At 37.8% G+C, this 288,358-nt stretch overlaps 1 protein-coding gene and 1 long non-coding RNA gene across 4 annotated transcripts; both read right to left on the bottom strand.

Moving 5' to 3' along the window:
- Positions 1-142,648: 142,648 nt before the first annotated feature.
- On the bottom strand, positions 142,649-144,444 carry LOC149154949 (uncharacterized). Its single transcript, XR_016262659.1, has 2 exons — positions 144,234-144,444; positions 142,649-143,060 (listed from the first exon to the last, which is right to left on the bottom strand). It is a non-coding gene; the product is annotated as an uncharacterized LOC149154949 (long non-coding RNA).
- Positions 144,445-152,867: 8,423 nt separating this feature from the next.
- Positions 152,868-267,648, bottom strand: LOC149154948 (AT-hook motif nuclear-localized protein 10-like). Of its 3 annotated transcripts, none has more exons than XM_089441582.1 (5): positions 266,128-267,648; positions 265,320-265,387; positions 206,759-206,890; positions 153,674-153,835; positions 152,868-153,588 (listed from the first exon to the last, which is right to left on the bottom strand). In XM_089441582.1, the coding sequence occupies exons 1-5, from the start codon at positions 266,549-266,551 to the stop codon at positions 153,277-153,279; spliced, it is 1,098 nt and encodes a 365-aa protein (XP_089297708.1). In that variant the 5' UTR covers positions 266,552-267,648; the 3' UTR covers positions 152,868-153,276. The 3 variants fall into 3 exon arrangements, with proteins under 3 accessions (XP_089297708.1, XP_089297710.1, XP_089297709.1); XM_089441584.1 differs by having other exon boundaries at positions 265,320-265,366; XM_089441583.1 differs by having other exon boundaries at positions 265,320-265,372; positions 266,128-267,644.
- Positions 267,649-288,358: the final 20,710 nt, after the last annotated feature.

The raw sequence follows: 288,358 nt of genomic DNA, 5'->3' as shown, positions 1-288,358 counted from the left end.
CGTCCTAGTCACCCGTCTAGTTCAACTGATGATCTCGAAGAATGTTACTGTCAATTCTTCGATCCCTCCAATAAGTGGAGAAACTACGCCACCGCCTGGGGAGCAAAATCTAAATGTTCATATGATGTCAGGCACAACCAATGTGAGTAGCTCACAGGCTCACATGGTTGGGATGAACCATCATTCTTCTGGTGTTATCCAAAACCCTGTTGGTCCTACTAGATCAAGCAATGTCCAGTACCAACAGGTCCACAATCTCGTTGGTCCGTCTAGGTCAAGCAATTTCTAGTAAGCAACCTTATGAGGCTCAGGTTCAATACCAAGCTCCTTATGTTCCATATGGTTCTCAAGGAATGGTCAATCCACCTTATGTCCTTCAGTTTGGGCCGTATGTTCAGCCTGGCCCATCCACTTTTCAAGGTGGCTATGGCTAGATACAGTCTAGAATTTTCCCGGGAACTGTTCAAGTACCCTTGCAGCAGCAAGGATAGCCTCTATAGCAACAAGGGAAACATTTGTTGTAGCAAGGTCCATATACACAACAGTAGGGGAAGATCATACCGCAGTAAGGACAATTGCAACAACCGCAGGGGAAACCCTCGCAATAGTTGCAGCAAACCATGCAGCAGGAGATGCAGTATGCTTTGCAAACCTTCCAGCCTATGTCTTCGCAAGGCCAACCTCTGTAGCTGCAGGGAAAACCTTTGCAGCCACAAGGTCAACCATTGCAGCAACAAAGCCAACCCGGGCAGCAGCAACCCTTATATACATATCAACAAGGTCAACCCTTGCAAGGACAAGGCCAGAATCAAGTCCTGAAATAGGAGGCCCAAAATACTAATGCACTAGGGAAACAGGTATAGAATCCTTTTGTCCAAGGGTAGCAGGTCCAGAATCCCTATGTCCAGAGGTAGCAAGTGAACAATCCTTATGTCCAAGGACAGCAGGTCCAAAATCCTCTTGTTCAAGGGCAACAGGTTCAGTATCCATATGTTCAGGGACAATAAGTGCAATTTCCATATGTCCAAGGTCAACAGGCTCAACAGCCTCTTAACTTGTATGTTATTTATAAGCAACCTATGGTTGGACAATTCCAAGGTATTCAAGGTCAAAATCCTCCCTACGACCAAGGTAACCTATAGTGGGGAAAGAATCAAATGCCATATGGCCAAAATCCTTACCAACAGGGATGGGATCCTCCGGTTGGACCTGCTTATCGGCCTCCAATGCCTTTTAATACTCAATTGTCGTTCTTGGCTACACTAGAGTTTCCAGATGTGTCTCGACTCACAAACGATCCAATTCTTCATTCGCCATAGTGGCCTTTGGTTCCATCCAAGATCCCGAGCGATTTTCCTAAGTTCGATGTGAAAGAAAAGGAAGATCCTCAAGCCCATGTGATGACATATCACCTCTGGTGCTCTTCAAATTCCTACGTTGATGATTCTATTCGTCTTCGTCTTTTCCTACGAACCTCACAGGTGCTACAGCCAAGTGGTACATCGAGCTTCCTCAAAGTACTTACCATGACTTCAACTCTTTAGCCATGGCTTTCCTCACGCATTTCCAGTTGTTGATTCGCTATGAAACTAGCACCTATTTGCTCACATCGCTTAAGAAAGATACTACGATGCACGTCTCCGAACACATCCATGAATGGAGACGTAGACGTCGCCTGATCAAATTTGAGATTGTTGATCAGTTGCTCACCGAATGGTTTACCAAGTCATTCGTCACTCCAATTGCTCGCGATATAGCTATGGGTGGATGCGTTACTGAAGAACAAGCCATTGCTCATGCCCAATACTTAGATCTCATTTATTTTCAGTCTAGCACTTTGTATGATTTATTACTTGATGCTTCGCAGACATCATCTGATCCCACAGCATCGAAGTCATAGGCTACACCTCCTGTTGATGGAGTAATTGGTTCAATGTCCCAGACCCCTACCAAATCTTCTTCCAAACAGAAGTCAGTCTCGAACACTACTTCTAATATTTCCTCCCAGAATCCATCTGGCCCTAGTAAAACCTCAGAGGTCCATGCTTTCCAGTCTACCACAGCAGACAAATCCTTGAAAGGTAAGAAGAAAGGCAAAGGCAATGGTAAAGCCGATGACCCAAAACAGGGTCCTCCTAATTCTTCTACTGGTGATTCTTCACAACGGAAGCCTAACTATCTGTACCTCATTTGTGAGGAGGACCACTATACTAAGGATTTTCCCCGACAATCCAAAGTTATTCGTTTTCTCAAAGGGACCCCAGCTATCCTGAAAGAGCCATTTCCATCTTAGCAGACTCAAATGGTAGACCAACCTCAATCATCTACTTCCTCAGGATATCAAGTGTTCATGATGAGTACGCCTATTAATGTGGCTGCTAGATCAAAATATTATCAAACTCCTACTCCAATAGCCAGGAAGGATAAACATGCCACCCCTTCTTCTTCGGCCCCAAGTTCTAGCCCTCTTCATATCGAGCACCCTAACCCTGATTTCGCCATTCAACCACCTTCTCTAGGTATGCTAAGGAAGCCCTCATACAATCCCAACGCTCGAGCTGCTCAGCACTATAATATTTTTGAATGTTTGGCTTAGGCGCCATCAACTATGTCGGCTCTCGAGGTACTCCAAATTTGTCCATCTCAGCAAAAATATTTGTTGTTGGCTATTGGGGGCATTGATCCTACCGATTCCAATTTGATATGTTTTAATCTAGAGAAGCACATTCCGCAACTACCTCATTATCTTTCCTTTCTCATTCAGGTAATCATCAACGATAAAACCATTCATAAGACCATCATCGATGAAGGTGCTTCTACCTGCATCATGTATGTCGCTTGCTAGAAGGCAATTGGTTCTCCTACTTTGAACCAATCCCCTAACACTTTGGAAGCTTTCGACAGGTGCAATTTGCAACCCTTTTGTGTCTTACCCAACATTGTCATTACTTTGGAGGGAAAGACAGTACACATCGAGGTAGAGATTTTTTACGCTAATCTCAATTATAATCTTCTACTCGGACAGAGCTGGACCCATGCCATGCATGTTGTAGCCTCCTCCCTATTTCATGTGATTCATTTTCCCCATCAAGGGAAGATCGTCACAGTCAACCAACTGTCCTTTTTTGCCTCTTCCTCCTTGGATGGCAATGTTCCATATGTCAAGCACACTGGTGCTCCTTATGAGAGTGTGGGGGCAGGTCTTTTTAAATATTCTGCCTTGATGGGAATTTTTCCGCTCCCACCTCCTCATGTTGCCTCTGTCAACATGATCTCGGTTAAATCTGATCCTTGGGTCATACCTTCACCAGATCTTGTTGATACCTAGGGCGAGGTTATGCCACTTAGTGTTGCCGAAATAAATTACGTGGAAATTGTTTTGGCCTTAAGTTCTGTATCCTTTGACTTTCTTGTTTCGAGGAATTCTCTCAATACATATTCTCAATCCACATGGCTTGGTGCTTCAGAATCTCTTGATCCCTTAACCGAGACTTTTCTTTCTGATGAGAGTATCATGGAAGTAATGTCTCTCGAGGAACCACCATGAAATGATACTCATCATCGTTCCTCGTTCCTGCCTCGCCCAACGATCATGTCTATGTGTCTTGAGCAGTTCTCTTCTCAACCGCCTATTGACATGTCAATTTCTCCTGACATTGTCAAGATCTTTCAACTGAGGTCACCTTTATCCCCTCACAAATTCAGGCTTTTTCTCCCTCCCCGAGTTTTTACCGATTACCCATTATTTCAATGGGGTTCTCATCTAACTCGTAACCCTCCCTCACCCAGGGGGCATGGGGGAAATGCCTTGTATGAGTTCTACTCTATTATTTGGTCGAGTTGACGCTTACTCGTCATGTCAATAGTAAAACTCTGGTGGTCATCTGTGTTGATGGATTACCCAAGTCCGAGCATGGAGTCTCTCCAAAAGTACTATGCTTAGGTCATCCTGCATGGTTACTTATGTACATTAGTGTGTCATTTATTTTTATGCAGTGTGGTTTGCTGTGTTAGTTTTCAAATAGCTTTCCTATTTACTATGTTTTCCCTTCTTTACAAATTTATGTGACTCCTCACATTAGTTTCGCTAATGGTGCTTTCCGTAGTACCCGGAATCTATCCTCCGTCGCATGGGCCATTTATGACCCTCACGGTGAGTTGATTGATCTTCAAGGTATCTGTTTAGGTCACACAACTAAAAATATTGTTGAATACAACGTAGTCATCGAATTATTGTCAAAAGTCGTTGCTTTTGACATTCGAGAGTTGGTTGTCAACCTAGATTCACAACTTGTTGTCCTTCAACTCAACAGGCAATACTCCTTCAGAAACCCTCCGATATTGAGAATGTATCTACATATTCATCTACTGGAAAGAAATTTTGATTACATTACATATCATCATATTCCTCAATGCATGAATATATTGACAGATGCATTAGATAATTATGTGTTGGATAGACATTTACGAAACATGTGAAAAACCAAAACAAATCATTTGTACCATAGTAAGCAAGAATATACAACATATATATATATATGGTGATAATGTTTGATACATCAAAACCCAAAAAAATAATATGTATGTTCAATTAACATCGGCAACTCGCAGGCCTCATATATCCATGGCACGCAGACCTCAAAAATGTAAATGTTGGACCTAGGAACTAATCAGCATGGTGATCGTGGTAGCATGAAACTACTCGTGCAACACGAGTCAGCAATCAGTGGATCCAGTCTAATACTCCCATCGTATGCCTTTGGTATTGGCGCAAGATGTCTCCCACCCGACCATACTCTGAGATACCACAAGTCAACCCCTCAAGGTTCCTCGCGATCTCCTCCTTGTTGTTACTCCCCTCCTAATAAGGAGTGACATCAAACTGGCGAGTGACACACCTAGCTATCGGGGACATCCCGACAGGACACTTTGGTCCAACATCTGCATTGATAAAAAAAAATGTTATAAACACACATATATATATATCAAAAACAATTAAAAAATCAAAATTTAAAAATTGACTTTTTACCTTCGTCATTGAAATCCTCCACATATGGCATCGACATGTCCGAATCTCCATGGAAGTCGATACCGCAGTATGGCCAGTCCTCCACTACGATCAGTTGTTGTTTTTGCCACGAAAAGAAGGTGGTCCTATAGGACATATGCTGGCCCCCAGTGATCCTAGGCATCAAACAACTCCAACAGACCATCTGTGGGTCTTGTGGCATCGGCAGATCTACCTCATTCAACTGTTATTGGAATAGTGGCATCCGTTCCAAGAAAAGGGTCACTAGTATAGATCCGAAGAAAAATTGCTTTCGATTCCCCACCTTATCTTTTTTCAGCTGGCGTTTTATGTTGATCTTCATGTCTTCCACCCAATTGAAGATCATCAGTGTTGTACAGTTGATTACATATAGAAATTTCGACTTGTTAGTCTCATGCACTGCTTGGGACCACGCCACTCTGTTAATAGTCAACAGTAGCACTCTCGGTGTCAGATATCGCGCAATGGCAATCTCAATCTTGTCACTCTTGGATTTTAGGGCTTCTGGGCAATGCTCAGCAAGTAGCATGGATATTCTTGCCCCAATCAGTCGTGACCCATATAGGTTGATTGATTCCCCTCTCCCGGACAGTCCTGTGATGAAATATATGTCTGAAGTTTCTAACTCCAACACCTGGTCACCAATGATGAATATTTCCCGATTTATGTCCCAAAGACTAATCGGGTATCAAAGTAGCTCAGGTTGAGCCTGCATCCCTGGTGTGAGGAATAACTTGAAGAGCCCACAGTTCCTCAAGGCATTCAGGAAATTTGGATCATTCATTGCCTGGGTGTCCACATCTTTGTGCTCACGTAATTTCCAGTCTACCAGTTTCGACAATTGTTTCCTGCAAAAACAATGTATTCAAGTCAATAATCATTTTTGGCAATTAAAATTTGGATTCAAACAGTGGATTTGAGAGGAAAATAGTTTTTTCCTTGTTCACAGTGCCAGCGCACCTATTTTAAAAATAGTTGCGCTGACAGCGTGGTTGGGCGTTTTAATTACCCTTGGTCAACTGAAATAAATAAATAAATAAATAAATAAAAATAATAAATAAATAATAAATAAATAAATAAATAAAATAAAATAAATTGCTGAAACCTCCATCAGAAATCCAAAAAATGGATGAAAGCAAGAATAAACCATATGGAAATGGAGCTTAGGGACTTGGCTCTTACTTGCAACTGGAGGTTCAGCGAATGACCTCCCGAATCTCCTGTAATCTGCTCCAGAAAAATTAGGGCAAAAGTGGGTGAAAAATTTTTCATAGCAAGGTAAAATGGTAAATGGTAAAAAATATTTACTTTTCCCTCCTTTTATTCAGTTTTTCATGAAATATTAGGGTTTTTTAAGTATTTTGACCTATTTTTCCTCAAGAATTGGATAATTCACTTTACCTTTTTGTGCAGCAATAGGTGATGGATGTTCGATGATGATGCTAAGTCATGTTTTAGCTCTTTTCTCGACTCGTAAAACTCAAATGAAAAGATTGTCGAGTATTTTTCCCTTTTGACTCATAAAAGAGAATAAAATGGGGGGTTCGCTTTCAAGCTCTTTTCCGAACCTTTAAACATGAAAAGGTAGTCAAGCCCTTGTCATTTCGAGCCTGTTAACGGATGCGAAATTTCATGCACCCAGTATATGTCCCCTTTTTCAGGCTAGGATGCACTATTTACAAAAAAGGTACTCCTTGATTGAAATGGTCAAGCGATTCTCTCACGTATCATTTTCTACCTTTTCGGGCTCGAGAGACACAAATGTACGAAAAGGGACCATGTGGAGTTTTCTTTTTCATATCTTTTTCAAACTCTCTAAATATGAAAAATTATCAAGTTATACCTTTGTCAGACTCATTAAAACATACAACGACATCAGATTCGTCACCATGATGAACGTGAGCTTCTCCTTCCTAGGGCTCATTAAACTTACTAGGTCGAATTCGTCCAAAGGATGAACTTACAATGCAACCATATGCTATCCCCTTCAAGCTTGCAATTAAAAAATAATTAGGGTACCTACCAAGAATGGTGGGGAAGATTTTGGAAATCTAATCAGTTGTGTCGGCAGCTCACTCTTGAACATGACACTTTATGCCTCGTGTCGGGATGGGATATCCTCCTTTTTATTGTTGACCTTCCTGGGTTGGGCCGTTCATTTTTGCCTTCCATTTGATCTATGCTATGTCATCATGACCACTGATCCTATGGATCCAAAATCTGCCAAACTTCTAGTCGTGTCACCGATATGTTCAAGAGTTGTCCTTCTATAATTACACTTATTCCTGATTCTCTATATCATCCAAAATCATTTTTCATCCCTCTATCTCATGTCAATGATGTGGGATACATCATGGCCCTCCTTTGACACGGTTTCTTCCTATCGACTTCAGCTCATTATCCAAGAAATTGATCGAGAGACTCCCTTCCAATAACTTATAGCTTGCATGCCCTAATGGCAAGTTCTCCACACTCGATGACAAGTTTACATCATTGGCTTTCGATTGAGTGATTTCACGAGTGTTCGAATTTATTCACATTCCGTGAATTGTGCTGATAGTATCTTGAGAACCATTGTCATTATTGGTGGTTTCTCTCACAGTTGTTAATAGTCTACATCATTGTCTGGTAATCAAGCAATGTTATAGCATGTTCGATGTTAACATATCTATTCACATGTTAGAATTTGTACTTTGATCAGGTCGTGTTGGAGCGCAAGAACCTAGACTCAAATTACAAAAGTCTAGGTTGCAAGGTGGTGTGACATGGTTTTTTTTATATACATGTCTCTCTCTCAGATGATGGTTGTGACCATACCATGAGTTATCATATGTGATCCTTCTCATTATTGGATGGCTACGACCATACCTTGGTTTCGATATGATCCTCTTTATCGGATGGTTGCACCCATGCCTAGATCTATTTACATGATAATTCTCTTGATGGTTGCGTCCATACCACAATTCATGTATCATTTGATATAGTTTTTAGTTATGTATATGTATATTTACTTGCTTGTAGGTTTTACGACGATAGACTCCGGTTCCCTGCACTGATTCATGGAGCATTTCATCCCTCACTCTAGTTCGGCCTTCACACTTAGGGGCATCTGTTACACAGCATTTTGTCATTGTCCTTGTACTCCCCATTCCATGATCCTGGAGGACCTCTATAGTGAACCCTACATGCTTCCTCCTCATGAAGAAACTCCCATTGTGTCCCTCATCGTGAGAGGAACAATTCCCTTTTGCACCATTTCCCAAAAATATTTTGTTTTTCCCAGTTTACAAGATCGGTGCTAATGAACCTTATTATCCTTGTGCTGATATGCAGGGATTAGAACTATCCCTAGTGTCGACCAAAGCGATTGATCCTTGTTCCAGTCACATTGATCCTCTTTTGGAAAGTTTTTAAAATCAGGAGCTAAAGCTTCCAGCTCTAGAAGTTTCGTAACGAAAGTCTGGTAGATGGTTGGGCCAGATGGAGTCGAGGATGTCAGCTTGGGCTCCTTTCCCCTATAAATATGGAACTACCTCAAGAGATAAGACCTTCTCCAATGAGAAGAGGAACCATCTACCATCCATTCATGCTATATAAACCTCCATTTTTCCCAAGCACAAGCTAGTGTTGAAGTGTTAATGTTGGTGTGCTAGTGCTAATTAAGTTTGGAGTAAACAACAAGCTATTCATAGTTGTAGCTCTCTAGTTGTGTTTGAGGGAGAAGTGTGAATTTGGTTTAGTGTGAAGCCTAAAGGGAAGAGCCTTAAAACTATCATTTTTGAGGCCATCATGGAATGCTAACGGAAGTGTGTGGGAGCCTGGTTTTTTCGGAGGAGAACAGCAACGTCAAGGGTTGTAATCTCTTCTTGATTTAATATATAAGCAACTATCAATTGATTTCTTAAATAATGTGTCATCTCACATGTTTATGGCTAAATTCTTATTGACTTATTAAGTAGGTTGAATTACAATTTTCTATTATCACAGTTGTTGTTTGTTGTTGTTTACTTGTTTCAGGTGTTCGAAGAAGGAAACGAGAGATAGCTAGAGCGAGAAAGCAAGGTCATCACCAAACAGGATAAGCATACTAAGAGGCAGTCCCTCTTAATTGGTTCTAACCTAAGGAAATCTTCCATAGAATGTTTTGTTTGTGGCTAGACCCGTTGTCGGGCTAGAGGAATTGTTTGTGTCCGCACTTGTAATTTTACTTCACCATAGGAAGTAATGCTTGCGATCTTGGCCATTGACAGGAAGGTTGTTAATCCTCCCATCATGTGATTGCAGACGGTATGTGTGTGGGCAAAGCTTCCCATGTAATGTGTACGGACCAATCCACAGGGACTGAAACTTCGTATGCTTTCCTTTGTCTTCATGGGATTTATCCCACTTCAAGACTAAGTCACCAACATTGAAGTTAGCCTTCCCTGCAAAATTCTTATCGAACCATCTCTTCATACAGTTATGGTGGAGTGTAAATTTTTATTTTACTTTCATTCTTTCTTCCTGAAGCTTATGGAGTGTATCCATCCTATGTTGAACTAGTTGGCAAGGCTTGCCTTGTGATTCTTGGGATAGCTGAAGTGCAGGCAAGTAGATATTAGGTGGAAGAATGGCTTCTTTACCATAGACTAGGAAGTATGGTGAGGTATTCAGATAGGGTTTGGGTGTTACATAGTCAGCCCATAATGCATTCGTCAAAGTGTTATGCCAATTGCGTTTCTCAGAGAAAACAACCTTTTTGATTATGCAGATGAGGTTTTTATTCGTGGATTCTTCTATAATGTTTCCTTGCAGGTAGTAGTTAGATGAGTACTTTAGCACAATACCATTTTGTAATGCAAAATCATAAAGTTTCAAAGAAGAAAAGTACATTTCATTATCAAAAACAAGTGCTACTGTAAGACTGAAGCGTGAGATGATGTTCTGCTGGAGGAAGTTGATGACATCCTGGTCATTCACTTGTTTTAGTGGAACTGCTTCTGTCCACCACGTGAAGTAATCATTTGTTGTTAGGATGTAGTGGTGATGTTTTGACGAACATGGGAAAATCTCCCAAATGATGTCTAAGCCCCATTGTTGGAATGGTTCAGTCACTGCAACTGGGTGTAGTGGGGTTGTTGACCTTTGTGTTATGTCAGCGCATTGCTGACAGACCAAGCACTTGCAAGAATAAGCATGTGCATCCTTGAATGATGTGGCTCAGTAGAAACTAGCTCGCATAACTTTGTGCACAGTGGTTTTTCCCGCAAAGTGACCCCCGGCAGGTCTGTCATGCATATCTTGTAATACCTTCTCTGATTCATGTGTCTCCAGGCACCTAAGCGAAACTCTGTTGATGTGCTTCCTGTAAAGAACCTTATGCACCGACTAATATGCTAAAGCTTTGAGGAAAAATTCCCTCTTTTGTCTAATGGAAAAGTGAGAGGGTATAGTGTCGTGCTCAAGGTACTAGCACACATCTACGTACCAAGAGGTTTCATCTTCAATGGGTGTTGCTCGCCTTATATCATACATCTCAAATTCCTACTCCTAGCCGGCGAACTCCTCTTCACTCTCCGGTGCGCGTACTGCTTTAGCCGCAAGTCTTCACAACCCATGTCCTTTGATCGTGTGAACTGGCTTGATTTCAACATCATACTCTTGCAAGCCTGTCATCCAGTTCGCATGTTGTTTACCCAGTTTTTTTTGTATAAGAAATGTGTGGACTGCTGGGTGAGGGATGTAGACTATGCAGTGGTTCTTAAGTAGGGCCTGAAGTGTTTCACTGCCTTGTAAACTACATATGCTTGCTTTTTAATGGTGGGGTAGTTGAGTTCTAGTCCCTGCATGCTTGCACTCATGAAGGAGATGGGACGTTCATCATTCATCTCGTCCTTTTGTGTGAGTATTATTATCACCCCAAGAAACTCACCTAGGTTGTATATCAGTGATGCTCAGGAACATTATAAACTCAACAAAAAGGTTGGATGAATTTGTGAATGAATGAAACAAATGTTGCATATTCAAGCCAGATAACCACTCCTACTATGCTTAACCCCAAACATGGGTGAACACCCCCAGACTACAAGGCTTTTAACCACCAATTACTCACAGTTTTAGAGACAATGTGATGATGGAGAACATTGATCACACCAGCAGATGCACAGGACCCTGTGATGGCCAGCTGCAACCAGTTTAAAGGTCTGTAAATCTGTTTTCTAATACACAGATAGGATGACAGCTCTCTGGCATTAAAATAATAGAAACCTACAAACAAATTCAATGATGCATGCTAGATCCTAACACAGAGGTGGGATGACAGCCCCTCTAATGCTAAAAATTAACAGCACATGAAATAATGCAAAACAGGCACAACCTGGAACAAAGAAGAAGAAGTGGAAAGTGAGCAATCAACAGCAAAAGAAGCTTGTATTAGCTGGAAATGAAGACCAGAAGCTGCAGTTCTCATAGTAGTTACAGTCTCCAGAAGTTGAAGCTTACAACATAAAATCACTCATCAATCTGATTACATCATTTTTCTGAGTATATATAGAGTTTGTTTACAAAAATCTCTACTAGGCTATGCGTGGAGGTGTCTTAATGGACCACCAACCACATTTACAAACTATTATGGGCCTCTGATACGTTCTGACTGTCTTAATTAACAAATTTGACATTCTCTGATATTTTAGTGTCCTTTCTAAGCATATGGGATATAATGTGTACAATGCTCCATAACTTATTTATATCTTGATCTGCTTGGAGTCATCCTTCTTGTCCTTGACCGTGTTGTTCATTGAATATGGTAGCTCAAGTTCTAATGCAGAGAGTGTTGGATGATGGCTTCATCTCTCCCTCAGGGGCACATGACAACCACAAACACAAAAAATGCACTGAGAACAGGCAGGAGGAGATGGAAGACACAGAGGCGTTAGCAACTGTTGGATCAGCTAAATCAATAGTGGAGCTGGATCATGAAGGCTATCAGGAGAAATCGCAGGCGAGCGAAGCAATTATAAATTGTCAGATCACATAAAAAGATGGTCATGATTAATCTATGGGGTCTATCGAGAGATGGACGATTGGGGTTAACGAGGGCCGCTGGATCACCGTCGGGCAGATCTGATGGTGATCGCATGCTAAAGTTGTGCGAATGATAACGGCCGGGGAATAGTATGGGAGGCGAAAAGCGGTTTTATCGCACCGCTTATGGCACTATGGTGGTAATCGTATCGCGGGCAGCGATGCAATAGAATGGAGACGCATGGCAGGTAGGTTGGCGGGGAAAACCACTCTCCCACTGCCTAACGGGGCGAGGTCTTGTGAATGGCGTTGGATCAATCAGGCAGAGGATCGAGCAGATAGGATTTAACGCGCATTTCGGATGATGTGACAGATGATGTGACCGGTAAGGGGCCCGCCAATAAGTTATGTATTCTAATATACCCACGGGTTATAAAGGGCTCAGGTTGTAGTGCGGAGGTTAAACAAAAATAGGTTAATATGGTTTATGGAGGGTTATCGGGCTTAATAACGTTAAACACAAAAATACCCGGGGACTAAAGGGAATAGGGGTAAACGGGGTTTTAAAATGTTAAGGCTTTAAGCGCCCAGGGATAAACAAATAATGGGTTAATAAAAGAAAACAAAAATAATGATGATAGGGAGAGTCAAGAGAAAGGAAGGGAAGGAGGAAATGAAGGTGGCGGGAGTTATAAGGGAATAATTCAAATGAAGGGGAAGGCTAAAATAACCAACTGCAAACCCTTTGCAACCCAAACCAGCACTGTTTGACCTGATTCAACCCTTAAAATGTTGCAAACTGTAGCAGAGCTAACACTGGCTCCTTCTGGGGATGAGATCCTTCTTGTGAGGTCTCAAGAACCTGCAAACCATTGCCTTTCCAACTGAAAACACATTAACCAAAATTCCTAGTGTTCCATTGGGCATGGAGTCTACTTTCCTGCACAAAACTGATAAAAACAAAATATTTACAACCTTTAAGGCCAAAAGACCTTAAACAACATAAACTTTCAAAAACCACCCATTAACTGGGCCATCAAAAACTGTCTCTCCTCTCATACTTTTCAGTATGAAGGTGTTGTTCCCTTGAACCTGTGAAATGATGAAAGGCCCTGTCGAGAAAGCATCAAATTTCCCATGGTTACCTTTCTTTTCCTTTAATGCATCCCATTTCAGAACCAAGTCACCAACCTGAAAATTATTTATTTTTGCCTTCTTGTCAAAGGCTTCCTTGATCTTTCTCTGATGTGCTGCAGCCTTTTCAACCAGCTGTTCTCTAATCTGATGTAACTCTGTCAAATCAGTGATTCTTCTTGCCATGTCTTCTTCCTCATTCTGCTCTTCCTGAAGGAACTTTGCCACGAGGAGAGTTAACTGAATTTGGAATACAGCCTCAATTCCATACACGAGTTTGAATGGAGAACTCCCTGTGGATTTCTTGATGGTCACTCTGTCATCCCACAATGCATACTTGAGCTTTGAATCCCAATTCTTTTTATTGTCCTCTAACAGCTTTTTAATTATCCTGATCAGACTTTTATTAGAGGATTTTGCTAGACCATTTCCTTGAGGATAATATGAGGTGGAATGAACCAATTTGATGCCCATTGAATCACACATTTCCACCAATTCCTTTGCCCTGAAAGCAGTTGCATTATCTGTGACTAATTTTTGTGGACAACCAAATCTGCTGAAAATATTCTCTGTTAAAAACTTCATGACCACATTATGATCAGCCTTCCTTATAGGGACTACTTCAATCCACTTTGTGAAATAATCAGTGGCTACTAATATCCACCTGTGCTGGCCACTGGAATGTGGATTGATTTCTCCAATGAAATCCAAACCCCACTGCTGAAAAGGTCCTTTTGCAATTATTGGTTTTAGGGGCAGGGATTTCAACTGTTGTTTTCCTTCAAATCTTTGGCACCTATCACAAGATTTAACAAAAGCAAACACATCAAAAAATAAAGTGGGCCAATAGTACCCAGCTCTAAGAATTTTATGGGCTGTGGTTTTCCAATAATGGTGCCCTCCACACATGCTGTTATGAAACTGCTGCATCACTTCCTTTGACTGTTCTTTCTCCAGACACCTTAGGAATATTACAGATGGATCCCTCTATGTAGAGCATATTTTCAATGATACAATATTTTGCTACTCTGAGCCTTAAATTTCTAGCTTGACTTGTGCTTAAGCCTAAAGGGATTTCTAGCTTCAGTAAGAAATTGATTATTTCAGCATACCAATTACATAAAGCTAGATTCTCGGCCACTAACTGTTTACCCTCTATTTTAGTTGTTTTCTCTTCTTCTACCTGACCATTTTCTGCCATAGCACACAGGAAATCAATATCTAAAGACCTGTTATTTTCTTCAGCTAATAACTTGGCAATACCTTGACCACTGACCAGCTTGGTGGGCTTCAGCTCTATATTAAATTAAATCATTTTTGCAATCCATTTTGTTCTTCTTTCGTCAACATCAGGTTGTGTTACGACATCTTTTATTGCAGCAGAAGGCACATATGCAATTATTTTCGAATGCAAGATATAAACTATGAAGGCCTTTAAGGATATAATAAGAGCATATGCCTATTTTTCTATAATGTATACCTTAGTTCAGCATCCCTCAAGTTCTTGCTGAAAAATTCCACCAGATGTTCTGAACCTTCTTCATCTTGCTACAATAAAATAGCTACAATGGTGTCTTCAGAGACAAAAGAAAATATGTGGAACTCCTTGCTGTAGTCTGGACTTATTAATGTGGGATCTTCCATAATAGCCTTTTTAATGGACTCAAAGGATTGTCTTGATGTATCAGTCCATCTTACCTCTGCTCCTTTCTTCAACATGGAGGTCACATGCTTCACCAGCTCAACAAAATTTGGAATAAACCTCCTTACAAAATTAATTTTGCCAGAAAGGACTGAATATCTTTCTTTGATCTAGGGACAGTCAAATTCTGAATTGCTTTAACTCTTTCCACGTCAATCTGAACACTTGCAGCAGATACAATATGTCCTAACAGCTTTCCTTCATGTAAAGCGAATTGTGATTTTTTGGGATTGACTGAGATTCCAAACCTTCTGCACTTCAAAAACACTCTTTTTAAATGCTGCAAATGATTTTGTTGGCTGTTGGAGTATATTGTTATATCATCAAGGTAGATAAGCACAAATTTTTCCTTCTCTCCCACAAATGCTATGTCCATAGCTCTTTGAAAGGTGGCTCCAGCATTCATCAATCCAAAAGGCATTTTGACATACCATAAAGTGCCCCAAGGAGTGGTGAACGCAGTCTCTTCTTGATCATCTAGGTGCACAACAATCTGATTAAAGCCTGAAAATCCATCCAAAAATGACATTACTTTGGCTCCTGAGACCTTTTGCAGCAAATGCTCCATCTTTGGCAGAGGATAATTGTCTTTCTTGGAGCATTTATTTAAATTTCAGAAATCAACACACAGTCTGATTTCACCACTCTTCTTCCTCACCACCACTATATTAGCTACCCATTTTGAATATCTGAGAGGTACAATGATCTTGGCAGCCAGCAACTTTTTAATTTCTTTTTCAATTAATGGAAGAAGCATAGGATTTATTGGTCTCAACTTCTGTTTGAAAGGAATAGTGTCTTTCTCCAGAGGGATTTTATGCTGAATTATGTTCTTGTCATATGTTTTCATATCACTATACTCCCAGGAAAACACATCAACAAATTGCTTCATTAAATTGCAGTATTCAGCACTTTGATCAGCAGACAAATGAGTGGACAAATTTACATATTTGGGCTGACCTGAACTTCCTATATCATGCTTACAAATTGCAGATTGGTCTTCTTTTTGGGCAACCTTGTAAGGCACATCATTCTGGTCAAACAGTCTTTCAAGAAGAATTAGGCCTTTAGGAATATGGTTACTAGGAAGCTGGACAATGTTGTCTTTACCAATCTAAACTGGGATTGGGGGCTTTCTAACAAGGCAACATTATCTTGGTCAATTTGCATTTCAAGAAATTCATCAATGACTTGCAAGAACCTATTCAACTCATTATCATCTTCAAAAACTTTCCAATGGTGGACATTGTCAGGCAAGGACGGTCTGTACTTCATTTGCACTTCATAAACTAATTTGGGAGGCATGGTAGGGATAAACAGACTAGCAAAAATAGCAAGGGAATCAACAAGCTGATTTTGGGCTCTAGGAATGTATGAAATACAGAGAAAATCAAAAGAATCTATAATTCTCCATACCTCATCTCTGTATGCTTTCAGCCTTGGGTGCTTTGCCTGAAATGTTTTGTTTACTTGCTGTATAATTAAATTAGCATCTCCAAACACCTTCAAATTCTTGATTCCTCTGTGTTTTGCTGCATTGAGGCCTAGCAACAGTGCTTCATATTCTGCTATATTGTTTGTCACTTGAAAAACCAGCTTGAAAGACAGCTGAATACTTTCTTGTTGAGGAGATACTAGCACCACCCCTGCTCCTGCAGTCTCCCTAGAACATGCTCCATCAAAGAACATCTCCCAAACCTGACTTCCTTACTCTTTTTCGGCCTGAACTGTTGGTTTTCTGATCTGCAATGCAGCCTTGTGAGATTCTTCTATTTGGAGAATACATGCTCCAAAATCAATGTCCACTGCATAAATGGGATGATTTGTAGGATTCTTCTCATCACTGATAATATATCCCAGTTGTGCATCTCTATACAATCTCCTACCCTCTCCTCCAAAAACTGGAACAGTTGCATAAGATAAATCATTTTGTAATGTCCCACCTAGTCTCTTAATCCACCCTCTGGACAATAGCATGCCAAACTTGGGAGGCACATCTACTACCACAATATCCATCATCATACTCTTCATGGGCAACTGGGTTAAGGTAATGGCCAGATATTTAATCAATCCAAAACATTTCACCTTCCTTGAATCAAAAGAAAATAAATCATGATAGGGTCTGGTGATATCAAGGCCTAACTCCTCCATGACAGCTTTAGGCATTAGATTGTGGCTGGCCCCTGTGTCTAGTAGGAAATTGTGGAGAATTTTGTCATGAATGGTCAAGGAGACATAAAAAGATGGAGAATTATTATCAATAGGTTCAATCATAGGGCTGAGCACAATGGCAGGCTTGTCCTCTTGCAAATTAACAAAGTCAGTGGAGGTTTGTTTCATTTCTAGCTCAAGGGCTTCAATGATAGGCTTCCTAAATATTTCACTCTTCACCAACTCAACCAGAGGCACAGATATTTTCAATTACTGAACTTCTGACTCAAAGCTGAAAGAAGAAGATGATTTATCAGAACTTTTTACCTCTTGAACTAGAGCTCTAAGGATGACTGGATCAACTGCTGGTCTTCTCGGCTTGATATTCTATGGTTCTATTTGGACAGTAGCTCTTTGTGCAGGATTCTCTTTGAGATTCTTTACATTGGACCTCAGATTATATCTCTGCTGCTGATCACTAGATTGTAGAACAGCTCCTCTGTCCCACTCCTGACTGTTTTGTTCCTGCAGCAATGATTGTTCATAATCAGCCAATGTCAAAAATGCAGCGTTGCCTTTATCTTCCATGCAGTGAATTTCATCCTCATCTTCTTCAAATGGTTCCTCCTCCATGACTACATTTTGGAAGGGAGTTTTGACCTTCTGATCTTCTTTTGATTCTTCACCCTTCTGCATTATTTGTAACTGCTCATTTGCTCTTCTAAAAGGATTCTGATTTCTCGGAGCAAATGCGGTCTACTGCCTTGTTTTTCCTGAATTCTGCTCAACCTCTAGCTTAGATATCTTAGTAGCCAATGACTCTATCATTTTAGTCATTTTATCAAATTTGAGGTCTGATGATGATGCAGAAGAAGTAGATATCTCATTTCTCTGTCTCCTCCTGTCAGCTTGACCTTTTAGCTTCTCTACAACCATGATATTAGATTCTACTTCTAGGGCTGCATCCTACATGTCTGCCAGCGTAGCACATCTTCTTTCTCTCAATAGTAGGTAGAACTTAGAGTCAAAAGCATTGGCATAAGTGAGTTTGGCAGGGGTAGGAGTAGGCTTTACCTCAACTGGTATCTTACTATACATTCGATTGAATCTTTTATTAAAATCAGGTATTGATTCACCATTTTCCCTTTTCAGATTACCAAACTCTGTGTGGTAATACAGCAAGTCTTTTTTATCTCCCCATTGCTTCAAAAATGCATCATCTAATGCTTCAATATCAGTTATAGATCTTTGGGGTAATTCTCTAAACCACTTCCTAGCTTCTCCATCAAGGCTCTGGATAAAAAATCTCATCCACACATCATTTTCACTTATATCTAAATTATCAGCATAACTATAAAAAGCTTCGAGGTGTTCTTCTGCTATTACTCCCTCTGTGCCAGTGAATTTAGGCATATATTTTTGATATTCTCCCATAGGCATAGGATTTAAAGGCACAGGAAATACCAATGGTCCATATCTGGTAGCTACAATTCTTTCTATTCTCGCAGGTGCTTGCTGCCCTGCCATGATTGGAATATTTGGAAGAATACTAGTAGATGGAGAAGTAGGAAGTAATGTGATGGATGGCAAAGATAAAGGGATGTTTTGGACTGAATAGGATGCTTTCTTTGGACTAAGATTCAAAGGGGAATTAACTGCACAAGGGGCTGAACTAATCTCTGAAGGGTTTTCCTTATTAACAGTGTTGATTTCTAAATCTTGAAACTGTAAATCTTTAGCATTAACTTTATCTTTCAGAGATGCATGAGACTTCTTAGGCTTACATGATCCTGATGTCCCTTTCTGTGAAGCTTTCTTCGATTTAACAGTCTTCTCAGGTTTAGGCACTGGTTCAGCTAGAAGCTTCTGAGGATTTCTTCGATTATTTCTCACAAACTGAGCCAGAACTTCAATGTGGAGTCGCCAAAGGATGGTCTTCCTCCAATGGAGTCGTCAGACATATGATTACAACCAGAAACTGTGTTCAAACCTTGTCTATCATCAAAGCTTGAAGTTGTGTTGTTCTCCCAGGGAAGCTGAGCTTCGATCTCCTCTCCCCGGCAACGGCGCCAATTAATGTTATCACCCCAAGAAACTCACCTAGGTTGTATATTAGTGATGCTCGGGAACATTATAAACTCAACAAAAAGGTTGGATGAATTGGTGGATGAATGAAACAAATGTTGCATATTCAAGCCAGATCACCACTCCTACTATGCTTAACCCCAAACATGGGTGAACACCCCTAGACTACAAGGCTTTTAACCACCAATTACTCACAGTTTTAGAGACAATGTGATGATGGAGAACACTGATCACACCAGCAGATGCACAGGACCCTGTGATGGCCAGCTGTAACTAGTTTAAAGGTCTGTAAATCTGTTTTCTAATACACAGATAGGATGACAGCTATCTAGCATTAAAACAACATAAACCTGCAAACAAATTCAATGATGCATGCTAGATCCTAACACAGAGATGGGATGATAGCCCCTCTAATGCTAAAAATTAACAACACATGAAATAATGCAAAACAGGCACAGCCTGGAGCAAATAAGAAGAAGTGGAAAGTGAGCAATCAACAGCAAAAGAAGCTTGTATTAGCTGAAAATGAAGACCAGAAGCTGCAGGTCTCATAGTAGTTATAGTCTCCAGAAGTTGAAGCTTACAACATAAAATCACTCATCAATCTGATTACATCATTTTTCTGAGTATATATAGAGTTTGTTTACAAAAATATCTACTAGGCTATGTGTGGAGGTGTCTTAATGGACCACCAACCACATTTACAAACTATTATGGGCCTCTGATACGTTATGACTGTCTTAATTAACAAATTTGACATTCTCTAATATTTTGGTGTCCTTTCTGAGCATATGGGATATAATGTGTACAATGCTCCATAACTGATTTATATCTTGATTTGCTTGAATCTGTCCTTCTTGTCCTTGACCGTGTTGTTCATTGAATATGGTAGCTCAAGTTCTAATGCAGAGAGTGTTGGATGATGGCTTCATCTCTCCCTCGGGCGCACATGACAACCACAAACACGAAAAATGCACTGAGAACAGGCAGGAGGCGATGGAAGACACAGAGGCGTTAGCAACCGTTGGATCAGCTAAATCAACGGTGGAGCTGGATCATGAAGGCTATCGGGAGAAATCGCAGGCGGGCGGAGCAATTATAAATCGTCAGATCACATAAACGGACGGCCAGGATTAATCTATGGGGTCTATCGGTAGATGGATGATTGGGGTTAACGAGGGCCACTAGATCAACGTCGGGTAGATCTGATGGTGATAGCATGCTAAATTTGTGCGAATGATAACGGCCGGGGAACAGTACGGGAGGCGGAAAGCGGTTTTATCACACTGTTTATGGTGTTGTGGTGGTAATCGTACCGCGGGCAGTGATGCAATAGAATGGAGATGCGTGGCAGGTAGGTTGGCGGGGAAAACGACTCTCCCTTTGCCTAACGGACGAGTGGTTAACAGGGCGAGGGCTTGTGAATGGTGTTGGATAAATCAGGCGGAGGATCGGGCGGAGAGGATTTAATGTGCTTTTCAGATGATGTGACCAGTAAGGGGCCCGCCAATAGGTTATGTATTCTATTATACCCGCGTGTTATAAAGGGCTTGGGCTGTAGTGCGGGGGTTAAACAAAAATAGGTTAATATGGTTTATGGAGGGTTATCGGGCTTAATAATGTTAAACACAAAAATACCAGGGGACCAAAGGAAATAGGGGTAAATGGGGTTTTAAAATGTTAAGACTTTAAGCGCCCAGGGATAAACAAATAATGGGTTAATAAAAGCAAACAGAAATAATGATGATAGGGAGAGTCAAGAGAAAGGAAGGGAAGGAGGAAATGAAGGTGGCGGGAGTTATAAGGGAATAATTCAAATGAAGGGGAAGGCTAAAATAACAAACTGCAAACCCTCTGCAACCCAAACCAGCACTGTTTGACCTGATTCAACCCATCAAATGTTGCAAACTGTAGCAGAGCTAACAAGTACTACAACGAGCTAGTTATCGGAGGCGAAGGTGTATAGCAAGAAATCCTTCTTGAAGTCTAGGCTATAGAGTTCAGGTGCTTCTACAATGGCCTGCTTGATACGAGTGAATGCATACTTGTCCCTCTTGCCCCAGTTGTAGACTGCATCTTTCTTGATCATATCCTCCATGGGATTGACTATCTGCGCATAATCTAAGATAAACTTCCGGAGGAAGTTTATCTTGCCCAAGAAGGACTGTGTGGGTTTCTTGTTGGCTGGGTGAGGGATGTGTATAATAGTCTAGACCCGGTTTGGATCCACCTTGATCCCACTTTTGGCAACAATGTATCTGAGAAGGTTCCCCTCAGACACTGCGAATACGCTCTTCTTCAGATGGCGTATGTGGTCCTCACGTCTTCTTGAGAACACAATCGTGTCATCGATGTATACCACTATGCTTTGTCTGATAAGTCCACGAAAAGCAATGTCCATGGTGCGTTGAAAGGTTGTGCCTGCATTCACCAGCCCAAATGGCTTTCATCTGTAAGCAAACGTACCCCACTTGGTACGGAAGGTAGTCTTAAGCCTGCCATGTTTTGCTACCAGAACATGATTGTAGCCTGAAAAACCATTGAGTAGGGAAAACATTTGTGCCCCAGATATTGTTTGCATAATGTGGTCCATAGATGGCACGGGGTAGTTGTCTTAGTTCGAGGCGCAGTTCACGTTCCAGAAATCAACACACAAGTGGATTTCCCCAGACTTCTTGCGTACACGAACAAGGTTTGAAACCCACATGGAATGATGAACTTTGTATATACTCTGTGTTAAAATTGGCAACCAGGGCAAAACTTCATGTGGGTCATCTTATTCATGGCTAATAATATTTTTATTAGATTCCTCTCGTCGAGAGGTGTAGGATTGATATAAAGATCATCCAATTCCGATAAGTATTCATGGAGATATGAATTTATTTTGATTATGGAATTATTATCAAGCTGACCTACAACTCATGTAGGCTCAGAAGCCCAACAGTCGCATCTATTCACCCACCAACGTTGTGTATAAATATAAGAGGACTTTTCCTCATTTAGACTCACTCATCTCATCACATCTCTCTCTCTCTACTACGCAGATATGAATCTCTTCTCTACTGCGCTGAAATGGGTCTCTCTCTCTCACACATGTGAAGCCGGAAGCTGCTGAAACTGAAGCTGCAACTGCAGACGTAAAGATTGACTTGCGTGGCCTAGAATATCTCCTCTTTGGAAATACGTTGTAGCTTCATCTAAACCTCCTTTGAAAGCCACAAATTTTGGTGGTGGAATGAAGTCAATCCGACGAACGGTTTGCAAGATATCGACTGCCCTAGTTTGAAGCCAGAAACTGCTGAAACTGAAGCTGCAACTGCAGAAGTAAAGATTGACTTGTGTGGCCTAGAAGATCTCCTCTTTGGAACTGCACTATAGTTTCATCTGAACCTCCTTTGAAAGCCGCAACTTTTGGTGGTGGAATGAAGTCAATCCGACGAACGGTTTGCAAGATATCGTCTGCCCTAGTTTGAAGCCGGAAACTGCTGAAACTGAAGCTGCAACTGCAGAAGTAAAGATTGACTTGCATGGCCTAGAAGATCTCCTCATCTGAACTGTGCTGTAGGTTCATCTGAACCTCCTCTGGAAGCCGAAACTTTCGGTGGTGGAATGAAGTCAATCCGACTGTCGATTTGTGAGATATGGTCTGCCCTAGTTTGATAATGAAGCCGCTAATGCTGATGCTACTGATCTAGGGTTTGCTACTGCTGATATGAATCAGATTTATTGTACTATTTCTCTCTGCTGAATTATTGAAGATAAAAGAAGATTTGATCAAAGGGTTTCCCCACACATTTTGGGGTTTGTCCCTGGCTAGCCGCCACATCTTGTGTCTCTTGTCTTGGCTTGTTTTCTGTCGATCGTTTAATGTTCTATCTGCACTTTACTTTATGTACATGTGATTGCTAATCGGTGGAATATAATAAGAAAAAGAAGTAAATTGTTATAAGCATAGAACATATCAGAACTTAACATGGTATCAGAGCTGAGGTGAAGACAAAGCCCAAGCAAGAGCAAGAGTAATCATTGAAGAGAAGATTGGCAAGGCTATCCTAAAAGAATTATGGGGTCCTCAACACTCTTTCCTGCCGAAGACAAGCTCCATGAGAAAGCTGACTATCACGGATGGAAGATGTCTATCGATCTAACCCTTGAAGATCAAGGAGTGTTGGACCATGTAAGAGGCAATATTGTTGAGCCTTCATCAAATGCATCTGCTGCTGCCTGGAAAAAATGGAAAAATGGAGAAGTCAAAACAAAGAAGATCATCCAGGACTCTATCGACAAGCGCTTGGTGGCCTACATCTCTGATCTAGACACCTCCAAGGAAATATACGACAGACTGGTGAGTTTATTTAAAGTTAATGATGCAAATCAAGTTTTGTTTCTTAGAAATCAAGAAGGGTAAAGATGAAAGTATGCAAGCATACTTCTTAAGAATCACCGAGATCAAGAACAATCTCCTATCTATTGGGGAAACCATTACTGACAGAGAAATGGCACTCACAACTCTCGGAGGATTACCATCTGAATGGTATGTGTTCAGGACTACTCTTCTGAACTATAATGTAATTCCTGGTTTCGAGGAATTAATGGCTAGATGCATTCAAGAAGAAACAAGGGAAGTAGTGCAAGAAATGCCCATGCCTAAAGGTCCTCCTGCTGCCTTTTCTTCTCATGCAAAGATAAGAAAGGACTCACACCGGGACGATGATCAAAATCCCTCTGATGGAAAATCAAAGGAATGACAAATTAAACAGCAAAGGTAAGAGGAGAGCTGGAGATCGAGGAAGAGGACAACCATTCAAGAAGGCTAGAAATTCCAGGATGTATTAAATGCACCTGACCTCAAAAGGAACCTAGTGTCCATCTTGGCAATGGAAGACAGAGGCTACAAGGTAACGTTTAGCAATGGCAAGGTATGTATATGGAAAAATAATGTTAAAGATGCCTTTACTCTTGGGTTTAGTGTTGATTCATTATATCAGGTCGATGGAAGTCCGCTAGGTGTCATGTCTTGTGACACAACTCTTTAGTCCGAACTTTGGCATCGGAGGTTTTCCCACCTTCATTACAAAGCTCTACCCGATGTAAGATAGATGGTAACAGGGATGCCCGAATTCCAAGTAGAGAAAGAAGGTGTATGTCCGGGATGTGCTGAAGGAAAGCTCAAAAGGGGACCATTCCCTTCAAGTCAAAGCAAGACCTCCGATATATTACAATTGGTTTACTCAGGCATACCTGAGGTTGGAATTAAGAGGGAGACTACTACACCACATACTCCTGAGCAGAATGGTGTGGTGGGAAGGAAGAACCACACGATGATGGAAGCTGTCTGGGCCATGCTACATGATCAAAGACTTCCAAAGTTTCTATAGGCTGAAACTACAATCACTGCCGTATATGTACAAAATCGATGCCCTCATCAAGCATTGGGTTCCTAAACTCCTGAAGAAATGTTCACCACCGGTCAAAGGGAAGTTGTGATTAGTCATGATGTCACCTTTGACAAAGATATGGCTCTCAGCAAGGTGGACAATCTGCTAACTTTGAGTAGCTCTCAATAAGCCGACACCAGGGAACCGAAAGAAAAGGATGATGAATCAATGCCTGATGTAGAAGAACCCATGGATCCGATTGATCCTCATCCACATGAGCCTTCCTCTTCTAGGAAGAGGCCTTCATGGTTTAGGGGGATACTTGATGATGCTGAAGGACATGTTGCACCTTGAGGAACCTTCCATCAAAGTAAGAAACTTAACAGGTATCAGGGATACCTGACCATCATGAGCACGATCATACAAAATGAACCTTCATCATTCTCAAATGTCATCAAGCATTAACTATGGAAGGATGCTATGACCATAGAATATGAGTCTATTATGGAGAATGATGTCTGGGAAGTAGTTCCCAGACCCTGGACAAGACAATTGTTACTTCAAAATGGCTTTACAAGATAAAGCATGCAGCAAATGGAAGTATGGAAAAGTATAAGGTTCATTTTGTTGCTCGTGGTTTATCCTAGAAGGGAGGTATAGACTATGATATCTGCACCTGTTGCCAGATATACGACCATCCGCTTGATCATAGCCCTTGTGGCTTCACAAGGATGGAACCTACATTAGATGGATGTTAAGACCGCGTTCTTGCATGGTTCTATCAAAGAAGAGGTCTATGTGGAGCAACTTGAAGGATTTGAGATTTATGATTGAAAATCTCATGTATGTAGGTTGAAGAAGGCTCTCTATGGGCTGAAGCAAGCACCCCGAGCATGGTATGAGAGGATCGATAGCTACTTGATGAAGCTGGGATTCACTAGGAGTGAAGCTGATCCTAACCTTTACTTTAAGGTTGAAGATGACAAGCCTATCGTACTGGTGTTGCATGTGGATGACCTCTTTCTAAAAGGTGCAAACCCTCTCATTCACAAATGTAAGAGGGAGATGGCTTCTGAATTTGAAATGAAGGACCAAGGACTTGAAGTGTGGCAGAAGCCAAGGGAAATTTTCCTATCTCAAGGAAAATATGTGGTAAATATATTGGAAAGATTCGGTATGATGGACTGCAAGCCTGTGACTACCTCGAGGATCTTAACTTTTAGAAGTTATATGGTAGTGATGTCGGACCAGACTTGGGAAATGCCTCTGAGTTTCAAAAACTCATTCGCATTGATGTTCTTGGTGAACCTCCATCCGAACATATGTTTTGCAGTTAGCATTGTGAGCTCATATTTGGTTGAGCCTCACTGGATTGATGCCAAGAATCTTCTGAGATGTCTTCAGGACACAATCTCTCATGGATTAAGATACACTGCCGGAGATGTGAGATTACTTGGATATACTGATGTTGATTGGGCAGGCAGTGTGGTGGACCGTAAGAGCACTTCCGGGTACTATTTCACCTTGGGATCTGCTTCGATATCCTGGATGAGCAGGAAGCAAAAGTCAGTGGCTTTGAGCACCGCCAAAGCAGGATATATTGTTGCTAGCATAACCTCGTGTGAGGCAGTCTGGTTGTGAAAGCTCTTCAGTGATCTGTTTGGATTTACACTGGATACCACTGTGATTCTCTGTAACAACCAGAGGTGGGATTCGATTATTGAGGAATCCCGTATTCGTCAATTGCTCTAGCAGATAGACATCATCTGGGATATGGTAAGTCGATGAGCAAGGAAGCTCCATCACATTAAGATGATGTACAGGTTGATACACCTTGTCAAAGCCCCGAGGAAAGATCTAATCTGTGATTTTCCCAAACGACTTGGATTCGACAAGAAACCCTTGTACAAGGGTCCTGCGTGTTGCATACATTGAGCTCTGGGAGCTCTGAAGGCTTGCGGTTCCTACTGGAGCAACATATGACCACAGGGTGACTCACCCTCCCCTGGTGGTGCACACTGGAACAAGATGATCCGCTCTCTTGTGGGACAAGATGATTCGCTCTCTTGTGGAACAGGATGATTCGCTCTCCTGTGTAGCAAGATGATTAGTTCTCCTGTGAGGCCTGGATTGATGTGTTCTCCATGGCAGCCTGGATTGATGTGTTCTCCATGGCAATTGTAGCAGGATTGATGTGTTCTCCTGTGAGGCCTGGATTGATGTGTTCTCCATGGCAATTGTAGCAGGATTGATGTGTTCTCCTGTGAGGCCTGGATTGATGTGTTCTCCTGTTGAGGCATCCTACCCATGCAGTCTGGGACTCATGGGAAGTACCTCTCATCTAATCAATGAGCAGGGAAATGAAGTTAGGGACCATAGTAGTACCGATGGACGCATCGTTGTAACTACCGTACTCCCTACGCTAGGATGACCTGCATTGATCTGGGATCAATGATACTGGTCTGGGACCAGTGGTAGGAGTTGTACCATACTATGACGCTGACTTCGGGTCGATTGAGACTGGTCTGGGATCAGTGGTACATACTCTGAGACTGACTTTGAGTCAGTGGAGGATGATATTGGTCTAGGACCATTGGAGTTGTACTCACTATGACGCTGACTTTGGGTTGGTTGAGACTGGTCTGGGACCAATGGTACATACTCTGAGACTGACTTTGAGTCAGTATGATACATCCTCGATCATTTCTTCTTCTTCATAATTCGGACAAAAGCAGAGTAGAACAAAACAATGCAAGAGCAGAGCAGAACAGAACAAAACAGTTCAGATCAGTGCAGGGCAGAACAAGACAAAGCAGAACAGGAAAAATAGAGCAGAGCAGGGTAAGGGTCAGGCTGTACAAGGCAGTGCATTTGATGGATGAATAGTAACGACCGATAGACAGATTGCAGATGAAGTTCTCCATGGTTGAGAGGGAGTGTTAAAATTGGCAACAAGGGAAAAAATTCATGTGGGTCATCTTATTCATGGCTAATAATATTTTTATTAGATTCCTCTCGTTGAGAGGTGTAGGATTGATATAAAGATCATCCAATTCCGATAAGTATTCATGGAGATATGAATTTATTTTGATTATGGAATTATTATCAAGCCGACCTACAACTCATGTAGGCTCAGAAGCCCAACAGTCGCATCTATTCACCCACCAACGTTGTGTATAAATATAAGAGGACTTTTCCTCATTTAGACTCACTCATCTCATCACATCTCTCTCTCTCTACTGCGCAGATATGAGTCTCTTCTCTACTGCGCTGAAATGGGTCTCTCTCTCTCACACATGTGAAGACGGAAGCTGCTGAAACTGAAGCTGCAACTGCAGAATTAAAGATTGAATTACGTGGCCTAGAAGATCTCCTCTTTGGAACTACGCTGTAGCTTCGTCTGAACCTCCTTTGAAAGCCCCAACTTTTGGTGGTGGAATGAAGTCAATCCGACGAACGGTTTGCAAGATATCGACTGCCCTAGTTTGAAGCTGGAAACTGCTGAAACTGAAGCTGCAACTGCAGAAGTAAAGATTGACTTGCGTGGCCTAGAAGATCTCCTCTTTGGAACTGCACTGTAGGTTCATCTAAACCTCCTTTGAAAGCCGCAACTTTTGGTGGTGGAATGAAGTCAATCCGAGAACGGTTTGTAAGATATCGACTGCCCTAGTTTGAAGCCGAAAACTGCTGAAACTGAAGCTGCAACTGCAGAAGTAAAGATTGACTTGCATGGCCTAGAAGATATCCTCATCTGAACTGCATTGTAGGTTCATCTGAACCTCCTCTGGAAGCCGAAACTTTTGGTGGTGGAATGAAGTCAATCCGACTGTCGGTTTGTGAGATATGGTCTGCCCTAGTTTGATAATGAAGCCGCTAATGCTGATGCTACTGATCTAGGGTTTGCTACTGCTGATATGAATCAGATTTATTGTACTATTTCTCTCTGCTGAATTATTGAAGATAAAAGAAGATTTGATCAAAGGGTTTCCCCACACATTGTGGGGTTTGTCCCTGGCTAGCCGCCACATCTTGTGTCTCTTGTCTTGGCTTTTTTTCTGTCGATCGTTTAATGTTCTATCTGCAATTTACTTTATGTACATGTGATTGCTAATCGGTGGAATATAATAAGAAAAAGAAGTAAACTGTTATAAGCATAGAACATACCATAACTTAACACTCTGTGCATCCAACAACTTGGTAAGATCTTTCTATATGAGGGGTTCAAGTGACGTATGTACTTTTCTCATCTTCTACTGATACGGCTTGACCACTTATTTGATTGGAATGATGTGTTGGATTATCCACATGTCATAAGTTTTCAAATCATAATATGTACATGTGAACAAATCTCAGTGTTGTTTGAACAAGTGGACAAAGGCTTGTCACTCTTGTTGTGTGCAACATGTGTCGAGATTGACAAACTTCGGATCTTGTTATGTTCCCATGTTGATCAATTTGTGCATCATGGTGGAGTTGTGTTGAGCCTCAAAATTACTCTTTCCCTAGAAACTCTTCTCATTCATTTTCTTTGTTTTTCCATAAGAAATATGCATTCTCATCACTAATAAATGGTATATACTGTCTTGAGGAGGACATTTAGTGATTTACATGTTATTCTTTTTATGTTTTGATGTTTGAATAAATTTTTGTATATTAGCTACGGAACACAGCCTATTCTGCAGCTAACCGGCTGTTCCGCAGCTACCTCCATGCTCTAATAGGTTCCAGGTGTCAGAAGGAGAAACGAGCCACGTGGGAACCTTTGAAATCATCATGACATGGACCCTGTCCTATTCATTCAGCGCAAGTCGACAAAGAAGATGGCATAAAACTACGGTCAATGGATGAGTCAAACACAAAGAGACTAAGGGTAACAAGACTCTGTTTCATGGTTAATTAATGTGTTTCACAATTATGGGAAGCGTTATCCGAAGCAACTACCTGTACCTACGGACTCCAACAGCCACTTGTACAAATGAATCCAACAGCCACCATGTCTTGGATTTATTTCTCCAGCAGGCGAGGAAGAAATTGTGCATATCTATCTTCTACGTGTTTGGCTGTAGTATGCTTTTCTCCATAAACAGTTATATAATTTTCCTTATAAATACCTGTGTAAGGGACCGAAGAAATTAGTAATAGTTTTAATGTGAAATCGAAGTTCTAGAATCTGTAATTTTTGGGCGTTTTGTGTCTCTGTTTTAATATGAGAAGACCGCATGTTTTTATGAACATCTAAAGGAGTTTTCTTGGAGTTGATTGAGCAAGCGTACCCTAATCATTTGCAGAGGGCCCCTGCACTGAAGAAGGTTTCATTTTATTTATTTTTCTTCTTCTTGTTAACTGTAAATTCATCATTTTATTTCTAAAACAGTGTTTATAATCATTTTCTTACTAACAGTGTTTATAATGCTATTTCTATCATTTTCTTACTAACAGTGTTTATAATTTAGAGCAGTTTCCATTATCTTGATTTATTTTTAGTTCTTTTCAGTAGTTTAGAAGATAGAACTCCATAGTGTAATCTTGTTTCTTCAATTAAAAACTAACCTTGTTTTAGGATGAGAGTAGGATTGAAGAATGATAAGGATACATTGTTGGATAGTTTACTTCATTCATTGTTTTGCTAGTTTCAATTCTCAATTAAACTAATCAGTGTCATTTACTATCTTTTCCATTTCATTTTTAGTTTGAAATATTAACTCATGGTGTTAATGAATGTTTATGGAAAACCCTTCAAGTTGATAATTCATCCTTAACTAAGTGGTTGAACATTTCATCTATGCAATGAGTTATTTCTGCATCTTTGTATTTGCTTTGTCTTATATTAATGAAGTACAGAATTACTTAAATGTCATCCCAAGGAGACTTTCTCCCAAAATTGAGAGGCAGAGTAACAAAGTATTTTATTTAGTTTTATTTCTGTAATTATTTAGACCTCAATTGCAAATTTCACTTTCAGTTTTAATTCATGATTTGGGAAATAATGTAAAATAAGAATAGAAACTTTGTTTTCATTTCTTTCTTATCTTTGTATCCATATCTTTCTTAGCTCTATTTTCATTTCTTTCTTAGCTTTGTTTTCATTTTTAGATTTTGAGCTGTCTTTAAGAAATTTAGGTTTAGTTTTGATAATTTACATTGTTGCCCATGGGGCTTTGGATTGATAGTGAATGGGTGCACTATTAAGGCACTCCTTGTGATAGGTCACTAGTTCAAATACCCTATGGGTGCTTACCTACCAAAAAAAAAAGATAATTTACATTGTAAATCATTAGGAATTAAAATACCAAAAACCCCCAAAACAACATAAAACATAAAAACTACGAAGTAAGAAGGGTTAGCTAGCACAAACAGTGCACTACACTTCATCAGTTTACGATACCCAGATTGATAATTTATGTCGATCAATTTAGGACACTAAATTGACCAAACAAGCTGCAGGTTTTTTTGTTCCTCAACCCTTGAAAACATTCCTGTAAGTCGTAAAGCTTCTCCAACGATGCCACACCCTTCGTGATAAGGTGGCCTTTCCTGTTACCAACTTCTGCTTGCAGAGAGAACTCATGCTCATCATCATCTATCGTTGCATCTTTGAAAACATCAAAGTAGGCCATGAAATGCAGTATCTGTTGATCATCATTAAACACGTGTAAGTTAGTTATGTTATTCGGGATAGATGGTTTGTACAACATTTCAATAGTAAATCTATCCCTAATTGGTGACATTCTAGACGCTGCATTTGCCAGAGCATTGGCAACTGCATTACGCTTACGTGGCACAACAGTGATGTTAAATGCTTGGAAGTTAGAGATCAATCGCTATACCTCTTGCTGGTAACTTTTGAGATGAGGTGACAAACAGTGAATGGTGTTACGTACCTGTTATACCACTATCTCTGAATCACCTACCACTTTGAGCACAACCACGTTGAGATTGATGGCTTTCTGCAAGCCCAACACGAGTGCTTCATACTTAGCAACATTGTTCGTGCACTCAAACTCCAAGTGACTTGAAACAAAATGCTTCATGTCATATGGGTCAATTAAGATACTCTCGGTTCCTGAATCTTCCTATGTCTTTGATCCATAAAAGTACATGGTCCACAACTTGTCTGTACAAGGACCGTTTGACGCGCTTGTACTACTGCTACTACTGTTGCTACTGCTACTGCTACTATTGGTAAAATGCATTGTACATGTTTCATTACCATTAGTTGGGCAAGGAAGGAATCCCAATTGTGTTTCTGGTTGGGTTGGAGCTGGTCGTGTAGGATAGCACCCCAACGTTGTTTCCATGAGGCAGTTGCCAAACATGAGTTTTGTGAAGGCTAACGGATCATTCTCTCTATTGATGGAAGTGACATTATACTTCATATACCTCTCGGATAACACATGTATTTCGTTTTTTTCCCTTGTACCGAAGACACATGTGCGACCAGTCTGTAGCAAAATATCTGTACATCTTGCTAGACCAGTCTCTACTAAGTAGTAGACTGTATGCTTCCAGACGTCCACAACAACTATGTTGATGCATTAGTGGACTCAACTGTCATGAGATAGTCGGATGATCACATCTTGGAGTTCACCAATGGCTAGTATAAATGTTCGATCGAGTTAGATGATCCGCGTGGATGTCTCGCTCCATTGTGCATTGATCTTTTTAGTGATGGAGAGCAGCATGAAGTTGGTTGCCGCGCCCGAATCAACCAAGAAGTTGTGAACATTACAATTAAAAACTTCAAATGAGACTAGGAATGGAGGGAAACCTGAGTTTTTTTTCCATCCAGAGTGCGTTAAGCACAGTGGAAAGTGATCTAAGAGGTGTGCTTGCTCCCTTGATGGTATAGGTTGCGTTGTCCATTGTTATCTGTCCCAATGCACGCAACAAGATGTCTCGTTGACTCTGAATCTTAGATAACTCTAAAAAACCGATGTTTGTGTGATTTTTCTTCATGTCATCTACAATTTTGTAGTCCAAAAGTGGTAGACTCACCGAGGTGTCCAGGGTAGGACTAATGTTTGTGTTGTCCGACGAAGTGTTCTGCAGTTCGATGCTCATGTATGTACTTTTGTCTGTCACTGTCTTCCCGGACTTGTTCTGTGTTTTCTGCTTTGGTGCGGTTGGTGGATCAGCCTTCCTCAACAGTAGTCTCATCTTTTCTTGCACTTCCCCAAGTGTAAGTGGGGCCACTTAACTCCTAAGATTGTAACGATCATTTTGCTTTGGAGGTTGTTTCTTGATGTTCACCTTCAATGCTGCTTGTGAGCACTGATACATGTTCACCACATGCCCAGAACTTGATGCTTCATCAAGTTCAGCATCTTCGTCATTCTCTCTGTCTTCCGGCTATTCCTGCATATTGTTTTCTGCGTCAAATGTATGACTACATATAGATTTTTCGACTCACTTATAGTCTGAAAAAGATTTCTCTGGGTGATGTTCCTCATGGAATGAACAGAACTCAGAATTTACGCATTGATCGAGGTGGAACACAGAGCTCTGTGTAGTTTTTTGAGTGTATCAGTTGCTACCTGATGACATGCTTCCCTGTCTCTATCTAGACAAATGGTTGCTTGTAGTTGTGTCTATTTTATGTTGTTTGAGCTCAGATAATTTTGTTTTCAAGTTCTTGACGTGGCGAGTGAGGGTTTCAATATCATTTGTTTCCTTGTCTCTATGTTTTCTCGCCACCACCTAGGACTTCCTGCTCGCATCTTTGGAGTCCTTTGCTAGTTCATCATCCTTGATGACTCCAATTACATGCAAGTATTTCTCAATAGCAATAGCCTCTTCGCAGTTTTCCAATAGTGTTGGTTTCGCAGCTTTCTTGACGAACTGCACAATGTTGGTCGGCAATGTGTACGTGTAGTAATCAACAATGATGGAGTCATGAGGTATGGTGTCCATTGCAAACTTGTTCAATATGCATGTAAACCTATAATTGAAATATTTTACCTTTTCTTCCCCTCCATATTCAGGCTTCCCAATTCTTTGAGTAACATAGCTAGGGTCGTGTCATCAGAAAAATTTTCAAGAAACATGTGTTTGAATGCACCCCAATTTTGTATGGAGTTGGCTAGAAGGTTGTGATACCATGTAGTTGCACAACTGTCCAAGGTACATGGAAAATATCTACATGCTACGCCATCATACCGTACCTCAAGGGTGTACAACTACAGGTAGAAGTATTCCAAATGGTCTTCTACCTTCACTGTGTTGTCAGGGTTGAACTTGATGTTCATTCTCTTCGCTCGCTTTGGCAACTTATGCAAAGCACACGGGAGAGCCACTGGTCCCTGAGTCATCCATTCCGGATTTTGTTCAGTCATCTCTTCTTCTTCTTCGTCCTCCTCCTCTTCTTCAGAATCTAACGGTTCCCATCAATCGTGAGTTTTCAAAAGAAATCGGACTGATCCCAGGCATACACCATATTCCATACGCATTAAGGAAGCCAAAGTCCACTCCCACAGGGGTTGTTGTATCGTAAGTGGAAGAAGCAGTTCTTGCCACACTTGAAGGTTTGGCAGAAGCTATTGAAGATGGAGAGGAACCTCCAATCTTCTGACAAGGGGAACAAGACACCCTCATAATATTGGGCTCATAATCTGGTACAAGAGGCGGAGGGGAAGGCAATGGAGGAGGCGGGGGTAGTTTCGTCACAACTAATAGCAATCTGATACTCTAACACCTGTCCCTGCTGAACTGAACATGCACTGACATGCAACTGAGTTAACTGATGTATTCTATAGTTGTATTATGAGTTAATAATTAGTTTAACAACTCATCATTAGTCTATTTGCAGTTAGACTAACTACAACTAGTTTAACCAAGTCAAACTGAACACAACTCCATCAACTCCACAATCAACTCCACCAAACTCAACTGATTGAGTTCTAACTGAAGTCATGCATGCAAAAACTCAACTGACTCATAAGAAAATCATACTTCCTTCTGATAGTTGCATGGGCCACATCTGTAGCTCAAACTGAAGTGCTCCAAGAGAATAAGATCAAGTTTATAGTCCAAGAAACTGTTGTCGATCCAATACTAAAGACCCCTCCTGATGTGCTCTTTCTATCCATTGGGCTCCCTACCCAATCTGCATCCATGAAGCCACATAGCTTCACCTCATCCTCCTGTCTGTACCATAAACCATATCCCGATGTGCCTCTCAAGTAGTGCAATACATGCTTGTCCGCCTTCCAGAAGAGCTTGGTAGGCTTAACCATAGCTTGTGAAAGCTGGTTAACTGCATAGCATATATCGGGTCGTGTATTGACCAAATACATCAGCGACCCCACCAACTGTCGATAAACAGTGGCATCCACTTCTTCTCCCGAAGTGGCATCCTTCTTCCTCCAACCTCCAGGAAGAGGAGTATCAATAGGCTTGCAGCCATGCATGTTGAACTTCTCCAGTATCTCCCGAGCATACTTGCCCTGAGAAACAAACAGTCCACCACTGTGCTGCCATATTTCCAATCCTAGGAAATAGTGAAGGAGGCCCAAGTCCTTCATCTCAAACTCTGTAGCAATATCCTTCTTGCATGACAATATCAACAGCTCATCATTCGTTAGAATCAAATCATCAACATACAGTACAATGATAAGCAACTTACCCTCCACCACAATCTGGTATAGGTTAGGATCTGCCTCGCTCTTGGAGAATCCAAGTCCTGTGAAATAGTTGTCTATCCGTGTGTACCAAGCACGTGGTGCTTGCTTCAACCCATACAGTGCTCTCTTGAGCCTGCACACATACGACTCACTGCTGAAGACCTCAAAGCCTTCAGGCTGCTCAATGTACACCTCCTCCTCAATGACTCTATTGAGGAACGTATTCTTCACATCCATCTGATGAATGTGCCATCCCATCTGTGCTGAGAGAGCAAGAATCGTCTGTATGGAAGAATACCTTGTGACAGGTGCAAAGGTCTCCTCATAATCGATCCCCTCTATCTGTGAAAAGCCTCGGGAAACAAATCTTGCCTTGTACTTCTCCACACTCCTGTCAGCTGCCTGCTTGACCTTGTAGATCCATCTCGAACCCACCACTGATTTCCCTTCTGGTCTAGGAACAATCTCCCATGCACTGTTTCTGACAATAGAATCATACTCTTCCACCATGGCGTCTACCCATGCGGGATCCTCCACAGCTTCCTCGAAAGAGGATGGCTCAGTCACAACACACTTGCTCATCAGAGCCATGTATCCAGTGTACCGATCAGGTGACTGTCTCTGACTGCGTTGGGCTGTAGGTGGTCCTACAACTTTCTCTGCATCTTGAGCCAGTCGCTCAGCTTCTGTCAAGCGCTTTCGCCCTCTGATGGTTGGCGCTGCATGAGTGGTCTCTTCCACTCCATGAACCTCATCCTGTGGCTGATCCACGTCCTGAAGCTCATCCTTAGGAACTAATAGCTCCTCATCTGCATGCAAGTGTAGCTCCCTCTCAAGCGAACACTTCATGGCTTTCTCCTGCTGAAATTTTATATCCCGTCGCACAACAGTTTTACCACTGTCTGGCAAATACACACGATAGTTGTGGGGCGTATCAGTGTACCCCAAAAATATCCCAACCTCTGCGGTCGATTCCAACTTCTTCCTGGCATCCTTTGTCACATGCATGTAAACGTTAGCACCAAAAATCCTCAGATGAGAAAGATCAGGCTTCTTACCAGAATAAGTCTCCTCGGGTGTACTCATGCCAAGTATCCTATGAGGACAACGGTTCTGCACATAAACTGTTGTATTGCATGCTTCCGCCCACAAGTGAAGGGGTAGGCCCTGATCATGCAACATTGCCCGTGCAGCACCCACAATCGTTTTGTTCTTCCGCTCAGCTACCCCATTCTGCTGTGGGTTGTGGGGAGCTATGAGCTCTCTACGAATCCCTTCTGCCTTGCAAAAATCCTTGAACTCGTCCGAGATGTATTCACCACCATTATCGCTCCTAAGAGCCTTCACTTTCTTCCCCGACTCATTCTCGACCAGTGCTTTGAATTCACAGAACTTTGAATATGTCTCGCTCTTCTTCTGCATGAAAAAGATCCAGCGCTTATGAGAGAAATCATCAACAAAAATCACATAATACCTGTGTTTTGTTGTCGAAGCAACTAAGAAAGGTCCACACATGTCTGTGTGAATTCTCTCAAGGATCATCGTGGCGCGAATATCCTTCTCGTGAAAGGCGGCTTTCACAAACTTCCCCAAAGTACACCCCTTGCACTGATCTGACTGTACAAGTGTGCCTTTAGGAAGCCCTGTAGTGATCTGCTGCAGTATCTTCAAGGCTCCATGGTGAAGGTGACCCAATCTCCTATGCCACAACTTGCCATCATCCCAGCTCACCAATCCTTCTTCCTTGCCTGCCATTGCTGCGCATCCATCTACATGCAACTGATAAAGGTTCCTCACTCGAACCCCTATCTTCCGGGTCTCACCAGTTGTCTTGCTGCGCAGGAAATCCTTTCCCTCGCTGAAAACAACATCATACCCTTTGTCTTCTAACATCGCCACTGAGATGAGATTCTTCATCAATCCTAGAACATGCATGACTTCCTTCAATACGAAGGGTTTACCAGACTCCCTCTCAAAGGAAATGGTACCGATACTGGTCGCACTGTATCTACCATCATCGCCCATCTCGATGTGCACCCCAAGATCTTTGTCCTCCAGATCAGAGAACAAATCTCTATCTCCCGTCATGTGAAAAGACGCACCACTGTCCAAGAACCACACTGATCCCATCACACTTGAAACCAAGCATGCGATCAATGAAAAATCAAGCTCAAATTGTGAGGCTAGAGCCTCTCCTGCTGAAGATCTAGCAACCTGCTTTTTCTTCTTCTTCTGCGGACAATTAGTGGCATAGTGTCCGTGCTGGTGACAGTGAAAACACTTCACCTTGGACATATCCTGCTTCTTGCCTTTCGCACCAGACTGAGAAGCTTTCTTTCTCTTCCCTTTCGTTGCTTTGGCAGCCAAAGCACAATTCTCTTCATCATCTCCCTTTGACGAAGATCCGTCCCTGGTATTCCGCCTGATCTCCTCCTGCACAAGATCTGACCATAGTCTTTCCCATCCTGGCAATTTATACCGACCATTGACAGAGTCCTGATAGGAATGCCAACTCTTTGGAAGACCAAGGAGAGCCAAGCTCAGCAAGTCCTCATCATCGACAGTCACCCCCACACTTCCCAGCTCATCTCGACACTAAGTGAACTTCGTGAGATACTTGGGTATACTGTCACACTTCTCGCATTTGATGTTTCTGAGTTTATCTTTGAGCGCCAGCTTCCTCTGATCGCTCTTGCTTTGGAATAATTCTGTTAATGATTTCCACATCAAATATGGAGTAGCCTTTCCATGGAGGCTAGACACAATGTGATCCTTCACGCCCTCCAACAGAATCCTTCGACATTTTGCGGTCTTCTTTTGCCAAGCATCAGCTTGAGTAGCATCAGTAGGCTTTGGGACATCCGTCTCTATGAACTCCTTCAGCCCGTTATCATCCAATACTGCCTCCATCCTGTCCTTCCATGCAATATAGTTTGAGCTGCCCTCAAGAGCATACTCTAATCGCAATCTGTTGAAAGACATTGATGCGTTATCGCCAAGAAAACACTGCTACAAATTCGAATTCCACCGGCAACCAACTCAACCGCCTTGGATCTAAGATTCGTGAGAACACAATATTTCTCGTACAGAGATTGACTGTATGGGCATTCACCGGATATCTCACCTTCCAAAGGAAGGATGAATCCAGAGGCTACCTGGCCCGATTATAGACTCTGCCTGAAGAAATAGAATGTAAACACTTCCTGAATAGTAGATCTGATGATCAACAGCTCTGATACCATGTAGAAATTTTGAATAATTTAACACATATTCAACAGAGATTATCCTGATCATGTACTATTGCGGAATACATACACAATACATAAGATCCTCTACATTGATCATCAATATAGCAGCATCAATAACAATAAAACATCAAGAGCATTCACACATTAACACAGTATGTTACCCGAGGAAATCATCTCGCTAAAAACCCCACACTATCTGTATATTAATGATTGAGAACATGTAACATTACAAAGTACAATTCTTATCACAAGCAATCCAGTACCAGCTCCACCTGTTACACAAAATACAGCTAAGATCTGATCTCCAAATCTATTCCACTACTTGCCTGCCTCCACTGCTCAATACCTGCTCAAGAATGAATGAGAATGGTTTACCAAACTCGTATTTCACCTCCAAAGAATCACTCACACTGTGTAAGATGTGAGCAGAGGCTATAATACTGGTCAAATACATGAGCAAACTCATTGGCATACTCAATCCCTTGATTGTGCAAGATCTGATGCACAACTATAGTCACAACTGATAGCAATCTGATTCTCTAACACCTGTCCCTGCTGAACTGAACATGCACTGACATGCAACTGAGTTAACTGATGTATTCTATAGTTGTATTATGAGTTAATAATTAGTTTAGCAACTCATCAATAGTCTATTTTCAGTTAGACTAACTACAACTAGTTTAACCAAGTCAAACTGAACACAACTCCATCAACTCTGTTATCACAAAATCATGCCCCTGATAGGTTGCTGATCAGGAAGACCTTATGTAACTTTTTCAAACCAACTTTTCGCTGAGGCTTAGCCTCCTCAACCTGAGAGGGCTCTCTCAAAGGTTAATGATTTTGATAAAGATTAGATGGCTAACTCTATGAAACAAGTGAAAAATATGAATGGTTGAACATGATCAGTAAACATCCATTGGGCTTATGGAGTCAACAACACCTCAATATAACAATGAACTCAACCTTACATGGAAGTCAGGGCATTCAACATTTAAACATTCAGAACATAAACTCGTATGGGACCACACAGTTCATAAATGTATACAGGAAGTCAGAGCACATTCAGTGAATTCTGAGTGATTATACATCCATACCACTGTAAGAATTAAGAAAAGGACAACATCACATATTCTGAACATAAAAAATCCTTCATGAATCCTGAGAAGTAAAGTCAAGCATGTATTACTGAAAATGAGTCTTACATAGGCCAAATACAAGCTTTTCCATAAAATTTCCAACCCTTTGTACAATAGATCTCCTTCTATATATAGAGCTCTTTACATAACTGAGATTCCTCCTCCAGCATGAGGGGAATTAGAATTCATCCTACTATGACACCTATTGATACATAAAACTAATTATTAAATGCAAATGACACCTAACGAGCAGTCCTAGAGACCTAATACAACTAGGAGTGTAACTCCTTATCATGATTCAACAACCTTATCTAAGCATTTAAAGCATTATTTGACAACTTGCAACCTCAAGAAGTCGAATTTGATGAAGCCTCCCATGTGGTCATCTGACTGCTGAAGACAAACCCTAGAAATTAGGGAACATGTTTCCCTGTTTTTAGGTTTAGATCCTTGAAAATTGGCACGTGGGACAGAGCATTTATCTCTTCATCCATGACACATTTTATGAAACTGAAGGAGGTTTTTGTAGCCCATGTTGTCCAAAACAAAAACCTCTCCTGGTTTTTGAAAACATTTCTCCAGCTGTCTAGAAACTGTCCTTGAAAAACACGTGGCAAACAGGAAAAATCCGTTTTCTGAAATTAGGGTCTCAATGAAAGCTTAGTATATCCCAACTGAAAACACTTATGAATAAAGTGAGATAGGTTATTGTAGCTAGACATTTTATGAAGAGAAACCTCCCTCATAATTCCAAAATACGTCTTCCTGTAACCAAAAACTGATCTTGAAAAAGACTGCTAAAACTAGTAGACAAAGCTTGACTTACAGCAGTTTCGTAGCGCAAGTTTAACCATAAATTCCTCCCACCTCAGAACGAATTTAAAGAAACTGAAAGAGGTTTTTGTAGTGTATCATGTTATAAAGAAAAGACTCTTTCAGTTTGAAAAATTAAGTTCTCGGCTGCTCAGGAAAGCTTTTGGAAGTTAACTAGTAAAAATAGTTTTTCTGCTAAAACAGGCTGCTACAGGGGTTTCGTAGCGCGCTACGAAAACACTGATTTCATAGCTAGTTTTAAAATTTCTCCAAAATGATGTGAGATATGACTTCTAAACACATGGTGAGGCTTCTAGGACATGGAATGAGGCTGTCAAACTTTGTTTGAAGATGGACATGAGACTCTAACCCTATGACTTAGACTCTAAAACATAAAAATGACTTCACCATGACTTGACCATGACTGATACAAGAATTGAGAAACCATGTAAGTTGTCCAAATTTTTTAAGGAAGTTTTATAGTGATAACAGTGGCTCCACTAGGGATAGTGTGCCCTTGTGGTACATTAAGAACCTGTAGCTCCAGTGCCGCTATCCATCCTCTAGAAGAAAACTTTGAACTTCTGCCCAATTTGCTCCTCAAGCCTTGAATGATTTTTTGTAAGAAGAATTCAAACTGTACCTACTGAAATAGATGCTCAGTCAACCTACCCTGAGCTTATTTGCACATTCCTACCTACCCTATCAGCTGCAATCTCCACTTGTAACTCAAGGAACATGAAACTTCCAATAAAGCCAATCAATTGTCCTTTCTGATATAGGAGGCTCTTGACTGCATTCGACCTCAAAATAACCATGATAGTGAGATGACCAAATCAACTTATAATGTACCTGATCTTCATAATGCAAATGAAAATGAAATACTGGTGTGCAAAACTTTGCCATGTATTCACTTATAGGGTCAAAGAAGACATGATTATTTTGATGATCATCATAACACTCTAAATCTTCAGACAACTGATTTTCAACCACACAAGACCCCTTTGATATACTATCCAACTGCCTTTCTACATGATGCCCACAAACAATGTGATTTTCCTCACTATTGTGATCATTCTTTGATGTAAGCTGCTGCAAGGAATCACAAAAATGAACAACCTTTTCTTCTCCCTGAGGATTATAAGAAATTTCTTCCAGTATTTCTTCTTGGCGTTTGCAATCAATTTCATATTCTTTATGATCAAAAGACTGACAAATCTGCTGCATCTTTTCATTCATATCAAAGGATGAAACATGGTTTTCACAAATAAACCCCTGTTGATCTTCATGTTGTGTTTCATGAGATGTTATACTTTCTTCTTGGTGCTGAAATGCATTGTTATGAAGAGCCTCTAAAATTTCTTCATCCATAAATTCATCATCATCATAACAATCCTCCAAATATTGAATAAAACTTGTAGAATGTTTACAACAATCTTTGACCAGCAATAAGGAGGGATGACACTCTTTATACATGTCATAGAACACATCATGGAAATCAGCAAGAGAATATAATGAACCATTTTCCAAACTTTTATACCAAGACCATGCTTTTCCTTCTAAAGTGGTCATAAACATCCTCATGAGACAATCCTCAGGAAAGTGAACCTTAAGACTGCGTACATGCATATGAAACCTAACCAAATGAAGAGCAGCATTGTCTTTCTTTTCATCATTGAATATCGGAAGATCCTCTAACCAATCAACCTTTGGCATAGGATTTGGAAAACCAGGGATATGAGACCGATTCATAGGAGCATACCTGGCATTCATTCTTGCAGTGGAACTCATCTTGAAACTTCATCAAGCTATTGATCTTCTAGCAGTGGAGTCACCTTCCAATTTGTTATTTGATGTGTGGAGTCGCCAAGGTAGTTTTGCAGCCTCAAATAGATGTCTGAGCTCCTGCTACCTTCAGAAATTCAACCTCTTAATTTCGGGAATGAATAGACTTCAGGCTCCCGGCAGACGCACCAAAATGTTATCACAAAATCATGCCCCTGATAGGCTGCTGATCAGGAAGACCTTATGTAACTCTTTCAAACCAACTTTTGGCTGAGGCTTAGCCTCCTCAACCTGAGAGGGATCTCTCAAAGGTTAATGATTTTGATAAAGATTAGATGGCTAACTCTATGAAACAAGTGAAAAATATGAATGGTTGAACATGATCAGTAAACATCCATTAGGCTTATGGAGTCAACAACACCTCAATATAACAATGAACTCAACCTTACATGGAAGTCAGGGCATTCAGCATTTAAACATTCAGAACATAAACTCATATGGGACCACACAGTTCATAAATGTATACAGGAAGTCAGAGCACATTCAGTGAATTCTGAGTGATTATACATCCATACCACTGTAATAATTAATAAAAGGACAACATCACATATTCTGAACATAAAAAATCCTTCATGAATCCTGAGAAGTAAAGTCAAGCATGTATTACTGAAAATGAGTCTTACATAGGCCAAATACAAGCTTTTCCATAAAATTTCCAACCCTTTGTACAATAGATCTCCTTCTATATATAGAGCTCTTTACATAACTGATATTCCTCCTCCAGCATGAGGGGAATTCGAATTCATCCTACTATGACACCTATTGATACATAAAACTAATTATTAAATGCAAATGACACCTAACTAGCAGTCCTAGAGACCTAATACAACTAGGAGTGTAACTCCTTATCATGATTCAACAACCTTATCTAAGCATTTAAAGCACTATTTGACAACTTGTAACCTCAAGAAGTCGAATTTGATGAAGCCTCCCACGTGGTCATCTGACTGCTGAAGACAAACCCTAGAAATTAGGGAACATGTTTCCCTGTTTTTAGGTTTAGATCCTTGAAAATTGGCACGTGGGACAGAGCCTTTATCTCTTCATCCATGACACATTTTATGAAACTGAAGGAGGTTTTTGTAGCCCATGTTGTCCAAAACAAAAACCTCTCCTGGTTTTTGAAAACATTTCTACAGCTGTCCAGAAACTATCCTTGAAAAACACGTGGCAAACAGAAAAAATCCGTTTTCTGAAATTAGGGTCTCAATGAAAGCTTAGCATATCCCAACTGAAAACACTTATGAATAAAGTGAGATATTTTATTGTAGCTGAACATTTTATGAAGAGAAACCTCCCTCATAATTCCAAAATACGTCTTCCTGTAACCAAAAACTGATCTTGAAAAAGACTGCTAAAACCAGTAGACAAAGCTTGACTTACAGCAGTTTCGTAGCGCACGTTTAACCATAAATTCCTCCCACCTCAGAACGAATTTGAAGAAACTGAAAGAGGTTTTTGTAGTGCAGCATGTTAGGAAGAAAAGCCTCTTTAAGTTTGAAAAATTAAGTTCTCGGCTGCTCAGGAAAGCTTTTGGAAGTTAACTAGTAAAAACAGTTTTTCTGCTAAAACACGCTGCTACAGGGGTTTCGTAGCGCGCTACGAAAACACTGATTTCATAGCTAGTTTTAAAATTTCTCCAAAATGATGTGAGATATGATTTCTAAACACATGGTGAGGCTTCTAGGACATGGAATGAGGCTGTCAAACTTTATTTGAAGATGGACATGAGACTCTAACCCTATGACTTAGACTCTAAAACATAAAAATGACTTCACCATGACTTGACCATGACTGATACAAGAATTGAGAAACCATGTAAGTTGTCCAAATTTTTTAAGGAAGTTTTACAGTGATAACAAACTCCACAATCAACTCCACCAAACTCAACTGATTGAGTTCTAACTGAAGTCATGCATGCAACAACTCAACTGACTCATAAGAAAAGCGTACTTCCTTCTGACAGCTGCATGGGCCACATCTATAGCTCAAACTGAAGTGCTCCAAGAGAATAAGATCAAGTTTATAGTCCAAATATTATTATGAGACAATAATATTTGACTTTTCTATTTTTGCCAGCCAGTCTAAAAATAGACTTTGATCACTCACACTATGGTCACCCACACTGTGATCACTCACACTATGGTCACCCACACTGTGATCATCCCTGTTGGGATCAAAAATATAACTTGCGCCATAATTTTCCTGCGGGCCCACTTAGTGAAGGCGACTCTTTTCACTAAGCTCCATCATCTTGTTGCAATCTCAACAGACTATTGTTCTGAATGATTGTAGCCATTGGACCCCTATTATAACATCGGCACCACCCATTTGGATCATGGGTCTAACAAATAAATACTCCCCCATATTCAGCTTAATATTAGTGCACTTCCATGAACAATTAATGGTACCTCCTACTACAATCATACCTTGAAATTCTAGTGCTAGATATACAAAGTAATTAATATTTTTTTCCAATTTGTAATTGATGAAGTTATGGATATTATTTGAATCAATCAATAATGTTACCCTTTTCGTTTTGACATATCCCTCTATCTTGAGGGTTTGTGGAGTATTGATGTCGGCCAATGCATGACAAGAGATTATTGGAATAGTCTCTTCTAGCTCTATATCATGTAAAGTTTCCACGTCTTGATATTCTTCATCTTCACAGTCTATGTATATTAATTTTTTCTCACTACATGTAAGCTCTTTACTATACTTGTTTTCATAGTTGTAACATAGTCCCTTTGCTCTTCTTTCATCCATTTGTTGTGGAGTCAACCTTGTTAGGTTAGGAAAGGGAGCATGATTTCTCTATAGTTTTTAGTGACCAATTTTCCAGTGGCCATATTTTTACTTTCAGCTTTCCTTTGTAGATTGAAGGCATTCTCTAGAGAATTAAGTTCAAATATATGCACCTCATGTTGGATTCTTTCCTTTAAAGTTACCATAAACAGGTCTTATGAGCTACCCTCTGAAATATTACTTACTTTAAGACCCAACTATTGGAATTGTTGAATGTGCTCTATGACTAGACCCTTTTGTTGAAGATTTACCAATTGAGTAAAGAATGTGTTTATCTTAATATCCCCATAATGTACTATGAATTCTTCTATAAAAATGGACTAATATATAATAGAATCATTTTTTCTTTCACAAATCCATTGATACCATACATGTTAGTCTTATTCTAAAACATTGATGCAATATTTACCTTTTGTGAGGATGGAACTTGGTGTAGATCAAAGTATTGCTCCATTTAAAATATCCATGTTACAAAATTATTACCATCAAAATTCCTCATATCAATCTTCAAAAGGTAATAGTTCCTTTGTGTTGACTTGAAGCCCTAATCATGTGGATCTGGGATTAAAAAATCATGATTATGGTTCTACAATCCAAAATTTTTGCTATCCAGCTATGATAGCATACTCCCCATGTGATATTAATTTCAACATGTTTCCATTTATGTTCACAATTTTATTGGATATTCACATCCCATTTAGGAAGCCTCTCCAAGAGAACATTTTCCATGGAAATCAGGGATTTTTACATTTGTTCCTTATTTCTATTCATCCTCTTTTCCTTTTTTATTTTAAGATTTTCTTGATAACCTATAAAAAACACCTTTTTCAACATACTACTATCCATTTCATTAACTTTCTTCTATAGTTGAGATACAATAAATTCTAAGTCTTCACTTTCTTCATGAGTTCAGGATAAGCCTTCAGTAGATTTACTTGTTGTATCAGCTTTCTTTGGAGGCATGTTGGAAAATAATAATAGCCCACCTCTTTATTATAACCAAAAATAAAAGGGATCTTCTAATGAATAGTTATGTCACTAGTAATTTATGTAACTTAATTTCTAGAATATAAGAATGGTTGAATATTTATTGATATATCTCTAATATTTGAGGCCTTCTTGATCTGAAAATTATTTTTACAATGCCTCAATATGTAGTATTTGCAATTGCACAGGTTTGAATTGAATCTGATGTGCCAATTGAAAGTTATTGTAACCTTCCCAAAACTTATTGATTTATTTACTTCTTTATATGAGAAAACTTGTATAGCATGCCACATATCCAATTCTTGAACTTGTACGTAAGGTACTTCTATATGTCCCCTGGAATTTCTGAAGATTTCATAGTTTGAACATTTTTAGACAAGAAGATATAGAAAAATATCAAGCCAACTTGTTTAAAATTTATTTCATTATTGTTAACAAACCCTTACATCAATAGGTTATAACTCTGAAAGCATAACAAACCAAATTCTGAAAATGCAACTAGTTATTCCTCGAGATTTCTCCTTAATATGGTCCAAGTTTCACTTTATGAATTCTTACAGGAAAAAATAAATATGTGTGTGTGTGTGTGTGTGTGTCACAAATTCCAAACTAACATGTTTAATTCTGATTTCTAGAGCAAACATAAACCCTAACTTCCTTGGATAATATATCTGAAAATATAATGAACCAATAAATGTAACTTGGACTAGATATTCACTATGATTTCACCTAAAAATGGTCCAAGTTTCACAGTCTAAAGCTTCACAAAAAATCAAAAACAAAAATTATCGTGAAAATATAAAATTGACTTGTTTGAGATAGAATTTAGGGGCATTGAGAACCCCTAACTTCCTTGGACCATATCTCTGAAAATATAGCGAACCAATATCTAAAACTTGAAACAGATATTTCTTGAGATTTCATCTCAATATTCTCCAGGTTTCACCATTTGAGACCTATCAACAAACAAAAAAAACTTATAGTGAAAATGGTACAATGACCTAGTCAAAGCAACAAAACCCTAGGATCATGAACCTTTATACCAAATGTTACAATCATTTCCCTTTAAAAAGATAAGGAACCAATAATTACAATCCACTTTGAGGGGTAAACCTCCTTTTACAATAAATACAATTAATAAGACAATATTTTATGCCTTATGTGATATGGATTGGATCATCATATTGTTTTTCATCCATCTCGATGCTTTTAGAGTGGAAAACATGAAGGAATCAACTCATAGGACCCTTTTTACCGACAAGACCCAGTTTGGAAAACTGGGGTCTGAAACCTTATGGGATCATTTTGAGGAATCAAATGATTTTTTTGGGTGTAAACCTTCAATTCTTTGACTTGGCACCTTCTTTTCCTATTCTACACATAGAAACATTTCCAATGGTGCAAGAATCATGTAAATCGAAGTTTGTATGCGAAATTTATGCCACTCAAAAGTTGACCTTCCTGTTTTAACCACCATAATTCAAGAGGAGGCCACGTCAACCCCCATAATCCATGGAAAAGGGTTTATCCATGTGATTATGATGAATAAGACTCTAGAAGATTCTATATTGTAACTCTGGTTAAGAGTTGAGGTAGTCAAACCTAACCACTAGTAGGCTATTGGGTTGTGTTATAACTAGGTCACTAGCAGGAAAAGGATCCATTCTTTTGAGTGCATTTGTTCCATAGTTGAGCAAAAATAGATGATATGGATAAGAGATAAAGCACATAGAGAGGAATTTTTCACTATAGTATCCCACAGGCCATAGGCCGTACTTCTTTGTACCTGCAAACATTTTCTATTCATAGAAAGAGAGAAGAGCGACATCACCTTCCAACTGGTTTTCTCTCTAGAAAGAGTTTCCTAGGTCAAAACTTGCGTCAATTGTGTGTGTGAGATTTTATTTTGATGTTCTTCATTTTTTGTATGATTTTAATCTACATGCATAAACCCTAACTTCCTTGGAGTATATATCTGAAAATATAATGAACCAATATATGTAACTTGGACTAGATATTCACCATGATTTCAGTGAAAAATGGTCCAAGTTTCACAGTCTAAAGCTTCACAAAAAAAAATATAGTGAAAATATAAAATTGACTTTTTTGAGACATAATTTAGGGGCATTGAAAACCCCTAACTTCCTTGGACCATGTCCCTTAAAATATAGCGAACCGTTATCTAAAACTTGAACCAGATATTTCCTGAGATTTCATCTCAATATTCTCCAGGTTTCACCCTTTGAAACCTATCAAAAAAGAAAAATTTATAGTGAAAATGCTACAATGACCTAGTTGAAGCAACAAAACCCCAAGGTCATGAGCTTTTATACCAAATTTTATGATCCTTGCACCTTAAAAATGATAAGGAACCAATAATTACAATCCACTTTGAGTGGTAAACCTCCTCTTACAATAAATACAATTAATAAGACAATATTTGATTCCCTATGTGCTATGGATTGGATCATTATTTTGTTTTTCATCCATCTTTATGCTTTCAGAGTGGAAAAAGTGAAGGAATCGGCTCATAGGACCTTTCTTACCGGCAAGACCCAGTTTGGAAAATTGGGGTCTGAAACCTTATGGGAGCATTTTGAGGCATCAAATGATGTTTTTTGGGGGCTAAACCTTTGATGCCTTGACGTAGCAACTTATTTTCCTATTCTACACATGGAAACATTCCAATGGTGCAAGAAAGGTGTTAATCGAATTTTGTATGCAAACGTTATGCCACTCAAAATTTGACCTTCCTATTTTAACCACCATAATTCAAGAGGAGGCCACGTCAACCCCCATAATCCATGGAAAATAGACTAACCATGTGATTATGATGAAGAAGACTCTAGAAGAGTTTATATTGTAACTCTAGTTAAGAGTTGAGGTAGTCAAACCTAACCACTAGTAAGCTATTGGGTTGTGTTATAGCTAGGCCACTAGGAGGAAAAGGGGTTCCATTCTTTCGAGTGAATTTGTTCCATAATTGAGCAAAAATAGATGAAACGGATAAGAGATAGAGCACACAGAGAGAATTTGTGCATTATAGTAGCCCATATGTCATAGGCCATACTTCTTTGTACCCGTAGACATTTTCTATTCATAGAAAGGAGAAGAGCGACCTCACCTTCCAACTGATTTTTTCTCCCGAAAGAGTTTCCTAGGTCAAATCTTGTGTCAAATGTGTGTGAGAGATTTTATTTCAATGTTCTTCATTTTTTGTATGATTTTAATCTACATGCATAAACCCTAGATCAAGCATAAACCCTAACTTCCTTAGAGAATATATTTGAAAATATAATGAACCAATATATGTAACTTGGACTAGATATTCCCCAAGATTTCACCTATAAATGGTCTGAGTTTCACAGTCTAAAGCTTCACATAAAACAAAAAACAAAAATTATCGTGAAAACATAAAATTGACTTGTTTGAGACGGAATTTAGGGGCATTGAGAACCCCTAACTTACTTGGACCATATCTCTGAAAATATAGCGAACCAATATCTGAAACTTGAACCAGAGATTTCCCGATATTTCATCTCAACATTCTCCAAGTTTCACCATTTGAAACCTATTAAAAATAAATAAATAAATAAAATAAAATTATAGTGAAAATGCTACAATGACCTAGTCGAAGCAACAAAACCCTAGGATCATGAACTTTTATACCAAATGTTATGATCCTTGCACCTTAAAAATGATAAGGAACCAATAATTACAATCCATTTTGAGGGGTAAACCTCATTTTACAATAAATACAATTAATAAGACAATATTTTATGCCCTATGTGATATGGATAGGATCATTATATTTTTTTCATCCATCTCGATGCTTTCAAAGTGGAAAAAGTGAAGGAATTGGCTCATAGGACCCTTTTTTACCGGCAAGACCGAGTTTGGAAAATTAGGGTTTGAAACCTTATGGGAGAATTTTGAGGCATCAAATGATGTTTTTTGGGGGGTAAACCTTCGATGCTTTGGTGTATCACCTTCTTTTCCTATTCTACACACAGAAATATTTCCAATGGTGCAAGGATCGTGTCAATCGAAGTCTGTATGCAAAAGTTATGCCACTCAAAATTTGACCTTCCTATTTTAACCACCATAATTCAAGAGGAGGCCACGTCAACCCCCATAATCCATGGAAAATGTACTAGCCACATGATTATGATGAATGAGACTCTATAAGAGTCTAACTCTGGATAAGAGTTGAGGTAGTTAAACCTAACCACTAATAGGCTAGCGGGTTGTGTTATAACTAGGCCACTAGGAGGAAAAGGGGTTCCATTATTTCAAGTGCATTTGTTCCATAGTTGAGAAAAAATAGATGAGATGGATAAGAAATAGAGCACACAGAGAGGATTTGTGCCCTGTAGTAGCCCACAAGCCATAGGCCATACTTCTTTGTACCCACAGACATTTTCTATTCATAGAAAGAGAGAAGAGCAACCTCATCTTCCAACTGGTTTTTTCTCCCGAAAGAGTTTCCTAGGTCAAATCTTGTGCAAATGTGTGTGTGAGATTTTATTTCGATGTTCTTCATTTTTTGTATGATTTGAATCTACATGCATATGTTATTAACAGTAATCTACATATCTATAAATCTAAAGAGAAATAAAATTGTAATAGTGTATATTTTGGAATTTTTAAGAATAATTTTACCAGATTTGTTGTGACGAACTGTCTAGTGGAATATCCACGACAGTTTACGAATAATATTAATATCATAGTAGTTTTATTTGGGTATATTTTGGATATTAGTAGGTGTTAAAGAGTGCAAGTAGGGGCTAATTACCCCACTTGGAATCCCCTTTTTTGATGAATCATTACACATTTGGATCACCCTTGATGGCATCTCCCTTCTCCTTCAAAATTGGAAATTTTGCACACCTACAAATGGCCTTTCTTCAAGTCGGCCTCATATACAAGTCATCCCCATTGGTGAAAATTCATGACCCCTTGACCCCACGTTGATCACTATAAATACACCATAAGACCTCCTCATTTTGGCATCTAATCATCACACATTTATCTTTGATTCTTGGGTTTGAGACATTTGAAAATTGCAAGAGTTTATTCGCACGTGTGAGGAGGAAGGAAGACAAAATTGTAGGTGGCCGAAAATTTGATCTATCCAGCAGTTTGAGCAGCATTGACTTTGAATTTCTAGGCAAATTTTGACTTTGATATTTTGGGAATATCTCTCCCTAGTGAGGCCACATTTATGGGCACAAAAACCAAGGTAATATGGTTTGTTTGACTGGCATTGACCACAGGGTTAATTGCAGACCTTGATTGCAAAATTTATCTCTCGTTTGACAGAGTTTGACTGGGATATCTTAGACTATTTTGAGCTTACTTTGATTAGAATTGGAGGTCAAGTTTGTGGATAGTTGGTCGATCTCTTCAAATGTTGATTTGACCGCTATTGGATTGACCAGTTAGGGCATGTTGACAGTTTCTGTCTACTTTAGAAATTGTAGACTTGGAACAGGATTATTGTTGATCAGTTGTGGACTTCTTGTTTATCATAATTGTGCTAAATTGGATCTTCTCTCTCTGTTTAACATTTGATATTGATCAATATGAAGGATTGGTTGGGCTTCCCCCTTGTGGGGTTTTTCCCTACCATTATTCTAAATATTTGTGTTCATTTTCTTGGCTTGCCTTCTTGTGCATTGTTGATGATGTTCTATGTGCATTTATTATTAGTGATGATCTAAAGTAAATATTAAATGATTTCTATTGAATTTTATTGTGATTGCTATTGGAATCTGAAGTGAAATTTATATTGGGCTAATAATATATTGAAGCAATTCTTTCAAGCATTGAACATACCATAAAATTAACAAGGTATCAAAGCTAAGGTGAATAAAAACCCAAGGAAGAAGTAAGAAATCGTTATTGGAATACTTGTTGTTGTTAGAAAAGGATTGTTGTGAGTTTCTACCTATTATTTCAAGATAGGGGATAATCTCAATGACAAATCATATTATCATGCTTGGAATATGACACTTGATTTGACCTTAGAGTGAAGTGTTGGATTATGTGCAAGGGAGAGTAGTGGAGCCTCCTTTGAATTCTCTTGTTGATGCTAGAACGAAGTATAGAAAAGGTGAGGTCAAAGCTAAGAAACTATTAGTTGACTCCATTCAAGATAACTTAATTTCTTATATTTTTGATCTCGAAACTTCCAAAGAAATGTATGATAAGTTGATAGGTATGTTCAAAGTCAACAATGCAAATCAAGTCCTTGTTCTTAATAATAAGTCGAGGGATATCAAGATGAACAAAGGGGATTATATACAAGAATAATTCATGAGAATAACTTAAGTAAAGAATGATTTTCTATCCATTGGAGAAGTTACTACTAACAGGGAACTCAACCTTATTTCACTCAGAGGCCTTACAAGGTTGTGGGAAAAAATTATTACGATTATTCTCAATAATTGTTGAGAATGCAACAAGATGATGGAGCTTAGTGGAAAGAAGTCGCCTTCCTTAAGTGGGCCCGCAGGCTATTTTTGGCGCAAAGTCTATTTTTAGACATATGGATCATGGTCTATGAGTTTCAGGATGCTATTTGTGGATGATTGGTCATGTTGGTAAAAATAGATGGACTTCTCTTTTTAGACATATGGGTGGTTTCTATTTTTAGACTGCCAAGCTAAAAATAGAACAGTTGAATATTATTGTCTCATAATAATATTTGGACTATAAACATTATCTTATCCTCTTGGAGCACTTCAGTTTGAGCTACAGATGTGGCACATGCAACTGTCAGAAGGAAATACACTTTTCTTGTGGGTCAGTTGAGCTATTGAATGCAAGACTTCAGTTAGAACTCATGTGGTTGAGTTTCGGTGGAGTTGATTGTGGAGTTGATGGAGTTGTGTTCAGTTTGACTAGGTTGAACTAGTTGTATTTAGTTTAACTGCAAATACACTAGTGATGAGTGATGTGAATTAATTGTTAAACTAATTCACTAATTATTAACTCATAAAGCAACTGAAGAATACATCATTTAACTCAATGCATGTACAGTTCAGTGGAGATAGGTGTTAGAGGTTGAGATTGCTATCAGTTGTGACTATAGTTGTGCATGAGATCTTGCAAAATCAGTGGGATTGAATATTGCCAATGAGGATTGCGTGGTTCAGCCAAGGAAATACGAGTTTGCTTCAGCCATTCATCATTATTCTCTTGCAAGATTGCGCAGTGGATGCAAGCAAACAGTGGAGGAGATTTGAGGCATCAGATATGAGCTAGTTTGTGTGTAACAGGTGGAGATAGTACTGAGTACTTGCGAGGAGTATTGTACTATGTATTGTTACATGTTCTCAATCATTATAATATATAGATAGTGTGTGGTTTTCAGCTGTATGCTTTCCCCGGGTTACATACTGTGTTAATGTGTGCATGTGATTGATGTTTCATTGTTTTTAATTCCGCAAAATTGATGATCAACGTAGAGGAGATTATGTATTGTGCATGTATTCCGCAATAGTGTATAATCGGGATAATCTCTATGAATAAGTGTCACATTATTCAAAATTTCTACATGGTATCAGAGCTGTTGATCATCAGATCTATTATTCAGATAGTGTTTACATTTTATTTCTTCACGCAGAGTCTGTAATGGGGCCAGGTAGCCTCTGGATTCATCCTTCCTTTGGAAGGTGAGATATCCGGTAAAAGCCCATACAGTCAATCTTTGTACGAGAAATACTTTGTTCTCACGAATTTTAGATCAGAGGTGGTTGAGTTTTGAGCTGGAGGAATTCAAATTTGCAGCAGTGTTTTCTTGGTGTCAACATTGCAATATCTTTTAACGGATTCCGATTGGAGTATGCTCTTGAGGGCAGCTCAAACTATATTGCATGGAAGGACAGGATGGAGGCAGTGTTAGATGATAATGGGCTGAAGGAGTTCATAGAGGCTGAGGTCCCAAAGCCTACTGATACAGTGAAAGTTGATGCTTGGCAAAAGAAGACAGCAAAGTGTCGAAGGATTCTGTTGGAGGGCGTGAAGGATCACATTGTGTCCAGCCTGCATGGAAAGGCTTCTCCATACTTGATGTGGAAAGCATTGACAGATATATTCCAAAGCAATACCAATTAGAGGAAGCTGGCGCTCAAGGATAAACTCAGAAACATCAAATGCGAGAAGGGAGACAGTATGCCCAAGTATCGCATGAAGTTCACTCAGTGTCGAGATGAGCTGGTAAGTGTTGGGGTGACTGTCGATGATGAGGACTTGGTGAGCTTGGCTCTCCTTGGTCTTCCGAAGAGTTGGCATTCCTATCAGGACTCTATCAATGGTTAGGAGAAATTTCCAGGATGGGAGAGACTTTGGTCAGATCTTGTGCAGGAGGAGATCAGGCGGAATACCAGGGACAGATCTTCATCAAAGGCAACTGATGAAGAAAATTGCGCTTCGGCTGCCAAAGCAAAGAAGGGGAAGAACAAGAAAGCTTCTCAGTCTGGTGTGAAAGGCAAGAAGTAGGACATGTCCAAGGTGAAGTGCTTTCACTGTCACTAGCACGGACACTATGCCACAAATTGTCCGCAAAAGAAGAAAAACAAGCAAGTCGTTGAATCTGCAGCGGGAGAGGCCTTAGCCTCATAGTTTGAGCTTGATTTTTCATTGATCGCATGTTTGGTATCAAGTGTGATTGGATCGGTATGGTTCTTGGACAGTGGTGCGTCTTTTCACATGACAGGAGATCGAGATTTGTTTTCTGATCTGGAGGAGAAAGATCTTGGAGTACACATCGAGATGGGCGATGATGGTAGATACAGTGCGACCGGTATCGGTACCATTTCCTTTGAGAGGGAGTCTGGTAAACCCTTCTTATTGAAGGAAGTGATGCATGTTCCAGGATTGAAGAAGAATCTTATCTCTATGGCGATGTTAGAAGACAAGGGATATGATGTTGTTTTTAGCGAGGGAAAGGCTTTCCTGCGCAGCAAGACAACTGGAGAAACCCGAAAGATAGGGGTTCAAGTCAGGAACCTTTATCAGTTGCATGTAGATGGCTGCATAACAATGGCATGCAAAGCAGAAGGATTGGTGAGCCGGGATGATGGTGAGTTGTGGCGCAGGAGATTAGGTCACCTTCACCATGGAGCCTTGAAGATACTGCAGCAAATCACTACTGGGCTTCCTAAAGGCACTCTTGCGCAGTCACATCAGTGCAAGGGGTGTACTTTGGGAAAGTTTTTGAAATCCACCTTTCACGAGAAGGATAGTCGCACCATGAAGATCCTTGAGAGAATTCACACAGACATGTGTGGACCTTTCTCAGTAGCTTCGACAGCAAAGCACAGGTATTATGTGATCTTTGTTGATGATTTCTCTCGAAAGTGTTAGATCTTCTTCATGCAGAAGAAGAGCGAGACATACTCAAAGTTCTGTGAGTTCAAAGCACTGGTCGAGAAGGAGTCAGGGAAGAAGGTGAAGGCTCGTAGGAGCAACAATGGTGGTGAATTCATCTCTGGCGAGTTTAAGGACTTCTGCAGCACAGAAGAGATTTGAAGAGAGCTCATAGCTCCCCATAACCCATAGCAGAACGGGGTCGCTGAGTGGAAGAACAGAACGATCGTGGGTGTTGCACGGGTGATGTTGCATGATCAGAGCCTACCCCTTCACTTGTGGGCGGAAGCATGAAATATTGCAGTATATGTGCAAAACCGTTGTCCTCACAGGATACTTGGCATGAGTACACCAGAGGAGGCTTATTCTGGTAAGAGACCTGATATTTCTCATTTGAGGATTTTTAGTTGTAACGTTTACATGCATGTGACGAAGGATGCCAAGAAGAAGCTAGAGTTGACTGCAGAGGTTGGGATATTTGTGGGGTACACTGATACGCCCCACAACTATCGTGTGTATTTTCCAGACAGTGGCAAGACTGTTGTGCGACGGGATATAAAATTTCAAGAGGAGAAAGCCATGAAGTGTTCGCTTGACAAGGAGCCACACTTGCATGTAGATGAGGAGCTATTAGTTCCTAAGGATGAGCTTCAGGATGTGGATCAGCCATAGGATGAAGTTCATGGAGTGGAAGAGACCACTCATGCAGCGCCAAAACATCAGAGGGTGAAAGCGCTTGACAGAAGCTGAGCGACTGGCTCAAGATGGAGAGAAGGTTGTAGGACCACCTACAGCTCAATGTAGACAGAGACAGTCACCTGATCGGTACACTGGATACATGACTCTTGTGAGCAAATGTGTTGTGACTGAGCCATCCTCTTTTGAGGAAGCTATGGAGGATCCCGCATGGGTAGATGCCATGGTGGAAGAGTATGATTCGATTGTCAGAAATAGTGCATGGGAGATTGTCCCAAGACCGGAAGGGAAATCAGTGGTGGGTTCGAGATGGATCTACAAAGTTAAGCAGGCAGCTGACGAGAGTGTGGAGAAGTACAAGGCAAGATTTGTTGCCCGAGGCTTTTCACAGATAGAGGGGATCGATTATGAGGAGACCTTTGCACCTGCCGCAAGGTATTCTTCCATACGGATGATTCTTGCTCTCTCAGCACAGATGGGGTGGCACATTCATCAGATGGATGTGAAGATTTAATTCCTCAATGGAGTCATTGAGGAGGAGGTTTACATAGAACAGCCCGAAGGTTTCGAGCTCTTCAGCAGCGAGTCGCATGTGTGCAGGCTCAAGAGAGCACTGTATGGGTTGAAACAAGCACCACGTGCTTGGTACACATGGATAGACAGTTATTTCACCGGACTTGGATTCTCCAAGAGTGAGGCAGATCCTAACCTATACCAGATTGTGGTGGAGGGTAAGTTGCTTATCATTGTACTTTATGTAGATGATTTGATTCTAACAGGTGATGAGCTGTTGATACTTTCATGCAAGGATGATCTTGCTAAGGAGTTTGAGATGAAGGACTTGGGCCTCCTTCATTATTTCCTGGGATTGGAAATCTGGCAGCGTAGTGATGGACTATTTGTTTCTCAGGGTAAGTATGCTCGGGAGATACTGGAGAAGTTCAACATGCATGGCTACAAGCCTGTTGATACTCCTCTTCCTGGAGGTTGGAGGAAGGAGGATGCTACTTCAGCGGAAGTAGTGGATGCCACTGTTTATCGACAGTTGGTGGGGTCGCTTATGTATCTGGTCAATACACGACCCGATATATCCTATGCTATTAACCAGCTTTCACAAGCTATGGTTAAGCCAACCAAGCTCTTCTGGAAGGCAGGTAAGCATGTATTGTGTTATCTTAGAGGCACATCGGGATATGGATTGTGGTACAAACAAGAGGATGAGGTGAAGCTATGTGGCTTCACGGATGCAGATTGGGCAGGGAGCCCAACGGATAGAAAGAGCACATATGGAGGGGTCTTCAGTATCTGGTCGACAGCAGTTTCTTGGTACAGTAGGAAGCAGAGATCCGTGGCACTCAGTTCAGCAGAGGCCGAGTATATGGCAGCAAGTTTGGCTGCATGCGAGGCTATATGGATGAGGAAGATCCTGGTCAGATTGTTCGGTTCTTACTTGGAGCCTACTGTGATTTATTGTTATAACCAGATTTGCATTAAACTCTCGACTAATCTAGTATTTCATGATAGATCCAAGCACATTGACATCAGGTACCATCATATCAGAGATTGTGTGCAGCGGAGAATCATGTTACTTTCATACATTCCAACGGAGGATCAGGATGCTGATATCTTGACGAAAGCGCTCACCAGGAGCAAATTCAAATACCACCGAGGCAGGATAGGGGTTGCTGATAATCCATATCTTGTTGAGAGGGAGTGTTGAGAATGCAACAAGATGATGGAGCTTAGTGGAAAGAAGTTGCCTTCACTAAGTGGGCCCGCAGGCTATTTTTGGTGCAAAGTCTATTTTTAGACTATGTCTATTTTTAGACATATGGATCATAGTCTATGAATTGCAGGATGCTATTTGTGGATGATTGGTCATGTTGGTAAAAGTAGATGGACTTCTATTTTTAGACATATGGGTGGTTTCTATTTTTAGACTGCCAGGCTAAAAATAGAACAGTCGAATATTATTGTTTCATAATAATATTTGGACTATAAACATTATCTTATCCTCTTGGAGCACTTCAGTTTGAGCTACAGATGTGGCACATGCAACTGTCAGAAGGAAATATGCTTTTCTTGTGGTTCAGTTGAGCTATTGCATGCAGGACTTCAGTTAGAACTCATGTGGTTGAGTTTCGGTGGAGTTGATTGTGGAGTTGATGGAGTTGTGTTCAGTTTGACTTGGTTGAACTAGTTGTATTTAGTTTAACTGCAAATACACTAGTGATGAGTGATGTGAATTAATTGTTAAACTAATTCACTAATTATTAACTCATAAAGCAACTGAAGAATACATCAGTTAACTCAGTGCATGTACAGTTCAGTGGAGACAGGTGTTAGAGGTTGAGATTGCTATCAGTTGTGCATGAGATCTTGCAAAATCAGTGGGATTGAGTATTGCCAATGAGGATTGCATGGTTCAGCCAAGGAAATATGATTTTTCTTCAACCATTCATCATTATTCTCTTGCAGGATTGCGCAGTGGAGGTAGGCAAACAGTAGAGGAGATTTGAGGCATCAGATCTGAGCTAGTTTGTGTGTAATAGGTGGAGATAGTACTGAGTACTTGCGAGGAGTATTGTACTATGTATTGTTACATGTTCTCAATCATTATAATATACAGATAGTGTGGGGTTTTCAGCTGTATGCTTTCCCTGGGTTACATACTGTGTTAATGTGTGCATGCGATTGATGTTTCATTGTTTTTAATTCCGCAAAATTGATGATCAACGTAGAGGAGATTATGTATTGTGCATGTATTCCGCAATAGTGTATAATCGGGATAATCTTTGTGAATAAGTGTCACATTATTCAAAATTTCTACAATAATGGTAGGATGTTGGGTTTTGATTAGCTATTTGATAGATGTACTTAAGAGGAAACACGGATGATGGATATGGATAATACTCTATATGGAAATGAACCTACTACCTTCTCCGCTCATGCTAAAATGAGGAATAATGTTGGTCCATCAAATTCAATAAAGCAAGGTCAAGGATCTAAGAAGGGATTCAAAGGAAAAGGAAAAGGAAGATTCTTCAATTGAAACAAGTTTGGACACTATTCTAGAGAATTTCCTAACAAGAATAATCCTCCAAGAGATAACAAAAAGAATCAAAGGAACAATAGGTCTAGCAATAAAGAAAAAGGAATGCTCCTGCTACTCGAGAAGGAAATAGACGACCTCCCAAGAGGACAAGAAATGTTAGGTATGATGAAAATAATGTTGTTGGAAAAAAAAGATGAATATTATCTCATTTCTTCTTTGTCTATTGCCTCTCCTCCGAACACTTTGGATCACTGGTTAATTGATAGTGTATCCTCAAGGCATTTCACTAGATATAAGGAGGTTCTCTCAAATTTAGTTGAGAGGAAGACTAATCTAATATTATTCTTAGAGATAATTCCACTTACCCCATAAAAGGAATAGGAATAGGAATTGTTACTCTTCACTTGAACTATGGTGAAACCATACATCTTCTAGAAGTCTTGTATCTTCCCGATCCGAAGAAGAATTTGGTGTATATTTTTGTGATGGAAGATAAAGGCTTCAAGGTAGCTTTCATAGATGGAAAGGTACGTTCCTGGAATAAAAACTTTAAAGATGATTTTACTCTTGGATTCAAGGTTGATGGTATTTATAAAGTTGGTGGAAGTCTTTTGGGAGCTTTTTCAAATGACACCTCTATTCAATGTGAGCTATGGCACCAGAGATTTTCTCACTTACATTACAAAGCCGTACCTAGTGTAAGGAAGATGGTTACAAGGATGCCTGAGTTTCATATGAATCATGAAGGGTTTTATCAAGTTTGTGAAGTTGGAAAACATACAAAGGGACCATTCCCTTCTACTAAGAACAAGACATGTGATATTCTTCAATTGATCCATTCTGACATGTTTGGTCCTTTACCCATGACTTCATTGGGAGGATACTTATACTATGTAATATTTGTGGATGACTTCTCCTGTGAGACTTGGATTTATTTCTTGAAGAAGAAGGATTAAGTATTTATATGGTTTAGTTCTTTCAAAGCCTTCGTGGACAATCATACAATAAATAAGATCAAGACATTAAGAACTAATAATGGAACCGAGTATGAATATAATGAATTCAATGAATTTTTCCAAGAGGATAGTATTAAGAGGGAGACCATCATTCCATATAATCCACAACAAAATGGAGTTTCCAAGAGAAAGAATCAAACAGTTATGGAAGTTTCTTGTGCCATGATTCATGATCAAGGTCTACCAAAGTTTTTATGGGGAGAAGTTGTGTACATTCAAAATATGAGTCCTCATCAAATCTTGGATTTCAAGACACTAGAAGAAGTCTAAGTTGGTAAGAAACTTGATATTGCTCATTTTAGAATATTTGGTTGTCATGTATATTTTCATGTACCAAAGGAGAAAAGGAACAAGTTGGAATCCACTAGGAAGAAATATGTATTTGTTGGATATAGTGAAGATTCAAAGGCCTATCGAATTTATCTACCTAGTCAAAGATATGTGGAAGTGAGTAGAGATGTTACTTTTGATGAAGACATTGTCCTCGAAAAAGCAAGGGATCTCCCTATCGTAAGGAAGGATGATGATGCTACTAAAAGTAAAGAAGAGCCTTTGATGGATGAATCCATGCCCGATGTTGATGGCCCCATGGATCCACTTCGTTCACCTCCTTTTGATCCTTCTACATCAAATAAAAGACCACTATGGCTCTATGTTTCACTTCAAGATATTTAAAAACATATTGCCACGAGAGGAACATTTCAAGAAAGTAAGAATCCCACCATCTATCAAATATACTTGGTTTCCATAAGTATTATCATTCAAACTGAACCTTGCACTTTCAAAGAAGTCGTGAAGCACCAAGCATGGAATGATGTTATGGCTTAGGAATATGAGTCAATCATGAAGAAAAATGTCTGGGAAGTGGTGCCTAAACCCAAGGACAAGTCCATGGTCACTTCAAAATGGATCTACAAGATTAAACATGGAGCTGATGGAAGTGCATAGAAATACAAGGCAAGGTTCATGGCTTGTGGCTTTTCTTAAAAGGGAGGAGTTGACTATGATGAGATATTTTCACTAGTTGCTTGATACACCACTATATGATCCATAATTTCTCTTGCTACAAATCAAGGATGGGGCCTACATCAAATGGATGTCAAGATTGCATTATTACATGGCTCGCTTAAAGAAGAAGTCTACTTGGAACAACCTTAGGGGCTTGAAGAGTGGGATAGAAGGACACATTTATGCAAGTTGAAGAAATCCCTCTATGGGTTAAAGCAAGCCCCTAGGGCTTCGTATGAGAGTATTTATATCTATCTCATGAATTTGGAATTTACAAGGAGCTATGTTGATCCGAACTTATACTTCAAGGTTGAAATGGAGTTGCCACTTATTTTGGTCTTGTATGTTGATGATCTATTTCTGACTAGTGAAAACCCTCTCATTTATCATTGTAAGAGGGAGGTTATTGTTTCCATTATGGTGTGCATGGTTCTAGTTAGCTAATTGTTGAAAATAGCAACAAGAAATGCTAAAAATAGCATTCAAAATATTCCAATTTTAATTTGTTCTTGAATTAAAATTGAGAATTAAAATTCGAATTTAGTCTCACCAGCTGCTTGAAAAATAATTAATTAATTCATCTTGAGTTAATTAGTTGGAGCAATTCAAGCTAGAAGTCTTTGTGAAGTCATGCAACAGTTATCCCTTAAATTAAGGAGATTATCCCTTGATTAAGGAGATAAGGATGAGTTATAATTGAGTTGTAATTAGTTAGCTCAATTAACTGAGTTATGTCCAGTTAAATTAGTTCCAAACAGTTTGAGGAACTAATTGTGAGTTCAGTCAGTTAATGCATGCATGCATCAAACTAGTGTACTCCAGATAACTAAAGATTCTCTCATCAGAAACTCATGCATGTATATTCAGAGAAAGACCCAGTTGAGCTAAATGTCAAGAACAGGTTACTATCAGCTGCATGAGTTTTCCTATAAAAGAAACTCATCCATGCAAAAGGAACAAGGTTCCTTGAGGATTGCACAGTTTTACAGGGTGTGAGATTAGTGTGAGTGATCAGTGTTACACTTGGTAATGGTAGGATCACCAAGGAGAAACAGCGCAAGTAAATAGGAGGCTCGGAGGGCAAAGGAGAAGGTTTGTGAGAAGCCTTGTTTGCCTATGAGCATCCAGGAGGATTCTACTGAGAGCTGGCTAGCTATGGGAGCTAAAGCTTTGTGTAACTCTGATTTATTTCCACCTTGTATGATAATACATATAGTGGGTTTTTTAGCTGAGACTTTCCCCTCAGTATTTTCTGTGTTTCATGTGCATTGATTCTTCTTATGGTTATATGTGTTCAGCTCTGATTTAGCTCAATCTTTAAGATTCTGCAAGTTTGGTAGTAGAAGTAGATTATAGTATTTTGCTTTGGTATATTTCATTATCGAGTTAATATACAGTCAGATTTTCTACATAGATCTCAGAGGTAGATTTGTAGAGAATTTGCAAGAATTTATACATGGTATCAGAGCTAGCTGATCTGTAAAGAAATTTATACATGGTATCAGAGCCAAGTTTATCGTAGCTAAGTTTATCGGAGCAGTGAACAGTATACAAAGAAGAGAATTCAAAGTAAAAAAAAAAAAAAAAAATTAAATAAAATAAAATAAAATAAAAAATAAAAAATAATAATAATAATAATAATAATAATAATAAAATAAAAAATAAAAAATAAAATTGGGCCATGAGTTTGCAGAGAAGATATGAAATTTTTTGTGCAAAATTTTCAGAAACAAATAGCAAATGGATTCTTTGCGAAAAAATACCCAAATTCAAAAAAAAATCAGCTGAATCGAAGTTCGGATGAGGGAGATATCGCTGATTTAAATTCAGTTCTTTTTCCAGAAAATTTCGTGACGGCAGGACAAATGAAACAGATTGGTGTGCTAGCCAAGAACCTGTAGGCTCTTGAGGTTCAAGATGCATGCAAAGCCTTAAGGAGAAAGTAAAATGTTAGAGACTTGGTGGTTGAGAGGGAGAGTAAATTACCTCTCAACATGCAGCCCTAGAAGAAGTCTCAGACAATTGTGGAGGAGCCACAATTGGAGAAGCCGAGAGGAGACCGAGTGGAGGCATCCACTCATGCTGAAACCTCCAGTAGGGGGAAATTTCAAGCCAAGTGGGTAGAGGGATCACATGCAGCAATACCTCCAAGTGTGAGATGGGGCGATGTGAAGTGATAGTCTTAAGAAGGTTGAAATTGGGCAGGGTCAATTGAGACGTTTTATCTCATGGATCGTACCTTGCTACGGGAGCCCAAAGTACATAGTAGCGGGAGTAATCAATGGGATTGATGCAGTCAGAGATCAAAGTGATAGAGGCTAGAGCAGTCAGATACTGAAGAGCACAAAGAAATATTGACAACAATGTAGAAAGGCTGAGTCATCAAAAGAACAGAGTTTTCAGTCGATAGAGGCAATAGTAGTCAGAGACTTTGATGATAGATGTATCATACTAATTTAGGTTGGAAGTTTTTTTTGTTTCTGGAGTTGCTGGAGCAACAACACTAGAGAGAAATGTTACATGCAAAACCTTCCAAAGGTTTAGGATCGGGATCAAGTTGAATTCCTTTCTTGTTGAGAGGGAGTGTTGAAAATAGCAACAAGAAATGCTAAAAATAGCATTCAGAATATTCTAATTTTAATTTGTCCTTGAATTAAAATTGAGAATTAAAATTCGAATTTAGTCTCACCAGCTGCTTGAAAAATAATTAATTAATTCATCTTGAGTTAATTAGTTGGAGAAATTCAAGCTAGAATTCTTTTTGAAGTCATGCAACAGTTATCCCTTAAATTAAGGAGATAAGGATGAGTTATAATTCAGTTGTAATTAGTTAGCTCAGTTAATTGAGTTATGTCCAATTAAATTAGTTCCAAATAGTTTGAGGAACTAATTGTGAGTTCAATCAGTTAATGCATGCATACATCAAACTAGTGTTCTCCAGATAACTGAAGATTCTCTCATCAGAAACTCATGCATGTCTATTCAGAGAAAGACCCAGTTGATCTAAATGTCAAGGACAGGTTACTATCAGTTGCATGAGTTTTCCTATAAAGGAAACACATCCATGCAGAAGTAAAAAGGTTCCTTGAGGATTGTGCAGTTTTACAGGGTGTGAGATCAGTGTGAGTGATCAATGTTACACTTGGTAACAGTAGGTGCACCCAGGAGAAACTGCGCAAGGAAATAGGAGGCTCAGAGGGCAGAGGAGAAGGTTTGTGAGAAGCCTTGTTTGCCTATGAGCATCCAAGAGGATTGTACTAAGAGCTGGCTAGCTGTGGGAGCTAAAGCTTTGTGTAATTCTGAGATATTTCCACCTTGTATGATAATACAGATAGTGGGTTTTTTAGCTGAGGCTTTCCCTTGAGTATTTTATGTGTTTCATGTGCATTGATTCTTCTTATGGTTATATGTGTTCAGCTCTGATTCAACTCGATCTTTAAGCTTCCGCAAGTTTGATAGTAGAAATAGATTATAGTATTTTGCTTTGGTATATTGCATTATCGAGTTAATCTATAGTCAGATTTTCTACATAGATCTCAGAGGTATATTTGTAGAGAATTTGCAATAATTTATACATAGTATCAGAGCTAGATGATCTGTAGAGAAATTTATACACTAATGTTATCATTGGTTCATGATGGCAGCAAGCTCATGTTGGCATTGATGTCAACCTTATGTAGACTAGTTGATGGTTGGATGTCTTCCTTGTAGCATGGTTGCAGCTAGTTGAGTTGGCACACTAGTTGAATTGCAAACTAGGTCTTCATGCTTGTGTTAATGGAGATGACTTGTTGTAGTGATGGTTTGGTATTATGATGATGATGGAGATGTTCTACATTATGTTGTAGGTTTGTCAAAGGTTTTGTAGCTTCTGCAAATGTTTGTTGGAGAGTGGAGGACTTGTTGGAACTCTTGCCAACATTGCTTGTTGGCCCTTTAGGTCAAATTGATAGTGGAAATTAGGATAAAATTTTGATCCATTTGAGGAGGTGTCAAAGGATTTGGAAGAGGTTTGGAGGCATGTATAGATGTTGGAGAAGGTGTTCCAATGGATGGTAGAGATTTTGAGCTAAGGTTTTGTTGTTTTTCCTTATGCTCTACTCCAGTCACTCCCTTGTAGGCTTATGCATGCAAATGAGAGGATCCAATCCCTAGGAGACAAGCCTGTGCATGTGACTAAAGGGCTCCAGTTGAAATCATCTAGTGTTGTGCCATTGATTGATGATTTTTCACAAAAAATCCTTTACATTCCTCGCGCAAATTAGATGAAAATTGGCATTGAAATTCCTAGAGACTTATAGATTGAGTTTTAATGGTCAAGAATGGTTTTAAAATGTCCTCCAATGATGTGAACACTTTTAGTGCACAAGTAGTGGTGTTGGTGGATTTATTTTTTCAAATTTGTGCACTCTTGATCCCATGCCTAAGGTGAATTTCTTCCTCCATGTTTTATATACTCTTTTGGAGCTAAGTGATGGTGGATAGTGAGTGCATGTGAGTAATAGAAGGTTGCATAGTGTGGCTATGCTTCAGAATCAATTGAGAGCATATATGGTTCAGTTTATGAGTGTTAATGGCAGCAAAATGAGAAAATCTACTTGTTGGAGCATAGTATTGATTCAGATCTTTAGATTTCAAATCAAAGATGCAAAGAGTTGTAGAAAAGTGTTGGTATTGATGGGGAGCTTGGAATAGCTCAAATATAATGACTCTCACATTTGTTTTGCAAGTTCTACTATTGCATTTGGCACATAGCCATTGTGTTATATGTTGTTGATTGTATTATGCAGAAATTTCAGTTTGGAGTGAGGGTTTGATATTATGGTTGAGTATGTGATATGTTTATGTTGTTAGTGATGTTATTCATATTTGATGCATGTATTGTGGCCACTATTTTGTTGGAGTAGAGAGCATATTTGTGGTTTTATTTTGATTTGATGAGATTGCCTTGTTGCTAGAGTTAGTATTGCAGAGCTGAATTGAGTTGAGCAGGAAGTCTTCGGATCCAGTGTGAAAATAGATGAAACAAGGTCTGCATAGAGTAGAGGAGAAATGACTTCATGGGTGTGGAGCAATGATTTTTAAGTTTCTATGAAAGGAATAGTTTCTCAATCCAATCAAATTTATGCGAGGATCGATTAATCATGGTGGCTTTCAACGGATAGTAACCTGTAGATCTGTGTTAGAACATAGCCTTCCGAGTTGACCCATAGAATCGAGTCTCTAGGTTGATGGGAGTCAGCTGATTTTATATGAGGTCGAGTCTCCTAGCTGATCAAAGTTAGTAATCTATGTAAAAGTCTATATTTGCTTAATATAAGATTCAAAGTAGCGCAGTAGCAGCAAGGGTGGTTTTTTTCCCAGTGAATGGTTTTCCACCAGATATCTTGTGTCTCTTGTGTGGATGATTTTTGTGGTTGTGTTTGATGGTTTTTTTGAGTATTGTGGCTCATATGGTTTTTTATTTAGCTTCTTATATTGTTTATATCCATGTGATGATATGATATGTTGTTTGTTAATGGTGCATGATTCATTATAGAAGTTTAAAGTGGTAAAAATTGATACAAGACACACTATTGATTTACTCACCCCACTCAGTAGTGCTCAAAGGTTTCCAACAATTGGTATCAGAGCGGGGCTCTTGGTTGCAGCCTAATCACTAGAGAGTCTATCTGGGGTTTGTTGGAAGAAATTTGAATTTTTTTTAGAATGGTTACTACTGCAAATTACAAGGTATGGCACAAAAATGTTAAATATCAATTATTGTTTATTGGATCTCACATTTGTAGATTCCTATGTGAAGGTTGTGGCAAGGATCCAATTTCAAATAAATTTTTGCAGAAGGATGTGCAAGCTAGATGAATAATCTACAAGAATCTTCATGATGATTATATGAAGAGGCTAGTAGGTTTGAAATACACTAAATAAATGTGGGACAAGATAGAATCCATATTTGGAGATGGTACCAATAACAATAAGGAAAATGAGAAAAAGAGAAACACAAAGGAGGGCCTTCAAAAACAAGAAGCTCAGCCACAAGAGTCTTATTCTTCTAGTGCACACGATTCAGAAAACGATGAGAAGAAATCTAAAAATCCTAAATCCAAATCTATAAATATTAATGATTTTATATTAAGTTATAATTTTGACGATTCAGATTTTGATCATGTTGAAGTGCCTAGTGAATATGAGAATGATTTTAAGGTTCTTAAAGCTGATATTTATAGACTAACAGCTGCATGCAAGGATCAAGAAAAACTATTGCAAATCTTTGATGATAAAGAAGCCAAACTCAAGGAGGATATCGTCAACTTAAATATTAAGTTGGTAGAATCAGAAAGAGTAGAGGAAGGAATGAGGAAGCAATACAAAGAGAAGGAAGATAAGTGTGAGATATTAGAAGTTGAAGTGGTATTTTTTAGAAAGTTGCAGAAGATGGAGAAGAGAATTGCAGCCTTGGATAGTTTACTTGAGATCCAAAGATCACCATTGGATAAATCTGGTCTTGGATTTCAAAAGGGTGAGTCTAGTTTGCATGCAGGAAAAAATAATAAAGAAGAACCCAAGAAACTTGTAGCAAACAATACTAGCAGCAAGAGTGAGAACCAAGGAAACAAGAAGCAAAACCAGCATCAGCAAAGAAGAAAATCCTATATTCAGAAAACCATTTGCTCCAAGAGAGGATCGTGGTAGTTATATTATATTTCAAAGGAAACAATGTACTTTTGTTCCTTTAATTCATGAGGTACAATGTTATAGTTGTCAAAAGTATAGACATGTTACAGACTACAAGAGAAAATGTATAGCTTAAATTAGCGGAGCTTGGAGCGATTTCAACAGCCAAGGAGATTGGCCAACAGGTATAATCGTGGTTTTTATGGTTATTGTTACTCATGTCACACATTTGGCCATAAGGAAATATATTGCAGGTCTAACCAATGGAGGAGAAGAACGTTGCATGCAAGGTATAAATTTGGCATGAGCAGGAGGATATTTGATCCTCTTTCTTCATATCTTAGCCATGTGGAGTGTTATACATGCCATAATTTTGGCCATATGGAAAGAAATTATTTTTTTCCTCGTTATTCAAGGCAAAACCAGCAAGAGCAGCTAAAGAAGAGTGGAGGTAGAAGAGAACCAATAAAGGAAGAAAAGAAGAAGCCAAAGACTGTGTGGAGAAAGGAGCAGCAACTCTTCAAGTAGTGAAGAGAATCCCATCCTACAGCCTGTGACTATTTCTTGCATATTTATAGAGGACTGCATAATTCATGAGAGGTGCATAACCTTAGGGCGAGTATATGATAGCAATGTGATATTTTGATCAATACAAGTTATTGCAGTAGCACTTGATGAGTTCATTTGAGCCTCATGCACATTCAGTTCAGTAAGATCAACCTGCATATTGGAGGTATACTGAGCTCAAGGGGAGTTATGCATGGTATGAGGTTTACATGAGTTATTTGACAGTTCCCTCATTAAATTTTCACTCAATTATTTGTGGCTACTTTACATATGTTTTCTAAGTGAAAGTAGCATATTTTCAGCCATATATATGATTTTGGATTCACTGACAATTTGGTTGAAAAGATGATATATCCATGCATAGAATGAGTACATTTGGCACAGGATGCATAGAGATGACTTGAGACATGGACCAGCCATGTATGAACTATTATATGATGATTAATATAGCCATGTACTTATTATTGTTTCATCATGTTACATTGGTATTGAGTCTAGTCATGTTATGAAACCAGCTCAAGAAAAGATAGAAAAGAAAGATCAACGCCTTAGAATTCAGCCTCTTCGAGGGGGCAACCTCCTTTACATTACATAAATGAACAATTCTTGGATGATACAAATGACAAAACCTCCTTTCTATATATAGGAGTCTAAGGAGTCACAATATAATCCAGCCGACCTAACAATAATAATATAAAGCCACAAAAATAACAATAGAGGGATTCTATGGGGCACAGAAATAACAATATGGGGGTAATAGGGGCACAACAATATAAATAAGGGGTATAACTACAATAGTAATGGGGTAATCACTAGTATTATAGGGACCCAACATGCCCCTCTCCTTCAAAAAAGTGTTGTCCTCAACGCTTGAGTAGTTCTGGATACTTCTGCATAAAATTCTCATCCTCCCATGTGGAATCTTCAGCGGATAAGTTCTTCCACTTGATAAGATACTCTGAAATTGATCGATTTCGTAGCTGTCGAGTTCTTGTTTCTGTGACTGCTTCCGGTTCCAATATAATTTTTCCTTCCTCGTCAAGTTCTGGCAATATTGTTTGAACTGGGAGCTTGTCGCCTATAACCTTCTTTAAACATGAAACATGGAAAACTGGGTGCAATCGAGAAGCTGCAGGAAGCTCCAATTTGTATGCCATAGTACCAATCTTTTCCAACACCTTGTACGGACCATAATACTTTGGTGATAATTTATTATCCTTCTTAGCTTGCTTTAGGGACATTTGCTTATATGGTTGTAGCCGTAGGAATACCCAATCACCTACATCAAAACTTCTTTCACTGCGATGTTGATCTGCCTGTTGTTTCATTCTATTTTGTGCCAACACGAGGTTATCCTTTAAGAGTTGGAGGACTTGTTGTTGATGTTCGATGTGATGTTCCACTGCCTGAACCTTAGAATTTTCTCTTAAATATGATGTGATTGATGGTGGTTGATACCCATAAAGTGCCATAAATGGGGTCATTTTTGTTGCTGTATGGAAGGAAGTGTTATACCACCATTCAGCCAGAGGCAACCATTTGACCCATTGTGTCTGTTTATCAGATACAAAGCAACGAAGATATCCTTCCAAACATTTGTTTACTATCTCAGTTTGCCCATCAGATTGAGGATGATAAGATGAGCTATGAGCTAACTGAGTACCAAGACAAGAAAATAATTCTGTCCAAAAATTTCCAGTGAAAATGGGATCTCTGTCACTTACAATAATCTTTGGGTTTCCATGTAGCTTTTGAACTGTTTCCATAAATGCAGTAGAAACTGTACTGGCTTTAAATGGATGTGATAATGCACAAAAGTGTGCATACTTGGTAAGTCTGTCAACTACCACCATGATGACACTCTTTCCCTCAGACTTGGGTAAACCTGTGATAAAATCCATTGAAACCTCCTCCCAACGTTGGCTTGGAATGGATAAAGGTTGTAATAGACCCGGTGTCTTAATTGTTTCAACTTTATTTTGTTGGCAAACCAAACATTCCGCCACAAACTTTTGAATATCTGATTTAAGGCCATCCCAAAAAAATTCCTTCTTAACCCTGTGGTAAGTTTTTAAAAATCCTGAGTGCCCTCCTAAGGGAGAAGTGTGCAATTCCATAAGAATCTTTTGTTTTAGCTGGGAATTCTTACAGAGGTATAAGCGATCTTTGTACCATAACGAATCATTTTGCCAGCTAAATGTATCAGAAGTACTGGAATCTTGTTGTAGCTTTCGAATAAGTGCCCACACTTCTTCGTCATTCTTCCATTCCTCCTTTGCTTCGTTTATCCAATCTGGTTGGATAATAGAAATGGCACACAACAATGCTTCCACATCCTCATCCTTTCTTGAGAGTGCATCTGCCACCACATTTTGCTTCCCTTTTTTGTAGATGATTTCAAAGTCATAACCCAACATCTTTGTGACCCACTTTTGTTGCTCTTCAGAGGATAATCTTTGTTCTAAAAAGTATTTAAGGCTATCATGATCCGTTTTTACCTTGAAGTGTCTTCCCATTAGGTAGGGTCGCCATTTCTTAAGTGCATGGAGTATTGCCAACATTTCCTTCTCATAAATAGCTTTGCTTAAAAACTTTCCCTTGATTGGACGACTTTCAAAAGCAATGGGTCTTTCATCTTGCATTAGAACAGCACCAATTCCATTTCCTGAAGCATCACATTCCACAATAAAGGTTTTTGTGAAGTCCGGTGTAGCTAAGACCGGTGCTTGGCACATTGCCTCTTTAAGATGTTCAAAGGCCTTTGTTGCTTCCGGAGTCCATGAAAATGAATCTTTCTTCAATAATGTTGTTAGAGGTGCTGCTATTCTCCCATAATTCTTAACAAACTTGCGATAATACCCTGTCAACCCAAGAAATCCTCGCAGATGCTTTATGGATGTGGGGATTTTCCATTCCTTAATGGCTTTAATTTTGCTAGGGTCTACCTTAACTCCTTCATGAGATACAATATGACCCAAATATTCCACCTCCTGGACTCCAAAGAAACATTTGGATCTTTTTGCATATAATTGTTTCTCCTCCAATAGTTGTAGCACCTTGTCAACATGTTCAACATGATCCTTCCAAGACTTGCTGTAGATTAGTATATCATCAAAAAATACTAACACAAATTTTCTAAGGAATGGTTTGAAAATTGAATTCATCAAACCTTGAAATGTTGAAGGTGCATTGGTAAGGCCAAAAGGCATGACCAAAAATTCATAATGACCCTCATGAGTTCTAAATGCCGTTTTCGGAATGTCTTCAATCTTCATTCTGATTTGATGATATCCCGAACGAAGATCCAACTTGGTGAAGTAAATTGATCCATGCAATTCATCCAGTAATTCATCAATGACAGGAATGGGGAACTTATCTTTAATAGTGAGCTTGTTGAGCTCCCTATAATCTGGACACATGCGCCATGATCCATCCTTCTTGTGCACCAATACTACTGGAGCTGAGAAAGAACTTTGACTCGGTTGAATTATACCAGCCTCTAGCATTTCTGCAACCATACGTTCAATTTCACTTTTTTGGACATATGGATATCTGTACGGCCTGATGTTTGGAGGAACACTTCCTGGAATCAGATGAATAGCATGATCATGATCACGCATAGGTGGGAGACCTTTGGGAGTCTCAAATACCTTGGAATGATTGTCCAGGACTTTTTGGAGATCTGGAGAAATAGATGATTCCAATGTGGAAACATCTAGCGAACATAATTGTGCAATTACACCTCTTTGCTCCTTTTTTAGAAGCTTTGTCATGCCATTAGAGCTGATTATCTTTCCTGGTTTCCCTGCAATACCCCTTAATTCAACTTCCTTTCCTTCCACAGAAAATTTCATGAAAAGTTCTTGAAAATTAAAAGCTATTGTAGCCATTGGACTCCTAGTACAACATCAGCACCTCCCATTGGAATGGAAAGCATTGGGCTAGTCAATACATATTCTCCCATGGATAGCTTGATATTATGGCACTTTCCAGAACAATTTATTGTTCCTCCATTTGCAATCATCACTTGACACTCTGGTGCTGGATATAGGAAGCAATTCAATTCTTTTGCTACCCTACAATGAATAAAATTGTGGGTGCTTCCTGAATCAATCAACACTATTACCTTTTTCTTCTTGATTTGTCCTTCTATCTTGATGGTTTGAGGAGTGGTAATTCCCGCCAATGCATTACAAGATATGGTCGGATTTATTTGTTCTTCATCTAGGCTTTGTTCCTGGAATATATCCTCTTCTTTTGACCTTTCTTGCTCCTTTTCTTCTTCCTCTTCACAATCTATGTAGAATAATTTCTTCTCAGCACACTTATGACCTTTTGTGTATTTGCTATCACAATTGTAACAAAGCCCTTTTGCTCTTTTTTCTTCCAATTGTTGTGGTGTCAACCTTGTAGGTTGTGGAAGACTATGGGCAACAACACTTCCGTCTTTATAGTTGTGAATGGTATGCTTCCTAGTTGCCATAATTTTGCTTTCCATTTTTCTTGCTAACCTGAATGCCTTCTCTAATGAATCAGGTTCCCAAAGGCGCACATCATGTTGGATATTATCCTTTAAAGACCCTATGAACACATCAATCCTATGCTCCTCTGGAATATCTTTTACCCTTATGTTCAATTTTTGGAACTCCTCAATGTGCTCCATTATTGAACCCTTTTGTTTGAGACTTATCAATTGGCTAAAAAAAGTGTTGCTTTTTGTATCCTCATAATGTGCTATCAATTCTTCCGTAAAAATTGCCCAAGTGATAAATTGTTTACGAGAAAAAAGCCATTGATACCATACAAACTGATTTGGTTCCAAATATAAAGTTGCCATACGTACCTTTTGTGTGTTTTGCACATTATTGAGATCGAAGAATTGCTCCATCTGTAATATCCATGTGGCGGGATCCTTGCCATCAAACTTCCTCATATCGATTTTTGGAACATGGTGAGTCTTCGATCCAACATTAGAGTCTATGGAATCATGATTAACATTTCTTTTGTTCTCATCATGAGTTTCCTTTAGTACTCTTTCACCCTTAGTGACCATTTCTTGTAGCAACTTATTCATATTTATCTTCAATTCGTCCATGTATGTCTTCAAATCTATCTTCAAATCATCCATCTTAGCTTCCACGTCAATCATCTTAGCTTCTACGCCTTTCTGTAAATAGTCCATCTTAGCTTCTACACCTTTCTTTAAACCATCCATCTTAGCTTCTACATCTTTCTTTAAATCATCCATCTTAGATTCTGTTCCTTTTTGTGCAAGGGACAGTTGTTGCACTTGGTCTTGTAATTTTGATATATCATGTTGCATTTCTTCCTCTTCTTCATGAGTCATGCTAGAGCTTTCAGGTTCCTTACTAGGTGTTTGCATTTTCTTTCCTCGGGGCATCAGTTACCGATAATAATGCTCTACTATGCCCTTTGAATTCCTTCAAAATAAATTTTCAAACCAAGCTTAAGCAAAAATTTAAGAAAATCTACACACCTTTTTTCACTTTGTAGGAGCTTGATATTTCCTCTGATGTATCTCTGTACTTTCCAATCATCTAGTTCTGAATTTGTGACCTGTAGTAGCCCTCTGTGTCCTCTTTCCAATGCCACAAGTCTGACCCAAATTGGATTCTCCAAGGAAGAGTTATGTGAAATCTCCCACAGTGACTTGCTTATAGACTAGTTCAGTAGAGCGAACTTGTACGACGTGCCACGAGTCACTGTTTCGACCTTTGGATCTGAAACACACATACAAGAAACTACAGTCCGTCCTCTTTCTGTACCTTTTTACGAAATTTCAATCCGATCCTCAGAGAGAAAGTTATGACGATTTTCCCCAGGTCACCTGTTTTGAATGTAATTCAGGAGTCTGCAAAAAGACCAACTTCCTCAGATCATATCTCCGAAATATCGCGCAAAAAGCTCTGAAATTCGGACCCAAGGTTCAGCGCCAATTCTTCTCAAATGGGTTTTTTTTGCAACTTCTGAAACGTCACAGAAAAAAGTTATAGCGAAAATGCCACGATGACCTGTTTGGAGCAGCGAAACCCTAGAATCCAAAGCTCTGATACCAAATGTTATGAAACCAGCTCAAGAAAAGATAGAAAAGAAAGATCAACGCCTTAGAATTCAGCCTCTTCGAGGGGGAAACCTCCTTTCTATATATAGGATTCTAAGGAGTCACAATATAATCCAGCCGACCTAACAATAATAATATAAAGCCACAAAAATAACAATAGAGGGATTCTATGGGGCACAGAAATAACAATATGGGGGTAATAGGGGCACAACAATATAAATAAGGGGTATAACTACAATAGTAATGGGGTAATCACTAGTATTATAGGGACCCAACAAGTCATTAGTGTGTTGAGTTGTCATGGTTATAGGAAAGTTTATGGAGTCATTTGGAAGCCATATGTATGGGGTAATGATGTTGTAACAATCATGTTATATTATGTTTTGATTCATTGTTCCATAGAGGATGATCATAGCAGTCATGTATTCATTAATTCATTCATGTAACATGCTCATGAAGCCATGTACTTTTTTTCTACTATCTTTGGTTCATTTAGTCATGAGTCATGAGGTCATGTTATGGTCATATGAGAGTATGTATGAGGTCTTATGTTGTTGCTACAGCCATGTATTTATAAATGTATATGTCATTCAATCATGGTCATGTGGATTATTAGTTCACCTTGTGCTTCTTTCCTTTGGCAAGGAAGTAATGTTGCAATGAAAGAAGTTCACTTCAAAATGGATTAATGTTGGAGATGGTATTTGTTTAGGGGGAGCATCTATTTTCTCTTGTTTATTTTAGCCATACTTTGTTGGCATTATGATCCTGTTGCAGGTGTCAAGATGTGCCCCATACTATGATATGAAATTGCGAATTCTCAGCCTCATGATTATGTTAAGAGATATTTGGTAGTTTTTGTTATGTAGTTATGGAGGCGATTGTGTGTGGTTGCCTCATCTGGATGTTGTTGGATATTATGTGATGTTGTTCATTCATGATTGTATATTTTCCTCATGTTGGCACATTGTTGTTGTAGAGTTCCATAACTGTTTTTTTTTTACACCCTTTTTCCTCCATTTTCCTCTTTTTCATCATCGCTATCAACTCAATAAAAGCAGTAAAGTATAGATTTTGATAAGGTAAAATCTCTCATATGTCTTATCTTTCATATTCGTTAATGTGCCTTATTTTTATGTTAAATATTGCATTGGCTACATAATTAACATGATTTTGCAGCTATTTTACAAATCTGTAGCTATCTCCATGATTTGTCCGGTTCTGATGTGCCAACGAAGCAAAGAAGCACATGGGTGGTTTGGGATCAATCCTCTCATGGATATCCTCCTATTTTCTCGAGCCAATTCACTAAAGGAACCACACAGTGGCACGGTCAAAGGCACGGGTCAAACACGTAACAGCGGAAGTCCGAATGCATCACGTTTCTCTGATTTTATTTCCAAATAGAAAATCGTCGAGATAACGCTTTTACTGTTAAGTTTCGAATTTGAATAAGGATTGATTAAAATACCTATATGTGTAGAAGTCTCAAACTGTTGAGCACACATTTTATATATAACCATGTATCCATTGTAAAGGATAGGGAGGAAGTAATAGTTAGATTTCTAAAGAATTGTGAAACAAACCTTTATTCTCGTATGGAATTAAAGTTACCATTCTGCTATTCGATGTGTATGTGAGCATGATTTACACCTATTGTATGTGGAGGGCCCCTACAGACAATCGAGGTTTAGTTTATTTCATTTTATCGCTTTATGTTATTGCATTTCGTTCTAGTTTAGTTTTCTTGTTTCGTTGTTTCATCATTTCGTTATAACTCAGTTATTTCATTTATCATTTTGTCATTTCGTTTGTGCTTAAATTTCTTCATAGTCGTTTAATTGTTTAGTTATTCAACGTTTTTCACTTAATTATAGTCAGTATCTCTATGCTTTTAGAATTAGAACTTGTATATATTATGTAGTCAATGTTAGAAGATTACTTTCATGCTTTTTAGAATTAGATTTTGTATATACTTTGCAGACAGCTTTTGAAGCATCGATTTCTTGCTCTTAGAATCATTTGAATTTCAATACTTTGTTTTATAGTAGCAAGGTATTTATGATAGATTCATAATGGTATAATGATTAAAAAAATATGATTTGGAATGATGCTTAATATAGGTATGACCTGGTAGATCAGTCTAACAATAGCTTAACCTCTGCTTATTAATTTGTAGAAATCTAATACTAATCTAATAGGAACTTAGATAACAACAAAAATCCCAAAACAAATATAATCATCATCTTACAAATTAAAGGAAAGGATTCTGGCATATATAGTGCACCTGCACTTCATAAGTTTACCAACTCCGGTCGATAATTTATGCTTGCAATTTAAGAACATTAAATTGACCAAACATTTTGGCATCATTTTCGGGGAAGTGTAAATAGAAGCCTTAAAAAAAATCAAATAAAAACATGATTTTCATAGCGAAAGAGACTACTGACGTAGGTTTGTAGGTCGAGGAAGAATTTTAATTCCCACATCGTCACTCACTCCACCATGACCACGTAGTGCCACACCACCCACAAAAACTCGAATTCCATCCATAGCAGGCCAATATAGACTTCCTGAAGTCTTGAGATCCGAAATCCAATCTAAAGGTTCACCAAATTCATCAACAGAAGTTGTAATCGAAGTAGATCCTACATCTCCAACAACAGGAATAATTTTCCTATCTTCAACTGGAGAACAACTTCTAGCTCAAGAGTTGGAAGTTCCTACTAAAGAAGAAGAAGAAGAAATTTACTTCAAATCATTAATAGAGGAACCAAAAGAACTAGAAGAAAAGCTAGATAATCTTGTTGTAGAATTGGATATTTATTCTGAGGATTCCATCATGGATGAAGAAGAAGAAGGAGAAGTACACAATGACAATGGTGAACAACATAGGATTGGAGAAGGAGGAGGAAATAGAGGAGGTGGAAGAGGAGGTGGTAGAGGTAGAGGAAGAGGATATCTAGATCCTTTTGGATTCCCTATCCTTGATGAGGATACAACATTAACAAAGAAAAGCATATCTCCTTCTATCCTCCCTAATTTTCGTGGAATAAGAAGTGAAGACCCAGAGACATTTCTCTTTGAATTTGAAGTATTGCGTAGATCATATGAAGCTCAAAAACTAAAATTGCTCCCTGCCACCTTAAAGGATTCAGCATTAAAATGGTTTATGAGTTTAGGAACAAATTCTATAAGAACATGGGCACAAATGAAAGATGCATTCTTGGAGAAATACAAGGATTATTGTATGCCTCATAGCATCAAAGATGTAGTCTTAAAAATGGTACAAAAAGAAGATGAGAATCTTGAAAGTTTTGTCAAAAGATTTGTTTATAATATCAAAAGGGAAAAAATGAATAATCTGGATGAGGAAACTTTGAAAACTCTCTTATTCAAGTCCATTAAAGATGAGTGGATTGATATTCTCAATCTAATGGGAAAAGGAGATATTTCTCAGTTTCCATTTGAAAATATTTGTGATCTATGTGTACATATTTCAAGAGGTAAAGCAAGAACAGGGAAAATTTCAAGGGGTCCTCTTTTATCAAGAATAAATAAATCTACAATCGGGATAGTAAGTAGGGAATAAATAGGTAGTTTTCTTGATAACTTTAAAACAAATATTTTAGGGAGTCTCAGTGAGAAAATTGACACCCTTAAAATACAAAACAAGCAGAAAGCTGAAAATGCTGCATTATCCATCTTTTGTCCTAGGTGTAGAAAGAAACATGTTATGAGAGAATGTCCTTTAGATTTAAAAAGCATAGAAACCTGTGTTATATGTGCAGAAAATCATGATACAAAATAATGTCCCTCTATACCAGGTCTTAAGGCTGTGTTTAGTGAAGAAGGAATGCCAAATTAGGTAGACCCTCTTTACTTTATTGCCAAAAGACCATGGCAAAATCCTCAAACAAATCAAACTCAAGGTTTTAATCCTCAACAATTTGCACAATCTTCACAAAATAATTGGAATCCACCTATGCCATGGCAGCCTTGGGCTCAACCACAATCTTGGAATCAAGGATGGAAAAATCCTTATGGAAGATATTCTCAATATCAACAATATATACCACCTTATCCAAATTTTCCACCACAATACTTCCCTTAAACCAACCAGTTACCTCAAGATCAAGCTCAAAATGAAAATCCACAACTTTCTTTGCCATTTCCACAAAGACCAAATCAATTACCCATTCGACGACTCCCCAATTCAAACAATAAAATTTCACAACCTGTTTACAACTTAGAAGGATAGAATCCTCAAACTTATATGATAACTCCATTAGATTTTAATAATGTTCAATTAAGGTTTGGTAGAGTATTAGAAAGGAAGAAACCATATGTTGTTATTCAGGAAACAAAAAATAATTCTCAAAAAGATAATAATAACTCTGAAGAAGAGATTTTCCTTCCTCAGAAAAATAAAAAAAAATAAATAAATAAATAAATAAAAAATAATAATAATAAAAATAAAATAAAAAATCCTACATATTCTAATAATACTCCATTACAGAACAACCTTCAGTATCTATCTCAAGACCACCTTTTCCTGAAAGGTTGAAAAATGATAAAGGAGTAGAAAAAAAAACCATATTGCCTGATTATGATATGTTAGATGAATTGAAAAATGTTTGTATAAAAATTCCTTTATTACAAGCAATAAAAGAAATATCAATTTTTGCAAAAGAAATTAAGGAATTGAGTACTCAAGGATCAGGAAGAAAAAGAAAAGAAATAAAAAGAATTCAACTAGTTGGGAGAATTACAGATATCATGATGGGGAAAACTACAATTTAAAAATATTTAGATCCAAGAAGCCCCATTGTGAAAACACACATCAATGGAACTGAAATACCAAACACACTAATTGATCTAGGAGCAGCCATAAACATAATGAACAAACAAACTATGGATAAATTGAAGCTTCCTAATCTTCAATACACACCAACATTGTTACAATTAGCAAATAGGTATGTAATTAAACCTAATGGTGTGTTAGAAGATATATATGTATCCTTAGATTCTTGGGAATATCCTGTTGATTTCATGATTCTAACATCCAAGAATAATTTAGGAGGACATCCATTAATTTTAGGACGACCATGGTTAGCTACAGTCGATGCTTTTATCAGTTGTAGATAAGGAGACATGTTTATCTCATATGGAATCTCGACAAAGAAATTTACATTGTACCCACCTGCAAAAACAATGATAGAAGTAGAAAATTAAGAATGGATAGATGATGATAATGATATACAACCAGTGTTCACTATTGCACAAATAAATGAAGAGAATCAAATTTTAAATTCAATAGAATATAATGAACCATGTTTATATTGTGGCAATAGTCAAGATTTTCAAGAACAATGTAATATTGAATATCTATCATCTAGACAAATGTCTTTACATTCTATGGAAAAATTTGGAAATGATTCAATAGAAATTCTTCCAGGGAAAATTTTGAATATCAATGAAAACCTGGAAGAATTGCAAAAAAAGAAACTAGTAGAAATATTGCAAAAACACTCTTCTGCATATGCATGGGAAGACACTGATATGAAGGCAATTAATCCTAAAACTTGCATGCATCATATTTATATTGAAGAAAATGCTAGACCAGTTCGACAACCACAAAGAAGAATGAATCCAAATTTAAAAGAAATTCTCAAAGAGGAATTGCAGAACTATTAAATGTAAATTTCATTTATCCAAAATCAGACAGTCAATGGGTTTCACCCCTAGTAATCGTTCCTAAGAAAAATAGAAAATGGAGAGTATACATTGATTACAAGGAATTGAATAAAGCTACTTTGAAATATCATTTTCCACTTCCGTTCATAGATCAATTTTTAGATACATTAGCAGGAAAAAAGTATTTCTCATTCTTGGATGGTTTTAGTGGGTATAATCAAATTCAGGTAGCACCTGAATATCAAGACAAAACCACAATCACCTATCCATGGGGGACTTATGCTTACCAAGTACTTCCTTTTGGATTATGCAATGCCCTAGCAACATTCCAGAGAGCAGTGCTAGGAATTTTCTCGAATCTTATTCATGATTGGGTGGAAGTGTATATGGATTATTTTACTGTTTATGGAAATTCTTTTGAAGAAGCATTTGAAAATTTAGAAAACGTTCTCATAAGATGCAAAGAAGAAAATCTTTCATTAAGTCATGAGAAAATTTTTATGATTTTTAACGAAGGAATTGTTTTACGTCACCATATATCAGGAAATTGAATTAAGGTGGACTCATCTAAAGTATAAATTATTTCCAAATTATCAATCCCAAGTTGTCAAAGAGATGTTAGGATTTTCCTTGGTTTTACTGTATATTATAGAAGATTCATAGAAAACTTCACAAAGATTGCATCTCCACTCTTCAAATTACTCACCAAAGATTGTGAAGTCAGTTGGGACTCTGATTTTCAAAAGGCTTTTGAAACTTTGAAAAAAAAGATCTCTGAAGCACCTATCTTAAAAGGACCTAATTGGAAATTGCATTTTCATATATCAACTGATGCTTCAGACACGGCTCTAGGTGTTGTGTTAGGACAAAAAGATCTCACTCCTTATGCAATTTATTATACCATTAAAAATTTAACTCCTGCGGAGCTAAATTATATTGTAACTAAAAGGGAGTTTTTAGTCGTTACTAATGCCATTAATAAATTCAGACATTACATCCCTTGGCTATGAAAATTTCTTTCATACGGACCATTCTTCCATTATATATTTAATGAACAAACCAGTTACTAATGGTAGGGTAACAAGATGGCTATTATTGTTACAAGAATTTAATATCACCATTTTGGATCGACCTGGAAAACAAAACACAATTGCTGACTTTTTATCTATAATTCTAAATAATAACAATGAATATATTTTTTCAATATCTACTAAATCACCTGTGTTTGCAGATATTGCCAATTATTTAGTTATAGGGAAGTCACCCTCCTATTTGTTTCCTAGAAAAAAGAGAAGAATAATCCAAACAAGTGCATCTTATTCATGGATAAATAAATAATTATACAAGACAGGACTAGATCTCATCATCCAAAGGTGTGTAAGAGAAGATGAAATACCTGAGATAATTAAAGCATGCCATGATGAACCATGTGGCCGTCATTTTGTTGATAAAAGAACTACTTACAAAGTCCTTCTCTTAGGATATTATTAGCCTTCCCTTTTTAAGGATACCAAGGAATATGTTAAGAGGTGTGATAGCTATCAAAGAATGGGGAAACATGTTCCTTCAGATGAAATACCACAACAACCTCAGGTACTCATTAAACGTTTTGAAAAATGGGTTTTGGATTTTTTGGACCAATTAATCCATCTTCGAAACAAACAAACAAAAATATTCTTGTATGCACTGATTATGTTACTAAATGGGTAGAAGCTAAAGAACTTTCTTTTGCTACTGAAAATGTTGTAGTTTCATTACTTTTTGAGGATATTTTTACTTGTTTTGGTGTCCCAAGAGAAATTGCAACAGATCAAGGAAAGAAATTTACATCCATAGTAGTGCAAAAGATAGTGGAAGAATATATAATCAAGCATGGAAATCTACTCCATACCATCCACAAGAAAATGGACAAGTAGAGTCTACCAACAAAGTGATTGAACCAATCCTCACCACGAAATTTCACTTGCACATAATGGATTGGGCAGAAAAGCTTCCAGAAGGTTTATGGGCCTACATGGAGAAACACTACAGGACATACTCCCTATGAACTTGTTTATGGGAAGCAAGTCCTATTTCCAATTGAGTTCTAGATTCAGAAATATAAGACAACAGTCAAGTTGGGACTTGAATTATCAGAAGCACAAAAGCAAAGAATGGGACAACTCAATGAGCTTGATGAAATAAGGCAAGATGCTATCCAGAAGACTAGTTTAGTCCAGCAACAGAGATCCAGATGGCATGATAAATACATCAAAGAAAAAAAAATTCAGCCATGAGACAAAGCATTACTCTTCGATTCAAAGTTCAAAAATTTCCAAGGAAAGTTTCAAACTCATTGGCTTGGGCCTTATGAGATTGAAAACGTTTTTGATAATGGAGCAGTTAGAATTAGGACTATTGATGAAGAAAAAGTTCCTCTCTTAGTGAATGGACATTGACTCAGGATCTATCATAAGCCAATGACAAAGGAGGAATTTGTAGAGATTTTCTAGAACAATTCTGATTTGAAGTTGGTCGAGAAGAATTTTTCTTCTTCTCCACCTTAAAATTTCCTTTTTTCATATATATAAAAATAAAAATAAATAAATATGTATAAACATGAAAACCAACAATGGTTGGCATGTTTATGCAGAAAATTCAAGGTGAAAACCAAGAATTCTTGGCATATTCAATGTTCTTTGTATCCCATTTTCTAAGAATTCCATCTTCTTTTATCCCTTTCTTATCAAAAAAAAAAAAAAAACTACAGAATTATTGATTTTTGTAGCTTTGATAACTTTCTGCAACCAATTTGACAGAAACTTCTGATGATATAATTGAAGGAATGATTGACTCCATCCACTGCAAAGTACTTGAAGACAGCATAAAAAGGTAACCAAAGGTTAGCAAGAAAATAATTCAAAGGTATGCACTTCTTTATATTAATAATAGGGATAAAAACACTACATATATGAATTATAAGACCTAGTACTACCAAAAATCAAAATCATTATTGCAAGGAGTTGACCGTGTCATGTCAAATCGTGTATAATCTACCATTCATTCCCAATCATCATAACTCACATCTCAATCCATTGAACCAATCGCCCAAATCATAAACATGAATGATCATAACAGTTAGATTTTGCCTCACCGTTATACCCTCACTACCTATGCTCTCATTGTTCCATCACTCATGCTCTTGGCCTTTCCGCTCTAAAAACCATACCAAGCCATCTTATCCTGTCAAACAAAACAGTTTTTGAAACCAATATTCTCAGCCATGGGAGTGATAGTCATAACAGAGCCAACAGGGAAGAAAATTTTGGAGGTATATCCACAAACAAAAGAATTGTTGCAGAAAGTGCAGTGGCTAGAATTTATAGAGAAATTCGATGGCTTCCATAAAGAAGTGACCAAATCCTTTGCCAGGGTTTTTGATTGAGTCGAAGTGGAGATAGGAGACATAAGATTCACAATGACAAAGTCGTTTACAGCTGAAGCCACTAGACTTCCGCGGATTGGAGAAAAATGGTTCAAAAATAGAGGTATTGAAAGAGACGACTGGAAGGTTTTCCTGAAAAAACCAAGCATGGACACCACCATTTTCAGAAGGGAATTATAAGCACAACATTAAAAAGAAATGTTAGAAGAAATTAATCCAGTGAATAGACAGATATTTCACGTCAAGCAAAGAAGCCTAAAACATAAAGGAAAAAAACTCAAAAGACCCCTGTCATAGGTCTAAGAAGGAGTACCAGACTCAACTCAGCAAAAGAATTACTCTCAAAGAGCATAGAGAATATCAATGAAGAAACAGAAGAGGACTCATAGGTAGAAGAAGATTCAGTAATTTCACCAAGGGTTTCATCACCAACTTTCACCTCGCCTCCTCAGAGTCCAAGACGAAGAACACCAAAAATTTATCCTATGTAGCAAGAGATTTAAGATTATATTGAATCCCTGGAGAAAATGGATGCAGTCAGAACATCAATTCCAATTCAAGAGGAAGAAGAAGTCTAGTTTAATGAACCACAAGAACCTCCAGTAATCAATGTATTAAAACAGGAAATCTTCGAACTGGAGACATTAAACAAGTACATTAAAAATGAAAATCAAGCCTTGAAATCACATAATGAAATCCAAATAGCTAAGAGTGACAACCTCCTTTTACATCTAAGTCTGTGGTTTAATAAGAACAAGAAACTGAAGAAGAAAAACAGGGCTTTACAGAGACAAGTTATAAACTTGAAATACAAGATCCTCATGAGGAAACCAAGGATGGAAATGACTGGAAAGAAAGTGAAAAGGATGAAGTTAGATGTACTGGCATAAGTGTCCAAGAAAATGCAGTAGTTCAACAAAGATATCAATTTTGTGTTTTGTATGAGGACATACAAAATCTTCAGTGTGGGTGAATGTAGAGTTCCATAACTGTTTTGTTTATACACCCTTTTTCCTCCATTTTCCTCTTTTTCATCATCACTATCAACTCAATAAAAGCAGTAAATCATATATTTTGATAAGGTAAAATCTTTCATATGTATTATTTTTCATATTCGTTAATGTTCCTTATTGTTATGTTAAATATTGCATTGGCTACAGAATTAACATGCGGCTATTTTAAAAATCTGCAGCTATCTCCATGGTTTGCGGGGTTCTAGTGTGCCAACGAAGAAAACAAGCACATGGGTGGTTGAGGATCGATCCCCTCATGGATCTTCTCCTATTCGCTCAAGAAAATTCACTAAAGGAACCACATAGTGGCGCAGTCAAAGGCACGGGTCAAACACGTAGCAGCACGTGTGTTAGGGTCCCACCCTAACCCCTTATTTATGTCATGGGATCACGTCATAGTCAAGAGTCAATAAAGCCCATATTAATATTTGTAAGTGGTTAACCCGCAATTAATGACGGGACCACAGTTAGTTGCAAATGGGCGGTAGTATTAGATAAATGGTAAATGGGCGGTAGTATTAGATAGATGGTATTAATAAAACCCACGATATTGGCCCGTGGTATTGCATGTATGAGTCATATATAAAGGATAGAGACTCCCTGCCAGGAGCATCGTGTATTGTTTTGTAATCGAGCTCTGCTCTATTGGAGGTTGCCCCCTTGAAGAGGCCTGTGAACATTTCTCTCTGAATAATAAAATCATTGCTATTCTGTGTTCTGGGTATATTTTCTCGCATATTTTGTGTTCTCAGTATCTTTTCTTCGCAAATTCTATGTTTGGGTATTGCTTTGCAGGTTAAGAGCATAACAAGTGGTATCAGAGCACTTTCCAGGGCTCGGTGGGATCTCCAAATTTTAGCAAAAAAAAATTTGGCTAGAGACGTGTTCCGGCGTCTTTAAACCACAGGATCTGTCGTTAAGCGCATAAACCTGCGGATTTGGGGAGGCATGCACGCAGGAAATACAAGAGGTGGTCACGTCTGTTGGACTCCCTTGTAACCCCTGTGGGTACCCCTTCGAGTAGTAGCGCATTAGACAGAACCGCGCACAGACTATCTTCCACGTACCCTCTGGGTATATAGGAAGCCCCCTAGCTCCCTTGAAACCTCGCCATAGATAAACCTTCGGCCATCTTATGGCTACAGTACACCGAGAACAGCACTCGGAGAGATTACTCGCCCGTACGATAGGGTAGTCGGGTTGTACAGCTAAGGGTACGGTCGATCCTCCTTAGTTAGAGCCCTGAAACATTGGGCCGAGTACTACTGTCAGACCCTTATGTATATTGCGATCTGTAGCACCTGACACTCCCCAAGACCATAGTTCCCTTTCTATCGGGGGATCACACATCATCTATTCCAGATCAGCAGCAGCAGTTGTTCCACCATTCAGATCTCTCAGATCCACCAGATCGGATATTCCAGATCAGCAGCAGCAGTTGTTCCACCATTCAGATCTCTCAGATCCACTAGATCGGAGTAGTTGTGAAGGGTTCCTGTACCTGGATATAATTTTCGCAGGACTTTTGGCGGCATTGACATTTTGAGGATTTGGCGACTGCAGTATTGATCAGGAAGGAGTAAAACTTCGTTAGGAGTTTTCCAAAAAAAAAAAAAAAAAGTCTGAGATCTTCCGGGGCGCTTATTGGTGACCTAGCCCATCAGTATCAGGACGACGAGCTGAGCAAGGTGATACCAATCAATTTCTTAGTAAAAATTTTTAGGCGGTCCCAATTTTTCATCAGGTTGGTGTATGGTAGAAACTCGCGCTCAAGCGATGGCCAATGAAAGGATCGACCAAATTGAAAACCATGTGCACTCCCTCCAAACTGCGGTGCACAAGATCGAACTTGAGCTTCAAGGAATGAGTAACCACATAGAACTTGAGCTTAAAGGAATAAGTAACTAGTTACAGGAGGCATTCCCAAAGGGCAAGAAGCCAGCCCACGAGGAGGCGTATAATGGCCATGAATACCATGAGGGTGAGTCTAGCCACTCTCCTCACGTTTGGCACTCCCATCCACCACCCAGTCAGCGACCTCCCAAGTTGGATATGCAGAAATTTGACGGTTCTCACACGTCCGCATGGCTAGCACAAATGGAGCAGTATTTCCAATTGAATCATATCACAGATGAGGGGACTAAGCTTATGGTGGGCACCATGTACTTGGACAATGAACGATGGCAATGGAAGGAATGGCATCAGCGTTGCAATGGACATTTTCAGAATTGGGCCCAATTTGCCAAAACTCTTTGCAGTCGCTTTGAACAGGAAGACTCTTTTTTGGGGCATCTCACTAAGCTCCGACAGATGGGTACAGTGGAGGAATATATTACTGCTTTTGAAGCCTTAGCCTTCCGCACTAAGGGTCTCACAGACGAGTTCTACATGGAATGCTTTATCAGCGGTCTTAAAGAAGCCATCAAAGCTCAGGTTCTACTCCACCACCCTCCCACATGGACAGAGGCTTGCCAGGTAGCCCGTAAGGTGGAACGTGCATTAACAGCCCAATCCAGCCGCCCCAACTTCCCCGCTAAAGTTCGTCCCTCACAGGCTCCCAATATGACTCAGACACTTAAGATTCAAAAGGTGTCACCTGCGGAAATGGCCGAAAGAAGGAAGCAAGGACTATGTTACTACTGTGATGAAAAATATTCCCCGGGTCATAAATGCAAAGAGCACAAGTTTTTTCAAATAGATGCCACTGACTACAGCTCCACCGAGGAAGATCCACCACTTGAGGAACCGGAGGCGATCGAAGAAGATAACCAACAGGAGATTGTATCTGATGAACCAATTATTTCGCTAAATGCATTGGCAGGAATTTCTTCCCCTCAAACTCTCAAAATCAGGGGTTTTCTTAAACATCGCCCAGTAGTAGTCCTGATTGATAGTGGAAGTACCCATAATCCACCAAAAGATCGCTGAAGCAGCACATTGTTTCGTCCGGGCAGTTTCTAACTTCCAAGTCCAGATTGCAGATGGGGGCACAATGAAATGTGAAGGTCGCTGTGAAAATGTCAAAATTCAAATGGGGGATTATCAATTGAAAACCCACATGTTTGCAATACACATGGGGGGTTGCGACATTGTCCTCGGCGCGGAATGGCTCCGCACTCTTGGGCCAATCACAATGGATTTCCAGGAGTTATATATGAGTTTTAAGCAGAACAACTCCACATATACCCTCCGTGGACTACAGGCGAGAGCCCCCTCTATCATCAGCTCGCATAGGATGGAAAAATTGTTAAAAAAGGGCCATCATGGAGTGGTAGCTCAATTTAATGCCATCCAGGTAGTAGACACCATGCCTCCGCCAATTCATCCTGAGATGCAACAGATTTTAAATAAACATCGGACGGTCTTTGACAAGCCTCATGAGCTTCCACCCTCGCGAGGGGAACATGATCATAACATCACATTGGTTCCAGGGGCCCAAACCCCAAATGTGCGGCCATACAGATATCCGTTCACCCAAAAGAATGAAATAGAAAAAATCATCAAGGAATTGTTGGAAGCAGTTGTCATTCGTCCCAGCATTAGTCCTTATTCATCTCCAGTGGTCATGGTCCTCAAGAAAGATGGGGAGTGGCGGATGTGTCCAGACTTCAGGGCCCTCAATAAGTTAACAGTCAAAGATAAATTTCCCATCCCAGTGGTTGACGATTTGCTGGACGAACTCAATGGGGCTCAATTCTTCACTAAGTTGGATCTTCGCTCAGGCTACCACCAAATTCGCATGAAGGAAGTCGACATTCCCAAGACAGCTTTCAGAACTCACGAAGGCCATTATGAGTTCCTGGTCATGCCATTTGGTCTCTGTAATGCCCCCTCTACTTTTCAGAGCCTTATGAATCACCTCCTCAAACCATATCTCAGAAAATTTGTCCTTGTCTTCTTCGATGACATCCTCATCTATAGTGGCACTTGGGCGGCACATCTTCAGCATGTAGATCTACTCTTGCAACTGCTCCGCACGCATAAATTATTTGTCAAGATGTCTAAGTGTTCATTTGGCATGGAAGAAGTTGAGTATTTGGGCCACATTGTGGGGCGTGAAGGTGTCAAGGTGGACCCAAAAAAGATCCAGGCAATGCAAGAATGGCCTCAACCTAAGACCTTGAAAAGCTTGAGAGGATTTTTGGGTCTCACAGGCTATTATCGTAAATTTGTCCGCAACTATGGCCGCATAGCGAAGCCCCTAACGCAACTCCTAAAGAAAAATTCCTTCTTCTGGAACGAAGAAGCACAACAGGCATTTACCGCTCTCAAAACCGCCATGTGTTCCACTCTTGTCTTAGCACTACCGGACTTCACCAAATCATTTGTCATTGAATCTGATGCTTCGGGAACAGGTATTGGAGCGGTCTTAATGCAGGAAGGGCGACCATTGGCCTTCACCAGCCAACAACTAAGTGGGAGGAATCTGGGCCAATCTACCTACGAGAAGGAAATGATGGCCATCTTACATGCAGTCGAGACCTGGCGACCTTACTTGTTGGGGCGACGTTTCCAAATCCGCACAGATCATCACAGTCTTAAATATTTTTTGGAGCAACGCCTATCTTCCCCACAACAAAATAAATGGTTAGCCAAAATGCTGGGATATGATTATGAGATCATTTACAAGAAAGGGAAAGACAACAGGGTAGCAGATGCATTGTCGCTCCAATTTGAGGAGGAAAGTACTCTGCTCGCAATTTCCCTCCCCATTCCAGACTGGATTGAAGAGGCTCGCAGGGAATGGTTTTCACATCCCGGGCTCTCCCAACTCATTTCTCAATTGCAGATAGATCCTAATTCCAGCAAGGGCTACTCGTGGCAGAATGATATTCTTCGCTACAAGGATAGAGTCGTAATAGCACCAACATCTACCCTCAAAAGTCGCATTTTGGCAGAATTGCACTCATCTCCCATTGCAGGACATTCGGGCTTTCAGAAGACATATGCTCGCACCAGAAGATCATTTTTTTGGGCCGGCATGAAACAGGACATCCTTACTTTTGTAGCAGAATGTGACATCTGTCAACGCCACAAAGGGGAAACCGTCAACACACCAGGCACATTACAACCATTGCCCATTCCGGCGTCAATTTGGACGGAGGTCTCCATGGACTTCATTACAGGTCTTCCAAAGTCTGGGAACAAGTCATTCATCATGGTGGTTGTGGACCGACTGTTGAAGTATGCTCATTTATGCGCCCTACCCCAACCATTCACACCCACTTTGGTTGCTCAAACTTTCATGGATCAGATCTTCAAATTGCACGGCATGCCCACTTCTATTGTGTCCGACCGCGACCCAATCTTCACCAGTAATTTTTGGCAGGAGCTCTTCAGAATACAAGGCACTCAACTCAAACTCAGTACTTCATATCATCCGCAAACAGATGGTCAAACCGAAGCCGTCAACAAATGTCTAGAAACCTACCTTAGGTGTTTCACTTCAGAAAAACAACACCTTTGGGTACAGTGGTTACCTCTGGCGGAATGGTGGTATAACACCAACTATCATGCCACCACCAAAATAACTCCCTATGAAGCAGTCTATGGACAACTTCCACCTTCCCCTACTTCTTATCTCAAGGGGTGCTCCAAAGTACAAGCCGTGGATCAACTCCTACAACACCGCGCAACCATGCTTGCCCATCTGCGCGAGAATCTTCATCAAGCTCAGAACCGTATGAAGCAACAGGCTGACCAACATCGCTCAGAGCGCCAATTTCAAGAAGGGGATCAGGTCTTTTTGAGGCTGCAACCATATAAGCAAACATCACTCAAAGACAAGGGTTGTCAAAAGCTCTCTCCAAAATTCTACGGACCATACCAAGTACTTCAGCGCATTGGAGAAGTGGCTTACAAGTTGGCTTTGCCACCTACAGCAAAAATCCACCCAGTTTTCCATGTATCGTGCCTCAAAAAAGTGATTGGGAACAACTGCCGAGTTCAAATCAGTCTACCTGAATTGGACGAAGAAGGATCAATCTGGCTTCAACCGGAACAGGTTCTAGACACACGAGACAAGCACCTGCGCGGCCGCATGCTTAAGGAGGTCCTCGTCAAATAGAAAGACACCTCTCCGGAAGATGCAACTTGGGAACCAGCCACTATTCTTCAGCAGTTTCCGCAGCTTCAGCCTTGAGGACAAGGCTAGTCTTAAGGGGGAGGGCATGTTAGGGTCCCACCCTAACCCCTTATTTATGTCATGGGATCACGTCATAGTCAAGAGTCAATAAAGCCCATATTAATATTTGTAAGTGGTTAACCCGCAATTAATGACGGGACCACAGTTAGTTGCAAATGGGCGGTAGTATTAGATAGATGGTAAATGGGCGGTAGTATTAGATAGATGGTATTAATAAAACCCACGATATTGGCCCGTGGTATTGCATTTATGAGTCATATATAAAGGATAGAGACTCCCTGCGAGGAGCATCGTGTCTTGTTTTGTAATCGAGCTCTGCTCTATTGGAGGTTGCCCCCTCGAAGAGGCCTGTGAACATTTCTCTCTGAATAATAAAATCATTGCTATTCTGTGTTCTGGGTATATTTTCTCGCATATTCTGTGTTCTCGGTATCTTTTCTTCACAAATTCTATGTTTGGGTATTGCTTTGCAGGTTAAGAGCATAACAACGTGTCTGAATGCATCACATTTCTCTGATTTGCTTTCAAAATAGAAAATCATCAAGATAATGCTTTTACTGTTAAGTTTCTAATTTGAATAAGGATTGATTAAAAGACATGTAGGCATAGAAGTCTCAAACTATTGAGCATAGATTTTATATATAACCCTATATCCGTTGTAAAGGATAGGGAGGAAGTAATAGTTAGATTTCTAAAGAATTGTGAAATAGACCTTTGTTCTCGTATGGAATTAAAGTTACCCTTATGTTATTCGATGCATATATGAGCGTGATTTACACCTACTGTATGCATAGGGCCCCTACAGATAGTCGAGGTTTAGCTTTTTTTATTTTATCACTTTTTGTTATTGCATTTCGTTCTAGTTTAGTTTCCTTGTTTCGATGTTTCATCATTTCGTTATAACTCAGTTATTTCATTTATCATTTCGTTATTTCATTTGTGCTTACATTTCTTCACAATCGTTTAATGGTTTAGTTCTTCAACGTTTTTTTCTTAATTATAGTCAGTATCTTTATGCTCTTATAGTTAGAACTTTTATATATCTTGTAGTCAATGTTAGAAGATTACTTTCATTCTTTTTAGAAATAGAGTTTATATATACTTTGCAGACAACTTTTGAAGGATCATTTTCTTGCTCTTAGAATCATTTGAATTTCAATACTCTATTTTATATAGCAAGGTATTTAGGATAGATTCATAATGGTAGAATGATTAACAAAAGATGATTTGGAATGATACTTAATATAGGTATGACGTGGTAGATCATTCTAACAATAGCTTAACCTCCACTTATTAATTTGTAGAAATCTAATTATGATCTAATAGGAACCTAGATAACAACGAAAATCCCAAAACAAATATAACCATCATCTTACAAACTAAAGGTAAGGCTTCTACCATATATAATGCACCTGCACTTCATAAGTTTACCAACTTTGGTCAATAATTTATGCTTGCAATTTAAGAACATTAAATTGACCAAACAGTTGTTGTTGCTAGAGGTTGTTGATTGGTATGCTACTCTAGATGATGGTTGGTATATTTGTTTCTTGATACTACTGATATGAGAGATTATGATCATTGGTTTATATGCATCATTTTTCATCCACGTACAAATCCGGTGCTCCAGTGCTTCGGTACTTGTGTTCTTGTTTCCTTATTAGATGGAGTTGGTCCATTGCCATTGATGTCAAAGGGGGAGAGATAGAGGAAATTTTTCTACAGTTTATGTATGGTTTCCATCGATGCAAAAGGGGGATATTGTTGGCATTATGATGTGCATGGTTCAAGACATTTCATGTTGGCATTGGTTTTTGATGTCAGTTAGCTCATGTTGGCATCGATGTCAAACCTATGTAGACTAGTTGATGATTGGATGTCTTGCTTGTAGCATGGTTGTAGCTAGTTGAGTTGGCAACTAGGTATTCATGCTTGTGTTCATGGAGATGACTTGTTGCAATGATGGTTTGGTCTTGTGATGATGATGGAGATGTGCTACTGTATGTTGAAGGTTTTTCAAAGGTGTTGCATCTTGTGCAGATGTTTTTTGGAGGGTAGAGGACTTGTTGGCACTCTTTCCAACCTTGTTTGTTGGCCCTTTAGGTGACCTTGATAGTGGCACTTAGAAGAAAATTTTGATCCATTTGCAGAGGTGTTAAAGGACTTAGAAGAGGTTTGTAATCATGTAGAGATGTTAGATAGTTGATCCAACAGGTGGGAGAGGTTCTGAGTTGATGGTTTGTTGTTTTTCCTTATGCTCTGGCCCAGTCACTCCCATGCAAGCTTATGCATGCGACTGAGAGGCTCCAGTTGTTGGGAGATAGACCTGTGCATGTGACTGAAGGGATATAATCTAAACTAGCTAGTGTTGTGCCAGCAATTGAGGCTTTTTCACAAAAAATCCTTTGTATTCCTCACGCAAATCAGATGAAAATTGGTTTGGAAAATCCCAAAGACTTCTATATTAAGTTGTAATGGTTGGGAATGGTTTGAAAATGTCCTCCAATGATGTGAACACTTTTAATGCACAAGTAGTGGTGTTAGTGGATTAATTTTGTCAAACTTTGTGCACTCGATCCCATGCCTAAGGTGATTTTTTTCCTCCATGTTTTATATAATTTACTTTGGATTTGAGTGATGGTTTATGGTGATTGTATGCAAGTAAGAGAAGGTTTCATAGTGTGGGTATGATTCAGAATCACTTGACAGCATAGATGCTTTAGTGTATGATCGTTAATGGCGGCAAAAATAAGTAGATCTACTTGCTGAAGCATAGTATTGATTCATAAATTTGGATTTCAAATCAAAGATACAGAGAGTTGTAGCAAAATGTTGGTATTGATGGCGAGCTTGGAATAGTTCCAAGTTTATGAATCTCACATTTTTTTTGCAGGTTATGCTAGTGCATTTGGAACATATGCAATGTGTTGTATGTTGTTAATTGTATTATGCGGAAATTTCAGTTTGGGGTGAGGGTTTGATTTTATGGTTGAGTATGTGATATATTTATGTTGTTGGTGGTGTTATTTAGATTTGATGCATGTATTGTGGCCACTATTTTTCTCGGGTAGAGAGCATATGTGTGGTGCTATTTTGATTTGATGAGATTGTCTTGCTTCTAGAGTTTGTGTTGGGTGTGGAGTTTGATTATCTTCTTTATTCAGAGGTATCATCGCATTGTACCCTAGCTCGTAATGTGGAGGCAACATCGCTCGTATATGTGCACCTCCAGGGGGGTCCAAGGGGGGCGATGACGATTATTTGGAGCCCCCCCCCTGGCGAGGGATCGGGGGCAGCGCCCCCGAAGCTAAAAATAGATGTAAATTTACCTTGTAAAATGTTGTAATTTCATAGTCAATCTGGGTCGTTCATTAGGTGGAGATCTAACATTAGAAGTTATTTTTAATTTAGGGTTTTTTTTCCCTAGAAGGCAACCCCTCGCTATATATGATGGAATTGTATTGTGTCTATGTAAATTGGTATTCTGAGTGAGAAAGAGAGAACAGGGAATTATAGCAGACATGTTGTAGGTTGTATCTCTTCATTTTGTTGGATAATATAAAAGGAAGGACTGGTTGTTTCTCCGTGGACATAGCCCAAATTGGGTGAACCACATATATTTGTGTCTCTCTTGTTTTATGTGTTTTATGTGTTTTCTGCATTTATATTTCTGCAATATATTTTATGTGTTCCATTGCTCTGTAATATATAATTTTCTAACAGTTTGTATTGTAGAGTTAAATCAAGTTGAGAAGAAATTCTTGGGATCTAGTATGAAAATAGATGAAATGAGGTCCACATAGAGTGGACGAGCGGTGACTTCATGGGTGAGGAGCATTGATTGTGAATTTTTAGTGAAAGGACTAGTTTATCAATCCAATCGGAGTTGGATAGTCCAATCGGATTTGGGCGAGGATCGATTGATCGTGGATGATTTCAATGGATGGTAATCCGTATATCCATGTGAGAACATAGTCTTCTGAGCTGACTAGTAGAATCGAGTCTCCATAGTGATGGGAGTCAGTTGATTGAATATGATTTTGATTTGCCTAGCTTATCAAAGTCAAAAATCTATGTAAGATATCATATTTTCTTAACATAATATTCAGAGCAGCACAGCAGCAGCAAGGGTGGTTTTTTTCCCCGTGAAGGGTTTTCCACTAGATATCATGTGTCTCTTGTTTGGATGGTTTTTGTGGTTGTTTTTGATGGTTTTAATGTGTATTGTTTCTCTCATGTTTTTTATTTAGCTTCTTATATTGTTTATATTCATGTGGTTATATGAGATGTTGTTGATTAATGGTGCAGGATTCAGTAGAGAGGTTTAAAGTTATAAAAAGTGATACAAGACACACTATTGATTCACCCTCCCCCCCCCCACCCTAGTATTTCTCAAAGGTTTACAACATTGACTTCCAAATTTGAGATGAAGGACCTAGGATTGATGCAATACTTCCTAGGCTTGGAGGTCTAGAAAAATCCAGGTGAGATTTTCCTTTCTTAAGGAAAATATAGTGTGAAGTTGTTAGAAAGATGTGGCATGGTGGAATGCAAGTTGGTGACTACTCTAATGGAACTAAATTTCAAGAAGCTATGTGGAAGTGTTGTTGGTCCGTATTTGGAAAATTCTATGGAAGATATACAATTTATGGGAGATTTGATGTTCTTGGTGAACACACGACAAGACATATGCTTTGTTTTTAATAGATTGAGTAAATTTATGGTTGAGCCTCATAATATACATTAGGTTGCTGCAAGTAATATTTTGAGATATCTTCATGGTACTATTAACAATGGACTAAGGTACATTTTCAGGAATCTAAGAGTACATGCATATACTGATGTTGACTGGGCTGGCAGTGTGGTGGATAAAAAAATCACATATGGAAGTTTTTTCTCTTCACAATCTTTGGAACCACTAGGGCTGAATATATTGCAGCTAACATGGATTGTTGTGAAGCCATTTGGTTGAGGTAGCTCTTCAACGAGTTATTTGAGCACATGTTGGATACCATCGTCATTTATTATGATAATCAAAGTGGGATTCAGCTTTCATAGAATCCCGTGTTCCATGACCGATCCAAGCATATTGATATTAGGTATCAATATATCCAAATATGGTACAATGAAGAGCAATAAGGCTCCAACACATCAAGACTGATGAACAAGTTATTGACATCCTCACAAAGCCTTTGAGAAAGGCCAAGTTCTTAACCTTCAAATAGAGACTTGGATTCATGAAATGACCCTCCCATGAGGGTCCCAATTGAGTTAGACATTGAGATTTGGGAGCTCCTAGGGGCCTGGGGAACTTCTTGGAGTTATATGAGCACAGTGTGAGTGCTTCACCTTCCCCTGTGGAGTACATGTCCTATCATGTGAGCATAGGGTGAGTGGTTTACCTTCTTTTATGGAGTACGTTATATGAGAACAGGATGAGTGGTTCACCTTCCCATGTGGATACCCCAACATACATCCTACCCTTGCATTTTGCAACTCTTGGGAAGTACCTCTCATTTGGCCAATGAGTTGGGAAAAGTGATTATGGTTAATTAGTAATATCGACGGGCGTGTTTGGTACTACTATATTCCCTATGACTAGGATGCATGATGCTCAATAGCTTGATCACTAAGGATCAAGCCTAGTAGGGGTTCTAGCCCCTGAACATGAGGACTTTCCTCTATCATTTTGATGAGGGCGTCAGGGCCTTATGATCCACCCTCTTTAAATATTTTCTTATTGGACTATGATATCAATCTTTAGTGGAGATGAGACAAGTTGTAGAGATAATACATGATGGACGTGATGGAATAGGAGTGGATGGATGTTAATAGGTGGAATTCCTCCCTAGTTGAGATAGAGTGTTAACGAGTGAAACTAGGGGCTAATTCCCCCACTTGGAAGCCCCTCCTTTGATGGCTCATTACACATTTGGATCACCCATGATGGCATCTCCCTTCTCCTCCAAAATCATAATTTTTGCACACCTACTACAAATGGCCTTTCTTCAAGTCGGCCCCATTGGTGAAAATTTGTGACCCTTAACCCCACATTGATCACTATAAATACACCATAATTCCTCTTCATTTTGGCATCTCATCATCACACATTTCTCTTCCCTTCTTAGGTTCGATAAATCTGAAAATTGCAGGAGTTTACTCACACGTGTGAGGAAGGAAGACAAAATTGCAGGTGGTCGAAAATCTGATTTGTCCAACACTTTCACCAGCGTTGACTTTGAATTTCTAATTATATTTTGACTTTGATCTTTTGGGAATATACCTGTCAAGTGAGGCTGCATTTATAGGCACAAAAACCGAGGTAATTTGGGTTATTTGACTGGCACTAACAGCAAGCTTAATTACAGACCTTGACCACCAAATTTCTCTCTCTTTTGACTGAGTTTGACTAAGAATTATTCGACTATTTTAGGCTAAATTTTACTAGCATTGGAGGCAGAATGTGTGTGCAATTGATCGAGTTCTTGAAAGTTTTATTAGACTGCTATTGATTTGACTAGTTAGGGAATGTTGATTGTTGTTATCTACTTCATAAATTGCAGACTTGGAACAGGATTATTGTTGATCAGCTTTTGGATTCTTCTTTATCATAATTTGATCCAGATGGAATCATTAAAAAAAAAATCATCCATATTGATGCATTTGGAGTGGAAAAAGTAGAGGAATCAATTCACAGGACTGTTTTTATCGACGAGACCCAGTTTGGAAAAACTGGGTCTGAAACCTTCTGGGGGCATTTTGAGGCATCAAATGAGTTTGTTGGGGGTAAAAATTTGTTGCTTCAAAGTAGCACCATTTCATGCTATTCTACACACATAAATATTTCCAACGGCCCAAGAAGCGTGTCAATAAAATTTTGTATGTAAAAGTTATACCACTCAAAAGTTGACCTTCTTGTTTTCACACCTATAGTTTGAGAGGATGTTGCGTCAACCCATTTATTCATGGAAAAGGGGATAGCCACATGATTATCATGTAAAAGACTCTAGAAGAGTATATATTATAACTCTAGTTAATATTTTATGTAGTCAAAATCAACCACTAGTAGGCAATCAGGTTGTGTTATAATCGGGCCATTAGGAGGAAGAGGCATTTGATTCTTTTAAGAGAATTGTGTTGCATAGCTGAGAAAAAATATCAAGGAGAGATAGGAGGTAGAGCACGCAGAAAGTATTTGCACACTGTAGCATCCCACGGGCCACAGGCATTACTTCTTTGTACGTGCAGCCATATTTCCAGACAAAGAGAGCGAAGTGGCCTCACCTTCTAGTTGGGTTTTCTCCCGAAAGCGTTTCCCAAAGAGCATATATTGTTTCTTGTGTGTGTGTGAGATTATTTTGTAATTTTCTTATTTTCTACATAATTCCCATTCACATACATGCACTAATTATAGTTAAATATACATATATTAAAGTTTAATAAAATTGTAATAATGTAGAATCTCATATTTTTAATATAATATTATCATATCTCTTATGATGAATTGTCTAGTGGAATGTCCACGGCTGTTTACTGATCATTTAGTATCATAGCAAGTTTCTTTGGGTATTTTGTGGAGATTGCAAAGATCTAGATCAGCAGGGCCGAAAATCGTAAAACCCTAATGATGGTCGACGAATCTGTAAATGAACCTTGTAATCCTATAGAGGTGAGGTTTACACAGTTGGAACAACAAGTCGTATATATCAACCGCAATTTAAGCCTCCTCATGACGACCTTGAATATAAATATGGTGTTATCGGGAAATCTAGTGTCTATGCAGAGCTGCTAGTCCCACTAAGACTGGTTGTTATCTTAGAAACAAACTAACTAAAACTACTTTCGTTTTCCTTTATGAGAAGTAGATAAGAGGGGAACAAAGGAGACCAACCTCTGTCTTGCGCTTGGTTCCTTTCTTGATTCCTCTCCCTTCTGATAGATCTCTACCACTCGCTTCCTCGTCTACCCAGCTTCAAAGAGCACCTGTGGAATCAAAGCAGAATAACACTATCCAAGAACAGAGATCTACTATCATAAACAATATAGGACCAGATATATATTGACCACACAAATGCATATATCATCAATCATACAAGAATGTGGAGGAAATCTTGAATGGCCTTATTAATATCAAGATTAGCAAAGAGGATTACAACCAATTGTTCTGACCTAGCGTCATCCTCTCAGCAAGAAAGCCCTTCTTCACCTCATGAAAAGCTTAGATCACCCAACACTATGATGTTACACCAAGAAACCAGCAACACTTCCTTGCAAGATACAAAATTCCAGCCTCTGGATCTCTGGGATGAGGGATCCATATATAGATGATTGCAGGGAGTGAGTCAGCTTCTGAGATTTGATTAGTGTCCTCTCTCTGATAGTTCTTGATTCCACTTGGATATTGATGATCTATTACTCATTCCTGGGTGAATGCAGAGAGGCAAGTGTCACGGGAGAAGTTTCTGGAAGATTCCATGATCATCCACCTCGCAAATTGACTCTACCATTTGTCCACTCTCGCCCATCGCACCCCATAGAAGGGATTTTCAGTATGCATCGCACCTCACGTGTGCATTTAGGCGGGATGCAGCGCACTTTGACCATGGAGCAGGTGAGATGGTCCAGCTTTGACCAGTTCTGAGTAGTTTTTCATGGAGAACTTCTGGGAGATTATGTAATCAGCTAACCTTGTTCTTTTAGGGGATGGAACAACACTTTTAGGGACTTAGGAATCCTTGGTTTATGGACATGTTTGATTGGGGTTTCAGTGCCCAAAAATGTCTATAACAGTTGCCCCCTAAAGCATGAGGTCATTAATCTTTTGATGTCGGGTGAAATGCTTTATCACGAGGATCCGCAGTTTTTTCGAGCTGGAAGGTGACCTCTAATAAGATACAATACAATACATTATCTTCATAATATTTTCATGATCTAGTTGAGGCGGGAATTCCCATGCTCAGCTTTATAAATTCATTTTCATGTACATAAGACAGACAATTGTCTGAGTGAAGACTGATGATTCTGGTAGAGCCATCATCCCTTAGATTGGATGATTATCTGTGCAGCAATGATGTACATTTGATGTCTTTATTTTCCTGAATATATATCACAGCCCGGATGGATGAAACTAGATCCGGGGTCTTCAATCTCGTTCGATCTTCACTCAAAGTACAATTCGATCCATGTGAGAGATGTTCTGGAGTCAAACATGGAAAGAAATCGCCTGATTACCAGCTAATGATGTAAGTTGTTAACAGGCGCGAGAGGAATCACCGATAATGATGATGACCCTCAAGGTACGACAGTACAATTTACATGGTGTGAAAAAGGGACTTGGTGTCGAACACCACGCAAAATCTTTCGGTCGAAGGCCATTGATGTAAACCTGTCGCCAGAAGTGAGAAACTTGCCATTGAGGCATGCAAGCTTCAAAGTACTGAAAGGGTTGTTCCTAGATCGACTTCCTAGATAATGAGCTGATGTCGACAAGAAGCGATCCATCATAGGAGGGCCTTAATGAATCCCACATCTACGACACAGAATGGAGCAAATGATTTTAATGGAGGTGAAAACGATCTGATGATATAAGGTTCAGGGTGGTGGTCATGAAAGAATGGAGCGTAAATGTATTGCAGTGGATGAGACACAGGTGAATTCTCTGAGCGACTTCTCTTGAACATATCGGCGACACTAACATGATGGATTGGTAGCGTTAACCCAAAATGTGGATGGTGTGATGGACCAATGGTGATATGACCAGTGAACGGAACAACCCAACCCGACTTGGATGCGGAGTGAAAGTGTCATGTTCAAGAGCGACTTGCTACCAATAAAGTTTCTTCAAGTTTTCTTCCCAATTTTTCCCCAGTCATTGCTGACTAGTACCTCTTTATTTTTATCAAGCTTGAGGAGGATAACATATGCTTGTTCTATAATTTTCCCTTCGGGCAAACCCATCGCTATGTTTTAACGAGCCTAGCGATAGTGAAACTCGTTCTTGTCTATATGGACAAGTTTGTCGCTATTCGGTTTTAATGAGTTTAACGACAAAGATAACTCGGTCCTTTTCAATTTTAGAGAGTCTGAAAGGGACGTAAAGAAAACTCCAACAATCCTTTTTCATCATATAATCCCTTAAGTCCGAAAAATTATAAAATAATAGAAAAGGGATGAATTTTCGGTAATTTTAACGAGCCGAACAAAACAAGCGCTCGATCTTTTTGTGTAATAATCCCTCAGGTCCAAAAAGATTAAAATCTAAAGGAGGGATAGCACTTCCGATCACTTTAACGAGCTGGAGAGGCCAATTACTCGGCAATCTTTTCATATTTTACGAGTCAGATGAAAAGAGCTTAAAGGAGACTCATTTTTCAAGGAACGAGTGATAAATTCAGGTAGCAACTAATTCCAGGTAAGGTTTGGAATTTTCCAATCATGGCAGTGTCACAAGGATGGCTAACAGGATCACTCTTCGCAGTTGTTCCTCAAAAAGGGTAAACAATCAAATGGAGGTGAATGATCGGCCAAAACAGAGTGGAGGTGATGATGAGAACACGACCAAGGCTTCAAAGGCTGATGATAATGCATTCACGATGGTTATTTACCGGAAATTGGTTCATTTTTTAATGAATGAGCTTAAACTCTGGGGGAAACATTTGCTCATTTCTTATGTTTATTTTTTAACGAGCTTGAACTCCACATAAAAACTGCTCGATACAATGGTCATTGATTACCTTGATTTTACCATTGACAACTTTGTTCCTTCAAAGGTTGTACTGCCTACTCAATTGCTTCATCAAACTAGTTAGAAATGAATAATATATGCTTGAAAAATGAGTCAAAACACTAATATTTTACTTGAATTACGTGAAAAGTAATTTAAAAGTGGTTTTTACCTCTCATTTTACCATTTCATTTGAACTTTGGTTTGTTGGAGCTTTGGAGATGCTTTCCCCCTTGATTTTCACTAGCTGATTCTAGGAGATTCTGTGGACGATTCTTGGCGCTGTCTAGACCAGGTAAGAGCTAAACCTGAGCTCTTCAGTTTCATTCTTTCCTTTTTGAATTCTGAGCATCTTTCCTGGTTTTTCTGAGCCCCTGGGGTTTGAAGAATTCGCCCTGGCTCCATCGCACCTTTCCTATATCGCAAAGTGATGCATGCTGGCTTGGCCATTGGCCAGTCAGCTGCATCCCACCCAGTACACTGCTGGGGGTGCGATGGGCACAAGGAGGGAAACTTGTGCACAGTTTTTCATGGAATTTTTTGCCTGTTTTTCACCAAATCAGGATCCTGACTCTTCTCTTGTTTGTTTTTAGAGATTCATCAGAGCAAAATTCCTGTTACATGGCGAGAACGTGAGCATGAAGAAGAGGACATGCTTGCTTTACATGATCCGGGTACGGTAACTGCACTGCGGAACTGTGGTCTACTGAATTTTTTTTGCATCTCTAGCATGAGGCAAAAAATCAACTTGTTGCAATATTTTCTCAATGCATGGGATCCTACCGACCAAGTGTTCCAGATTAGGGGAAAATTCATCCCCTTGACTGTCATGGACATCTATTTTTTGACCCTTTTATCGAGGCGTGGTGCCCCTATCTCATTATCAGGTTCGACCCGTGGGGGTGAATCCGTGAGAGATTACATTCGCCGGTATTGCAAAGATGGATCTTAGCCGAGTAAGGAAGGGAAGATCAATATCTGAGATGTAAATGACAGGCCCTTGAGGACCATTCTGTTCACTTTTGCTAGACTGGCTAGTAGTGCGGCTCTTCATGTGGCCAATAGGTCTTATATGCAGTATGCCTTGGAATGCCTTGAACCAAAGGTGTTCAACTGGTGCGATGCAGTACTTTCTGTGATGAAAGAACAACTGACCAAGGTAAAAAGCGGAAGATTGAAGAACTTTGGTTATTGTTCTATTTTGACCACTTTTTCCTTGGAAAAGATCCCACTGATGCAGCCACAGTATATTCCACTTGGTTTACCTCCACCGACTGAGCCATGGATGCAGAGATGGGTTGAATTCATGGCTCGACATGCGGGTCAGTCCCGGATTTCTTTCTCTGATACCTTCTTTGAGTGGTTCAATCATCAGCAAATGGTTTTTGCGAGTGTCCATATGCTAGTTTGGATTTCCGGGGTGATCCGGATTTGGTACTGTCAGCTGGTGAGCAGTGGGGTGTCATAGGTAAATTCTCTGACCATATTCCTGTTTATTGCTTTTCATAATGTTCTTATATTTTCTTTACTCAAGACTAATCAAAACTCATGTGCTCATGCAGACATTGGACCAGTCCGACCAGCAGTACATTCGAGAGCGCCAGCTGCCGCTCCGGCAGGAGAGGATGTGGGGAGGGCTATCCTTCGCGACCTTGATGTGGCTGAGACTCTTTCAGCATTGCAGGATCAGGTCAAGGGTCTCACTCTTGGTATTCCGGATGTGAGGACCGACGAGCTGCCTCTTAGGCTGCAGTGACATACTACTGGCGTGCCAAGTCGATTGACTCGGCTTTTACGCATGATTGCGTAGGCAGTGAGTTGTTATCATCAGCACCATTAGACTAGGGTGCCCCCTAGCATTTTGATTTTTGGGTCATCTGACCAATTTTGTCTTGGTTATAGAACATTATGTGTAAACCACAAACAATTATATATATATTTTTGATTTTCAGAGTTTTATTTTGGTTAAGTTACATGATCCTGATGCAAATATTGATGAAATGCTTCTTTTATAAATGTTACAAATGTCTATCTAACACATAATTTTCCAATGAGTCTGTTAATGTGTTTAAGTTTCTGGAAATATGTTGATATTGAATAGAATCAAACTGTCTTTCCAAAATCTTGACCCTTAGGAACATGCGATAGATAGCTGGATTTTGGACGGAGTAGATACCAGTGAGTTGTAGGATGACGAGTTGTGAGTCTAGCCTGACGACAAGTCGGTGTATGCCATGTGTGATGGCATTAGAGAGGAGTTCTATGAACGCGCTATATTCAGTGATGTTATTTGTTGACCGACCAATACATACCCCTCTGAAACTTACTAACTTGTCGCTTGGATCAAAAATGGCCCAGGCCACAGAAGATAGGTTCCACGAACTACGACTCGCTCCGTCGGCATATCCAACAAATGAGTCCAATAGGTTTGACATCTGCAACAAATGTAGAAAATGGATTACCTGACCAAAACAATTACCCTTAGCGAAAGCAAAAATTTAACAAAAGCATAGGGGTTACTACACTGAATCATGCGTAGTAACGCTTAAGATACAACCTGTTACAGGGTTGCGCCAGTGGAATCCCATCATAATCCACTAACTCATAGGCTCCTTTTGCTAGAACACATTTAACAATATAGGGGCCCATCCATAAGGATTTGAATTTACCTGCTCACAATTTATCGGATTCCTGGTCGTAAAGTAAGACCAGGTCACCTTCTGAGAAGGCACGGGGTTTGACATTCTTGTCGAACTGTGCCTTGACTCGTGTTTTATGGGCTTCGTTAGCCAAAGTGGCATCACGATGAGTTTCATCCAATTGGATTAGTTCCAAGAAACGAACCTCTTCTTCTGAAGTTCTGGGGAGAAGGTCGACTGCGAGTTTGAGGGACGAGATTTCACACTGAACTGGTAAGATTGCTTCTAGGCCATACACCAGTTGAAAGGGTGTAAACCCAGTTGCATTCCTTACTGATGTTCGATATGCCCACAAGGCTGAGTACAGGATCAGGTGCCAACTCCTTTTGTGAACTCCAATCATCCTTTGCAGCATCCGCTTCAGGACCTTGTTGATTGCCTCAACTTGTCCATTGGCCTACGGGTAATATGGAGTAGAGCTATCATGGGACAACACCAATTTGGCAGCCAATTCAACCATCATGTGATTGTGAAAATGCGATCCATGATCTGTGACTATGGCCTGTGGAATGCCGAATCTGGCGACTACATGATTGAAAAAGAAAAGGGCAGCCGTTTCGCCGGTGTTGTTTAATGTAGGCATCACCTCGGCCCATTTGGTAAAATAGTCTACCGCGACTATGATATACCCATGCCCCTCGGTCGAGGTGGGGTTAAATGTCATGAAATCTATGCCCCATTTGGCGAATGGCCCAACAGCAACTACTGGTTGCAGGGGTGTGGGTGGTTTTCTGGTTTTGCTATCGAAAATTTGACACGCATGGCAACTTCTGACTGCGGTTATGCAATCTTTGAACATTGTTGGCCAGAAGTATCCTGCTCGTAAAAAAATTTGCACCGTAGCATAACCAGATTGATGTCCCCCACATGCGCCTGAATGGCAATCATTCAGGACTTTTTCAGCCTCCTCATGGGTGAGACACCTCCTCAGAATTGTATCGACACCAAGACGGTAAAGCGTATCACCAACGATCATGTAGTCTTTTGATTGGTATCGAATACATCTTTGTTCCGAGCGAGAGGTATCAGACCTATATTTTTGGGTTTGGAGATAGATGATTATATATCCATACCATGGATTCCTTGAAGATATCAGAAACAAAGATTCATCCACGATGGTTTCTTCGGATGTTTCATTGTTGGACGATGATGGGAGATCGCGTAGTAATTCCATGAAAACCATGGATTTCTTTGATTTGGATTTTACAAATTCCAAATCAAACTCTTGAAGAATTTCTATCCATTTTGAATATTTGCCCCCCAGCAACTGTCGCGACAATATATAAGTCATGGGGTTGCAATCTGACAAAATGGTAGTTTTTCGAAAGAGGACATAGTGTCGAAATCTCTGTATCGCTTGAACAGCTGCGAGAGCCAGCTTTTCAACGTAGGAATACTTGATTTCTGTATCATTTAAGTTTCTACTCAAATAATATATAGGATGTTCAATTCCATTGTCTTCTTGAACTAAAACCATTGCAATGGTTGTATCCGCTGCAGCCAGATATAGGTTAAAGTCTTTTTGATAATTACGAGCGTACATTAATGATGCTTTTATTAGGGATTCCTTTAAAGCATCAAATGAATCTTGCGCGACCTAATCCCAGAAAAAGGGTACTTCTTTTTTCAATAGACGTGTATAACCTTTAGCAAGTTCTGCGTAATTTGGAATGAACCTCCTCAGAAAGTTTGCTTTCCCTTGGAGTTTCTGAATCTGAAGCAAATTTGAAGGTGGAAGCAAATTTATGATTGCCTGAAACTTACATGGGTCGAGATGAATCCCGTCCTTTGAGACTACAAAGCCAAGCAAATGGCCAGAACTAACACAGAACACACATTTGTGTGGATTGAGTCGTATCTTGTAGTGTTGGCAACGTAGAAATATCGCTCTCAGATGCTGCGGATGATCGGTCTGCTTTCGCGAATGAGCCGGAAGATCGTCGAGATATGGTTGAAAAATGTTTTTGATGTCATGGAAGGCATAATTCATTGCCCTCTGAAATGTTTCCCCTGCGTTCTTTAAACCAAAGGGTAACTTACGATATGCAAATGTGCCCCACGGACAAATAAATGTGGTCTTTGACTGGTCCTGTGGGCAGATATTTATTTGATTATACCCGGAGAATCCATCCATAAATGAAAAGATTTCACATTTGGCGCATTCATCAATTATCTGGTCAATAAAGGGTGTAGGTTAGTTGTCTTTTGGACAAGCTTGATTTACATCCCTATAATCGACGCACACTCTAATCGTTCCTTGTTTTTTCATTACAAGAACAATGTTCGATACCCAATCGGTTAGAGGAACCGGGTAAATAAAACCAGCATGGAGAAGTTTTTCAACTTCTACCTTGATGGCAGCGGCTTTCTTGGGGTGCACCTATCGTAGCCGTTGTCATACTGGTTTGACATCTGGATACATCTTTATTTCGTGTTCAACTATACTCGAGTCAATGCCTGGCATTTCATCATATGACCAAGCAAAGACATCTCTGAATTCGCGAAAAAGAACTTTGTATATTTCCAGTTCTGAAGGAGAACAACATTTGCCAACATAAATATTCTCTACAACATCTATTTTGGTCGAGATATTTATGGCGATAGTCTCTTCGATATTGGACAAGTTTCGCTCGGAATCCATCGTGTTTACAGTATTTGATAGGAAATCAAAAACTGAAGGATGATGAAGGTCATCAGGAGTATCTTCTTAACAATTCAGAAGATGGGAACGATGGTGGTAATCTTCCAATGGCGCCCCGTCAATTATCATTGACTGAACAATTCCTTCATCTATGTAATGTACTCACGACCAAGGATCTGAAGGGGTGCCATATTCCTTAGACCTATCTATCCAAACGCTTGATGAGCGTTGATTTGGGTTTGCCTCCCATGCCAGAAACATTGATTGCTACAATATTTCTATTGGGCTTGGAGGCAATACCTGCAGATGATCCATGCTAATATCGTTTTCTGAGATCTTTTGAATAGAAGATATCATATTGCAGGTTCCTACCATCGCCACTTCCACCAGATTGATTGGAGGTGGGAGGGAAAAAGTCCCCATTAATATAGGGTCTTTTAGTAGGCCTACTCCGATATTTTGAAGCGAATGGGGGCTTCCATGGATCATCGGAATGCTTCCCGTAACTTGGGAACTATTGGGGAGAAATGTTTGTTGGTTGACGATTGTAATTCCCCCTTGAAAGGGAAATGCAATCTTCCTGAATTAGGTCGACACAACCGCAGCCATAGCATATATCCAGGGCCTTCCCAGTAGGATGTTGTAATCGAGCTTTTCGTCAATTACTTCAACATCTATTTCTACTGTTTTCCCCGCCAGTTCAACTTGCAAGTTACTTAAAATCCCATATGGGGTATATGTTCGTCCATAAAATTCTTTTAATGTCGTCGAAAATTACGACAAGGTTGGAGATCCTAAAGTTTTCCAGCAACTCATCGACATAATACATGTAGATGCCCCCTCATCAATAATTGTTCGATGAATAGTTTTGTTGAGGGCTTTCACTTGAATGAGGAAAGCTAGTTGAGCTGGTAACTGAGGATCATATCCTTTGTGATTAAAGGACACAAGATTAGAATCCTTTGGGTCAATCCCACCTATTGCTGATAATAAAGCCTGCTTTTGGGAGGGGCAATTTTGCATTACCTCAATTGTTGACATGGCAGATGGCGATTGGGCCAGATCTTCCACTATATTATAATGTTGTGCTACTCTGGCACAAGGATTAAATGTCAACTTGTGTACTACTCCCTTTGGCGATTTTATTGTTAGCTCTGGAATGATGGGCGGCACAACTTCTGTCGAAGTTGTTGTCGAACTATTAGGTTGAACTTTATCCTTGTTGTTCGACCGCTGTGGATTCCTGTAATCTTTATTCCTTGTCGTTATCAAAGCATCATTTTTCTATTTCGAAACCGACAACATCAGCACTTGGGACAGGGAAGCATTATCACTAGCAACCAGATTTGTTCCTGGATTTGGAAACGGATCAGTTAATACTGCCGAGGTTTTTGAATTCTTGAAGAAATTTTTTAAGCTTAGCTTTATATGGACAATCTCTTACCCAATGATCCTCATCACATATAAGGCATGGACGATTTGGTTTCTTATCTCCAGAAGGGTTTACAGAAGATTTTTCAGGTGATGATTCCTCCTTTTTATTCTTCTTCCCTTTGTTTTTCTTCTTGCCTCCTGGTTGCTTGGTTTCTTTGCCTTTGTCTGTCGAGACGTCATTTACTTCCGAGGCGAGAAGTTCTTCTTTTGCATTTTGACTAGAAATATTACAGGCCTTTTTAGATGTAGCATTTGTTGATTTCGTGTCTGTCGTACCAATCACGACATCGCCGGCATGAGAGTCATTGTTCAATTTAGGAGGAGGAGGAACAGAAAATTCCGGTCTGGGAGCATCAGGGATTTTATCGTAGAGCGTGCCAAACTGAGTATAAATCAAATCTAAATATTGTGCACGAGCAATAACTTGCTCTTCAGTGATGACTCCTCCCTTTTCCACATCTTCTATAATGGAAGGTAATAATGACTTAATAAACCATTCAGCTAAAAGCTGATCAGGAATGTACGTTTTTACCATTCTACGACGACGTCGCCACTCATGAATATGATCGGATATGTGAGTGGCTGTTGTTTGTTTGAAATTGGTAAGAAGTTCTGTTCCCGTTTCGTACCTTATGGGTAACTGAAAATGGGTTAAAAAGGTTGTGGCTAGGGTACTGAAGTTATCAAACGAAGCTTTAGGTAATTCGATATACCATTTTGCTACCGGACCAATTAACGTTCTCTGAAAAAGGCGAAGCCTAATCGAACCATCGTTTAGGGTGTTTGATGAACACCACAGATGAAAGGTCATCACATGATTCGACAGGTCTTCGCCCGGATTTCCATTAAATTTAGGAATATCTGACGGAAGTTTATGCGGAATCGCTGGCCACCAAGGGGCATAAGCAATTGGATCGTTCATTAGCCGATTTAGATCCGGTAACTCTAAAGTCGCCACGAAGGGTAACTGTTGATTCAGGTTTGGCGAAGCATACCCAGGATAAGATGGAAGTGCCTGAGCAGTTGGTCTTTGCATACCAGCATAATGCATATGATGCTGGTAACTTTGGTAAGGTTGATGGGCATAACCATTATAGAATGGTTGATTTTGACCGTTTTGAATATACGGCTGCCCATTATTTGCAAAGATTTGTTGCTCAGATCCTTGGTAAACTTGTTGGAATTGCGGTTGTTGATATTGCACCAGCCATGGTTGTGACGCCATGTGTTGTTGTCCAATACTGGCCATTTGACCAAGATGAGGGGTAATTGTACCCGTTTGGGCCTGTGTCATTCCACTAGTTGGCGATTGTGGTTGAGTCGTAGGGATAAGAGGTTGTTGCATTATGACCTGAGAAACCTGAGGTTGACATACAACAGGCAATGCTTGTACTTGCGACACCGTCACAATAGCTGGCGTAGTTGGTATATTTGACATAGGTAAACATTGTTGCATCGAGTATACAACTCTTGGTTGTTGAGGCAGTATTGGCACCCAACTGCTAGATGTAATTCCAGCATAACCTGAATTTTGTTGTGAACTCTCGTATGGTTGTTCTCCCGGAGGAGACAATGAAAGGGTATATTGCCCCCCATACGGCGGTAATCCGGTACTCAAAGGAATGATTTTCCCTTGAGGACCGGACTGCCCAAATTGACACCGTGAAGGATCAATTTGCTGAGACTCAACATAAGAGCTCCCGGATATTACTCCGGATGAACAAACGGGAACGGACCATACTATCGAAATAGCCCCTGAGTGGGCCCCATCTAGTGATTGAGAGCTAGTTGGGACAGATGGTATGCCGACGAACATTGTTGGAGTGACAGCAGGAAGTTCTGCCGTCGCTGTGTCAGATGACACAGTCCTAGATGTCGATGGTTGTTCAGACATTTCTAGTCTATCCAAAAGATTTCCTAGCGATTCTACAGGAGCTTTCGATAACGGCATACTAATTTCTGATGAAGAAGGATATAGGGTGATCCCGACTCCAAATTGCGATGGAGTACTAGATGGAGGATCCTCCACAATCTCTTCTATAGCAATTAGACTAGGTGGAAGTGGTAGACCGTCAAGTCCGTAAAATATTTCCGGTGTCGAAGAAGGTATAGATTCTGTAGCGACAGATGTTTGGGGAATAACACCTTCCGAATCAGCTGTAGATGGAGTTGGTTCAGTAATACAAGTGTTTACCTTCACACTAGGATCAGCTCTACTGTCCTTTGGTGGTTGCGGAACTTCTTCTATAGAGGTAGGGATACCAGAAATGTTTGGAGAAACCGGAGTCTCCGATGGTGTCGGAACACTTGTTCCAACTTTACCAGGGGATTTCGAACCGGTTAAACGAGTTCACTTCGTCCGTAACAGTTTTGATTCTAGAGACAAAGATGGTTGACTCGTAAGCCTTCGCGAACGATGGGGTTTCAATTGACTTTCTTCCACGATTGCGGATTACTCGATCAACTAAAAATCAAGGGGAAATATGTTTCCGAATTAAATGAATTTTAGACGCTTTGACACAACTTGTTTTTTCAATTTTTAAGATTCGAGAAAAAACAAAAGATGACTCTAGTCGCCTTCGATTTTTAATGAGCTTGAAGTGACAAGTGCTCAGATGGACCTTTTCCTTTAAGGAGTCTGAAAAGGAATGAAAGAGACTACTCTGGAAATCTAGACAGAGGGATTACCAAACCAATTGCAAAACTGCAGAATACTTTTCACGGTACGGCAGTCAATCTTCCCGAATGTTGTGTTTAGTGCATTGCGATCGATACGGCGGCAGACACGGCTTCCTATGGATAAAGGATATAGCCTATTGTGGTCTCCCAATATATACTCAACGGTACGTGGGAGCACAAGTCCGTACTGGCACTTGTTGTCTCAAAGTGGAGGAATCACCCAACCAACAATGAAAACAACAGTTACCAGGCTTTACGACGCCGGAATACGTCTCTAGCCTAGACTTCTAAATGTTGTGCGTTAGGTTCCAAAGCGTTTTTAGATTCATTAAATTTATTTTATAGTTGATCTTGTTTAAGAAATTTTCCTTTCAGGTTCACCGCGTGATGTAGATATACAATTCCTAAAATGCAATCTAAGATGATAAACAATCGTTTAATCTTCTTTTTGCAATGAAAATCCTAGCTACTAAAGAAAGAGAGATTATATTCTTTCAACATAGAGCAAAGAGCACACTCTATATGCATTGTCCTAAATCAAACCAACAAACAGTCTAAATGCAAATGCACATGCATGTATTTGTTTTCAGCCTTCTTAATGTGTGAATGATAAAAAGAAATCTAAGCACAAATCTGAATTATTTTTCAAAGCGACATTACTAACAAGATTCTTTTCAAGACAAAATGAAGACAATGACGACACTTTGCGATTTGGAATGGAAAACTTGCTTTAGACACTTGAAAAACTACTAATTCAAATCAAATACAAGAGTAACAGTGTAATCGACTATCAAGAACAATCGGATTCTCTTCTATGACTGAAAACGATGCTTGGGACACTTCCAAATCAAGAAACGACAGTTCAATTACGCTACTTCTTTGTAAAAGAGAACTGAAAATGGCTCAGAATACATAAAAACATTTACAGTTCTTTGCACAATGGAGGCGGAATAATGGCAAGGAAGGGGGTTTCCACAGAGGTATACTGACTACAGACAGCAAAACTCCTGAATAGAGCTGAAAAGAGTGAAGAAAAACCAAAGTCTAGAGGCAAAATTAACCTTCTCTGACCAGCACACCTGTTACACAGGGATTCCAGTATGCATCCCACCTACAGCACACGGGAAGTGCGATGCATACTGATATCCTTGAAGAGAGGGTGCGATGGTACAGTGCGAGACTTTTGATCCAGTTCTTGATCACGGTTTGTAGCACAGTTCAGGGATTTAGGTCGATCAAGTGACAATCAGTAAATAAATCACAGGGGTAGATTTAAGGAGGTTACTAGAGCCACCACAAGGGCAATTAGGATGTTTACAAATCAATTGTTTAGTTTATAAACAAAACCCGGAGATAGACTGAAGCAGCATTGATCTACTTTGCACTTGCATAGCAAATGCAGTTCAAAGGCTCGCTGGCTTGACTTCAGGCTCAACAAGTATAGAAAATCAAACAAGTTATTCGCTCCCCATTGGAGTCACCATTTTGTTACCGGGAAATCTAGTGTCTATGCAGAGCTGCTAGTCCCACTAAGACTGGTAGCTATCTTAGAAACAAACAAACTAAAACTACTTTTGTTTTCGTTTATGAGAAGTAGATAAGAGGGGAACAAAGGAGACCAACCTCTGTCTTGCGCTTGGTTCCTTGCTTGATTCCTCTCCCTTCTGATAGATCTCTGCCACTCACTTCCTCGTCTACCCAGCTTCAAAGAGCACCTGTGGAATCAAAGCAACATAACACTATCCAAGAACAGAGATATACTATCATAAACAATATAGGACCAGATATATATTGACCACACAAATGCATATATCATCAATCATACAAGAATGTGGAGGAAAATTTGAATAGCTTTATTCATATCAAGAATAGAAAAGAGGATTACAACCAATTGTTCTGACCCAGCGTCATCCTCGCAGCAAGAAAGCCCTTCTTCACCTCATGAAAATCTTAGATCACCCAACACTATGATGTTACACCAAGAAACCAGCAGCACTTCCTTGCAAGATACAAAATTCCAGCCTCTGGATCTCTGGGATGAGGGATCCATATATAGATGATTGCAGGGAGGTGAGTCAGCTTCTGAGATTTGATTAGTGTTGTCTCTCTAATAGTTCTTGATTCCACTTGGAGATTGATGATCTCTTACTCATTCCTGGGCGAATGTAGAGAGGCAAGTGTCACAGGAGAAGTTTCTGGAAGATTCCATGATCATCCACCTCGCAAATTGACTCTACCATTTGTCCACTCTCGCCCATCGCACCCCATAGAAGGGATTTTCAGTATGCATTGCACCTCCCATGTGCATTTAGGTGGGATGCAGCGCACTTTGACCATGGAGCAGGCGAGATTGTCCAGCGTTGACCAGTTCTGAGTAGTTTTTCATGGAGAACTTCTGGGAGATGATGTAATCAGCTAACCTTGTTCTTTTAGGGGATGGAACAACACTTTTAGGGACTTAGGAGTCCTTGGTTTATGGACATGTTTGATTGGGGTTGCAGTGCCCAAAAATGTCTATAACATATGGGGATATTTGGAGAAGATGGGGGTTTGAATGTAGAGGAAAAATTAGAACATGGATAAGAATATCGGGGAGAAACAGAGGACTAATCGAAGAAAGGACCCAGAAAAGATCAATGCAGTTCAACTGTCGTGAACCAATCACAATCCCTATTTAAAATAGAAGCAAAAGTTTAAATCAAGCCATATCACAGCGATATTGACACTCTGAAGCTAAACCATTGGTTGCAACAATTAGAAGTCTATTTTATCATCCATCAGATTGAGGAAGGACAAAAATTCTCATTCACGCAGCTGAAATTAGAGGGCCATGCACTAACTTGGTGGGAGAGCCACACGGAAACCCTAAGGTTGGATGGATAACCTCCAATGACTAAGTGGGAGGATTTTAAAACCCTCATTGAGTCACACTTTTATCCCATTGGGTATGTGGGGACCAGTGGATCCATTGGCATTACATCAGGAAACATTCGAGCCAAAGCATGTAAGAGTACACCACAAAATTCAGGGAGATCATTGTAATGTTGGGTGTCTATCCAAAGAACCCATATAAACTCCTCAAGTATTTGGGGGGTCTGCACTATCATATGTGTGAGAAAGTGATGTTGTTCAATCCCAAATTGGTGGACGAGGCTTGTGTACAAGCACAGTACCTAGAAAACATAGGCCTGAAGAGAACACAATCAAGTGGATTGAAGCAAAAGGAGCAACAAGACGCTTCCAAGGAGGGGAAGAAGAAGTAAAAAGGGGGAAAATATAAAAATATTGCATCCACAACATGCCAGTGCAAATATCCTAGGAACCACTACATCCACTGCAATATCCATGGCCATACAAAGGAGAAGTGTTGGAAGTTTCATCTAGAGATAAACCTGAAAAACAAGAAGAAATACAAGAAGAAGAAGAATCTCATGGCCACTGATTCACGCAACTAAGTTCAAAGTAGCTCAAATGTGGATGAGAATATTTTTTGTACATTAGTACAAAAGGAGGTGAATATGATTATCCTTCAACAACAGAAAGAGAAAAAAATTACCAAAGTCTTTCATTTAAAGATATGGGTCAAGAAGACAAAGATTGATGCTCTATTTGACTCAGGATCGCAATTGAATCTCATTATAGTAGAGCTAGTCAAGAAGTTGGCGCTAGAAGTTTGTGATCATCCAAACCCATATCCATTTGGATGGGTAAATAAGTATGTAGAATTGAAGGTACCAAAACATTGTAAAATTAGATTTGTTATCAGTGTTGATTTTATTAATGAAGTTGACCTAGATGTGGTTCCCCTTGATGTATGTGGAGTCATGTTTGGGATACCATACATCAACACACAAAAAGGCAAGTCAAAAATCTCACTAGAAATGCCAACCAAGCCAAGAAATTGATCAGTTCCATCAAGAAGTATGTTTTATTGTTTTTAAGAGAAAGACAGTCTAAAGAGGAGTTAATAAGAGGAAAGGCATCCTTGGAGGGGTGTACTAAGAAACAAAAACAACAATTGGATGAGTTGTTACAGGCATATAAGGATGTGTTCTGAGAACTTAAAGGGTTACCACCTAGGAGAGAAGTGGAGCATGATATCCTGCTATTGCCAGACTCCCCATTGCCAAATATTGGGTTATACAGGCAGTTTGTTATAGAACCAAGTGAGGTGAAGGAATAGTAGCAGCACTTGTTAGAACATGGTATCATTCAACATATTACATTACCATGTGGGTCACCCATCATCATTGTCCCAAAGAAGGATGGGACTTGGCGAATGTGTATAAATTACGGGGTGTTGAATAAAATCACACTCAATAATACATACACCCTACCTAGGATAGATGATATGTTGGATCAGTTTAGCAAGAAAATTACTTTACCAAGATGGACATGAAATCTGGATATCGCTATGTTTGAGTCAAAGAAGAATATACCTAGAAGATCACCTTCAAAAGCAGCGAAGGTGTGTATGAGTGGTTAGTCATGACATTTGATCTATGTAATGCACCAGCTACATTTATGAGATTAATGAATGATGTATTATGCCCTTTTATAGATTCATTTTTTATTGTCTATTTGGATGATATATTGGCATATAATGCTATCGAGGAGGAGCATATGGCACATTTGAAGCAGGCACTGGAAACATTGAAGAAGCACCAGCTGCTAGAAAATCTCAAGTGTGATTTTGCGTAGCAATCTTTGGTGTATCTGGGATATGTCACGATCAGTGAAGGAGAACTGAAGATAGATTCTTCCAATATGGAGGCCATCATGAAATGGTCGGTTTCATTGCGGGAGCAAAGTACCTGAGGAAGTTCATAGCCTCATTTTCAATGGTAGTGGCACCGCTCCACGCCATAACAGAAAGTGGCAAGAGTTTTCAGTGGGGAAAATGTCAGCAAAGGGCTTTCGAAGAGCTAAAGAAGAAGATCATCCAAGCACCAATTCTAGCATTACCAAACTTGCAGCAACCATTTGAAGTAGAGACAAATGTGAGTGTGTATGATATGGGAGTTGTCTTGATGTAGGGAGGAAGGCATGTATGTTAGTATTATGAAGTATTTCATGGGGTAGTCCTTAACTACCCTACCTATGAAAAGGAGCTATATGCCATGGTGCAAGGTGTGAAGAAGCAGAATCCCTATCTAATTGGAAAGGAGACAGTAATCCACATAGATCACCAATTGTTACAGTACTTACAAGCCTATAATAAGCTACAATAGACCAGGCATTACAAGTGGATGGGGATTTTACAGCAATTTCATTTGGTGATCAATTATAAGAAGGGAAGCAAAAACAAGTTAAACGACGTGCTTTCAAGGCCACCCACATCAAAGATCACAAATTTTTTGACTCTTATGCACATGGATCCATTCACCCATGATGCATATAGAGAGGAATATTCAAGACATGAGGATTTCAAGGGCGTGTATTAGCAGTTGCAGAGTCAAAGTCATGTGCATGATGGTGATAGCACAGTTGACTACCATCTCCAGGATGGGTTACTCTACAGGATGGATAAGTGAAGTGTTCCTAAAGGTGAGCATCAGAGAGGCTCACACCTCCAATGTTGCAAGGAAATTTGGTGTAGGGAATATTGTGGCTAACTTCAAGAGGTATGTGTATTGGCGCAAGATGCAAGAGCAGGTAGCTAGGTTCATAAGAGGATGCATTATTTGTTGTAGCAGCAAGCCTAGAAACAGGAACTAGGGTCTATATCATCCCTTACATGTACCTACTCATCCTTGGGAAATCATTTCAATGGACGTTGTGGGAGGTTTACCAACAACCAGGAAGGGAAATGACTACCTATTCATGGTAGTTGATAAGTTTAAAAAGATGTGTGTTTTGATGCCCAATAAAAAGATCATTAGCAGGAAAAAAAGTAGTAAACTTGTTCTTTGGGCAGGTCTGGGTGCACTTTGGGAAACCAATGAGCATCATTTAAGACAGGGATACAAGACTTCTGAGTACATTTTGGACTACATTGTGTGATAAGAAGGACACAAAGTTGAAGAGATCCACAACATTCCATCCACAGATAGAAGTAGTCAACAAGACTTTGGTGCAGCTTTTGAGGGGATACAACCAAAATCTTTTGAAAGCCTGGGATGAAAATCTGATATATATATATATATATATATATATATATATATATATATATATATATATAACATTCTTACAACAAAGAAGTCGACACTTCTACAAGGAATTCCCCATTAGAGACTTGTTTTGGATATTTTCCACCTTCACCTTTGGATATTGCATATGGGTAGCAAGGAGGAGTGAGGGAAGATCTTACAGGAGATGATTTGAGGGATAAAAAAATTTTAGAGAAGTTCAAGTAGATCCATCTACAGGTACAAGACACAAACTAGAAGTCATAGGAGAAGTATAAGGCCAGGCATGATCAACACATAATAGATAATTCATTTAATGTCGAAGACAAAGTATGGTTACAGTTGAACAAGGAGAGGTTGCAAGGGCTTGGTAAGAAAATAAAGGCTCTAAGGTATTGTCCCTTTGAGATACTAGAAAAGGTGGGTGATAATTCCTATTGAATCAATTTACCACCATATATGCAAATTTACTCAGTTGTGAATGTAGATAATTTGAAACTCTAGGAGCCTTCCATGCTAGATCAGGAAAAGGAACAGGTCCTACATTATGTGGAAGATTTGGAACCGATCTCAGGTGGATTTAATAGAAGATATAGTTTTTGAAAAGAGGTATAGAACTATAAGACATGGAAAGCATGACCTTTGGCAGATTGGATTGAAGGGACAACTTCCAGGAAAAACTAAATGGTACACTAGAGAGAAGGTGGAGGAAAAATGTCCTCACCTCATTCAGTAGAAGATTTTTGGGACTCTTAGAAAATTATATATTACAGAGCAATGGAACACATAAAATATTGTAGAAATATAAACATAGAAAACGCATAAAACAAGAGAGACACAGATATATGTGTTTCACCCAGTTTGGGCTACGTCCACGGAGAAACAACCAGTCCTTCCTTTTATATTATCCAGCAAAATGAAGAGATACAACCTACAGCAGATCTGCTGTAACACCCTCTTCGTCTCAATCTCCTCTCTCTTTCTCAATCAGAATACAGATCTACATAGATGCAATACAATTCCCCCATATATAGTGAGGGGTTGCCTTCTAGGGCAAAAAACCCTAAATTAAACATAACTTCTACCGTCAATCTCCGCTTAATGAATGGCCCAGATTGACTAGAAATTACTATACTTTTACAAGGCAATTTTACATCTATTCTTAGCTTTGGGGGCGCTACCCCAAAACCCCCTGCCAGGGGGGGCTCCCAAAAGGTCACAGGCCCCCCCCCTGGACCCCCCCTGCAGTGAATATTTTACGGTTCGAACTGGGGTCCAATGCGGCGATACCTTTGAATACAGAAGATAATCAGGCTTCACACCCAACAATCTCCCACTTGGAGACGGATTATAGCAACTCCACCGTTGCTTCATTTGCTGGACAATGACTCCTCTTTGGACCTGGTTGTTTCTCATCTTCTTCATCATACTTGAACACTAATTGAAACTGAGCATATTCTCAGTTTCTCCCTGGTTACAAATTTTGATAGCATATCTACAGGATTCTGACTAGTGTGTATCTTTTCCAGCTTCAACCCTCCATCTTCCAACACTGATCGTATGAAATGGTACTTGAGATGTATGTGTTTAGTCCTAGAATGAAATGTTGAGTTCTTTGCAAGATGAATGGCACTTTGGCTATCATTGTATAACGTGCCCATATCATGCTCCTTACCCAATTCACCCATAAACCTTTGTAACCAAATCATTTCTTTACTACCCTCTATAGCAGCAACATACTCTGCTTCTGTTGTTGAAAGTGCAGCAACACTTTGGATTTTTGAAACCTAACTGATAGATGTTCCACCTACAGTAAATACATATTCTGTAGTGCTCCTCCTGTTATCTCTATAACCTGCCATATCTGCATCTACATATCCCTGTAGAGAAATGTTTGAACCACCAAACCATAATGCTTGACTTGTGGTACCTTTCAAATATCTAAGAATCCATTTCACTGCCATCCAATGTTCCTTTCCTGGATTGTTCATGTACCTGCTTACAACTCCCACTGCATATGCAATACCAGGCCTTGTGCAGACCATTGCATACATTAAGCTTCCAACTACTGATGCATATGGAAATTTAGACATATAATCCATGTCTTCTTGGGTCTTTGGGCACATTTCCTTACTAAGTTTGAAATGGCTAGCAAAATGTGTACTAATTGGTTTTGCATTGTGCATATTAAATATTTTCAACACCTTTTGTATGTACTCATTCTGAGACAATGTTAATTTGTGATTTTTCCTGTCTCTAGTTATTCTCATACCAAGGATTTGTTTTACAGCTCCCAAATCCTTCATTGCAAATGAATTTGCCAATTTTCTTTTGAGCACATTTATTTCCTGCATGTCAGACCCTGCAACAAGCATGTCATCCACATATAATAATAACATAATATAGCTACCATCATTTTTCTTTTTCAGATAAACACAATGATCAGAGTAACATCTAGTATAACCTTTTTCAGACATAAACTTGTCAAATTTTAGATACCACTGCCTTGGAGCCTATTTTAAGCCATACAAACTCTTCTTCAACCTGCACACTAGTTTCTCCTTCCCTTTTACCTCATATCCTTGTGGTTGTTGCATATATATCTCTTCCTCCAAATCCCCATGGAGAAAGGTTGTCTTTACATCTAACTGCTCAAGATGCAAATCTTTAGCTGCAACTAGACTTAGAATAGTTCTGATTGAAGTCATTTTAACAACAGGAGAAAATATTTCATCAAAATCAATACCTTTCTTCTGTGAAAACCCCTTCACCACAAGTCTAGCTGTGTACCTCTGTTTTCCTCCATCTTCTTCCTTCATCCTGTAAACCCATTTATTCTGCAATGTTGTTTTACCTGCAGGCAACCTGACTAAGTCCCAAGTCTGTTTATACGCTAAGGAGTCCATCTCTTCTTTCATGGCTTTCTCCCACTTCTTCTTGGTTCTACCTACATTGCTTCTTCATAACATTCTGGTTCACCAGAATCAGTTAACAATACATAATATAATGAAGGAGAGTATCATTTAGGGGGTCTACTTATCCTGGTAGATCTTCTAACACCACTTTCAGGTGTTTGAGGTGCTTGTTGTTGTTGTGGTTGTTGTTCTAGTTATTGATCATTATGATTTTCAGGCACCATCACTTTTTCTGTGATGTCATCAAGCACTGTGTATTCTCTATTTTCTTTTTCCTGTTTCTTTTCCTGCAGCTGATCCTTATACAAAACCTTTCAATTGAATATTACATCTTTGCTCCTAATGTTTTGTTGATTTTCATAATCATATAAACGATAACCAAAATCATTAACACCATATCCAATAAAAGTACATTTCTTTGATTTTGCCTCAAGCTTTGTTCTATTTTCTTTATTAATGTGGACAAAGGCTTCACAGCCAAAAGTCTTTAAAAATGAGTAGTTTACATTTTTACCTATCCATGCCTCTTCTGGAATACCACCATTCAAGGAACTTGAAGGCCCTTTGTTTATTAGATAAATAGCAGTGTCTACAGCATCTACCCAAAATTGTAAAGGCAATCCTGCATGTAATCTCATGCACCTTGCACGCTCCATGATTGTCATGTTCATCCTTTCTGACACACCATTTTCTTGTGGTGTTCCTGGAACTGCCTTCTCTCTACGATTTCCATTCTCTGAATAGTACTTATCAAACTCGTTGCTGCAATATTCACCTCCATTGTCTGATCTGAGACACTTCAATTTCTTTCCTGTCTCAATCTCAACCAAAGCTTTCCATTTCTTGAAAGTATCAAAGACAACAGATTTATTCTTAATACAATAAATCCAAGTTTTTCTAGTTGCATCATCAATAAAAGTAACATAATAATGAGAGCCACTGAGAGATGATACCTAAGCAGGTCCCCATACATCTGTATGCACAATCTCTAATTTTTCGCTCTTCTTTTCTTTCCCAACTCTAAGAAATCTAACTCTCTTCTGTTTTCCATAAATGCAATTCTCACATAAGTCCAAATCAACATTCTTCAAACCCAGCAACAAATTCCTTGAGTGAAGGATCTTCATCCCCTTCTCACTCATGTGTCCAAGCCTATGATGCCATAATGTTGCATCTGCTCCTTTGGAAGTTAAAGCATTAACAAAGTTAGAAATACCATTGCATAAATACAATGTACCAACCTTTTCGCCTTTTGTTATTACTAGGGCTCCTTTGGTGACCTTCCAAGCTTTATTTGTGAAAGTTGTCACACAACCTTTACCGCCTAAATGCCCTGTTGAAATCAGATTTTTCTTCAGATCTGGAACATGCCTTACCTCCTTTAGTAGCCATTGGTTTCCATTCTGCTGTTTTACAAGAACCTTACCCATTCCAACAATTTTACAGGGTTTATCATCACCCAAACGGACTTGTCCAAAATCTCCTTGAACATAGTCATGAAAGTATTTCTTATCAGGTGTGTCATGGAATGAGGCCCCTAAATCTACCACCCAAGAATTAGTAATATTTTCGAAAGAAAGAATCAAAGCATCTTGTAACACCTCACCTGTCACATTTGCTTCATGATTGTTTTTTTGCTACGTATCTCCTTCTTTTCCCTTCCGAGATATACAGTCTTTCTTCAGGTGTCCTTTTTTCCCGCATTTCCAGCACACTATCCCCGATCTAGACTTGGATCTGCCTTTTCTTGACTTACTGCGATATCCTGAGCTCTTTCCTCTTTCCATTTTTCTTCCCCTAGTCTCTGTAGTTAAAGCATTACCTGATGTCTCACCAGAGCTTTTCCATCGCATTTCCTCACTAAGGATTGCACCAACAACATCATCAAACTTTAAAGTACTAGATCCAAAGACAGAGTTACTAATGGCCATTACTAAACCATTCCAACTTTCTGGCAATGAGCACAAGAATAACAGAGCTCTAACTTTATCATCAAAGTTTACCCCTATAGAACTTAATTGACTTGTAACAGTATCAAAATCATTTAAATGGTCTGCAACAGATCCACATTCCGACATCTTCATATTAAATAAACGCTTCATAAGAAATACCTTATTTGAGGCTGAGGGTTTTTCATATAGTTTGGCCAATGCCGACATTAAACCCTGTGTTGTCGTTTCCTTTGAAATATTAAATGCTACCGACGCTGCCAGGCATAGCTGTATTGTTCTGAGTGCCTTTCTATCGAGAAGATTCCATTCTTCATCTGTCATACCCATCGGCATCTTTGTTTTTCTGCCCAATGGTAGGTACAGATCTTTCTGATACAGATAATCTTCCATTTGCATCTTCCACGGCGAGAAGTTTTGGCCATTGAATTTTTCGACCCTAAACCTACCATCTTCCGCCATTGCTCCCACTCAAACTAGGAACCCTTCTCTCCTGCGAGTTTATCAACCAAATAGACCTTTAGCTCTGATACCAGTTGTTAGAAAATTATATATTACAAAGCAATGGAACACATAAAATATTGCAGAAATATAAACACAGAAAACGCATAAAACAAGATAGACACAGATATACGTGGTTTACCCAGTTTGGGCTACGTCCAAGGAGAAACAACTAGTCCTTCCTTTTATATTATCCAGCAAAATGAAGAGATACAACCTACAGCAGATCCGTTGTAACACCCTCTTCACTCTCAATCTCCTCTCTCTTTTTCACTCAGAATACAGATCTACATATATGCAATACAATTCCCTCATATATAGTGAGGGGTTGCCTTCTAGGGCAAAAAACCCTAAATTAACATAACTTCTACTGTCAGATCTCCACTTAATGAATGGCCCAGATTGACTAGAAATTACTATATTTTTACAAGGCAATTTTACATCTATTCTTAGCTTCGGGGACGCTACCCCCGAAACCCCCTGCCAAGGGGGGACTCCCCAAAGGTCGCAGGCCCCCCCCCCGGACCCCCCTTGCAGCGAATATTTTACGGTAGGCATTGTCGCCCCACTTCGAACTGGGGTCCAATGCGGCGATACCTTTAAATACATAAGATAATCAGGCTTCACCCCCAACAGGGACCAAAATCTTCCAAAAATGGGGAGGTGTGATACATATTATATCATTATATTTTTTTTCATCCAGCTCGATGCATTTGGAGTGGAAAAAGTAGAGGAATCAACTCATGGGATCGTTTTTACGGGCAAGATGAAGTTTGGCAAAACGGGGTCTAAAAAAAATGAGAGTGTTTTAGGCATCAAATGATGTTTTTTGGGGTTGAAAATTTGTTTCTTTTTCATAGCGCCATTTCATGTTATTCTACACATAAATATCACTCCAATAGTGCAATAAGAACCTCAATTGGAGTCCGTATGCAAAAGTTATGGCACTCAGAAGTTGGCCTTCATGTTTTCACACCTATAGTTCGGGACGATGCCGCATCAACCCCCATTATTCATGGAAAATGGGCTAGCCACGTGATTATGATGTAAAATACTATAGAAGAGTCTATATTGTAACCCTAGTTAAGAGTTGATGTAATCAAAATTAACCACTAGTAGGTGATTGGACTATGTTATAATCGGGCCACTAGGAGGAAGAGGCATTCGATTCTTTCGCAAGAATTTTGTTCCATGGATGACAAAAGATAGCCAAGAGAGATAGGAGGTAGATCAAACAGAGAGGATATGTGCATTTCAGGAGTACACATGCCACAAGCATTACTTCTTTGTACCAGTAGCCATATTTCTAAACAGAGAAAAAGAGCAAAGCCGCCTCACCTTCTAGCTAGGTTTTCTCCCGAAAGGGTTCCCAGAGAGTATATCTTGTGTCTTATGTGTGTGTCAGAGATTATTTTGTTTTTCTCTACCTTTCTGCATAATTTCATTCACATTTATGCATTAATTACAGTTAGATCTACATATCTTAAAGTTTAATAAAATAGTAATAGTGTAGAATCTTAGATTTTTAATATAATATTATCATATCTGTTGTGACGAATTGTCCAATGGAATATCCACGGTAGTTTACGGATCATAATTCTACCAAAATTGGATCTTCTCTCTATGTTGAACATTTGATATTGATACAATAATAAGGATTGATTGGGTTTTCCCCATTGTGGGGGTTTTCCCTAGAATTAGCTTAAATATTTATGTTCTTTGTCTTGGTTTGTCTTCTTGTGCATTATCGGCGATATTCTATCTACAATTAATGTCAATGATGATCTAACGTAAATGCTAAATTATTGCTACTAAAGTTTAATATGATTGTTATCAGAATCTAAAGTGAAATTTTTATTGGGCTAATATTACATTGAAGTAATTGTTGCAATCATAGAACATACCATAAAAATTAATAGTAGGGGATCTATATCAACTAGGAAAAAGTCATAAAACCCTAATGATGGTCAATGAATATATGAATAACCCTCGTGATCCTACAAAGGAAAGGTTTTTGTGGCTGGAACAACGAGTCATAGATATAAATCATAATGTAAATATCCTCATGACGGCCTTGAGCAATAAGCTTGGGATATTCGGAGAATATGGGGCTTCTAATGTAGAGGACAAATTAGAGGGTAAATTAGGAGATTAGTAAGAAATGGAGAACCATTCGAAGAAAGGACCTGAAAGAGATCAACCTAGTTGAACTGTCATGAATCAGTCATAGTCCCTATTCAAAATGGAAGTGAAGGTCGATATTAAAGTGTACCAAGGTGATATCAATGCTCTTAAGCTAAATCACTAGTTGCAGCCACTAGAAGTGTATTTTAGTGTTCATCGTATAGAGGAGAAACAAAATATTTCATTTGTGTGGTTGAAATTAGAGGGTCGTGCCCTAACTTGGTGAAACATCTACATGGAGACCCTGAGGTTGGAGAGAAAGCCTCTAATGACTAAGTGGGAGGATTTTAAAACTCTCATTATGTCAAAGTTTTACCTTGTTGGGTATGTAGAGGACCAATGGATCTAGTGACACTACTTTAGGTAAAAGTCAGGGAAAAGTGTGCAATATTACACCACAAATTTCAGAAAGATGGCCATAATGCTAGATATCTCCCCAAAGAACCCAGATGTACTCCTCAAGTATTTGGGGATCTACACCACAATTTGCAAAAGCAAGTGATGTTGTTCAATCTCGGATCAGTGACGAGCTTCTGTACACCCACAGTACCTGGATAACATAGGCCTCAAGAAAGCATAATAAATTTTATTAAAGCATATGGAGACAAAGGGCGCTTCTAGGGAGAGGAAGAAGAAATAGAAAGGGGGAAGATTAAAAGATGAAATTCATAACACATCAGTTCAAATATCATAGCAACCAATGCAACATTGACGGCCATACAAAGGAGAAGTGATGGAAGTTGCATCCAGATCTTAACACGAAGAATAAAAAGAAAGACACTAAGAAGAATAATATCATGGCCACTAATTTGAGCAACCAAGTTGAAAGCATCTTGGACGTGGATGAGAATATTGTATGTACAGCAGTGCAGAAGGAGGTGACTCTAAGTAGCCTTTAGCAACAGGAAGAGAAAGAAATGACCAAACTCTTCCAAATAAAGATACAGGTAAAGAAGACAAAGATTGATGCTTTATTTGACTCAGGATCACAGGCATATCTCAGTACAGCAGAGCTTGTCAGTAATTTCAGGTTGGAATTTCGTGATCATCCCAACCCATGTCCATTTTCATGGGTAAATAAGGATGCGGAGTTGAAGTTAACAAAACAGTGCAAAATTAGATGTTCTATTAGTGTTGATTTTATTGATGAAGTAGAACTAGATGTGGTTCCCCTTGATGTATGTGGAGTCATGTTTGGGAGTCCCTATATGTACATGCAAGTTTCAATATGCATGCAAAGATCCAACTAGTATTAGCTTGTCAAGGATGGAAAATCATTCAGCATCAATGCACACAAAAGCAAGTCAAAAATTTCGTTGGTAAGTGCTAACCAAGCCAAGAAATTTATCAGTTCCAACAAGACATACGTTTTATTGTTTTCAAGAAAAAATCAGTCTATAGAAGAGCCATTAAGAGGAAAGGCATCCCTAGCATGGTGTACTAAAAAACAAAAACAACAACTAGAAGAGTTGTTATAGGCATACAAGGATGTGTTTCGGAAGCCTAAATGGTTACCACCTAAGAGGGAAGTGGAGTACAACATCTAGCTATTTTTGGATTCCCCTTTCCCAAACATTGGGATGTATAGGAAATTTGTTATTGAAGCAAGTGAGTTGAAGAAACAATTGCAGCAACCACTGGAACAGGGTGTCATTCGATCGAGTACATCACTATGTGGGTCACCCATCATCATTATGCCAAATAAGGATGGGACTTAGCAGATGTGTAGAGATTACAAGGCATTGAACAAAATCACACTCAAGAACAAGTACCCCCTACCCAAGATAAATGATTTTCTAGATCAGCTGTAGCAAGCAAAATACTTCACCAAGTTGGCCTTGAAGTCTAGATATCACCAGGTTTGAGTTACAGAAGAAGATACCTGGAAGACCACCTTCAAAAGCAGGGAAGGTTTGCATGAGTAGTTAGTCATGCCATTTGGATTATGCAATGCACCAACTACATTTATGAGATTAATGAATGATGTATTGCGCCCTTTTATAGATTCATTTGTTATTGTCTATTTGGATGGTATATTGGTATATAGTGCTACATGGGAGGAGCACATATCACATTTGATGTAGGTGTTGGATATATTAAAGAAGCACCAGCTGCTAGCAAATCTCGGGAAGTGCGAGTATGCATAGCAGAATTTGGTGTATTTGGGGTATGTGATAGGTGGAGGAGAGTTGAAGATAGATCCTGCTAAGATCGAGGCCATCATGAAATGGTCAGTGCCTACTAATGTTTCTAAGGTCAAAAGTTTCGTTGGTTTAACACAGTACCTGAGGAAATTCATAACCTCATTTTCAATAGTAGCAGCACCAATTCATGCCATAACAGCAAGTGACAAAATTTTCTAGTGGGGAAAGGACTAGCAAAGGACATTTAAGGAGTTAAAGAAGAAGATCATTCAAGCACCAATCCTAACAATACCAAACTTGTCACATCCCTTTAAAGTGGAGACAAATCTGAGAGGGTATGTTATGGGATCAGACTTGAGGTAGGGAGGAAGGCGTGTATGCTATCATTTTGAAGTATTTCATGGTGCAATTCTTAACTGCCCTACCTATGATAAGGAGCTATATGCCCCGGTGCAAGGTTTGAAGAAGTGGAAGTACTATATGATGTGAAAGGAGGCAGTAATCCACAAAAATTACCAGTCGCTATAGTACTTGTAGGCCCAGAGTAAGCTATAGAAAAACAGGGATTACAAGTGGATGGGGTTTCTACAACATTTTCATTTGGTGATCAAGTACTAGAAGGGAAGCATAAACAAGTTGGATGACATGCTTTCAAGTCCACCCACATCAAAAATCATAGCTTTGGGTAGTCTTATTCACATGGATCCATTCACCCATGATGCACATAGAGAGGCAGATTTAGAGGATGAGGACTTTAAGGAGGTGGTTTAGGAGTTGCAAAGTCAAATTCATGTACACAATGGCAACAACAACATTGACTACCATCTCCAAGATGGGTTCCTCTACAAACTAGATAAATTATGTGTTCCTAAAGGTGGGATAGTGTATTTTATTAGAAAGGCTCACACCTCTAATATTGCAGGGCACTTTGATGTAGGGAAGGTTGTGGCCAACTTGCAAAGGCATGTGTATTAGCACAAGATGCAAGAGGAGGTAGCTAGGTTCATAAGAGGATGCATGGATTTTTGTACCAGCAATCCTAGCAACAGGAAACGGGGTATATATCATTGCTTACCTATACCCACTCATCCTTGGGAGAGAATTTCCATGGAGTTTGTAGAAGGTTTACCAACCACCAAGAAATTACATGACTACTTGTTCATGATAGTTAACAGGTTTAGCAATATGTGTGTTATGATGCCTTATAAAAAGACCATCAGTGGGAAAGAAGCAGTAAACTTGTTTTATGGACAAGTCTGGGTGAACTTTGGGATACCAAGGATCATTATTTCAGATAGGGACAAAATATTTATCATTTCATTCTAGACTACATTGTGGGATAAGATGGACACAAAGTTAAAGAGATCTACAACATTCCATCCACAAACAGATGGGAAGACAAAAGTAGTCAACAGGAGTTTCCTGCATCTTTTGAGTGGATACAACTAGAAGCACCCGAAAAATTAGGATGAAAATATGGTATATATACAACATTATTACAACAGAGGACTCCACACTTCTACAGGAAAGTCCCCATTTGAAACTTGTTTTGGATATTTGTCGCCTTCAACTTTGGACATTGCATTTGGGTAGCAAGGAGGAGTAAGGGAAGATATTACATGAGATGCGTTAAGGGCTGAAAAAAGTATTAAAAAGATTAGGCATATCCATATACAGGTACAAGATACACTACAAAACTCACAGGAGAAATACAAGGCAAGGCATGATCAGCATAAAACAAAGAAATGATTCAAGGTGGGAGATAGACTATGGCTACAGTTTAACAAGGAGAGGTTACAGGGGCCTAGTAAGAAAATCAAGGCTCTGCGATATAGTCCCTTTGACATATTGGAAAAGGTGGGTGATAATTCCTATGAACTCAATTTACCACTATATCTGCACATTTACTCGGTTTTGAATGTAGAGAATTTGAAACTCTATGATCCTTCCATGCTAGATTGGAAAGAGCAATAATTCCTACCTTTTGTGGAGGATTTGGCACCAGATGCTTAGGAAGAATTGATAGAATATACAGTTTCTCAAAAGAGGTTCAGAACTACAAGACATGGGTAGCATAACCTTTGGCATATTGGGTTGAAAGGACAACTTCCAGGCAAAGCTAAATGGTACACCTGAGAGAAGGTGGAGGAAAATTTTCTCATTTGATTTAGTAGAATCTTTTGTGGACCAAAAGCATCCCAAAATGGGGAGGTGTTATCCAAATTGGATTATTACATTGTTTTTCATCCATCTCTATGCTTTCATAGTGGAAAAAGTGGAGGAATCAGCTCACGTGACCCTTTTTACCGACGGAACCTAGTTTGGCAAATTGGGGTATGAAACCTTTTGGGAGAATTTTGAGGCATAAAATGATGTTTTTTGGGTAAAAAAATTTCTACTTTAGTGCACATTTTTTTATTCTTCTACACACAGAGACATTTTCAATGATACAAGAAATGCGTCAATCGAAGTTCATATGCGAAAGTTATGACACTCAAAAGTTGAACTTCCTGTTTTCACCACCATAATTCGAGAAGATGCCACATCAACCCCCACAATACATGGAAATGGGGCTATCCATGTGATTATGATGAATAAGTCTCTAAAAGAGTCAATATTTTAACTCAGGTTAAGAGTTGAGGTTGTCAAACCTAACCACTAGTGGGCTATCGGGTTGTGTTATAACCGAACAACTAGGAGGAAAAGGGGTTCCATTCTTTCGAGTGCAATTGTTCCATAGTTAAGAAAAAATAGCTGAGATGGGGAGATAGAGCACACAAAGAAGATTTGTGCATTGTAGTAGCCGATAGGCCATAGGTCATTCTTTGTACTTTCGAACATTTTCTATTCAGATAAAGAGAGTAGAGTGACCTCACTTTCCAACTGGGTTTTTCTCCATAAAGGGTTTCCTACGTCAAATCTTGTGTCAAATTGTGTGTGAGATTTTATTTCACTCTTCTCTATTTTATGTATGATTTTAATCCGCATGCATACACTATTAATAGTAATCTACATATCTATAAATCTAAAGAGAAATAAAATTATAATAGTGTATATTTTGGATTTTTAAGTATAATTTCATTAGATAAGTTGTGGCAAACTATCTAGTGGAACATCCACGACAGTTTATGGCTCACTAAGACGAGGTCTCCTTAGTATATATAGGATACAAAGGATATAATTATAATAAATTAAGCATGAGAGAAATTTTGAGGTACAAAATGACCACCTAAGGAATATTATAAAATAATAGTGGAAATAATAAAATAATATTAGATTATGTCATCAAATTTTAGGGGGGGGAGGGGCTGGGGAATTGCTTTTTCAACTTGTATTTTTAATTTATCTCCCTATGGTTTTACTCAAATTTCGAGCGGGAGTACTTGTTGGATGCATAATTTAATTCATCATCCAAGGAGTACCCATGTTGCATACTTTCGATGGACCCTACTAAATGAAAAATGAAAAATACATTAAAAAACGTGATTACAATCACGTTTTTCACGTATTTCTCATTTTTCATTTAGGAGGGTCCATCAAAAGTATGCAACATGGGGACTCCTTGGATGATGAATTAAATTATGCATCCAACGAGTGCTCCCGCTCAAAATTTGAGTAAAACCGTAGAGAGATAAGCTAAAAATACGAGTTGAAAAATAGTTTTTTTAATTTTTAATTTTTAATTTTTTAATATTTTTACCTTTTTACCCCAAAAATGGTGAATCATCCCCCATGGTTGACATCATCATCTTGAATCTTGTTGGTTCTTATAAATTTGATTTTGGTTGTGCATTTTTGTTTTGAGGCCCATTTTAGACCTCAAAATTTCTCTAATGACCATGAGGAGTTATAGCCTACATAACAATATAAAAATAGAAATGTAATCACTCAATATCTAGGGCTTAATCAGGGGTATATGGGTTAACATGGGGCTTATATGGTGCCTAAAGAACCACTTATTCAAGAAGAAGTAATAAGTGAAGCAAACCTAATACAAATCCTATCAATTAAGTAGATCAACCTATCCTTTACTAAGTGCATAGAAAGCAGCTTCTATTGGCTAGCGAGTGACACCTTGGATATCAAAACTAGGAGAAAAATGCATTCCCAAGGCAAGCATGCACCATCTTGTGGAGATAGATATCCTTTGAAAATCACCTTCACACAATAAACTCTTCTTGGGACAAATCCTTTCTATGATCACCTTACATGGCAAGTTTGGATAGAGATTTCAAATAAATTGAAGTTTCTTTAAATACAAGCCCTTTCCATTTTTTAGCACCACCACCTATTCAACTCAAACAACAAAATTTTTCTCTATGTTAAATTCTCCCAACATATAAAGTATTTCTTAGGTTGTATTTTAGGGTTTTATTTAAATTCTAGTTTAATAGCCCTTTGTCACAATGAAATAGTATTTTAGCATGGCACCATATTTTATTTAATAATGTTAACTATATATGCAAAACCTTGATATTAGGTGTTCATATGAATTCCTCTATTTGTTACCAAACTCCCATATTATGGTATTCTCATTGAACTAAAGTTGATGAAACTACTCCAATTATAGGTTGATGAAAGTAGATACATTTTCATGACAAATAACCAATACCCATGAGAGAAAAGCTTGTGTGTTTAATAGCCTTGTAAAATATTGAAAATATAATTAGTTATATATACATACTCAAATGTAATTGTTTGGTTGAAATTTGAAGAAATCTTGGACATCTAATGATATTTATGCTTGTATTGTTCTAAAGTAACTTGAAAACATTCAATTATTTTTACAAGACCAAAGCGTTGGAAATATAACTAGTTTTGGTCTTCATAATAGTTATTGTACTCATTTCAACATGTATCTTAGGAAACAAACAAAAGAAGAAAGAAAAAGTTATTATTTTAAAGCATGGGTTTCATGCTCCTTATTGATGGTCTTCTAGGTAAAGCATGTTATTCATGCTTCTAGGGTTTGTTAGGTCATAGGATTTATCGTCATGAGTCAAGAGAGTCAACATCATTATTATAAGACCCTTTTGAGCAAGATGTAACTTGTTAAAGAATTTATTTTGATTCTAAAAGATCCTAGAATACTTCAAAGTAAAAGTTGGCTCTAGCAAATTCAAGTCATCCTAAAGGAGAGAATTTGACCACTTGGAAAGGCTATAAATACAGGCAGCTTCGCCCTCATTTGTGGCATTCATTCACACAAGTTTGATCTCTCAAGAAATAGTTCAATTTGAAACTCAGAAGACCAAGGAGGCTACATTGAAGGTCAAGGAAGCAAAAGCAATCTTGAAGATTTGTTTTTGGGCTCTATCTCTCTAACACGTATGAAGAATTAAGGTTTCTTCAGCTTCAAGGAAGGCCGAAATTGCATATCCGAGTTGCAGAATCAAGTTCCTGGAAGAGGGGATATTTTCATGTGACTTTGTTCACTTTGCAAGACATTGTCTTGGTAAAAGAAGTATCTCTTGAAGAATTATCATATGGTTTTTGCAATAGCTACAAGGGTCAAAGTTGCAAGGTCGAAGCTCAAGATCGAAGTTGCAGTAAGAACCTGGTTGATGCAGGATTGATCCTTGTTGATCTAATCCTATTGGAAGGGTTTCATGAAGCGTTGAATTGGTACTTGGAGGAAGGACTTGGTATATGGTTTGGGTCTTGGTTGTTTCACTTGAAGCAGATTTTATAAGAAGAGAAGAGTTTTTCCTAGTTTTCCCCTTGGAGGGGTTTTTTCCTGGATTTGAGCCTAATTTTTGTGTCCATTGTATTTACTATTCTTCTCTTTATATTTGTTTGATGAAAAAATATCTAATAAGGAAACCACAAGAAAATAAATAAAGTTCATAAGCAAATATTAAGGATAAGGAAAATTTGAACTAATAGTTGCCATATTGCATTTTCCAACTCGGTATCAGAGCTAAGGTGATCAAGAAGGTAGCTAGAAGAATAATCTTGTGAACACAAGAAGGGTTTGTTAAGGGAAATCACTTGCAAAAGACTACATCAAGCCCTCATCAAAGAAAAGCCTAAAGAGGAATATTACAAGAAAGTTGTTGTTCTCTCTTGAAGAAGATCTATTTGAAAGCTTATTGGAAAACATCCTTGAAGGAAGCATCAAAGGATCTTGGTAAAATTCATCACTCTTGGAAGTTGTTGAAGCCTCTTTGAAGATCTTGAAAGCATCAAGATAGTTGGGGACATTGTCAAGGAAAATAAAACTCTTGGTAAGTATCATATTATTACTCTATGTCTGCATCTAAAGATCATATGGGTTCTTTTTGCAAGGAAAGCAATAAGCTCATTGGCTCAATGAATTTCCTAGCATGGAAGAAAAGGATTTACTTGGAACTTATCGAACATGAATTAGTGGAATATGTCCTCGGTGAAGTTGTTGAACCTAGAAAAGACGAGACTCAAGAGCTAGCAAAATGCAATAAAGGAGAAGTAAGGACACAAAGGATCATTGTAGAATCCATTAAGGATCATCTTGTTCCATTTGTTTCTTATTTGAAGACCTCTAAGGCTATGTATGACAATCTAGTAAATCTATACTCTATAAGCACATCAAGTCAAAATATTTCTTTGAGAAACCAACAATACATTATTAAAAAAATTGAATAATGAAGACATGGCCTCCTACTTTATGAAGATTTCACATATAAGAGATCAAGTGCACGAACTTGTGGAGACAATTTCTAACTCTAAAATGATCGTCTGTGTGTTGAATGCCTTGCCATCATAATGGATTAGCTTTGCAACTAGCATCACTCTAAGAAAGACTCTACCCCTTTTGATGAGTTGTGGGCTCGGTGCATCTTGGAAGAGACAAGGATCAAGGAAAGGGATGACATTGAATCACATGGACAATCTCAAGCCTTTATTGCAAGAACCAAGAAGTTGAAGAAGGGAAAGATTGGAAAATCCAAGAAGAAGCCAAATATGTCCAAGGTTAAATGCTTTGAATGAAATGAATTTGAACACTTTAAGAGGGACTGTCCAAACAAGAAGAACAACAAAATAAAGGAAAGAAGTGAAGCTCACACAGCTAATGAGATAGGAGAACCTAAGAATAAACCAAAGAAATATGATGTAAAAGATCTTTACTATTGAAGAAGGGATCCTCTCTGTCAAGTTATTTATGAATTTTATCTTTATTTTTTAGTAGAAATTAGAGTGGCATGCATTATTGTATACTCTAGAAGAGTCTTGATTTTGTATAAGCATGGCATCATATATAGAAGCACATGATAGTAGAATAATTATAATATACTTTTTTAATTTTCTTTGGGAAATATCATCTATTTTATAGAGAATGAGAAGATTGGGACCATATTGCATATTATTGTCCATCTAGCCATTTTCTAATATCATGTTATAGGTAGTCATTTTGCTAAGGTGGATCTTCAAGATCCTATAAGAACCATCATTTTGGAAGGTTTTGGGAAAAGGAATTATGACAAGGTTAGTATATATTCCATATAGTATGGAAACAATAATCTTGAAGGATGAAGGAATGCATTTGTTCAAGTTGCAAAGTACATAGCTAGATGATTGTATGAAAGATTAGGAATGCATATTTAAAGTAACTCTTGGGAAGAATTCATATATACCAAATATTGTAAAAAAAGTTGATCATAAATCATGCATGGTGAATCTTCCATTTGATTGTATGATGCCTAAAATATGAATCTGACTTAATCTAAAATGAATAAAGAGATTAAGACTTTCTCACTAGAATATATAGAATAGTAATGCATCTAGTATAATATTCACAAGAATATTGTAACTTGGTAATCAAGTTTGATCCTTGGGCACTCTGATGCATGATGGAAGACTCTTGTGAAGATGGAAAATGAGGATGTTGATGATAAGGTCACTATGATGAGCTAAGTCTCATATTAATATTTCTTGTTGGTTATATGGTTAACATATTGGTTTGCTACCTGGAAGGATATTGCAGGAATGCATGATGGTAGTTGAGGCAAGTTCAACTGTATGGATTGAATGTTGAGGCTACCTCAACATATAATTTTGGCAGTTATGAAGTCAAGATATCTCCATCTTGGGATTAAAATCTAGAATTGCAACAAGATAATATGAAGCTCAAAAGAAAAAAACTTTCATGTGGAAGTTATGATTAGCTTGAAGTTCAGTAAGGCTCAATATAATGTCTTCATCAATGACAATATGAAAGTGATGTGCAATATTGACCCTATCATATGGAATAATATGGTTCCATGATACCCAGGAAAGAAGAAATCTCGATATAATGAGATGAAAGAGGGAGCCATACAACTAACTTCAAAAGGAATGGGTAGTTGATATTCTTATAAAAACAAGGTAGAGAGATTGCAGTTATGACTTCTCATATTGGAAAGAAGTCAAGGATCTCCTCTATATTTGAGAGGGAGAAAAGGAGTTTCCTTGAATAGGAGCAAGAATCAATTCTCTAATAAAGAGGGAATTGGTATATCCTCTATGGTTGAGAGGGAGTGATGATGGACATCACATGTGCATTCTCTTCTCCATGTGTCATGCACTTGACCAGGACTAATAGTTGTAGTATAAGTGAAGGCTATGGAGAGAGAATGGTGGAGGATTGGATAAGCATATGTGGTTTCCTTAACAATAGACAATCCAAGAAAGGAAAGGAAACGACACTCTTTGAGGATAATACGAGTATCCAAGCTAAGAGTGGTCGAAGAGGACCGATATTATTTGAGGATTGTGAATCAAAGATCGGAATAGTCCTAAAAGGACATACCTAATGAACATCTAGATGGGGTAGGTTCCTTAGAGGTAGTGTGGTATCACAGGTAAATCCTCCCATCATAATGCTCTCGAATGAAGTTGAGCTTGTCAAGTTAGGCCTCAATGACAGTGTTAGTTATAATGTTGATGTTAATAGATGGCTTATCAATCTGACTCTTCTTATGAGAGCTCTTCAATCTGAGAATAATGTTGTACTATTTATAAAACTATGAATACATCCTTAATTAAGATGGAGTGTTGGAAATTTAACTAGTTTTGGTCTTCATAATTGTTATAATACGCATTTCAATATGTATCTTACGTAAAACAACAAAAGAAGAAAGAAAAATTTATTATTTTAAAGCATGGGTTTCATTATCCTTATTGATGGTCTTCTAGGGAAAATCATGTTCTTCGTGCTTCTAGGGTTTGTTAGGTCATATGATTTATTGTCTTGAGTTAAGAGAGTAAACATCATGATTATAAGACCTTTTTGGGAAAAATGTAATGTGTAAAAGAATTTATTTTGAGTCTAAAAGGTCATGGAATCCTCCAAAGTATAGGTCGACCCTAGCAGCTTCAAGTCGGCCCAAAGGAGGGAATTCCACCCCTTGGAAAGGTTACAAATATAGGCAGCTTCAACCTCATTTGTGGCATTCATTCACACAAGTTTGACATCTCAATAAATAGTTTGATTTGAAGTTGGGAAGACCAAGAAGGCTAAATCGAAGATCAAGGAAGCAAAAGAAGTCTTGAAGATTTGTTTTTGGGCTATATCTCTCTTACACATGCGAATAATTAGGGTTTTTGCAACTTCACCCAAGGCTGAAATTTCATATACGAGTTGGAGGAGATCAAGTTGTAGAATCAGGTTTCTGGAAGAGTGAATATTCCACTGTGACTTTGGAAGACATTATCTTGCTCAAAGAAGGATCTCTTGAAGAATTGTTCTAGGGTTTCTGCAACAGCTACAAGGGTCGAAGTTGCAGGGTCAAAGTTGGGGATCGAAGTTGCAGCAAGAAGTTGGTTGATGTAGGATTGAGCCTTATTGATATGATCCTATTAGAAGGGTTTCGTGAAGGTTTGACTTGGTACTTGGAGCAAGGACATGGTCTAGGGTTTGGGTCTTAATTGTCTCACTTGAAGCAGATTCTATAAGAAGAGAAGAGTTTTTCCAAATTTTCCCTTGGAAGGGTTTTGCCTTGGCTTGGAGCCTAATTTTTGTGTCCATTTCCTTTACTATTCTACTCTTAATATTTGTTTTATGAAAAATATCTAATAATGAAAACACAATAAAATAAATGAAGTTCACGAGCAAATATTAAGGATAAGGAAAATTTGAACTAATAGCTGCCATATTGCATTCTCCAACACAAAGGACATCTGGAAAGAAACTTTTTTAATTAATAATAGTTATCACATTTAAAACTACTCATTATGCTAGTTGCCTTTCATACTAAAATGTTATTCTCAAGGTTGCTTGATACATGATTCCTATCAATAAAACAAAATGATACTTATTTTTTGGATCGCTCCAATGTGATGTTATGCAAACAAGTGGATACTAATAATTTTTCCAATATTATTGTGTTTTAATGAATATACTCAATGTGTCAAGCGCCTTGGAAACCTAAGTCATAATAAATGTGCTTCACTTGAAAACTTAATCTTACAATATCAAAGGACACTAATGATAAAATATTTTTTAATTTTTATAATCATCACATTCAAGGATACCCATTGTTTTAGATATTGACAATTATCGCATTCAAGGATACCCCTTGTTTTACTTATTTTTCATGTTGAAATGGTATCCTTGTTAATTTTAATGTCGGGATTGATTTATTTTTATCAACAATCATTGTATACCCAAAAATTATTTCACTCAATAAAATATTTTTTTGACACTGTTGAAAATATATATATAAGTACTTTAACTTCACAAATAAAATTTGCATTGAAAAAAAAAAAACAAATGCAAAAATAGGAAAAGAAATTCCTACAAATTTTCCTTCATTTTTAATTAACCCAGTGAAATTAGGGCCTCCCTCAACAAGAAAATTGGCTCACGAAGAACACACAAAAAATAGAGCACTATATAACCTTATTTTTAGGCTCCAGGGAATTTCAACATCCTGAAGAATTTGGCATACTAGAGATTCTTGATCCTCGAAAATTTATATTTTTCTACCTTCAAATCAGCCTCAACTTTCTTGCTTTATACGATCCCTTGAGCAAAGGAGAAAAACTATATTTAACCCCTCTGCAATCCTAGATGGAAAATCTCATCCTCCAAAAGATTTCGACATCCTCCAAATCTCAACCATCTCTCTCCACAAACTTGGCCTCCTTTTCCTTCTCCTAAAATCACCTCAGTGCACACCTTTCTCTTCTCTTTAGACCTTGAGTCTTTTACTCTCTTGAGAATTCACTATCTCAAATCATCTCATGTGTCTCCATCCTCTCCCTTAGGCTTATTTTATAATTTCATCTTTAGTTAAATCCCTAACCCCCAATTTCCAAAGTGATGGATGGATAGAATTAATTTCTAACCCATTTAGATCATCGATAGAGATTTGATCTAATTCACTTAAAAGAATAAATTATTTATCCTTAGAAACTTAGCCAAATAGCCAACATTAATTGATTGAATTGATTAATGTGTTTTTCCTAAGTTAGGAAATAAATCATATTAATCACTTTCTTGTCATGATCAAGCACCTAAAGAGGATTTTGGACATATTTTACATGCTTGACACCTAGCCCATGCAGAAACATTTGTCTGAGCTATAAACATAAGCACTCCCTCCTAGCAAGGAAGATGTTCTGTACCACACCCAACTTATCTTTATAAAAACACAAACTCGCCCTTCACAAGGGGTTTGTCAAGAATGTCTACCACTTGCTCATCTATCGAGATATAATTCAGCTTCATAACTTCCCTTTGGACTCTACCTCTGATTAAACGATATCTAATCACTATATGCCTAGACCTATCATGAAACACTGGATTCCCTAAGAGCTTAATGTAGCTCTAATTGTCAAAGTGAATCATTATCAGATGCAACTCAAGACCAAATAACCCAGTGAGCATCCAAGCTAGCTACCATATACTCTACATCTACTAAACTAAGTGTTATGGAAGATTTCTCCCTACTGAACAATGAGATCACTACTATCCCCAAACTAAAATAGCCTAGTTTAATTTTGTATAGCCTACTAATTTCACTCCGCCACACTTATATACCTGAGTCCATACTCCATTGCACCTCAAAGATACTTGAGCACATGCTTTGTTTCCACCCAATGAACCTTCCTCGGATCCACCACAAATTAGCTCAGTGTGTTCTCAGCAAGACATATATCTGGCCTAGTGTTGACCAAATACATCAAAGAACCTATTTGTTACATGCGCTATGTGGGATCCATCAACTGTGACTTAGAAGCATTCATCCTCCTCAAGTTGGTAATCATGGGTGTCAACAAAGGCCTACAATACACCATCATGAATCTCTTCAATATTTCAACTACATACTCCTTTGTCCAAGGAATATCTCACCTATGCGTTGCCACACCTCCAACCCCAAAACATAGTGCATCATGCCAATGTCCTTTATCTCAAACTCTTAGCAAGGTCTCTCTTGCACATCTATATGAGTTTCTCTAACCCTGTGAGAAAGAGGTCATCCACATGCAATACTAGAGTGAGTGTATCATCAACAACTAGTATGTAATATAAGTTGGGACCTGCCTCACTCTTGGTGAAGCCCATGTCTAACAAACACCCATCAATCCTTGAGTACCATGCCCTAGCTACCTACTTGAGACAATACAAATCCTTCTTTAACATGTATACATGAGAATCTCTCCCATGTACCTCGAAACCTTGTGGTTGCACAATATACACTTCCTCCTCAATCACTCCCTTAACAAATTTTGTCCACACATCCATCTAGTTTATCCTCCATCACATCGTTGAGGAAATGGATATTAAGCCCTGATAGAAGTATATTTGGAGACCGGAGAAAATGTCTCTTCATAATCCAGTCCCTCCTAGGAAAAACCTTTCACCACGAACCTAACATTTTTCAATAATGTCATCTGCAACATGTTTTATCTTGAAGACCCATCTTGAAGTAACCACATATGTTACAATTGGCCTAGGCACAATTTCCCATACATTGTTCTTCATAGTGGAAAAATACTCCTCCATCATGGCATCTCTCCAAACTTGCTTATCTGTGGTTGGAAATATTGAGAGGCGGGTGAATCAATATTTCACTTCAATTAGTTAATTATTAATCTTCAGATCATTAATTAGCATTAGCATGTGTTGTCACTGCTACAACACCCTCCAAAAATTTCACTACATTCGAATTTTGGAGCTTACTATCACTGTCGTATTTAATGTGTCGCCTTGATCATCAAATGTTGCCACATTCTATTCTATGCCCTTCAAGTGTTCTTGAGTGGTCTCAAGTGTCGTTGCATTGATTATAACATTTTTAGGTGCATTTTATGGTCGTAACATGTGTTGTTGTAAAACAACACTTTTGGGTCGCAATCACACACACTTCACTCGTGGTATTTGAGGAATGCATGCAAAGTGGTGTTTTGATGTATAATTATCATTGTTCAAGCTTTTCTAAGTTTTCTCGATGAGTTGGTATCTGTTGCACATAGTTTTATTTCTAAAACTCATCATGTTCGCCCATTTTCCTATATCCCAAACTTAGACAAATCTTTGGTTTCAAAGCAAACCCATTGAGGCCAAAAGTGCATGAACGCACTCTGAAGCCTTGATCGGGGATCCTTCATTGTTCAGAAGTGTGCCATATGCCCTCAAGGAGCACAACGTGCACTCCTTAATCCATCTTTCTGCGTCCTTCTTCTGAGCTATGCCCTTCCAAAAAAACAAGCCTTCCTTTGAGCACACTCCTTCAACCTGAAGGAATGCACCCTCCTTGAGAGTACTCCTTCGACCTGAAGGAATGTGCCCTCCTTGATTGCACTGCTTCGACCTGAAGGAATTCACCCTCCTTGAGAGCACTCCTTTGACCTAAAGGAATGCATCATGCACCCTCCTTGGTTTCTTGAGTGCATGAGCGCACTCCGAAGGCACGAAGCCTCACCCTTCAACCTTCGGGAGTGTTCCATGTGCACTACTTGGTTTCTTGAGCACATGAGTGCACTCTGAAGGCACGAAGCCTCACCCTTCAGCCTTTAGGAGCGGGTCATGCAACCTCCATCTCTCGCTTGAGGGAAAAGCGCATTGGGGAAGTCTGAATCCTTCCCCTTCATCCTTCGGACTTGCGTCATGCACCCGACCTTAATTTCCTCCCTCCCTTGAGCTCAAGACTACATGTCAAAGCCATGAAGCCTCCTCCTCTCAGTCAGCCTTTAAAAGTGCACTTATACACCCAGAAGCTCCTTTTTCCCCTTCTGAGCGCATTGAAAAGGCATAAACACAAAATATGCATTAAACATGGTAGAATAGGAGATTTCCAGGATGATAATTGCTTGTCATGCGTGATTTCAAAGACAAGTATTCCATAAATATCATGAAAGCACGCACGAGGAAGATCAGGAAAAGAGAACAAACAGAGGAAGCATGGAAAGAATGAAGAACACACTTGAATCTTGATGACCAAAGCACCCTGAAGACTCCATTTGATCAAATACCCTTTAGAGGGTAGAGACATCAACAAACAAAGTTTCTTGATGAACGAAAATACAAGTGGCAGCCATGTCACCACTGGAAAAAGTCCATGTCATTAGACGCTATTAGTCCTAGTCAACAAAGATAGTGACATGTCACGTTCTCATCACACAATGATGTGGAAGTCATGATGTATTGTTGTAATCATTGTAAAGACAAATAATTAGAAGACCAAGAGTCATGTATGAACTAGAGTGTCATGAAAGTCCCAAATACATGTAATACCAAAAGTCATATGTAATTCCAAAAGTCAATTAGAATTCCAAAGGTTGTAGAAGTCCAAAGGTCACTAGAAGTTGGAAATCCACAAGTCACGAGGATGTGAAAGGTCATGCCTCAAGCTATAAATAGATCCTCATTTCTCATGTAAAGGAATTTTAACCATGGCTTCTCCTACAAGGCATTAGAGAGAGAGAGAGAAAGAGAGTTAGTGCTTTTGGCGAGCAAATAGTGGCTCTAACGCTCCACTATTGGAGCTAGTGGCGTTCATTGTATTTATTAATCTTGGGACTTTTACTTAATATTGAAGCCTTCCATGCCAACACGATTTCACACATGGATTGTGAATGTTTCTAAGACTGTTCTTTGAATGTTTGTGGTCCATGTTCACTCTCATCAGTGCTTGAGTAATTGAACTATTTCGGTGGCTTCGGTGCTTCTTGTTGGAAATGTGTTTTATGTTTATAATGATCATCACATCCTTATGAACTCTTTCTCTTGATGTTAAACGAGACTTTCTATTTTGCGCGTGTCTCAATCAAGGTAGTATTGTTACTTCTCTCTTAGAGGCTCACTTTATTTTCCCTCTTTTACGGTAAAAGAACCTTGATACATTTGCAATCGAACATTCACATGGCACAATCGCTGGCTCATTCAAACGCACAAGTGTGTTTCTCTCGTGTTAATAGTTAAATCCAACTTTCAAGATTCTCCAGTTGTAAGTGGAAGGAGGATCCAATCTCCTAATTTATCAACTCCAACACCCTAGTTTTCGTTTACCGACTCCAACTGGAAGGACACTCCAATGCCCTAGCTTTATCAACTTTGAATCAAAGGATGCTCCAACACCCTGCATAGGCTCCAACCTGAAAGAGACTCTACTCTCAACCTTGCACCACCCTGCCACCCTTCAATTCATCACAACGGACATCGTTTCACAATTTTTTGACTAGATCCACATGTGCTCAATTACAGTACAAAACAAATTGCAATACAATTTCTGCTCAATAATCAAATCTTCTTTTGCTCAACATGTACATCAATAGAAAACCCTAGTTGCTTATATCAATAGTCAATTATTTGCTTAACATCTTTGACACAAACAAATTTGATGGATATTGCATCAAACCCTAGTTAGAAAATTCTCATTCAACAACATATTCAGAAACCTGGCAACATCAAGACAACCAATATGCTCAACCAATCAACTCCACACAACTCTCATCATCAAGTCCTCAACATTCATAATCACAACAATACTCTACCTCATAAACTATAAAAATATTTTGACTAGTATATACCAACATACATAGATATGAGCATACGAAACTACAAAGTTTTTTGCTCATCAATACATGGAAGACATACAAGTCCTCACATTGCCATACTGAGCTTTGCCCTCAACGTCATTATCATCAAGTGGAAGACTTTATACATGACAAACCTTTCTGCAGATGAATACTTCTCTGGTATTAGAGATGTCCAACCAATCAGTAAACCAACCAAACTGCTACTACTTTGATCTTGTCTTGAAGATGCCTCAATGACTCACAATCTGGCCTAAAGAGGAATAGCTTTTTTGTCTCTAGATAGCAAACCCTTTTGAGCTTCATTTGGTTCACTGAAATTTGCCTTGAGAAAGGATCAAACAATTGACCTGCAAATTTCTATCCAACCTCATTCAGTTCAACTATTTAACTTCAAGAATAATCTAAATCAGTCAAAAACCCCATTCAACGCTTTTAAACCAAATCTCAGATTTTACCCTAAAATTGTGTCAAAAAATTTCCTCAAATTAAGAGCTATAGATGTCTGCCAAGAGGGGGAGAATAGGTCTCAATGTAGGTCGTAAGATAACCTTCTTAGAAGTGTGAAAATGACATAAAGGAGTTGAGAAACATGTTTCAAGTTGTTTCCAAGGTTTGTCCACTTATTCAATCAAGAATCAAACCTTAACCATACAGAAACCTTTCAATAGACCTCATTAAATTGTCCTTTAATTGATCATATAAGATCTTGAACAAATGCAACATACCTTGGATGACACAGCTAGAAGTGAGGTTAACATACTGTCAATATGCCTCAAATTTTTAGTCCATAAATGGTTCTTCATATTGCAATATCAAGCCCTCTGAAAACCCTAGGCAATCCTTTGAAATGATGCTTATACCAAATCCCTTAAAGAAACCTTAGTTCAATTGGTGAAATAAAATTCTTTGATGACACCCTTACCTTAGTTCATTACATGTATCAGCCTTCAATTTTCTCATGGAAAGATCGACGGATAACCTGTTAATTTGACCTCGGAATGCCTCAGGTATGTTGATGAGCAGCATTGAATTGGATTTTTAAGGTCACTAAGAAAAGGGTTACCATAAAGGGCTAAAATAATTCAGATGTCATTAATGAACAATGATGCCATGTGTGCTAGAAACTTTAGCTACAAAAGAAGCCCGGAATCAGTGTAGCTAGGCCATCAAAATATCAGACTTGAAAATACCACAGAGAACCCTTACAATTTGCATTATTCCTCAAGTGAATGCATTAGATTAGCTCTAGATCCAAGCAAAAGGAGCCTCAGAAAAATCGTAGATGATGTCTCAAATTAAAGCACGTGAGCTGGTCATTTGAGGGCAGCTAGAAGGTCCTTAAACCCACAAAAAAATTTCCTCTAATCATCTCACTTAGGGATCAAAGGAAAGCTTCAAAAATCCCCTTAGATGATAGAATTTCAAGCTCAAATATAATCCATAAACTTTGGCGTAGAACCAAAACAAAAGATAAGAATTTAACCCAAAGATTTGCTTTAGACATGAGCTAGTTGCAAAACCTTGCCTCAGGAAACCCTCCACGCCGAAATTAGACATCAGCGTGATTTGAGCAATGCCTAAAAAGAGGCCAAAAAGCCACAGCAAACTCAGTGTGATGCCTCATAATTTTCAACGCCCAAAAATATCCTGAAACATTTGGCCTCCTTCAGATAATTCGTTCTCCCGTGGCCACAAAAATTCAGAGAAAATAGGAGCCTATAATTATGTATTTTGGAGGGCTAACCGAGCTCTATTTATAGAAAAAGGGAGGGGCTTCAAGATGGGACTGCCAAACCCAATAGGTCATGGAGCGGACCCACAAAAAACCCAAATTTAATTTTTTCTGGAGGCAAAACCTAATCTCCCATTAAGGTTGACTTGAAATTTATCATTTTGAATTAATCCCTTTTAGGGTTGATCGGACCTCTCATTTTGAGGGATGATTGGTCAATATGCTTATTCAATAACACTCTGGAACTTTGACCAATAACAAGACTACCATTCAATTTGGGGACCTTGATCACACTTTTGGGGCTTAAACTTTGAGCAAGCATATCTCCTCTATCGTGAGTTAGGAAGCGTGCCACCTATCATTGGAATTGGTATGATGAGAAGAATCAAATGAACATGATTTTGCATGCAAAGGCAATGAGTTTCTACCCCAAATTGTTTTTCAAATAAGGGGGCATCATGACCACATTATCCGTCTAGGGATCTTAACCAATGGAGCTTCCAATCGATGCAATCCATGAACAAATATTAAGAGTGTTCAAGGACAATGTTGGCATCAATGACAACACCATTCAACAGTTTGTTGCCTCCTCAAAACAAGAATGTTTGGAATCATTAATGTCACTCATAAGTGTCATGTCACTAAAAAAAACTTACTATGATCTACTCTCTCTAAACATCCTCGTAGAAGCCTCTACATGCTCCTCAACGTCTTTAAGAGTCTATGCCAACCATCTCAACCTCCTCTTGACAGAACTAGAAGGTGCCTCCTACTCCTCCTGATCTGAAGACTGAGTATTTGTTGTTAACGTTAATGGACTCTCCTTAGCCTTTCAAGCCTATTGATCTCGATCATCTACCAGTGGTATGGTATCATGTGACTTTCTCAAGCCTTTTTCCTCCTCAAATCTCACATCCCTGCTCACCACAGTCTTCCCCTTTGATGGAGTGTGCACCTTGTTCGCCTTGGAAGACTCACTATAACCAACAAAAATGTACTTTCATCCTTAGAACTCCAACTTTTTTCTCTTCTCTAATGGTAAAAAGATACAAAAGCAACCCCACCTCCAGTTTCACTCTTGTCAACACCTCCTCAAAATTCTTGTCCCACAAGACCTTGTGAGGACTCCTATTGTGAATGTAGAGTGTTGTATTACATGTTTCTGCCTAGAGGAACATGGGTTGATTTTTATCATGGATCATGGCTTTAGCAGCCAATGATGGCCTTATTTTTCCTCTCAATAACTCTTTCTCAATGTTTGCCTCTTTACAAAATTCCTTGAACTCATTGGAGGTACACTCGCCCACATTGTTTGATATAAGGACCTTGACCTTCCACCCAGTTTGGTTCTCCACAAAAGCTTTAAACACCCAAAACATGTTGAAGACCTCATCTTGATCTTCATGAAGTAGACCCAGGTTAGCCCTAGAACAAGCATCAATAAAGGTCACATAATAATTGTACCCACCCAAAGACCCCACTAACATAGAACCACATGCATTTAAATGAACTAGATCCAACAACCCTTCGGACTTCAAAGGGAAAGCAGTCCTTACATACTTGCCCAAACCACACCCTTTGCAAATACCCTGGTGCATCATGCTAGACTTAAGAAGACCAGTGATAATATCCCATAACATACACAAAGCCATGCGATGGAAATGTCCCATTCTCCTATGCCAAACCTCGCACAAGTTTTCATTGTCATGAACCAAGTTCCTCATTAGTTTAACCCTCAACATACAAACATTACACTCTCTCCTCCCAATGACTCATCTTGTACTCAAACAAAGAGATCTCAAACTGACAATCACTTGTCCATCTTAGAAAAGAACTTCATATCCCTTGTCTTCCACTGTTGAGACTACAACAAGGCTCTTATATATACCTTGAACATATAAAACATTTGTAACCTCCATGAGTTTACCTAACTCTAGTTGAAATCGTATAGTTCCAACTCCATCCATTGCACACTTAGCAATGTTGTTAAGCTCCACAGTAAGATCATATCTAAAGTTAGCAAATAAGTCCTTCAATTTCTTGATATGATGAATTGCTCCATTGTCCACAAACCATACACCTTTGCATTTAGAGTAGTTCCCACAAAGAAATTCCCCTCTAATTTCCTCATGTAAGAAGTCATCCCATAACCTCTCCTAGTCAGGTAAGTGCTCACCTGTTATGATCCCTTTAAAAAAGGTTTCCCAATGCTTGAAAAAACCTTTGAGGGTTGTCCTCGCCCACTGTAGATCTAGTACAACCTCCCAAATAATAGCCACACTTATATGATCCTTGTAGAGTATGTGGTAATTGTATCTAACTTAGACATCTTGGTTTTCTCAACTTCTCCGTCAACACCATTTTTCTATTAGCATTATCACTCGAATATAACTTATTCAAATCCTTCGACATTTCCCTAGTAGTCTTCTTCCCGAAAAGAGGACAAATCACATAATCCTTCACCCCATCTAAAATGATTCTGCTAGCCTTCACATACTTTTGATTATGGACAATTAGTTGTGCAACATCAATGGGAGCGTAAGAGTTTATTCAACAAATTCTTAGATCATATTCTCCATGAAGACTAATGCAATTCTCTCCTCCTAGGGACTGAAGTTGCATGCACCCTGCGATCCATCATGAAATCCAATCCAGTTGCAACCACCCTCTTCTAAATCAAATTCTCAAACACCAAAAAAAAATTGTTGAAAATTATTTTATTGTTATAAAGCCATGTGACAAATTGATGTTCTTACTCAAGAGTTTTACTACTCTAATACCATGTTAATTTTAATATCGGATGTGATTTATTTTTCTCACCAATTATTTTATACCCAAAAATTATTTCACTCAAACAAAAAAATTGGAAACTGTTGAAAATAAATACACTGGAATTTTAACTTCACAACAACCATGGAAACAGTGAAAAGTTTTGCTTGTCAAATTCTCCTTCACTTTTAATTTATAACTCAAGAAAATTAGAGCCCCCTTTAACATGAAAACCGACCTACAAAGAATATACAAAAAATACAACACAATAGAACTTGATTTTCGACCCCCTTGGAATTTTAGCCTAATGAAGAATTCAACCCACTAGATATTCTTAGTCCTTGGAATTTTTTTATTCTCAACCTATAAAACAACCTCCCCTTTCTTGCTTTGCACAACCCCTTGCACATTGGAGCAAATCTCTTTTTTATCCCTGCACAAACCTAGCTAGAAAACCCCAAACCCTAAAAATTTTCAATGTCCTCCAAATCTTGAATCTCTCTCTCCTCCACAAATTCAACCCCTTTCTTATCCTGAAATCACCTCGTTGCACACCTTTCCCTTCTCTTCAACCTTTAAATCTCTCGGTCTCTCGAAAAAATCACTCTCAAATTATTTGAAGTGCCTTCATCCTCTCCCTTATGTTTCTTTTATCTTTTTATCTTACACTAAATCCCTAGCCCCAAATCTTCAAAGTGATAGATGGCTAAGATTAATTCCTAACCCTCTTACATGAACAGTGAAAAATTGATCTAATTCACTTAAATAATTAAATTATTTATCCTTGTAAATCTAACCCAAAACCCAACATTAATAAATCAATTAGCGTATTTAGGAACTAAATCATATTGATCACTTACTCCTAAGTAAACACCTATAGAGGATTTTTGAACTTCTCATGCATGCTTAACACCTAGCTTATGCAAAAGCACATGTTTGAGCTACAAAAATCAACAACAATAAACATTGGCATTGGTCATGTCATGATTATCAAAAAAGCGCATTGATGCATTTATTGCTAATTATTTCATTGGTACAATAAAATAAAATAAAAACATATAAATAACTTTCTATTATAAGAGATATAGTTCCTTTATGTTAATGGTCTTTATTCAACCCGAGTCATAATAAACATTAATTACATCGTAATTGTTAAAAAAAAGGCATTAATACATTTATTGCTAATTATTTCATTGGTACAATAAAATAAAATAAAATAAAATATGTAAAGAACCTTTTATTATAACAAATATAATACCTTTATGTTGATGGTCTTTCCTTATCCCAAGCAATAATGGATGTACTCTCCTATAACAATCACTATTATTATCTTTTATTATTTTTCAAATATTAATATTTAATAAAATATATATTTCAACCTAATATAAGTTCCTTTTTCTATTTTAAGTACTTAACTTTCTAATATTACATCATTTTGACAATATAATTCATTTATTCAAATGTCCTTGCTTAAAGCATAAAAACACAATCATAATGAATAAAAAATAAACACAATCATAATGAATAAGAATAAAAGATATAGATCTTTTACCGGAATGGGAAAAAGATGAATTCAGGTGGGGACTGGGAGTGAAAACAAACAACCAAGCTGAAATACTTACTCTCTAGAAAGCTTGCCAAATTGCAAAGAAAATCCAAAGGAAATCTTAATAATAGGAGACTCCGAATTGTTGATAAAAACAATGGTAAAAAAGGAAAAGCTCAACGATCCGGCACTGAACAAGTAGCTAGCAAGAGTAAACAAAATATTGAAAGACCTCCATCCGGTTCAAATATATCAAATTCTTAGAGGATTAAACAAAGACGCAGACAGATTGGCAAATATAGGATGCTCTCTTCAGGAAGCAATGATCAGCATAAATGCAGGAACTCCAACTAAGGCAAACATTCCTTAAGTGAAAAAGTGTTGTAATCATCAATGAAAATTGTAATGTTCGTAGGATGCTCTCTTCAGGGAGCAATGATCAGCATAAATGCAGGAACTCCAACTAAGGCAAACATTCCTTAAGTGAAAAAGTGTTGTAATCATCAATGAAAATTGTAATGGTCGTTCAAGCTATGCCCGATCAGCTTTCTATTAATAAAAATTAACCGTTTCAGTTAAAAAAGAAAAAATAAAAATAAAAAATCTAGATCTTTCCAAAATTACATCACCCCAAACAATTATAGTTCATTTATGTTGATGTCTTTAAATGCAAAATCATAATAAATATTCTCTCATTTAACAATCAGCCTACAATTGTAACTTGGCCTATATCTTAATGATTATTGATCATTCAAATGTTTATATTTAATGTTTGATCTAATGCATTCTTTTTTCCGAACAATGACTTTATACAATGACTTTATATTTACAAGGCTATAACTTGGCTTATGTTTTTTTAAATATTATATTTTAATCTTTTAAATATTAATATTCAATAAAATGTATTTTTAAATAATAATTATTTATAAAAAATAAAAATAAAAATTAAATATAGAGCAGAAGCCCATATTTTTTGAAAAAAAAAAATTACTAAATTTTTTACTCATTTTTTTTCAACGGATAACTATTTATATTTATCAAAAACTCATTATGGTATTATTTTTTTTAAACAATTATATTTATCAAAAACTCATTATAGTATTATTTTTTTTAAAACAATTACAATTACCATTTATATTTAGCAAAATCTCACCCTTTTTTTCCAGTGATAACTATTTATATTTATAAAAACTCATTATAGTATTATTATTTTTTTAAATTACAATTACCATTTATATTTAGCAAAATCTTACCATTACAGCAAAAATTCACATTACAAACGTAAACAACTTCTCTTTACAAAATTCATGATATCAAAAAAAAACTCCTTTTATTTGTTAAAAATTCATATTACAAACGTAAACAACTTCTCTTTACAAAATTCAAGGTATCTTGAATGTGATAAAGTTTAGACGAGGAAAATTAAAAATATTAAAATGCCTATTGTGCAAACCACCCCACACCCCATACTGTATTTATCAAAAACTCGTCACAGCTTTACCCAAACAACATTTGTACAAACCTCGTAGTATCTTTAATATGCCAAAGTTTAGGAGTAAAATTCACAATATTAAAAACGTATAGCTCACCTCATATCCCCTGCAAAACAAGTAGAGGGTTACTTTATAGAACTCTCTCAAAAGTAGAATGATCCTCCAAAACATACCATTGCCAAATATAATTAAAGACCTGGCCTGGTGTTAGCCACCAATACCACCGAAGTTGAGTTAAGTTCTTCATAAGCCCTAGGCTGGCGTTAGCCACCAAAGACACCCAAGTTGAGTTAAGTTCTTCATAAGCCCTAGGCTGGCGTTAGCCACCAATGCCACCCAAGTTGAGTTAAGTTCTTCATAAGCCATAGACTGGTGTTAGCCACCAATGCCACCCAAGTTCAGGAGTTGAGTTCTTCACAAGAATCTCTCGTTTTCTCGTGCCTGTTTATTGACTTGTGGGTTGTTGGATATATTCTTCGTTGAATATATTCTTCATGTTTATTGACTTGTGGGTTGTTGGATATATTCTGGGCAATGGGAAGATTTCATCCGAGACTCTGCTCAGATTATTCCGACAATACACCATGATCTAAAATATTAGATAAAAAAAAAAACATCTATCGTGTCTACAGAGAAGCAAGCAACCCCTGGCAAAGGTTGATGTAGTTAGTCACTCGACGTCCAACTAGAGGAATTTCAACCGTAACACTCCTAAGATGGCACAAGTCTCTCTGGATCCCAGTGTAAGAGCTCGAAAAAAAATACTTCTTAACTTGAACACTAACCTTATCACAAGCCTTGCATCTTGAATAGGATTCTCCATTGTAATGTTGATATTATAGAGAAAAACGCAATGGCGTGAACCTGTGCAATTTTTTGTACCCTTTTCCTTAAATAACGCTTCGCACCATGAGCCTCCTTCACCACACCACAGTGAACAAAATTACTACACATTAGCGATTGCATCCTCAAATTGAGCTGCCCTCGTCCAAAATCCAAACCCTCAACGTTGAGATCGAAATGCTTCAGCACACTTGAGAAAAGAAAAAACAGATGACAGAACCAAGGCCCACTTCCCCAATAAACCATCCTCAATCAATGCTCAAAGTGCATGAAACCACTGATAAAGTGCAACCACCAGTATTTTGAGTTAGAAGGGGAATAGTGTCAATGATTGAATACTCTGACATGATGTATAACTATAGATTAACGGGAGAGTGACCTGTGTGAAGAAAGGGGGCGTATATCCACTTGCCCCTTCCCAAATGTTCAAATGCTCCGAAGTCATAGAAGAGGGCAATCTCCTATTAAAAAATTAAAATATTTTTTTTATGGGATAAATTGACTACACCTTCTACCGCTCTTTTAAAACAAGTAGTAAAAATATTTCTCGTTGAATAAATTGACTACACCACCTAACCCCCATCATAAATTGAGAAGATGAGAAACATTCCAGAGGTTATGTTATATCAAGTAACAGTTTTGATAAAATTTCTGTGACAAATTATCTATTAAGCGAGTTCTAATTAAAAATACATCGAGAAAAAATTTCTGTGAACATATAAGAGAAAAAAATTGAGTTTGTTGTAATTAAAATTCCAATGAAATGTAATATTTCAAGGCATGGAAGTAAATCTAGATAATAGTCTTGTTCGATCCCCTGGTACTGGGGCTGGAAAACCCCAACCATATATATTATGCAAGGCTAATCGAGTCTCACCAAACTTATTTGCATACAATTTAAGATCAAATAGAAACATCCAGTACACAAAGATTAATTGAAGGCAAACGACGTAAATTAACACCTCTTATGGATTATAGCATTTTATAAAGGACTTCAACTAAAAATTGCCCGGAAGGAAACTGAAGAATTAGCTTCATCCCATTGTCACGTGCCAAACCAAATCTTAAGAGAAGTAAACTCTCATCAATGTCGCAAGCTTAAATATTATGTGCCGCAGAGAAAAATTGATACTGACGAGAATTAAACTACAACACAGTTGACAAGAAAGAACAATAAATTATTTCAATCGTTGCATGGCCACTTCGCCCTCAGATAACCCATGTTACCCAGCCATTAAGTGAAAGAATAATTGCTCACCAAGAGGCACCACTGTTATGGCATGACACTAGCAAATATCAAAATCGTAGTCATGGTTGATTTCCAAACCTGAAATATAAGACAACCTTACCTCTTCGTCCTCATCCGGGAACTGTTTCCATGCACTTGATTTGGGAAGCATACAACGAGAATCTCAGCATTAAGAACAAGCAGCAAATTGTTAAAACGCATACTTGCCACCAATATACAGTAGTCTTTCCTCTTTAATATAATGCATTCTCGAAACCATTCATGTTGGTGACTGGATTTTCAGTTTAGAAAAAACCTTTCTCAAAGGCACTTTGTAGCATGTTTAATCATTAATGGTTAATGAATTTTCATTGAGCGATTAATGGTTATCCATCTTCAATCCCAATCTACGAGTAGCTATACTCTACTGCTTTGAAAAATTATTTTGATTACCTGAGGGCCTACTTCAAAAAATTTATGGTTAAGTTGGTCAGCTTTATGGTGAAAAATACAGAAAACATTCCCATCAAAACAAGTCAGTAATTGGGTATATGAAATATTAGCGATAGACAATCAGTCAAAGTACAAGTCAGGCGATTCACAATAACAATACAATTGAGTATCCCAAATCAAAGGCTATGCATGGTCCGCAGACCAGTAAAGATTTGCATGGTCCTCTGAATAGCAGTACCATCATCCTTCGAAGAACAAAAACGAAGAGTTCTTTGTCTATGCTGCCAAGCATGAAATATAACGTCGGGTCTTAGTTCTTAAAATAAAACAGGTGACAACTAGCGGAGAAGTTGCATCTGTTCTGAGAAACCTATAAATTTCCATCTGTTAGTTTGAAAACAATTGCAGCCCATCTTAAAACCTGTTGGTAGTCAGTGCCAATTAACTGATAAATGTGGTCAATATTCAGCCACAGGGAAAGATCCTAAGGCTTCTATAATTATCCACCGGGCAAAGACATGTTAATATCCGTATTACGTCTAGGCTCTCCCATAGACTGAGAGCCTTGCCAACCCACTGACTGGTAGGAGGCCATGTTCTGGACTGGCTGTGAAGGTGTACTATTAAAATCTCCAATGCTTTGATTCATTGGACTGCCTGGACCTCCAGAGGACTCGCTCATAGTTCCCCGAGAAACAGGACTAGCAGTCGCAGCTCCTCCAGAAGCAGTTGCTTGTGCTGGTCCAGCAGAAGAATCAGGATTGGCTGGCCGAGGCTTTCGACCATTTGCAATGAAGCTCCCTACAACAACCTGCATGCCAGCATAAGTTGTATAAAGTTTAAGTAAATACAAGCAAGAAAGAGAATGAAAATAGTAAATTGCTATGTAAGGTTACCTGTACAGGACTGGCTGCCATTAACAATCCAGCCACTCCTCCACCTAGAACACGACCATCAGGGCTTGCCAGTGAAACACTAAGACCACCAGTTCTACTGCGGGTTCCACCATTTTCTGTAAGCAAAAATGAACCTGACAAGGAAAGTATTTCAAAGCGGCCCTACACAAACAATGCAGCATATTATTTAAGAATGTAGTCAATATGAAAAGAAACAAATCATTCTCAGCTGCATAACACTCTAGAGAGAATGCTTATATTGTATATTCATTTGAAAGTAAGCCATATATCTCTTCACCATACCAAATGCAGGGCGCAGAGAACAAAGAGAGAATCTCAGATACAGAGATAATGAAAATACTGTCGAACATTTATAGCAACAGCCAATGAAGATAACATCTACTGACACTCTTCACTATTATTTACACATTTCCTTGATCTTTCTTTGAGGTTTTTCTATCACAAAAACAATGATGTGCACTTTACTGTTATACATGCAGCTCTGAGTAAAATCAAATCGAAAAGGAAGCTCACTTCTAAAGTTGATACAAATAAAAGACATTTTCCATGATAAAATTTTGATCCAGTCTTACAGTATTCATAATTAAACTTCAAAGGAATGAAATGTTCAAAAGCAGAAAGCCATGTACCTTAAAAAAGGGGTGTCAGCATTAGTTAACATATAACTTTGATATTTAGCAGAAAAACAGGAACGAGAAACAGGTGCCCTCTGGTTTCCATTGCTCTACATCTTAGCAATAAAATTCAGAGACTGCTAGATGTGTCTCTGGATATTCACATTTTGACAAGAATTCTGATTGAACCATATTGTAAACAGTCATTAAAAAATGTTTAGAATCTAGATTTATCATTCTTCTAAGAGAGGAGATTGCCAAAAGCAAAAAGCCAGATAAGCACATTGCACTATCAAGCAAAACTGAAATGATGTAAATTCACATGTCCCACTGAACAGCGTTGATCAAAATACTCAGGAAGACACTACAAGAGCCGTGTCCTTAAGAGATCTATAAACGAGCTACTCATCAACACATATCCTTATTGTCCTCACAAATGAAACCTAGGGCCAATTAAAAAACTATAAATTATCCTGGTTGTCAAAATGTCAATCGTTCCTCATTGCATCCCGATGCTTTAAATTTCTGTGCCACCAAAACATTCTTGAGGAAGGCTACAGTCAATCAAAAGGGGGGAATTTTTGCAAAGAAAGACACTAACGTCAAAAGCAAAGTCTTTAATAACTTGTTCAGGGCTCTTATATATCTGAATGTTCCTAAATATGACCAGTACAAGGGTGAAAAGTTAAAGCATTTTGCAGAATGAACAAAACAAATGACAGTATAAGTCTATTCCAAGAGCTAAACACCTTCCTCGAAAGACATTGAGAGGATACTGATTGACCAAGTCACTTGTGGATTAAATGGGCCACTAGTAAAAAGAGACGCTGTCATTTTCCTCAAAGATAGTACTATCTGTTGTGGACCATATCAACCCATATTTCCCTGAAATCTGTTATTATATAATTTTACACATTGGATTGAAATATAGTTCACACTGTTGGAGTACAGACATGTCAGACGAATACACCAACATGTGGAATTAAAAACATGGGATTAAGTAAAAGACTGCACCACTAGTAAGTTGAAGAATGAAAACAACCCTTTACTACCAAGGAGTCAGGACAAATAAAAGGTCCCACGTATATAAGGATGGGATATTGAACTGGGACAAATACAGAAGATGAGAACACCTTTGGGTTTCTCTGAGACATGTGACTATTGAGATCTAAAACCTGGACTCGCAACAGATGCCTATAGAAAAAGGGTAGTCATAGAATTTACTTCAGAATCAATTTGATTGCATAATAAAATGTTCCAGGAAATTCAATCAACGCCACAACCACATGGCACAAACCCAAAGGGTTGTACGCAGACCAGACTATAAAGCAGCCTTAGAATGTAACCCAATTTACCAGGAATTGAATGCAGATACAGATTCTAACATGGACACATTTATATAAAAAAAAAAAATAGATATGATATCCTGTTCTTAATGTATCATAACAGATTTGAATGCAGATACAGATTCCTCTCAGAACAGGAGCCATCACATTCCTCTCCCCACTCTGCTTCACACACCAGCATGCCTGGACTCTCGACAGCAGCAAAGTATGCTTGCAGTTTTGTATCTGTGCTAAATTTTGCATTTCTATAGTCTAATTAGTTAGCTCTTCCTCTGCTTTAATTAGAGGAATGATAGGAGTTGCTTTCACGCTGCCATTGTTTCTTCACATTAGCTGTACTTTTGGGTCCCATGACCAACTTTACGGACACTTGTGTACAATAATAAAATTATCTCATCTTTACCCAATTATATTGTGTACTAGATAGGTATTTCCTTCAAGCATTCTTTCGTCTATTCTTTTTTAAGGTGGATACTGTTGTGATGCTATTCCAGATGCACCTGGTATAGATCCATCCCATTTCCAAAATGGATACGGAACCTAGACACATCCAGAAAGTATCAAAATGCCATATCCATATCTGGTTCAGATCTAGATCATTCAAAAGGCTTAAAGGGCCAAGTCGAATAATGCAGACTGTAACATAGTTATTCATGTACTATCTGGCAAATTTCTCATTGCTTGAAAAATTCTTAATATGGGAGTGTTGCGGTATACTTTACATGTGCAAACTACAGAACATAATATTAAAAATGTTTTCTTAATTTTACAAAAGCAGGAGTCAGATCCTTACTCTTTATGACTAACAGTGAATGGATAGCGACAAAAGATGGCCATGTGATAAACATTTCAAAACAAATTTGATCACATCTTGGAGTGTTCTTGGAACACCAAACAAGTTTGACAACATCCCACCCAAAAGGGTTATAGTATAAACCAGCCAATTGAATGCATAGCATGAGGATACAACTTACGTAAAATATTTGCCAACTTAATTTCACCTAACGCCTCTTAAAAGAGGGTACTGTCGGAGTGGGACCCTTTACATGTACAAACTGGCCAGTGAACAGATATAGAACACATTTTTGGTTCAAAGAAAGTCAGATCTAAACATCTTATGATTCGCAAGGAATGCTCCGAAGCAAAAGGTGGTGTACGACTCACTTCAGGACAGTTTGATCACATCATAAAATGATTCAGGGAGTTCATCAGTCCAACCCAAACCAAAAGAGGGTGCTGCCGGAGTGGGACCCTTTACATGTACAAACTGGCCTGTGAACAGATATAGAACACATTTTCGGTTCAAAGAAAGTCAGATCTAAACATCTTATGATTGGCAAGGAATGCTCCGAAGCAAAAGGTGGTGTACGACTCACTTCAGGACAGTTTGATCACATCATAAAATGATTCAGGGAGTTCATCAAGTTCATCAGTCCAACCCAAACCCAAAAGGATTCTACGCAGAGTATTAAGCATCCTAGATTCCTAACAGAATGTTCTAAACATAGGACTGTTACAGGGCCCTTTATATGTGTACTTTAATATAGAAAGCACATATTGAGTGTTCATAGGCAGAGTCAGATCTCAATCCTTTAAGACTAACAGCAAATGAGTAGAGTTAAAGGGTGGCCATGGTAATCACTTCAGAAAGAAATCAATCACATAATCAAGTGTCTGGCAAATCCAATCAATGCAACGGGCCCAAATGCAAAAAGTCTCTAGCACGGCATAAACCAGCCTAACTCAAACATCACATGACTATTCATGAAACCTGTTGTTACCGATGTTACTGGGTATTTAGCTAGTTCTGTGCCAAGAGGGTGCCCAGTTCAAAGCCCCCCAGAGAGAGGTGCACTAGTCTACACTCACAGGTTTACTAGCAATGCCATTCAGGAACACGAGGAAGCATACCTTCGGTTTTCCCTCAAGGTTTCCTAGAAAAGAAAAACATGATTTTTTGTGAATTATTTTCCAAGTTTAACCATTGGTTATTGTCCCTAAAATAGTCATTAATATGAGTAAGATAGTTATGCACATGTAGTAAGAGTGATGACATATTATTAAGGCCATGCCATGTAATAATATGAGATATGAAGTAACTAGCACACTAGTGTACATATGCACACTAATTATCTTATGCCTCGTATTTATTGCTTGCAATGCATAATTATCATGTACAAGGTAATTAGTGCATGTGTACACTAATGACACAAACATGTGCATGGACTGCACATCTGTGTACACTAATGATTCATACATATATATATATATATATATATATATATATGAATTAGTGCACATGTACACTAATGATAAATAAACATGCATGATTTAGTGCACACAATACACTTTACTGATGCATACAAGTGCAAGAATAATATTATTCCTCATAATGAGTACATGACCCTCATAATACGCATAGTAATGACTGTTTTAGGACTAATATTGCTTAAGGTGGTCTTAAAATTCGACATGTAACAGTTAGTGTTGTAAGACACCTAGAAGATCTCCATGAGTTCTAACAAAGCTCTCCCAAGACAGCTACTCACCTGAAATTCACCAACCAAGTTAAGACCTGCCAAACTCACATCAAAACCCTAAAACTCATCAAACTTGGCTTCAAACTCGAAAAAACTAATTTTTCTGCTCAAAAATTTCCTGTATTTTGCTATTTATTTCTATTTGCTGAGTTTACCCGGGGTGTTGGAATTTGGTTTTCATTGATGTCAACCCAAGCAGCAGCCAGAAGAAGCCCCGCATTTGATGAGGAAAATGAATGGGAAGATCATTATTATTGCTCTCACAGCCATCATCATTTGATTGTCCTCATTGTGCCGATTCCAATGGTACCATGCCACATAACTCCTCACAGTTCTGGAGATATGCCTTGTCAAAGATGAAGCCCCAGTAGTCTGGCTAAAATGCCCCATCTAAGGTGTTCAAGGCAGTTTATATGATTGGTCAAAACTGAAATTATATTTAAAGAAAATTTGAATAAATATTGGTTTATCTTGGCTATTATAAATCAGCCTCAAACAGAATATTTATCAAGCCGGCCAGAGCAACAAATATTGAATTTATTGTGCTTGGAATAAGGTCGGCTTCATGACTTTAAGGGCAATTCAGCCCCCCTATTGAACCACCACCCCGCCCCCCCCCCCCCCCCCCCCCCCCCCCCCCCCCCGTTCTGTATATAAAGAGACTCGGATCTCTCCAAAAAGCCATCATTCTTTCAAGCATACATCAATCTATTTCGTCCGAGGCCAGAATTGTCATGTTGATCAGAAGAGTAGGCCGAATTTTTAAGTATCTTTGGTTTCTTTGTTTATCCTTTGGTTGGTTTTCGCTGGGTATTGAGACGTTATTTGTAGCAGGAAATCTGAGGTATATCTAAGACTCTTTTGGCTCTCCTGAGGCCCATTTCAAAGGTTGATTTTGCACCTGTTCTGAGACCCTACTCAGCCCCCTTCTTGACAGACATCTGTGACATAGATTTACAACTATTTGAGACTACTTCCTGGAATTTTAAGAGCCTGATCTGAGGCTCAGACCTGCACCAGGCCTGAGACTCATCTCGGCCCCCTGTCATTGACGATTCAAGGATAAACTTCAGCCTTTTAAGACCTGGCCTGAGGCAAACTATGGCATCCTTTTGAGACTGGTTTTGTGGAGATTTCAATGACTGTTCAATGCATATTCTAGCTGTTTCAAAGGCTCATCCGAGGTAAAAAAATTCGCTGGATCTGTGGTAGTTTTGGCTGCCTCAGAGGCTGAACTTGGGCCCCCTTCCTCAGGCACTTTTGAGACAAAGGTTCAGTTTTCCAAGTCATATTTTCAGTCACCTTTTCGGCCACTTTATCTGTGAGCATTTTGGGGTGTTTAAGGCAAATCCAAGGCTGTTACAAAGTCACAATTGAGAAACAATTCCAGTTCTGTTGGAGCCTTATCAAGGCCATAATTTGGCTGAGTTTTGGGAGTTGTTTCAAGGTCGATTTTTAGCCCTCCCTGTGGCAGAATCTCGGTGGATGACATTGGCCCTACTCTTGGAGTTTAAAACATGATTTTTTCTAGCAATAATATCCCAAGCTGAGACAATTGCAATATATTGCCAATATTTACAACACTGATACAAACCATGGCTTCTACACTTGTACTGCACCTTTACCTCTCAGGGATAAACCAGCTAGATGGACCCCTTATCATACAAACATGTTCAAAAATATGAAAGCGTCTATATTTGTGTGTGCAACACTTCAGCTAATGGACTGGAATCTCAGCTGACAAAAGCTTGAAGACCAAATGATTTGACTGATCAGTACATGGCTGTCTGATTACGTTGCAGCTAATTGGCCTATTCTGCAATTGTCCAGCTTCTATGTTGAACTCGTAAGTTATAACAGTTGCACTTCCATGACATTGAGGATTGCAGTTCCTACAACGTTCCACAGCATCACAGTTTCAGAATTCCATAGCCCTCTAGCAGCTCTCATCATATGGAGATTGAAATGTTTATATCACTCCACAACATTCAGGATGGCAGTAGAAACAGCTCTCCAAGTTGCCACACAACATTTATGGGCCCATAGTCTTTTAACCCTGCGGCTGTACTTCATCACAACTCCTGCAATTGACTCGTGGGTTGCAGTATTTCAGAACACAAAACAAACCTGGGTTACTATCTATCTTTCCATAACTTTGGCATGTCCGCAACATTCTCCCCTGTACAGCAAGTCTCAAGCCACATCACAATTGTTTTTACTCCACATCCTGCTGAGCATTTCAAATCCCTCCAATTTTCCCTCCAACACTCTGCTCTGCACTTTTTCCTTGTGCATCAACATTCTGCTCTGCACTTTTTCCTTGTGCATCTTTCACAGATCCATAACTTCTTGATATGATGATATTAACCAACTTCCAACTTTTTTTACAATCTAGGCATGAACTCCAGCAGCTTTCTCCACGGCTTTTTCTGGGTCGTTGTGACCTTGAGAAATCAAAACTTCTTGTCAGAATCATGATATATGTTCACCCCAATGGCCCTGTTACCCATCTGAATACATGGGTAACCATAGGAGAAAACTTTTCTCCTATGTCACTGCTTGCAACCCAGCAGCCCTACCATGATCCACAGATAGCCAGCCTAGGATGCCTCTCATCCATTCTGATCCGTCGACCCATTGATCTAGCCTACTCATCCAATGAAGGTGGGGTCATCTTTAGTGAGGTACTTTAACAAATTTTGCATTCAAGTGCTTTCATTTAATGTTTAGGGAATTCTTGTACAGATCACAGTTTGAAATTGGATTATAGACCGCTATTGGCTGTGTACTTGCTCTTTTACTTCACTTTGATGATAATCATGTGTCCCTTATCCAGAATGTTAATTTTAAGTGCCAATTGCAGATTCACTGTCTCATGCAGTTAATTTACGCTCATATATTTTCTCTATGCAGAAATTAGTTTCTGAAAAGCACAAGCAAAAAGTACTTTGGCCCCTTCAACTCAACAATTGCAGCAGAATTTAAAACAGAAAATTATTCAGAAAAGTTTCTAACAAGACAGCAACAGAAATTAACCTTTCAACTTCTCATCATTTAATTTCTCAAAGAAATCACAGGCTACCTACCCAGGGAAAATGACCCTCCAAATTCATCACGACATCTTCGTAGAGTAGAATCAATTATCTGCATCTTTCATATCTCCAAGGCCTTCATAGGTGTCAAGAGTCCTCCCTTCCTTTCTCAGAGTTGTCCTGCCTTCTTTCGGGAGATATCTTCTAAGTATTTTATCAGATAGTGATTCTCAGTGATCATGGTGTTCCTCATATGCTTGATCTCTTTCTTCATTTGCTCCTTAGGTAGATAGGTCAACCATGTTATGCTTCTTGTGAGAACATTTCTTCCTTGCTTGTTTCCGGGACTAGTTAGCATTTCTTCTTGCTTCATAGTCAGCTCTTATACTCTTTATGTGAGCATATTCTTTTGTTGACCTTTCATTGCATTGTAGTACATGCCTTCGAGCATGTTCTTGGTGAAAGAGATTCTTTCATACTTGATCATGTTATAGAACTATTCCCATGACTCAATAATATACAAATGACTAAACTTTGATGCATACATACCTCATCTTGATTCTCCATTTATCACCTTAGCTTCATTTGGTTGTCCTTGGTTTGGCTCTTCTTGCTTCATCTTAGCTTGCCCGCATATCATCCTCTTCTTGAATCCCATGAATGGGATTCACAATGAGACATCTACTTTGGTTCATGAATCTTCTTTTGAAGATTCCATCATAGGATCTTAGAGACCCTTGCCTTGCAAATGTTCCTTTCCTTTTGATGATGGAGGTCTTCTAAGATTCTTAATCATGATCAATTTTCTTTCATCGTGGATGAGGTCCTATACTAGGTATGCTTCTTCTACATGAATATCTTGAGCTATATCTGCCATGCTCCTATATTCTAGAGGATATTTCTACCCATGCATTTTTATTCTTATTATAAATGCTACATCTTCATGAGTATCTAGAACTCTATGTACATCATGCTTCTAGATTCTAGAGGATGGTTCTAGCCATGCAATATTCCTACATGCTCCTATACTACTCAAAAACTTGAAAGAAGACTAGAAGTAAATAGTTTGACTTAGTCATAGTAGAGATCTAAAGGATCTTCCTTCTTTTATTCTTCTTTCACCTCTCGAGTCATGTGAGCTTCTTCCCTCTTTCTTTTGTTGTTGTTGTCCTTCTTAAGCTTAGGACAATTCCTTTTGTAGTGTCCATATTCTTGACATCCAAAACATTGAATTTTGGACATGTCTTTGTTGTTTGTTCTTCGTGGACCAAACTTGCCAAATTTACCCTTTCTCTTGGCCATGGTAGCAAATGCTTGCTCCTTTGATCCCACATCTTCTTTTGCCTTGAGTTTGGTTTCCTTTGTCCTGCATAGAGACCACATTTCACTGAGAGTGGTTGCTTCCTTCTTGGCATATATGCTTAATGTGAAGTTGTCCCAATCCTCAAGTAGAGCATTGAGTACTACAGTGGTCATTTCTCCGTCAGACATGACTTCCCCAAGATCTTGAATTTGATCTCTCATTTCAGAGATTTTCATGAAGTAGGGAGTTATTCCTTTGTTATCTTCATCTTGTATAATTCATTCCTCAAAGATATCACTTCTCTGGTTGTGGATACCGAGAATAGCTCTACTACCTTATCATAAATTTCTTTCAATGTCTCAAATTTGGAGACATAATGAAAGGGAGTCTTTGATTGATTCTATCAAAATCCTTCGTGCTCTTGTCTCATTCTTGTTGTACTTGGCTAAGGCTTGAATTTTTTCCTTAGCAGGGATAATGATATTCCCTTTGACATGTTCTAGGAGTTCATTCTCCTTGAGAAGTAGATCAGTCCTCTTCCTCCATGCAAGAAAGTTATTAGTACCTACCAATTTATTGCTTTCCTTGCAAAACGACATTGATGTATATTCAAAAGGGAACATGTACTTACTTGATAGACTTTGAGATGTAATGGATTTGCTTCCTCCTTGAAGACTTGATGGCTTGCCTTCCTAGGATCTTGATGTTCTTCAATTTGCCTTCTTCAAGTGGACTTGCTTGATAATGAGATTTGCTTGATGACTTGTAGCTTGATTTAGGTCTTGCTTCAATCTACTCTTCTTTGTACATGCCTTTATGTAAGGCTCTTCTTCTAGCTTTGTAGACCTCCTTGATGAATGATGGAATGTAGACCCTTTTTGTCCTTGAAGTGATTGAGACTTCTAGACTTGATGCTTCAGTTTTGTAGATGCTTCTCCTTGATGAGTCTTCTTGAGTTGCCCTTTCCTTGATGTGTCACCTTAGCTCCGATACCATGTTGAAGAATCTTAGGGCAAAGTAGTGTAGTGTGATTCTCTGTTACTTGATAACAATTTGTGGAGTATTTTTACTTGTCCTTATTAGCTTATTCTTCTTCTTATTATTATTATTAGTGCATATGTGTGTACTTCATCAAACTGCTACCAAAACATAAAATCAAGAACACACGAAGTTAGCTCTCTGTCAGGGCCAAAACCTCTCTTCTCTTGAGAGGAAAACCCTCGAGTGAATTACTTTTATTGAAGCTTCTATTCATCAATGCCAAACCCTAGACCTCTTACATGTGTATCCTCCAAGCACAAGTCAAGTCCTTCTTTTTGCAACTTATTCCCCGACACTTCTTCCGACACTATGTTTTCTGGCACTTCGTCCTTCCGGCACTTCGTTCTCCTACTCCTTTGTGGTAGGCTCTCTTATGCTAGTTCTAGAAGAGATGTTTCTTCTTGATCCTAAGTGTACCTACTCACATAGGATGATTCTTTTCTTCTCTTCACCAATCGAGCTTCTTCTTCATTTAAGATTGCAGACTTGATGTGGCAGCACTGCAGCCCCAAACCTCGCACGTGTGGGAGGTTTGGTGGTGTATTTGGTTCCTTTCTCCTTTGTATGTGAGAGTCTCTTCTTCGCTCCAATGAGAGGCCTTATAGGCCTAAGTTTCAAGCCCAAACAATGAGAAGTATGGGACTGTTATATTGTTGTTGATATGTCCAATGAAAGCCCTCCTTTTCTCGCACATGTGACTCCGCTTTGCCCTAGAAACAGTCCTTCAATCTTCGCTTAGGCTTTTCCCTCTTTTGCTGCACTAGAGGCTCTTTATCTTCGGATTGTCTCACTCTAATCTCAGCTCCTTGTCTTTGCTTATTTCATAGATCCTTGAATGTGTTATAGAGGAGAGGACAACCTCTATATATAGAGGTTTGTCCCTCCATTTAGGCCGACTAGAAGGCCGACTTGTCACCTTGTTTGTAGGCCGACTTTGAGGGTTGTTTGGAGGCCGATTTTTTGTGCAGATTTTGGATAGTTTCTATGGTGGTGTAGCATGCTTAAAGGAGCTTCTTGATGGTGCCTTTCCGAAGGAGTAGACTTGACTTTGCTTGGAGGTTCTCCTCTTTGACTTTAATATATATTTATACATGATGTAGCATGCCCTTAAGGTCTTCAACATTATTCTTTCAACTCTTTGACTCACCTATAAGCACTTTGACATGTGCTAGACCTACTTCAATGAGCAATGAGCAAGAAACTCGTTGACATATATTATAAAAATAATATTTCTTTCCTTGAATAAGTACAAATATCAAAAGTACATTTATGAAGACCGAACCTAGTTACATTTCCTTCAACACTCCCTCTTAACTAGGGAGGTATTCATACAACATTACGAGGTGTTTGGCTATTATCAATATTTGAAGAATTCACATCAGAGAAACTGGATTAGCAATCCATCTGTTACAGCATCATATCCATCAACATTGTCATAGTGCAAGGCCTTGACTAACAACTCCATCTATTCATGAGATCATGAGCTACAATGTTGGCGAGACCAATGATTCATAGACACCTTCAATCATTGTCTCTCAAGGTACGTACCCACCCGGGTGTTCATTGAGTATGACCTTCTAGGACTATTCTTGTCTTTGGTTCCCAACCCTCAAAGAATATCTAGAATGTATATTATGTAGACTTTTGAAGATTCACTATACCAACAATTATGCCTTTCTTTCCTGAAGGCCCAAACTTGTTCCTATTATCCTTAGGAACATGAATATATATAGGACAACCAAAGATTCGCATGTGTCAACCTCTGGCTTCCTTTTCAAGAAGGCTACTTCAAGAGTCATACCTTCCAAAACTCTATGAGGAATTCAATTTTGAATGGACACAGTTGTTCGTGATGCTTCACCCCATAAGAACAACGGCAAGTCCAAATCATGCATCAAAGCCTTGACAAATTCTTCAATGGAATTGTTCTTTCATTTTGCTACACCATTCTGTTGTGGATTATACGGCACAATTAGCTCCCTCTTAATCCCAGCTTGCTTGCAAAAAACAACAACCTCCTTTGAGGTGTATTCCCCTCCATTGTTAGATCCCAATATCTTAATCTTTTAAGCTATCAAGTTTTCTACCTCAGCTTTGAATTCTTGGAACTTGTCGAATACCTCATCTTTTGACTTCAGGAGACATGTCCATGTCTTCCAGGAAAAATCATCAATGAATGTTAGTACAACAAACCCCAAGCGATTTCAAGGGTTTTCCCTTGTTCTTGAAGCGAGTTGCAAGGGCTTCAACTTCTTCATCTTGACGATCCCTAGTCATCAATCTTGTTTCTTCTAGAACACATGATGTCCATAATTTCCCAAATGAAGGAGCTTCTTTCCAACTACTTATACCCGCTGCAAATGCATCCCATGATCTAGGAAGACCATTGAGTGTTGTAGTCACAAGTTCTTGATCGAGAATAGATTCTCCAATAGCTGAAATTTGACCTCTGATTTGTGAAATCCTTATGAAGTATGAAGCCACATTGTCGTCATTAGTCATCTTTGTATTTCGAAGCTCATTCTTCAAACTCGTGGACTAACCAACATTCTTGATAGTATAGAGATTTATTAGGGCATCATACATATTCATGGAAGTATCGTGCATTGCAAGGTAGGGAATGAGATGATTTCTAATGGAGTCCACTATTAGAATCATGGCAGTAATGTCATCCTCCTTGAACTTCTCCTTTCCAATTGCATCATTTGGTTCAGTAGTGTTTCCTGTCAAAATATCTAACACTTTGGTCTTGGCAAGAATAAGATCTATTATTACTTTCCAAGCTCCGAAGTTTAATGCTCCCTCTAGCTTGTTTTCGAATTTCATGGAGGAAGCCACAAATGTTAATGAACAAGGGCTTCAATAAAACGTTCTCTCTAGGGTTTCTACAAAAGTGATCTCAACATATTATCCTTCTGTCACCAAAGCTTTGATACCATATTGATTTTTCTAGCACAATATTTCTGAAATTCTGATAATTACTTTTGATGTAGCTCTTCTTTTAACTTGTTCCAATATATCATTCAGTAATTATATTTCAAAAATTCAACAATGAAGAACAATAGAATGGTAGAGATCACAATGTACAAAAGAGAGACAAGATTTACCCTAGGAATACCGACTATAAGGAAAAAACCCAACAACCTTTTCAATAGAGAAATTCCTCTTGTTCAATAAGAGACACACTTAGACCTATGGTCAAACTTGGTCTTCTCCACCAAGTCAAGTCACCCAAACTAATCTTGCACTTTGTTATGTCTCTTTGATCCAGATATTTCGGGCCCCCAGCAACTGTCTAATAGCCCAGAATTTCGGCCCCTAGTAACTGCCCAGTAATCAAGAATTTCAGCCCCCTAACAATAGTTAGACCAACAGGATGTGAATCACAAACAAACAACCACACATGCGAGATGTTAGAGAGAGAAGATTTTGTCCTACTTTTTCGTCCTTCGTGACATTCGCGTCCTTTGACAATAAATTGTCTTGAGTAAGGTATGTAAATTGCCCAAATGAGGAGATCGAGTTTACTTTATATAGTAGTTTGTCAAGGGTGAATGCACATGTCTCTTAGCGAGGGACGACTTGACTTCGAGGGTAGCCGACTTGTCACTTTTGGAGCCAAAAAATTTCATTTTAAAAATTCAACTATACATCTTTCAAAAGTCACAATGGAACTATGACTCAAAATAATTTATGATGATAAATACAATTACATCAAGTGAACAAATGTATATTATGAACACTGACCATAGTTAAAAATTCAACATTGAACATTGCTCTTGTGACTAGCATTTACTCTTGCGAAGAAGACAACATTGGAAATGTTCAACACATATCATTATGTTCATATTCATATTCACTCTTGAGTTGAGATGTGACCTACAAAAAAGCTTGCACAAGTCTTCTCTCTCTCTCTCTCTCTAGAGCTTCTTAGTCTTCTTGGAGCATCTTGGACCAACTTGGAAGTCTAAGGTTAGTGCTTATTTCCTGGAGGTTTGAGATGAGATAAGATAACAAGATAAGAAAATTTTATACATCCTAAACTAATGACCACAAAAATCAACCAAAGTGACTATTCAGTACAATGATGTCATTACAACACAAAGTACCAAAATGTCACATATTAAAAGGCAAGAAGCAAAAAGTGAAGGTACAATAGAGAGTGAGATTTAAGCTGAGCCATGAGCAAAGCTTGACACCAAGCTCAAAAACCTACTCCCAAATCGAGATGTGTGGGATGATAAGACACGGGAACACAAAAAGCCAAAACTAAGGAGGTTGGTTAGACCCATCTCTCCTAACATCAAATGTCGAATGAAGGAGGCTCAGTATGCTATGGTGTCTAGAGGAAAAATTGGTAGGATGCCAAGATCGTATGTTGTGCCAGTGTCTATAATAGGTAGTTCACCACCAAGGCCTAGGGGATCTCTTCCATGATAAAGCCTTAGTGTATATTTCATGGTTAAGTAGAAGAGAAGATGATGACTTGACTTATAGTAATTGTTGGAGTGATTTTCTCATGTTGGAGATATTTGGTTGAGTTAGGGATTTGATTGTTTTCCCTAACTAGAATTTTGGAGAGTCGTTGGTTTTTAACTAGCCTTGAGAGAAAGTTATGGTATGTCCATGAAGTTCTTCTTGAGCATATTAAATTCAATATTTTTTCAACTCTTCAGTTCTCCAAAACTTGTGCAATTTCGAATTTTGACTTTCAGCCATATAAGTTATTTGCATATTGTTAATTAAAATTGTGTCTTGCTAATCTGACAAAGGACAATCTGTTAGGTGATTCAACATCATCATTGAACAATCTAAGGGTTGTTTTGTTGATGCCATGTATTTTGTTTTACTATTGTTATAACTACTGTAAAATTCAATTTCCATATCCAGTTTATCTGTGATAAGTTGCCCTAAACTTCTTGGATTGCCTAAAAGATCGGGTTGTTAGGAAGTAAAATTTTGTTCTCTTTCCACAATTGTTTTATACTCTATTCCATAAGAACATTAAGGTTGAAAATTCACAGGGTTAAGATCTAAGAAATTTTATATTTTAAATTAAAACTCAATTTAGGAAAATTTCAACACTCGTGGCTTCTACCACTTTCAATTGATTCGACCTCACTTCTCCACCCAAATTACTCTACTAACTCTCATCATCATGAAGATTACTGTTATCTTGCCCCCTTTTGGCAATGTTTATTGGAGCTAATTCAACCCTATTAGGGTCCAAATTTGTTGTTCACGCACCACCCTAGAGTGCGAGGGGATCCTACTTCCTCCATCTTCCACAAGACTCTCTTCTCTAGCTAGCTTTAGCAAAATTCTCTAGCCCAAGGGTTAAGAATGCTAAGTTGGAAAGCATTGACATTCACCTCTTCTAGAACAGGTAGGGCTCTACTCTAGCCACCTCCAATCGATTCAACCTCACTTCTCCTCCTAAATTCCCCTACTAGTATGGCAGCTACTCCTATCATCATGGAGATTACGTTCACCTTCACCTCTTTGACAATGTCTACTTGAGCTAATTCAAACTTACTCGACACCAAATTTGCTTTTCGTGCTCCACCCTAGGGGTGGGCAATTCGTCCTCATCCATCTTCCAAAGGACTCTCTTTGCTAGCTAGCTATAGTAAAATCATTTAGTACAAGGGGATGAAAGCTTGATTGCAAGGCATTAACATTCACCTCTTATGGAAGGGTGTTGTGTTTTTGTTACATTATGCAAGCTAGGGTAGGGCCCTACTCTAACCAACTCCAACTGATTAGACTTCACTTCTCCTCCCAAATTCTTCTACAAGGATGGGAGCAATTTGTGTCATCGTGAAAGATTACAGTCATCTTGTTGTCTTTGAAAATACCTATTTGAACTAATCCATCCTTATTAGGGACTTGATCTACCTTCCATGCTCCACCATGGAGTGGGGGAATCCTCCTCTGCCATCTTCCAATGGACTCTCTTCTCTAGCTAGCTCTAGCAAAATCTTCAAGCCCAAGGGGTCTCTTCATCATTGATATGGCAAAGTTTTCTCCTACAGTCTCATTTTTCTATTAATTTCTAGACTAGGCACAAATCTACAAACCTTCCTCCATGCATAAGCCTAAATATATCCTTGCACCTGTTTGGTTTTTTATAGCGCAATATCCTCTATCATAAACAAAGCATGATCTTCATTATGAGCTTCCACATATGGCGCATGTAACCTTATGCATGAAAACTTGGTCTTTTTCTTTAGCCACTCTCTATAAAATTCGTTAACTTCAATTCCAATGTGGATTAGTGCTTCCAATCTGCTTTGCATTTTTGAGGAATTGAATCACTGGCTTCAATTGAAAATGCTCCAATGAAGCTTGATCCCTACTCTCCAGAAGCCAATGACAAGCTACTTAAAGATATCTTAAATGAGGTTCTTGATAAGGTCTAGAAGAAAAAACTATATAGGCAACTAGCCTTTAAATATAGATTGATCATTGTCTTTTTGAAACTTCCAAACCAAAGCAAAGTGTGCAAAATAACAAAGCTCCCAACAATCACGTTGAAAGAAATTAACATAAAACAAAATTGCAAACCCATTAGATGTAAAGGTGGTGAGGAGTGACATCGTCATATAGAAATGGTAGATTCCACCAAGGCAACAGAAAGATGAAAACAAATCTCCTACCAACAAAATTTCTTTGGAGGAATTTGCTGCAAATGTGTAGGAAATGGCTTCCTCTACTTAGCATTCCTACTAGAAAGGGCATCAATCTTAAGGGTGTTAAAGAAGAAAGTGGCCATCTTTGTTCAAAATATCACAAAATTGAATCAATGTCCTATTGGCATCAAAGGGGTCTAGCCCTCTAGAATTAATCAACGATGACAAAAGTAGGAAGGAAATCCATTAGGTGATGCAAAAAAAGTAACTCTTTCAATAGTCAAATGAAACTAGAAACGCTAGCTAACATTAGGAAAGGTATTGCCATTTATAATTAAATGAGATTATTAACCATAGGTTCTACACCCAAGGTTTCGTACCCTTCCAATGTCATTGATCATATGTGTATAGTATAAATATAATCAACACTCATTTGTAAAATAATCATCTCATTCATTATATGATATATATAGTTCAATGTTGCAATAATCGTTATCGAGATATTATCAGCGAGGGGAAAAAATCGGAAAAAATCATAAAAATCAAGAAAAATTTGTAAAATACAAAAATGTTCATTTTTTTGAATTTTCTTAATATCTAAAGCATCTACAACATAAAATAAATACATTGACACATAAATATGATAAAAGAACTAATATATCAGATGTGTAATATCATTTCTAGTGCTACATCACACATAACAGTGAATCATGTCCTGAATAGTAAGTCCTGACTCCTGAGTCCCAACTAAGCCTCGAAATATCAACAAAAAATATAACAATGTATCTCATATCATGAATCATAATGTCATATACAATGAAATGAATCAAATAACTAAAGTTTAATACTACTATTTCCTCTGCCCCTCTAGATGTAGACGCCGGTGGAGTTGGAAGTGGACTCTGTTGTGCTCTAGACGCTAAAGAACTAGGACCTACAGGAGATAGACCACGTCCTCTACTAGTGACAGGGGTAGCCTGGATAGGTTGTGTCACCTCTTCTTGTTGCTCCTCCTCCTCATCAAAAAATCGGAGAAATAAATTTTATTTTTTTTCCAAAAGATTCTTTTCATAAAAATCACCATTTTTTCAAATTAGAGAGATTTTTTCACGATTTTTTGTGGAAAAAAATAGCATAAAAATCGGGCGATAATATTGCCAAACTCAAAAAATCGCGATTTTCCAATTTCATCGCGATAATATCGCGATTTTCGCAACACTGATATTGTTCATTAAATTAATTTTGTAATTTATAATCTCTACTTTGACTCTTTGCAATAGTGGTATAATAGCTAGCGATTAGCAATTGTTCTGTGAGATTAGCACCATGTGTTTGTCCTAGTTGTTATCCTAGCTACCACTCTACCTGCTGCTATTCTATTTGCCACACTAGACACCTCTATCCCCACCTTTCATGCATACTCAACATTCCATGTGGTATTTTACTACATCTGACAATAATCTACTCAACCATCCCTAACTCCTAATCATTACAATTTATCACCAAAATCCATGAGAATCAATTGACATACCATCACCCTACTTCCAAAATAAATTGAATTCTTCTCAGCAGCCATCCATTCACTACCATAAAGTTACATAGTAGGGAATCTTTCATTTAGTGAATAATTTCCTATTCATTTAAACTCAACCACAAATGGAAAAAACTAGATCAACACCAATCCAAAATGGTCACCATTGCCGAATTGAACTCCCAATTAATCATTAAACAAATTCACTTTAGAAATCACTGAACACTAAAAACCTAGAAAAAGAAGAGAATCTCAAGATTGAAATGAGAGCATTGGCTGCCAAACTACTCAAAGGTATGAAAGACATCTTGAAAAATCTATCCCCGCAACCAATTTTATCTCAAAATCTGCCCACTTATAATTAGAAAGTGTAAAGGAAATCCCAGTCAACCAATGTAGCCATAAGATGCAGCAGGTTTGAGCTAGGATTCTGTGACATGGAAGAAATTTAAGTATCTAGAAAACGTACTCGACTTGAACAAAAAGGTAATGTAGAATAATAAACATGTGAATGAGAAATACTAGAAACAAAAGTGCCATGACTAATGCAACAACAATTAATTCAGATGTAAGGCAAAAATCTATCCCCACAACCAATTTTATCTCAAAATCTACCTACTAGTCCATTTGTTTACACAACACTATATACTTTTTCTCCACAGCCTAATTTCATGTTTCAACCGTTTTATAATCTCTCTACATCACAAACATTTAGCCATCCAAATCAAAAAAAAAAATTGAAATGTCAAAATTTGATGGGCAAGACACAAGTTTAAGCATAACACAGGTAAACAAAGCAAAAGATATTATGAGTCAAGACAAACTAAAAAAATACCAAGAAAATTAAGATTGCAGCACTGAACTACAAAACACCCACTTATAATTAGTAAATGTAGAGGAAATCCCAGTCAACCAATGTATCCATAAGATGGGACACATTCGAGCTAAGATTCTGGGACATTGAAGAAATTTAAGAATCTAAAAAACTTACCCGACTTCAACAAAAAGGTAATATAGAATAATAAACATGAATAAGAAATACCAGAAACAAAAGTGCCATGACTAATGCAAGAACAATTATTTCAGATGTAAGGCATCATCTTTAAATATTACATAAAAAATAAATCAAGATGAATAACCTTAAATCCATCACAAAAGTAAGAGTTTAAAAGATATTAGCAAAAAAGAAGATTGTCAATAGAAGCCAATCCTGTTATACACCTAACAAAAACAAAGAAATGAAAATAAACATTGACCTATCCACTCAAGAGATGAAAAGAACCCAAATATATACAACCTCGTCACCGTAAAAGCAGTAAGCAAGGAAATCTAGAAACAATATGAAAATAAAAAATTAATGTAATAGATGCAATCAAAAAAGGATACCCAAACATAAATGCAACACAAAGAAACAACATTATTGTGACTCAAGGGAAATGAATTAGAAAATTCTATCGAGGAATTGTATGAAGAACATGAATGAATGACTAGTGGTGATACTCAATTAAAATAATAAGACAAGGTGGTTTATATATATATATATATATATATATATATATATATATATATATATATATATATATATATAGTCATTTGCCACTATAGGTATCACACAACCCAAAACCTTGAAATGAAAGGAATGCCAAAAAAAACAATGGCATAGGGCCCATAGATTTTAGTACACATTATATTATCGACGTTAATGTCACAAAGAAACTAAACCTCTTTGTACACATAGTCTAAAATATAAAGGCCATGGTGGTAGATGAAAAGAAAATTGAAGGGAGATGCCACAAGTTCACTTACAAATTAAAAATTTTAAACTAGAAAACTGAATATTATGTGGAACCTCTAAGAGGTGTCAGCATGGCATTAAGCATTACGGTGCAAACAGCCAAAAACATTTTATAAAATTCAAGTGGAACAGTGAAATATATAAGTTGCATGGGTTCCAACCACCTCATACAAAAATCATTTCCTCTCACCAACTGAAATCAGTGATTCAAAAAGGATCCCCCACTTATATAGCAAAATGTTATCAAATGGAACCTCTAACAACAAAACTAACAAGTTCCCAAAAGCCAAAAGTATGATAAATTGATGAGAAACACAAGCGTATTTAAGAATATATCCATGAAGTTACAACCAGAAAGAGGAATCGAACATGTGATCTAGGTAAAAACAGTTATGTCACCAGTTAACAATAAGCTATATTGATGTCCACATCAATACAAGACATAAATCAAAAGGCTCACTCAAGACCTTTTAAGACATAAAGTCATTTCAAAAAGCAAAAGCTCGTGTTTCTCTAATCACCATCGTTAAAAAAAAAGGGACGGATCCTTCATATTATGCATAGATTATTGAGGGCTCAGTAAAATTACAATAAAGAACAAAATTCACCATCCCTTTTATAAATGAAATGCTTGACGAATTGCACAAGGCCAACTATTTCTCGAAACTAGATGTAAGATCAAGTTATTACCAAATTTGTCTAAGGTCAGAAGATATTATAAAGACAATGTTTAGAACTCACAAGGAACATTATGAGTTTAAGGCAATGCCAATTGACTTAACAAATGCTCCAACTATCTTTAAAGCTCTTATGAATGATTTTTGAAACCCATTTATAAAAAAAATTGATTGTGACTTTTTACGATTTCTGCTCTACAACAAAACTTAAAAGGAACATCTCAAGCACATTGAACAAGAACTTCACAATCCTAGACGAAAATTGAATTTATGCTAAAATGTCAAAATATACACTGGGAAAAGAAGAAGTTGAATATATAGGGCCTAGGCCATGTAATTTCAAGGACTGAGCCAAAGCTGCTCTAAACAAAACCAAAGTGATTACTGAGTGGCCAAAACCAAGATATGTGTCCAAACAGAGAGGATTTTTGGGGTTAACAAGTTTACTATTGAAACCTCATAAAAACCTATGCACACCTAGTAGCACATGTTTCATAATTAAGTAAAAATTTATTTTAATTGAATGAGGATGCAGAATAATGTTTTCAAACATTGAAAAAGATAATATTTTCTTCTCTATTATTGGCTACCCGATAATTCTCAAAGCCCTTCATGGTAGTGTGTTTCTTCGGAGTTCAAAATTGACATCATGTTCATGCAAGAAGGACAACCGCCTTTGAGAATATTAGAAAAATAACTTTAACCAAAGGAAGTGCTTAAAACCTACTTACAACGATGAGATGTTGGTCATTATATATGACATGTCTAAGTGGTGTCAATAGCTTTTAGAAACAAAAATTTTAATTAACATTGATAATAACTAAGTGATATATTGCCAACATCGTGATTCTCTAAGCATGGCGACATTATCACCAAAGAAAGGGAAATAAATATTAAATATTTGTGATTTCTTTAAATATTAAATACATCTACAAAATGTCATGAGAAATTGGAAAATATCAATCGAGTCAACAGATTTTCAGACCTTTTATATTTTTTTTGCTTAGTTTGAAGATGGAAAGCACAAGATTGAGAACAAAGGGGTTATTCATTCTTACATTTGACCATAAAAGGGCTAGAGGAAAGGGATTTCCTTAGATGTCTCAAATTTCGTAGAACATCTAACCAAAAAAAAAAAATTACTATTGTATTTCTTTAAGTTGCCAATATTTTCCAATATTGCCCCTGATATTGTGGGTAAGTCTCTTTCTAGACCCTTGATGATGTTTGTAACATTGATCATAACAGTGTGCAATACATATTATAGCAAAAAAAATTAACATTGCAACATAATTCGGCAGAGAAGATTACAAGCTATCATCTCAAAATCTTACATAAAATGGGAAAGGTAATATAGTTACAAATGCATTATCAAGAAAATATAAAGATGTATTGGCTTATTCAATCCTAGTGATGCTTCCTAATTGGTTAGATGAAATCCAAGCAAAGTACAAGAAGAACACTAATATTTTTGCCACTATCATTAATATTGATCAAAATTCGAAATTTGCATGTAACAATGAAATTCTGTAGTACAAGCGAACAATCTACCTACCTCTAACAACAAAGTTTTAAATAAACCACCTTAAAATGGTCTCATGACTCCCTAACAATCGAACATGTAGGGTTTTTCAAAACATCCGACAATGTTCAACAATGATTCTACTAGAAGACATGTAGAAGGATATTCAAAAATATGTAGTGGAATAAAATAAATGTCAAGCAATAACAAGGGAATACATTCTACAACCCTGTCTACTCCATCCCTTGCACATTTCAAGATACAAAATGTGAGGAGGTTTCCATGGACTCTATTGAAGGGTTACTACCATTTGACAGAAACAACCAGACTTTTGTAGAGGTTAATCGATTAACAAAGCATGCACACATTATGGGAACTAATAAAACAGATACAACAACAAAAAAATTGTAAAATTGTTTACAACTTATATGGTTTTTCTAAGGTTATTGAACAATAGAAATGCCATATTCAAAATTCATTTATGGGAGCAATTTTGCGAACACAAAAAAACATGAGTTATGCTTATCACCACCCGACAAATGGACAAATAGCAAGATTGCAACAGTCAAGAATGTTCTAGAAGAAAACCAGAACGTTATTCAAATACGAAAAGACAACTCAGTCAATGCACAAAATCAAATGAAACAACTAGAATTTGTGATTAGGCATCCATAAGACTCCAAGCATATAATATACTATCCCTCAAACGACAAAAGAACAAATTGGCCCCTATATTTTATGGTCCATCTAAAATCATAGGAAAGATCAATCAAGTAGCATATGCCCTAGATTTACCAAAAAAAATGGATCTATGACATCATTCATTATCTTTCCAAGTGAAGAAAGCAAGGCAACCCAAGAATAGATGGAACACCTACATGATGAAGGAAACCTCAGTGGAACCTGTACGTATTTTAGCCATTCCAGATAAAGCCTTTCAATCTAAAACAATGACAAATTACTTGATCAAGTGGAAGAACTTGCCAGAAGAGGTTGCCTCATGGTAGAATGAAGCTTTTCAACAACGTTTACCCTTACCAAATCTTAGGACAAAGTTTCTCTTAACAGGGATTATGGGAGTACATGTAATATTTATAAAAAATCATAACATTTATAATTAAATAAAATTGTAGAAGTAGATTCTAAACCAACAGGTGCTTACTCTTCCAACATGATGGACCATGCATATATATGTTAGCATCACTCACTTGTACAAGGGTCGCCTCATTCATTTTAATATAATTATTTGATTCAATCAATTCTTCAATATATAATATTTGCTTTGGCTTTTTGCAACACACTCAATTCTCTTACTTGCATCATATTGTATGTATCTACTATTTATAGTTAGGTCATTATATCTACCAGCATAGACCCATCTTAACTCTAAATCTAAAAAGCGTCGAGAGGGATAAAACCTCTCAAGATGCAAACCTGTTTTTGTGTGCCAAACTTGAGGAAAGGTTTGCACCTCAGGAGATTTTCATTCATCTTGGCGCTTGGTAGATCTGGAGTTAAGATGAATTTATGTTGGTTATCAATAATATTATTTTTATTTATATAAATTTCACATCTCCATATATAGAAGTATTCCTATTTTTAATTTTATTGAAACCCTGATACATATACTTACATATATGCACTTGCCATTTTTCTTTGACTTGTAGAGTTGTAGCCATCCAGAGGTCTCATGCCCACAAGAGTTGAGAAAAGTGTTGATTTGGGGTAGCATCGGATGTGCACTAGCCACGAAATTTGGTGCATAGGTTGGGGCACATGAGATCTCCAATACCCAAAAAGGGTTTGGCAGATTCTAAACAAATCAGGAGATATTAAAATAATTAATATTTTTAATGGAGTCCTTAAGTCTAAACTTAGGGAAAATAAAATATAAATGTGTATTAATATGAATCTATGTTAGAGTGGTCCAAAAGACATGGATCAAGCCAGATTTAACCTTAGTCGTTGATTAGGGACTTAATCTCGGCCATTGAGATGTCAATAGGAAAAGTATAAGAGGAGGCTTAAGGGTCACTTGGAGAGTACACCAGATGATCAGTTATTCTATTCTCTAGAGTGGGGTTTGCTAAGAGAGATAGAATCAGTGATCGAGAGAGTAGCTGAAGGGCCTTGAGTACAAATAAATAGTGAAGGGAGAGATTGAGCTGGGAGAGCAGCGCAGCAGCCAAGGAGGGTGACGCATAGCTAGCAAGGGCTCATGCGGGGCCACGCGGAGGTAGCCAAGTGCTACGCAGAGCACCAGAGGGGCCAACGCAATTGACGCAAAGGCTCCCAGAGCTGACACAGGGCCTCCTGGGGCTGATGCAGGCCTAGAAAGGTTGACGCAAGGCCAGCGTGAGATAGAGAGGGGCTGACGCAGTCCAGTTTGGGCAGACACTAGGGTTGCAAAGCAGTTTTGTGATGAGGAGCTGCCGAAACAATTTTTCGGGGCTTTAGCCAGGAGATTTCTCTCAAACTGTGAGGTATAACTGCTAAGGAAATTCTCTGTTGGGTAGGCCAGTTTCGGCACCCAAATTGAACTCTGATATTACTTAATAAGAGAGCCCTCAGATAGTTGCATTGGTTTTCCCGCATTGGGTTTTTCCGGGGACATTGGTCCAAAAATAATGGTGTCATGTGGTGTGTTTGTTCTTGTTTCTTTTAATTGTTGATCTGTAATATGTTGAGCATGCGCTGGTGTTTATTTTCAGTGTTTACTTTGTAAATAACTTTTTAAAGAAAAAATAACAAGTAGGTAGGAATAAATCAGGAAAAGTGTATGAAGGGTTTCTAAACTAAGTAAATTTAGAAACTTCAACAAACAATGGTCAGTGCCACAACTGACAGCCAACTAAAGCAATCTACAATGTTATTGGTGCTACCCTTTTTGTATTTAATGTTCAAATAGAATTGTTGTAAATATCTAGACCATTTCAGATGGCGATCGTTCTATAACTTCCCTTGTGTCTGCATAAATTGAAGAGGACAGTGATCTACGTGGATAATCATCTCCTTCCCCAAAATGTAATGTTTCCATTGTCAGTAGAGCTACAATGGAATACATCTCCTTATCATAGGTGGGGCATAGTCAAATAGTATCAGAGAGTGGCTCACTGTGATAGGCCATCAGATGCCCTTATTGAGTGAGGCATGCACTAATAGTATAGTTGGAGGCATCAATCTCAATCTCAAATGGTTGTTGCAGATCTCGCAAAGTGAGGATTGGTGTGGAGCAAAGGTGGTATTTCAATTCAATGAATGCCTTATGTGGTGACTTGAAACAAAGAAACTTTAATTTTGCTCCACCCTTAGTAACTTGACTTAATTGACTAGGATTCGAATACGGATACAGATCAGCATCCGGATTCGCTAGTTTTTTGAAAATCCAAGATACGGATACGACAAGGATATGTCAAGTACCAAAAAATTAAAATATAATAATATGTTTAAAATTTTAAAAATCACTTTTAGAGTTTAAAAATCAAATCCATTTATAAATCACAACATTTAAAATTGAAACCATTAGATATATTATACATATGAAGACTGAAACACTTAAATGATGCATTCTCCCTCATACAAAAAGGATAATATCATAAACTATTAAATGATAATAGTAAGTACAAAAATGAGCGTCTCATCCAGGATCACTCTACTAATATCATATTGTGCAGTAGGTTTAACTACAAATCCTCAAATGAATCTACATTTTCTTCTGCATATTGCAATTCTACATCTTGAATAGATGATGGGGGTCATGGAATGTAGGAAGTTGCATCAGTAGGCTGGACTAGTGGTGGAACAATATCCTCAAGTAGGTTGAGGTGAGTCATGGCATTCAATGTCAGGTTCAAGTTAGAGATCTCAAGCTCCACATCCCACAACCTCCTCGGATCTTTTTTATACTTTGGTTCAACATGTGATACAAGAAGGACGTTGGAATGAACATACACACGATCCCCAACCTTTGTTGCTCCAAGTCTGTTTCGCTTCACTAAATGGATGAAGCCATATGTACTCCAATTCCTCTCGGCTGATGAGGAACTAGCAACATGTGATAACAACCTAGTGGCTAGAGTGGAGAGATGAATGTTATACCCACCATGGAAGTTCCGCCAAGTAATAAGATCAAGATGCCCTCAATCATCCACAGCTACTAGATCTGAAAAGCTACCAGTAAATTGTACAAATCCTCCAAATCCTTGGCATCCTTCCATTGCAACTCCCACATCTCTATAAATTTTCCTCAAAGTTGTCTTGTATCCTTGTATCCTTGTACCACTTCAGAATCCTTGTTTGGCCATGTTCTACCAGATAAAGACAAAATTTTGGAATGATAATATTTGGAGTGCAATGCATAGGCCAAAACATGTAATGGTGTGGTCATTTTGTTCCACTTTTCAGTAACTATGTCCTTCACTTCATAATAGAATGTTTTAAAAGGGTCATTTTAACTTGCCCTGATAATTTCCCTTACCCTCTCCAGCATACTATCAATGTTTTCATAAACTTCGCCTGGGCAAGGTGTATCTATGTCAAATGTCACGATCAAGGTCAAGATTGGTTCAGTAAACTACAGAAGGTATTGGATTTTGTCCCACCACGCATCATCAAGAATGATTGGCTTGCTTTCTTGCCCTCTTTGAGAAGTGGAAGTCCTCAATGATTCCCAAAGAGGGTCAATGACCAATGCTTGTAATGCTTGTCTCACCTCCACAAGCCTCTCCATGATAAAAGTGTAGGAGGCAAAACGAGTTTCAACAACTTACAAGTTCCGAAAAGTCAAATCTCAAATGAGAAATCATATATAAATTTGTAATTAAAATTAAGAATTTCCAATATAGCTAATATTGATTAAAAAAAGAGTACCTTCAGTAGCTCCAACTTTGCAAAACCTCGATATATGGCTTGAGACATTGAATGATTGGTTATGAACATTTGGATTTCTCTGTCGCTACATATGTTTCATTAATCCATTCAATCTCAACAGTATTGGCAAGCATAAGGTTCAATGAATGTATTGCACATAGAATCCAAAAGATGTGATCATATCGACCCTCCACAATCAAACCTGCAGTCTTACAAACTTGTATGTTGTCCGTAATGACTTAGACAACATTATGTGGCCCCACACCTTCTATTGCATCAATAAAAATTGTGGATATGAAAGATGCATATTTCTCTATTCCACTGCAATCAACAGAGTTCAAAAACATTGCCCCTTAGGGTCAAACTACACACCCCTGTTTCTGCCCATGTACCCCAGAGTACTTGTAGCTATCTATCCACGGATTGTCTCTCTGATGCCAACAAAATAGTGCAGACCTTTTCATACTCAGGTCTTTTGTACCCTTTTCGCGCTTCATTAATTGCCTTAATCATTTGTTGACAATAAGAGGAACACAACAAATTGAATGCTAGCCCATTTACATAAGATGCAACAAGTTACATGTTCATCATGTTCATCGGTCGTATCTCTACCTTGATTATTGAAAGTTGGTTCAAGAGGGCCTAGATTGGGTCATTTATTAGTGTGCCAACAAGCCCAGATGGCAATGGAGGCCTAGAGCTTAGAATTTCATTTTTCCAAGACTCAAACCTTGGCCAACTTTGTCATTTGCATCTTTCGGCCTAGTGCATATTTGCACCCCTATGTTTTGACCAATGAGATGGGCCTTCACTCTAGTATATGAATCATTTTTTATATCTTGGCATTCATTGCACTTCCATTTAAATGAACCACCTCCAGGATTTTTGCCAATAATCTCTACATACTGCCATAAAGGAGATTTTGGGTTTGTTTTGATGATTTCCCCTTCACTCTACTCTTGTTGTGATGGTTCCATAATGATAATGGTTTATAGGTTACCTTACTGGATATAAAATTCAAATTATAATATATTATCAATAGACAATTAAAATACATAAAATTTGAAATACATTAAAATTTCACAAATAGTTTTCCAATAGTTCATTGCTCTTTTAAATGAGTTGATATTATGTTTTAATATTATTATTATTTTTATTTAACACTTCATCTAACACACCACTACAATATTCGTGAATTGTAGAGCACCTCTCGGTGCACTTATTATTAATATTTCTAATAATAAGATAAATATAAATCTACTGATATTTTTAAAAGGATATTAAAAACTAGTTACATTCACTTAATTTAAAAGTGAAATATTTAATTCTAAGTTTTTTAAAGGGGAAATATTAACTGAAATTACTAAAGTAATATTGAATATTACTTGTGGCATTAACTCATTAACTATTAAATATTGAAGATGTATATTATCAACGAAAAAATTAGTGGAATGACATAGTATACTCTACATACGACATCAAAGGTACCTATAGAGAATTTAATTAATGTTTTGGAATATGAAATGGTGGCCCAAAGCTCAAACCTAGAAGATATTCATACGTGGAAGATTGCTTGTACATCAATTTGAACGTGAATTTGACCATAAGATAACAACATATTTATTTAACAAGCAATATATCGACAACAACAGCAATTGATTCATTAACCTGTGCTTGGTGCTCGACAAGAACTGTGGTTCTAGTCATACATCAATAAAAGGTGAATGGTTGCATACTACCAATATAAACTACAATTATATTTATAATAATCGTTATATACCCAACATGAAGCAAACAACAATATATAACTATTGAATTGGAAGCAGTGCCTCACAGAGCCATACTATTCAACGAGAACAGGCATTATAGTCGATGGTAGCAAGCACATTGAATAGTATTATACCTTGAATAACGATGATTAATAAGAATTGTGTGATTTTTAAATTTTACCTGTAGGTTGTAAAAGTCTAAACTCTGAAGTCGTGTTGCTTTCTACGTGATTGTTGCTTTGTTGCTTGTTGGGTGCCGAGTAGACAACCTTGAGCCCACAATCGATGTCTGAGTCGCTTGTAGGGTGTCAAGTAGACAACCTTTAGCCCACAATCGTTGTCTAAAGCAGGCCCATTGTCGACAACCTTGTGCCCACTTGTGGAATTGTGGAATATTCCTCGCGGCTTGCGGCTAGCTCTGTCGTTCTCTAGGGTGAATAATCCAAGAAGACTCGAGGGTATCGAGTGTTGAAAAATGTAGCTAGGTTTGGTCTTCATAATGACATGTGGAAATATGATTTTATGCCATTGATGAAAAAAATATATATATTATTCACGCTTGTCTCATGGGTTTCCTGAGCAAGAAATTTATTTTAGTGATGGCTCCTATTGTGTACCTTTAGGATTCATCGTCTAGTCATAAAAATCAAAATTGAGTCTATGTCATGTAAGAAGGACCCTTCTTGACTATGTTACATTTTGTATGAGCCATTAAATCAATATGTAAAAACTCCAAATCCAAGCACAAAACAGCTCCTTCAATTCGGCTACAAAATGCAGTAAATAACCTACTCAAAGAGACATGTCGGCTCAACTCTCTCAAGTCGGTTAATTATAAGGCTCCAACAACTATAAATAGGGCAACTCAACCCTATTTAAGAGACAATTCGGTCAAGGTCTGACGCTGAAAAGAAAGTGTGGAGTTCATCAACAAGGAAGCTTATCACCAAGTGAAGGAAAGGAGAACATAACCAAGGTTATTTATGATCTCTTTTGGGTGGATAGTCTTAACACGAGCAAAGTATATAGACTACAGAAGAAGACGAGTTATAACAGGTCAGCGACAGAGAAAGTTAGGGTGATACTCAAGTTGTATTACCATAATAGAAGCCTCCATCTACAATGAAGGAATTTAGAACATATAACCGAGTTAAGAGTGGAAGCTAAGTCTGAAATATTAGAGGCCTGTTTCAAGAAGCCAAGAAAGGAATTTGGGATTTGAAGCGAAGCCAAGAAAGGAATGTGAGTTTTGAAATGAGCCCAGAATTACAAGACGCCAAAGTCTAAGGAGCAGCCAAGAAGGAAAGAAGAATCACAGTGTGACCATCGTTGACTCAAGGAAGGAAAGGGTCAAGCTTAGAAGCTTTGTGTCTTGGTCTTGGAGAGGCAAACAGGTCAAGGGTCTTGGTCTTATTATTCGTCAATTGGAATCTCTATAAGAAGAAGAATTCATTCGGGATTTCCTCTCAAAGAGTGGGTGGTTATGGCCCTGGCTGATAGCCTATATTCTATGTCTCTTGTCTCTTTATGGTTTATGCATTGGTAGTTGTTTGATGAAGAAAAAAACTAATAATGTAAGTAATAGAAGACACTAATCTAAAGTAAAAAATCACTCACAAGCAGTTACTAATAGAAGAGATATCACTTAATTGTTACGCCCTAAAATTCTCAACAAAGAGTTCCACGACCCTCTTGTTCCTCACCTGTTCTGCCTGTTCCTCGAGAGTTATGAACAAGGGTGCACTGTTGAAAAAAAGGAGGGACCACACTTTAAAGTTTAGAAGAGAATAAGACATAAATAAAGGAATTGAACATTTTGTGTTATTCTATCTGCAAAAGAACACTAACCCTTTCACCCACAACTAATAAACTCTTCTACATACACTTGCCATACAAAAGGAATATCCAATCTGACATGTTTTTCGGACATCGTTTATTATACCCTTCAGGGCTATTATTCTCCTCTGTAACCCTTTTATTCCCTTGGAATGAAAGCGAAAATTAAGGTGAGTCGATATTAGATATGTATTTTGTAGTAAGTTAGAAAACTATTTTAAAATAGGGGAGCTAAGTATCCCAAAGAACCCATTGGTTGTGAACGGGCCATGTGGCACCCCCACTTCCCTTTCCCTTGTATATTACCCAATTATTTTCATTTCTTTTGCATTCTGTAAAACAAACAATAATTATATTCAAAATATATAATAGGAATAATACATAAGATTTGGCACCAAGAAACATATTCAAAAGAAAACATTTTTGGATCTTGCAAAATCCAATTGGATCAACAAATCCTCAAATCCATTTTGCACTAGATCCTAGATTGTCACCCTAGGTTGGAAAATCTGGTAACTTTGGTATGAAGATTGTTTTTAAGTGTTGTAAATGTTCTTCCCATCATTTATTGAAAACTAGAGGGTCATCTAGATAAAATATCACAAAAGAGTCGAGCAATGGTCTCAAGATACAATTCATCAACTTCATATATGTCATTGGACCCTTGCATATATCAAATGGGATAACACCAATCATACACCTCCCACTTTGTTATAAAATTAGTCTCCAATTATCTCCGTATATGCAAGATTGGTAGAATCCAAAATTTTATTCCAACTTCAAAAGATTATCGTGCATCCAAAAGTTATCCAATCAGGTCATTGGCCCTTGGCAAATCATGTATGTTTTATATTATGATCTTGTTCAAAGCCCAAAACTATGCACATATTCACCAAGCTCCATCTTTCTTCAGCAATAACACCATTACTGAATCATATGGGAATACTCCATGTTTAATCGCTCGTTGTTCCAAGCACTCTTGCACACACTTCTTAATTTCATTATTTTCAAGTGGAGTGAAACCTTCATCATAGATGCTTTCTAGAAAAATAATGCTATGATACACCAAGACTCTCGGACAGGGGGGACACAAGTGTGAAGGGACGGAGAGGGGAACATGTGGGAGTACCCTCAAATTTTAAGGAAATTTAGGTGGGATGGGGGGCCTTGAGGCATATATATATATATATATATATATATATATATATATATATATATATATGAAAATAATGAAAGCATAAAGACATTGATCAATACATAATTGAATTATGTAATGAAATACACTAATCCATACTCATCATTCATACTAATGCATACATCATTCATCCAATACATTGATCCATATTCATCATTCATTGTTCTAGAATGTAGATTGATTTAAAAGTTAAATTCATCATTCATGATTCTAAATTCTAAATTAAATGGACCATTCTATAACAAAATTCTTCTGATGTGATTTTTCCGAAAATATTTCTATCATACTTAAGTAGTACTAAACAAAATAGGCTATAGTGGATACTGAAGTCTGAAAACTTTAATAAGAAATTGATATAACTCAAACTCAAAAATAGTAAAGAGTGACGAGTTGAAGAATTAGTCTAAGGCCATCAATATGTAGAGTCAAGACTCGAAAGTTAAAACTAAAATTCAAAAATGGGCAGTCAGCATTGAAGGATTGCGACAGGGGAGGAGAGACAACATTTATATGGTAAGTCAGCTAGCATAGCAAGGTAGGTCGAGTAAAGGTAAGCTTGGTAAGTCAAATGAGTGAGTTAGTGTTAATTTTCGATAACAATGGTATGTTCTATGCTTAAGACAATTTACTTCAATGTTTCTTTAGCAGTCCAATAACAAATTTCAATTATATCCAGTAGCAATCACATTAACTTATAAACATTGACAGCAAATGCAGATGGAACATAAAATCATATGCATAAGACAAGTCGAGACAAGAAGACACAAGATGTGGCGAATACTAGGGACTATATATTTTCCCTGAGAAAAGAAAATCTCACCTGGCTTTTGCCAGACCTCCAACCCTAGGAAATAATGCATCAGTCTTAAGTCCTTCATCTCAATCTCGAAAGCCAACTCCCTCCTGCATTGACGAATGAGAGGGTCATCACTTGTCAGAAAGAAATAACCTGCATAAAGGACCGGAATGAGAGGTTTGGCCTTTTCAACCTTGAAATTGAGTCAGCATTGCTTCTTGTAAATCTCAACTTCATAAGATCATTATCGATAATCTCATACCAAGCCCTACGGGCGTGCTTCAACCCATTGAGGGCTTTCTTCAACCTGTATACATGTGTCTCACGATCTTGAACTTTGAACCCCTCAAGGTTGTTCCACATAAACTTCTTCCTTAAGTGAACCATGCAAGAAGGCAATTTTGACATGCATCTGATGAAGGTTCCATCCTTGCAAGGCAGCAAGGGCTATGATCAAGCCGATGGTGGTATATCGGGCAACTGGTGCAACTATCTCATCATAGTCTACTACTTACTTTTGAGAGAAGGCTCGAGCTATAAATCCAGCCTTGAATTTCTCAACACTCCCATTAGCTCCATCTTTGGTCTTGTAGAGCAATTACGAAGTGATCACAGACTTATCCTTGGGCCTAGGAACCACATCCCAGACATCATTCTTCATGATAAACTCATCCTCCTCGTTCATCGCATCCTTCCAAACATGTTGCTTCACGACTTCTTCAAATGTACAAGGCTCAGATTGTACAATGGTACTCATGGCAGCAAAGTACCCTTGATACCTATTTGGCTTCTTGCTTTCACGAAATGTCCCCCTCAGTGCAATGTGTTTCTCGGCATCATCAAAAAGATCTTTGAGCCACAAAAGCCTCTTCCTTGTAGTAGAGGGCTCACTAGGAGGTGGATCATTGGGATCCATCGAACCTTCAACATCGGTGATCAGTGCATCGAACGGAAATTCATCTTGCATTTTTGCATCATCATTGGCCTTCCTAGGAGTAGGAAGATCTCGAATCTTTCTAAGTGCAAAATCTTCATCGAAAGTGACAGCATGACTTAAATCCACTTCACTTTGACCAAGCACATAGATTCCATATGCCTTTGAGGTTTCACTATAGCCCACAAATCTTTCTTTCTTCCGAGATGCATCTAGTTTGTTTCTTTTCTCTTTCGACACATGAAAGTATACAAGACAACCAAAAATTCTAAAATGAAAAAGCATCAAGTTTCTTACCGGTGAATACTTCTTCGGGTGTCTTGAAGTCCAACGTTTGATGTGGGCATTGGTTTTGGACATATATAGCGGTGTTGGCAGCTTCTCCCCATAAGAACTTCGGAAGACCTCTATCATGAAGCATAGCCCAGGTAGCTTCAATGATAGTACAATTCTTCCTTTCGGCAACATCATTTTGTTTAGGAGTATAAGCGGTTGTAGTCTCCCTCTTAATGCCAGCTTCTCTATAATAGTCTTTGAATTAATTAGACTCATATTCTGTCCCATTATCGGTCCTCAGAATTTTGATCTTCTTCCTTGTTTAATTCTCGACCAAGCCTTTGAAAGAGAGGAACCATTTGAATACTTCATTCTTCTCCTTTAAGAAATTGATCCATGTCTTGCTAGAGAAGTCATCCACAAAAATAGCATAATACAAATATCCACCCAAAAAGATGTAATATGCATCATACCGCTTAGATCATAATGGACCAATTGAAGAATATCAATTGTTTCAATCTCACTTGAGGGTAATGGTCCCCTTGTATGTTTTCCAGCTTTACATCCCTGACAAACACTTTCATGATTTAAGTTCAATTCAGACATTCCTATGACCATCTTCCTTTCATCGGGTAAGGCTTTGAAATTAAGGTGAGCAAATATTTGGCACCATAACTCGGATTCAAGAGAGGTGTCATAGATCATAGCTCCCAACAGGCTTCCTCCAATCTGATAAAGACCTTCAACCTTGAATCCTAGAGTGAATGCATCTCCTGGATCCCTTTGCCAAAGACGAACCTTCCCATCAATGAATGACACCTTAAAACCTTTGTCTTCCATCATAGGTTTACAAACAAGGTTCTTTTTCAAGTCAGGTACATATAGCACTTCCTGTCGGTGAAGGGTTTGACCTTGATTTAAGTGAAGAGTAACGGTCCCAATTCCTTTCACGGAATAAGTGGCATTATCCCCAAAGTATAATCTCCATATTTGTCTCCTTTTCAACCAAGTTTGAGAGAGCTTCTTTGTACCCAATGAAGTGCCTTGAGGCACCATTATCAATCAACCGATGGTCCAATGTATCCGGAGGAGAGGCGGTGGTTAGGGTAGAAATAAGATAAAATTGATTTTGCTTTGCAACATTAACTTCATCATACCTGGAGTTTCTCGACTTCTTGGGAGTACAACCACCTCCATTTCGAACAGCAGGAACATTCCTCTTCCCTTAATCATTGAACATGTTGTCCTTCGATTGTCATTACCCTTGAAGTTGTTGTTGTTATTGTTCGCATCATCTCTTGGACTATCCTTCTTGTGAGGACACTCTCTAGCGAAGTGGCCAAACCCGTTACAATTGAAGCAACTTCCTTTTCTTCATTCTTTGAATCTCGGCTTGAATCCTTGTCCTTGATTCCTTGGACCAACATTGTTCCTTCTTTTAGAATGAGTGGAGAAGGCATTTAGATTGTTTCCATTTGAGGGCTTGTCTCTTTCCATCATCCATATTTCTACTTGGGTGCATCTAACCAATAGTTACTCAAATCCTAGACTCTTGTCATTGTTTTGAGGGCTTGTCTCTTTCCATCATCCATATTTCTACTTGGGTGCATCTAACCAATAGTTCCTCAAATCCTCGACTCTTGTCATTGTTGAGAATGGTGGTGTTGAACACATCCCAATCTCTTGTAAGGCCTCCAAGTGAAATAAGAGAGGGTTCCCAGTCACTCGTACCTTCACGAATAGATAGGAGATCATTCTCGATCTCGGTGATCCTCATGAAGTAGGATTGGATGGATTCTACTCTATCCATCTTGATGTCTTTCAACTTGTTTTTGAGAAAGAGAATTTGATTTGCATTGTTCACTTTGAACATACCAACCAACCTTTCATACATCTCCTTTGATGTTTCCAAATCAAAAATATATGCAACCAAAGGCTTATGAATAGAATCAACAATAATATTCTTAGCTTTTACCTCACCTTTCTTGTACTTGGTTTGAACAACAGCGGATGCACTTGAAGTAGGCTCAATTATTCTTCCTTTGACATAGTTCATGGCATCATTCTCTTCCAAAGTCATCTTCCATGCATCACAGTCAGACTTGTCCTTGAGCTTGTCCTCGGATTTGAAGAAAGATGTAGTAGTCATTGGGACTAGTTCCAAGTCCTTGTCCAACAAGGTTCTTTGGTGATTGCTTTGCTTTCACTCTTGCTTGGGCTTTGTTTTCACCTCGGCTCTGTTACCATGTTAATTTTAGATAACAATTGTATGTTTTATCTATGCTTCAGACAATTTATCTCAATGTTCCTTTCGCAGCTCAATGACAAATTCTAATTATATCCAGTAACAATCACATTAACTTATAAACATTGACAGTAAATGCAGATAGAACATAAAATAATATGCATAAGACAAGACAAGACAAGAGGACACAAGATGTGGTGGATGCCAGGGACAAACCACAATGTGAGGAAACCCTTTGATCAAATCTTCATATTATTCTTCAATAGTTCAATAGAGAGAAAGCGAGAGAGAGAGAGTACAAATACAAGCCCAAAACAAATTTGCCATATCAACAGTCAAGTCATCTAACCAGAAAGTCAATGGTGGTAAAATGTGCCCCAAAACATCTTCCAAATAGCAATCCAATTCGACCTTCAAATTAGTTCAAATTCTTCAATCAAATCCAGTCAAATGAGAGAGAAAGTTCGTTGTAATTTTATGCGGACAAAACAAAATTCAACCTAAAGTCAACACTAGTCAAACTGTCCCCAAATACCCTTGATTTTTGTGCCAACAAATGTGGCCTCCTAAAATTGAACTTATGGGACAAAAATTGAGGTCAACGCTACTCAAAACACCCGAAGTCAACGTCGGTCAACGCCCTGAAATCTGTGCCCTAATTCACCCAAAAGAACTCAGCCGCTTGCCACACGTGCGAAGTAGAGAAAGAGAGAGAGGGAGTTGCCAAATGTGCGAAGAAGAAGAGATCCCTCTAATGTTGTACGACCCAATCAAGAGAGAGAATAAGATGTGATGAGATGATGTCAAAATGAGGAAAAGGTCTCTCCTATTTATACACTTCGTTGAGGGTGAAAAGACACATCTGTTGGGCTTCATGAGCCTACATTTGACTGGAGCCGACCTTGACAATTTGTCCATAAGAGAAATAAATTCATAATTCCATTTCTGCTTGTCAAAATGAGATGATCTTTATATCAAAATTGTACCTCTTCGAAAGAGGAATCCAATGCAATAACCATCTCCATCATATGAGTTGTCCTACGGTGGAATTTGACCTTAGTTGCCAAATTTAACAATTAGGGACTGCACAATAGAGTAGGCTTTGATATTTGTTATGTATTTATACACTTCGTTGAGGGTGAAAAGACACATCTGTTGCGCTTCACGAGCCTACATTTGAGTGGAGCCGACCTTGACAATTTGTCCGTAAGAGAAATAAATTCATAATTCCGTTTCTGCTTGTCAAAATGAGATGATCTTTATATCAAAATTGTACCTCTTCGAAAGAGGAATCCAATGCAATAACCATCTCCATCATATGAGTTGTCCTACGGTGGAATTTGACCTTAGTTGCCAAATTTAACAATTAGGGACTGCACAATAGAGTAGGCTTTGATATTTGTTATGTATTTTCCTTTTTAGCTTTAATTTTCTTTTTTTCTTATATATATATATATATATATATATATATATATATATATATATATATATTTCAATGGTTATTAGACAAAATTGAAGGGGATGTGTCCCCCCTCAAAAGGGGTGCTTCTTGGCTTGCTTCTCTTGATTAAATGTTAGTTCTAGACTCTCATACATGACAGAATCTAATGGAAACATTGCAATTTCCCAAATCCTAAAAATAGTTTTAGTCTGGTGGATTTTGAGTGGGATCTAAAATTTTACTTTCTCCATGTGAAGTCCACTGAAGTTGGAACCACTTTCAAACATCCCGAGTCATTTCATGGTAATGTTAAATATTTAAGTAAAAGATTGCTTTAAGAATTTAACATTACCATTAATTACATAGCAGTAATAGGGCCTTTGGGTTAAATATTAAGCTTCCCCACTCATAAATTATTGTTTTCAACACGTCCCCCACTAGGGAAATCTTTCCCCCAGTGTCTACCCAAAACGAGTACATGGGGAAAGATTTCCCAAAGCTCCCCCCATCCCAGGTGCATGGGATGTGTAAAGTGCGTGCACCCCACCCTGGGGGAAAGTCCCTGTGGAACACTGAAATAATTAAGATTGAAATGGTGGTAGAGATAACTGTGAATGAATCTGGCGACTTTTCAGAGAACGTAGCTATTCTTTCACATCAAGAAGAAAAAGGGGTATATGTGAAAACTGATCAATGACAACTGGACCTTAATAAGTTAATTGACAGATATGAAAGAACTGCATTCTCCAAATAATATGACATTATATGTCCACGATATTAGGACTCATCCCAAAAGCCTCTGTTCTGACTAAAGATACAAAGTAGAGGAAACTGGTCTTTTACACCGAAGATGTTATTCAAGGACATGCACCTTTCTGTGACAGAGACAGTTACTTGATAATACTTCTGTGGTTCTTTCATCCCTAATATACCACCTGCAGAAAATGTGGATCCTGCTACTAGAGCAGCACCTAGTTTTGCATATTAATCAATTTATGATGGAGAGCTGGTTAACATCCTATTTTAGAAACTCAGAAATGACTAGAATTTTCATCTGATGCCCAATTTTTCACCAATTCATTACCTTTCACCACTTTGTAAATTCACCTAACTAATCTGAATTTACCTCAAATCATTTTTAGAAACAAGAATACAGAACGTTTAATGTTGAGTGAATAGACAGCCTTTTGAATAAACTATTTGATGTCAATGCAGTTTACTTCAAATGTAGCAAACATGAATCCCTAATCTGCAAAACTCATAATAAAATACTCCAAAACTAGCCTAGAAATTAAGGTCATCGATTGGTGTTGTGCTTCCACACTCGGAACTATCAAACGAATAACTTTTGCAAGCACTTGTTAAATAGACATCAAGTAACCCAACACAAATTTCTCAAACCCAAGTCCAATTTAAGTATCCCTCAGTTATCAAGTAAATTTCGCAGCATCTGTTTAGCTATCATTTATAAGCACTAATAATCCTTCCTGAGGGCAAGGGCAATAATAGAGGATTCACCTTGAATTTGATAAATTCATTGTCATTCATGAACTCATTAAAAACAACCAAGCTGCTGTCTTTTCTATTGAAAATGAATTTATACCATGCAATGGGGTGGTAGAAACTTCTTGTTGGAAACATAGAAAGCAGCCATGCTTCCCTATATTATTCCACAACAATAACAGTGGTATTACAGTATTTACTCTATTGCTATGTTGCAGGAAACAGCCTGCCCCCAAGGTGGCATCTCCTTACCCGAAACTCCCCAATATGCCGAAACGCCACGAAAACGCGGCTGAAACGTTTGGGTGGCGTTTCCAGATTTGGAAACGCCACTGAAACGTTTCTATGGCGTTTCAGCCCAATTTCCGGCCAATTTTGGCTTATTTCCATGACTTTTTTGCTTCTGCAGGCTCACTGAAGCACCCAAGAAGGTTGTGGGGCCCTTCTATGGCCCAAATAGATTTAATATAACACGAAATTTTATGTCTAAACACTCCACAAAATATGTTGCCAGGAAACGTGGGTGCGGGGACAGGGACGGGGACGGGGACTGGGACGGGGACGACATTTTTGGAAACAGGGTGCGTGGGTTCGTCGGGTAATATAATAATATTAAATTTTAATAATTATATTTTATAAATTATAAATTTATAATTAATAATATATATGAAATTTGAATTTGTATATTTTTCAACTTTAAACAAGAAAACTTTAATGATAATCATTTAAACATGCACATCATTGAACATTTGTTAAATTGGCAACTAGGGCCAAACTCCATGTGGATCAGTTTATTTATGGCAGCTGATATTTTTATTGGATCCCTCTCGTCAAGAGGTGTAGGATTGATCCAAAGATCATCCGATTCCGATAATTATTTATGGAGATATGAATTTATTTTGTTTATGTAATTATTATCAAGCCGACCAACATCTTACGTAGGCTCAGAAGCCCAATAGACGTGTCTATTCATCATCTACGTTTTTAGTATAAATAAGTGTGGACTTGAAGTCATTTACACACGCTCTTCATGTGATCTCCTCCTCACCACGTCTTGGGTTTTTGGTGAAGGAGAGACACACAAGAAGATACCTTGGATGATGCCCTAGCTTATATGTGGATGATGCCCTAGCAATATACGCACAAACATTCATACAATATAAGGGAAGGAACACAGCATGGATGGAAATACTTACGCAGTTTATACATTGTCATGAAGGCAATATATACGCACAGTTATGGAACACACAGTGATGGAAACCCTATACGCTGAGCAAGCAATGAAGACATCCACACAGTTCATACGTTGTCCAGATACCCTAGACGCAGTAATGCCCTAGTCGCAGTAAGCAACAGGCTTATGAAGAAATATAAACACAGTCAATGGGTCAATAAGACGCAGTGAGTCAACAAGACCTATTCACGCATTCCTCTCTGCCATTCTATACATATATACGCTATATATATACGGTATACAGGTATGGCTATTCTACGTGAAGTCTAGAACATGTGTGGCCTTTCTATGTGATACATATATACGCTGTATATGGAAATTATAACCGCGATAGCTGCAGTCAAGGAAAGGGGTAGCCGCAATTGAGGAATAACGAAGCTGCAGGAAATGAAGTAGCTGTAGTCAAGTGAAAATGACGAAGCCGTTGGAAATGAACACGCCGCAGTCATGTATATGAAGTCGTAGTCAAGACATATACAACCACAATCAAGGAAAGGGTAGTTGCAGTAATAAGGAAGAGCTGCAGGGAGCTGTAAGTGGCCGCAGTAAGGTAATGAGGCCACTGGAACGAACTGTTGTAGCCGCAATCAATCAATATAAATCTCGGTGGTATCCCTGTGACAGTTTAGATGCAATGAACAACTCAGATTGCACAATGAAAATTACATTGGGTATCATCTCAGTCTCATTACTGTTTCGACATAACTATAATGATGAAGCAGGTTTTAGTATTGATCAACAGCCTCTCAGCATACCTATAAAAGGAGACATATAGTGGCAATAGTCATCACAGTATTCAGATCTAGTATTCTTGATATGATCAAGTATCTCAGAGGTGCAGCAAGGAAGATAATCCCAACAGCGTGATGATGAATGAGATCATGAGCATGGGAAACTTGATGATGAATAAGACCATGGAAGATGCAGCATGATGAGCAACATGAAGATGATGAATGAGAGGCAGCATTATGATAGGTGAAGCCGTCACCTTGGAGAATCAGTTGAAGCAGAATGTCTTCAACTGATCTCATTGTTATAGAAGATGATCTATGCTTAGATCTAGACAAGTCAAAGTGTTGATTTCTGTTGTAAATGTACTATCTCTCTCTCTCTCTCTCTCTCTGCTGAACTTTGAAGATAAAAGAAGATTTCATCAAAGGGTTTCCCCACACATTGTGGGGTTTGTCCCTGGCTCGCGCCATATCTTGTGTCCTCTTGTCTTGGCTTGTCTTCTGCGATTTTATATTTATGTTCTATCTACAGTTTATTGTAATGTTGATGTGATTGCTAACTATGAAAATTTAAATAAATTGCTCTAGCATAGAACATACCAAAAATTAACAACATTGACATTGAAATTTCAAAATTTATCATCAAAAAACTATTCTTTTGAATCTTTTCCGTGTAACCATGACACTGTGACAGCTATGTGAGAGAGCTCAAGGCTACTACTAACACTGAAAATTCAAAATACATACTAGGATAAATGCTAGACTCGGCTATTTTGGTGAAACTTGGGACAGATTTTGTCACACACAGTCTTTAAAATAACTATGCAGCTTAGGTTCATTTGCAAGGATGCCTATCAATGAATCAGGCTGTGGTCGTACAGACCCTTCCTCCTACACAACCAAGGAGTGTTAGCATTTATGCCTCCTGCTCTAATTTCAAGACAGCTTCTCTCCTCATTGAAATTGCTCATTCTGGCTGGAGCTTGAGCTTGTAACTTTGCTTTGAATGTTTAGTCTCCCCCATATAAAAACACAATTTTTTCATAGGAGATTCTTCTCAACCTGATAGTGGTCTAGAATTTTCTTGATGTCTAATCATCCACCTGCCCCATGCATGGTGTGCTCTGTGGTAAAGCAATCCCAAAAACAGTGGCAGCCTTACCCTTCCACAAAACACGGTTATCAGTCTTTGTTTCCCAATAAAATGCACAACAGTCTTTAAAATAACTATGCAGCTTAGGTTCATTTGCAAAGATGCCTATCAATGAATCAGGCTGTGGTCGTACAGACCCTTCCTCCTACACAACCAAGGAGTGTTAGCATTTATGCCTCCTGCTCTAATTTCAAGACAGCTTCTCTCCTCATTGAAATTGCTCATTCTGGCTGGAGCTTGAGCTTGTAACTTTGCTTTGAATGTTTAGTCTCCCCCATATAAAAACACAATTTTTTCATAGGAGATTCTTCTCAACCTGATAGTGGTCTAGAATTTTCTTGATGTCTAATCATCCACCTGCCCCATGCATGGTGTGCTCTGTGGTAAAGCAATCCCAAAAACAGTGGCAGCCTTACCCTTCCACAAAACACGCTTATCAGTCTTTGTTTCCCAATAAAATGCACAACAGCCATCTGATGGCTTGAGGGATAGTTTGTCTTTGAGTGCGAAGCTCTGCCTGAATATTAATTATCTAAACATAAAACATCTTCACAGTTTTTAGAGATTACTTGGTGTACAAGTCCGTAGAGACCATATATCATTTAGCATATTTTCCTAGTTTTAATCTTAACATGATGTTATCAGAATGCTGTGAGAAATTGGCAGATTTTGACACTTAATTTAGCCATTGTCCAAAATAGCCCTTCGCCATTTAACAGCATCAGCTGATTACAGCTTATGGCTGGTCTCAATCCTACTTTCTATTTGACCGAAAATGTTTGAACCTATATGTGTGCATTTACAGTTTATAATTTGATGGTTACTTGGCTCGGGAATGAATGTTTCATTCCAAATTGATTTACAAGAATTCTTAAAAAACAATACTTGTAAAAAACTTAAAAAACAGGGTGCGGGTACCCGTGCAACACAGGTTTTGATGGTAAGGACCGTGGAAAAATGTTTCATTCCAAATTGATTTACAAGAATTGATTTAGGGTTTTTTAGGTTTTGTTATAAGTTTTACCTTTGTTATAAGTTATTTTTTAAATTTCAATAAAAAAAAATTATTTGAAAATTAAATTTTTAATATAGTTTTTTTTATGAAGAACCCATAGAACCCAAAGAACCCGAAGAACCCAAGAACCCGTTAAAGGAAAAGAACCCAAATTTTTTTGTTTGAAGACCCCGGTTCTTCATGGAAGAACCCGGTTCTTCATGGAAGAACCCGGTTTTTCTGGGTTCGTGTGGGAAGAACCCGTACCCGAATCCGGTACTTGGGTGCGGGAACCTGGGACAGGTTCGAGAACCCCACCCCCGGGTGCGGGTACCCATGCAACACAGTCCACAAACTAATTTATCTCTAATCAATACACGCTGTAGTTCTAAAAAAGCAACTTGTTCAATTTTTGTTGATGAAGATGAGGATTAAGATTATAATACATGTAATTGCGTTTGTCATTAGCTTATGTTATGTTTCATTTTCAGCACATATAGCCACATATAAAGGCTGATTTTTGAATCTTGGATGTACGACCTCATTTATAAATGATCATTTTGGATTTTGAATCATTTAATCATCTACGAAAATTAACATAGACACAGTTTTCCTTCTAAAATGTCATTTATATGTCTCATTCTCTCTTTCTTGCAAGATGCATTATTAACTTATTTATAATAAAAAAAATTGTGTAGATATATATATATATATATATATATATATATGACATTTCGCCCGACGTTTCCATTTTTGGGGGGTCACATTACTAGCCATACCCATTTCGAAAACTTCCAGACATTTCGTGCAACTTAGCTCTATTGGGTTCAAAAAAATTATTTCCTTTGTTTTTGTACACATGAATCAAAATAATCTCTCTGATGAGTTAAGAAAAATATGTAAACAAATTTTCAAATGTTTTTATTACGGACAGCACATTTATTAGAGGGGTCATCATGCTAAATATGTTCTCTTGCCCAACAGATAGTTGTATTAATGTAGCTAATTTTTATTATGGAGGTTTTGATTTCTTAGGATAAATTTTTGAAATGTTGAGCAAACTGTTAATTGGTATGTTCCCTGTTTCTAATTTCTATAGACTTTTAACTTGACATTTTCATATTTTATTTCAGTGAGTGGTGACCTTTATCACGACATTAACAAGCCTTGTAGAGGTGTTCAATTGTCCTAAATAGATACATGGGCATTTGGTGTTGAAATAGGCTGTCTCAAAGATTTTTGTAAAATACACAAGTTGGTTTGCTGAACTAATATATGAATTTAATTTTTGGCAAACCAACCTGAATCTACTTCAAAACCATTTCTAGAAACAAAGAATACAGCATTTTTTTATGTAATGTGAACAGACAGGCATTTCGAACATAACTATTTGATGCCAATACAGTTTACTTCAAATATAGCAGACATGAATCCCTAATATGCAAAACTTATAATAAAGTACTCCAAAGCTTACCTAGAAATTCAAGGGATTAATTGCTATTATGCTTAGACAATCAGAACCATAATACGACTAACTTTTTCATGCACTTGTTATATATACATCACCTAGCCTAAAATAAAATCATTTCTCAATGCCAATTCCAATTTAAAAATCCAGTAGTTTTCAAGTACATTTCCCAGCATCCATTTAGCTACCATTTTCCACTTTTAACAAAGCCCTCCTGACTGCACTGACAACAATAGAGGATTCACCTTGAATTTGAAAAATTCACTGCCATTCGATGTCACACAAGGTTTGCCGACTTCAGCCTTGAGGTCAGAAATTTGGTCAATCATAAAAAATTTTGAGGATCGTGAAACCTCATCGAACCTGATGGCCATTGACCAAGTCTAGCTCAAGCACATAAACTCATGTTACAGCTCAAGCCTGTAATCTATGTTTGTTGATGTTGATTTCTTACTATTTTGTGCTATGTTTCGTTTTAAAATTAATATATATGGATGAACTTAATGGGGAACCTTGTCAAATAATTAAACTTGAACCAGACATTATTGCTGAACCCGAACTTGAACACAAACCCTGTGACTTAGCTGTTATTGACGGACTCACTAAAACAACCAAGTTGCTAATTTTTCTATTGAAAAGGAAATTTATCACAATTATTGAGGAGATGGATACTTGCAAATATATCTCTTCTGCACGATGAGCAAGATATTGTTGTTGGAAAGATACACAGCAGTCAGGCCTTACCAGATTACTCCACATCAATAACAGTGGTATTAAAGAATCTAGTATTGAATACAAAAATTTTATTTCCTTCTCTTTTTGAATGCAGGAATCTAAAAATTGCTACAGTGAATTACACTCTCTCGCCATCAGTCATCGGACTCAGAAGCCCCTGACATCTTTAGCTCCATCGCTAGATCTTCATATCTCGCTCGTTTTTTGGCAGCCTATTGATTATCTTGTTCACCCTTTTATATGCGTGTCACAGCAGCACTACTGCTTGTTTCTTTCTTACTTTATGTTATTTTCACCATTTTCTAGGAGCTGTGCTTGCATTCCAACATTGTATTCATACTAATGTACTCTTCTTCAGTCCATTACTTTGTGATCACTTGTAGGACATTAATAAAATTATCTCATCTTATAGCCTTTAAACTTTGAAATTTATATATTTTCTCTAGGAAAGTAAAAGACATTTATGATTTATCACACCACTACAGGTCTTGTAAAGGTGTTCCTTTCTGTTAAACAACAGCTTGAGCATTTGGTTTTGAAATAGACCGTCTCAAAGATTTTTGTAAAATGCACAAGTTGGTAAGATGAATTAATAGATGAATTTATTTTTTTTATCAAATAGTTTACACTGGCCAAAGTAAATCTAAATTAATACTTTTAAATTGTTCAAAACAGATGCGTTCAAATTTAGTTTGAAATAAACTTGCATTCAACTTTTTGGCTAGTATAATATGCTTTTAAGGGTGACCATCTGTGCAAAGTCTAGGTTGTGTATTCATCAATTTCAGATATCAATAGTATTAAATATATGATGGCAATTTAAAATGATTATAGTTAAACTTACACAATCTCAGAGATTGTACTGGTTGTGCCCATTTGTTATCAGAGCTGCTTGATATCCATATTGGTACTTTGTTCTTGAACAGTGATTTTAATAAAACTGTATCTCAAACCTTTCAGTAACAAAATATGTAAGTTGGTATGATGGTAAGATTTGAAAAAAAAAAAAAATAGACCTGGGTCAAAGACTCAAAATTCAATAGATGAATTTACCTTTTGTTATCACATACTTTACATTGGCCAAAGTAAATTTAAGTTTATGCTTTGATATTGTTAAAAATAGAAGAGTTCTTAAGTAATTTTAAATAATGTATAAACTTGCATTAAAGCGCATTTTATTAGTACAATATGGTTTTAAGGATATACACTCTATGCAAAGCCTACGCTGTGCATTCATATTTTCATAGTACAAGGTAAGAATAAATCTATGATGGCAATTGTAATATCATTATAATTAAACATACCCATTCTCAGATATCGCGGTTATCAGAGTTGCCCATTTGTTATCATAGCTGTGTAACATCTATGCAAGCCTCTTCCCCTTGATCATCGGTTTTCATTGACTTTTAGCCATTTCAAAATTGTAGGCAGTTTCTATAATGTTGCAAATAATATTATGCCACAATGTTAGGTATACAAATTACATTATAATTTATAATTTATTCATATTAAGTTGAAAAAGGTATCAGGAAGTAATACCTTTACGAAAGTTAAGTTACCAGGACTTGGATCTGGATCCATCATATTTTTGAAACACCGGGACATAGATATGGCACAGGAAAGTGCGAACAATATAGAAATATTTTTATAATTTAAAAAATAAAATTTATATAAAAACTTGATTATAACATATATATATATATATATATATATATATATATTCTCATATGTGTCTATATGTTAAAGCCCCGAGGGTTAGCTCAATTGGTCGAGTCCCAGTCATTAAAGCACCTTTGCTATTGAGGGGTCATAAGTTCAATTCTCTCAACACTCTCGGGGTCAGGCTCCATGGTTGAGTCGGCAGGAACTGATCCCTTCAAGTGGATCTGCCTGGTACAAATATTTTTATAACACCGGGACATAGATATGGCACAGGAAAGTGCAAACAATATAGAAATATTTTTATAATTTAAAAAATAAAATTTATATAAAAACTTGATTATAACATATATATATATATATATATATATATATATATATATATATATATATATATATATATATATATTCTCATATGTGTCTATATGTTAAAGCCCCGAGGGTTAGCTCAATTGGTCGAGTCCCAGTCATTAAAGCACCTTTGCTATTGAGGGGTCATAAGTTCAATTCTCTCAACACTCTCGAGGTCAGGCTCCATGGTTGAGTCGGCAGGAACTGATCCCTTCAAGTGGATCTGCCTGGTACAAATATTCCATGGATCTAGCAGCCACCGATCTCTCGGCTCGTGAACCACACACAGAGAAAAATAATAAAATAAATGTGTATGTATTCATAAATATAAACATATTCCCTGATGGGGGTGAGATCAAGGCAGCACGTGGAGGCTGCCTCCCATGTGTGAAAACAAGTCGATACGATGGAAGGGACGGGCATCATGATCCCTTCACATCTTCGCATGCACCGGGAGAAGTACCATCTTAACGTCAGTGGTTCGTGTGAGTAATTATTCAGCGTCTGTGTGTGGGGTTGGCGGAGTGTTAAGGCAATGCGTGATTAATGCACCAGGCGTTCATCTTTTGCATTCAGATGTGGTGTTGGGAGTTGTGGTGGTTATTGCGAAGGAGGAAGCGCCAAAGGTCGACACTCATTGGAAACAGAGTGTGGTTGCTTGTTGTGTAAATATACAGGGGTAGTGGGCTTGTTTGGTCCTTGCGGCAAGGAATCTTGGGTATTGGTGGCTGCAGGAAAGACTGGGCGCAGAATAAAAACTCCTCGCAGTCTTGAGTTAACTTGTTATGCCTCATTCTTATAGGGTGGTGGAGCTCGTCGATAAGGAAACCCCACAGACGAATGAGCAAGCCCAAGTGCCCTTGCTCTAATAGTGATTTTTTGTGCAACGGGTCTTGGTAGGTTCGCCTATGGTTTCTGGCTATCGAATTTGATAAGTGGTGGTTGATTTTACGCTCGTCTCGAGACGAAAGCAGCTCCCTTATCCTTTCATGGCACTCCATCATTGGTCGTATTCTAGAAGGTGGAGGTGGTTCTTCATGGGTAGAAGGAGCCATCTTGGTGAATTCGTGATATTCTGGGCGGTGTTGTTCGAGTCTTCTGTCTGCGAGGAGTGTTCTTTCGGATGGGAAGTGTGGTGTTTGGTGCCTGTTCAAGGAGTGCCTCCATCGTGGGAAGCTACGAAACTGTCGGCACGAAGGCGATGCTCTTCCTACCCTATTGCCCTTGCTTCTGAGGGGGTGACAAATCGGGTTCTGGTCACAGTGACGCCTCGTCGGGGTGACAAAACGGTTGGGCATGCGAGGAAAGACAATGTGAGAGGAAGTCACGAAGGTGGCAAGCAAGGGTGAGCAAAGGTGAAGGGTCCCATAGCCATGGGCAGACTCGCAAGGGTTGCAGCACCCGTGGCGACAGGGCGAAGCATGGATCGGCAGCACCCGAGGCTCAAGAGGGGTAAGGTCTCCAGCACTGGTACCTGGAGAACTATGGCGGTCTCATTGCCAGTTTGATGGATAGGGTGGATGCAGCAAAACGAGCTCGACGCAAGGAGCATGCGGTGCAGATTGCCTCTCTGGAGCGGCTGTATTACTTTCAAAGTCAACTCTAGAAAAGACTGGTTGTGATCTGGCAGCAGCAAAACCAACTCACGAAGAAAGTAGAAAAGTTAGAGACATGGATGGCGCACTACAAAGGATACGTTCAGTGTGACTTTCACCCTCCTCCGCCTCTTGGAACGGCCACAGACAACCCGGCATCCATTACATCAAACGACTAGTAAGATTTCTAGTGTTTTTTTTTGTTTTCGTTGTGTTTTGGTGACTCTGGCCCAATTGTTTATGAATGATGTCCTTAGCTAATTTTTTGTCTTTTTGTCATCTAGTGAACTTTTTGGTCAACAAACCCGGTCAGGGTGAGACCACCTGCTTTGGGACAAACTATATGTACTTCGTTCTTCGACATTAATAGAATATTGACTTACAAATATATCTATATTATATATATACACACACATGAGAATACATACACCAACACAAATATATATATATAGACAATTTATTTATAAAGTTAAAATATAGAGAACTTATATATATATATATACACACACGCGCACACACACACACATTGGTGGCTAGTTATTACTTTCATGATATATACATTAATTAATTACTTTACAACGTAAAATAAATTAAATTGTTCGACTTAATATAAAAGTTATGGCTTGAATTCAGAATTCTTCATTATGGTTTGAATAAATACCTCTCCCACCACAAATTCAGTTATAAATAAGTCGTAGCGTAGATAAGAACCCAGATCATTGTGCCACAATTTCAGTTAAAACAAATCATGGATGCAGACAACTTTTGAATCACAGCGCAACAATGAATCTAAATTTATTATTTTGTACCTATCTACAGCTTTCTTAAGTTTCAACACATCACAGAGTCTCTTTGTGCTTTCCAGTAAAGCCTTGCTATTATCTAGCAAAGCTTCCGTTTCTGTGATTCATGATTGCGGTCAGATTTGAGAATACTCTCAAAATTCAAGAGCTACATCAGAGAAGCAATAACCGTTCAGTGATAATTGCAATCATTGTTGGAGCCATGGATTATTGCTCGTAATTTTTGCAGTTTCAAAACCTAGCGAAATTTTGGAGCAGATCCTTAGGCAGATCCAGCTGAATCCAAATAGCGATACAATCCAGGTATCTGCAGACCAATCCCCAGCAACTGACAGATCCGGTTACCTCGAGAAAAATTATGACATAATAGTAATAATATGGAATCCAGGTGACCAGAATACCAATACAGATGCAAATTTAGATTCGCATATATTAAGGCAGATTGTTAGAAAACATTGCATATAGAAGTTTTCTATAACATACTATATATCCTATACAGCATACACATTATGTATAGAATGTACTGTACATACAGTTTTTCATCGGAAACAAATAAGATAAAATAATTTCTCTATAATATATGAAAGGACATTAAAAATATATCCTTTTTTCCATTTCTGAGTTCAACAGATGAAGATAGAATTAGCATAAGAGAAAAATTTGGTATGGATCCAAACCACATGCCATCTGGATGTATAGAGATCTCTGGGGGAAGGAGTCATTATTAGTATTATTAATAGCATAAATAATAAGTATTATAACATCATTATTATTGGCACAGGGTCAAAGCACCCATGGGTCTCATAGGGACTACAATAGCGCAAACATCCTAGAGACTTTTTGTCATTAACATACTGCGAAGTGTCATTTCAATTACTTAACAGGAGTAAATGCTATACTATGAAGGTCTACCAGGGTAGTTGTATCATTTCTATTAAGCACGGGCAATGAGGTTTGCAGGACCTAAATATCATGTCAATTAAAAACCAAGTTTAACGCTGTTTCATGCCAGTACGCATTCCAGATACAGAAAACATCTTAGAAACTGGCCGGGTTATGCAGGATATAATATACTGTTGTACCCAACATTTGGGGTATGGCTAGGAAATGTTTTTGGCTCATACTTTGACTTGTACTAATGTGTACTGCCTAAAAACATCCAAAAACAACATTTTTTGTTAGTTTCACTTTCGCACGGGGCCTACAGTGCTTTCCAACACAAATACATTAAAAAAACGCAGCTAAAATATAAAATATCAATTAAGAATTCAAAACTTATGAAAACAAACCTGAATTTGAATAGGTATTTCCGAGGAAAAAATCTTGAACAGAATCTTCACTTCGTTTTCACCATTGACTTCTATAAGAAGACAGTTTGGTTTCCAGTTGTATTGTCAGCTCTATATGAAATTTTCATGGTGCTTGAATATATATATATATATAGGCCACCTCTGTTGCAGCCTCACTGGACACAAAATTTTGGGAGTATCCAAATTTCTAGTCATCATATCACAAAACAATATGACCCACTTGCAAGCCAATGATAATATGTTTTATTTCAATATTTTGTTTCTATCAAATACAACCTTCCACTGTGCATACTATAAGCTATTGTCTAACATTCGGCTGTCCACAGTAAGATATATCCTATATGAAAAGCATGCTGACAACATTGCCATAGACCCAGAAGTTGCATCAGATTTCACAGCAATTTTTTCAAAAACTCTATTGCATGCCCCCTCATAATTGTTAAATTTCTCAATTGATCAGTATCAGTGTTATAAGGACCGAACAGTTCAGACTGGTCCGACCATTTTAAGGAAAATTCAAAAAACTGGTTCGAACAGGTGATTTTAACCATTTTTGTCGGTTTGGTCCAGTAAAGCCACGTAGAACGCATGAAGTGGTGCCTGTTTTGCCTTTTTCTTTTAATGTTTTGCTTTTATCTTTTAACGACTTGGGATGTTTGAGAGTGGGTTTGACCTCATTGGATTTCATATGGAGAAAGTAGAACTTTAGATCTTATTCAAAATCCAGCAGACTTAATAGTTTTCCAGGATATCAGGATTGGGGGGATTGCAACACTACATTGGATTTTCTCATGTACGAGGGTATGAAACTAGTATTTAATCAAGAACACCAAGCCCTCTATGTACCTTGATGTTAGTGGCATTGGTTGTTGAACTCCTCTATCATGAGCCTACTAAAAAAAATACCCATCACTCAAACAAAATCTTGACTTGACATGCTATGATTTTCTATCTTATTTTAATGCTTAGAGGGTGATATTAATGATGAAGATCCAAATATAGGCAATGATTTAGATGATATGTCGATATTTGTTGAAGCATAATTTTTTTTGATGCTAGAGGCCATGTGGAGCTTGTTTGCAACTTTGCTGATGTATTTTCAGTTTAGAGATGGATTGCACATGGTGCTATTTTGGTTATGTTCACCCTTACATGCTATATAAATGAGAACTTTTGCTTATTTGTGTATAGATGGTTTGGATTCATATGGATGCACATGAATATATATGTTTTTCTTTAAAATTTCAATATTTTATGTGTTTTTGGTTGACCGGTGTTTTGGTCTGGTTTTTTTACCAGTTTCCGTGCGGTTCTGACCGATTCCCGTCTGGTTCTGATAACTATGATCAGTATGCATTGGACTTCAAGAAAGGAACACATCATTTCATACATACATTGCATAGTTTGGAATCCTAAACAGGCTAAACGGTGAAAACAGCAAGAATGATCACAAAAACAGCACATTTTGTTTTGACCATTGTACTGATGCCTAAGTCATTGCATTTATTGAATTTAATCCTTGAAGTTTGATAATCCGCAAATTTCATGGGCATGCAAAATGGGCATGCAAATAAATTGGTTTAAGTTCAGCATTGCTTAATACATGAACACATAACTTTCTCTAGCAATTCTACTTACAACAGAAGATTTAACAGCTGAGAAGAGTCAGACGGAATTAGCGTGTTCCAAAAAAGAGATAAAACAATAAAGAAACATTTTATTTTGTTTTAAAGCACATTCATCATTGGAACAATTTTTCTAGTCTTTCATATCTCTATAAATATAGGAGAATTTCAACTGATAGTATAACAGTATACAAGGGGAAAAAGAAAGAAAAAACAACAACCAAGCTTTTAGAGAAGGAACATAATAAAACAAAGAGAAACTTCCCATTCTCATCGTGCCTTATGACAGATTTACTAGAATAGGGCAAAAAAAATTAAGTAAATTGGACATTAAGACTGAAATTGAAATTTATATTGATGGCAGCAATGTTTAGTTTACACATGGACTTTATTTACGAGTACAAAAAGGCAACCACATAGGCAAATGATTTCACTAATGCATTCTCAGAGACATTTCCTCTAAGGCAGCCAACTATTGAAAACAATTAACTAGTGATTTATTAACAAACCTCATATGTCACAGTGCCACCAGACGTGGCAGCCTGGCGAAGGGTCACATTAGATATTGCACCATTTGCCGACAGGATGCATACTGCCCTAGGTCCTTGCTGTGAAAATGACATTATTTTTGACGCTACATCCTGAATACATAAAAAACTTTTGTCAGGTTCACATTATTGGATAGATATTGAAATTTATGCATATTACAAACAATTAAATAGGATCCTTCCAAAAATTATTCAATATTTTGTGACTCAACAAATCAATTCGTGGTTATATCAGAAAGTAGATATCTTATATTAAGGATAACATCATCTAAGACAACCTTTGGAGTAGGTTTATAGCAATGTCACATGGTTTGGGTTCGACAATGATTAGGTTCGGTTTGAGTTCGAATTTTCTGATGAGGTTCGCCATTAGGTTCGTCTATATATAATGAATTATAGGATAAAATAGTAAGAAATCAAAATCAGTAAACATCAAAAATGTTATCACGGACATGGAAACTGCAAGGATAAATTACAAGCTTGAGTTGTGACATGAGGTCATCAGTTTTGATCTATGGACTTGGTTAATGGCTACGAGGTTCGCCGAACCTCAAAACTTTTTTAAGGTTCGCCAAAATTCGAACCTCAAGGTTAAAGTTTGACGAACCTTGTGACATAGGTTTATAGCAATGTTGCTGAAATCAGCAGCAGGATAAAAACATCAAGTGTCCAGAAAACAAAAAAACAAAAAAAGAGAAAATATCGATAAAAATCAGAAAAAAAAAAAATTATATATATATATATATATCTAATTATATATATATATATATATATATATATATATATATATATATATATAATTTTGTTTCAATTACCTTTGCTCTTAAAAAGGGCAGAGGAAATCCTGAGCACTGACTCAACGACAAAATATCAACAAACAAAAATCATAAATGTAACTCCTCATCATGAGTCATTGACAATGAAATTAGAGAAATAAAATAGTGATTTCCTCTGCCCTTTTTAAGAGCAAAGGTAGTGGCTTTTCCTCTGGAGGAGGAAGGACCTGGGGATGGCATTAAGACTCCGATGTCCTCCTTTGCTCTCCAAACCCTTATCACGGTTTCCAAAATCAGAGAAAAATTCAAAACCGTTCACTTAAATCCAATGCTATCAAAACAGGACTGTTCATTGAACAAATAGAACCCAAAATGTAAACTCGACAGGAACCAGAAAACAACTGGACCAAAAAAACAATCGACCAAAAAATACATAAATATACAAATTTTGAATAATTAAATTTTAAAAATAAAAACGCACACGTATCTAGCCCAAAAAGTTAGCACAGGTAGTCGAGTTTCTGTCATTAAAGCACCAAGCACCTCTGCTATAGAGAGGTCACGGGTTCAATTCTCTAGACACTCTCGGGGTCAGGCCCGATAGTTAAACTGGCAAGAAGTGATCCTTTTGGGTAGATCTGCCTGGTCAAATACTTCATGACAGACTTCAATGGAAATATTGCAATACTCTATATACTAAAATCCTAAAAATTATTAAGTCTACTGGATTTTGAGCTTTTAAAAATTTAACATTATCATTAAATACACAATATTAGTAGGGCCTTATAGTTGAATATTAGGCTGCCCCACGCATAAATTATTGCTTTAAAAAAAAATTGCATCCCAAAGGTCTAGTTCTCATAACACTGCTTAAATTGCGCCATCCGTAACCCGACAATTTTTTCCATTGACTCATGATTTTTTCATGCAGTTTACCATAAAGTCGTGATTTTCTTGCCCTTGAAAAATTTGCCGATTTTTTTGGTTGAAAACTAAGTTGCATGATACAGGGAAACCGGTATGTGTTTCAACCTTCTGAAACGAAAACGCATTGTAAACGTGACCCCCAAAAAATTTAAAAACAAGGAAACGTGATATAATATATATAGCATTCTATTGAAACATGGAAAGAGATCATTATGAAAAAATGAGCAAAAACATTTAAATGGCAACCAATGTTCCACCAACTTATATTGGGATCATCATCATTAGTATCACCATTTGCCTCTACCTTAATCCTCTAGGGACATCAATCAACACCACACAATTTTGATGAAATTACCTAATAAAAGCTTTAAAATATGCTAGCAAAAATTTTGGTTCAAGTGAAGGGTATATTTTTGCTAAGGCCATGATAAAGGAGTCCCACAAGCAATATCAATAACATCAAGGTACATAAAGGGCTTGTAAGGCTTGATTAACTACCAATCAATGTTGCGAACATCGGCATCAAGATAAAATCGGCAAGGGTCCAGAAAACCAAACTATCGTAAAAATTGGGAAAATATCAGTAAAAGTCGGCAAACATCGGCTAGGCCAAAAAATCATGATTTCGAGAGCAAATCAGGAGGTTATCTAGATGTTCGCAACATTGCTACCAATTCCATACCTTCCTACATGATAGAATCCAATGAAAATAATTCTGAAATTCTGAAGACTGTTAAGTCTATTGAATTTGGAATAGGATATGAAATTCTGGTATTTCCATATGAATACTGATGAGGTTAGAAACACTCTCAAACATCTGGAAACAATTAATGGTAATGCTAAACCTTTAAGTCGTATTTCTTTTGCTTCAAGAATTTAACATTACCATTAATTAACAAGATTTTGGTGCAAACTAGGAGGGAAACCCTTTTTCTAAGAAAAATTCCAGGTCTTAGAGGTTTCTAGAAGTCCTATTAATTCATAGTTAACCTCTGGTCAAGCAATAAAACCAAAAGTGTGGGTCCCAACAAATAAATCAAGGCAAAACCAGAAAATTTTCATTTGGAAACGCATTGTACAGATGTTGAAATGAATTTCAATTTGTATGGAGCACATTTCCGACATGTGAAATGTGTTTCATATGAACTAAAACACGTTTCAATCAAGTTCTAAAGTTTCGATATGAAAAAACGATCAATACAAGTGGGGGCCAAGCTGCCTTCAACATATGCAAAAACCAATTCGTCTAGCCAAAAGATCAATATTTTCCCAATTTTTCATGATAAAATTCCAACATTTGCCAAACTAGCTTATGGATATGACCCTTCAACATAATATTTGGCCTAAAAACTTTAGAAGTACAATCACCAAATGATTAGGTAATTCATAAAAATTATATTGACAATTTCCCAAAAAATTACCTATATCAAAAAGTAAATATCTTATATTCTGGATTACAATATCTAAGATAATCATATGAATATGTTTATAGATATGACCATTCAAAAAAAAGCATAATATTTGGCCAGAAAAATTCAAAAAGCATAGTTCGCCAAATGATCAGGTCGTTTATCTAAATTATATTGACGGTCTTCCAAAAGGTGACCTTTCAGAATCAAATATAGAATTTTGCCACAATTAAAAAAGAAATTGGCAGCCATAATCAACATGGCAATTTCGTAAAGATGTTAAGATAACCAATGAGGAATGGCCCAAATGTATTTTGAATACAATTGTCGGGCTCTATTTGATCTTTTACTACTCCCAAGTCAGTAAATTCCATAGTCATTTCAACATGGCAATTTCGTAAACCAGCCATAATCAACATGGCAATTTCGTAAAGATGTTAAGATAACCAATGAGGAATGGCCTAAATGTATTTTGAATACAATTGTCGGGCTCTATTTGATCTTTTACTACTCCCAAGTCAGTAAATTCCATAGTCATTTCAACCTCAATCCAAAGATAGCATGTAATTTATAAGATTTTATACACACATAAGCACACGAAACTCAACCAAAGAGAAGGTGGAGATAAGATAATTTTATTCATTCCAAGAAGCAACTAAACTAAAGGGGCAATGGGACTCAAGAGTACAATCTGGTACTGACAAACTATGGGAGTGCTAAAGTAGCTCCTAGAAGCTAAAAGGTGAAGCATAAAATAAATAAAGTGAAAGTAATCAAATAGAAAAATAGCCCAAAGCATAACCCTTGAAACAACGTGATAAATGGCTACATGTCATCCAAAGTGGCCACCACCCCCAATCCATGGGTACCACAATGCTTGGTCATGTTAACAAGACACAATCTCTAAAAATATCAAAGGGTCTAGGGGGCAACATGTCTTATATGGGAAACCCTCCACAGAAAGGTTGTTATGGCATCATCAAATGATGCATGACAATTTTTGGGGGGTCTAGTTCTATCAGAAAAACCCCCTTCTTTGGGACAACTATATTAAAATTTGTTACTTTCCCCTAGGCTTGTCACATTTTACACTCCATAAGGACTCCAAGGAAGACCCTTTCCTCGATATTTATGTAGAAATCTCCCACTAATCAACTCTTAGATATGTCGTTCTTCTCGGTGATTTCAACACCCGCACTATAAACTTACAGGTACCCCTTCGCAATAGAGTCGAGTGCACACTTTGCCTCAATGAGCTAGAGCCAAAGTCTATGGGCCTTCATAAGTGTTTGCAGGTCAAGAATGGAACCCTCACGAGTTATAGGAGACACCTCTTGCAATTAATTGAATCAGATGCTTCTTGATCCTAAAAGAATTCCCTTGTTATCCGATCTCAAGAACTTTCACTTGCTTCCCCAAAGTCAGGGGGAAAATGTGGTTCATTGTCTCTTAGTTGATTATGACCTTCTCCCACATATTCATCACCTCTCAATTTGTCACCTTCCCCTAGCAGACCATTCCCTCCTCACATGCTCCCTCTTTATTTCTCCTCCCCCTTCCCCCAATCTTAGCCCACCTTACAACCTCCCTGCACCACCTTCCTTTTCAATAGGGATTAGACCGCATCTTATACCACCCACCTTACACAGTTGCTAACTCGCATTTCCAACTTCAAGTCATTGGACACAACCACAACTAAGTATAACATACTTTCCCCAGCCGTCATTGAAAAGGCCATTGACTAATGCCCCCACTCTACTCGTCATCACACCCATAAACCTACACCTTGCTCCTATCCCATGAAGCAGCAGTTAGATGATGAACATAAATCCCTCCACAGTCAGCTCCATCTAACCCTCACAAACAACCTATCTTCCCCCCTTCACCTCTACAAAACATATTGCAACCCCCTTCACAATAAAATACGAGCATTTCTCTCCTAGAGGAGACAAAAATTTTGTAATGCTCTTTACCACTTCTCGAAATCCTTTTGGAACGCCCATTTTCCTCAACTGAATAACATTTCAACTAATCTTGACCCCCATACCAAGTTTTCCCATGCCACCTCTCTTTACGATATTCCTCAACAGCCTCCCACCCACATCTCCTCACCTACCCCCACACCCCCAGCTTGCCACCTTTTATTTAACAAGACATTAGGAGAGCAATAAAAGCTATGTGTACCAACAAACCAACTAATGATGTAGGGCTCCAAGCCGAATTCTTTAAGCATGGTGTCTACTTCCGTGAATCACATATCGTTAATGTCTTTAATCATATGATTTGTCAAGGATCCCCCCCCTCATGAACTAGACACATCATTCGTTTGATTCACAAATCAGGGAACAATTATGATCCCAACCAGTGTTATAAGAACTAAACCGAACCGGTCGGTTCAGACCAATCTGCCTATTTTGACACAAAAACGAGTTCAAACCGGTGACTTTAACTATTTATGTCTGGTTCGATACGGTAAAGCCACATAGAACGTTGCAAGTGGGGCTTGCTTTTTTTTTCCTTTTAATGTTTGTCTTAGTTGGGCACAAGCCTAGAATAGGTCCGTAATATTCTAGCATACGGCCGTACTATTGCTATGCATTTCATGGTAATGTTAAATTCTTGAAGTAAAACTGGCATTCTCCTTTATCTTTCATTTTCATGCTTTTACTTAAATTATTAACATTACCATGAAATGACTCAAGATGTTTGAGAGTAGTTTTGATCTCAATGGATTTCATATGGAGAAAGTAGAATTTTATATCTCACTCAAAATCCAACAGACTTAATAGTTTTTCGGGATTTCAAGATTCAGGGATTGCAACACTAGATTGCATTTTCTCATGAATGAGAGTATGGAACTATTATTTAATCAAGAGCACCAATTTCTCTATGTACCTTTACGTTAGTGGCATTGGTTGTTGAACTCCTCTATCGTGAACCTACTAAAAAAAATAATCATCACTCAAACAAAATCTTGACTTGATATGCTATGATTTTTCATCTTATTTTAATGCTTAGAGGGTGATATTGATGACAAAGATCGCAATATAGGCAATGATTCTGATGATATGTAGGTATTTGTTGTAGCATAATTTTTTTTTGGATGATAGGTGTTAAGTTTAGGTATGTTCTATGCTAGAGCAATTTATTTCAACTTTCACAATTAGCTCAATATCTTTTCCAGATTAGCAATCACATCAGCATTAAAGTAAACTGCAGATAGAACATAAATATAAATCACAGAAGACAAGCCAAGACAAGAGGACACAAGATGTGGCGCTAGCCAGGGACAAACCCCATTGTGGGGAAACCCTTGATCAATTCTTCTTATATGTTCTTCAAGAGTTTAGCAAAGAGAGAGATAGTACATTTACACAAAATTCAACACTTTGACTTATCTAGATAAGAGCATAGATCATCTCCTAGGATGACGATACATGAGATCAGTTGAAGACATGTTGCTTCAATTGATTCTCCAAGGTGACTCCTCCACCTATCATAGTGTTGCATCTCGTCATCGTGTTGCACCTCACCATGCTGCACCATGTTGTACCCATCATCACAATGCTAGACCTCATTTTGTTGTTGTCCCAGTGTTTAGCACTGTTGTACATAGTGCCACTGCCACACCATGCTTATTGTTGTCCCATTATACTTGTTGCATTGTACTTGTTGTTGTCCATGCTTTACCATGTTGTTGTTGTCCATGATTCTTCATGCTTGCAGCTGTCCCATGTTGCAGTTGTCCTAGCGTCATTGCAATTGTCCCATGTACTATGCTGTTATCCCATAATATGTCCAGCAACACTAAGTTATAGAGTCTACACCAACATGCCCAAATAATCTACAATTAGGCCATGCTGTCACCTACAACAATGTGTTATTATGACAGTAGTTAAAGTGACTGCAACTAGGTCTCTCTGCGCAGTGAATAATAGTCTTTACAACACTGATAATGGACATCTCTTAACAACGGATTGGGGTTTTGCCTTCAAATTGTATATAAAGCTTATATTCCACTACTGATCAGTCCTCCCTTTGCTGCGGATTATGGCTGCACTTTATAGCCATCAAACTGACTCAACACATACAAGATTCATTCTGGACTGGTTAGAGCAACCCAACCATAGTCCTTAACAACATGCAAGCTAACCCAGAATTGCTCCCTCTTGTTGCGGTTGTCCTTAAATAGGATGTTGCCCCCCACGCTGCTCCTTAAGGGCAGTTCCAAGCCCAATGTATGGTCTTGTTGCCCTAAAATAGTTGTTGCACCCTCCAACAAACCCTTCCTTACCTCGGCCTCCAAGAACAATCACTTTGTCCTTTAAACGGACCCCTGAAATAAGACATTTACACCTCGACTAGCCATATCCACATTTTCACGTCTGATATCGCCATATCTACGTCCTTGCTAAGAACCAATCTAGTCTTCCCTTTGCCCCATAGGTAGAACCTTCGTCAGTCATATCTACGTGGCTATATATGATGTCACATAGATACGTGGACCACTTGGATTTTCCATCTCGATATCGCCATATATATACTACTAGGCCAGCAAGTTGCCAATGCCAGTGTTGGGCCTCACTCAGAGACTACTCCACTTGGACTACTTGCTCAGCTGGGCTACTTGAGATAAACTATGTAACATGGATAAGTTTTAACCTCTGATATTTGCCTATCTATGTCTGCTAGTGGATCCCCGGCTGCTGGATCCCTCGCTGCTTAGCATGGATTTGGTCTGCCAACTTGAACTCCAGGGAGGAAACATAGCCCTCGACCCTCTCCTCGAAACTAGACCTCGAAACAACTATGGCCCTACACTTCCACCTCGATCCTCAACCCTTGACCTATAACTTGACATCACTACGCTGCAGAACTTTCCGATCGACCAATGAGTGACAGCAGACCCAACCAGGAGACCTAAACTGAAGACCCAGCCAGCAGACCCAACCAAGAGACCTTGCCATAGCTGCCAGACCTACAACTCCTACGCCAAACTCAAAAATCCAACCTTGACCTCCTAACTCCCAAACTCCAAACTCAAAACTACTACCGAACAAGTTTTTCGATAGGGGTGGCCCCATGGATATTCTCATATATAAGAAAGTTGACACACCTAGAAGGGAACCTCAATTTCATGGATACGCTTATATACCACCTGAAGAACACCTAGTTGGGGACAGGCACTCTGTTTGGGTGGACCAGATCTTCAAAAAGATTCTCATTCGCCATTTTCCCATTTTGGATAAACCTCGTTTTTCTCTAGATACAGGAAAAGAACATGGTTGTTACTTACAAGCATTTAGACCAAGTTCCACTGAACTGATTCGATTGGATTTTCTGAACTAATTAGTCTTCTTAGGTTGGCTGGAAGGAGTGGCCAAAGGTGACTTATTAGTCTTCTGGGGGAGGACGCTTCACAAGCTACTGATGAGTATTACGGTGAGGCAAGTTCCAACTGATTTCTATTGTGGCTCTGTCTAGTTGTAGCAGCAGGTAGGTCAAATCAAGAGATGTTTCCGTAGCGTTAGTAGGCCCCTGGTTTTGAGTTTGTTGGCAGAGTAGGCCCATGGATCTTGGCCTGGTGGGAGTAGGTGTGGTGGGATTGGTGTTCTTGGTGGGACTGGACTAGTTGGACAGGCGGGTGTAGTTCATCCCTGTTGGTGTGCTTAGTGTGTTGGCAGTTGAGAAGGGGTATATGGAAAAATCAAATCAATCTAGCGAGCAAGCAAGAAGCACATAAGTAATATCATCCCGCAATATCTTTCATCTCCAAGCCCCGCCCCGGTTCAACAACAAGCCGATGGGTTCGACCAGCTCACCAGCCATCCACCCGCCATTCTACCTCTCGCGCATCCCATCCACGCCATTCTCGCTTTCGCAACTGCCCCATCTGCTTTATTGCATTATCGCACTCCCCCCCCCTTTTTCATTCTCCATTTATCCCATTCATGCTTCCCTATTCACCCAAATTACCGCATTCCCAATTCAACCCATTCTACCACTTTAAAAAGAAGGACCAAGAGGGCAAAACAGGGTATCCTTTCGAACCTTAGCTTAGAACAGCAGCTGTTGAAAGAGCTTGGTTACACAATTTAGGTTACTTGATATGATGATCTTGATGATGGATTATCTCTATGATGGATGATGATCGCTACTGCTCGCCCCACGAGGAGGCGAAGGGAGGAGGATGAGTCAATTCACCAATGGAGGGCCTATCTCACACCTTGAAACTCACCTTGAACCTTCTACCTTAGTCTTAAACCTTTCACCTCTAGCCTCGAAGCTATCAATTGGGCCCTTAGCTTGAGGATTGGGGTTTTATGGGAGCTAAGGTCGCTAGCATTCTAAACTCGAGAGTGTCGAACTCCCACTCGACTTCGGCTCCGGGGCTGATTAGAGTCGTTTTCCCGCCGAGCTGGGTGGAATGAATGACCAGCAGCCACTGAATTACTGGCTCGGTCAGCCCTCAAATGACCTTGTTGTCCAGACTTCTTCTTGTTGTGGCTAGGGCTTGCTTTAGCTGCAGTTAAGGGCTTCTTCTACCTTTCCTCTTGCGGCAGATGTGGCCTTTCCTTGCTACGGAATTATGGCCTCCTTTTTGACAACGAATAGGACCTCTTGACAGCAGATAGATGACCTTAGATTAGGTCTCTTTAGACTGTGTTTTTGGCCTCCTTTAGACAGCGGATTAGGGCTCCTTTTGGCTGCGAATTGCAGCTCCCTTTCACTGCATCTAGGGCTCCTCCAAGACTCCTCCTTTAGGGTTGCTTAGAAGGCATCTTAACTAGCTACGTAGAACCCTTTCTTCATTGCATTAAAATCTCCTCAATGCTCCATGGTAGCGTTGGAATCTAGGGCATCCTCTAGGGCAGCATATCCTCTTTAGATTTCTCCTGATTTTTCCTCACTAAAACCCAAAGACAAGTGGAGAGGAAGAGATCACCAAGAGGATGTGTGTACAAATGACTTTCAAGGCACCACTATTTATACTAAAACGTTGAGCACAAGAGGGGTTTATTTGGTTGTTGGCCGACCTTGACAAATTGTCCCATAACATAAATAAATTCATCTCTCCATGAATACTTATCGGAATCGGATGATCTTTAGATCAATCCTACGCCTCTCAATGAGAGGGATCCAAGAAAAATATCCACTGCCACTAATAAGATGACCCACGTGGAGTTTGGCCCTAGTTGCCAATTTTAACATAGGGGCCATGTGTAGCTTGTTTGTTGATGGATTTTCGGTTTAAAGACGGATTGCACTCGGTGCTATTTTGGTTATGTGAACCCTTACATGTTATATAAATGAGAACTTTTGCTTATTTGTGTATAAATGGTTTCGATTCATATGGATGCACATGAATATGTATTTTTTCTTTAAATTTTGACTATTTTACGTGTTTAAGTTGATTGGCTTTTTGGTCTGGTTTTTTTACCAATTTTCATACGGTTTTGACCAGTTCTCGGTCCGAGGCTCTACCAGTTCAATGACCGGTCCAGTTCTAATAACTATGATCCCAACAACTACTGAACTATTATGGTGGCTCATGCATTCTCCAAGATTTACACCACAGTCTTACACCAATGGATTTCTGAGGAGCTATAAAGTCGTCATCTCAGGGCTAGAGAGCAAGCATGTTTCTGCCTCAACTACTGAACAATTGATCACATCTTCACACTCTGAGCATTTACTAAAGACGCTCATCATCACTCTTCAAAGGTTTACAGTTGCTATGTAGACTTTTGAAAAGCATTTGACACAGTACCAAGGGAGGCATTATAATAAAGACTTTGTGACTTTAACATATTTGAGACCCTACCAACAACTACTATGAGACCATATGAGTTAGCTTTGGGAGGCCTAAAGACCACACAAAAGCTTTCCAACTTCATCCAAAGTAACATCGAGGTAAAAAGGAGGTGCCCTATCTCACTTACCCTCTTTTAGATCTCTATATCGATCAGTTAAGAGTCTTTGACTCTTTCCTCCATATCGTATCCTAGAAGGCGATGGATTTTTTACATCAAGTGTTGATTTCCTTGTTCCTATTCGTTGAACACTTGGTCTTATTGGACTCTGGTCAAAAAGGCCTATAGAGACAGATTGACGCACTAGCTAGCTTTTGTGACCATCAACAACTGACAATCAACCTAGGTAAAACCAAGGTTTTGATCTTTAGTGCATCAAAGAGCTCTGTTATACAGTTACATTTCTAGTACTAGAGAATAAAGATTGAGAGCTCCATACCTTACACTTACATCAAAGTATAGTTCACAAGACCTCATTTTGGTTTGTCGTAGGCCCTCCAACATCAACTCAATATGTGGTATGCCTTATGTACCTCAGCAAGAAATAATGCTTCTATGGGCAGTTTCAAGACATCTCAACTAAACTCTATCTCGTGGAGGAAATTATCAAACCCACAGTTCCTTATAGCTCTGAGATCTCGAGACCAAACTCATTGCGAACAAAGTGGACTAGGCTCTAGAGAGTAGAGGCCTTTCTCCTTAGGTGCATCATCCAATGTAAGTGTATTGTTCCACAACCCATCATCTATGCAAAGTTTGATATCCACCATTCCAACTAAGAGATCATTTTCCATCTGGTTTCTTCTTTCATAAATTCCAATCGAACTCAAAGACTACAATTACAAGAAAGAGGTATCCCTACCTTGCACTCTGCTCCTTGGAGTCTTTCACTTCAGATCCTCCCTCGGGGAAAGCAGAAGGTTGGCTCTTAGAAGCTTCTTGACTTCTCCAGTGAATTAGTATCTACCCAGAGTACCCTCCCCTATTTAGATTCTCCCTTGATGCCTCAAGACCTCTCTTGCCAACTAGAGAAGTATTGAATCAAGCTATCAAAGAATATATATACAAAATATACATTTGCGTCACCAAGACCTCACCTCCAACAAGCCTGGGCTCAAAGACGCCCTTCTACCTAGAGCATTTTTTAGAGCTATGGGATGGCATCATCGTCCACACCCCTTTGTATGCATGAGCATTGAATGTACTTGCTAGAGATTATTTTGGGGCAACTTTAGGTAAGCTCCCATCGTCTTTGCGTAGAGACATATCACCATATACCACGATCTGATAGGTTACACCATGTGTATCAGAATTTAGAGTCAAAAACGATGAGGCACCTTATTTTGCAATGTCCCCTATACTATGTGATTAAAGAACGTTAACACTACCTCTATAGGGATTTAAGGGGCTCCCTCTCTAATTTCTTAAAATCCCAGGACCAAGGATGCTTATCCCTCTTCGCCAAGGAGATCTCTACCACAAACTCAAGCTCTTGCACGTCATTCCCTTCCCTAGGATGACCAAGTTGATCACCTCATACTTCCTTGTTTATCAGTCAAATCAAAGCAACAAACAACAAACATTGTTCCAAAGTGCACCCGACAACAAAATGGTGAGACATCAAGGTTTCTAGGACGCCAACCAATATTATCAAGATCATTTCAACAATATCGGTTCTGACATCAAGCCACAACTTCTCAAAGTGGTAAACAAATCAACTCAGGCAAATTCAAATGCACCTCTAGCCTATTAGACTTTTTCGCAGTCCCAAAGGAGTAGACAAAGATGCATTCAAATTTTCCTTTGTTTGAACTTGGATACTAAGAGAATCCCTCGTTTTGACATCAAGCCACAACTTCTCAAAGTGGTAAACAAATCAACTCAGACAAATTCAAATGCACCTCTCGCCCATTAGACTATTTCGCAGTCCCAAAGGAGCAGACAAAGATCCATTCAAATTTTCCTTTGTTTGACCTTGGATACTAAGAGAATCCCTCGTTCTTACAATCCGCCCACAACTTCTCAAAGTGGTAAACAAATCAACTCAGACAAATTCAAATGCACCTCTCGCCCATTAGACTATTTCGCAGTCCCAAAGGAGCAGACAAAGATCCATTCAAATTTTCCTTTGTTTGACCTTGGATACTAAGAGAATCCCTCGTTCTTACAATCCCCCCACAATCATACAACAAACCACCCTCCCCCCCACGAATTGAGGACTTTGACAGCGAGCCAGTGCCTTGTTCACCCCCCTCGTTATGGGCTAATAGACATAGAAGATTTTGACATCAACATCCTCATCATTGATATCTCTCTCTCCCCCTCTTGACAGGGTCTTGAGTTCCCCAACTTAGTGTTTTGTATCACCATATCTTTGTCACAATTATAGACAAATGTTATGATGCTATACTTGTTGGCTATTAGACGTAGGAGATTTTGACATCAACAACCTCATCATTGAGATCTCTCTCTCCCCCTCTTGACAGGGTCTTGAGTTCCCAAACCCAGTGTTTTGTATCACCATATGTTTGTCACAATTTTATACACTTGTTATGATGTTATACTTATGTAGGTTTCTTTATATTATTTCCAACATTTCAAAGAGTTGTGCTTGCACTCTAATCTTGTATTCATATTGGTTGTACTCTTCAATCCCATTCACCTGCTTTTGTGGTCATTCTTTGAACATTAACATAATTATTTCATCTTCTCTTATCCTACAATATCCTCAAGTGACAACTCCATGCTCAATGAGTTGGACTGTGAAACCCTCAGAGGCAGTCAAGAACAATTTTGCTAAGACTCTCCTAACACTCGAGGTTGCACAAAAGAACCTTTTGATAATAGATTGATCTCTTGAACAAGGGAGGAGGCCAGCGAACCTTTGGAAAGATATGATATAAGGCACTAGAACACCTCAAAAGCCTCAAGGGGTAGGCCTGCCTACAAAAGATCAAGAAAATAATACATGCAAATATATATAATAGACAAAAGGGTAGTACGAGGTAGGCTACACAAGTAGATTAAATACATTCAACACTCTCTCACTTATCTCATCATACATTGTGACATATATAACAGTTAACATGGAATAACCACATAAATAACCTTAACATTAATTATTGTTGATGTCATGCCACCCCAAACATTCTCACTTCATACATAATGTATCAAAAAATGCCATTAACAATGGAATCCCAGTGCTTCACAAAGAAATTTCCCCCATAGAGTGGGGGGACTAAGTGTGGCCCCACATTCCCCAAAATCCAGGGACGAGGGGGGAGAATAGGGAAACATTTCCCTACATCCCCCTATGTGAGGAACTCAACCAAAAATGTTTCCCTGGTCTATGTGTTTCTCCGAAAGAGGGCCATCTAAGCAGACCCCCTATCTGAGCAAAATTTTTCCTTGTTAACCCTTTAACATAAAACAAAGATGAGGGATAAAGCTTTGAGGAGTTTGTGACCTTCGTAATTAAGATAATATTGAATTCTTGAAGTAAAAAATTTGAACATCACCATTAATTGTTTTACGACATTTAAGAGCGGTACCACCATCATTGGACTACATCTGGTTAAAGTAGAATTTCATGTCTCATTTAGCATTCCACGGACTTGACAGTTTTCAAGATTATAGGATTGGCATAACAATAATGTTTCACTAAACTACATAATGAAATTTGCATGGGATAAATTGTTATTGTTGTAATTTTATGAATATTATTTTTATTTTGATAACTTTAGAGATGGGGACCCTTATGTTAAGGACCCCAACATCCCACCCTCACCCATATTAGCCATATCACTAGATATATGATTTGCGGCCATTCTTCCAACATGAATATAATTATTTTATCTGATATTATCTTACAATGTCCTCGAGTGACAGCGCCCTTCTTAATGAGTTAAACTGTGAAACCCTCAGAGACAGTCGAGAACAATCTGTTGAGACTCTCCTAATACCCAAGGTTGCCCAAAAGAACCTTTTGATGATAGATTGATCTCTTGAACGACAGAGGAGACAAACTAACCTAGGCTAAGATATGATATATGGCAATTGAACACCTCAAAAGCCTCAAAGGGTAGGTCAACCAACTGAAGATCAATATAATAATAAATGCAAATATATATAAAAAACCAAAAGGGTAGTAAGAGGAAGGCTACCCAAGTAGACAAAATACATGCAACACTCTCTCACTTATCTCACCATTGGATTGCACAATAATGAATCCGCAGGAGATGAATTGCTATTGTTGCGATTTTATCATTATTGTTTTTATTTTCATAACTTTGGATATGGAGACCCCTATGCTAAGGACCCTAACATCCCACCCTCGCCCACCCCCCCCCCCCCCGCGCACCCTAGTGTACTCACACATCCCCCCTATATGACTCCCCAATCCCAAAAACTGGCAGAACATTGTGGAATTCGTCATTTGCTCCTCTAATACCTTGCTTTAAAACAAGAGCTCCAATAAAGCTCTCAGTTTGTTGATCACCTTGAATCTACTACACATGCATTGATTTGGATTATCCCTTAATCAACTATGACAAGTTTTGAACTACACGACCCTAAAGTTTAAACCATCGATTGATTCGCTTCAAAGTGGATCACCCCAAACCATGCAAACTCCTCCAACTTGATGTGTAGCCCAACATGAGCTTCTTAAATTCAAAAACGTTGACTATATATTTTTTTCCAAGGGATGCATATACTCTCTAACATTGAGATTGGTAGACTCTAACACCAAAGGCATTGCAATTAGGCCTAATAATTAATAAATGCTTCACAATCCTTGTGACCAAAATCAACATATCCTTATTGTCTCCAAAATTCATGTCCAAGTTGTCATCCACATTTCACTCAACAAGCTAGTGGTTGGAAACCTAATATATGTTATCGTTGCAAGGATGGATTTGTCTTTTGCAACCAAACATATCTCTAGATTTATGATATGTGGTCATTCTTCCAACATTAATATAAGTATCGTATGTTATCTTATCTTACAATGTCCTTGAGTGATAACCCCATGCTCAGTGAGTTGGACTATGAAACCCTCAGAAGCAGTAGAGAAAAATCTACTAAGACTCTCCTAACACTCACAACTACCCAAAAGAGCCTTTCGATGATAGATTAATCTCTTGAACAGGGGAGGAGACCAACTAACCTATGCCACGATATGATATAGGTCACCGAAACACCTCAAAAGCCTCAAGTGGTAGGTCTACCAACTGAAGATCAAGATAATGATAATGTAAATATATGTAATAGATCAAAAGGGTATTAGTTGGCAAGTTACCCAAGCAGATTAAATGCATGCAACACTCTCTCAAGAATCTCACCATACATTACAACATATATAACAGTCAACATAGACTAACCACATAACTAACGTTATAACTAATTATCATTGATGTCATTTCATATCACTAACATGCCATTCCAAACATTCTCACTTCATATATATGTATCAGCATTGTAATTAACAATGGAACTCCAATGTTCCACGAGGACATGTCCACGATAGGGTGGGGGGAGTGGGTGCGTCCCCACATTTCCCAAACTTGAAGGAAGAGGGAGTGGTCGGGGAAATATTTCCCTACATCCCCCTATAGGGGCAACTCAACAAAAAGTATGGGGGAAATGTTTCCCTAGACTAGGGGATTGGTTTCCCCAAAAGGGGGCTCTCTAGGCACCCCCTTACCCAAACGCGATTTTTGTCCAACAACCCTTCAACATAAAACAAAGTTAAGCGATAGACCTTTGAGGATTTTGTGACCTTCGTAATTAAGATAATATTAAATTCTTGCAGTAAAAATTTTTAACATCACCGTTAATTGTTTTATGTTGTTTGAGAGTGGTTCCACCCTCATTGGACTTCATACGGTGAAATTAGATTTTCATGTCCCATTTAGAATTCCACAGACTTGATAGTTTTCAAGATTTTAGGTTTGGCGGATTTATTATGTTTCTACTAGACTGCACAACGATGAATTTGCATGGGATGAATTGTTATTGTTGTGATTTTAACATTATTATTTTTATTTTTATAACTTTAGAGATGTGGACCCATATGCTAAGGACCCCAACATCACACTCGCACCTCCCACCCCTCTAGTGTGCTCCCACACATCCCCCCATGTGTCTCCTCGTTCCCATGCTTTCATGTCCCAAAAATTTGATAGAGCATTGTGGAATTTATCTAGGCACCCCACTACTAGGGTAGCTTTTTTTTCAAATAACTCTTTAACGTAAAATAAAGACAGGGGATAGAGCTTTGAGGATTTTATGACCTTGGTAACTTAGATAATATTAAATTCTTTAAGTAAAAAATTTTAACACCACTATCAATTGTTTTCCATGTTTGAGAGTTGTTCCACCCTCATTGGACTTCATATGATGAAAGTAGAATTTCATGTCCCATTTAGAATTCCACAGACGTGACCGTTTTCAATATTTTTGGATTGGCGGAATTCAAATGTTTCCACTGGACCGCACAATCATGAATTTGCATGGGATGAATTGTTATTGTTGTGATTTTATCATTATTATTATTATTATTGTAACTTTAGATATGGGGACCCCTATGCTAAAGACCCCAACATCCTGCCCTCACCCCTCGCCCCCTAGTGCGCCCCCACTCATCCCCCCTTTATGTGTCTCCTTGTTCCCATGCTCCCCCATCCATGAAACTTGGTAGAGCATTGTGGAATTCGTCATTTGCTCCTCCAATACCCTGCTTTAAAACAAGATCTCTAATAAAGCTCTCAAATTGTTGGTCACCTTGAATCTACTACACATGCATTGATCTGGATTACCCTCGAATCAACTATGACAAGTTTTGAACTAGATTACCCTAAAGCTTAAACCATTCATTGATTCGTTTCAAAGTGGATCACCCGAATCCATGCAATCTCTTGCAACTTGATGTGGAACTCAACATGAACTTCTTAAATTCAAAAAGGTTGACTGGATATTTTTTCCCAGGAATGCATATATTCCCTAGCAATGAGATTGCCGAACTCTAACACCAAAAACATTGCAATTAGGCCCAAGACCTAATAAATGCTTAACAATCCTTGTGACCAAAATCAGCATATTATTATCGTCTAGACATTGGAAATAGGGCCAATACCTAATAAATGATTAACAATCCTTGTAACCAAAATCAACATATTCTTATTGTCTCCAAAATTCATGGGCAAGTTGTCATACACATTTGACTCAACAGCCTAGTACTGGGCAACCTGATATATATTATAGCTGCAAGGATGCATTTTTCTTTTGCATTCAGCCATATCTCTAGATTTATAATAGTCTCTAAGGTTGAGCACTAGGCAGCAGCCAAGAGGGTATTGAGGTATGTGAGAATTACTTTTAAATTTCGCATCACATGTTGAAAAGGGAGCATTTCTAACTGCCAAGTTCCATAAATTCAAATTGGGCATATTTAATGAATGACAAGAAGTCTGCAACTGAATATGTTTTCAGCTTCAGTGCAGGTGCAGTTTCTTGGTTTAGGAAACTGCATGCAGTAGCGCTTTATTCCACTAAAGTGGACGACAGGGCAGTGGTTATCGCATCATGTGAGATGTTTTGGTTGCGGTGGATACTTGCTGATTTGCACATCGAACAAGCTGAGCCTACCACAATTTACTACAACAAAAGAAGTACTTTAAAACTATCAAGGAATATTGTCATTCATGACTGAATAAAGCATGTGCAGGCACATTCACGCTACATTTGGCAGCTAGTCAAGAATGAACAAAATGACCTGCAGTATTGTGCAACTCAAGGGCAGACTGCAGACGTTAATCAAGCTTCTTGGTCCAAATAAGTTTATTATATTTAGAGATAATCTTGATGTAATTTGTAGTATGAGCATTAAGGGAGGGTAATAATGTAGATACCAAATACAGGTTATATATTGTAATGTTCTCTTAACTTTGAAGTCTTACATTCGGAACTGTAAATTGTGTTACGTAGCTAAGTCATGATATTAGAGGGTCAAGATGACACAACAGTTAATTAAGTCAATTATGTCACCACGTTAGAGAATTTAGTGGGTGTTACATAATCTACATGTACATCTCTCACATTAAGAGCTATGTTTACGTATTGATTCTCATACATTGTATATTGTGAATTAGAAGCTCTATTTTCTCTGCATTTTTGTGTTACTGTGTATGTGTTCTTTCTACTAAACATTAGGTTCACATTTATAAACATCCTTGATATGCCTCCAGGTAATCATTCACATTCAGATAGAATCCCTTATGAGTATACAACTTATCGTTTGCCATGAATATTTCCGACAAATTCAGGGCTACAAAAAGAAGAATACACAGTTTGCCCAAGATCAGATAAAACATGACGAGTACTGCATGGTGTGGTTGGGTGTGGATGTTGGTGCAAGATTTCACAAGGACGAGATAACATATCCAACTCAGTCCATGACCAGTGATCATTCAGGCAAAACATGATGACCAGGTGACCAACTCAAGTGCAACAGAACTTTTTTCGGCCACAAAATCACAAACCATAGTTGCATCGAATATACATGAAGAGCTTTGCAACCCCTGGAACCATGGAATTATGCAATCCAGCATTTGTGTAGCTACAAAACATTACTTATTAAGTTCAAGTCTCTAAAAAAAGCTTTTCTTCAAATATTCAAAATCTGATCAATCAGCAAAATTTTGCATGTAAAATTTTAGGAACTGGAATGCATGTGGAAGTGCTGTATAATAATGCAAATCAACGTTGTTTGCAAGTTTATATAGGAGACACCTCTCACAATTGCAGACTCACAGAAAATAGAAATATATCTTAAAGGAAAATATTCGTTTCCACAATTGTCCAAAGGACTTTGCACGCCACTTCCAGAAACACCGACAAGTTTGACAGCAAACATTTCTGTAATTTCAGAAATTTGCTCAATAAGCACAACCATGAACTCATTTATGATCATCTGATCATTCAGTAAAGTTCTGCAAGTAAAATTTATTCTTTAATGAACGAGAATCCATGACTACATGATGTATAATAATACAACTAGATGTTGTTTCCAAGTTTACATAGAGACAACTCTCACCAACTCACATGCACAAATGCCCATTTGTATGACTGCACTGATTGAACATTTGTGCCTATATGAACATGTAGTAGCCTATTTAACCCCGTAGGCTATAATCATTTGTAAAGGGGGAAACCATTATTTAATGTTACTTAGATAACATTAGATAATGATAGTTCACTTGGAGCAAATTGAGGGAAACTTTTTAGCCACTCAAAATTAAAATTAGGACAGGAAACCCCAAAGGGGATATATAAAAAGCAGAGAGGACATTGGCTAGGGTGGAATCTTTCATCACTGAAACCAATCAGAAAAAGGGGTCTTAAAACCCTCCAAGCGCCTCAGCCCAAAACCTCCTTTCTCTCTTACTTAAATGACCAAAATCTGCTTAGCATAAATTTCTAAGGCACCATTCAGAGGCAGTGAGGGTTTCTGAGGCAGCAATTACCCATTCTATGGCAGCGAGGGTTTCTGAGACAACATTCTGTGGCAGCGAATTACTCCTGAGGCCTTATCTGTGGCACAAGTTATCTCTGAGGTATTATATGTGCCTGTGAGATATTTTTGAGGCATGTGAGGGTTGTTCCCTGAGGAAGCAAGGTTGGACAGGTTAATCCTGAGAAAGCTAGCTATCCTTGAGTCAAGAGAAGTCCGTTTCCTAACATAGCGAGGCTGGAACCAACCCTGTGAGGCAGCGGATTAGTGCTCTGACACAACAAGGAGGTGACAAACCCATTCTCTGTCACAATCAGGTTCAGAACACCCTTTCTGAGACAGCGGATGGTGTATTTAGGGCTGTGGGAGACCCATAGAGGCCTTTCTGAGGTAGAGTACAGTTTGGAACCAATAACCTGTGATAGCGGAGGATAAGGAGGCTGAATCAGCTTTGGAAAATACAGTTCAGAGCGGCAGCAAATGACTAAGGGTGCCACTCAGGTCGCGGCTAGTTGACAGCAAGGAGTAAGGGATAAGACAAGGCTAGATTAGTACTAGAAGAGCAGCAAGGTATGGTGGTGTAACAGCACTAGTTGTGAATCTAAAACTACATTGTGTTATTCGAAGGATTGTGGATTTGTTGTCTGCTAGTACTGTTGAATTGGCTTTACTTGTGTTATTGCTAGTGAAATCAACTGTTTTTGTTTACATTGTTGTGCACTCAATACCAGAACTGTTTTGAAAATTGAAGTATTGTGATAATAGTATGGAATACAATTTTGCCATGTGCTCTTTTCAACCCAAAGGTTAATTTTCCCAACAGGGATATTACAAAATAGTGGAAAGAAAGGCCTGAAGGAAGACCACAATGGACAAGGGGCAGGGAATAACCACCAAGGTAATGCATGGGAACAAGAATACAACCAAAAGGAGTCGGTCTATCATCCAATTCAACATGTGATACATACGAGTAACCTTAAACATTAAATGAAAACACTAGATTACAAAAGCAGTAAATGTTCCTTGCAATGGATGACCCACCTTTATCTGAAGAGTTACCTAGATATCAACAAAGCACTGATTAAAGCATGTGGAGGAGGGCCTTTGAGGCTGGCGAATTGTAGATCATCATGGGGCTGCTAGCTGCCAAGCTAATCAAAATGGGAGAAAAAAATTCTTCTACGTATTACTCACATGGGTGGCAACATTCCACAAGTTCGAACTTTTATTGAGAAGGTCTTTCCTAGCAACCTAACGATGTTGAAGAGCTCTAGACTCCAGATGTGTTACATAGTTTTCTTTTTCCTATATCCATTCTCTACGACATGAGTCTTCCAGTTTCAGTCCTTAAGAGCTATGCAAGGAAATGATTAGTATCCTCTGTGGCATGAAGATAGATTATTGAGAATAGACAGAGAACCAAGGATACTAAGAATTCCAACAACTTTCCATCTTTACACCCTCCACAAGCTTATTAAAGTTTCAATTTAGAGAGTGTCAAACCAATAAACTAATTTACAATAAAAATGCATATATCATAATGAATGAACTTAGAAAATATAAGTACCTGCAGGATTTTTAATTGCTGCATTGCATAATATAAGAAGAATTTGCTTCCAATCAACGAAATACCTAGGACAAATTTCTCATGTCCATCACTTATATATACTTTGTGTGCTTCATTAATACAATAACCATCGCTTGCCAATGAGGAAGGATCAGACCAAGTGAAAAAAAGTCTATTTGCATAGAGATGTAACCATAAGATGAACAACCTCTTCTCAATACTAAATATTAACAACTTTTTTCAAGAGGATCCAAATTAGACCACTTATGACTATTAAAACTTTTGCTAGCCTACATGAGATTTGGTGATTCATCGTTTTGCAAATTAAAAAGGGGAGGAATTTGTCTTTGCAAATGTCATTTCACATTTGACAAATTCCACAATTCACCTTTGGCATCTTAGCGAAGCCATATGCTAACTACAATATTGGTAATGCCACGGAGATGAGCTTTCATCATCATTTATGATCCATTATCTTCTTATTACATTAGTTGCAAAGCCATCTATAAGAACCCTTTCAAATCTTGTCCCTCACAAAACATATTTCGTAGTGACTATCTTTGGTCAAATTTATTATAGATTACAATTTCCCAAAGATCATATCATCAATAGAAGGCAAAGACATGATAAGGGAGAAAAACTAAAATTATGTATATCTTCTCATAATAAAATATAACCCACTAGCCAGATTGTTATAATGTTCAGTTTCAAAAACCTTTCCAAAGACTTTCACAATATTGTCCTCCTTATCACTGAAAATGGTAAGTATGCTGTGCTCTCGAATGTTAAAATATCCCTCAAAATCAACTTTTGTTGATTGTTCACTCCAAGCATAAAAGCAAACCTCTAAAACATATAATGATGAGGTGAGGTACACTTCTGAATGTTTTGTTGATCGTCTTTTTTCCAAATGTTTGCTTATTTTGAGGAAGGTTTGAGGCTTCATTGTTTCAAGGGCTTGTATGGTACTTTTTTATCTTGATTTTAATAATTACTACTTTTTTGCATCCTGTGATCTCGATCTCATGCTTTGTGATGTATCTTTATTCTTGTCCATATGTTGGCCCCTTATAACTGGTAAGACAAGGGCCCACATGCCCTCTACTAAAAATTTTGTGGTTGTGGGTGGAGAGGGAAAAATTCCCAAGAGGCCCCACATGTATGTGCCCAAATTGTTCCAAATATCAATGTCTTTGTTCCTTCTAAAGAATATATTCATATTGCTTATGATGAATATGAAGAACCTTCTCTTGAATATAGTGCACATATGCTCTGGCTAGTTATTATATTAGACAACGTAGAGGTCATTTTCTTGGCATGTGGCTAGTATCAAAAACCTGATCAATCTATTGGGTGTACCTCAAATCTAAGAGGAAAATTGTTACCTTCCCTGCCCACGTTGAAATCTACTTTATGACATGCTCACACTCTTTGTGAGCCCATCGTTGAGTGTTTACTTGAGCTTGAGCCCTAAAGAATCCCATTTTCCTTGGGTACCATCCTTAGAATGAGGGAAAGTACATGGTGGGTTTCCCTGAGCAATGCATAAAAATACGAATGAATGAAAAGAAAAAGAAAAGTAAGAAAATTTATCATGATGTTCTTCTTGTTTGAGTTTACAAATTCTACAAGCTGCATATTTGCCATCCAATAAGTTTTGTAGATCTCTAGAAATACCTTGGTTCTTTTTATTTGATGGAATAAAGACTTCCATGTAGAAATCTTTACCCAATTTTATTTTACCTCATTTGGATCATATTCATTGGGCTTCCTATTAGTTTTTTATGGATTTGTTGGTAGCAGACAGGTGTTTTAGTCTCAGATGATGCTAAGATGCTAAGGAACACGACATATCCAAAACCCAGAAAACGTTTCGCAAGATAATCTTGGGAAACACCTTACATAAATTAATTTGCCATAACTAAACTATTTCCTAAGTCTAACTTAGGAAAAGTGGTAAATTAAATATAATTAATTAAGGTAATTCGATTTTGCTCTAGAGACTTCTATTGATCGAATCAAAGTGATCTAAGCCATTGATCGTGATTAAAACTTGGCCCTTCATATAGCCCAACAAGGGATTATAAGGGCAAGTTGAGGGCTTGATGAAGAGGCATTGATTTACAATTGAGCAGTTCGACTACCCGGTTTGCAATTTTCAACAGGGCTCAATTGAACCTAGGGAAGAGCATCGGGGAGAGGGGACAACAGAGGTTTAGGAGCAAAGATTCCAGAAGAAGATTTCCTCAGTATTTCCAGTGTTCGAGAGGCAAGAAAGTGGATTTGTCCAACCCTACTAATGTTATGCCTGTGAATATCATTTTTAGCCAACCCCACCAAAGAGGCTTCTAAGCCAATTTTTGTTATTAAAGTAAATGGTAACCAACTCTCCAACATTCTAATATCAAGCGTTGATTGTGTTAATCATTATAGAACAACTTTATAATCGCAAGGTAACACTAAGGAATGGAACATGGCCATGTGAAACAACGATTATGTTGCCACTCTTAAGTTGTTTAAGTATCAAGTAAAAGCATGTTATCATTGATCAGCGTCTAATACTTGATGAGTTGAATATTCAAAATACTTGACAAGTTGAACACCACATTGATGAGATTGCTAATAAAAAAATTCCACTACATAACATGCTTGAAGCATATTTCAAGAGCATTACGGAACCCTAAATTTCTCGAATCATATCTCCAAAATTACAATAAACCAAAATTTCTACCAACAGATTAGTAGGGTTGGAAAAATCCACTTCCCAACACTTGGAATCCCTTCTAACATTGATTAATCGCCCTTAGTTACACTCCAAAACCTTTGCGAACTCCAAACCTATGATGAAATTGCATGAGAATGAGGCAATAAATTGATTTTATGATGTTTTTTTACTGGACACTTGTCCAAATTTCAGGACACTAGTAGGGCTCATGTCGGACACCAATCAAACTCGTGTCTTGCGAATAAGACATGAGTCAAACTTGTGTTCGACATGTGAAATACATAACATGCGGAGGGGGGAAGACATGTCATGTTACTTAGAACATACTACAAGTATTTGTTCAATTGGTTCTTCGAAGTAAATATGATCATACATACAAGATAAATTTGTCCTACAAACTATATCAAGCTCATAGATAGCTTGTGGCAATAGAGATATGAGAAGTTAAGTTGGCCTTTGCTTTAGACAAATACAACATTTAAAAATTAAATTAATATGGCAAGTAAATAGAATAGTTTATTTCATAGAAGAAAGTTTCTCTAGTCATTTCCACATTATATTCAATGTATTCAATCTGTCACATGAATTTACATAAAAGTTGACTAAAAAATATTGCAAAACAATTGACCTAAGCTAAAGTTAATCCATTAGAAATGAAACAATTTTGTAGATAAGCATCGTAGACAGCGTCATAGTTGGGTTGCTTCAAGTTCAAACAAACTAATGCCATGTGATATTCCTTCCTTCATTGCATCCTCAAGGCTCCTCTAGTTAAATTTTACTACATTTATGGGAGCAATTCCAATGGGTTCAAAGATTCCAATCATCCTACAAACTTTGGGAACAACTACTAGTGTGTTTTCATCCTTTAGACCATAACTACACCTCACAGTACCCATAAAATGGTGTCAATCCTCCACCTCCACTTTACATAAATGCAATATCTCTTCTAGTTGTCTTGGAAAAAAGTATTTCAGGAAAGAATCTTCTTACTTCAAAGACATTTCATCCTTGATAAGGCAACATCATATCCCTAGGTCAAGAACTATGGATCAAGCAATATTATAAGAAGCCCATGGGTTGACATATTGTTTAAAAAAATTATGGCCTATACAAACACACACACATATAAAGTCTTTCTCATGTCAAGTGGTTGGAAGGTATAATTGTTATCCTCCCCACCCAGGTTCAATTCCACCAATGACATGATAAGCTTTGTTATAATGGCTTCAATCCTTGTAGTTGAGTTTAAGCTTCCCAATCTATCTTTGTCTTTGTATTCCTAGGGAACTAACGCACTAACTTCCCTTGGAAATGCTTTAGGGAAGTCTCATTTCTGCTCCCTAAAAACCCATAAAATACATATCATTGAAGATTTTTCATAAGAGAAATTTGATACTCTAATCTGATAATTACTTTCAAATATATTCTTAACAAAGTCCACCTACGTCACATATATCATTTAGCAATTATACATAGAAAATATCAACAGTAATGCAATAATGACAATGGGATCATAAAGAGACAACCAAGCACAAAAGAGACACGATTTTACCCTAGGAGAACCCAACCTCGAGAAAAACCCAACAACATTTTCTTAGGAGAAGTTTTTCAATTCAGCAAAGTACAATGTTGAAAAATGCAACAAGAAATTCTCAATTTCATTTTGCCTTTGATTAAATTGAAAATTTTCAAATTTCCACATCAACAGACAACTTGGATTATGTTAACTTGTGTGACATGGCTTGTGTCTCCCAGTTTACTCAGTAAATTCGAGTTGAGTTAGAGTTTAGTTCTGCATTTGTGATTGCTAATTTGTAGCAATGAAGGTCAGTTATCTGAAGTTGTTTTTAGTTAAACTAGTTCCAACTTATGGAGGAATGAGTGGAAGGTCAATTAAGCAATGGGACTTCAGTCAAACCAAGTGATCATAAAGTTAACTGATCAATAAGCCCAAAATGCAGAGAATTAAAGTTACCCAATTGAGGTGGAGATTCCAAGGCAGTTTAACATCAGTTGTAGACTAGTCTTGAGTGTACAGGTGTTGCACGCAATCAAATGATCATCCTAAACGAATTGCGCAATTAAATTGAGGGAATTTCCGAAATAATAGGCGCTAATTCCTCAAGGAACAACACAAAGAAATAGGAGCTCAAGCCGAGCCAAAATTTGACTAAGTCTGGGTCAGAGGCCTTCAATGAGCAAACAAATAGGTTGTGCACTTGCAAGGTGAGCTCAGTAGAGCAAAGCAATTGTAATACATTTCTATTCATTTGATTAATGAAGCAGGCATTGGGGTTTTTAGCAAATTGTTTTCCCCAGATAAAATACTTATTGCATGTGTGTTATTTCGTCTGGCATGTCTGAGACTTTTGTTCTAAATTGTGAATTAAAGCCTGCAAAGCAGTAGTGTAGGTTTGTTTCTTGTGATTTTGATTAAAACTTCATGAGCAATTGCAAATGTACAACCTAATTTCTACACGGTATCAGAGTTGGATTCACATTAGTGCAGGAAATTCAAAGTTGTTTCTCAAAGGTTCGAATTAGAAGATTAGTGTAGCAAGAATTCTTCAGAGCTAAGAAGATGGCCTTCAATGGACCAAGGCTAGAATATGCCTTAGAAGGCTCCTCTAATTTTGTTGCATGAAAGGACCGCATGGAGGCAGTATTGGATGACAATGGATAGCTAGAATACATCAAGAAAGATGTTGTAAAACCTCAAGCATTTGATGCCCATAACCTTGCTCAATGGAAGAAAGATGTAGCCATGGCGAGGAGAATAATCTGGGAGTACAAGATCATATTGTCTCGAATCTCCATAGAAAAGAAACTTCGATCGCGATGTGGAAAGCATTGACATAATTGTTCGAGAATAGTAGTGATCACAAGAAGTTGGTGCTCAAGGATAAACTTCGAAGTATCAAGATGCAGAAGAACAACACAATTCCGCAGTATCTAATCAAGTTTACACAGTGTAGTAATGAACTTGGCGAGGTCGATGTTAATGTCCTAGAAGAAAACTCGGTAACCTTAGCCCTTCTGGGCCTTCTCAAGAGTTGGCATAGCTATCACGATTCGATGAATGGAAGGGAGAAACTACTGAGTTGAGAGCGCTTATGGTCTGATTTGGTGTAGAAGGACATAAGGCGAAATACCAGAGATGCGACTTCATCCAATGGCGAGGATGAAGAAAATCTGCATTGGTTGGAAAGACAAACACGGGAAAAGGGAAGAAATCCCAATCCAAACCAAAATCCAGTCAAGGGGGCAAGAAGAAATATTTGTCAAAAATTAAATGCATCCATTGTCATGAATTCGAGCACTATGCCACGAAGTGTTCACACAAGAAGGAAAGCAAAAAGACCTGAAGAGGAGAAGCAGGTGAAGCTTTGGCTTCACAATTTGAGCTTGACTTTACCCTCATTGCATGCAAGGCTAGCACAGTGATGGGGAGAGTGTGGTACTTGGACTCAAGTGCTTCATTCCACATGACAGGCAATAGAGATTCTTTCAATGACCTGGAAAAAAAAGATTTGCCGATGCACATTGAATTGGGGGACTATGGAAGGTATAGCGCGACCAAGATTGGTACAATCACCTTTAAGAGGGAGTCAAGCTTCCCCATCGGGCTCAAGAATGTCATGTTCGTTTCGAGCCTAAAGAAAAATATCGTCTCTATTGCAGCTTTGGAAGGCTGTGGTTATGATGTGATCTTGAGCAAAGGAAAGGCATTCTTGAGACACATAGCCACGGGATATCTAAGGCAAATCAGGATTCGTGTGAAGATCCTATACAAGCTAGATGTGGAGGATTGTGTTGCATTGAGCACAAAGACAGAGAAGGTGTAGAGTCACGATGTCTGTGAACTTTGTCATAGTGTACTTGGCCATTTGCATCATGATGTCGTGAAGATCATACAGCAGATAACCACAAGCCTCCCCAAAGGAGCACTTGAGCAGCAAGATGTATGCAAAGGATGTACCTTGCGAAAGAACACAAAATCCAGATTCCATGATCAGGTTAGCAAAGCACATGCAGTCCTTCAAAGAATTCACTCTGATGTCTATGGACCTTCCTCGACAGCCTCCACTGCCAAGCACAAATATTTTGTCATTTTGCTAGCCTCCACTTGTTGTATGTGTGTTATTTCTTCTTGAATGTCTGAGATTTTTGTTCTAAATTGTGATTTAATGTACGCAAAGTTGTAGTGTAGGTTTGTGTCTTGTGATTTTGATTAAAACTTTATGAGCAATTGCAAATCTACAGCCTAATTTCTGTTCAAAAATCTAGGACATTAGGATTAAGAGATTTCTTTGTGATGACAACTGCTTGTGGATGCTTTCTACTTCTTTAGATTAGGATTTTCTCTTTACTAGATTATTATAGTGTTCTTCTTCATCAAATAGCTACCAATGCATAAACAATAAAGAGACATGAGACACAAACTATAAGCGATCAGCCAGGTCCTAAAGCTCTCCAACTTGAGAGGAAAACCCAAACGAATTCTTCTTCTTATAGAGACTTCAATTGATGAATACCAAGACCATGACCAAGACCCTTGACACTGAACCTTTCCAAGACCAAGTCACAAGGCTTCCTTAACTTCTTCTTCTTTGAGATAGTCAAACTCCTTTCCTCCTCTCACTACTTCGGCTAACCTTCAGAATTCAGTCCTCGGCTCAGATCTGCACCTTTCGACTCTTCTTTGGAAACCCCAGTTTCAATATTTGAGAGAAATATTATCTCTCAACTTCCTTCGCTTGAGATGGAGATTATTCCTTCCTTAACTCGGTTAGAGGATCCACTTGATTTCCTCCTAAACTTGTCTTCTCAAGATGACTGTAATATCTCGGCCCTTACTACAGATGACAACACTATATTCTCGCACGTGTGGAGGTATTAGCCCAAAAACAAATCCAAATGAACTCGATTGTCTTCCTCTTTCTTCACTTGGTGATAAGACTTCTCTTTTTGTGATCTTCGCACCTTTTCTCATTCAGATTGCCTTGACCGAAATTGTGTTCTCCAAATGAAAGTCAAGTTGCCTATATATAGTGTTTTGTCCATCAAATAAGTCGACTTGTGCCATTGGTAAGCTGACTTGTCTTCCAAGGAGCATCCTTTTCTTCTTTTGAAGGCTGACATGAGGAGGAGCTTGTGACAAGGTCTTGGAGGGTTTATGACATAATCAAATTTGTTTTTTACAATGTGTTATATGCCTAAAAGGGTTTTCAAACATTGACATTGACGCAACCTAATAGCTCTCAATGGGAGCTTCTACCAAAAATAAAATTCCTTGAGCATGAAACCCATGACTCAAGCATTACAAAAATAATTTTATTTTCTTCTTTACATCAATTACATAAAATCATGATTACACATGTCATTATGAAGACCGAACCAAGTTACACTTTTCAATAATTTCTACATACAATTTAATATTTTTCAAGTCATACTTAGTCAACCCAAACAAACAATTTAGCATAATAGGTCAACCCTAGTCAAACAAGTTGAAATTTGACCTTGTTGTTGCTACCCAAAAATTCAATCAACCTCAATCAACAAGTTGAAATTCAACCTCCTTTAACTACCCAAAAGATTTGATGAACCTGCTCGAAATTCAATTAAACTTTCCAGAAACATGCCCCGAAAAATATCAATGAAACGGTAAATCGTTGCGGCCACACATGCAAGGTAAGTTGTTGGTCAATGCAAATGAAACGCTAGACAAACTCAACTACCTCATAACTTCATCTTCCTCGGGAAACCTAACCTATTTCTCAGTCCTCTTTGCACATGTGAGAGAAATGTTTGTTATGTGACAGTGATCAAAACAAGAGATAGAATTCCCTTTTTATAATGATATTGGGTGCCCCAAATGGTGTGTCCTTATCCTAGGCCGATTTGACATTTAGAGGCAAATTTAATTTCAAAATTTAAATTAAATTCATCTTTTTAAAAAAAATTAGGGTCGACATGAGTAGCTGGGTAATACCTCCCTTAGCTACCCAAAAATCAATAATCACAACCTATGCCAAAATGTATATCAAAGTGGACCTTTCAAATGGTCTACCTAAACTATTTTTCATTAGCGTAGGACACAAACTATGGAAACAAAAATTCAACATAGTCAAGTTTGCATATGTTCACTTCAAAATGCCAGATATCACATAGAAATCATTAGGATATCCTTCAAATGTAAATCATGTGCAAGGAATAAGTCTTTAATTACCATCTAGGTAGAGCAAAGAATGACATTATTTACGAATAAGGCAATAGAAAATCCAAAACGGTCATATAGAGAGAATTCATCACTTGCCTAATTCAACATGTTCCCCAAACTCATCTAACTTGAGCCCAAATCTATAAATAAGTAGCTTGGTAACAATGGCATGCTAACCCCATTCTAACAGTATTGTGGGACAAAACTAGCCTTTTCCAATGATGTGTTACTTTCTAGAATTCTAATAGCTTATAATATTTCTATAAAAAGATACCAAGAATTGTGGCATAGCTTGTCTTTTAAAGATTGCTGCCCAACCTCCTTTGTAATACGCTATGAGTAGACAAATATGATCCAGGTATAGAAATCCACATAAAAGTAGTCATGCCTCTTTGCCATGAGGCATTCTTTGCCAACTAAATTGTATTTATATATGATCGAGGTGGATATCAATGCCCACACACCTCTTCCATTGTCCCAGAAGTTGCCTATCTTCTTGGCAGTTTTTCTATGGTTTTAGACTCCCAAACTTAGGAAACTATTTTGACGCCCTAAACAATAGTTTTTGGCAATTTGAGGGGTCATGGGTTGCCACGGCAAGACCTTAGCCTTGGTCAAAGTTGTAGTCATTGGATAGTTCTTTCCAATGAGTTATCGTGCACAAAAAACGGATAGTGTATGCAAAAAGTTGCACCCCTAGAAAGTTGATGTACCAACTAACCACCTTGAGGCCCACAAACCTTTCAACATTTCATCTTCTAGGGTTAGATTTTTGGACCTCTAGGTTATTTCTTTATGTTAGAAGACCATTCTTTCAGCCTCTTGTAATAACTTTAGTGAATACGCGTAGTTGCAATCTCTATCTGTTGAAAGATAGATACAACCATTCTAGCCAATTTGTGCTCTCCAGTATTCTATTATTTCATTTATTAATATAAGTTGGGTTTTCACCATGTTATTGTAATATCGGCTACATTACTCTGCTTATGTTCCATTTAATTTTATGTATTTCATTTCATTTGTTGTACAACCCAAATAAGTGGTATCAAAGCAATCTATCTGTTGTTTCTTAATGCATGTCCATGATGAGGTCAAGGTACGAAAGAGTTGGGTCTTAAGCTAGTCACAGTTGGGAACAATCGCTCTCGCAAAGCCAAGCAATCTCCCATGGCGTAAGAAAAGAGAGATGATGAAGTAGGACATCATATCAAGTTGTTGCTTGAGAAAGCACTCGCGCGATATAGGAATGAGATGATGGACAATTTTGCCTAGACCCTTCAATGACAAACAAAAACAACTAAGGCACCTTCATCAAGAACCAAATTTGCAGGTGCAACATCCTTCAAGGTACAAGTTAACTTTGATATCCCCTTATTCGAAGGGCAAATAGATGCAAATGCTTTGAGGAAATTATTTAAACTATTAGAAGGCTACTATTTTCTCCAAAAAAATTCCATCGATGAGAACATCACATTCGCACTACTAAAAGTCATTCCCCATGTCAAATATTAGTGGGAAGGCTACTACGAGAGGCGCAATGAAGATGAGTAAGTGATGTTCAAGGTAGGACCAAGTTGGGCCACTTTTGTTGATGCCCTTAAGGAGGAATTCTACCCTGTAGAGAACTATGATGACTAGTACACGAGATGTACAATTATACGACATGAGAGAGACCAAAAGGTGTGGGAGTACACCAATAATTTCCATACATTGCGCTCAATGTTGCGTATCAAAAGCTTTGAGCAACACCTACTCTTGAAGTACCACAGTGGCCTGCATAGCTATGACCAAATGAAAATGGATTTCCTGGACATCTTGCCATTAGGAGTCGCTTATCGATATGTTGTCAAAACTGAACAGAAATTAATGCAGTGAAATAAGAGAGAGCTTGGCCCTACAAATCTATCGCAACGGATGCCAAGAAAACGTGGCCCTAACTCACCGAACAAGGAACAAAGCAAGGAGATGCAACCTCCAGACAACCAACCCAAGTTGTCGACAAAGAAGGGTACCAAGAAGTCAAAAGGGGAAAGTGGTGTGAGTTCGTGAAAAGCCCCCAGCACAACACTAATGAATGACGTTTGAAACAATCATTACTGGCAGAGCTTAAAGCAAGACTCTAGCTCTCATTTTGATTTAAAACAAAATAAAGCATATCATTAATGCAGAGCTAGCATCACAACCACAAACATCCAACCAGAAGAGCAAGAGAAACTTGAAGAGGGAGAGTGCCTCTTCCATTCATAGATGTGGGTGAAGCGGACCCCACTCCATTTTATCATAGCTAAAAGACCCTGATATCAACCAACGTCAAAAAGAGATTGAAGCTACCGACAATGCCACAACCCTACCAATACACCATTGGTTGGTTGAGCCCTAAACAAGACATTCATACCAGCTAACAATACCGCTTGTCCTACAGCATCAAGAACCCTTCAAAAATGAGGTACTATGGGATGTCACCCCACTTGAAGTTTGTGATGTTCTTTTACGACAACCCTATATGTGAAAACATCGTGTTGTTTATGAGTATTGTCCCCATGGTGTCATTGTTATTCTCAGAGGTCAGCGTTACAGGATACCATAGGTGGTCCAAACTACTGCAATTTCATTTATCTCAACAAACCAGTGCCAAAAGGTAACCTCTCAAACTGCAAAGTTTTTTCTCTTCATGGTTAGATCAGAAGGGGAAAGGAAAATCACTACAACCTCTACACAAGGCCTCTCTAGACAACATAAGCAAGTGAACAAGATTGTAGAGACATACAAGAATATTTTCACTCCACCTATGAGGGTGCCTCTACACTGCTAGGTCAAACACTCAATTGACTTGATAGCTAGTGCTCCTTTACCTAATGGCCCAATATATAGATGCTCTATCTTGCAGAATGAGGAAATAAAACGTCATATTCATGAGCTCATCCAAAGGGCCACATTTGACCAAGCTCCTCCTTTGCAGGACTTTGATTGTGTTGGTGGAGAAGAAGGATGGGACGTGGAGACTTTGTATTGATTACAAGGCCTTGAAAACAATCACTATAAAGAACACCCAAACCCCTTAGGGATTGACGATCTTCTTGACCAACTTAAGGGTGCCAAGTCCTTTAATAAGATTGATCTGAAGTGAGGCTACTACCAGGTTCCAATTGAACAAACTAATGTATGGAAGCCAGCCTTCAAATCTAAAGAAGGCATTTTCGAGTGGTTAGGCATTCAATTTGGCTTGACTAATGCTCCAACAACATTCATGAGGATGATGGATGATACCTTGTCATCCTTCACAAACAAATTTTGTCGTTGTTTATTTGGATGACATCCTCATCTTCAGCAGAACTTGGGCGGAGCATTTGCAGCACATTCAGCAAGTCTTGAGCGCCCTGCAACAACACAAGTTATATCCCAATCTGGAGAAATGCTCATTTGGCATGCAAATAATTCAATGCTTCTGATACATTGTATATGAACATGGGGAGCATGTGGACCCAACCAAGATCCAAGTCATTCTAGCTTGGCTAGCCATAATGACTCTAATAGAGCCCTATAGTTTCTTATGCCTTGACAACTTCTAAAGAAGGTTCGTGTTGGGGTTCTCATATATCACTTGGCCTTTGAGTAAACTGATCAAGGGTGGAGCAAAAGCAAAGTCTTCCTCGTTCGAGTCATAACAGAAAGCATTCAAGGATCTGAAACATCACCTTTGTTGCACCAATCACCCTGCCAAACTTGAACCAGCCACTTGAGATTGACACGGATGCCTCTAACTATACTATTGGTGAAATCCTCACTCAACAAGGACATTTGGTGGCCTACCACAGTGAAACACTCTGGTGTTGTCCGGAGATACCTCACTCCATCATGCAAGTCTATCAACAATGGAAGCATTATATTCTTGGGAAGGAAATGATCATCCACACTAATCATAGGCTTCTGCAATTTACACAAACAAGGAAAGTCGCAGGATGACCACCTTCAAAAGTGGTCAACATACCTAAAACAATTCCATTTGAACATCCAATACAAGAAGGGTAGCACCAATCATCTTGCAGATTGCCTGAGTTAGCCCACAACTGTGGCACTAACCACAATTCCTAACTCTCGTGGGAACAAGACCTCTGAGTGGCCACAATTATACAACAGTGACTCCAATTTGTTGCCACGTGCCAAATGATGATTACAAGCAAGCGAGTTCCAAACTTCTACCTCCAGGATGTGATCTTGTGCTACCTAGGCCACCTTTGTGTTCATTAAAGTGAGCGTGCTAAGATGCTTTGGGAGGCACATTACAATGGTAGGGCACTTTTGTGTGGAGAAGACAAAAGCAGTACTTCGGAAGTACTTATATTTCCCAAAGCTTTGATGAGTGGTCCAAAAGTATATCGAATCGTGCATTACTTGTGCCATTGCTAAACCAACTATCAAGAAGCAAGGGTTCTACACCCCTTTACCTGCCCTAGACAAGCCCTAGGAGTTAGTCTCCATGGATTACATGTCAGGTTTTCCATCCATGAAGCATGGTAACAATTGTGAGTACATGCCCTGGGAGTTTGTCTACATGGATTACATGTCAGGTTTGCCATCCACCAAGCATGGTAACAATTGTGCATTTGTGGTTGTCTCTCAATTCTCTAAGATGGCCATTTTGGCACCATGTAAAGATGGCCATTTTGGCACCATGCAAAGAGAGTATCACAGTTAAAGCCACTACTAAACTCTTCTTTGAAAGTGTTTGGATTCATTTTGGGTTACCTCATACCATTATTTTAGGTAGGCATAGCAAGTTCTTCAGCACTTTTTGGTCCAACCTATGGTCTCTCATGGATACCAAGTTGACCAAATCAACTGCCTTTCATCCCCAATCAAATGGACAAATAAAAGTGGTCAACAAGATGATTGTGCATATCTTGCACATGTACAACTCCAAGCATTCACGTATGTGGGATGAAAGCCTTCCATGTGTACAACATAGCCATAATAGAGCCCTCCACAGCTCTATTGGCCACGGTCCTTGTCAGGTGTGCTTAGGTTCCAACCATTGACCACAATTGATGTAGTTATTGCCATTTCATCTTCACCCACACAGTCCTCCCCTCCTCAAGTCGTGGCAGATAAGGCAACCAAATTTGTTGAACGGATCCAACACCTCCAACAAGTCTATGATATCCTACAGAATGCTAATGCCAAATACAAGAAACAACATGACCAACGAAGGGTTCCATATAAGTTTCAGGCTGGTGATGAGGTGTGGTTACATTTACAAAAAGAGCACCTCACAAGCCCCATAGGAAGCTCAAACCACTCCAATATGGGCCTTACATAAACATAAACATTGTGGGTGCAAATGCTTTTGAATTGAGAATTCCCCCTTTCCTCAACTTGCACCCAATATTTAATGTAGAGCTACTTCAACAATATTTCCCACCTTTATTAGACACCTCAAAGGCAATTGAGCAATTGGACCCCACAGAACTCAACCCTAACTGCATTAAACAAGCTATAGTGGATCAAATCATTGACACCAAGGCAAGTGGCTCACTACCAGCCAAACTCTGCAAGAGTTTCAAAATCTAATGAAGGAACTTGATGCAATAGAGACCATTGCTTCCCAAGGAGGGAGGATTGATCCAGGTGTGTCGATGTCCACCCACCTCTTCCCCTGTCTCAACAACTCTCTATCTTCTTGGCAGTTTATTTATGATTTTTGGGTCCCCAGCTTTTGAGGTCGTTTTGAGGCCCTAAACAATGTTTTTTCGCAATTTGAGGGCCCTACAAGTTGTAGTCCTCGCATAGTTCTTTCCAACGAGCTATTATGAACCCCAAATAGATATTGTATGCAAAAGATGCACCCTTGAGAAATTGGTGTACCAACTAACCACCTCAAGGCCCGCAAATGTTTTGGTGTTTCATCTTCTAGGGTTAGGTTTTTGGACCTCTAGGGTTCTTTCTTTATGTTAAAGGCCATTCTTCTGGCCTCTTGTAATAGCTTTGGTGATTGTGCATAGTCGCCATCTATCTATATGCAAAGATAGCTTGCACCATTGTAGCCAGTTTGTGTTCTACAATATTCTGTTATTTCATTTATTAATAGATTGGGTTTGAACCATATTATTATAATCTCAACTATATTTTTTTGTTTGTGTTCCATTTAATATCATGCATTTCAATTGATTCCTTGTACAACCGGGATCAATACATGTCAAGAAGAACCACGAGCACTAGACCAAATTAAAACTAGGTTGAAGAATCGGTAAGAAACAATAGATGAGAACTTGTTCAAATCAGAACCAGCTTGAACCAATCAAACTGTAATAAGACAAGATAAGATAATTTTAGTAATATCCAACTAATGACCACTAAGGTAAGTCAATGGGACTGCTAAATACAATGTTGTGACAAATATGTCTCTTATAAAAACAAGATGCATAGAGTGTTGATCTAAGCTAAAGCATGAGAACTAAACTTCGAATGTGGATAGCGGATCTAAAAGAAGGATGTACAATGTGTATGGATCCAAAATATGAAAAGCCCAAAAAGCCAACGTATTAAGCTCAACAACAACTAGCTCTCATTATATTCAAGGTCTCGTGTGGCAAACTCAAAAAAAAAGAATATGTGAAGGAGTACTTAGAGGACCTGGATTGTCTACTATGTTGATGCCATTAAAGCCTCTAATAAGGAGAGATAGTCCCACAATCTCTCATTGATCTAGAATTAGAGCCAAGGTTGTTATCCACTTATCTCCTCGTGGCCCTGGCAAATGGGACGATTGTAAAAAAGAAAGTAATCATCCAGGTGACTATTGGTCTAGGAGGTGGCCAAAGAGTATAGAAGCAAAGCCTTGGAACCTCCTACATGTACAAGGCCAAGCATCTCTTGTTGGGATCCCTAAAGAAACTAGAGAGGGTTTGTAGCCCTCCAAATCTTGTAAGAGATGGCACAGTGGAAGATGAACTGCACCTTTATCTCAAACTCCCAAAAATGGCACAACTAACAAATCATGTGTGACTATTGATAGGCGCCTAATTTGGTATATTTTTAGCACCTATCTAAGACATTTTTCACATCTTTTTCCCATTTTCATCTCATCCCAGCTACCTTTTTGCCTATGAAAATGCATTTTGATCAAGGTCTGGTAATCCTCTTAGTATGTCATTTTAATGCTCATTCTTATGCCTTTCAAGAGATAATTACCTTTTTGTGTTAACCAGTGGTATTCAGGGCGCAGAGCTACACATGTACCTTCAAGCAAGAGCAGGACTCAGGAGTTGCAACTCAACTCACCATGGATAGTTATTGCAACTCCTACTACTAGGTGTTGCAACACCCTATTGTTTGGTGCTACACCTCCCTATTACTAGGTGCTTCAAGTTCCTATTGTTGGTTGCTACAACTCCCTATTGTTGGTTGTTGCAACTCCCTGTAGCTGGCCACTACAACTAGTTGGTCCAATGCAGTGTTACAATTCTAGAATACTACAACTCCGAAGTGCTACCACTCGTGTTGTGACTCATTCTCGTTGCAATTTACCATAGCGCCATTAGCGTAACTCACTCTCGAAGTCGCTTCTGCAACTCTCAGTTAGTTAACTTTTTGGTAAAGGAGTTGCAACTCAGAACAACTAGTACAACATGTCATCTCAACCACACAATTGTCGCCATTTGATCACCCAAATTAATCAACCAACCAATCTCCTAACAAAGGCAAGTGACAAATCCAATTGGTTGCTTTAGAAGGAAAGCAAGACACAGCTACCACTTGTTACACAGCTGAACAAGCCAACATAGAGCACAATTGGATTTGTCACAATTGTTGCCAATCGATCACCCAAATCAATCAATCAACCAACCAATCTCCTAACGAAGGAAAGTGACAAATCCAATTGGTCCCTTCACAAGGAAAGCAAGACCCAACTACTACTTGTCACACAACTGAACAAGTCAACATTTCCCCGATTTTCTATCTTATGATGAATTTGTTGTAAATGGATGGAACAACAAATTCTCATGACTATCCATTAAACCCTTGATTTAGCTTAGACTTCCATATAAATAGAACAAAGGGGCTTAAACAAAGATATATAGAGAGTTGATGGTGTGTTGATTGACTAACGCTCTATTGTTTCTTTAACCAATACCTCATCCAAGGAGGTAGGGCCCGCTCCTTAGCCAATTATTGTTTGTAACATTATAGTGTAACTATAGTTTTATTTACATTCTTTTATTTCCAACAATTCCCCTAGTATATTATGTTGTTGCAACTCTGATATTTTTTCTATTAATTACATAATGTTGCAACTCTTATATTTAATTATGTTATTTAAACAATGCTACAACTCTAACATTTTATTCAGTTATTTACAGAGTGCTAGAACTCTTTATCATATACATAGCTACAACTCATATACTTCTAACTCGTGATTTGATTATGGCTACAATTTGTGCGTAATCATAGTCTAGGTTATCGCTGCAACTCTACAATTAACATTATAGTGCTCTATTTTGAAAATTTATCTAATTACTTCATTTTCAAATTTACCTTTTGCTTTACCTTACTTTCCAAAAATTGCAAATTTTTTCATGGTGTGTTTCTTTGTAGCACAACATGGTTTGAATCTCTTACAATTGTTGCTTATTACAAATTTGTTAGCCATTGCATTTTGTGTGCATTCTTATTACAGAATTCAAGATCATCTAAACACTTGAACAAGTCACCCTTTACTGCCAGTGTGTTTACTTTCCTGCAAGTGTCTTTACTTCCCTACAACTGCATTTAATTTCCTGCAAGTCTGCTCTTTACTTTCATGCAAGAGTGGCTTTAATCGCAAGGGTGGTGTGGTTTCCTCTCGATTACTTGTGAAAGCATCTTCATATCTTGCCCTGTGACATTCATTTAGAACACTACAACTACGATAGCACATAACTGGTTGTACTAGCATATACAAATCACAACAATTTGCAAGTTACATATGAACCTTAGATTGATAATTACATGCACAGCTCTTCAATTGTTTGCTAAGTAAGTCGATGCTCTACCGCTACCCAAAGTCTTTGAACCCGCTTTAATTTGACCTAAAGAAATAAGACGAGCATGCATCCAATGGCGGCACATGTAGGGAGACCAAACTAAGAGTCCATCTCTCAACTCCATGAAGCCCTCATTATAGAAAGCCATATTTAGACATAACCTAAGTCTCTACAAAATATCTATATGTATTATGAACAACCTGTAGATGATGTCGCAAATGATACTATTCAACTCTTGCCTACTAGGTAAGGGGAAACCTAGTGCACTAAGGGATTGTCTCGACAAAGTAGATTGATCCATCAAAATACCCATAGCCTCTAGAGGACCTGAGAACCATACAACCCAACATCAAGCATAGCCTAGTGAGCATGCTAAAGAAATGGATTTTAATGAACAAAAGTCTAGGTACAAATGTTGATCCCACCCCTTTGTCAAATCAACGAAACTTCGAACTCAATGAAGAAATGTTACAAGGTTAAACATGATCTCGAGTCAAAGGGGCTAAAAACTAAACACTACAAGGATGATGCGAAAAAAGATTATTTGTTTACATCTAACAATGCATCTAAGGAAAAGGATCTACACCCTCTTAACCAAGGCCCACCCAACCCTAGTAAAAAAGGTCCTCAAACCTCGTAATCATAATGAAACTAGTGGATCGATCTAATTCCAATAATATTGACAAGGACATAATCTATCAGTGTATAATGGTAAGGGCGGCCTGGAGCATCAAGGGATTATTTGAATGAAGGAAGTTGGTCCATTGAAATACCCCTAGTCTAGAAGACTTAAGACCCTCGCAAGCCAACAACAAGCAATGGACTTTGATGAACAGTAAGCAAGGTACAAATACTAATCCAACACCTTCATCAATTCAACAAAACTTTGAACCCAATAAAGAAATGTTACAAGGTTGAACACATTCTCAAGTCAAATCAGCTAAAAGCCCTTAACACAAAAAGAATGAAGTGTAAAGGGGCTATTATATTTACATTTGTAATGTGCATAATAACAAAGGTCAACACCCCTCTCAAACAAGGCCCCCAAACAACAAAACCATAATGGATCAGTGAATCAATCTAATATTGATAATATTGACAAGAACATGATCTATCACAAATTCACGACACAATGATAGCCACTACATTCTAGCATCACTAAATTTTCATATCAATTGGGTGAAATCTAAAATTTCAACACAACAAAAATCCCAACCAAACTACAATATAGCATAACATGTAAAGCTATGAAGAAAATCTTCTTTTTTATAACTCTATTAAAATAAATCTCTTAATTGTTAGTAGCATCAAGAACAAAGTTAGAAGTTAAAAAGTTGTAAAAGATAAAATGAGATTAAAACTATCAATTATAGTTGGTTGCACCTATCATAGATTGTATAGATATGGACAAACTTATATAAGAGGATTTAAATCTAGGAAGTGAATTATATCCAAATCCTAGTTAGGCAACAAACACTCATGCATGTACCTTTTTTATTTTTAATATCCTAAATAGGCTTTATTTCCAATTTCTTGTACACATTCTTACCACAATAATCAAACAACATATTTATCAAACAATGCCGTGAAGGACAATAAAGGGAAGAACAATTAAATATATACAAAAAATATCTCAAGGCATCATGGGAATAAATTCCAAGAAAATATGTTTTTTATTGTAAAAAATTTAGGATGTAAACCATTCATAGGAGGTCACCTATGCATTTACCATTTAGATCCCATTATTCATCAAGTTGACAATATTAATAAATGAGATGATATGTGTGTGTGTGTGTGTGAAGAGAAAATAAAATCGAAGGAAATTGGTTGAGGAATGTGAATGTAACATAAACTCAATTGACCAAAGAAGGTCATCAAAGAGAGACAAAAATGTCTTTTAAAAATAAATAAAAATAAAACAATAACAATGTCCTTTTTGCAATATCCCCTCCTAAGTCCTAACCTACCATGTGAGGGGCTACCAAAGATAATATACATATTGTAGGATAAACACCATTTGATTTTAACAAATAATATGATTCACCAAAAAAAGACCATTTATGAAGTTAAAATAAGCTTTTTTTCTTTTGTCACCACCACAAAAGATGCTCAAAGTAAATCTTAAGAAGACTAACTTAAAACACAAACACTACCCATTGGATTTTGAATAGATGGTGATTGGGTGTACTTTTAAGGCACTCCTTGATGTTAAGGTCATCAGTTCAAACACCATGGATAGTCCCATCAGCCTAACCAAAAGAAGAAATACAAGGAGAACTAGATATAAAACCAATCCATTCTTTATTTAAATCTCTAAGTGCAATTACATCAATGAGTTAAAATGGTGAAGCGCCTTTGAATTATTAAGCATAACAATATTGAAGCATTGGTGAACCAAATGAAAAGATTGAATTATCCAAGAATGCATGTAACAATCCCATCCTTGTAAAAAAGGACAAGAAATAATATGTTAGCATATTTGCACATCCTCACTCTATTTCTACCACCAATATGAAAAAAGGCATCAATTTCTACGATCACTTCAACAAGAGCTATCATTATAGCATGTGAAAATTGAGACCAAAAAGTTGCATCAACCAAAAACAAGGCCAACATGCAAAATTAAGTTATCCTTGCAATACATTTCATAGACAGTAGAATATTCAAGAACAATAGAGGCAAGCTCATTCAAAATAGAAGAATTAATAAAAGACAAATCTACATTTGTTAAAGATATGGTTACAAAAAATGGCTTAGGGGTCAACGAGAAAAATAAATATGAGTTTATCCTCCAAAAGTGGTTAGCATGAAAAGGAATGTATTCTTGAATTTTGAATTCCATTATTATACCTTTGCTTTTAATTTGATCAATGGTCACACTACATGTCTCTTTATAACCTATTAGAGGATGCTCTAACTAAAAGAATTATGGTATTGTTCATATCGTATTTATAAATAGTAAATTGTAATCATATTGACTGCAGTGTGCACTTTATCCTAAGCTAGAATATTGACTTAGTTGTTATCACAATTCCTCTTTGTTATCTTTTACACTGAAAGCCAGCAATCTCCTAATTTCAAGGAATAGAAAAATAAATGGCACCTCATAAAGCATATCATATATATTAAGAATACAATAATAAATACAAAGATCTAATTCAATTATTACATACATACAAAATGCAACACCCAATCAGACAACTATTACAACATACAATTGATTTCTCATTAATAAGAAAAATACAACCATTGAGAAATGGAAACATAATCAAATATCATCACACAATGAATCATAATTTATAAATTAATCATAATAACTTGTAAGAGTCAAGGGATGTCCCAACATCCCCATTGTAGGGAGCTTCATAAGAAAACTCCCATTTAACAAAGAATGCCTTTGAGCTATCCCAACAAAAAGAGTTGGTTATGAATGTTTCTCCCTTGTCTTCTAGGAATAGTAAAGCATCTTTCATTATGTTGATAAACATAATTCACAAATGATAACCACACAAAGAAATATAATCCAACACACAAGAATTTGCATGTGTGTACAATTAGTACCCTAAAGATAAAATATCTTATATCTCAAGTCACCTAACACGATGACATAGGACATGAAGGACACAAAAATACGAGTATGTGACACGTAACAAGACGACCCTTGTAACAAGACATGGAGGAAACATTATATATATATATATATATATATATATATATATACGACAAATTAGTGAATAAAAAATGAATATAGACAAAAATTGAATTTAGAAACAAAGACAAATGCATGATACAGATTCAATCATACATACAAGTAGTATTATATCAATGATGATAAATTGACAAACACACAATAAATTGACAACAAAAGAATGTTTTTTTCAACATTTGAAGTTGTTGTTGCAGCCCACTTGTAGACCCTTATGAAATTGACAGACAAGGGGCATTATCGATGGGGGCATTCCTCCCCTTCCCATGCCCTTTTCTAGCCCTTAATTTAATTATGATTGTTGCAATATGAAGAAAAAATAAATTGTCATAAGAAAAACAAAATGATGGAGGAAAAATGGAATGTTGTAGCAAAAATAAAAAAAATATGAATGGCAAATCCACTTACCAACACTTTGAAACTCTTCTAAAAATGGTTACTCTCCCATACTCGTACTCCAAATCCTCACACAGCTCCAAAAATTGAACTAAATGAGTTAAATAAAAGGGAAAAAACAAGCATACATGTGTCCTAAAACCATGACACGAGCTTGACATGTGTCAGGCACAAGTCAGACTCATGTCATGCACACAAGACACAAGTTTGACATGTGTCTGTCTCATGTCATGACCAACATGAAGGATATTGGCGGAAGCCTATTTAGGACAAAGTTGGGGCCTATCACAATACACTGACAATCGAAGTTGCATCAAGCTCTTTGAAAACCCATTGTTCCATGATCGCTCTAAGCACACCGACATACGTTATCACCACATCAAAGATATTGTTCAGAGAGGTATCGTTACACTCTAGTATGTACCAACATAGGAGCAAACAACAGATATTTTGACCAAGGCATTGTTGAATATTGTAGTTATGGTTGGTCTTCATATTAAAATACTTTTATCGTTGTTCTACTTGTTGATGCCAAGCATGTTGTTCATGCTCAAAAGAAAATTATATTATTCATGTATTTATCAAAAGAAAAATTGAATTTATTGTTGATGATTTATGGCTCCACAAGTTGTCCAAGTCAGCCCTCCTATGATCATGTGAGCATGCCCAAGGAGACATCCATTCATCCTTCAAGAAGCCTATAAGTAGCTCATTCGTCCTCCATCCAAGAGGCACTTTGGATCACAAGCATTACAAGCATATCTCTATTCTCTAGCGAAGGAAGACAAGAAGATAAGGAGGCCAAAAAGAAGAAGAACAAGTCATCTATCTGCCCTCGCTCAAGTGACTATAGAAGATCGAAATCAATCTGAGTTCCTATGTTGATTTTCGGAGGTGGAATCAGAGGTTTTGAGGTGAAATACGCACTTTTCATGGCAAAGAAAGACATTGAAATTCGGCCCTAGTACAAACTTGTAGCAAACCTTGACAAAGAGCTTTTGTAGACAGTTTGTGGACATTTTGACTTGGAATTTTATGGAGAGTCGACTTGGCATTTGTTAGACTATCATCTTGCTATCATGCTGGTCAATTTGTCTATGACTCTGATATCCCTTGTTGAATTGATTATCTAATGAAAGAATTATTGGGTTTTTACCCCAAGTGGTTTTTCCCAGGGTAAACATTATGTTGAGCGATGGTTGGTTGGATATTTGGTTGGTGGGATGGTGAACGTATGAAGGCGAACTGGCTTGACTGGCCCACTTTGACCAGCTTCATTGCACCTAAGACGTGCCTTTATATCGTATGTCTCTATTAGCTTGGAGGTCTTTAACAAAATGAAGCTTTATCCAATCAAGTGAAGGTTGATGGTCTCTAACCAAGGAAGACAAAAGATAACATCTCCTTTAGCCCTCCATACTCATTTTCATTATTCCTTCTCGACACATGAACTATAGCAAATTGATACTAAGACTAGTAAGTTAGTAGGAAAGAGTGGGAACGAATGTGCATTGTGATCTCTACGTTTCTTATTCTTGTATGGTTGAATTTATGAAGTATAATTGCTTGATGAAGAAGCTGCGAATGCTAAAAGAAAATATTAATCTATAATCATCACAAGTAATTATCAGTGTTCAAAATTAAGTGCTTGTCTACATTGCACTTGATTTTTAAACAATCAAAGCTTTGGTGATGAAAGAAAGTTGAAGATCACACCTTGTTGAATCTCTCTCTCTTTTTCTCTCAAGGAAGAAATCTCTTATCTCTATGTCCAAGATTTATGAGCAAATGGCTCCCACTTGCAAGGAAGGCAACAAACTTGAAGGAGCATCTAACTTCAAAGCATGGAAAAAGAGGATTGATCTTGTCCTAGAAGAACATGGCGTTTTGCAATATGTCCAAGGCAAAGTACCTCAACCAGATAAACATGATTATGAAGAGAAAGTGAAGTTTAGGGAGGGTCAAGTCAAGGCTCAAAGAATTCTATATGAATCTCTCAAGGACCATTCAATCCTATTTGTTTCAGAATTGGCTACATCAATGTAAGTCTATGATGCTCTTGTTAATTTGTACTCAATCAACAACATTGGTCAAAAGATGCCTTTAAGGAATCAACTCCGTGATACTAAGATGACAAAAGATGAACCTGTGGCCTCCTACTTCATGAAAATGGCACAAATAAGAGATCAGCTCCAAAGCATTGGTGAAGTCATTTCTAAATCTAAATTGATCACTACAACAATCAATGGACTACCAAAATTATGGGATGCATTGCTGCTAGCATATATGCTAGAAACAATACTCCAAGTTTTGAAGAATTGTGGACCTCTTGTTCATAAGAGGAATCTAGGCTTATAGCTAAAGGAAAGATCCAAAGTCTAGAGGAAGAAAATTCTTAAGCTTTTGCAGCAATATCTAGAAGGAATAATGGAAGGAAGAAGTTTGGCTCTCAAAATAAAAGCACAAATAGAAGACTGAATTCATCAACAAAGAGAGACTTGTCAAAAGTCCAATGTTTTGGATGTCACAAATTTGGACATTATAGAAATAATTGTCCTGAATCATTAAACGATAAGAAGAGGAAGGCAATGATGATGATGATGATGAGCATCCTCATCAAAAGAAATTCGAGAATGATACTACAAAAGCCTTAGCAGCTAATGATAAGGGCTTCTTTTACTAGAATTGTTGCAAGTAGGCTAGGAGCAAGAGGGAGCTAAAGGGGTCTCTCACATAAAAAGATCAACCATATCATTTATGCCATGAGTCGATCTTAGAACTGATTTGTAAACCCTATAAATCTAGAATTCTTGATAAGAAAGCCCTAGGGTTTATGGATAGAACCCTAGAACTAGACCTAGATCAACGGTTCTGCTGAAAGAAGTAATCCTAGCTCATGAAAGGAAGAAATGACATCATAAGGACCTAGTTGCAAGAAGGATTAGACCAATGGGGAGCTAACATTTTTCTCGAAAGATAAGTATTTTATATCTTTCCTCCTTGATTATTATTATTGTTGTTTTTACTAGCAGTTAGTCTCTTGTCTTTATATCTTTTGTGTGGTTATAATTGTTCTTCCATGGCCTCCTAGTGAGGTTTGCAAGTATGTGTTTAAGGTTGTCGATGCTTTGGTAGGAGATGGAAGAAATGGAAGAATGAAGCAAAGCATGTGACAAGAGGACATTCCCAAAATCATGGTTTATGTTGAGAGATATTGTATTCGATGAAATCTGAGCTCAAAAGGAGTAGAAAGATCAACAAAGATTGAAGCATGCCCCTGAGCTATGCTGAAAAGAAGCCAGTGATGACTTCAAAGTCAAGTATGAATAGATGACAAGAAGCACAAAGCAAAGGATTATCTTAGTATGAGGCAGAAGATTATGAAGTCAGGTACACTTCTGTTAAAATTTATTTCTATAATTTTTGTTGGATGCAAAGATCGTCTTTCTCAATGAAAGAAGTGTACATACCTACCTCAAGCTTGTGAGGTACATAAAGAAGTCTTATACTTGCATGCACAAAGAAGACTTTGTACAGGCTCCTCAGATATGATACACTTGGATTGGTGAATCAAGGATGACCCGATATGATTTGTTTTCTAACGAAAATAGAACTCGTGTCATAAGGAGGAGCATTAACCAAAAAGAATTGCATTAGAGGGAGCAGTCAAGACTTCCTTAGGAACCTTGTTTTTAACTTGAGAGAGAGTTGACCTCTAATATACTAAAAGACAACAGAGGCAAAGGGAGCACCCTAAGTTACCACAGCAGGATATGTCTTAGTGTAAGATGGAGCACCCAGTCAGGGTGACTGAAAAGCATCTGTGATCTAGTGAAAGAAGCAGATCAGTTTATGGATTGAGCCAAGATATGTTGCTCAACATGTTTTGGAGTACTAGTGTGGTACATTTGGTTCTAGCAAAGTCGGTCATGATTTGAGATTTGTCTCAAATAGTGAAGTACAACTACATATTCAAATTGGGTGAGGAGTGTTAAAGACGAAGTTTATGAGGATATCGCTTCAGTTTGGGCTCTGTTGTGATTTCATTAGATGAGTTAGAAGCAAAAATTTGTTGCACTCAGTGATCAAGTATTCTACAGCTAGTTTAGCAAGTTGAGAAGCAATATGGCTTCTAAGGCTACTTGCAGGATCATCTTGATAGGTGCAGGTGACGACCATGATGATAGGTCAAAGCACATTGAGATCAAGTACCACCTCATTCGAGACATGGTTCAGAATGGAGCAATGAAGCTCCAGTATACCTCCATTAATGAGCAGAAAGTTGATATTCTTGCAAGGCCTCTGTCCAGAGTGAAGTTTGTGTACTACAGGGACAAGCTTGGACTTGTCGAGTATGCCCCTCACATTGGAAGGGAGCATTGATGAGACACCATCTTGAACAGACATTCTCCTTGTGTCCATATGACTTTGGTTGGAGAATGGTCCAACATTTTCCCTATGTCATTAACACCTTGGTTGGAGAATAGTTTGATAGATTAGATAGCATCATGGGCTAGCATTCTTCCTATGTCTTTATGACCTTGGTTGAAGAATGGTAGGCAAACTAACATTCTTCCTATGTCACTTTGACCTTGGTTGAAGAATGGTAGGCAAACTAACATTCTTCCTATGTCACTTTGACCTTGGTTGGAGAATGGTCTAGTAGAAGTCTATGTCACTTTGACCTTGGTTTGAATAATGGTCAAACAAAGGATATTCTCCCTATGCCAATTTGACCTTGGTTGGAAAATAGTCCTAGGAGCACTCATATGAGCAAAAGCCTCCCAGCATCAAGCTCGGGTCTCTTTCTAGAGTGAGCTTGTTTATCATTGATGAGGCCTCTGGTGTTTCACCTAGACTATGTCTATAGTTTTTTTATGGTGAACCGTGATTATATATGGTTGATGATGGTGATTATGATATTGATGATGATGCTTATATTAATCTTGATCTTTCCTTAGAGGATTTGTCAACTTGAGATCATCTTGATAGTCATTATGAATACCTCCCTAGCTAAGAGAGAGTGTTGAAAATTGTAGCTATGGTCGGTCTTCATATTAAAATATTTTTATCATTGTTGTACTTGTTTATGTAAAGCATGTTCTTCATGCTCAAAAGAAAATTATATTATTCATGTATTTATCAAAAGAAAATTTGAATTTATTGTTGATGATTTATGGCTCCACAAGTTGTCCAAGTCGACCCTCCTATGATCATGTCATCCTGCCCAAGGAGACACCCATTCGTCCTTCAAGAAGCCTATAAGTAGCTCATTTATCCTCCATCCAAGAGGCACTTTGGATCACAAGAATTACAAGCATATCATTATTCTCTAGTGAAGGATGGTAACAAGATAAGGAGGCCAAAAAGAAGAAGAACAACACATCTATCTACCCTCACTCAAGTGACTACAGAAGGCCAAGATCAGTCTAAGTTTCTGTGTTGATTTTCTGAGGTGGAATCAGAAGTTTTTGAGATGAAGTGTGAGCTTTCTATGGCAAAGAAAAAGGTCGAAACTCATCCCTAGTACAGAGTCAAGACCTGTGACAAACCTTAACCAAGAGCTTTTGCGAACACTTTGACTTGGAATTTTGTGGAGGGTCGACTTAGCACTTGCCACTTATTGGACTACCATCTTACTATGATGTTGGTCAGTTTGTCTATGACTTCAATATCTCTTTTTGAATTAATTCTATAAGGAAAGAATTGTTGGGTTTTTACCCAAGTGGGTTTACCCAGGGTAAACATTGTGTTGATTCTATGCATTGTGATCTCTACTTTTCTTATTCTTGTATGGTTTAATTTCTAAAGCATAATTACTTGATGAAGAAATTGTAAATGCTAAAAGAAGATATATATATATATATAATCATCACAAGTAATTATCAATGTTCAAAAATAAGTGCTAGTCTACATTGCACTTGATCCTTCAACAAGCATTATCAGGTAGCAAATTAGTTTACCTCGGACAAAAGTTGGATGTAGTGTAGAACACCTTGCTCTCTAAGAGAGTGTTGATTGAAATGGAGAATAAGTGTTTTGCTTGTCTAAGTGCTCATACTAGAAGAAGAACACAAAAGACTGCAACTTTACAGAATATTAATTTATTTAACTATTTCCTAAAGTTGACTTAGGAAAAAGTAAAAGTTCCTAAGTTAACTTATGATTTAATCACATCCATTGATCATGATTTAATCTTAGTCGCTGAGAAGGAGATTAGGGTTGAGGTTGAAATTATAAGAAGAGATAGAACGAGTTGGTGGGAAGTCAGTGTTGGAAATAATACTGAGAGGGGGGGGGTGAATCAGTATTATCAGATCAATAAAACTTTTTCATTTCATACTCAGAAACATATACGCTACTTCAGTTAGGTGAACCCGCGTGTATACGCTACTGTGTCTAAAGCAACTAGCGTATATGCAGAATACTTATGATTCAGTTAATCCATTAAATGTGAGTCTTTAGTTAGGCATCAGATCTTCATTAACCATATGAACAGTAAGCAAGTGCAGTAAACAGAATAGATCATCACACACAAGAAGGACACATGAACACCATGATATAAGGTGGAAACCCAATGTGGGTGAAAACCACCTGCTGCAATTTGTCTCTTTCTTCTTTAATAAGAAACTTCTTTTACAATGTACTGGTGCAGTCCTTTACCAGCACGCAGGCTACAACCTGCAGAGGGCTACAACCCTCTTAGCTCTTGTACTAGTCGATCCATTTACTAGTACGTAGATGCCTACCTACAGAAGGCTCCAACCTTCACTCGTTTTCAGCTGCTCCTGGAAGGGAGCTACAACCCCCTTGGCTCTTGTACTGGCTGATATGTTTACCAGTACGTAGGTGCCGGCCTACGATCTTCCCGGGACCATGTTTCATACATTTTCATACTGGATCCATAAGACAATCATCATTGTAGTACAACCTGCATCATCAAACACTGAAACACCCAATACTGAATCACTAAAACCTTGTCAACAACATCATAGCAACAACCAGATCCAACTCCATCTTCAAATATCATACTTCACATTGTATACGCGACTTGGATGAACCCAACCTGCGTGTATACGCTCTTTCACCAAAACCAACCTGCGTACAGATCTGCAAATTCAAGCTTAAAACTCCGCAACTATATCAGACATCAAAACATACCCAGATCATAATAATAATAAACATGCGTCAGTAGATCTAGTCTGTCCACAGTCAAACCATATGAAGATAATCATTCCAAGCCTTGAGATCTCGTTCCATCATCCTCCACATGAGTGAAACCTTGGTTCAGATCACCAACCCATAACCAGCATTTGGATCTCACACTTCCTCAGATCTTCATCACTCACACACACTCACACACACATTGGCCTAATGATCTTTCTCCTTATATAGCTTTAGGCCTTGCTCAATACCAAGGGCCAAAACCATAGAAATCCAATACCATCAACTCAATTCTAGGGATCAACACGTCCGTCGAGACATCAAGGTCCAAAACCATAGGCACAACTTCCAAGGAATAACCGCCGTGGACCAAAGATAAGTTTTCCACATACACGCGCTTTTACTGAAGCCAACCAGCGTGTACACGCGACTTGGTATATAGTGAACCTGCGTATACGCGACTTGGTATATAGTGAACCTGCTTGTATACGCGACTTGGGCTTAACGAACCTGCGTGTATGAACTTTCTTGGCATGCTGTCCTCTGATTAAGTTGCCATCACCTGTACCAACCTCTGAGCACCTGTACCATCCTCTGAGTGAGTTGCCATCAAGGACAACACTTGAATCATAATGCCAACAGTCAGTTGAGCACAAGCAAGTGTGAGAAAGTAGCGAAGGAAGAGCGAGGGTTTTAGCAAATCGCAGAACTCAACATCCAAGCAAAAGAAATCAAGTTAGGATCGAACCTTTACAACCCACTGCAGAGGTATATTCGCACATGTGGATCGGATTGCTGGTTTGCGTAAGAATTTCGTAGATCCAGTGCACAGGATGGGAATCAATCTAGATGGAGAGTGGATGAGTATTTTTCTTGCGATGAACAAGGAAGTTTCTCCCTTATTGTAATTCTCAAAAGAAAAACCTTCGTTGCAGAAGAATAGTAAAATACACAGAGCATTACAAATTTTTCCGTGGAGTTGGGGTTTCCTGGGTATATCTTGTGTTCTATGGTTGATGTGTTTGTCTTCTGATTTATTGTATGTTGTGCATATTAAGTTAGAAAAATCAATGTGTTTGTGATTAAGTTTCCAAAATATCAGTTGCTTATATTTCTGGGTTTTTACACTTAGACATTGCAAATCAATTTACTGGGTTTTAAGGAAATCTAGCAATTACAATAGAAAAGGTTCAACAAGTGCTCTAAACACCACAGACAACAACAGAGTCTTCCCACCATAAAAGCATCATCCACCTAGACATGTGCAAAACAAGAATAACAAATAAAGGTTGCTAACAAAACCATCAAATGTAGAGATTGTTCCTAGGGTCCCCCAATAAAAGAGAGAAATTAGGAATGTAAGGTGGTATCGTCAATGACGTAGTCAATATGAAGACCTCATACAAGTGCTCAAATGTTGCCAAGACCAATCATCAATCCAAATTCCAACCACAATATGTCCTAGTAGTAAGTATGGGTCCAAGACTTTACCATTTACACCTCCTATTTCAATACGTAGCAATAGCAACTATTATAAAAAATAACTATGGCAATCAAAATATTCATCCCTAAATGCCTGTGGAGTTTAGCACTATGATTAGAATGCCTATATGTATAAGATTTTGAAGGTCAATAGTTGGCATTAATGAATCATAAGGTGCAAAATCTAGTTCCTATTGTAGAAAAGGGGCAAGATCTAGTTCCCATGAATCAATGGTAGAATAATCATCAAAACTAACAGATTCATGCTCAAACATATCACCAACAGCCAAATCAACTAACGGTGAAATATGTGGTTCCTGCAAAACAACGAGTGAAACAAATGATCCAATATATGTTCTTCTAAATCAATGGCTATAAAGGGATCAACATAACTTGCATCTCGTGAAGAAGTCTCAAAATATTCAAGGCCTTTTTCATTGATGTCATCTTATTGTCAATAGGAGTATGTCCATGTTCACCAAGTCCACATCAATATAACCCATATAATGAAGCAATTTGGAAACATAACTTATAGGATGCTTCTCGAACTCAGGAGAAAGTCATTCATGAGTAGCCAATAATGCATAAAAAGTCACAACAAAAGAGTGTTGAATATCATTTTTGTAAAGAGTCAATTACCCCTTCCTTCTCCTCTAATTCATTCATGACTTTTTGACATGCAAGATTCAAGGTCTCATCGATCTCATTAATACAAAATGGCCATCTATCAACAAGTGCATGATACTTTTCAAAAGCCTAAATTCGCAATTTCTTAATGTGGTCCTCTAAAGTACCCTTTTTTCACTTTTCAAATTACTTACTTCTTGTACAACGACTAATTGCAAGAGTTATAAATCTTTGATAGACTTGTTCTTTTGCTTCCTATTGTACAAAAGGTGCAAGATCTAGTTCCTATGAATCAATGGTAGAAGACTCGTCAAAACTAACAAATTCAAGCTCATACATATTATCAATAGACAAATCAACTAATAGTGACGAATTTAGCTCCTGCAAAACAATAAAGGATAAGGCAAATGATACAAGATATGGTTCCTCTAGGGTAATGGCTATAAAGGGATCAAGGTGACTTGCATCTAGCAAGCAACTCTGAAAAAAAAAAAATTCAAGGCCTATTCTCAATAATCTCATCTCAATGTCAATAGGAGTAAAAGTAGCATGTCCATGTTTGCCAAGTCCACCATTGATATAGCCGATATAACAAGGCAATTTGGAACAAAGGCTTATAGAATTCATGAGTTTGTCATTAGTTGTCTACAATAAAATGATCTTCTTAGAATGCTTCTAAATCTGCAATTCTTCTTCTTTATAAAAAGAAGACATAGATGAAGAGAATACAAGTTTTTGCAATAGTTCATACAGTGGGAAAATTTGCATAATGCCTAGGCATATAGAGTATAAGGGCTTGTGTTGAAAATAATGTTCTTCCCTCAAAAATAAAGATAATGCACAAAACGATAAAATGTCAAAGGAACAAAATTACTTCTTCTTTTATCCTTCATCTTTTCATTTTTCACATTTATTTTGAAAAGACACACACCTCAACTCCAAATGACTTGAAATTTTACTTTAAAGGTGCATCACTAGGTGCTCTTTCAATTCCCTCTTGAAGCACAACAATTGGATGCTTGGGCAAGGAGAAAATATTTTCACAATGTAGTTTACATTTTTTTGTCAACGAAATGCATAACTCTAGAAGGTAAACTTCCAAAGGTTTTATCTTCCTCAACACTATTAAGTATCTTTTTAGTGACACCTTACAAGAAATCTCTTAAAATTTCTTTCAAATGGTATTGGTGTGAACTCAATCAAACCCCTAAGTAGAGAGATTTCCTTGCCCCAAGACAAATCATCATCTACGCTAACAAAATACATAGGATTCTAAAGGCCAATTATCATCTCCCTCATTCTTAATAATTTTTATTATGACCCCTTTTTGGAAGGTTTCCAAAATTTTATTTGAAATTGCATCCAACCGAACTGAATCTAACATCAAAGTAGAGATCTATCCTTTCCACAAGACAAATCAATGTTTTCCATGAATAAGATAAGCAATGTTGAAGAGACAACTTTCAAAGACCATATCTCCCTCAATATTGCTCGAAGATTCTATTATGAACCCATTTTGAAAAACTCTGAAAATTCTCTTTCAGATAATAGGAACTGCACATAAATCTAAGCTTTGAATATTAAGATGATACTGTCAGATCTATAGACTCATTTTCCATGCCAAGTTGGCCACTCTTTGAATGCACACATCATATGAAGTCATAAGGCTCCACACATTACCAAAGCTCTAAGACCATGTGACGAATGTTAGTGCATCATTAGATATTTTTTATGAACATACTAACTCCAACTCACTAATAATAATCACATTGTAATAATCACACCTACCTATCCCATTCATTGCAATGCCCATCTAATATTTGGTGGGGCTATAGTTAATAGTTGGCATACATAGAAGTAGGAGTAGGTACATTACAATGTTTGCATGTTGTTGAGGCTGTTATTTTTGGAGGTAAGCCTCTTTCCTACATTTTAAAAAGGATCCCTAAATTTAGGAAGTCAAGCTAAGTTAAGGCCGATCTTTGGTGTTGGCACTCTAGATTCCCTTTCTAACAAAATATCACTTTGGGTTATTAAATGCTTGGTTCACATATGACAACACTTATATGTTGTTTAAAAACCATGTTTGAGAGACTTTGAACTCTATATCTTAGAGGTTTTCTCAATGATGGTTGGGATAGAATATGGCATGCAATAGCTCATAGGACTCAAGAATATGGCATGTGGTAACTCACCATGAATGAATCCAAGGTGCATGGTGAGAGTTGCACCAATTTTCTTGTGAAAGGTCAATTTCAATTTTTAGGAGATTTTGATTTGTGAGGAGAATCATTATAACTTTAAAAAATCAAGTTATATCAAATCATAAGTTGTGTGGGTGGTGTGGTAATGTTATAGGAGGAACCTTGACACCACTTCGACATAACTTCAAGTTATGTTTGTTGCCCATAAGGGTCGTACCTAGTGAAAAAAGACACCAACCAAGAAGAAAAAGGGTATTTTTTAAAACTAATTTTAGTCAAGGGTTTGAACAAGGAAATGAAAAGGGAGGCCACCAACTTTGGGAGCATTATTCATTGTTTTGTTAATTTTGTTTCATAGAGTTTGGAATGGTGAGGGAAGTTGCGAATTCTAGATGAAAAATCAAGGTTTGTGGGTAAACTTGGTGGCAAATATTCACAAGTTTATGGACAAACTTGGTAACAAACCATCTAGCATAAGTAGAATATATCATTCACCTCTATCATTTGAGCTTATTGGGCAAGTTTCAAGCATTGTTATTTTTAAGTTTTGGGCTAGGTTTGGGGCAACTAACAAAAAAAAAGAAAGTGCATCATGCTTACCATGAGGCATAAATACTAAGGGATTTAGCTTCAATTGAGGGCAATGGATTGATGTTTTTGAGCAAAGCACTCAACCAAGTCATTCCAACTTCATACGGTTGTTACATGCAACTATGTGAAGACTTTAGGGGCCTTCACTTCCATCGATTTTAGAGCTTGAGCCTTGCAATTGTAGTTACAAAACAAAGTGTGGGAAATAAGCTTTGGACACCTTGCTTCAACATTGAGATTAGAAAGACGACCTACAATCATCAACAAATTCTAGTGCCAACTGTCTATTGTACCTTAGAGATTGAGAGCCATACAAAATCAAAAATCAAAGCAAACAATCTGATGTGTTACAGTTGAACCAACACAAATCAATTTTGCTAACTAATCTAGTTCCTAGCCATCAAAGGAATGCAATGTAAATTTCAAGTGCACACCATTATCATGATCTAACATATATCTATATTTCTTGATATGTATTTATTGAATGAACTAAATTTAGAGTCTCAAATAGGGTTCCTCTTTATTCATTTTCTTCAATTTCTGCATTATATTCCTACATTTATCTATTATTGAGAAAATACAAACAAAACAAAAAGAAGAACCAACAACATAAAAAATCAAGAAAAAAGACATTGGATTCATTACACACACATAAAAAAAATAACCCAATACACTAGAATTGGCCAATACAACAATTAACTCTCAAGATAATATCAGCAATGATACACTTGCTAAAGTGATGCAAGTACAAATGAGGCTTAGGCCTTCTTTATAAATCAGTGTTCGGGTCACTTACAATGTGGACCCTAACTCAATGTGTGATATCCCTAGGGTGCACCCACTAACACAAATATGGTCCACACCCTACCACTGAGGATGTATGCCTTTCTACTATAGCTAGCTTGCAAAAGAAAACTAACATTGCTTACATAAGATTGAACTCTCTCAAGCTTCATAGTGAAAATAGGTGTTGGACAAGATCTAGAACACAACAAGAAGAATTCATATGTAATATTTATGATACTAAGGAAGTAGAAAACACTGAACATTTCTTCTTGGAATGCGATGCCTATATGCATATTAGGTCTCAATTTCACAATGTTTGTAACAATACTAATCTTCATAACTTGTTGACTCATGAAAACCAAAGAGAGGTAGGAAATTTTCTATCTAATATTTTCGATCATAGAAACAAAAGGATAAAAAATATAAACTCAATTCCTTATGTTTTTTCTTAAGGTTTAATGGCAAAAGTTGGTCTCAATGGATGATAACCATCATCATCATCATCATGATAAATGACTTTGAAGGTACTCCCATAAGATTAGCCAACATATCTTCAACAATCTTACTATCCCATGTATGCAAAGGGATGCATTTCACAATATTGATGATGCATCCTTGCATAAAAACTACAAGATTTCCTTTAGTTCAATTCGAAAAACATTTCAATCATATGAAGGTGTTCCATGTAGTTAACTTCATAGGTCCATGCTAATTCATAGATTGGTCAACCAAATTATGGACCAAGTTAATGCAAGGTATTGTAAACCTAGAGAAAAATGCATTAGCAAACTTTTTCTTTGGCAAAAGAACATTCTACTTACTAAATCTGCTATATAAATTATGATGAGATATCAAATACAATTTCTTGTTGAAATGACTTAAGAAATTATTGTTTAACTTTTTTTATGTGAGAAAAACAAATCTACTTTATATTTCAAGCTTTTAGTTTTGCGAAAACAAAGATCAGTTATAGAAATTACGTGACAAAGTAACATATCTAGTACAGATAATTCTAGTCAATACCACCCAACAAAACTTCAACAAAATCTCCTTAGAGGACCATTAGGGCCGTGTCCCAAGAGTGCCTAACAAGAAAACACATATAGCTTTATCACTTCCTCCAAGGTGTATTTACCTTGGATTCTAAGAGAGGTGACTTCTTTTTCACTTCTTCGATAGACATTATTTTAATAACTACTTGTCATTTTGCAGTAAAGCAACACACAACAAAATCTCCATGTTGTTTAGTGCATTTTAGCACATTACTTAGTAGGCATACTTGGCATTAAAGATATATTAACTCCCAACAATAAAATAATACAACAGAAAAGTCCTTTATGTAGCTTCTAAAGCAGACATGGTAAATATCAAAATAACCTACATGTGCAAAGGAATATTTTATAATTGCTTTGGCTTTTGTATATTCCAAGCTTGATATTCTTCAAAACACCACTGGAATATATAGGTCCTAGCATGTTTCAGATCTATAAAGCTTAGGATTTATAAGGCAGATTAATTTCAAACATAGGTAAAATCCAAAAAGTAGCAATGCTAAATACCTAAGAACAATAAACAATGTGAAATAGTCACATACCTCCCCTGATGCTATCGTGATCACATGTGGAGTGAATCCCACTCCCGCTGATCCTGCCAGCCATTCCCCTGATAAGCATACATTTTGCAGAAGCAAATCATAAGGACAAAGCATACGACTACTCCTATGAAATGAGTGGTGACCTGGCTTGACGGAGTATTAATAAGCAACATGAGAGAAGCAAATAGGCCTTGCCTTCATACTACTTGCAGTACATGGTTGTAAAACCAGCCCTTTAGGTTGACTCGCCAACACTTTAGATATTTACTCAGCATATATAGCATGACGGAGTACAAGTAATAGTTCAACTTTTTCCCGGATACATAACACATCACCTTCCAAGTGTCCATGGCATGGAAGTAGATGTGATGTAGCCGACCAAATAAAGGATTATAATCCTCAACTCCCAAGCCTCGGTGGCTTAAGAGTAAAGCCACAGCTCCAATGAAATTTTGAAGTGACAGGAATTACCTTCATCAACGATCACATGATTCTAGGCAAGCCTGCCTTCTCAGGTGTACTGGACAAAGTTTCAGAATTGTATAAACTATAAAGGCTTAAGTATTAACTATATAGCCAGTGTTAAATTACAAACTTCTTATAAACCATAACGCACAGTTGTGTTTTGTGTATTTTTTTCACAGCTTTATTTCTTTCACAGATTTCAGCACCAGGGCCACATTTATGTGTGGAGCACAATAAATCCATTGCACAGATTTAAAAAGTATAAAATGCAAGAATTTATTTTTATGGTAAAACAGTTCACATAAAAATAAAAATAAAGACTGTGAAGAGCTTTGAAATGTACCTAATGCAGCCAACTGCTGCTTTTTCCCTGACCCAGGTGGCCGCCCTCTACCCCGTTTCTGTGATGGTGAAAATGGACCTGGTGTGGAAGAGAGAGGAGCTAAAGCCAGTGCCATGTTCCCATCAGGCCCATACTTCCTGGGCCTGCCTCTCTTCCTTTTCATTGGTTCCAATTTCTGCATACTCATACTCATCCCATGCGACACAATGGCTGTAGATGAATCTGTGTGGAATGGAGAAGAGCTAGAATTGTTTGGATTCGACGCAATCGTAACGCCGGAAGTTGGATGAGGCCGCATTACAGGCGCCATCCCCGTGTGCAGAGCGCCACCCGCGTGACCTCTCTGTGAAACAGGAGTAAATGAATCAAGTCCTGCTGTCATGCCAGAAGACGGAGGCAAGCCCATTGTTTCTCTCCCTTCCATGCATAGATATCCAAGCCCCCGCCGCCGTTCCCAAAACACTCCAACACAACGTGCCTGTGCTTGCTTTTGCAACTTGCCTGATATAGATCACGAGATCAAACCTGCGACTAAGGAGGATTTCCAAAAAGCGCCGACTATAGAACTCAAAACCAACACTTCAGATTCCACCCTCTTTCACCAATATGAACAAAAACCATGGAAAAGAAAATGGCATTTAGCCTTTATCTTTCTAACTGCTGTTTCTTACCAAAAGCAGCATTAAAAATTCCAACGAGAGAGTAAGTATAACCCAAATACCTGACCGCTGCCAAATGCCTAATCACTTACTCACATAAACCCCACTTCAACCTCAAGAAAACGCTCATTACAGCAGCTCATTCCAAAAACAGCCCTACTTCTCAAAGGAAGCAAAGAGATGCCACAAACACACACTCGAGTTGCTCCCCTTCTGCGCTCTACTACAAAAACACACAGGTGGGGGCTTAACTAGGCTTTGTCCAGATGCAGCTCACAGGGTCAAAACGCAGTGTGTATAGGGTAAAAAGATTTTCATGGAAAGAAAAAAACAGAGCCCAGGTTCACTTGGGGGTGGACTGCAAAACCAGAAAACACAAAATGCCCTTACCCTCAACTGAAACCAGACCCAGGGACCCTCATACTGCGCAGCGTCAAAAAACGGTATTACAGGAACTGATTTTTCTACACTGTCTAGGGCTACCCACTACGCTCACATGAAAACGGGTAAGCTGGAAGTTCTTGAATGGAGAGAAAAATGAAAGCAGAACTCACTTCAGAGCGTGCACTCACCAGCAGGATGTGAGGGTACCAAGCTCTGAAAGTGCACCACTGTAGCTCCTTTCCCTGACAATAAGCCCCTAAATGCAAGCACCACCTGACCACAACCTACAGGACAAGGGCAAACATAGCTGTGTCAACTTCTTCGAAGTTCCCTCCAGTCATCAGAAACTGCTCTGAAAATACATGGAAATAAAATGTTTTAGGATTAAATAAATACATAATTTCTAACGCCTCCACAATATTTTTTTCTGATTTCCCCCTGCTTTTTCCTTTTTCTCTCGTTTATTTTTGTTTTTTCCAAAGCAGAAATGATATTTTGTTTTTGTTGCCTTTTTCTTTTTGACTTTTTTTTTAGGTTTTTGAATAGTAGAACACTGTAGAGCCCTCTTCCCTCCCCACCACCCTGCAACTTTTATTCCATCTGAATTTGATAGGCGAACGGAGCTCACGCCGCTGTTATGGTTAATCGGCAATTTTGATTTGTTATTTTTATTAAACATTTATATTTATTAAATTTATAATAAAATTTTAATATATTATTTATATATAATTATATTTATAGGTTTTATTAATAAAATGGTTAAAACAATATTTTAAATACTAAAAAAACATAGTAATGGTGGAAAAACCTTAAAACCTCTTTTAGATGGATTTGGATAAGGCTAATTTGAATTCTTTAATAAGATAATTATTATCATTTATAGTGTACTTTGTCTATTATTACTGATTTTTAATATTATTACTTTTATCATTGGCATTATATATTTTCTACTTTTGTTAATTTTTCATCAGTAATGGTACACTTTAATGCTTTTTGATGGAAAGTATTTATGACACTGATAAGTTAAAGATAATTTACAAATAAGGGCACAATTATTTCGAAAATATATTCATATCAAACTGGTTTTTCATTTTAAAATTTAATAGCTTTCAGTGAAAAGCATTTATGATATTTATAAGTCAAAGATAATTTACACAAGAATATAATTATCAACCAAAAAAAATGCTTCAAAGTGGGAAAGGATGATATTATGTAAATTTGACAACTTATATCATAAAGACAATTTATAGATTGACAAAGTGTTGTGTAAATAATTCATTATAAACTGGCTATATCTCACAATTATTATGCATTTTAGGAAAGTTGTAGTCTAACAAGATTGATTTTTTGCCCTGAAAATCATGGAAATTGCAGCAATATTTTGAGAAAATGTGAAGGGATATTTGTAAATCCAAGTTATAGTTGTCAAACTTCAAGATTTTGGGTGGCTTTGAGGTTTTTGAAGGTGTTGAATCCATTTCCACTATCAAAAACATGATTCAAACACTCCTACAGTAAGATTTGTTGAAATTTTTTTGCCCACAGCCACTTTTGGCCGTTAGGCAATTCCTCCGTCTCGATAAACTAAGCCTTTAGGAAATTGATGGATAAAAAAAGTGGAGATCATGTTGATTTACTACAGTTGGTCCATACACTGTTATGTCATTACAATAGGTGTCCATTTTACTATACATAGAATAGTAATTGATCAATAATCTCTGCCAATGTAATTCAAATGGCCAATCTGGGAGAATGCAACAAATTAAACATATAATTATGTTGAAAAGCTTATTACATCGTGTTTTTCTGAAAGAGAAAATTGAAACAATACTTATAGTTATATTTCCACTAAGATGTTGCATCGAAAATTGAAACAATACTTATAGTTATATTTCCACTAAGATGTTGCATCGAAAATTGAAACAATACTTATAGTTATATTTCCACTAAGATGTTGCATCATTAATTACACATTGCTTCATCCATACTTATTGCTGAGATTTTGAACTTGAACCTCAACATTAATATAAGTTATTACCTCATAACTAATTGGTTCTTGATGGATTTTGTTAAATTTTTGTAACTAAGATAACATGGAACAATTGTTGTCCTCCTTCCTCAAATTGTTATCCTCTCCTTGCCCAAATTCAATTCTTGCAAGCAACATATTGAATTGTTAGTGAATATATTTTTATAATGTCTTTGAACCCCATGTTACAATACCTCTAGCTTTTGAGAAATTTTATTTACCCTAAAAACTATTTTTAAAATAAAAAATAAAAAATATCCAAAAAAATTCCCCAAAAATATATATTTTATAATATATAATAAACCAATAAAACAAAATAAAATTATTATATATATTACTTTAATAATTAAATAAAATAATTCAATCAAATACCAAAAAAATACAAATTTTTAAACTCATAAAATAAATAACTAAATAAGAATCCCTTAGTTAAGGATTAACTAAACAGACAAGGAGAGTTTGAGTTCACTAAACACAAGTGAACAAACAAAACATTATAGTTCACACATAAAACGTTGGTATAAGCGAAGAGGCATATGTAAGCCTGACAAAGCGAAGTCATCGCTTAACCCTGTGCTGGTCGGCCAAAATTCAAATGCCAAATTTAAATGGTGCTCTTCTCTTTTTCCCTCTTTTTTGTTGAGATGATGAGGGGCCCACTTCCTTATCATAGAGACCCCACCATAAGGCTTATGATAAGGACAACCCTATCACATGACAGAAAATACCTTCACTTGAACATACACATGGTTAGTATGAGATGGTGGGCCTACCACTGGAGTGTGTTGATGACGTGGATGATTGTGACTTCAACTCTTCCATGTGCATGGCCCACTTTCCACTCAACAATAGATGACTTCTCCTCCTCTCCCTCTTGTTGTGTGTGCATTGTCTTTACCTTCTATCTTCACGTTGGGAGCTCATCATGCTTTGTTATCACTGGTATATGGAGAGATATTATTTTGCCCACACAATCATTAGGTTTGGATTTGAAATCACACCAACTTGGAGTTCATGTTCAAGTAAATCTATAGCCTAATCATTTTCATTCTTTTTTTTAATTGGTGGTTGAAGGAATGCATCAAGTAAGTTCAAAGTAAGTAACAGGTGTGTAAACCCTCTTCAATATATCTCAACTTCATGTGGTCCAACTCTTCTTGATACTATTTATTTATTTTTTAAATGATATTTTTATTTTTTCATTAAGGTTTTGTTGTATTGGTGAAGTAGAAATGTATTGAGATGAATTAAATTTTACAGTAGTTAAATAAAAGTAGTGTTATTTTTTTAATTAAGATTTAAATTTTTAGAGTTGAAAATAAAAAATAAAAAAAATTAATGAATTATTATATATTTTAATTTTTTAATTAGATTATTAGTAAAAGTAAGATATTTCATGTTATTAAAGTTATGTGTAAATTTTGGATAATTTTGGTAAAATATAAATCTTACTTGAAAAAGATAAAAGATTCTACTTAGTAAGGTAAGGTAACTTTATTCATTGTAATACTTTATAAGATTGGGAAAAAAAGATACTTGTCACATCCTATAATCTTGATAAGAGAAATGTTGAGTGTGGATATAAAACATGCTTATCATATTATGATAAGAGAAGTGTTGTGTGTATCTAACTAAATCTTTTGAAAAAGGTATTACTTGGTCGGTTTGATTCATTTTAAGCATAATATCTCAGAAAGTTGTTAGAAATATTCCCATCAAATTATGCAAATTTATCTATATCAATAATTAATATCATTTTCCATTTAAGAAAAAAAACAAATATAACAACATTTCACTTCACTTTAAATACTTGAAAACATCCAATCACACTGAATTATCCATATATATTTTTTCACCGATAATTAATATGAAAACATCTAATCATACTGAATTATCAATATATATTTTTTCACCGATAATTAATATTTTCTTTTATTCAGATAATATTGTCTTTTATTTAAAATCTTAGAAAAACACAATAAAATCTTAAAAACACTTCCCTTTGACTTCCAAAAACCAGGAAACAACAACCACTTTGAAAAAATTTAACCAACCAGTCAAGTCAAAATCCTGTAACAAACTTTAACCAAATATGGTTGAACATCCAAATAGATGTGCATAGCATAGAGTTCATGTTGGTTAAAACATCCAAATAGAGGTACATAGCATAAAGTTCATGTTGCTTAAAAAGTGAACGTAACTCTTGCATGTGGGATAATAGAGGTCGACTAACAAACAATACATTGACTTTTTGAACTGTGGATGTACTTGTTCGTGCTTACTTTTATCATGCAGGGATGGATTAGTCCTTACTAATTAGTAATGGAAATTATTAAACATAAATAATGATTTCTCATTATTTAAGTATTTGTAATAATTTATAAACCGTTTAGAGAAAGTGAGTTTAGTTAAAGTTGAAAGTTATTATTATTTTTATTGAAATTTGAATACTTTAAAAGTGATATGATTACTTTGGTAAGGTTGCATCTTTTTACTAAAAAAGAAAATGTTAATTAACCAAATTTGTTATTGTTTAAGTAAGTTTAGTTAATTATACATTTTTCAAAAAATATATAAAAATATTTTTCCAACGATGATGAATGTTTTGTTTTTAATGGAAAGAAAATTATTTAAATTTTCATGTTATATATATAAATCATATAATAACTAATATTTATTAAATTTGGTAATTCTTACATTTAAGAATCTTTTAAATATTTTATATAATGAATAGATATTCATGTTTAAATGTTGTGGTTGTATTATATAATATGGAGTTAAAAAAATGAAGGATATAGATATATTTGTGGGAAAATCTTCCTACGCAATTAAGGTTAGAGGATTTCCAAACACCAATTTCTTTATTTTCTCCAAAGCGTTCTTTAAAATTTCATTTAGTTAAGTATAAACAAATAAATTGACAGCGTGAACACATGAGCAATGCATATCTAAAAGAGATTATGGTGTTGATTTTTTATCATGTTGATCATCCTCTAGTGGGTGACTCGTGTCTTTTCTTCGTGATGATTGTTGTCCATTCTTCTCACTAGTAAATTGGCATGATAAGATCTTGTTAATCTATATCCTCCCATTCTTGCTCTTCATTCTTCTCCTTCTTTATGTGGGGTTCTATGATCTCTATGATTGCTCCATTTTCCTCCACTTAGTCTTCTCAACTTACTTGAATGTCGAGGTGATCAAGCCAGCCAAATGTTATATCTCAAAGCTTCAATATACGCTTTGCGTTTCAATACCTTGAGGAGATCCTTAATAATAAAGTGACGGGGCTCCATTGCTCCTTTCCACCAAGTGGATTTCCACTAAGATTTTTTTAGTCACCTTACTTTTGTGGCCTTGGGATGATACATTGCAATGTGTCATGTTTCAAAGCAAATTTGACAACGAAAGGAAACTGATGCATAGTCTAATGGTTGAGTCCAAATGTAGTGCTTTCTGACAAGTTTGATTTTTACTGAGAAACCTTCATTTAATACATGAGTGCAACGATAAGAGTCCATTTTTTAAATAGTAATAGTATAATTTATATTAGCAAAATGTTCTTAAGCACTTGAGAAGCACATCAACTTTTCCCTAATACAGAGAGAGGCAAAATTTTGAAAGTTAATATGAGATGACCCTTAAAATCTCTACTTTGTCCATTCACAGTGCAACAACTATGTCTGTATGGATACACCTTTAAGAAAACTACCTAGGATATAACTACAATTAGAAGGCATAAGCTAGCAAAAAAACATTTGAAATTAGCCCCCATTCATCCATGATTATGAAGTTGTTTTCTAGGTTAAAGGATTGAGGTCAAGGCACTCAAGTTGGTTTGGCTTGACAGAGTTGATAAATGAAGCTTACTCCCCCACATCTTGTAATTCTCCCTATTTCGATTCCATAATAGCCTATAGCTAAGAATGTTGATGTTGGAGGTCGAGTTTGAGGTCATGTAGATGTTGGTGGTGCAAAGGAAGGATGTCTATTAGAGTGCCTATTAGAACAATGAGCCTACCAGCCTTCCTATTAACCATGGCAATTTCTAGTTCAAGTTCTTCTTTGGTTTTCTGTCTCTATTATACCACAATGCTTATTTCCTTTACTATCCATTTCTCGTAATAAACTTGTCTATCTTACCCATGTACCCCCTTTGAGAATTCCTCTACTCTCTCTAAAATACTCCTTTGTAGTCTTACTCTCCACGAATTGCACGTTGAGGATAGACACTGTGTGAAATTTCCCAATCACTCTCATCTCCTTGTAGTCTAGGTTGCTCATGTTGTAGGCTACCCATTTAATGAGCCATAATTTCCATGTCATTCACAATATTATCACATGTCGATTCATAATGCTCACATGGAAAATTTGCATTGTGAGGATGGCTTGAAATTTCCTCTCATCCTACTCCATGTGCTTGCTACATACTGCTATATTCATGTGTCCTTCCATGACAGTTATGAGTTTGCAGGTTTCGTGAAAGATAAAGGTCATAAATGCTTGGTCATTCCTCGATCGACGGTTTAATAATTCAACCCCCTGCTTATTCGATTTGACGCCATATTCATTGCATGAACTTCCTTGTGATGTCTTCCCCCTTTTCTCAATTGCTTGTGGATTCGTTATGCTATTGGGACCTCCCTTCAAATTCCATTGATTGTCACAGTTCTATGAGCTAATCGAATTTCTTAATTGACTAATTTGTCTAATGCATTGTTGAGTTCTTTGAGAACATGTTTAACTTGAAAATTTGATAATGAGGTTAAGAGGTTTGTGATTATTTTATACAAATGAGAAAGTTTCCCACCATAAGGATCAGTTCCAAGAGTAAGATGTTTGATTGTGTTGTTTGAATCACCTATTATGATAATGGATTTGATCAATAATGGCATAGCTAGAAGTATTGTGTGAAGGAGAGCATACATCTTCGCTTGATTATTAGATGCTTCGCCCAAATTCCACAAATACTTGTATTCAATTTGTCCCTCTGGCCTATAGAGAACACGCCATGCTCTTACCACACCTATGTAGAGTTGAAATTTCCTCCAAAACTAAGTTTCCAAATCTTGGATCTAATCTTTGTCTTTAGGAAGGCCAAATTGCACTATGAAGAAACCTTTGGTGCATGAATAGATATAGACTTTTTCATTTATTTATAATTTATGGGTGTAAAAGATTCATTGATGAAGGTATATTGGTATGGTCCAAGGTCCATTGAACTTGTATACAAATTCCTTTTCTTTATGAATCCATATTATTCTATTGCATCTTCTACTAGGGTTGTCAATGGGGTGGATGCTTCATTTACCGTGCAGATTCTAGGGTGTTGAGGGATTCCTCTCTCAAGTTATCTTAGATTGTTTCACCCTCGAAGTATAGCTTAGGGGCCACTTTGTCTAAGGAGGCAAGAGATGCCATAACCCCTTAAAGAGAGAAGGTCTCACAAACCTTAGGGAGAGGAGGGTGATGGAGGCATTGTGATCCCTACTAGGGGAAGGATTTGCAAGATCAACTTAGGAGCTTTTCAGGAGGACAAAGGATCCTTATAGGCTACAGAGGTCATTTTCAAACCTACATTGTTGTCCATAATTAAGAGAGAATTGATGCAAAGGGACATCAAAGTGTCTACATCATTTAGGGGGTCAACTTTAGACAAAGGTCACCATGCTCGAAGAGGCAAAAAAAACCCTATCACAACCTTATGCAATTTCCTTAATACTACAATATCTCCATGATGTAATCAATTTTAGAATTAATAAAAACGGTTGATTATATAGATATACTTATTCTTATGTCTCAACATTTAAGGATTTCTTCAACAATGCTAACAAATCAAATTTATATCTTTAATTTAGGAACTTCATTGTTTCATAAGCAGTAAAGCCTTGTGCTCTTACAAAGACTTAATTACTTGGATTTTAATTAAGTTATGTTGTAATTTCTTACTAATACACATTATCATAAATTTTGATAAGTAAAAATTATAAATTGATCTTAAAAAATCAAAACACAAAGAGAGTTATTTTTAAACTAATTTAAATTAGTATTGTAATCTTCTAAATTATTTTTCTTGAGAAAAAATGATAATGACTAATGCGTGAACAACCATTGTCAACTTTCACATAAATGATAAATTTTAAGTTAAAATGTTGTAGTAATACAATGATTGTTAAATTAAAATATTGTGGTAATAGAATGAAGTTTAAAAACTTGCATGTATGTATATATGTTTTAATTTTTCTTATGGACTTGGAGTATGCCCTGAAACTGCTTCTGCTTGGTTAAGAGCTCGTTTTCCTTGGACGTAAGGAAACATGTTAACAACCTAAGACCTAGAGGCATTTGGCAATAGTGAAAACCTGCCCTCTTACAGATCACCAACGGGTTATTCCAAGTGGCGTGGTTTTCCTTGCATAATGGTGATGAGTCAACCTAGATTCGCGGATAGCAACCTGAGATGGTTGTCCTCACTGCCAGTTTGACAATTGAGTTATGATAGGTTTTCCCATCATGTAAAGTATATATATATATATATATATCATAAGATTTTCATTCATGTTTCCTCTTATCATTTCTATAATTGGAATCTTCATACAACAAGTTTAATGGGATGGAATCTACCTCTTAAGTCATAACAATATCAATGTTTTTGTCACACTCCATTGAATATGAAATAGTAATATTTCCAAGTTATAGGTATGGTTCATGTTGCATGCTTGGTTATGCTTAATGATGATCCATCCTTGGGCTTCTTGGTCTTCCCTTGTAGTTTGTGGAGAATTTACCTTTGAATATGGGATTGCTACATAATCATAGTTAAAACGAAATTTATAACAAAAAGAAATATATTGACAGTCTAAATAAATGTTGATGGGACATACTTAAAGTTTCAATGCAATACTAAACATTGTGACTCATGAATATAAACAAATACTTTATACATTAAATCTCACAACATTATTTTTTTTTAAATAATATTTTTCCCATCACTATTTATGTCATTTAGCATCATGTGCACATAATTATAGCCACGGATAATGTATTTTAATTGTCATCAAAATGACCATTCTCAATTTCTAGATAAAAGAAACCTTAGAAATTGATACAATAACAAGTGAAAGAAGCCATGCAGTGTCTAGTAAAAAAACAATAAATTTAGATATAAACTTTTACACCCTCACAGTAAACAAAACATAATTACAATATATCATGATGGAATGGAAAGAAATGCAATGCTCACTTTTACACTCTCAAAACAATCCATTCATGTTGGGCTCTTACATTGTCATATTTTTCAACCACTCATTTGACCTTTTATCACTCGTGTATTAATTCCATAAGTGCATAATTTACCATTTTAGTATGCATTTTCACCCCTTGAACCCAAGGCTCTTTGACATGCATTTCAAGGTAAAAGTTGTTACTTTCACTAATTCCTAAGCCTCTAGTAGATTAATTGAATTTTAAGTTGTTTTTGCTAATGATGAATTGTTTAGTCGAGTTCTTATACTAGTAGTTTAATTTTGGTCCCCAATCGTGGTCAGCACCTTTACGACCTTCTTGAAGAAAGTTTGCCACATGCATTTTGAAGTGTGAAGTATTAAAATAATTGATTGTTATTTATATGGCACTTAGGTTGCACGTGTGAAGCTCCAACTTCAAAAGAACATTACAGGTCAAAGTTTTTATACAAACAACTTTGGGAACAATTCTCGAGGTTTTGAAGGTGAATATGAAAATTACAAAACATGGGTTTTGTTCCTAGTATGGAAAATTGGATATGTGGTAGACAATTTTCCAAAATTCAATACGATTTGAAAGATACACTTGGTTCTTTAACACTAATATGCCCAAAATGCACAAATTTGCCCATATTTCCAAACAATGCCCAGGTTTGAGGAAAATGTCAAATCAATCATCTAAACAGAAAGAGGAACGAATCTCATATATTTCCAGAGTATATAAATTATTTGTTGAGAGGTATTTGTATTTTGGGGAGAAAATAACCCAATCTTACCTTGGGATTTATCATTTTGCTATATTCAATGCATTCTACATTTAGAAAAATCTAAGATTATGGATTGACTTTGATCCATCCCATTGCTCTTCTTGTACAAATATTTGGATCTATCACAAATTCAAGGATGTTAGTCATTCATTTCGTAATAGGCTTGGAATAGGTAACTAATAGGAAGCACATTTTGGCAGCAAGCTCAAGCGTTGCCTCTTTGTAAAGAAGAGTTGATTCTTCATCAACGAAAGTTGCTTGATTCATAAGTTCTGGTGCACCATCTAAGCCTAATCTGATTGGTATTGGTAGCATTACTTGAGTTGAGAAGGACCCCTCAATATTGGGCGATGTGTTGCATCTTTATTTCGCTAGTTTAACTTAGGTTAATTAGAATACTTTTCATGTCTTGACATTGCTTCGTGATTTAATGTCTTTCTTTTATTTTTAGCATTTGATCTGAAGAAACTAATCTCCAAACCTAGAATCCTTTGCCTTTTAGATTCAACTTGTTATTGAATGCATGAACACTACTTCCTAGAGTGAAAGATTGCATTTTGTGGTTGTGTCATGGGGATTAAGACAAGGACTAGCCAGACGTATTTTAGTTTCATTGTGTGTGTTTATCAATTGATAGTTTTCTTTCATGAAAATGCTATTTTATAGTTAATTTCTAGTGGAAGTTCTCGAAATTAGATTAGGTAGACTAAATCTTTAACCCCGCATATATTTAGGTTACATCTCCAAGTTCACGAATCTTTGTTTGACAATTAAATGCTAGAATTATAAAACTTATATTTTGCCCAATTTTTTTTGGCATCAATGTTTAGTAGGTGCTAAAAAGGGATTGAAGCAATTGGTAGTTTAGTTTTTTCTCTTATGTTCACCAACACCTATGACTTGGGGGAGGAGAAACAGTAAGATGCAAAGACGCGCTCGTTTTAGGATATTTGAAAAGGGTTCTAACCTACCTCATCCACTTTAGTGGGTTTCTCCAAAGCTTTGTTACGTGAATGTGTTTTTATGCAAATGTGTTTTCTTTTTAGTTTGATTCATGGAAAGGAAGAAGCTAACTCATGATGAATCAATAACTAGCGACAACAAAAGTACATGAAAAATATTGCTTTAAAGTTGTTTTCCTTTAACATATTTCATTCATTCTTTAAGAAGTTTTTATTTGGGTGTTGTAAGAACCCCCTCCCCTCCCATGTACTAATCCATGTGCTTGACAAGTTTTGACGACCAGTAAGAAGAATGCAGGATTGATCAAGATTTTGAAGAATGTTACTCCAAGAACTCTCTTAGACTCTATAAGTAATTGGAAAATCTCCACTTTTCAGGAAGAGTTGGTCTTGGTAACAGTCAAAATTATATTTGTCTCTTCAGAAGTGATAAAAGATCAAGAGTTATTGACCCGCAAGCAGATCTAGAAGCCTTCACCAATCATTTTCACCAATCTTTCGAGGAGAGTAATGAATTGTGGATCGAATTTGATGAGGAGTAGCCATTAGAACCTAATATTGAGGAGTTCCTACCATGCCTAGATACACCATGTACTCAAGAGAGCAATCATCCAATGGAAAAAAATATGTATGGTGTGACAAATGAGGATGTGTAGAGTAGACTAGATGAGAAAGAGAGCCAAGAGAATTATGCCAGCATCAAACATTGGTTATAGACGACCATCAAGCCAAAGTCTCACTCCCTTGTTCAACAACTCTTTTCATTGTATCATTCGAAGCAAATGGTCTCTCATGATCTAGTATACATTAAAACCTACCTCTCAAATCCAAGCATGAGCACATTTGTTATCTTGTTACACACACGACTTCACTGGAAGTACTCTTATACTTGAAGAAGAGTGTTCTCTCTCAAAGTAAGATATGATAGTACAATAAATAAATGAATAAAATAGTAAAGATAAAAATAAGTCTAGTTGTGAAAACCAAGCAAGTGGTGCAACTACACATGGATCTTGCTTGAAAAGCAAGCCTCATGGCAGGCAAGATTCAAAATAAATTATTTAAGTTCATATTGATTCAAATGGTTCTTCAAATCTTCTTGGTTTTATCCTCGAGTTAGCTAATGTGGGATTCCTTAAGGCCCACCTTCCAATAGGTCTTGTCCCATCGAATTAAACGCCTTATATGGGACCAAGATGAAAGATCTTATTTTTTAGTGTCTTTGAGTTTGCATACATCAATGGCAGACTTCCTTGTTAACGTCAAGAAAATACCTCAATGTCTCTTGATTTCCAAATTCCATAGGTGACTCGACTTTAGCACATCTATTTGTACCTCTCAGAATGCACTCTTGCACCTTGACACACATTGGCACCAATGGTGAGTTGTCTTGCACTGGTTAATGACATCCGTCAATGGTCGGTAATCCAATGATTTCTTTCTATGTTGAACTTCAGAAAAATTATTCACATCGAAATAATTGTGCTATATATGGGTTTATGGTTTGTGATTATAACATTAGTTGCAACAACATGCCAAAAAAGGGGGGGATCCAATCTCCAACATAAGCTTACAATTCTCTAGTTTCAGTTTGGTTTCAACATTTTAAACAACTTAAGATTCATTCCCTTTAGTTCATTACAACAAATCAACATCAATAGTCACGCCATTAGCTCCAACCTTATTCAATCACAACCTAGATTTCAAAAATTTATGCCCTTGAACAATCTAAGTTTGATCCTCTTAGCCTTAACATGCTCAGGTCCGATGATCATATCAATTCTAGCATCTAAACATCTTTTAGGGAAATCACTTTTAGTTCTTTTAATTTGCTAGGGATAAAGGAATATTATATGCAGATTCTCGTGTGCTTGTCGTTTTATCCCTCTCTTTACTTGATTTCATCCACCATTTCTATAATGTGCCTATCATTTTAACCATTTCTGACCCATCTTATAACCATAACTTGAGCAACAACCATTTCAATACAATAATAATAATAATATTTTTTTTGGTGGATGGATTCTACACCATGTGGAGATGGATAAGATCAATCTTAGAAGTAGGGAACTTGAGGAGTAGATGAAATAGCTACAATTGGAAGCTTGCATATTGTCGAGCAAAGCTAAGCATCGGGAAGCCATAGTGAAATCTTGGTCATTGTATGTATCGTTGCAAAGTCTTGTGAGTAAGCATTTGAAGATCTATTATCAATCCATTGATCCATTTTATATCTAAAACCTCGACTCCATATTTAATGGCATAGATGCAAATCAATTTATCTAATGGCATAGATGCAAATCAATTTATCTATGTTGTTAAAACATTATTGAAAGAGGAACATTGAGGATTGAATTCTGAATTGAAAACTGCATTGATGTGTAAAAGGGGTGTAGTCATATCCTGTAAGTGTTGGATCATGAAAATCACCCACTTGGAGATATGTTGCAGGTAAAGAGTTGTTTCACTATTTATTTATGCATATTTAAAGTTCTAGATGGTGCCAACAGATTTGATCCCTTTTTGGATTTGAATTATGTTATGAAATCAAACTGAGATCTATGGAATGAGTCTCTAGTGCAAAATTTTTGTTTCTAAGCAATTATTTGGTTCTTTGTGAAATATGGAATTTGTTTATTTGTATTGAAATCATGAACTCATTGTTGATACCTAATCATTGGGATTGGGTGAATAAGAGTAAAATAGTGTAAATAAAAAATTAGGAGAGCTGGAATATGAAGAGACACTGGGAGATGAAGCCCAAGAGTCTCTCCCTCCATGTATATATCTATGATCAGCCTTAATCCAAAATCACAATTCAATTTGAGGATTTACCTCCTAGCCTGTCATGGTATCAGAGCCAGCTCCATTTTTGGCTTCCCTCTCTACCCTTGTAACTCCCTCCTGGCTATGTTCTGCCCATTTTTCAGAAGTAACACCTCTGTCATCGCTTCATTCTTTAAGTTAAACACTAATCTACATTGAAACCTGTGTTGTTGGAGGTTGTTGGAGGATCGAATCTATTATGCCTGGAAATGTTGTGGTGCGATGAGCCTCCTCCATGCTCCGCCAATGGTGTACTGATTTTTGGTATGTCAATTTTTATGACTGTGGTGTTCAAACTGCAATGTCGACTAAGTTATTGATGGTGGTATTACATTGAGTTTTGTGTTATACGTTGAACGTTGTGTTATTAACACTGTGTTATATGTTGAACGATGTGGCATCGTGTTACTATTGTTGTGTTATTAACGTTGTGTTACTTGTAGTTGGTTAACACTACTCCAACGCCCAGCCCATACCATGCCTCTCCACACCGTATACCACGCTACTCTCCCCACTGCGCAGCAGAACCATTGGTTTCCTCCTCCCACAGTCATACCTCCACTGTAATACCACTCTCCACTGGTCCATACATTGGTCAATGCCTCCGTACCATACTTGAATCCACTGCGTTTCAATATAATATTGCATTGAATGATACTAGGTATTGTAACTGTCATACTAACGCTCTTCGTGGGCCCGTTAGCAACCCGCCATACCACACATTTAATATAAACTCCTCTATTTTATAACGTATACAACCACGACACTTGCAACTCCACTCCCTCTATTCAATGTATTACGTTGAATGTATTACATTGTGTGTATGTATTATGTTGTGTATTACGTTGGTATTAGCCTATGTTGGCTCAATAGTTATATCACCTCCACGTTGTCCTGTTAATACACCCTGCTCTCATATAACCCTCCCCCCATATAACCCTCCCTCATATACTTCCTCCCTCATATAATACCTCTGCTTTATATATATATCATAATTGTTTTTTTACAAAATTACCATGAGAAGTGCATTTTTGCCAGTAGAAGCACATTTTTTTTACAGTACACAAATTTTAAAATGCATTCATTGATATCTATTGTTGGAGTAGTTCTCTAGGGAAAAGAGAACTATGGTGAATGGTCAAGGAAGATAAAGCACACTCTCATTTTCAATGAGTTCTATAGAGGAGTTTGTGTAGGAGAAGGAGATAATGATCTTGCAAAGCCAACCTCAGATAAGGAGATTTCCATTTGGGAAAACAAGAATATCAAGGCCTATGCCTTGATTGCAGCATTTGTAAATGAAGAGGGGAGTCGCTATATTTCACCATTTTCAAATGCTTTTGAAGCTTTACAAAAGTTGAAGAAAATCTATGACTCACACTCTAAACTTGAATTTGTCCAATTGATGATTAAATTGTTCAATCTTTAATTGAAAAATGATGAGCCTCTTGTTTTAGCATCAGAATTAAGATCTATTATACATGATATCAAAACCACTGGTGTTCAAATAGACATTCCTCTCATAACTTATGTCAAGGCACTATATCCCACTTATTCAAATTATCTCGAGTCATTGCAAGCAAGTGGAAACCTCAAGGAGATTACCTTTGACTCCCTTGAGAAGAAGTTTGCTAAGAGAGAGAATACTTTTGGGAAGAAGACAATTCCTCAGTCTTCTGAAGAAGTTGTGTGTCTTGCACATAAAGAGAAAAGTCATGCACAAGATTCTTCTAGAGGAAGAGGTAGAAGAAGAAGCAATTTTAGAGGCGGGGGGGAAACATTTCCAAGGAGAAAAGCCTGATCTTCATTGCATATGTTGCAATAGAGATGGACATGATGCATCCACATGTAAGTTTCCTTGGGACAGAATTGAGCATGAAAGAAATGAAGCCAAAGGTAAAACCAATGACAAAGGGAAAGCTAAAGCACCTGAATCTGCTCATTATGTTGTGGCACATTGCAATATTGGAGTAATTGAAGACTTATTTAATGCTTCACTTGCTTCTTGGAAAACTGATCGGTTGTTTGATTCAGGGGCAACTTGCCACATGATTTTTAGAGAATATTTTTTTTGAAGAATTTACTGACAATGCCAATGGAGCAGTATACTTTGCTGATAAGTCAAAACTCAAGCCATCATGGGTTGGGACAATCAGGCTCAAACTGCCTAGTCTTCTAGACTTTCTTCTACATGATGTTTTATATCTCCCAGAGCGGAGGAGAAACTTGTTGTCTTTGGTCCACATCTGCTAACAAGGACACTCCATTCATATGTTTGATGGAAAGGTTGAGGTTATAAAAACATTAGATCTCTTACTTGTCATGACGGGGATAGAAGAAGAAAGACTTCTGAAGCTGCAAGGAACCTTTGCTCATGCACAAAATTATGATGAAGGTACATTTCCATCAAGTCTTTTATGGCATGCTAGATTTGGACACTTGAATTATGACAACCTTTGTATGTTGAAGAAAAGTGGTGTTACTGGTTTGCCTACAATTCCTAAGAAACCTAAGCAATGTGATGCTTGTATCTAAGGAAATCACAATAAATAGTCTTTTCATGATTCACATTACAGAGCACATAAAAAACTTGAACTTATTCATTCAAACTTATGTGGCCCAATGCTTTTTATTTATGTAAATGGAAATAAATATATGATGACATTTATTGATGACTACACCAGAATGTGTTGGGTTTATTTATTGAAGAACAAATTTGATGTTTTTCAAATGTTCAAAAAATTTCATGCATGGATTGAAAATGATGCACAATCTCATATTGGCACTAATTGCACTCATAATGGAAAATAATACACTTCAAATGAATTTGAAAACTATCTTCACCAGCATGAGATCAAACATCAAACAATTGTGCCTTATAATCCCCAATAGAATGGAGTAGTTGAAAGAATGAATAGGACAATCTTAAATATGGTATGTTCCATGATGTTTTTCAAGAATGTAAAATTGTTGTTTTGGGTTTATGCAATTCTATGTGTTGTGTATGTAAAGATTAGGTGTCCATCTAATTCTATTAGAAACAAGACTCCTTATGAAATGTGGTATGGCCACATTCCTTCGGTAAAGCATATCAGGGTCTTTGGTTCCACCTATTATGCCTTGATACCTAAGGAACAAAGAAAAAAACTTGGTGCAAGGAGTTGTAAGTGTATCTTCTTGGGGTATTCAAATACCTCCAAAGCATATCATCTCTATGATGAAGTTAATAAGAAGTTTGTAGTATCTAGAGATGTGATATTTCTTGAATCTTCCAAGGTTGACAATGTTGTTGAGCAGCAACTTGATCACTTGGATAGATTCGGACATGCCAAGTCTTTTCAAGAATTTGATAATGAGATTCCACATCTTGAAGGGGGGATCCTATACTGGATCAATCTGTGGAATCTTCTTTTGAAGCACTCTCTTCCCCACATGAAGCTCCAGCCACTAATGAATTGGGAGACTCAATCTTGATTCAGTCCAAAATCAGTCAACTGAGCAGCCTGGGTCATCTTAGAAAGGTCCTCCAAAATGGCTAACAAATACACTTGAAAGTGTTCATCCTGATGAGGTTGGAAACACAGGAACAAGAAATTCAACCAAGCAAAATGGAGGTGATGTAGACGATTATGATTCACCTGTTGATATGGATGTTTATTATGATTGTGAACTAAATTTGTATTCAGATTTTGAACCAACTTTCTTCAAAGAAGTCGCTTCTTATGATGAATGGAAAGAACCGATGCAAAAGGAGTATAATTCCTTGATAAAAAATGGCACTTGGAAGCTAGTTGATCCTCCATTCAGAACCAAACCAATAGGCTACAAGTGGGTCTACAAGAAAAAGTATAAATTTGGTGGCTCGCTTGATAAGCACAAAGCCAAGCTTGTGGCAAAAAGTTTTACACAGAAGGAAGGGGTCGACTATGAGGATACTTTTGACCCCACAACAAAATGGGCTACCATCTGTACACTCTTTGCCTTGACAGCATAGAACGGTTGGAAATTCCATCAAATGGATGTAAAAACTGCTTTCTTGAATGGAGATCTAAAAGAGAATGTTTTTATGTCCCAGCCAAGAGGACTTGTTGTGAAGGGTAAAGAACATAAAGTATGCAAGCTTGTAAAATCCTTATATGGACTCAAGCAAGAACAATGAGCCTAGTACGAGAAGTTAACAGAGCATCTTTTGAAACTCAACTTCAAACATTATGATCTTGATGATGCAACTTTTTTTGTCAAGAAAGTAGGCAAAACATTTGTATATCTTGTGGTGTATGGAGATCATCTTTTGATGACAGGGAACAATGAGAGCTTTATTACATCCATAAAGAAGGAATTGATGAAAGGTTTTGAAATAACATAATGGGGTATTTTCACTACTATCTTAGTATTGAAGTAACTCAACATCTTAAGTTTATATTCCTCTCTTATAAGAAGTACATTGGAGATCTATTGAACAAGTTTGGCATGGATGAGTGCAATCCTTTGACTAATCCAATGGAACAAAACTTAAAGCTCACATCCATTGAAGGAAAAAATTTGAGGATGCAACAAAGTATAGATAACTTGTAGGAAGTCTCAACTACCTTACTATTATCAGAACAAACATTTCATTTTTTGTTGGAATCCTCTCCAGGTTTATGCAAAATCCTTGTGAGGGACATTGGTCTGCTGCAAAAAGAGTTCTAAAGTACTTGAAGGGAGCTCAAGGCTTTGGACTTAAGTATACACAAGTGGGTGACTTTAGCTTTATTAGATACTCTGATTCAAACTTCGATGGAGATAAAAAAACTGGGGTATCTACTTCATGTTATGCTATGAGTCTTGGATCAGGAGTTGTCTCTTGGAGGCCACGCAAACAATTACTTCCAACAGATTCCATAATAGAGGAAAAATATGTGGTAGCAGTTGGAGCAACAAAGGAAATTTTGTGGCTCAGGAAAATTATGGAAGATTTTTAGTTGAAACAAGTGCATTAAACTCTAATCATGATGCATAACAGTTCTGCAATAAAGTTAGCTAAGAACCCAAAGTTCCATGATCAAACAAAGCACATCAATACAAAATACCATATGATTCGACATCATGTTGAGGCCAATACAATCCGTCTATGCCATTGTTCCACGAATGAGTAGATTGCAGACATCTTCACCAAAGCTCTTGGAAGAGAAAAGTTTGAATGATTGAGAACGATGCTTGGAATCACCAACATCCCTTCAGATTAAGGGGGGGAATGTTGACACCTAATCATTGGGATTGGGTGAATATCTGTAAAATAGTGTAAATAGAAAATAAGGGGAGTTGGAATATGAAGATACATTGGGAGATTAAGCCCAAGAGTCTCTCCCTCCATGTATATATCTATGATCAACCTTAATGCAAAATCATAATTCAATTTGAGGAGTTACCTCCTAGCATGACACCCATAATGAATATGGCCAACTTGAAGATTGGTAGTGTAAGAAGGCAATTTTAATAATTGGTATTAATGTCTGTAACATGTTAGTATGCCAAATGATAATCATCTCACTCCAATTAGAAAGCTTTCATGGACTCAAAGGCCTATCACTACCAATTAGATTTGCTTTCGAGAGAGTATGCAATGTTACAACCAATTATGTGGTTCCTATCATTGTTTGTGTAAGATTTTGTATGGCACAACTAAGATGATCACTTTAATATATTTCAAAGGCTATTACAAGTTTTTAAAACTAGAGCAAATAGAACATAACAATAAGAGTTTCTCCATTGTATATGCAATTCTTGTTTCAGGTGGATGAATGCTCTCTGAAATTCATAACTTCCAACCTTTATTTTGGGCGTATCTGTAACAACCCTGGGTTAAAAGTTCATGTAATAAAAGTTAATAAAGGAAAAATAAGACCAAGGTCATGGGACACATATTCCAAGCTGAATGTTGGGAACAACCTCGTGAGTGTTCAGTTGGTTTATTATGACTATGGGGAAATTGGCAAAGGCAAAGAGGCATTAATTGGCATTTTATTTATGAAAATAAAGGAAAATAGGAGAAAAGGGAGATGAAAGGTCACATGTTTGCGTCAAAGGAAAATTGAAGAAAATAGAGGCCTCAATGATAAAAAAGGCTTTTGAGGATCAATTCACAACTTTTGTTAGTTGAGCTTTTGTTGGTTAACCTTTTGGTTAGCTTTAGCTTGGAGCTGTCTCTATTCTCCCATACTTTTACACATTTAGAGAATTATTGGAGCACTATAGCATTAGAGAAAGGAAAGGAAATGAAGGACAAGAAGGCAAAGAAAAGCAAGGGACAAGCAAGGAAGAGTTGGATCAAGCATCTTCAGCAGGAATACTTGCAGGTGACAGGTTGCATGTGTGATTTCCTAACTGGTTTGTGAATGCATGGTACATGCATGTGTGTATTTGGTTAACATTATGTCATTGGAATAGGTTTTGCCAGGCCTGATAGTGGTTTCAACCTTGCCTTGCCATTTTTGGATAGTCATGGTGTGATGGGGTTTTTTTATTTAGTTGAGCTTTGCATTGCTTGGTGGTTTTGGAATTGGGTGAGGTGGTCTCTATTATGGTGGATAAATCCCACTTACTAACAAGAGTGATCTCCCTAGATCCTAAAGGAAAGTAGAAACAAATAGACAATTGAATAATTCTTTCCCTAAGCTTATTTCGTTTGAATTGTAAATACAAGAGTAGGAGAATGAGCCTCTTACCTATTTTCTAAATGTTTGATGGGGATCCCTGCTCTGTTTCGATGAAGCTTCCTAATGCTCAAAAAAGACCTGCAATCACATACATAAGAGAGATCAAAGGCATATGCCACCATAGCAATTCAAACAAGCTTAATCTAATGATCAAGGAGATTAGAAATTGAGAGTATCTTAAAAAAAAAAAACAAAAACAAAAACAAAAACAAAAAAACAAACAAACAAACAAACATAAATCATTCATCATTTCAATAAGACAATACAATGAGAAAAGATGATTGGTTTGTATTAATTCAAGGATAAAGAAGAGCCTTACAACCTCTGCCTAGATGTCACAAGGTTCCTCCCAAATGCCTCTAAACCTCTCCTTAGTTGATAAGCCTTCCAATCTAAATCCAACAGCATAAGTGTATCTTTTCTAAACCTCACAATCCCTCTATCCTCTAGTCAATTTATAGGCCAAGAGGAAGAAGTTTCAGATCCAAAAGAGAAGGATGAGATCCTCTAATTGGAGGATTAGGGTTCCTTGATGAGAGCGAATTAGCTCCATGATTCGAGGGGTATGGCTTGAATAGATATGACCTTGAAGCTTTAAGTTGGGATATATTCACCTAACAATGCTTCTAGAATTCACTTTTTATTTTTACTTTTCTTTGAGTTAT

The sequence above is a fragment of the Pinus tabuliformis genome, chromosome 9 (assembly GCF_031772625.1).
Source record: "Pinus tabuliformis cultivar Carrire ecotype Pingquan chromosome 9, CPIR1, whole genome shotgun sequence".
In the NCBI taxonomy this organism is placed as follows: Eukaryota; Viridiplantae; Streptophyta; class Pinopsida; order Pinales; family Pinaceae; genus Pinus; species Pinus tabuliformis.
This window is presented reverse-complemented; position numbering and strand designations above follow the sequence as displayed.

Excerpts from the sequence above, each read along its gene's own strand:
- LOC149154948 (XM_089441582.1), bottom strand. The coding sequence starts at position 266,551 with ATGGAAGGGAGAGAAACAATGGGCTTGCCTCCGTCTTCTGGCATGACA. Across the intron at positions 206,891-265,319 it reads TCACGATAGCATCAGGGGAG|GATGTAGCGTCAAAAATAAT; the intron begins GTATGTGACTAT and ends TTATGTATTCAG. Across the intron at positions 153,836-206,758 it reads GTGGCACTGTGACATATGAG|GGCCGCTTTGAAATACTTTC; the intron begins GTTTGTTAATAA and ends TTGTTTGTGTAG.